Here is a 288,358-nt window from a genome sequence, read left to right as displayed (position 1 = left end):
TCAGCAGTCAGAAATCAGAACATCCAACAAAACAAAGGAGCCGCAAATGCTAATTCCCTGTTCTCTCGACTCGGAGAGTACAGACAGACATGAAGTGCATTCTGAAAAGATCACGTATATGAACGTCTGAGAGTTAACAATAGTCCACAAGTACTCGACTGAATACTTACATCTTTCTCAAAACTATTGTTTTCAAAAGCTGACTCTCTGTGTTAGCTATAAACTTGATATTTATATTTTAGAAACACTTTTCTCTCTCTTCTTGGATTGGGAAACTAGAGTAGGGTGGAGTGTAATTGGAAAGCTGAACTTTGGGCCACAATTAATGTGATGAGTGTTTCGTTGTGCTGAATGTTAAGGATTGCTGCAGGCTAGAAAGTTTGCCAGAACGGAGAGTACTGATTTTACTGCTTAGCTGAATGGACATCACGCTTGCCTCCTAATTAAAACCTCGTGGTCTGTTTTGTCAAGAAAATATCAAAGTATCAAAAAACCTTCAGGACTGGATCTGTCATAATGTTTCTGACACATTTTTCATTTTAACAGAAATATTGTTTTGTAATGAAGGTAACTTTCAAAAGAGCTTTTGTATTAACCAACGCAAACATTCTATTAGGGACTGCTGTGCATTTGTTAGGATACAGTTTTAGAGAGAGTGGGGAGAATTGATAATCCATATAAAGACAACAACTGCAGTAATTCTGTTCTGATAACTTAGTTGCAAACTACATTCATTAGTGCTGTGGGCTAATACGAATATTAAATAATTTTGATTTCAGCTAGTGCAGCTAGAAGTACAGGTATGTCAGTAGGTCCAGTAAGAAAACACAGTAATATGTTCTTTTCAGCCTATCTCTTTCTTCTTCTTTTTCTCTTCACCGTTAAGATTGCTTCTTGAATCATCCCTGTCTCTACTTTCTCCTGTTATAACTTTTAAGAATATGTTATCGTCACATCTTTCCTGTCCTCCCTCTTTTTGGTTTGTTAAACAAGAATCAACGTTCAATTATAGAGCTGGATGAATTGCCAACATAACCATTCATCCAAATTTGATTGTCTTCCGGTCTGGAGGGGGAGAAGATTTACTTCTGTTAATTTTCCTTAGATTATCCCAAATCCCTGTTCCATAGGTCTGACTTTTTCTCAACAGGATTATCACCTGAATAAGTCCATGGTGTGATTAGCCGTACTATGGCGGCCCTATCACGAGAGTTCATTTGGGCTTGGAAGAAGTGGGTCTTACCCGTGAAAGCTCATTACCTAATACATTTGTTAGTCTTTAAGGTGCTACTGGACTGCTTGTTGTTTGTGTTTCTCCAGCAGTGAGCCTCTTGATTAAATAGGTGCTGCCTGTGTCCTGTGACAACAGATAGGGTTATCCAATATTTTTCTCTATCTAGTTTTTTCAGGATGGGGTCTTCTGGTTTAGACTTGAGTAAGCTTTGGCTGTGCTGCACCACAGTGGGGACTTCAGCAGCCACAGAACCATTATGCCCAAGTACACTATGAGCCGCAACTGGGAGTTGGTGGCATGTTGATTGGACTACTTTAAACCCTATCACTGGTGACAAAGGTTGATATGATCTTCACTGTGGCCAGCGCAAGACCAACCAAATGATTTGGTTTCTCTGCTCTGTGAAGGGGAGAATGTTTCCTCTTATGTGTTTTGTTGTATCTCTTTTGGTCTGCACCAGATACCAGCATGCCCTTTTTTTACACCTAGCCAGGACCTTTCAGTTCAGCAATGTCCACCATTCCTCACTGCCCCATCAACACTTTCTCCACTTTAGAACCTTCTGAGATCTACTGTGCATTTTCTGTGCTGGGCTTCTCCTTTAGCAAGCCATTTTCTCCCTCTTTCTAGTCCTCCTCAACACCACCTCAGCATCTGCAGTTTAGGCACTCACATCTGTTTTTCCTGGTATACGATTCTTTCTGCTGCTTCCCATACCTCTCCAGCGAGTGGCAAGCAGCACCTCAGGAGAAGAAGCTGAACAGGAATGGAGCCTCAGGGTGGATCAAGGGCACCATCTTGGAGTGGAGCAGTGGGCAGGGCCTCAGGAGAAGATGATGCTCTGGGGTGTGTCCTTGGGGTGAAGCACAGGCAGATCAAGGGGTAGGACCAAAGTCCAGGTACCAGGTCTCAGAAAAGATTAAACTGGTCCAGCAGCTACTGACAACCCCTTGTTTTAATTCTCTTTTTTGTGGATGCTTAAGAACTGGCACCAATGAAGCTTGGAGATTTAACTGCAGTGGTTCACTAATGAGAGAAGCTGTAACATACCCATCATGACTTTACGGCTGGGTTTTGAATGGACCCAACCAGTTTACTTGTCCAAGAAAGCTAGTAGATAAACACTAGTTATGAGATGAGAACAGCTTTCCACAGGGCAAAAATGGAGCTTCACTATGTATTTTGCCTGGTGTCAAAGGAGCAATTTCAGGAAAAGTCTTGCTCAGGCTTTGTGACCCTGGGCTGGAACTTGCTCAGCCTCTCTGAGAGGATGGTGCACATTCTGTTGGGCATGCACGAGGTGGAAGGGATTTAACCTTCTCTGTCCAGAGGGAATGTTTAGGGAATTTAGCTGCCACATTCTTCCAAGTCTCCAGTTGTGTGAACTAACATATTTCAGAGCCTATCACTTGTTTGAATTTGAGCCAATTTTTACAGAACAGCAAATTATCCCTTATTCCAGGTCAGTGCCCTGGCCAAACTTTTAGCCCTTGCTCTATAGCTTAGAGGCGCTAGCGCATTTCAGGCTATGTCTATACTACAGCAGAAGATCAACCCACTCAGTGTCGATCTTCCAGGGTTTTGTTTTGTTCATGTGCAAAGTTGACCCTAGAACTCTTCACAAGCAGTGAGGGCTAAGGAAGATTGACAGGAGAAAAGCTTCCGTCTACTTTCTTCTATATAGGCAGACATTGAATTCGACCGCTGATAAGTTGATTTGCGTTATACAATTGGGGTAGCTAAAATTACTTATTGGCAGTTGACTTCTGTGTCTGGTATGGACAAAGCCTCAGTTGTCCAAATTCTTATAGTTTGTTTCAAAATACCCCCATTCCCTGTCTACACAGCCCCTATTCCAAATAGCTACTTCAGAATAGGTGCTATTCCACATAGAATGAAATTTACAGAATTCGAAATAAGCTGTCCACTATTTCAAAATTATTACGAAATAGCGGTTTTGCTGTGTAAACACTCACAAAGGTATTTCAGAATAGCGGCTGTTTTTCTGAAATAACTTTGCTATGTAGACACACCCATAGGCTGTGGCCACACTTGGCCAAAATTTCAAAAGGGGCATGCTAATAGCCAATTCAGCGCCTCATTAGCACGCTGCCAGCTTGGAGCATGTTGAAAATGCCATGTTTTGATCACCCACGGCTTGTCTACATGGGACCCTTCTTGAAAGGACCCCTCAGACTTTAAAATCCCCTTATTCCATCAGGTATGATCTGAAGAAGTGGGCCTATCCCATGAAAGCTCACTACCTAATAAAGTATTTTGTTAGTCTTTAAAGTGCTACTGGACTGCATTTTTGTTTTGATAGTATATAGACTAACACGGCTATCTCACTGTTCCTATCAGATGAATATTCATTTCAGCACCTCATTAGTATTTTCCGAATTGGCCATTAGTATGGCCCTTTTGAAAGTTTGGTCAAGTGTGGCCACAGCGATAGAGACATGAAGAGAAAAATAAATCATCCTGATTGTTTAAAGCTTTGCAAAGTTGTAAACATTTGAAAATAGGGCCTTAGAATGGAAAATATTGGGCAACCTTATTGCTACCTCCACTGCCTATATCTCTTTAAACTGTTTATGCAGTAGGCACTTGTGAGGCCAGAATCTCCCTCCCATAGGACTACTTGCATACTAAAATACTAACTGATGTGAGCAAAAGGAATAGCATCTGACCCACTGTAAGCAGCACTTTTGTCTGACTGTCTGGAATTTGAACAAAATCTAATTTTGCTGGAGCCACACTGATGTGGTTCTTTCAAATATTTACTTTTAGGGGCAAATACATATTTAGCAAGTGGTATTCTGGGCATGTTTAGTCCTCTTGAAAAATATTCTTTCATGCCAACCTTGACAGGAAATAGGCCAGTGGGAAAATTAATAAGTTACACTTCTAAAAAATGCAGTAAGAGAGGCAGACATGGGACAACAAATGTACCAGTTATACAGAAGATCATCGTGCATATTTAAAAACAGAAAAGATTTCTATTTAGTGTTTTGTTTTAAATAAAATAAGCTTCCCAGTCATTTGTGATCTTTATTCAGATCACTACATGGCAAGTCCTGTTTCATGTAACTTGGAATATTCTAAGGGTGCGTCTACACTTACTTTCCTCTTTCAAAAGAGGTATGCAAATGGGGGGAACTGAAAATGTAAATGAGGTGTATATTTGCAGATCTGGTACCTCATTTGCATATTATTTAGAAAGAGCTTTATTTGATGGGAAGAAGGATTCTCTCGAAGATGGGGTTTACTTTTGAAACAGCAGCATCTACGCTGGTTTTCTTCTTTCAAAAGAAGTGCTTTCAAAATAACATGCAAATGAAGTGCCAAATATGCAAATAAATATACACATTATTTGCATTTTTGATCTCCCTCATTTGCATATCTCTTTCAAAGGAGGGATGCAAGTGTAGATGCACCCTAAGAGGAAAATGTACTGTGGCTAAAAAAGCCAAACCTCAAAAAGGTTTGTGTGCTAAATGCAGCTTGAATCAGAGATTGTGCAGCATGCTCTTTTTTTTATCAGATCATGCCAAAGGAGAGAGCTTGCTCCAGTGTTTGTCAATGGAACCTTTTAAATGAGGATTAATGTAGCCTTGTTCAGAGACTGAGTGCTGGGTACCATTCAGAAAATCAAAATCTGCAGCTTATGATAATATGGCATTTGTAAAAGTCATCACCTTGGTTTCAAAATTAGAAGCCCACTAAATCCTTAAAACTTCAATCATTAAAAAGTCAGGCTCACAAACTGGTAACTCTTGCTCTCTGTCTCTGTTTTTCTAAATAAGAAACCAAGGTCTCTGGGAGCTGCAATTCCAGCAGCAATTTAACAATTTTTTTTTAAAAAAGGCTCTGAGTATGAAGAGCTGAAACATTAGCAAATTTTGGCTTCCTCAGGGAAAAAAAAAAGGTAATTGGAATTTGAGCTACGCTAAGGGTGCATCTACACTAGGAACTAACTTCCAAGTTAACTTCCAAGCTAGGCGCTACTTCAAAGTAGCCAGCAGAAATTCTACACACATTTCCTTTACTTCGAAGTAGGGAGCCCAACTCTGAAGTCCTTACGCCATTCCCGGAAATGAAGTAGTGCCCTGCTTTGAAGTAGGGTATGTTTAGTTGCTCAACTTCAAAGTTGCACTTCGAAGTAAGCAACTTCAAAGTTATTTCTGTAGTGTAGACACAGCCTAAATGTTCCAACATCAAGTGTCTGTGAATAAGCAAAGAAAAACAGTTTAAGCTAAATATATGGGTAACTGTGAGGGTGACATACTTTCAAAAATTGTTTTTACACATCTGGTCTTAGTCATAAAGACTCTGAGCTGACAACTTTCAAACTAGATAAAAATGATGCTCTTGGCTCCTACCTATTTAAGAAATTCTACTCCTACATCCCAGTGTCACATTCATGCTCCATCGTGCTTGCCAGATATTTACCCCATTTTCCAAATATCTTGAAGATTTTCATATTTGTCTAAATTAGTCATCCGTGATGCCTGGGTATTTGGGTCATAGAATGGGCAAATTCATTGAAGGTTCATATCTATTTACAGGTGTATTAAGGGAGAACACTTTAAGAAAATAGTGCATTTGTAGTCAAGAAAATTACTGAGTTAAAATGTGCCCTCTTAATGTGCCTTCAGATCTGCTTCCTGCATGCATTCAGCCTCATCTGCTTTCAGTACTGACAAATATACTTACAGGGCCTTTTTCCAGAAAGCTCTTATGCCTGTGTTTAAAAGCTACTGGTGCCAATGGGACTTATGTTTAAAGTTACACTTATACTTGTGTGTCTCTGAAGCTGTCCTTTTTTGCCAATTGCTAATGTTAGTTCTGTAGCACCCAGGGCTCTTTTTCTGGCGGAACGGCATTCTTCCACCTTTTATCCCCAGTGCTGCCATTTTGAAAGCTGTCTGGCCAGGGTGGCAACAAGCTGCAAGTGGCTGCTCATTAATGAGCCATTTGTGACTCCCACTCTGCCTGCTGGCTAAAGGATTAGCATTCAAATGTATTGGTTTAATAGCCAGCAGAAGGCAGTGCCGGGCCTAGGAGTTGTTGAGGTGGGAAGTTCCACTGGCGGCCCCAGCCCTGGCCGGTGGAACCCCTTCAGAGCCAGCTAGGGTGTACCAGCAGCGCCAGGGCCAGGAACCATGGAGGGGGTGTTAAGCCTTGGGGGAGAGTTGGGGTCGCTGTGTGGGGAGCGGGGAGTTAAGCCTGAAGATGGGGAGGAGAGTTCAGATACTTTTTTTTTTTTTTATTGGGGAAAAAAGCACTGGCAGGACTAGTGCAGGTAGCAAGGGATATAGGGCCATGACAGACTTTTCAGGCCTCTGGGCAGTGTGGAACAGGCTTGGAAAGGGCAAACCTCTGGCAAGAGAGGCGGAGCTGGGAGCTCACCTCCCACCAGCTAGCCCTCACGTTGCTCAGACTGTGTGGGGTTCCACTAACAATTTAAATACCCCAGAGCTCCAGCTGCTGCTGTTGCTATGGTAGTGACCTGGGGCTACTGGTCACTGGGCAACTTCCCCCTTTCTCCTTCCCCTTCTACCTCTGCCATCAGCAGCCCTGGCTGGCTACTATTCTGGGTCCTTGTACCAGCAACATAATTGTTATCACAGTATTTGTCTGCACAAAGCAGCAATACACAAAAGCAGTGTTTTAGAAATCACTCCCTGTGATGTATTTCACATGAATTGCTCTTTGTAGACCCTGCCAGTGTGCACTGCAAATTCCCTAGTGCAAAATTAAAGTGTATTAGCGAAATTTTAATGCACACCAGTGGAGTCCATATAGACCGATAGTAATGTGCAACATTTGAATTGGCTTAAAAATCATCCCACCATAGTGCTCATTGCTGCTCCTTGTAGATAAGCCCTAAGTGTCTGTCCCGAAAGGTTCCCAAGTGGTGGTGATGTGGCAGCCAGTGCAAAAAAAAAAAAAAAAAACAAAAAAAAAAAAAAACCTGCTACTCAACTTTTGATCCCAGGATGAGTTTCTTTCTGTTTGAGAATTGGGCAAAGAAGGTCAGGAATCAGAGGCAAAGAGGAAAGCCCATACTGGTACACTGAAGTCCCTTTGCACAATATAATCACACTTTTAAACTTTGAGGTATCTTGTCTGCGTCGTTCTGTTTCATCCTCTTTCCCAGCTGTCCTCCAGGAAGTTTCCCCCATCAACTCTTTGGATAAACGTCTACATTCATGCTGTTGGACAGTGAAGTGATTAAATTCTGCCCACTCTTCATGATCAGTCTATAACAGTTTGTTTGAACTTTGATTGTAACATCCTACAAGTGGGAGAAAATCTGGGGATGTTTCAAAGGTGACGGTGACTGTCTAGGACACAGAGAAAAAAATTGCCTTCCTGGAGAATGTGAGTTGCAGACTTCCTGGTTTCTTTGCCAGAATGACAACACCTCAAGGATCTTGGCTTGCTAACTATAACAGAAAGCTGTGAAATGAAATGTCTCAATCACCTGACAGGTGCCACAGTTACAAAGATTAGTCGTCCTGTCACATGACGTGGGTTAATATCTTTTGTAACTCTGACTCACATCATGTAGTAGAGGCCAAGAACTAAAGTTCAAGTTGTTTTCAGCACTACTGAGTTCAGTACCTTTAGTTTTTTGCGAGGTGGGGGAAATCTCACAACTGTAAGCTCCCAAATCCTTTCCATATAAGTCCTGTGTTACCAGACACACTTTTTCCTTCTTTCTCACCACTGTTAAGGGAAAAAACCCACATTTTTGTTAATTACTCTGTAGGTTTTATTAGGGGCGGTATTAAATTTGTGGCTTATTAGTTTTTCACATAACTTTGATCTTGCTTTAAAAACTTTAAGATGTGCAAGCAGATGTCCTTTTTATATATTCTGGCCTAAATTCAAAAGAATAGGTATTGTGTACCATATACAACTGTTTATGTTTGTGTCCAATGCAAATTCCTATACATTTAAAGTTCTTAATTGTGGAAAATACTAGATCTGTTTTTGTTTGATTTAAAGGTGAATTCCAAAGCAAAAAAAAAAAAAATTTGGGAGAGAACTCTGCCTAGGTGTTGGGCTACTCACCCCACCCTCCAGGGGTTTTGAGAACACCTCAGCACTATAGCTAGTAGCTAGATAGATGTCTCTGCCTTATAGCATTACCATGATGGGAGAAGGAGCTCCCATAATCAAAGTTAGCAAACATCATCCATTGTCTGGAACAATTTGGCAGCTGGACACCTGTTAATGTTAGGTTAGAGTTGCATATTACAACTAGTACGCATGACAGTAATGGCTTTACTATCTCTTATGGTTCACATTATTTTTGACTCCTCTCATAAAAAAGCAATAGAAGGGGGAAAACTCACTGAAAATCATATTAACATCAGTGGTAATTATGAATTTTACAATCTAAGACTTAACAAAAGCCAAATACATAAGTGTAATGGAGTTACCGATGGGGTCTCCTAGAACCATGCTACAATAGGAATTGTATGGTGTTTTTTCTTTTCAGTACACAGACAGGAATAAAATGTGCTTTCAGTTTAAAAGCCTCCTACTGGGGTGCTGCTTTGAAATTTGAATTTTGTGGGCAGCATTATACTTCTCCAGTCAGCATGTGACAGAAGTTTATGCACATACTTCCAACAATGCTTTCAAAATCACGCTTGTGGTGTAAGGCCATTAGCCTGTGCTCAGTCCATGCAGTGAAAGGTCACTGTTGTACAAAATGGCCTTTTTGCAAAAGATTAACTTAAAATAGTGCAAGTGGTCTTAATGACATGCAATGGAGTGGAGCCTTGGTCCTGCAAATGGCAGAGCATGGGCAGTCATAATGAAGTCAGTGGGGCTCTGTCTAGATGCAGCTGTGTGCTGGCATGTTATCAAGTGTATATTTACCCCATATTGTAAATCCTTGTTAAGTATTTTTAAATACAACTTGGTTGGGTCCCCCATTGCAATAAATTGGTATTGCTGCCTCGACTTTGGTGGAGCTATGCCAGTTGACTTCAGCATCTGGCCTATTCTATTTGTTCTTTTCGGTCAGCAATAGCAAAAGACAGCGCAGATCACTTTTCCCACTGTGACACCTGACTGGGTTCATGTCAAGAGACTCTTAATTTTATCCTTGACATGAGTATCCATGTGTATAAATGCTCTGTGGCTTATAGTAAATTTCCTTTTTGTCATGGATCTTCATTTGCCTCGGTTAAGTAGCAACAGTTCAGAGTAGCTCAGTCTGATCTCTTCAGAAAATGAGCAGGTGCTTGCAGCGGACAACTGCTGTAATAATTTTCTCTCTACTTTAATTTTTTAAATTATGTGTTAAATAACCTTGTCTGTCCTCAGCAGAATCCATATATCAAAGCCAAAGTTCAGGATAATAAGAAATCTAAATGCAAATAAAATTTAGGAAAAAATTGTGCTTTCTTGCCACTTGATATTTTGCTTAATTTATTTCAAACTATGGCATTTTATTCTGTTTAATCTGTATAATGCTGTCAACTGGGTCAGAAAATAGTTTTGTGCCATGAAGGGATGATCAGACAAAATAGTTAACAAAGGGTTAGTTTATTTCAAATTGTTAAATTCATAGTGCCCTTATTACTGGTTAGGTAGGCATAACTGTAGTCAGAGAGATGACTCTGTAAAGGCATGGTAAGGAATCAGATGTCTAGGATCAGTCCATAAGAGTTTCATCAGAATTTATGTTTTGAGTAGAATCTTAGCTTATTCCAAATTTCAAATCCAAACAAATAAACAAAACGGAAATTCTTACAAAAGTTTGATTTATAAGGAACCGTAAGGAAGGTAGAGAAGGTATTAAATGTTCTTATTTCACTGAGTGATTTGTTTCATTGCCAAAACACAAAAATACTAAGTGGCCTAAACCAGTTTCTCTTGCCCCCTAAATCAATTCAGTAAGTAGGGCAGAAAAACAATCTGAATGTCAATGTCTGTAGAATAGCTAGTACTGTAGATTTATTTTTTCATTGAAAATGATAAAATGTTTAATATGTACTGGGAAACTTAATTTGAAATATGTGGGTGCCATCTAGATTCTGAACAGTCTCATTCACAAGAGCAAATTAAAAGCCATTGGAACCTAATTGTATATAAGAGTCTCTGGATCTTTTCTAAGGATATGTTCCTAATCTTATTCCTGCTTTTGTCTTCTGTCCCTTCATATTAAATTCTTGTCAAGGACCCAATGTAATGCTGGCTCTTTATGCTGTAAAACTTGCCCTGCAATAGGATATAGCCATGTGTGTGACTAGACACACCAACCGTGCACTGGCAAAGCAGGGGTTAAGGAAGAGGTCTTGTCCAAGAGGCCACACGCTCCCACCCTGGCTGGGCATGCTTCCAACAGAGGGAGCATTCAGCTCAATTCAGCCTGGGATGATGGAGGAGAAGTTGTGTGTGCAACAGCCTCTTTTTGGGAAGCTGCCTAGCCTGCAAACTGCTGGGGCTGGATCTTCTAGCTGCACCACAAGAAACCAGCCGGCGGTGGGAGCTATTTGCTAATAGAGGAGCAGCAAGAGACAAAGAAGAAAGGACACGAGACACCCCACACCCAGACTTTGAGAGGATGCCAGAGTGAAGGGACAAGGGTAGGCAGTGACCCAGGGAATGTACCTGGGGGTACTGGGCCACGACCTTTCTGTCAGGCTCAAAGGGCTCGAGGTCAGAATCTGGTGATGTAGGGTAGGTCCAGATTCCCCTGATCTCCAGGTTCTTCGTACTAGTTGTCTTTACTTCTGACAGTACTGTTAGGAAGTGCAACCCCTTTGAACTCTCACCAGCACACATGACTCGCCAGCGTATTGCCATGAGGCTATACTGCTGGCCCCAGATGCTCAGACAATCCCAGACACCACCATACCATTGATGATCATGTTCCCAGTAATGTATGGTGACTCAGTACCTCATCACAAGAAGCAGTCTGCCATCTGTTTTTTCTTCATGAGTTGGCATTAATCTAAAATAACACTTGGACGCTATTATTTTTGCATTTTGAAATTTTTAAAAATCTCATCTGAATAACCATTTTGGGAAACAAATACCCAGCAACAATTTATTTGACCTTTCTTTCTCTCTGGTTCACATAGCTGGCTGCAGCACTGTTCTGTGGTCTCTTTAACATTACACCCTGGGCATTTCATTGGACCAAAGCCAGCTATTTACAGCAGAGCCCAGTGTTTGAGACATGAAAGAAAGAAAAGTTTATGCTGTATTCCCCTCTTAACCTGATTATTGAGGAATTCAAAACACCCTTGAGAAGTTACTGGAATTTGATACTTCACTGTTTTGGCAGATCATTTATCAAACTGCTAATAAATATTTGTGGATTTTTAAAAATGTACCTTAAAAAAGAAACTAACTAAACTGTTTTTAGCGCTGTTTACTGGTAGAAAGGGTGCGTCTGATTTTCCAATGTAGTTTTGAAAATCCTTGTAGACACTTTTTATTTTAGCACAGATGACCTTGGTGTTTCCTGTATAATTCTCAGCCTGGGTTCCAAATTTATTTTTTCTGGAATTCAGTGACTGGCTATTTATTTTAAAGGGAAAATAGAAAAAAGAAAAGGTGACTGAGGTAATCTTTTACTGGAGATTCTTCTTGAAGAAGAGCTCTGTGTAAGCTTGAAAGCTTCTCTCTCTCTCTCTCTCTCTCTCTCTCTCTCTCTCTCTCACCAGCTGAAGCTGGTTCAATAAAATATATTATTTTGTCCGCCTTGTTTCTCTAATATCTTTCGACCAACATGGCTACAACACTGCTAACATTAAAGGGCAGGTAGTTTTCAGTTAGGTACTGGTCATGAGGGGATTATTGAGCATGAGGGAATTATTGGATTGAAATACCATTTCAGGGACATTGTTTTCTAAGAAAGGCTTTGGCAAATCACTAGAATGTTAGAATATCCATGGGCTCTATTTTTCAATGCTGGCACCGTCTTCAGCCAATGGAATGACCCAGGGGCTTTATCCTCTCTCTCTTGGTTTTGGGTGATGGTGGAAGGCTATGGATTCGTCAGGTCCACTTTGCCACCCGCCCCACTTTCACATTCATTCTCAACCAATCTTACCACGTTAGTGAGTGGCTTGGATGCCAAAGTCTAGTGAGTGCTCCATTAGAATATGTACTAGACTATCCATACATTGTGACTAGAAGAGACTGTGTGAAATTTTCAAAGGCAGTTTGACTTCAGAATCTCGATTTCCGCCTTTCTGCCATCTTTAGCCTCTTCTGATAGGCTGAACCATGTCTTTCTATTGTCCGACCTCCAGTCATTTGTTCTAGCTGTCAGCTGTACTGTTTAATTTTTTTTGTTCAGTGCCCAAATCACTGGATGGGCCCTTTGTGAACATAACAATGAGTCTTGGCAGATTTTAATTCCAGTATTGCAGTGTGACACGCTATGTTAGAGCACAGGATTTTCCTTTTCACTAACTTAATAACATTATTTGGCTTAAGATTAGGTTTGCTGTTTGTGGTTCGTGTTTTGCATTGAGAAAGTCCAGTCCTCTGCCTTTTTATGGATTATGAAATGCCTCTTTGAGCAGTTATTTTAAATGAGATACATTGCAGTTAGAAAGATTGTGTCATCAACCCATTCGGTGACTTGAGACCTAGATGAAAATACACATCTTATAGAACTGGAAGAGACCTTGGGAGGTCATTGAGTCCAGGACCAAGCACCATCCCTTTTTTTTTTTTTCAGTCTTTTTGCCCCAGATCTCTAAATGGCCCCCTGAAGGATTGAATTCACATCCCTGGGTTTAGCAGGCCAATGCTGAAACCACTGTGGTTTTGCTTTAAAAAAAAGTTACAGCCTCTGAGGATTACTCTTTAACAGCAATTTCTGTGAGTCACTTTGGAGAAGAGAACTACTTATCTGTAATGGATTTTTTCAGATTTCATAAATGTGATTGATTCAAAAGTACATGCTCACTTTCTCTGAAGAATCAAAGATATATGTAACTGTCTCTGACAAACCTTAGGGGCTGTTACACTCTTTCAGCAGGATCAGGGTGTACTTCTTTCAGGCATGAGAGGAAAGAGAGGTCATGAATTCAAATTATAAAACTACTAGAGTTTTGGTCAGTCATTTGCTGGAAGCAGAGGCCCAAGGATGTGGCTCTGTGTCAGCTATAGGCCTGATCCAAAGCCTGTAGAAATCAATGGAAAAAATCCACTGGCCTCAGTGTGATTTGGATCAGGTACTAAAACTTTCTTGGACAATTAAAGGTAACCCTTTATCATGCTCAGCCGGCAGTGTTTACACATACCCAGGCATTTGGGTTTTTTTAAGCATCTTCACCATACAAAGCTTTCTTTTTGTCAACTCTCAAAGCATCATCATCTAAAGACAACTATTACTGAGGACTCCATGTTATTTAAAACAAAAACCAAAAAATCTTCAGTGATCAGAATGGGAATAGGCCCAGGGTGTGAGAGCTGATGCTCAGTAATGGAGTATTTTAAGTTTAATCGGTTTGTTTGCCTTTACATTTTTGTAAGGCTGTCTCTTCATTTTTAAAAGTGGAAAATCTGTAGGTGGTTCTTTCCTTTTCTGCCCTTTTCCAATTCCTGGATTTAGTTAAATCCACAAATATGCAAGGAGAAATTGCTTAATACCACTAAACACTGTCTTATTCACCGAACCATAGCTAGATATAAATATTCTCTGACTTTGGGAAACTGCATTGTGAAATATTCATTAGCTCTAAAATACACCTACTTTATCATATAATCAGAGTTCTTGTTAAGACCTGGGGGGAAATCAGCGTACTTGTTAAGACCTTGGGCACAGCAAGTTTCTTGCATTGTTCAGGCTGAGACAATTCAGTCAGCTATACATGAGCTATCACAGTCTGTGCCATACTATGCTGTACATCCCACTCACGTCCTGCTTTGAAGCTTGAGTGGGAGCTAAATTCTCAATTCAAACAGTCCTTTTGCAATGTACGTAAAATATGCCCCTGTGCAGTGAGCCAGCACGATGTCATTTTATATCTCCAATGCTCACATTTTACTTTGTTCTTGAATTCATTAGCCCCATTTTCAGTCTGTCAAAGTGCCTGCAATGCATTTTGCAATATTTCCTAGCTTGTTGTAATAGTTACTTCCCTAATTTTGTACTGTTTCTCTCCAGTCTTGCATGGTGTGAAGGGCAAATTGCTCAAAAGAGTCTAAAAACAAAGGCTCACTCGAAACAGCATCCTAGGTTCTTAGACAAGCTAAGCAGTTGTTCCTTTACTTGTATATTAGGATAATTGTTTTACATCTAGCTTATGAAAACAGCTCTGAGAAGATGTAACGAGAATCCTAAATGTAATACTTTGGAAACTACAGAAAACCCTCGATTTAATGGACTAATGAGGGGAAGGGGTGTCTGCTAATGCCAAAAGTCTGTTATATCCAAATGGTTATACGGTATGATGATGCACTGACCTTCCCAGCCCATCACTCGCTCATGTCCTCTGCCCCTTCTTCCCTTCCCCCATCCTGCCCCATTCTTCCCTTCAGACCTCCATTTCCCTCTCCCAATTACCAGGAGAGGAGCTGAATGTTGGCCTGGCTCCTTTCGCCTCCTGAAGCTGTCAGCGCTGCGGCTCTTCCAGTCCCCAGCTCCGAGTCACCCGTGGGAAGGTAGAATGTGGTTGCCTCCAGCCTGAGTCTATGGCTGCCGCTCAGCACCAAAGTAGGCAGTGGTGGCCAGGCTCCAACGTGCTCCACACGCACGGGGCTGGGGGAAGAATGCTCCTGAGCTCTGCAACAGCCCCTCCCTCAGCCTCTCTGGCCCCAGTGGCCCCTGGCAGCCCCAGCCATTCCGGAAGCTCTGGTGGCAGCTCTGGTGAGTCTCTGGCATTCATTTAGCGGGGTTGGGGGCTGGCAGACAGTGTCCACTATTTCCAAAGTCCATTACATTGGGGTCTGTTAATCAAGGGTTTACCATACTACTTTTAAGATGCAGTAATTTGGTGATGTGTCTTCAATTTAAGATATAATGAGTATAATGATCATTAAACCATACTTAATGTGTAAATGTACTATGAGCAAATGCTCATCTAATTTAGCCAAAGAACTATTCAATGCTCTTTTTTACACTCATTCAAGTGAGCTTTTCATACCATTCAGATATTAGCAACAGTTCTATTCTTTTTCATTTCATCTTCTAATTCCTTCATCGCTTTCTCCAGTGTGATTCAAGACAAATTAATTGAAATTTTGTAAAGACTTAATTGTGTCAATTGGTCCACTGGAAAGCTATAATATCCTAAACTTGCTTGAAGTAAACTTCATTCTAGAATTATTCTCTCACTTTAGGGCTACGTCTACACGTGCCCCAAACTTCGAAATGGCCATGCAAATGGCCATTTCGAAGTTTACTAATGAAGCGCTGACATGCATATTCAGCGCTTCATTAGCATGCGGGCGGCAGCGGCGCTTCGAAATTGACGAGCCTTGCAGCCGCGCGGCGCATCCAGACGGGGCTCCTTTTCGAAAGCACGCCACCTACTTCGAAGTCCCCTTATTCCCGTGAGCTCATGGGAATAAGGGGACTTCGAAGAAGGTGGCGTCCTTTCGAAAAGGAGCCCCGTCTGGCCGCGCCGCGCAGCGGCAAGGCTCGTCAATTTCAAAGCGCCGCTGCCGCCCGCATGCTAATGAAGCGCTGAATATGCATTTCAGCGCTTCATTAGTAAACTTCGAAATGGCCATTTGCATGGCCATTTCGAAGTTTGGGGCACGTGTAGACACAGCCTAGGTTGAACAAAACAAATGTTAAAATTCTTAATTCACTACATGAGGCGATGGTTTTTTATCCTTGGCCTGTGAAAATTATATCTTGCCACAATCTTTTCAGTCATCTTGTCCATGAAGAGCAACTCTGACACAGGATAACACTGGGACAGTCAGATTGTTAACACCAAGATTCTTGGTGTCTTGAGCAAAGACTGTAAGACAAGTCTTGAAGAGAATCTTGCGCCTGCCCCCTGTCAAGGATGCAGCCTCAGTCTCCATTAGCATTCCACCCAATGCTTCCCTATTGGCCTTCACCAACCAAGAAGACAAGAGTTCAATGCGCAGGTTCTGAATTGAAGTTCTTACAACTTCACAGAGGAGCGTGAGTGGCTGAAATTCAAGGAGAAATGATGTAGCAGTGGTCTCCTTAGTACAGCAAACTGTTTCCACAGAAACAGACAGTTCAATCTGGAATCTGAGTGATTCTCTCTAAAAAAATAGCCATCAATTTTCCTAAAAACAAGGTGCCGAAAGCAGCCACTAAAGTGAACAGTGCATGACTTCTCCACAATTCTGACAAAACTGGGGATTGAGTTTTCATGGATGCTGTGGTTCAGAAAATCTTCTTTGTCTCTTCATTTATCACAGATCACTTGTAAACCAAAGTAACTTGTATGACAACAGTGAGGGAAAGGGGCACTTATGGGCCACATCACCTAAGGCGGGGCTGGGCAACATATGGCCCATGGGCTGCATTTGGTCTGCCAAGCCACTGGATCCAGCCTGTGGGCACAGGCCTGCCTTGCCCTCACACGCCACTGAGAAAAGCCAGCTGTGGGGCTCTGTCTGTGAACTGCTGCAAGGCCAGGAGGGAGATTCCGCATATTGACCCCTCCCCTAGCACAATCTTGCAGCTCCCGTTGGTCAGTTTTGTGCTACTCAGAGCTGCCCAAGAGCAGGCAGTGTGTGAAGTACCCTTTCCCCTCCTTCCCTCAGGCTTGCAGCTGTTCAGACATACATGGTCCTCCAGCAGCTGCTCTGAGTAGAGGGACCAACCGTCAGATATTAGGCAGCACAGTCCTGTATTTGGGACACCAAAAAAGCATCCTGCTTATTTTTTAAAAGGGATAAGTTGTCGAATATTTAGACCCTCGAGTGCTGGGGGTGGGGCCAGGAGCGCCCGCGGCTGCTGCTTTCCCAGGGCTCCAGGCCGGGAGCTTCCATGGCTTCTGCTTCCCTGGGGCTCTGGGCAGGGAGCTCCCACAGCTGCCGCTTCCCCGGGGCTGGTGTGGGTGGGTAGCACCAGCTCCCCAGGGTTTGGTGCAGCGAGGAGGAGCTGCCCCTCCCGCCATAGCTTCCTTTCCCATATTTGGAACAGGCAGATATGGTCACCCCATCTCTGAGCAGCCTGCCAGGGCTTAGAAGGCTGGGAGCCTTCCTAAGAAACCTGCTGGGCAGGAGTCGCCCAGGTAAATGTCTCCTGACTAGAGCCTGTTGTGTTGTTTTTACCTTATCGATAACCAGCCTCACATTTATAAGCAAGAAACTAAGGCTAGTGTGTTTCTCAACAGACATCCAAACATTTCAAGGAAAATAAGCAGCTGAAACCAAAGGATTCATAATTCCCCAGTGCAGCACAAAATAGTGTATATTAAGGCTTTATATGCACATAGCCTAATGCTAAGAAGTGAAACAACAGTACCAAGTCCTTTGGCACACATGCTAACATACAACACTATTAAATTAGTTAAGTAGATAAACTTATAAATTGGCCATGTGTTCTCAGTTGATTTAAATGCCATACAACTGAACCTATGAAGGTAAAAATCTAATTTTTCTGATGTGATTGGTTGACATAAAACAGGGTTATATTCAAGGCCACGTTCGTGCTAATAAAGCACTCGAATAGGTTCTGAGGCTTTGCTCAGAAAAGGGTATTTAAGCAGGAAAAAAAAAGTTAGCTTGTTTGAAAACAAAAGCCAAAAATCCTCAAATATTAGTTTTGCAGAATGGATACAAAATTTCAGTTGGCCTGCTGTGATCTTGGTCTGTTATGTTCAATACTGTATTTGGTGGAGGGTAGGAGGAATAGTTTGACAATCTTCTCTTTTACGGTAATGAAATAAATCTTAGGCTTTCTAGAGCATAGTCAAAGCAAGCGTAACCGATAAGAAAGGCTCTGTTCTGCATTCAGTCCAAAAGAATATGTATACAAGGTATTACATTTACAATATAAGATTGTTTTGGTCTCATTGCATGAGTTTAATTTCTCATATCAGTTCTATACCTTTTTCATAGACTGTATGTACAAAATGGGTAAACCTTTCAGTAGTAAAACTTGGGCTCTCCTTTTCCCTCTGTTTTTCATATGCAAATGCTTAGCTGATCTAAAGACTCTTGGAAGCTTGTCCAATGAGGTCTTGTGTTTTGCACAAAGAAATGCCCTGTTCAAAAAGACTGAAAGCAAGAATTCTTGTCTTCAAAATAATAAAGCTAGTGTCAAGGTATGCAATAGAAATTTGTCTCTCTCAGCTCTGATGCATAGTCTGAATGTGCATGTGTAGACTTTCTCTGTCAAAACTGATCTTTTGGTTTGTGGCAGGCATCAGGAGGTGGCTATTAGTTCTGAACTGGGAATTTCAAAGGTGAGAGAGTCTTCTAGACACAACTGTACAAAGGAGAGTGTTTTCTTGTGGGTTTATGAAAAGGAAATCTTGCAATTATTGACTCTCACCAATAGGGTAAAAGATTCTAGTTAACAGAGTGCGCCATGGAATCTTACTTTTCCTGACAAACTGCAAAAGGGTGGAACCTGGAATGAGTCTTGTGTTCTTTTCCAGAATTATTTCATAGTGAGGCTGTAAAGATGTCCCTTTCAGAAAAGAGCCCCCGTATTGCCTTAAAGCAGGGACTGTAATTTCTTTGTCTAGTGCCTCATTCAAGAATAAGGCCATTGATCCAAGATGCCATTTCAGTCCACACACCCTTTATGTGGTTGCTCGGCGAATCCATCCCTCCATAGGCAAGATATAGAGAGTAATAAAAGATTTAAGAGGTGATAATTCTTGAATGGAATCTCTCTGACAGCAGAGATTCTATTCAAATAACGTGGTTATTTTAAGCCACTTCAAGAGGCTTTTCCTCTCCTTCAACAGACACTGAGGTGCAACGGTGATGATCGTGGTATATATAGCCTAGCTATAGAGCTTTATACCCAGTGTGCTAATTGTACCAAGAAGTAGTGGCACATTTTTACTGTTTCCGTTTGCAGTTTTTACTGTCAGGCCACAGTGCTTTGGAAATATGAGAACCCCTGTCAGTAAATGGGACCTAAGCCCCTAGATCCTGTTAATTGAGCTCCTAACTGTCCTTTGATGTTGCACTGTTCCAATACTTACCATTATTCATCCGTACACTGACAGTGTGTTCCAGGCTTTCCTGAGAGTTCCTGAGAATCTTATTACCTAACTAGACAATAGAATACAAATATTTTTCGTATCTTTCGGGTTGTGGGGGCAGGCGTGGGCTGCATTACCTTAGCGCAGTTATGTCAGTAGCACTAAAAACCACCATAGCTCAGCACTTTAACAGCTTACATGTCCAAATCTAGGCATCTGTGACCAACACCAGTGTTCCCCGTGCGCTGAGCTCTTGGGGAGCTGCCCAGGATTGATTCAGGTGCTGTCTGGCTGATTAGTAGGGTGCTCACAGCCACCACAGCAGGCAGCGTGTGCATGACTTCTTCCTCGGGGCTGTCTTCTATGATACTTACTGAGATGCAGAGGAGCCGGTATTTAAAAGGCCCCCAGATTCCACCTATTAACTCACCCGCTTTACTGGCAAGGAGTGGTAACCAGTGGCCCCGACCCAAAAAAAGGTTTCTGTTCCCTGGTCTTTGTCTACACCTTCCCTGAGAAGAGGCATCATGGACAAACTCCAGAGCCTCCGGGAAGGGTTCTCAGGGGCTAGCCAGACCTTTATTTGAGATTTTTGTCTTTTTCACCTGAAAAAGAACCTGATCTGGGGCCCTAAGTAAAGAGGCCCTGTGGTCTTGTGTTTGTTTTATTAGTGGCCAAGTCAATAGTGCATTTCAGGAAAGGTGGACACTTTACCGTCAACCAGACCCCAGAGTCTTATGGCAGGGAAAGCTGGACATTACACTCTCCCTCCCAATTAAACACAGGTTTATTACAAGATAGAGAAGGGGTGAGGAAGCAGCAGTCACCCCTCTGTTTGTACTAGTGTGTTATGTAACTCTAGCAGGCTGTGACTTGGACTGTGTAGACAAGGCCTTCTGACTGTGCACCCAATTCTAGCCAGCACACTCAGTACCTCACTTAGACTCAACAGATATTCTGTTTCGAAATGAACGTAGATTAAGCAGGCTCAGTAACACTAGCTCATACTGTCCCATGGAGACCTAATACATATCAAGTGCGTCTGAAATTGCTGTAACAATAAATAGGGAATGGCTTGGTGCCATTCTTTCTACCCCCATCCTTTTAAACTCATCAATAGGCACAGTCATACATTTCCTGCTCAGAGGCCAAATTCATGTCTGTTGAGACATCTAGGTATGCACATTTTTATTATTATTATTATTTTCTTTCTCGAGTGAATTCTGTTTTCAGATATTTTTCCTACAGGAATTTAAATGCATTGAGAAAGTTCCTCTGATGTAGACCTACCCAATGTATTGATTTATGCAAATGGCAGGTGACTTAGATTCAGTCCGATGCCACCCACAGTAAATAACCAATAACTTCTAATATTTAAAATGTCGCTTTTAAAACCAACTTTAAGATGTGGGCCCAGGAGATAGATCTTATACTACACACTAAAAACAATGAAGAGAAGAAAAGACAAGTTTTATCTCTGGGCACTAGCATTCTTCCAGATGGCCGGGTGCACGTGCCAGGGCTTTGTCTTTGGAGTAATCTGAGGTCACAAGTACAGTGTATCAGTCAGTGAGTTTTACCTCTGCAGCTCCAAGCTTTTTTTGATTCAGAGGCATGAAAAGAAAAAAGTTGTCTATAGGTCGAATTTTCTGCAGTTGTTAATGATTGATGGAGTTTTGACCCTTCACACCAGCAGAGAATCGGCCCCTGTAGGTAGCACTGGTACAGGCATTAAAAAGACAGAAAAGTTAGTTAAGTCCCTTTTAGCCACAGAGCTAGCTCAGCTTGGACATCCTCCCAGCCAGCTTCTCCTTACTACCCAGGCAATGTAGTGGAGTCAGCTCATTAACAGGGCAGGGAGTACCAGGAGTGACAATGTCTTAGTGCGACAGCTAAAGGCAAGGGGCACATAGCTCATCACCCCACAGCTATCCTTCCCCTCTCCCTGGTTTAACTTGTGCTTGAGCAGGTAAGCTCCATATTTTGGAAGGGATATTTCAAGAAGTGAGAGGCATAGGTGGTGGGTGAAGGTCCAAGTGAAGAAGGCAGGTACCTGTCCCACCCCTTCTGCAAACCCCTCCCATGGTATCAGGTTACTGCCCCTGGCTCCTGACCATCCCCAGACCACTTAGTACCCCATTACAGGACGTGGTGTGGACCCACCCTTCCTACTGGCCAGAGTGCCTGGGGGCTGGAGGGCCAGGCAGCCGTGGCCCCAGCCTAGTTCTGCCCAGTCGCTGAACAGGTGCACCATTGGCCCTGGCTGGCCTGGGGCATCCAGAGAGCCATTGTCTCAGCCCCAGTTCTCCTGGGGCAGCTGGGCAGTTCCAGCTCCAGCCATCCCGTGCAGTCAGGCAGCTACACTACCAGCCCTGCCTTACCCAAAGTGGGCGGGCAGCTGTGCCATGGCCCCAGCTCTCCCAGCGATGGGAGAACATAAGCTTTTTTGGGAAGACAATGCCTTCCCTTGCCTAGCTTACATGTCACCCATAGTGAGAGGATAGCAGCCTCCTTGACCATTTATACATTGGTCATTTACACTCAATTCTGCCAACAAAGTTGTCAGTTTTGGTTACTTTTTAAAATATTATATACTTGAGGTGTCCATACTCGGCCCATGTAAAATATACTTATGACCTCTGTCAGATTCAGATTTAGCAGACTGCAAGCTTTGAAAGAAAAAGAATTTTTCAGTCACTTTACCTCTCTGGTCACAAAAATATCTTTCTCAAAGTGAACTGATAGAGTATCCAGAGGAGCTGCACTATTTAACTCAATTTAAAGTTAACGCCAAATCCTAATGACTGCAGAAAAAGACCAGATTTTCAAGTAATTTAGAGACTCAATGTGAGACAAACTTTTCATACAGATATATCACAACTATGTATGAAAATCAAAGACCTGCACTTGCAAATAGCCTAAGAAAATAAGAACTGAAATAACACTAGTTGTAAAATTGCCCTGAGTCGTCTTTTCACAACTGAGAGATGCTGACAGTAACTGAAACTTTAATAATGAAAAAATATTACTTAAACCCAATTTGCTATACTCATCCAATCTTCCTTTGGCATGAAAGGCTGTCTGCCTTTAACTACTAGCACCCAAAGGAATGACCTTAAACTGGGATGAGAAATTAACATTCATAAAGAATATCAGAGATTTAAATGATTTGTTTGTTTAAAAAATATATGCTCTAGGCAGCCATAAAGAGAACCAAATGAAACCAGATACACTTTGAAGGAAAATAGTTATTTATTGCTATTTTTACCTTTTTGCTGGCCTTGGATTTTAAATTTGTCACATAATCAACAAAACGATTTTCTCACAGCTGTAATGGAAACACTTGCAGCTAGTCAACAAGGATTTGTTAATCAGGATGAGAAAGATTACATTCATTCAAGCCCTGCTTGGTTTCTGTAGTCATTGTTAGAAGTTGATGCTTTTTAATTTATGAACATCTATAGCTCAGTAAAGATTATTTTCAAACTAGCAGTCTTTCCATGAATTGGAATGGGCAGAAAAAGGGGCAGATAGTGACTAAAGGAGCTGTTGATACATATTTATATGTGAAATCATTACCCAGGCTAAAAATGACAAGAAACGAAACGCATATTGGCTACGTCTACACTTGCCCTCTTCTTCAAAGTGGGTGTAGTAATCAGGCTGCTGGGAGATTACTAATGAAGTGCTGTGATGCATATGCAGCACTTCATTAGGCCAGTTGTCACCCACGGCAACTTCAAAGTGTCAAACTTGAAAGTGCCGGCCTGCCATGTAGCCATGGGCACTTGAGTAAAGGCACTTCAAATAGAGTGGGCACTTCAAAGTGCCCATGGCTGCACAGCATGCTCGCACTTTGAAGTTTGACACTTTGAAGTTGCTGTGAGGGAGAATTTGCCTAATGAAGTGCTACATATGCATCACAGCACTTCATTAGTAATCTCCCCGCAGCCTGATTACCATGCCCTCTTTGAAGGAAGAGGCAAGTTTAGACATAGGCATTATTTGGCAAATACAAAGCTATGGTACGAGCAGGCCTGCACCACTCTGACTGAATTTCTGTTGAGCTGATTTAGAGGAACATAAAAGATCCGGTATCACCCCTAGGACATCTGCAAATGCAGCCCATTCTTTAGTCTAGAAATATAGGGCTGGAAGAGAAGTCTAGTGCCCCATGGTGAGGAAGCACCAGGTAAGCCTATCCCATCTCTGCCGAGTGTTCGTGTAATCCATTTTTAAAAGTCTCCAATGATAGGGATTCCACAACCCTGCGTGGAAGCCAATTCCAGAGTTTAAGTACCCTTATTGTCAGACAAATTTTCCTAATATCTAACCTCAGTCTCAATGCCACATATTAAACCCATTGCTTTTGGTCCTACCTCCAATGGACACACAAGACAAATTGGTTACCATCCTCTTTGTAACAGCCCTTGACATATTTGAAAGCAGTTATCAGGTCTCCCCATAGCCTTATTTTCTCAGGACAGGCCCAGTTTTTTTGACTCTTCCCCACTGGTCAGGTTTTTAAAAACCTTTGTTTTGGTTGCTCTGCTCTGGATTGTCCAGTTTGTTCAAATCTTTCCTGAAGCATGGCACCCAGAATTAAACATAATGCTTCACTTAGGCCTTTCCAGTGTCAAATAGAGTAGGACAGTTAAGTCCCATGTTTCACCTACAATACGCCTATTAGTTTTGTTGACAAAACTCACAAAGTATCCAGATTTCCAAAATACAGCACTTTGTTCGACAGCTGTACCCCACTCCCCACAAGGAAGACTACCTCCGTCAACAGCAATCTGTCAACAAAAAGTCAGTCTGGACATTCAGGGTGGGGGGCCTTCTGTTGACAGATCGGGCTTCCAGGACACCAGGCAACCCTGTCTACTATGCATCCAGTTGACCATTTTGCCAATAGAGAGGCCAGGCAGTCTGGCTGCTCTCTGTCGACAGAGCAGATTTCTCTTTCCATCCACCTTGCTGTCCGGACACGATCTGCCAACAGTTTGTCTCAAAATATCTTCCAACAAAAACATCTGACAACAAATCACTCTAATCTAGACGTAGCCTAAAAGTAATATATTACCTTTATTATCTTACCTTTACCTGAATTTCGTCTTGTTGATTTCAAACCACCTTTCCTATTTATCATCTTTGAATTCTAACACTGCCTTCAAAATACTTGCAAGCCCTCCCAACTTGGTGTCCTTTGCAAGTTTTATAAGCATACTGGCCACTCCGTGATCCAAGTCATTAATGAAAATATTAAATAGTAGTGGACCCAGGATGACTGACCCTTGAGAAACCCCAGTAAATATACCCTTTCATTGAAAGAGAACCATTAATAATTACTTTTCGAATATGATTTGTCAACCTACCCGCCGCATAAGAATGGCATGGGGAAGTCTATCAGAAGTCTTTCTAAAATTCAATACAGTGGGATCTCAACATGCGCGAGGGTTCCATGTTGAGAACCCTTGCGAATGTTGAATTTTGGGAATACTGCATGGCAGCCACCCCCGCCTGAAGCCTGGCTGCTGGCGCTCCCTGCCTGGGGCCCAGGGAAAAGTGGCGGCTGCCGGCGCTGCTGCCCCAGAGCCCTGGGAAGCAGCAGCCACCGACAATCTGCACCCCAGAGCACTGGGAAGCAGCTGCTGGCAGCACTTGCAAATAATTGAATTCACAAACCTGATGTTCACGAATGTTGAAAGCCTACTGTATTTACTGTGATGACCAGATAATCAACACTGTTAATACCACATTCCTTACATCTTGTTACCGTTAACTGTGTTGAGTACCATTAACCTTTCTTGTGAAGACCTGAAGCAAAACGCTTCAAATACCTCTGCCTAGTGCCTTCGTGATGCCATCCATTATCAGCTCTCCAAGGAATGGACCCACACTTACTTTCTTTTTTCTCTTGCTCTTAATGTATTTAAACCACTTCTTTCTACCACTTCGTATGTCCTTTGCTAGGTGTGACTCATCTTGTGTCGTAGTCTTCCTGATTTTGTTTTCTACTAGTTTGTGTTATGCAAATAGTCAACGCTGCTGGAATGAATATTGCAGACATCACTGGGATAAACACTGCCTAGCCTTCAGAAAAACCATGAAATGACAGAAGTTTAATATCCATTAGCTAACAGGGGTCAGTGTTCACACTCTCCCATCTGGCAGTTACAGGGAGAAGCAAGTTTCAAAGTTAAAATCTCTTCCTGGAGAATTGTTTGCTGCCAGCCCCCTACTCTCTATAAACAATGACTGTTAACTTGGCGCCACAGAATGTCTCTGATGCAGAGGCATTACGCAGGCTGAGCTGGTCTCTCAGACAGCTGGGCTCCAAACCCTTTTCCATTTTTCTGTTACAGTATTGAGCATTTAATATGTGAAGATCTTAATTACACTTAACTCGGGTCCGTTCACATTCACTCGTGTTAAGCATTTATTCTGAGATTTGTCCCACTGGCATGAGTAAGGCTGAGAAAAGCTGGTAGAATCCGACCCTAAAGAAAATGTCCATTGTTTTACACACAGTCTTGATTTTCAGATATAAATTTTGGGAGTGTGGCAAAAAAAGAATAATTAGAAAGGCAATTGCTATCTTGGTACTTGGCAAAGTGAAACAGTTCCATTGCAATACACTGCAAAGCAGAAGCATATCAAAGTTATAAACTTCTCTGGTTTTTAAAAAAATGAAGTTTTGGGGCTGGTGGTGTTCAACATCTTTGATAAAGACCTGGATGAGGGACTGAATTGTACCCACAGCAAGTTTGCAGATGGATCCCAAGCTGGGGGGGAGGTAGCTACATTGGAGGGTAGAGAGAGGATCCAGAGTAACCTGGATAAATTGGAGGATTGGGTCAAAAGAAATCTGATGTGGTTCAACGAGGAGAAGTGTGGAGTCCTGCACCTGGGATGGAAGAATCCAAGCATTGTTGTAGGCTGGGGACCAACTGGCTCAACAGCAGTACAGCAGAAAGGGACCTACGGACTATAGTGGATGAAAGGCTGGATATGAGTAAACAGTGTGCCCTTGTAGCCAAGAATGCTAATGGCATATTAGGGTGCATTAGGACGAGCATTTCCAGAAGATCTAGCGAGGTGGTTGTTCTCCTCTATTCAGCACTAGTGAGACCACATTGTGTCCAGTTTTAGGCCCCCTAGTATGGAAAGGATGTGGATGTGCTGCAGCAGGTTCAGCGGAGGGCAACAAAAGTGATTTTAAGAGGCTGGTGCACTTGACCTATGAGGAGAGGCTTAGGGATTTGGGCTTATTTAGTTTGCAGAAGAGAAGACTGAGGGGTGATTTAATAGCAGTCCTCAACTTCCTGAAGGGGAGCTCTAAAAGGGATGAATAGAAACTGTTCACAGTGGTGACAGACAGCAGAAAAAGGGGTAATGGTCTGAAGTTACAGAAGGAGAGGAGTAGGTTAGATATTAGGAAAAACTACTTCACCAGGAGGGTGGTCAAGCACTGGAATGCGTTGCCTAGAGAGGCTGTGGAATTTCCATCCCAAGAGATTTTTAAGTCCAGGCTTGACATAGTCATGGTTAGGATGACTTAGTTGGGGGTGATCCTGATCTTAGTTGGGGCAGGGGTCTGGACTCGATGACCTCCTGAGGTCCCTTCCAGCTCTGTGATTCTATGATCTCATGCTTTTCATGTATTCCAAGGGATCTGAAATCACTTCCCAGCCCAGGCCTAATTTGAAAGAGCTCTTATTCTGCCACTCTTTCTCATATTGCCAGCAGTCTCATTCACTGACATCAGTTCATCTCTGAATGAGGTAACTGACTTCATCTGCTTAAAGTTAGGGATTGTGTATTCTTACCGGAGTTGATACTCTGGAGGTCGATCTTCTGGCATTCATTTTAGTGGGCCTAGTAGGCACATGCTAAATTGAATGCTGAGGGTGCTAACATTGACCCCGGTACTCTTCACAACCTCTCGCTGAGGGGATGGTGCAGAAAATCAAGATAAAGTATGTCAACTTCAGCTTCATAATGCATGTAGCTGAAGTTGAGTATCTTACATTGATTTTCACTCCCTAGTGTAGACCTGACCTTAATCATGCACTTAAGCACAGTGCTGAAATGTGGCTTGTGTCTTTCTTTTCAGTAATCATACAGGACCACCTATTGGGAAGCATCAGTAAAATACTAGCTCTTGATGGAACAGTAGTACACTCAATGCTATGCAGATACTGAAAGTGACAGGTATGTCTAAATAAGACTTTGAAAATTCATTTTTATCATAGCATGCACCTAGAAATTCCTTGTTGGATCTTCTGGGCAGAAACAGTATGAAATAATAATTATTAGTTTTCGATGTAAAGAAAAGTATTTTTTTCTTTCTGTTTTCCTTTAAATGCAAATTAATGACAGTTAAGAGTTTGTGCCTCAAGTGCTGAAATGAATAATAGATTTTATGAGTGGCTGAGGGGAATGTTGTGATGTGAAAAACATAGCATGGCTATCTATTTATTTGCATCAGATCTGGTTTGTAATTGAGACTAATGCAGACTCCTGAGCTCTGCCAATCACCAGCTTCCTGAGAACTGTCTGCTTTTGCCAGCTCCATAAACCTTGAGTTGTCTCAAATGAGGCATTCCTCTGCTCTGATACTGCTTTAACTTGTTCATTAACCCCATCGTGACTGGCAGATAAAATACAGCTTTTGGGGAGTGGTCTTTGACTGTAAATATGTCCGTTCTTGCCTATCTTTCAGAAGGGGACTAATGGTGTACAGTAACATTGCTAAAAGTAGTTAATTATGGAGCTATGGGAAGAGAGAATTCACAATGGGCAGATGTCTCTGCATGCAGACTCAGAACTTTACTGTAGGTGCCATGGTGTGTAGAGCAATTAATAGGTCACATCATGTGTGACAAGCACTTATCTCCTGCTCATGAGCATTAAGTAGAAGATGGTCAAACTCCTAATACTCCACTCCAGTCTAGAAAAGTTCAGAACTCGCCTAACTTTGCAGCCATTGGCTTAACAGTAATAGCGAGCCCTTTTGAAAAATCCTACCTCAAACTACTGCATGCCTCAATTTTTCCATCTGGAAAATGGGAACAATATTCCTTTCTTCTATCCTTTAATGGCGGTAAGAGGTGTGGGACAGATACTGTCTTTTACTATGTCCACATACAGTGACCAACTCAGTGAAGCCCTGATTTTTAGGTAGGGCCACTAGAAAATAATAATAAAATGACCCCAGTTGGTATTACAGTTGTTCTGTACCTTTCAGGATCAGAACCTCTGTGGTCCCTTATAAAGTCTGCTGTCAATTTCAGCAAAGTTTAATTAAGTGAATGAAGTTATGTATGCTTGAAGGGGCTCAAGTGTCTCTTTGTAGTTTAGAATTAGAAGAACAAATAGAGTTGTTCTGAAGATGCATAAACACAGCCTTGTCAACTGCTGAACTCTAGGTCAGGGTTTCACTTCTGTCGAGGGACCACCTTACGTAAATCAGGGAGAATGTTTGTCAATTTCAGAAACAAGTGTGAAATAGGCATATACAAAATCAATGATATTGCACATCTATAGGCCCACTTACAGGTTTATTTAGTTTGCATATGCAATCATTTTTTTTGTACTGAGGTTTAAAAAAAAATCCATTGCTAATTAACTGCAGACTGTTAAGATATCCCTTAGTAATTAAGATGGAAAACTCAGTCTTGATTTTCCAGCAGTTAAATTCTGTAGTTTTCTTCCAAATGGAGCATGGCAATCTTTGTCATCAGTTGCTAAACTGCCCTTCTGTATTTTTGGTACATTATTGATCCCATTGGATGGATATCAGCATCAGATTACCCTTTGGCATATTTTAAAGGTTAAAGAAAAGGACTAGCAGGTCCATAATAATTTGAACTAAATTGAATGATATTATATGTATGTTGAGCTACCAAGCTATCAATGTAAAATTGATCTAATGCCTTGTAAAATTAATGTTGCTGATACCAGATTGGTTAGGAATAATTAATAATACTTATGCTGATTACAGAAACAGCCTTTATATATATATATATATATATATATATATATATATATATATATATATATATATATATATATATATATCTCCTTTCAAACAACTAGAAATGGCAGTACTCAAACATGCTACCAGGGAAATCTTCTGACTTCTGCAGAAATAATTTTTCATCACATATGGCTCTTCATTAATTGCGGACTGCATAATTAGGTGTGAAAACATAGTCTTCTTTGAAGAGAGCAATCATGTGAAATGCCTGAATCACCCCACACCATGTAATCACAGGCAACTCATTCTTGTTGGAGTCAATGACTTAGTCAGTTGAACTTGTATTTTTGTAGTGCAGTTAGGTTAAATCTTGAAGTATAAAACAAAACTTTCTGCCTCATTCATGTTTCCTTTCATTTTTATGGGCCACGTTCTGCCAGCTATGGAGGCAGCTAACAAAGAATCCGCAAGTGCAGGTCTTCCCTTGCCATAGCCCACTAAGGCTATGTTTACATGACAGCCTAACCTTAAAATAAGCTGACCAAATTGCATAGCTTGTTTCAAGACAATTTCAATACAGGCTATTTTGAGGCATCCCAGTACTCCTCCTGCGATGAGCTGTATAGGGATGCTGGAATAGAGTGCCCATTATCTCAAAACCTGTTTCAAGACAATGGGTGCCCTTCTTAGATGCAAGCAGCTATTTTGAGATACCTCTGTAACCCGAGATAGCACCTGCTGTGTAGACATAGCCCAAGAGGCCTCTCACAGGCCCTTTATGATGGGATCCAAGGGTCCAATCTACAGGATCAGGAAGCATTTCATGTACGTTTTCTTGTGTTCTTTTGACTTTTCTATTTTTCTCTTTCCTAAATTTACCTGCCTGGCAAGCAAGTTAATGGTCCTAAAACTTAGCATACAAAAAGTTGCTGTTTCTTACATACCTTTTACTTCACTTTAAAATACTTTCAGTAGTGACTCCCAAGTACATTCTCAGTTCAAGCTAATTTCTATTCAGTATTAACCAGAGGTGACTTGTGCAGGTGTGCAAGGGGTCACGTACACCTCCAGTATCACCCCTCTGCACTCTCACCAGAAGTGGCTGCTTTGGGACCTTACCACTCCAAGGAAGAGGACTGCCCCCGCGCTCCCCAGAAGTTATGTGATGCTTCTGTGGGAAGAAGGAGGTAGGGTGGATCAGGGATGGGGCAGAGAAGGTATGGGGAGGGGCATTGGCAGAGCAGAAGCACAGGTAGGGAAGGGGCAAGGAGGGAATATGAGCCCAGATATCTCACTGCTAAGCCCTGTGTACTGATTACTGCAGACCCAAACATTAGTAATCTGCATGCTGGTGTAGGCCCAGGTACCACTGCAATCTGAAAAAGGTGCAGCCGCGCGCGTGCGCGCACACGTGCACACACGCGCGCACACACGCACACACGCGCGCACGTACCTCACTATAGGTTGAACCTCTCTAGTCTGGCAACAGCTGTAACGTGGCATGATTTTAGTTAACCAGACGACCACTTATCACAGGTGTGGCCAAGTTTCCAGTGGTCCCATGAAGTTTGTTTCCAGCCCCCAGCCCTGGCTCTCAGTATTCTGTGCTGCTACTTAGCTGGAATTTAGCCCTAGACGTCTTCTAAGAGCCCAGTAAGCAGTGCAAATGTTGGTGATGTGCTAGACAATATTGACATCTTGTCCTTTGCAAATTCTCTCGTTCAGCACCATCAGGTCCTGAGAATCCTGGACGAGAGAGGTTCAACCTGTAGTTGCTTCTGATATTCACTGAAGCTTCCTAGAATACTATCATCCACGTGGCTTCCATTAGCTCGTCTGCTGCTGTGATCATTATTGCAAAGTATAAAGAGTTATAAATGCTATGCTGAATAGTCTTCTTGGATCTGAATGTGGAGATGCAATGAAAATACCCAATCCTGTCTTAAGTCTGTGGCCAAGTCATACGAGGCTTCAGCTGTGACTATTGTTCAAAGCTGGATCACTCGAAGCCCATTTTTGCCACCTTTATTCAAGCTGAGTGCTCTCTTAGGCTGCAGTTAGTACTAGAGATGTCAGTGGGACTCCTCACTCAATAAACGAGTGTACAGACCTTTGGCAAATACTTTCAAGGAAAAGTTTGAAATGGTGTGTGCTAAAGAGGCAACTTGTTCTTCACCCTCACATTGTTTGTTTGTTTTGAGAAATGTCTTGACCTAGAACAATGCAGATGATCAAATCTTGGGTATAGCCCAAGCTGGTGCTGTGCATTAGAACATAGTCTGGACATCCCTGGTCCAGCTCTTGGGGGACCCAAGCAATCCTGAACCAGGGAGTTTTCCAAACCAGGAGAGGTCAATGTTCCCCTTCTGGCCACCAGTTGCTGTTCCCAGGCTCGCCTCTGGGCTGTTAGCCCCCTTCCGGTCACCAGGCCCAGCTGCAATGTACAGGCGTCAGCTCCAGCTTCCCTGACCTGGCCAGGGCTCCCCAGCCACTGCTGGTCCCCCTGCCCAGATAGGGGTTCTCCAGCCACCACAAGCTTCCCTGACACAAACCAATATTTCAGCTCTAAGGTCACCACCAGCTTCCTGGCCGCCACAGACTTCCCTGGTGCTGGCCTGGCCCCAGCTGTGGCTCCCCAGCCTCCTCCAGCTTCCCAGCCCCCAGCTGGCCCTCCTGCCACCGGCCAGGCTGTGACTACTCAGTCCCAGCAAGGGTTTCTTCCATGGGGCCCCCGTATGGCCCCCACTCCCAGCTTCTTGGGGCACTCTGGTTAAGAGATATCCATGGTCCTGCTAGGTCACGGATGTTGCCAGAGCAGAGAATCCCAGATTTCAGAAGTGCAAATTGTACTGGAAAACCTGGACCTTATACATGGAAGTATGAGATGGAAATCCACAAACAGAGTATAGATGCACATTAGTGCTGCACTTTGTACTTCATGAGTGTCTATTTGATGGTGGTTACTCATTAAGATGCCATATGCCTGCAAGTTTGGGGAAAACTGTAAATAGCAAAAACAGATAAAACCTATACATTTGTTTAGCACAAGCTTGTTGAATGATGCACATGGGATGAAAGGCTTATAGATCCTTTGCTCATTTTTGACATGAGGTGAATTATCTCCATTTTCATTACATAGTATTACCTTCAAAAGTTAAGGAAAGTATTCTTGTTGCGACAGAAATATCCAGCTTTCATAAGTCCCTGTGTTATTTATTGCTCTATAACTTTCTTTATATACCCACGTTGGTTCTAAAACTATGCCAGTTGTATCCACTTTTATCCTCTAATGAATTTGTTGCCATTAAATAGTCCCATGATATGGAAAATAATAACTTTTTCTTTAACAACATAAATAAAATTGAAGTATGAAACTTGTTCAAAGTCTGCAGCTCATAAATTAATCCAAACTAGTGTTGCTGATAATCTAGTATTGACTGCTGATCTTATAAAAATGTTATCCCAATAAAATAAAAAAGTAAAACCCAGCTACAGTAATTCCTTAAGCTCTTTTCAGTCAGAAACCCCAAAAAGACAACGCTACATGGAAATTTTGTCCCTTATTCATTTCAAATGTAGTTTATTCAATTATGTGATTTATAATTTTGCTAACTTGCACAAATTGAAGCAATATAAATGCTTTATTACTTCCCTTCATGCTGTGGCACTCATACACACAAGCCTATCTTATCCTAGCAAAATACACAAAGCAATTTAGTCTTGTGTGTAGTGGATTTCACTGATGTATTTTCCAAAACCCCAACAAATCTTTCAAACTTTTTCTGCTTTATACAAAATCGTCTGCTTCCTTTTTCTAATATTAATTTGTGAGCCTTTTAATTTCAGGAATGCTTTTTTAAAATTAAACAATAAAAACTAAAACTTTAAAGCTGCATTTATCAACCAAGAGGCAGGCAAGAAATTGCATAAGGAAGGCTTTCTGTACAAAAATATCTTCAGTTATACATATTTTATTTCTCATTTGAGTCTGTTCTGTTTAAAAATAACAGGAACAATCCCTAGTCATATAAATGCAGAGGCTAACTCTATTGCTACTTTTCAAAAACTGTCATGTAGTCCTTGATTAAGCAAAGCACTTTGATGCTTACGTACTGCCTTCAGAATCTGATTAAAATTAAGCATCTGCTTAAGCGTTTGCCTGAATCAATAGCACAGTATACAGCTTGGTACAATGTTCCTGTTTTTGAAATTTGTGATGGTGATGTAGAATAAATATTTTTGTAAAAAAGATCATGAAGTTATGACTCAATTTCAATCTATTTTATTCTGCTTAGTTTGAGCCTATGATGCTATTAAGCAGTGGACATAAGTCACTGTTTAATCAGCCACTAGCTTTTCAATATCTATGCTATTTTTTCTTTATTCAGTCAAAGGGCGTGTGTCCCTTTATCAAGCAGATCCATTCCTGAACACATTTCAGTTTGATGACATGATTCTGACCACAGTACAACAGTCAATGTGGAGCAGAGCAAATCTTGCCCAACATTATGGCAACTAGTTGTGATTAAGTTGGCCATGCAGAGGTCAATCCATTTTGGCTGATAGGATGCTAAGCACAAATTGCCCAGGGATAGTCTGACCACTAAGACACAGTCAGCATACTGTCACTGAATTTGATTGTTCAGTCATGCTGAAATACAATTCTGTGGCATGGATAAGTCCTTAGACAACGCTTTGTGTACCTATAACATACTCATAACAATGGCAATCGTGTTGCTGAGTATGATCATCTTCTATGAAAGCTTTGGATCATCAGGTGGCTGATAAAGCCTATCCTTGAACCACAAGTTCTATTACAGTGAGGACAGATGTTTTCAGCTATGGCAGGAGGCTGTTGAACATGATTGAAAGCCCATCTCTCCTTCCTCCTTTGCCTCTTGTTCTCCTTAGTTTGTCAGCAGGCACGTTTAAAATGGAGGGGATCAACTTCCTAGTGTCCATGTCAGAATTGCTCTCCTTTAAGTTCTCCTTCAGCTGTCCTTATAATGCTCATGTTTTTCCCCTTATGTACCTTTTCTTTCAGCTGAGAGAACAGGATCTGTTTTGGGACATGATGGTCTGGCATCCAGATGTAACCAGTCCAGCAAAGTTGCTGGACTGGTCATTGCCTCAATACTGGTGGTCTTTGCCTCTTCCAGAACACTAATATTGGTCCATCTGTCTCCCCATTTGATCTCCAAGATCTTGCAGAGGCATCGTAGGTGATGCCTCTCAAGGATTTTCAAGTGAAGCCTATAAGCTGTCCAGGTTTTGAACTCATACAACAATGTTGGGACCATAATGGCTTGATAAACAAGAAGCTTGGTGTCTGAATGTCTTGATCTTCAAAAACCCTGTTCCATAAACAAGCAGAGGCTGCACCGATACAGCTCAGATGGTGTTGGATTTCTGCATCAATATCTGCCTTGGATGAGGGATGACTACCTAGGTAATGAAAATGATAAACATTCTCCAGTACTTCTCCATTTATTTCAATAGAGAATGTGGTACCTCATTTGGCAAGGACTGATGGAGCACTTTGGTCTTCTTGCTGTTGAGTGTGAGGCCAAAATGTGTAACCATTGGCAAACACGTTCAGAATAGTTTGAAGATCTTTCTCAAAGTGGGCAAAATATGTGTTGTCATCAGCATATTGATGTTCCACAATACATGTGATGGAAGCCTTTCCCTTCAATTTCAGCCTGACAGCTCTGAACAGCTTTCCATCCACTCTACAAATGACTTCAGGGCCAGCTGGGAACTTCTCAGCAATTTGTTAAAAAAGGATGGCAACAAAAAAACACAAACATGGTTGGGGTGATGATGCAGCCCTGTTTGACACTTGTTTGTACTTTGAAAGATTCATTCTTTGAACCAGTAGTTGTTTTCATGTTGCCATAAAGCAACTTTAGAACATTAATCAGGACATCCAATCTTTGAAAGTACAATCCGGAAGGCACGGCAATTCACTGAAACAAAGGCTTTAGTTAGATCAGTGAAAGCCGTATATAGTGGTTGGTTTGGCTCCCAACACTTTTCTTGCAGCTGCTGTGCTGTGAAGATCATACCCACAGTTCTGCGACACAGTCTGAAACCACTCTATGACTCTGGGAAAATTTCTTCTGAGAAGGGAAGAACGTGAGTTGTGAGGATCTGTGTCACAGCTTTGCTTGTAGTGGCAAAGAGAGAGATACCACAATAGCTTCCACAGTCATTTTATCTCCTTTCTTGAAGGGGATGACAATCAGGGCACCCCTCATTTCAGTGGGTATCTGCTTCTTTATCTAGATTTTAAGGATGAGCAGCTGAAGCTACTGAATTAGCTCTGGTCCTCTCCATGGACCCCACATTGTAGTGGTGGAGATGCTTGTGTGTTTCAATGACACTGAGAACAATGCTGCTTGGAGTCATGTACTTCCACAGGGTCACCCATGGCAGAATGGTCAAGGGTGAGGTTCCAGGCAAAGTGTGATCCAGGAAGTCCTCAATGGCAAAAGAGATAGAAGATAGTTGCACAATGAAGGTGAAACTGTTGTGTAATGTTCTAATGGTCATGAAGGTGGGTAAAGGCTGCCACTGATAGAGGATTTCCAATTGTCATGGCATCCATGCCATTGGTTTCAAGCCCTCTATCGGTCAAGGGCAATGTGGTGACTGTTATGCGTCAGTCTCTCCAGTCTAAAAGAAGCCCTTCACAGGCATCTTCTAGGTTCGGGAAAACAACACTTGCACAAGTCAAAAGTCTGGTATCCATCAGCAAGTGGCAATGAGAACAGGACAGTGAGATCCAAAAGTTCCTACTCACAGATCAGCACACAGGCTGTGGGTGTGTGGTGCAGTCATCTTACAGATGCATAAATACAATAAGAGACAGGTCTCTCATCTCTCTATTATGTGATCATTCCATAATCCCCAGCTGGCAAAGACCTCGCATATCTATGAAGCACCCTGCCATCCTTAAGAGCATAAGAACAGCCACACTGGCTCTGACCAATGGTCCATCTAGCCCAGTATCCTGTCTTCCAACCTGGGCTAATGCATGTGCTTCAGAGGGAATGAACAGAACAGGTAAACATCAAAGCTACATCTACACTGGTATGCTACATCGAAAGCTATTTCGATGAATAGCATCTACACATCCTCCAGGGCTGGTGCCGTTGATATTCAACGTCGACGTTGGACAGCACTACATTGAAGTAGGCGCTGCAGGGGAGCGTCTACACACCAAAGCGGCCCAAATCGAAATAAGGGTGCCAGGAACAGCTGCAGACAGGGTCACAGGGCGGACTAGCACTTCCGGGGCAACAGCAAGCCGCTCCCTTAAAGGGCCCCTCCGAGACACATTCAGCCTGCACAGCACGCAGTCTGCAGAGCCACAGGCACGCACACCCCATGGAAGCAGCATGGACCCCCAGCAGCAGCAGCAGCCAGAGGCCCACACACCCGCCTCTGGAGGAGCAGTGGTTGCCCTGCTCAGTGCCATGCAGGAGGCAGCTGACCATCTTTTATTTCAGGAAGATGAGCTGTCCTTGGGGGATGAGGAAGCAGCCCCAGACCTTGCTGCCCTCCCAGCCCCCTGCCCCCCTCCCCCCGCCGCACACGCCGCCGGCTGTGGAGATACCCCACAAGCACGGACTGGTGGGAGTGGCTGGTGCTCAGTGAGTGGGACAATGACCTCTGGCTCCGGAACTTCAGAATGAGCCAGCAGACATTCCTGGAGCTCTGCCAGCAGCTCACCCCTGCCTTACAGCACCTGGACACCCCCATGCGACATGCCCTCACCGTAGAGAAACGGGTCGGCATCGCTGTCTGGAAGCTGGCCACTCCAGACAGCTACTGATCCGTTGGGCAGCAGTTCGGCATGGGCAAGGCCACCGTCGGGGCTGTCCTCATGGAGGTAAGAGGACCCAGAGGGACAGGGGAGAGCCCGGGGGGGAGCCCAGGGGGTGGAGGGAGCCCTGGAGGGGAGGGCAGCCCGGGGGGTGGAGGGAGCCCTGTGTGGGGGGGCCAGACACACCCTGCACACCTCTCACCAGTGCTCTCTCATGTCCTTCACCTGCAGGTCGTCCGCGCAATCAATGCCCTGCTCCTCCACAGGCTCGTGCGGCTTGGGGACCTGGATGCTGCCATCATGGTGTTTGCCAGCCTGTGCTTCCCAAATTGCTTTGCGGCTCTGGATGGGACCCATATCCCCATCCGTGCCCCGGAGCACAGTGGAGGACGCTTCCTCAATAGGAAGGGATACCATTCTGTGGTCCTCCAGGCCTTGGTGGACAGCTGGGGCTGCCTCTTGGACATTTATGTTGGCTGGCCTGGCAGCACCCACGATGCCCGGGTGTTCAGAAATTCGGGCCTGTGCCGCCGGCTGGAGGTGGGGACCTACATCCCCCAGCGGGAGATCCCTGTGGGGGACACCACCATGCCTCTCTGCATTGTCACAGACGCGGCGTATCCCCTTCGGCCCTGGCTCATGCACCCTTACACGGGCCATGTCACTGCCAGCCAGGAGTGGTTCAACACGTGCTTGAACCATGCGCACCAGGTGGTCGAGCGGACTTTCAGCCTCCTCAAAGGGCTCTGGAGGTATCTCCTCACCTGCCTGGATGCAGGCCTCACCAACATCCCCCAGGTTGTGGGCGCATGCAGCACACTCCACAACTTGGTGGAGAGCAAGGGAGAGGCCTTCTTCCAGGGCTGGGCTGTGGCCGATGTCCAGCCACCCGCTGCCCCTAGTCGCCAGGTCAACCCTGGGGGATTCGGGTCCGGGAGGCCCTGCGGGCCCATTTTGACCAGGCTGTGGGGTGAACGCTGGCAGGGCCAGCTGTGGGTGAGCCACCCACTACACCCCCCCCATCCTACACAACACTCCCTGCCCCCACGCCCATACCACAGAGAACCCGAGAGCACACCCTCCCCACACACTTCTGTGCAACAAAAACATGGAATTTTTTTAAACCAAACCCCGCAACCCTTTGTATTATTAATAATATGGAAACAGAAGAATAAGGGGGGAACTATGTACATGGGGGGGGGCAGTTACAAAACAGGGGTAGAACAAAAACTATTTACACCAACGTGGGGGGAATGAGTCCAAAGGAGAGGGCCTTGGCGGGGGCAATGTCCTCGGCTATGCACCCCTATTGTCCTGCTCCTGGTGTTGGGGGGCGCAACCCACGTCTTGGCCGGAGGCCTGGTCAAGGCTGCGTGGGGGCCGGGAGAACCGGCAGATATGGCTGGGCGGTGTCTGGAGGCCCGTCGTCCCCCAGGACGGCCGATGGTGGAGGGACGGCAGGCGGAGTGGCGGGTGGAGCGGTGGGCGGAGTGGGGGGAGCCAAGTGCCGCTCGATGGCATCAAATGCGCGCATGAAGGCCCCCCAAGCCTCCTGGCACCAGGCCAGCGCTCGCTTCTGGAGGTGGAGCCGCTGCTCCTCCACCTGCAGGCACCACTCGGACACCTCCAGCTGCCGCCAGAGGGTGGCGAGCAGCTGGGGGTCCGTGGACGCCCGCAGATGGCCCCGCTGCTGTCGGGCTCGTCCTGGGGCTGGTCTTTGCTCCACCGAGAGGCTGGCCTGGTGGGATGGCCTCGGTGGGCTCTCTGGGACGACATGAACTTATCTAATTATTTTTAATCCGATTATGGTTTTGACCATCACAACAGAGTTCCATAGGTTGATTGCATGTAGGAAAGAAGTACCTCTTTTAGTTTTTTAAAATCTACTGACTGTTAATTTTATTGGTTCACTCCTGGTGTCTGTGAAGAGACAAACAACACTTCCTTATTCAGTTTCTCCACAACAGTTGTGAGTTCATAGACCTCTGCCATCTTGACCTTTTTTGTGATATCTTTTCCAAGCTGAATAGTTCCAGTCTCTTTTAGCTTTTCCTTACATGTAAGCTGTTCTAAGCCCTTAATCATTTTTGTTGCCGTTCTCTGTATTTTTCCATTTCTAGTATATCTTTTTGAGATGGGGTGATCAGAACTACATACAATATTCAAGGTGTGGGAATATAATCAATTTATATGATGACATAATATTTACTCTCTCATCCCTTTTCTAAAGATTTCTAACATCAGCTTTTTTGACTGCCACTGCACATTGAGGTTACAGTTACACTAGGGCTGTGTCTACACGGGCACAAATCTTCGAAATAGCCGTATTTCAAAGATTACTAATGAGGCGCTGAATTGAATATTCAGCACCTCATTAACATTAGGACACTTCCAGCCACGGTGCTTCGAAAGCCCTGCTTTCGAAAGCGTGCGGCTCGGCGCGACTACACAGGGGTCCTTTTCGAAAGGACCCTCCCCTTTTGAAATCGCCTCATTCCAATCAGTGAGTGGGATAAGGGGATTTCAAGAGGTGCTGGGTCCTTTCAAAAAGGACCCCCGTGTAGTTGTGCCGAGCGGCGCGCTTTCGAAAGCAGGGCGTTCGAAGTGCCGCAACTGGAAGTGTCCTAATGCTAATGAGGTGCTGAATATTCAATTGAGAGCCTCATGAGTAATCTTCGAAATGGCCATTAGCATGGCTATTTTGAAGATTTGTGCCCGTGTAGACACACCCTAGGGGAAACTGGGGTTTTGTAGACAAAACTGATGGAGCATCTACACATAAAATGCATTTTATCAACAGAAAATGCTGATTAAAAAAAAAAAGCTATGTAGGTGCTCCGGGGGGATTTTTTGTTAAGAGAGTGGATCAAAAGATCGATCCACTTTTACGTGTAGATGCAATCTGTCAACAGAAGTTTTGTCAGAACATCTCTTCCTCTAGTAACTTCTGCAGACAGATCACTGTAGTGAAACTGTAGCTTTGTGAATGTTTTTAGGGAACTATCCACCATAACTCTAATATCTCTTTATTGAATGGAAACCCCGAACCTCCATCATTTTGTTTGTATAGTTGGAGCTGTGTTTTCAAATATGCATTGCTTTGCATTCATCAATATTTTTTGTGTCTCAGTGTAAAGGCTATACTCAGGCAGGAGAGGATAAAGTTACATCACACTATGTTCCAATGATACTGAGTTTGTATTATGTTCCTTGGAGGTCAGTGTAGCCTAGCACAACCCAGAACAGCCACAAGGCTGAACCCAGCATAATGAAGAGCAGTTCAGAGACTGGTTTGACCTTCGGCCACTCTGGAGATCAGAGAAATTTGAAGTTGGTATAAAGCCACCTTTGCTTCCTCGTCCTTTTCAACCTTGAACCTTATATGAAGTGCAGCTCAGCCAGACCCAAAGGCTGGAGCTTTTATTAATCATTTTATTAGTAAGAAGTCAGCCAACTAAAGATGGTTTGTGTGGAATAGTAGATCTTATTTATTTAGTAAATACCAATGACTTGGGGCAGCCATTTGTGCACTGGTTATCCATAGAACTAAGTGATATTATTTTCTTTGCCCTGGTCCATCCCCTCACCTTCACTTCTGTCATCACATGAGCTTACTGGTTCTTGTTTCAGATTGGACTTCAAACTGTTTCAGGACAGGTCCTGTGAATTTGGACAGTGCCTAATACAATGGCATTGTGATTCTGATGGGGTCTTTTAATGCTTGTTTGTGTGACTTAAACACTTGTACTCCAAGTGTAGCATAGGTCATCTATGATTCTCTTCCACTTCACTCTGTCTCAGCAGAAAACTTCTAGCTGACTCCAGGAGTACCCTAGTTGTTGTCCTTCAGTCTCAGTAGATCTTCTCCATGATGTCAGAGGTCTTCTTCTTTTGTATTTTCCTTCCGGGTTCCATGTGAGAGCTTGGTGGACTGAGATGGATGATGGTTTTCTGAGTGTGTGGCCTAGCCATCCCCACTTTCTTCTCTTGACTTCCATGCCAGTTGCTTCTTGTGCTGCTTTGTTCCAAAGCTCCTCATTTGTGGCAAAGTCTTGCCATTTGATGTCAGGATGTACCTCAGGCATCTGTTTATGAATGGCTGTGGCTTGTGATTTGAAGACTTTTTAGTACGCCAGGTCTCACAAGAGCACACTCTTCACATTTGTGTTGAAGATCCGCAGTTTCATCTTTGCAGCTATTATTGGTGAAGCAACACCTGCTTTCAAGACTCTTTGTCCTGTATGATGTCCTTTTAGTGCTACTGCAATACAAATAATAATACAACAGTACAGTGCTTTCCCACTGGCAAAGTAAGTGGCTTTAACTCATCTTACTCTTCTATGTATTCGGGTTTAACTTGTGCAGTTCTTTGGATAAATAATTTCCAGAAAATGTTATCTATGCAAAAAAGTACTTGCTCAAGGAGCTAACATGTCAGCAGGGTATGTTGCTTCCACCTACTCTGTGCAGAACAAACCTGTCAATCAGCCTGTGATAGCTCCTCATCTCATGACTATTGCAAAGGTACTGTATTTTGTGTTCTGTGCGTGGAGGGCAGTGCAGGGAGGGTTTTGCAGGTGGTGATAAGGGCCGAGTTCTGGGCGTACCAAGATGGGCAGAATAAGCTGAGTGGTAAGGACAGTGAGCTGGTTTTGTTGAGCTCAGAATATTCCGTAGTTAACAGTAGAGGGAAGAAGGAATTGGGACCTCTAGGTTCTCCTGCTGGAGTAAAAAGTACTGCAGAGGAGGTCAGGATGGATAAAAGCAGCTGGAGTAAATATCAATGAAAAGATTAGGGGTCTTCTTCCAGCTTCCATTTTTATCTACTGTTCATATCTTTTGCATTCTAAAGGGTGGCATGGTTTTTATATTCCGACATATGGTATTTGCTGTGGGTTACAGAATAAATACTTATTTTTCTGTGCAGTGAGGCTTTTTCATACACCTCCTGCTCAGTGCTCACTTCTGCCTAGATTGTAGCTTTATCTGGACCGCTGAGGAAGGGGCAACATGTAACTTCTCCTCTCCAGAAAGAGTCACATTTCACTCCCCAGTTCTCCCTTGCTCCTGTCTTGTTTCTGTACAACAGAAATCTGATTTTGATACTAATCTTATGCGTACATTCATCCGATTCCCTTTCTTTCCATACTGGCTTAGATGTAGTGGCTGCTGCTAAGGTTCTGTCTGTTCCCTGACCTTACCTCTTACTCCTGACCCACACATCTCAACCTGCTTTTCTTTTCTTTTATGCACAGGCTGTTGTCACTGGAAGGCTGTTCAGGGTAGGGCAGAATCTTGCCAGTCTTCATTATTTCCAGTGCAACGCCATTCTAAAAATACAGCTTTACTTTCCATTCCTTGGAAAGTACCCGAGGCTGTGACCAAATATCACGTAGCAGCCACATACTTTCTTTCTAATCTTCCTCCTCCTCTCTTTAGAGTTACTGTTAACAGGTTCTTGCGTGCATATCCTTTTCTGGTTTTGTTCTGACCTTTTTTCATTTTTTGTTCTGTTTTCCTTGTCCCACCTCTCTGCCCACTATGCTGTTTCATTCATTCACAAGGCTGAAAAATGAGAAAGCCCCATGGTCGGGCAGGTCACCATCAAGTGCCCCTAAATCATAGTTGCTATGATGGTGTTGACAGTAGCTAACAATGACAAGATTTTTACATTAATGATAAGGGTGTCTCAAACACTGAAAGAGAAACTTTACGGCAAGAATATATTTAACATTTTTAAAAAGGCTTTTTTAAACAGCAACATCAAAGAATGCCATTAGAGAGGGAACTTCAAAGTTTTGCAGAACAGTCCGGTTTCTGGTAAATGGATTTTGATGTCTGCATTTACAGTTTCTAATAAAAGCAGAGCATTCAGGAATAAAAGTCCATGTTAAGTAACTAAAAGTGGGATAAAGAATTTTCCTAGATGCTAAAATCCTTACCAAACATTAAGGCTGAAAGGAGAATCAAAGGCAGGGGTGGGGGCTAAGATTTCTAACAGTCTGGGAAGTTTAGATACCCAGCCTCTTCAACTAATTCCTGACCTCAACGGGGATGAGAGAGGAAGTCAAGTGGTGTTGTGAAAGCTCACTGCCGGGTTTCTGACAGTACTTGCCTTAATTACACGCATATTTAGATTACTAGGAGCTCAGTAATGAAAGTATCCTATAGCACTATTGTGAATTGTACTCCAGTGCTATAGAAAGGCTACTGAGAGAAACCCCTGTCCCATAAAATGACATATTCTAGGTAGAGACAACCACAGCAAAGACATCCTTTGTGACTCTCCCATTTCAGATTTGTTTGAACTACTTTCTAAAGTCTCTGCTGACTGACTGCGGAACAAGGCCCCAGTTGATTAAGGAACCAGACGAACTCGGCAATATAATGGAGAGCTTCAGTTTAAATTCAAGCTAGCCTCCATTTTCTCAGTCCTTTCCATGTTTTTCTGCAAAATCCATAATGGCTTTAACCCATTGCGGTGCTTCTCCAAGTGAGTGGGAAGAGTTGGGTTGCTGTTCATGACTGCAGCTTCATCTACACTTGAATTCCTCTTCTGAAAGAGGAATGCAAATGAGGGAAATCAAAAATGCAAACGAGGCATTGATTTACATATATAATAATTCATTTGCATAATCTCTTCAGAAGAGCTTCTTCTGAAAGAAAAAAAGCAGTGTAGGCAGGGCTCTTTCGAAAATAAACCCCAGGGCTATTTTGTTTCAGAAAGAAGAGTTCTGTCAAAGATGGGGTTTGTTTTCAAAAAAGCCCCATCTACACTGCTTTTTGTCTTTCAAAAGAACCTCTTCCGAGAAGAGATTATGCAAATGAAGCATGAGATATGTAAATCAGTGCCTCGTTTGCATTTTCAATTTCCCTCATTGCATTACTCTTTTGAAAGAGGAATGCAAGTGTAGATAGATGTGGCCTGTGTGTTTTACTTATTAGAAACTTCTCATTTGTGCACAACTGCTATCAGACTCATAGAATGCAATCAAAACAAAAAGAAGTCCAGTAGCACTTTAAAGACAAACAAAATAGTTTATTGGGTGATGAGCTTTCGTCGGACAGACCCACTTCTTCAGATCATGGTAGAATGCAAGCATCTGGCAAAGCGGGTCTTTGCCCACAAAAGCTTATGCTCCAATAAATCTGTTAGTCTATGACAGGGTTTACCAACCTATGGGTCATGACCCAAACACGGGTCATGATTACATTTGAAAAGGGATGCTGGCTGGGCTGGGCAGCTCCACAGGAGGCTCTTAAGAAGCCATTCACGCTGAAGTGGTACTCAACTTCTTAATAGGATTAACAGCCGTCAGGCAGTTAAACCAATCAATTAACTGCATACCTGCATAGGAAAAAGGCAGGAAGCTACAACCTCAAAGGAGCAGCGCCCAGCTCAGATGAAGTGGGGGCCTGTGTTGGTGGTGGGGAGGGAGGGCAGAGACCTGATCACATCCCTGCCCCAGACAGTTTCCAGCCGCAGGGGTTGGGTGCCCCTGCCACCCCAACTGGGGCTCCTGAGGCTGGCGCTGTTGGACGGGGCTCTGCCCCAGCTGGTTTCCAGCCAAAGGGGAGGTCAGGTTCTCCCCAATACCCAGCCAGAGTTCCTGCAGCTGGCACGGCCAGCCACTGGCTTCCAGCCGCAGGGGTCGGGGGTCCTTCCCTGCCCCTGCTGGGGGTCCTATGGCTGGCGCTGACAGCCCAGGGCTCCATACCCAAGCCAGGTTGCAGCTGTGGGTGTCGGAGTTCCCCCCTCACCTGGGTGGCTGGCGCTGCTGGCCAGAGCTCCACGCCTCAGACACCTTCTAGCCACGGGTGTCCCTGTGCCTCCCCATGGCTTGTCTAGCCCCTAAATGTGACTCCCTTAGCCCCCTCCAGCCCGATTGACTCCTAGCCCCTGAGTGAGACACCCTGAGCCCCTGTGTGACTCCTAGTCCCTGAGCGTGGTTCCCCTAGCCCCCTCCAGACCTTGAGTGAATGCTAGCTCCTGAATGAGACTCCTCAGTCCTCTCCAGACCCTGTGACTCTCCTAACCCGAGTGTGACACCCCTAGCCCTCTCCAGACCCTGAGTGAATCCTAGCTCCTGAAAGTGACTCCCTTAGCCCCCTGCAGCCCCTGGCTATGTCTACACTAGCCAAAAACTTCAAAATGGCCATGCAAATGGCCATTTTGAAGTTTACTAATGAAGCGCTGAAATACATATTCAGCGCCTCATTAGCATGCGGGCGGCCGCGGCACTTTGAAATCGACGCGGCTCGCCACCACGCAGCTCGCCCAGACGGGGGTTCTTTTGAAAAGAACCCCGCCTACTTCGAAGTCCCCTTATTCCTAAGAGCAGATGGGAATAAGGGGACTTTGAAGTAGGCGGGGTCCTTTCGAAAAGGAGCCCTGTCTGGACGAGCCGCGAGGCGGCGAGCCGCATCAATTTCGAAGTGCTGCGGCCGCCCACATGCTAATGAAGCGCTGAATATGTATTTCAGCGCTTCATTAGTAAACTTCGAAATGGCCATTTGCATGGCCATTTCAAAGTTTTTGGCTAATGTAGACACGGCCCCTGAGGGTGACTCCCCTCGCCCCTGATTGTGGGATTTGAGCCGGGGGAGCAGTTTGAAAATGGGTGTGTTTCTACCATCACAACTCTGATTAACCATAGTAAATGTAGTGTTGTTATTTTATTAATATATTTCCCCTTTTCTATTAAATAACTACTACGAATATATAAACATGAGGGGGCACAATTTTATGTTCTTGCTTCAGGCACAAAATTAGCTAGTTACGGTTCTACTCTCACCCCTTCTCCCCCCATTTTTGAATTGCCTTGGGTCACCACATCTTCCTGAATTGTCAAAATGAACACTGCTCAAGTGAAAGCCTAAGTAATGCGTGGACTGAATAAGAGTGACTGACAATTTCTGCAAGTGTAATTAAAGAGACATGAGTGACCGCTAACACCCTTTCCCCCTGTTCTCACTTGGGCAATAGTCCTGTTGGCAAAAAATGTTCATGTTTCAAACCTCGTCCGATCAGATCTTTTGGCAGACTTCAGCAGTTATCACCATGCTGAGCCTAGTAGGCTGGATCAGCGGGAATTTTTCCCATAGTAGATGTCAAGAGGCTGCTGGCTTTCTTAACACTGCAGGCTGAGCTGTACTGTGGAGAAGGGAGAGGCACACCACTGGATGCATTTGCTCCTTAGGAAGCATATTTCTTCATTGAGCGAGAGGCAGCCAAGGGAGCGGCGTCCCTTGCTAGGCCTGTTCAACAACAACAGCTGTACTACGAGCTCCCTCAGCACAGGCATTCTGACATAAAAAGGGGAGCCAGGGTGATATCATGATCTCTAGAGCTCAAGTCAGCCAGCGCTTGTGCCCTGGATGGGCTGTTATTGAAGAGACACAAGGGAGTTAGGCGAGAAGTAACTGAGCCACATGGACAGAGCAGTGCATGGGTAGAGCTGTTAACTTTCTAACTACACAAATACAAGCACCTTTGCCTGCTTCTTCGCCGAGGCCCGGCCCTGTCACTATTCACTCCAGTCCCCTGCCTCCCCCCCGGGGACCAGACATCACTGGTCTGGGGAAAGGGGTTGGACTGTGGGAGGAGGTGAGGACTCCAGCTGGAGTTCCAGCTCTGTGGTGGGGTAAGAAATGAGGTAACTGGAAGCAGAAAGGAGCTCAGAGCTGCATCAGAGAGTTGGGGTGGAGAAGTGGATGAGGGCTCCAGACTGGGGCCGAGAGCTTTGTGGTGCAGGAAGGGGTATGGACTCTGGGAGGGCACTAGGGTGTGGAAGGGGTTTCCAACCTCAGAAAGGGAGTTGAGGTTCAGGCTCTGGCCAGGCAGCACTTACCTCAGGCAGTATCAGGTCACTGGCATAGCAGGCCTAAGAGAAACTCCCTACCTACCGTGGCTCTGTGCTGGCCTTCAGAAGCAGCCAGCATTTCTGGCCCCTGGGAGGCATAGCTAGGCAGCTCTTTGCAGCTCACAAGGCCCATGCCCTCAGGTGCAACCTGCAGATTCCCTGCAATTTCAGGCCAATGGCAGTTGCAGAGGTGGCATCCAGGGAGGGGTAGCACACAGAGCTTCTGTGGCCACCCTTGCACCTAGGGACCACAGGGAGTTGGGACATGCCAGCTGCTTCCTGAGCCGCATGGAATCAGGGCAGGTAGCGAGTTTGTCTTAGCCCCACTGTGCCACTGACTGGACTTCTAATGGTCTGGTCAGTGGTTCTGACCAGTGCCATCAAAAACCAGACAGCTGGCAACCTGAAGCAGAGGAGTTCATACATCTGCACTTGTTCAACTTAACCTGCGTTCACCTTCGCTCTTTGTGAATGTAACATGGTGGCAGCGTCTCTTCTGCGAGCCCTCGGCAGTGCAGGAGCTGGCAGTGTGAGCCATGGAACTGAGTATGATGGCCTTCAGAGCTTTGGATTTTGCAAACACAAACTTATCCCAGCAATGGACCTGGCGGAAGAAGGTGTTAAAGCTGTACACAGACCTGGCTATTCAGGAAGATTACAACAGCAACAAAAATAAAACTCTGACTTTACCTGAGAGAGAAACAAGATCTGCGCCACACTGATGCCTCAGTCCTAGGAGGTCTGGAGACCTACAACTCCCCAAAGTTGAAACTGTGGAGCAACCCTCATTTTTCTCTGTAGACCAGTTCAAAGTGGGGCTAGACCTCAAAGTTACTTCCTGCTACCTGCAATTCTGGGAACTTAACAGACACCCTGATTCAGGGAAGGATGGTCTGTAGCACCTGGGATCACCACCTGCAGGATTAGATGTTCTGGGAAGGCAAGCTCACATGGGAGAAGACAGATCGAAATGGAGCGTGCATCCTGAGGAAAGGATGAAAGCCCTAGGTTTTGAACAATCTCCAAAATACACTCAGCGAGGCAAAGAAGAGCATGTAGCCAGAATTCTACATCTCTAGGGAGCTGCATTTACTGTTGGAGATGATGTGAGTGGGTAAAGGAGGTGTCCCCGCCCTCAGACAGCATTGAGAGGAAAGTGGCAAGTTGAACCATTTTAGCCACATGTGCAAGAGAAGAAGAAGGGTGAGTTAGCTGCAGCCACACTTTTTCAACAGGGGATGGCACATCGGAGAGCACTGATGACATCAGGACTTTCTCCTTGAGCCTCACAACATGCCTGGTTCAAAGCTGTCAAGACAGAGAAGCCTGAACAAGGGACAATACCAACCTCCAGGTACACAACAAGGTTAATAAGGAAATGTCTGTGAAATTGCAGTTGAATAGCAGGGCCTCCTCCACTTTGATTTCTGGGGATGAACTGGATTCAAATACAACCATTACAAGGAACAACGTAATAACTGTAAAAGCATAATGAGACATAGGATAGTAACAGAGAGGGAGCCATGCTAGTCTATATACTATCAAAACAAAAAGCAGTCAAGTTGCACTTTAAAGACTAGCAAAATAATTTATTAGGTGAGCTTTCGTGGGACAGACTCACTTCAGACCATATCCAGACCAGAACAGACTCAATATTTAAGGCACAGAGAACCAAAAACAGTAATCAAGGAGGACAAATCAGAAAAAAAAGATCAAAGTGAGCAAAATCAGAGAGTGGAGGGGTGGGGGGGAAGGTCAAGAATTAGATTAAGCCAAGTATGCAGACGAGCCCCTATAGTGACTCAGAAACTTCCCATCCCGGTTCAAACCACGTGTTAATGTGCCGAATTTGAATATAAAAGACAGCTTGGCTGTTTCCCTTTGAATAGCAGTGCAAATTTTTTTTTCAGTAACACGCATACTCTTAAGTCATTAACAGAATGGCCCATTCCATTAAAATGTGACTTACAGGTTTGTGGATCTGGAGTGTTTTGATGTCTGTTTTGTGCCCATTGACCCTTTGCCTAAGGGAGGTAGAAGTCTGTCCAATATACAAAGCATCTGGGCATTGTTGGCACATGATGGCATATATGATGTTCGTAGAGGAGCATGGGAAAGTGCCCGTGATTCTGTGAGTAACCTGGTTAGGTCCAGTGATGGTATTTCCAGAGAAGATATGTGGACAAAGCTGGCAGCGGGCTTTGTTGCAAGGAAACATGTTCAAATTTTATATTCAAATTTGGCACATTAACACGTGGTTTGAACCTGGATGGGAATTTTCTGAGTCACTATAGGGGCTCGTCTGCACACATGGCTTAATCTAATTCTTGACCTTCCCCCCGCCAACCCCTCCACTCTCTGATTTGCTCACCTTGATCATTTTTTTCTGATTTGTCCTCCTTGATTACTGTTTTCGGTTCTCTGTGCCTTAAATATTAAGTCTGTTCTGGTCTGGCTATGGTCTGAAGAAGTGGGTCTGTCCCACAAAAGCTCACCTAATAAATTATTTTGCTAGTCTTTAAAGTGCTACTTGATTGCTTTTTGTTTTGAGCCATAGGATAGTATGACCTCATAGTACTACCAGGCATGGCAAGTTTGTGGAAATTTTGATGGTGCCCTGAATGCTCAGAGCCCAAGTCCTTCCCCATCCAACCTGCATAAGGCTTAGGGAGGGAGTTGGTTTAGCAGTCTTCTTGCTTCTGAGGTACAGCCAAACAAAAAATGTTGCTGTTACCGTTGTATAAAGCCTCCACTCGATCCAGTACAATGCAGATGTAAGTCCTGTAACTTTCAGTCATCGCTTATGTGACTTGGGTAGTGCTGGGGAGGAGCCGGTGGTCGTGGTGCATGTAGGTACCAGTGACATGGGGACAGGTAGGAGAGATGTCCTGGAGGCCAGATTTAATGGGCTACTGGGGAAGTGGGGGTGTCTGTTAAACCCAGATGTGAGTTAAATCAGAGGGTTCACTGTGACCCATCCCCGCCAGGCTCCCCCAGCCCCCCAGCAAAAAATATCCACTACTCACCACCACAGGAGGAGCTGCCAGAGCCTGTGGCTACTGCTGGGGGCCCTGCCGTGGTGGGGACTCCACCTCTGTTGGAGGTCCTGCTACAGCAGCAAGGGTCCTGCTATGCGCAGCAGCAAAAGCCCAGCTGTGACTGGAGGCCTGGCTATGCCCAGGAGCAAGAGCTGCTGCCCCATCACCACCTGGAAGAGCCGCAGCTGAAGCCACTACGTGCTCTGCCCACCAGGGGAGGGGCGCACACACGAGTGTTGTCTGCCCACGTATGCACCCCACCCCTGGTGAGAGGAGAATGTGGCAGCTCTGAGGGAAAAGGCGGTGGCTTTTTCAGGCCTTGGCAGCTCTGCAGCACTAAGTCCATTGGGGAGCAGGTATTTAGGATTTTAGGAGCCCGACTAAGTGGACTTTGGGAACAATGGGGTCCTTTGTTCTCAAAATCTGCTAAATCGGGGTGTGTAAAATTGAGGGTTTACCGTACTAGAAAGAGACCGAAATCCAGATCCTGTTCAGTGGCATTCTCAGAAATGCTTCTAGTTCCATGCACCAGGCCAGCTAGGCAGGCAGAAATTCAAAATCTCAGTGCATGGCTGAGAAGAAGGTGTAAGTAGGAGGGGGTTAGATCTATTAGGAAATGGGGAAACTTTTGGGATGGGAGAGGCTGTAGAGGAAGGATGGACTCAGCTTAAACCAAAGAGGAGCCAGACTGCTGGCACTTACCATTAAATAGATCATAGAGCAGTTTTTAAACTAAGAGATGTGAGAAAGCTGACTGGTGCAGAGGAGTACATGGATCAGACAGAGAATTTTCTTAGAGGATAGTCTATTGATAGATATTTTTTAGGTTTTAGTTAGGAGGAGAAGGTAGAAGGGGATAAAGTATGGGCCAGATCAGAAAAGAAACAATCACGTGAAAAAGAATCTAATGCATCAGGAAAGGGCAGATGAATAAATAGTGACAAGTTTTTAAAGTGCTTATACACAAATGCTAGAAGTCTAAATAATAAGATGGGTGATCTAGATTGCCTTGTATTAGAGAAGGATATTGATATAATAGGCATCACAGAAACCTGGTGGAATGAAGACAATCAGTGGGACACAATCATACTAGGGTACAAGTATATAAAGAAGAACAAAGCAGGTCGTGCTGATGGAGGAGTTGCACCATACGTGAAAGAAAATGTGGAATCAAATGAAATAAAAATCTTAAATGAATCGAAAGGTTCCATAGAATCTCTATGAATAGAAATTTCATGCTCAAAAAAGAATATAGCAGTAGGGGTATCTCATCAACCACCTGACTAGGACAGTGATAGTGACGATAAGGGAGATTAAAGAGGCAATCAGAATAAACAGTAACTAATAAACTCAATAATAGTAGGGGATTTCAGTTGTCCCGATATGGAGCGGGTACATGTTACTTCAGGACAAGAGACAAAGATAAATGACTGCTTCTTGGAGCAGCTGGTGTCGGAACCCATAAGGGAAGGAGCAAATGAACTGCAACTTTGCAGTTTCTCTTTGGAGTCTGTTTTTGAAGTTTTTTTTTTGTGTGTGGCAGGATGGCTACTTTTAAATCTCCTACTGCATGTCCAGGGAGATCGAAGTGTTCTCCTACAGGTTTTTGTGTGTTACCATTCCTGATATCTGATTTGTTTCTATTTATTCTTTTATGTACAGATTGTCCAATATGGCCAATGTATATTGCAGAGGGGCATTGCTGGCACGGGATGTCACGTATTATATTAGTAGATGTGAATGTGAATGAGCCCCTGATGGTGTGGTTGATGTGGTTAGGTCCTGTGATGGTGTTGCTGGTGTAAATATGCGAGCAGAGTTGGCAGCGGGGTTTGTTGCAGGGATTGGTTCCAGGTTTACAGTTCCTGTGTTGTGGTCTATAGTTGCTGGTGAAACTCCAAAGAGAAACTGCAGAGCTGCAATTCATTTGTAAATTTGACACCATCAACCAAGAATTGAATAGAGATTGGGAGTGGTTGGCTTATTACAAAAGCAGTTTCTCCACTCTTGATGTTCACACCTCCACATTACCTGTTGATAATTGGTCACATCCTCCCTGATTGAATTGACCTAGTCAACTCTGGCCCTCCTCTTGGCTGGGACTCCCTCCTTTTCATAAGCCTACATAATTAGACCTTCCTCTAGAACCCCCACTCATGCATCTGATGAAGCAGGTGTTTGCCCACGAAAGCTTATGCTCCAAGATATCTTGCATGTTGAGTAGTAACAGAGAGGCGGCTGTGCTAGTCTATATTCTAAGTGTTACATTTCTGCTGGCTTTTTTGTCCAAAATATCTGTCAGTCTATAAGGTGCCACAGGACTTCGTGTTGTTTTTGAAGATATCAACTTAATTCAGCTACCCCTCTGATACTTGTCACCAAGCAAGCCTCTGATACAGGTTTCTGTGATGCCCCTCAAATTCTGCCTTGAAACTCCATGGCAAAACTCCCCTATTAGTCCATCTTTTGTTTCTTATCTTTTGACTGGAGTACTTGACAATGCTTTTGGGATAATCTAATGGTCCTTAGTTCACTTTAATGACCAGCCTTCAGTTAAGTTAATCATCCTGCCTCTGTATATACACAAACTCCCTACCTCAAAGGTTGTGCTGCTCACAGAGTCACAGTCAGTCAGGTTGTGCTGCAGTTAACATGGCTGGCACTGGGCTCCTGGACTTGAGTATTCATGGTGCCTGAGCACCTCCAGTCCATACAACTGGTTGCCTGTGAGTGCTATCCCTCCCACTTCTCCCCCCCCCAAAAAAGACCCAGTATAGTACCAGCTGCATTTGTGGTGGTGTCTGGTAAGCACTTCAGACTTTCCTCTGGACTATCACCATACAAGCCTTGGATCTGATTAGGATGCACAGTCAGAAGAGGGACTAGTGATCTAAAGGAACAGGAGGCACTTACAAGCCAGCAGGCAGCCTCCAGAGAAATAAAATTGATCTATGTATAAATTTAATTTACTATTAAACTGGTACAGAAATAAGTGGAAGACGTGCATCGTCAAACTGTTCCAACATATGGACAAAATCATTCCGTAAGAGTGTTCCTCTTTTAGATAACACCGTTGGAATTGTAGAAGTTACAGTGTAAAATGTGTAGTGGCCCCAAGAAAAGGAATCTAAAAAGGCTTTCTTTAGAATTTAAAAAAAAAAAAATTAGATACTCGGAGTACCTGAGCTTTGACACTTCAAAGGATGTTGATCTGCATATTTGAGAGTGAGACAGTGAGCTAACTATTAAATGAATACAGTCGTCTGTCATAATTCCTAATTGTAAGGAGACATGAAAGCAGAATCCCCTGAGTACACTGACATTAGAGATAATAATTATTTCAAGCAAGTAAGTGCAAGTGGGAAGTGCGACTTCAGTAGTATCTAGAGATAAGAGAACATTCAGACTTTCAAGTTGTAGTGTCTGAGTCACCCATGATTGTACCTGGTTTTGCCAGCCGTTAATAAATCCTACTCTTAGGGGAGGGCTATGCTATGGGGACATGTGGAGCTAGATTACTAACATAACTCAAATTATATAGCTTAACTCAAATGGATGTAGCTTAGGTCTACTTACTGTGGTATCCACACCATGCTGGGTTGGGAGAAAAAATCTCTTCCTCTTTCACAATTTTTTCTCCCAGGCTACAGAATGATGTCATCATGCAAATGCATCTGCCTGCTGCCCCCGAAGGCTTGGGGAAGTTGCTGTGAGTGGCTCCATTGGGAAGGTAAGGTAGATGGGGTGGCACTAAAGAGTTTGGAGAAAGGGAGAGTTTCTCATTCTGGTGGAATACTGGAGTCAATGGGATAGTGATCAGTAGCTGATTTTTGCATCTATACTAGACATGATAAATCTACCCCTGTTGTATCGATCACTGCCCCATTAAGATGGACATAAGGTAGTGAAGAGTCAATGCTGTGTATCAAAAGAAATGACACAGATCATATACTTGCATGTTATTATAGTCATGGATTTTCTTAAACAACAAGAAGTCCTGTGGCACCTTTTAGACTAACAGATGTTTTGGAGCATAAGCTTTCGTGGGCAAAGACCTGCTTAGTCAGATGCATGGATTTTCTTGCTCATTGCCAGAGGGATGGGGTCAGATGGAAAAATCCACTGTTATAATAATATTAAATATAATACCGTTCTACACGTAAGCAGGCATTAGCAACATTGCAAGACTAAATGGAAAAAGAAATAAAAATTGGAAAGATAGCAAACAAAACAAAACAGAACACAAACAAAACAGAAAGCTGCAAACTGAGAAGTCTCTTGATCACCTGGAGGAGATAAACAAAAGTCTTTATCTGGACTTCAGGCAAAGCAAAGCAAAAAGGGGATTAGTATTTTCATTTATCTACTGATAAGTTTGGAGTGCTAGAACTTCTGGTCCATATTCAGCTGCTACTTCAGTGGAATTCCATCAGAGAATAATTTGGCCCACTGCATTTGCAGTTTAGGGTTCTGAAGAAGAGAAACCTTCAAATATCTTAAATTAAACTTTCTATTCAACTGTGTTGCCTCAGGTTGAGAAAATGAAAACAAAACTACACTACAATGTTGAAAGCTTAGACAGCACAGTCTGTAATACTGCTTTTGTGATATTTGTGGGGGAGCTAACAAACAAGTACATGATGCTAGGTTCAGGAGAATAATAGAGATGTTGGGAAAGAAAGTTGAAATTAAACAGAAATTAAATCTTAGTCACAAAGACCTAGCTCCCAGATTTGTGAGAGGGAGATTTGATGCTAGATTATAATGATGTGGCAGCCATGACTGACTGAAAAATAAGGCAAACTGGCAGAGGTTTTAAAGAATGGAAAATATTGAGGAAAATCTGTCTGGAATCTCTTGGTTTCCACTGCGTTACTGAAATAACTGTGAAGCTGGGAGAACTGGTCTTCCTGTTGCCAGTGCAAAGAAAAGGCATAAAATACCAAGAGCTAAATCACCCAAGTTTCATTTCTTAAATACTTACGAGAGGGCTGCACCCGCCTGCCTGCTACAATCACCAACCCCCTTCTCTTTCTGGGAGGTCAGGGAGCCATGCAGGCAGCCCTGGCAATTTTTCCTCCTAGGCTATGTTAACACAAGTCTTTTCCGAGCAAAAGTGGGCTTTTGTTGGGAAAAACCGCAGAGCATCTACATGCAAAATTTCCTTTGTTGACAAAACCCAACACGTCCGACAGCAGCATTATACCCCTTCCCATTCAGGTATAATGCCTCTTTTGACAGTTTTCTGTCAACAAAATAGTTGTGTAGACGCTCTGGGGCCATTTTGTCGACAAACAGGGCTTCCAGTTCACCGGGCGGCCCTGTTTGCAGAGCTTCCAGTCAGCCATTCTGTCAAGAGAGGGCTGGGCAGTCTGGCTGCTCTCTGTCAACAGAGCAGCTTGCTGTGTCAATCTGCTTTTGTGTGTAGATGCTCTCTCTCGACAGAAGTTTTGCTGGGAAATCCCTTCTGTCAATGAAGGCTTCTACTGTAGAGATTGCCCTAGACTACAGAATGACATAATCACGCAAATGCGTCTGTCTGCCACCCAGCAAGGCTTGAGGGAGGTTGCTCTGGCAGGCTCCGGTAAGGCAGAACTGGGCCAAGTCCAGCCATGGGTGAGGGGAGGAGCTGGGAGCAGTTGCCACTCTCAGGCCCCGGCACGGAGGGAAGGTGTTGCTCAGGACTGAGCTCTGGCTGACTCTACTGACTCACTCAGCCTTCCCTGCCCCCGGGTAAGGCAGCAGAAAGCAGCCCCTTGTCAGTAGCAGCAGCCGGAGCTTGGCTCTGAGTGGTGCCTTGCCTCCTCAGCAGAAGAGGTGGGATGACCTGCTCACATCCAAGCTCTGGCTGCCACTGTTGACAAGAGCTGCATCCTACTGCCCGGCTCAGGGTTGAGGGGCATCAGTAGCAGCAGCCAGAGCTCAGCTCTCAGAGGCACCTTCCCTTGCTGCCAAGAGCTGACCACCCAGCCATCCCTAGCCTTCCCAGAGGGGTGAGAAACCATGCAGCCATCCCATGGCAGGGAGAGAAGGTGTCTCTTGGAGCCGAGCTCTGGCTGCCGCTACTGACTCCTCCCCATCCCTGGACTCACGTCAGTAGCAGCAGCTGGAGCTTGGCTCTAAGCAGGCCCTCCCATCTCCTTTGCTGAGATGGGAAGGTGCCACTCAGAGCCAAGGTCTGGCTGCCACTACTGATGGGGCCATTTCTGCTGCCCAACCTAGGGGTGGCAGGGGTCAGTAGAAGCCGTTGGAGCTTGGCTCTGAGTAGCACCTACCTTCCCTACCATGGCCTAGTGTCAGCAGCTGCTCCCAGGTCTGCCCCACTTCCCTTACTGCCCCACTGGAGCCATCCACAGCAACTCTCCCAAGCAACAGACAGACGCATTTGCGTGATGCTGTCATTCTGTCACCTGGGAGAAAAAAAGTTATATACAGAGAGAGAAAAATTGGGAAAAAATGGTGGCTTCTGCATGTGCCACAGGAAGAGTTGCTTCAAAATGGGACACTTATATATGCATCAAAGGTACCAATAGATATCCAGCAAATGGGGCGTTCTCAAGTAGCTAAAGTATTTGGCCTCTTTACGACACTATCTGAGCAGCTCACAATCTTTAATGTATTTCTCCTTACAGTGCCTGAGGTAGGGGAATACTGGTTTTCTCATTTGATAGATGGGACACTAAAGGGTAAAAATCATCCAATTTTGCCCAAAAATCAGAATGGAAATGAACCTGCGTCTCTGAATCCTAGACTAGCGCTTCAGCTGTTCTTGTATATTACGAAGGCAACGCTGGCAATTTTAGTGGTCTGCAAAATTAGTTTACTTGCTCTTATAGCATCTTGAAGGGTTTTAATGACTATCTGTGGGGCAATTTGTCCAAATTAGTTATTTCTTTAATCAAAACCAAACTGTGCTTCAGTTCCTGATCATCTATTTTCATGTTGGACTCCCTCCATTCCTCCCTTGTCTGCAGTGTTTCTAAAAGGTAAGCCTCCAGGGCAGGGATTCTCTCTTACTTTGTTTATACAACATTTAGCATAGTGAAGCCCTCTCTGTTTGGCCAAGTGTGATAGTATCAGTAATAAGGATTGTCACTGATGCATCTATGGAAATACAGCTGAGTGCTAGGTATTTGTGACTGTTTTCTGAGGACCTCAGCTGAGTGCTCTACAAAGAACAGAGAGGTGACTGATAGCACTCTGGATATACCAAGGGAAAGACTAAATGCCAAAGCCCCGAAAGGAGTTGCAAGTAAAGCAGTTGCCTTGTATCTGCATTAGGAGCAAGTGTGATCAGAGATGTTGTTCTCATGGTGTATCTCACCGATGCCGGACTTGCCAATATCAGAACACATGCTTAATGGCTTTCAATTAGGCACTGCATATCCTGTTGTGTTGCACGTCTTGCATGCCCAGGTGTGGATGGGACATCTGTTTGCAGAAAGAGAATAGTTTAAATGGAGGCAAGATGAAAAATGTGAAATATCAAAATACTGAAGTTTCAGAAGGTCACTAGCAGGAGTTGGTGTGAAGAAGTAGCAAGGGAAAAATGGCACCCTACTGTTTGCAACTGCACAGGTGTAATCTTGTGCTATCTAGCACCAGTGATCATTCCACCAATAGATTGTCGCCCCAGCATGTACAAGGTATGGAGCACTGTGAGTCATTGCTCTCTAGGACAAGCCTGTCTCTCTTCTTCTCAACTAAACAGAGGAAATAGTAACAGTGAACTGGGGAGCGTTGGGCATCACGCTGCAGCTAACTCTACGTGCGGTGAGCAAGAACTGAAAGCAGAGTATCTCCCCATTTGCTCTCCCGACTTCAACACCTCAGCCTTCAAATAGCAACTAGGACTAACTAGTCTTTCAAAAGAATAAGCTACCAATGCCAAAAAGCTGAGAAGAGACATTGGACTTACACTTGCAAAGGGAGTTGTGCAAAGGAACTTACAAAATACCAGACACTAGCCAGATGTGAATTACCAACTTTATATCCAATGTGGGAGCAAGCACCCAAAAGAACCTCTATTGCTTCATGTGTTTCTAAATGAGACTAGACACAAGGTTCTGATTTATATTAAATAGATTCTTGGTTCTGCTGGATTGTTTTCATGGTTTTGAAAATTGCTTACTGAAATTAGGAACCAGATTTTGATAGCCATTTGCATGGGCTTTGTAGCTAATAATTTTAGTTATAGTGTCCATTTACGGTGTGTTGTTATAGTTAGTTAATGTATTATACTCACTATATGTTGTTCAAAATTAATCCATAGACTTACAAAAGTATAGGATTGAACAAAGTATAAGTGAGCAACATTTACAGGAAATAGGTGATATGGTAGACAAGATGAAACGTCAAGAAACTGTAGGATAAAGCCTGCAAGATCTTGTTTAGCTATTTTAGGCCTTGCATACAAGAAACAGATGACCTAAAAAAGGCTTAGTGCCCTAAAGTTCTATGAAAAGTATTTGGTAATATTGTGGAAGCAGAGTCAAGAAAGTTAAATTTAATTTTCAAAGTGCTACAATAACAAAATTGTTTTTGTAACACGTGCCTTAGTCACAAGATGAGGGTGGTACAACAACCTATACAGCCTTTAGAATTTGAGGTTCCTTGTGTCTCCAGGGGCATAGATCAATATGAAAAAGAGATAATGACAGCATGTACATGCACAGAATGTAAGTATAGACAGATTTGCTGCATTAACAAGAAGTACGTACAACAGGCAAATGAAGCTTTCCATGGGAAAAGCAATCGATCCATGTGATTGCCTGTGGACTGTTATCACCGGGGAGGATGTGGGTAGGTCTATAGTTAAAATCAGTGCATGGTACATATCTTTTATGGACTTATATCTATTCTTCTACTTTTATGATTGTATTGGCAACTTTCATGAAACTACCAACAAATAAAAACAAGGAGGAGACCTGTAGCACCTTAAAAACTAACAGATGTTTTTAGGGCATAAGCTTTTGAGGGTAAAAGACATGGGTTACGCATGAAAGCTTATGCCTGAGTAAATCCATTTAGTCCTGTTTAGTCTGTAAGCTGTTGCTGGGGTCTTTGTTTTTACAGATACAGACTAACATGGCTACCCCCTATACTAAAAGATAGATGCTTTTGTAATTGTATGTATTATTTGCCTACAATTCCTTGCATTTCTCTGGGCTGTCGATCTAGAACCAGCTGACACATCTCTGTTGAACTTGAGACTGTAGCCACCAGAGCAGAGCAAATGGTTAACTATCAATAGATTAAAAAACTACCACTCCTAATTTGTGTGTGCAGATTGGGAATTTGTGTACAGCCAGCAGATAGTTTTAAGCCTTGATGACCATATGCATTGTACATATGCTAATTTGTCAACACAGTTATTGTATCTGTGCAAACAGATTTAGCACCCACAACTGGGAGATCATACATGATCAGTCACCTTTGAAAATCTGCAAAAATATAACACATTGCTGGAGGTGTCACTGTCCTTGGATTTGGAATGCTTATTCCAGTTACTGGTAGCTTTTCAGAATAACTGTCATGGTGAGTTGGAAAGATAAGTACGATTATGAAATAGCCTCATCATGACTTGTCATGCACATCATGGTGAATGGACACCCCAGATCTCATTCTTAACTTTCTGGCCCTTAGCTATATAAAATGGGTATAAAAATACCAAATCAGAATTGAAGGATAGCGTTGTCATTTACATTAAGACAATCAGATCCATGTTGTTTACACCCACTTGACAAAAATACAAATGACACCAGTTACAAAATAATGGAGAATCAGAGCTCCGGTATGCAAATGAAGTCAATGGGGCAGGTTTCGGGACTAAGGCTGGCATTTTGTTTCTGACTTCTCAATATATTTTGTGAAAAGAAGTAGTTTATAGTATACATAGTTCTTATTCTTTGTGTGAATTTAATACAGTAAAAAATGTATTAACATTGCGTAATATTAGTCTTCATCTTCCATGAGAAAGCATGGAAAATTGGGTATCTGGAGATACACATCTCACAGAGCTGGAAGGGACCTCAGGAGGTCATCAGATCCAGTCCCCCACCCTTTTGGCAGGAGCAAGCACAATCCCTGACAGTTTGTTTTTTATATATAAAATGTTTGCCCCAGATCCCTGGGTTACCACCTCAAGGATTGAGCTCACATCTGTGGGTTTAGCAGGCCAGTATGCAGATGATTGAGGTATCCCTTTCCTACAGCTATTTGCCCCAGCCCCCTAAATGGCCCTCTCAAGAGCTGAACTTGCAACACTGGGTTTACAAGGTCACTACTGTAACCACTGAGCTATCCCTCCCTGCTTGTAGTGTGACGATGATCTGTAAAGAGCTGTCAGAGAACACTGTATTTTATCACAGATAGCCAGCCTCAAACAAGCATAGCACAGAGAACTACTGTGCTGAGGAATGTGCTTATGCTAAACAATCTGTTCCACCTTGCAAGTAGATAGTGACCAAGATAGCCGTGTTAGTCTGTATTCCATCAAAACAAAAAAGCAGTCAAGTAGCATTTTAAAGACTAACAAAATAATTTGTGATGAGCTTTCTTGGGACAAACCCACGAGCTGAAGAAGTGGGTCCATCCCACAAAAGCTCATCACCTAATAAATTATTTTGTTAGTCTTTAAAGTGCTGCGTGACTGCTTTTTTGTCTTACAAGTAGATGTGACACTTTGAGTGCCTTTCCCAGATCTGAAGAACCTGTGTAGCTAAAAACTTGTTCCTCTCTCACACAGATGTTAGTCCAATGAAAGATATGACCTCACCTGCCTTGTCTCTCTGACCAGAAAAGACTTTGAGAAATGGATTCCATAAAAGTAAGGTAAGGGAAGTTTAAAATGTTCCAAGTGAGCTGATGCATGCTGTTAACTGGACGCTCGTAAATGATGTCTATTAGAGCCCATTTACCAGCTTTACTTCTGTGAGCCTTTTGGAACAATACTGTAACTGATAAATATGCATACTCAACAGCCAGAGAGAATTCTTTTTAAACAAATGGTAATTATTTACTGTAGACACGCAGATATCGAGCAATACTGTTACTTTTCTTTTGATTTTGGCTCAGACTACAAGTTCATACAAAGAGCAGAAAGGCTGCATTGCGCAGCTCTGACTACTGTTTGGGATACATTTCTGGGCCTGCTCAGTAACTGGTAGGTTGCCAAAAACACCATCTTCATGATGCTCCAGAAGTAATGTAATAATTATTGTAATATCTACATGTGCTGCTTCACATATATCCTGCAGCTCACAATCAGCGATGCATAATTAGAACAGTTCTCAGTGCAGAAACTCAGTTGCAGTCATTTGTAGCTGGTCAGGTGTTTTAAACATTCCTTAGAAGTTTCTGACCTGCACAGCACACAGAATGAATTCCACCTCTCTGACTCAAGATGTCATGACTAGATGGAACTTGCCTTGTCTATACTATCACAGCCCATCAGTCTAAGTTACACAGCTTCAGCTTCAGCTGCGACGCCACTCTTTAAATACCCTTCTGAAACCACCCCAACACTCATGCATCTGATGAAGCGGGTCTTTGCCCACAAAAACTTATGCTCCAAAATATCTGTTAGTCTATAAGGTACCACAAGACTTCTTGTTGTTCTCAAAGCTACGGACTAACATGGCTACCTCTCTCATAGCTTCAGCTATGTTATTCATGTAGCTGTAGTTGACCTACTTAGGTCTGCTTATTGTGGTTTCTTCAGAACAGTAAGTCAACAGCAGATGCTCCCCCATCAGTTTTGCTTACTCTTCTCATTTTGGTAGAGTACTGGAGTCGATGGGAGGGAACTCAGCTGTCAACTTATTGCATCTAGACACAATAAATCAATCCTAGCTGGATTGATAAATGCCAGTTGATCTAGTCCTTAGTGATGTCCAGATGACCACATGCATGTATGTCACGAATGAATGCCTGGAAGGGGTTAAACCCAGAGACAGTAGGTTCTGTGTTGGCAAGCATTGGTGAGCCAATGGGAAGAGAGAGGGGCATTTTTGAATTGAAGCAGTTACTACTGTGAGGTACCCATTAAAATGACTTGGCCTCAAATAAATATGGGGGACAACTAAAAAGAAAAACAGGGACGGGAGTGAAGGTCAAAGGTTTAAAATGAGGTAGACTGAGGGGGACACCGAGCAGAGAACCCCGGACAGCGCCCACTGCTCCTTGAAGGCATAAAGGGAGCCAGTGGATGCCACCCAGAGGACCTCTGCCTGGCTTTGTGAGTGCAGGGCGGAGCAGAGGTAGGCCTCACAGCTGCAGGCCTCCCGCCTGCCAGCCTCCCCTCCCTGGTGTTATAAATGGCCACTTTGGCCATAGCCAGGAGGAGGCTGATGAGGAGGTCCCGCGTCTTAGTGGGGCCATGGATGGGGTGTGCCAGGATCAAAAGGTGTGGGGAAAAGTGCAGCCAGAACCTCAAAAGGAGGTTCTGGAGGAGCCAGAAGAGGGGCTGCCACCTGGTGCACACAACATAGATGTGCGCCAAGGTCTCCCTCGTGCCACAAAAGTAACAGGTGTACAGGAAGGGGGTGAACCGTGCCAGGTGCACGCCCATGCTCACTGCCCAATGGAGGGTTCGCCAACCGATGTCCCCGGTGGGCTGCGGGACCAAGGCGGAATAAAGGTTGGCCCTCTTACTGGGAGGTAAGAGAGAGACAGAAATGAATTAAGTCTGAACCAGGCTTGGACTTTTCAATAATATCCAATCTTTGAGAGCAATCTTGGAATAACCGATCTGGAAGTAGAAAGGAAATGTTTAGTCCGACATGGTCATGTTATTTTTTTTAATTTTATTTTGGGTTTGGTATGGGGCTTTCCAGGCTGGCTGATGTACCTTCCTGTCTGTATACTGCACCTTTTAAACTGAATCCTAGGGAAGTACTTCTATGTGTTTTAATTTACCTTTTTATTTAGTTGCTCTGTAGTACCTAGCAACCGCATATGCTTTATCAAGCACATCATTTTGTTTTGTTAATAAATCACCTTTTTTAAGGCAACGATTTGATTCCTGTGTCCTAGGGAAGGTTCTGTGTGTTTGGGTGCCTAAGACTGAAAATCCAGCCATCAGAGATTGCAGTTTATTTTTTTCCTCTTGGTTTTCAAGCTGTCTCCTACGGGAGGGTTGAGAGGTTGGTGTTGCCCCCACAGTGAGACATCAAAAGTGTGTCTCCCTGGGTTCTACAGAAAGGTTTTTCTCACTTGGGTGGTGGCAGCTACCTCCCAAGGTCAGGGAATCTGTGACCTTAGGAAGCTTTTAAGCAGAAGCCCATAGAGGCCAGGTATTTTAAGGTCTCTTCCCATCCCCACCTTCTGCACTCTGAGTCCATTGCTACGCTGGCACAAAGCTTCGAAATGGCCATGCAAATGGCCAAATAGAAGATTATTGAGACACTGTAATGCATATTTAGTGCCTCATTAGCATGCCGCCAGCCACGGCTCTTTGAAATTGAGGGGTCCTCCAGCGAGTTACTTGAACTGAACAAATTGAGGGGTCCTACGGCGAGTTACTTGAACTGAACAACTCTAGAGAGGTCCATCCCCTGGAAAGGTTTGAATGGAGTGTTTCTAACTGGGTTTTTGAGCAACTCAAAGAAAGGCTGAGTCTAAGTTAACACAGGGCCTTCTTTTGATTCAGCAAACAGAGAGGGGGACCCTTAAGGAAGGGTTGGAAAGACTTTGGATTATTCCTCTGGGATTAATGTGTGACCTCTGATAAAGTCTGGTTGGTAACTATTACACATAAGATAAAGCCCTGAAAATTGGGTCTGTCCTATAAAATCAAGACATCTGATCACTCTGGCTACGTCTACACGTGCACCCAACTTCGAAATAGCTTATTTCGATGTTGCGACATCGAAATAGTCTATTTCGATGAATAACGTCTACACGTCCTCCAGGGCTGGCAACGTCGATGTTCAACTTCGACGTTGCTCAGCCCAACATCGAAATAGGCACAGCGAGGGAACGTCTACACGCCAAAGTAGCACACATCGAAATAAGGGAGCCAGGCACAGCTGCAGACAGGGTCACGGGGCGGACTCAACAGCAAGTCGCTCCCTTAAAGGGCCCCTCCCAGACACACTTTCATTAAACAGTGCAAGATACACAGAGCCAACAACTAGTTGCAGACCCTGTATATGCAGCACGGACCCCCAGCTGCAGCAGCAGCAGCCAGAAGCCCTGGGCTAAGGGCTGCTGCCCACGGTGACCACAGAGCCCCGCAAGGGCTGGAGAGAGAGTATCTCTCAACCCCCCAGCTGATGGCCGCCATGGAGGACCCCGCTATTTCGATGTTGCGGGACGCGGATCGTCTACACGTCCCTACTTCGATGTTGAACGTCGAAGTAGGGCGCTATTCCCATCCCCTCATGGGGTTAGCGACTTCGACGTCTCGCCACCTAACGTCGATTTCAACTTCGAAATAGCGCCCAACACGTGTAGACGTGACGGGCGCTATTTCGAAGTTACTGCCGCTACTTCGAAGTAGCGTGCACGTGTAGACGCAGCTCCTCTGTCTATGATGATGTATGGCAGCTCCTAAATCTAAAAGAAGTGGAATTGTCCCCCGTTTAGCTGTTACCATAGACTTCACATCAGTCTTTACAAGTTAAGATGCTGTTATAGCTCAGAAAATAAGGGCAATAAGCCACAGTTTAGCTTGACATTATTAAATAACTTCAAGAGTGGGATTCAGACCATAAACTATTTAGTCCATTATTCTCTTAATTCAGTGGATTCAAAAGTAGTCCAGGTTCCAGACATGATTAAAAAGAACAAAACAAAACCCCTTATTTGGTCTTTTATGCTGAAAGCAATACACCTAATTACTTGCTTAACCCTTGAAGGCAGAACACTAAGAACCATATTATCCACATCATTTTAGCTGTTGCAGCCCAAAGTAGTGCAAAGAGATGTCAAGATGAACTAGAGGCAAGAGAGATCAAACTAAAACCTTTTACCAAACACAAGAAATGCACATCCCCCCCACTTAAAAGAACATGAGTAACAGAATGCAGGAGAAAATGGAAATCTACAGTAGTATTATTGCTTCATAAAGCACTCACATCATGTGGATGGGGTAGAAGAAGAGATATATTAGTGCAATAGAAAAAAACACATATTCCTAAGCTCTAGACAGGTCACATACAACATGACTGAAGAGGTGGATGCAGTCTCACAATAGAAGTATTTTTGAGTGAAGATTCCTGTAGAGCAGCAAAGAAAGAAAACAACTTGTATAAAGCACCTATCTGTGTGCTCTAGCAATTATGGAGGACTGAATAATAAAAAAAAAATCTTAAAATACAGAAAGGAAAATAAAATGCCATTGACAGAAAATATAATATAAAAGGCTTTTGAAGAAACATCAAACAATAAAGACGGGAGATGGAATAATAGGAATTTTGAGGAAAGAACTAAAGTTAGCTAATGAGTTGGCAGAGGAGGACTAAAAAGCATGTGATATGCTAGTATTATCTGTGTCCATGTGGGGCAGCAGGGGCAGGCTGGAGCCTCAGCTGCAGGTTGTTTGTGTCTGTGTGGCAAAGTAACAAACCAAATGGATTTATAACCGAGAGATGGAGCACCAAGAGGAACAGACAGTGGGCAATCCCAGAATCACAGCACACTAGAACTGGAAGGGACCTTGAGAGATCATTGAGTCCAGTTCCCTGTCCTCTCAGCAGGACCAAGTACCATCTAGATGACCCCCAATAGGTGTCTGTCTAACCTGCTCTTAAAAATCTCCAGCGATGGAGATTCCACAACCTCCCTAGGTAATTTATTCCAGTGTTTTAAACACCCTGACAGTTAGGAAGTTTTTCCTAATGTCTAATCTAAAGCTCCCTTCCTGTAGATTAAGCCCATTGCTCCTTGTCCTATCCTCAGAGGCCAAGGAGAACAATTTTTCTCCCTCCTCCTTGTAACCCTCTTTGAGGTATTTGAAAACCACAATCATGTGCCCTCTAAGTCTTCTCTTTTCTAAACTAAACAAGCCCAGTTCTTTCAGTCTTTCCTCATAGCTCATATTCTCTAGGCCTTTAATCATGGCAGTCTAGTATTGAGTGAACTGACCTATTAAATGTTTACGCAGGAAAAGTGGCCAAGGCTAGGTCAGCTAAACTATGTAGGGGTAATATCTTCTGGAGTAAAGCTGAAATAATCAGCTTCAGTGCCAGCCCTCTACTGGCACAATGCGAATTGTGTATGTATGAGTGGGGGGGAGGGCAGGGTTAGGCAGCCTGGGGGTATGTAAGGGCAGGAGGGGGCATAATGGAGAAAAGTTTCTTTAACCTGATCCCCCACTGGTGTAGCACCAGTAGCGGGAGTTAGAGCACCATGGGCTTAGGGGACAGCAGCTGGTTTCCTGGAGCCATCACTGTCTTCTACATCAGCAGCTGTTGGACACTAGTGGTGGGAGTCAAGACCATCACATTTATCAAGATACTGGTATGAGTAACTTTGTACTTTGAGCATATTTGATCCTGGCTGACTAGCTTGTGCTACTTGGAGAGATATTAATAGCCTATCTGACCCAAAGAGGAAACTGTTTTAGTAATGTAAATAGTGCAACCTCAGGAACACCCAAATTTGGTTCACTCTGCATGCCTGTGAAAGGGCACGTTTATTTTAATGGATTGAATTTTCTTGGACTGAATATTATTGTGTCTTTAGATCTGATCCTTATGGGGTACAGAATTCTTGAGAGCGCCAAAAGTCACTCACACACAAATAGAACATTTTTCATAACATAAATCTGTAATGGGAGAGCGGACCAGATGTCTGAGAAGAATATTAACTTTTGACATTTTTGCAGAAAACTTTTCAAACTGCCTCACCTCTGCAACTTCCTAACATTCATCATGAGAAAGGCATATGCCAGGCTTTTTAATCGTTGTGAAACAACAGAGGTAGCTGGCTCACCGACACTTTATAAAAGATGGGAGATGTGCTAAGCAAGCATTGAACTGATTGCCTGAAGGAGAAAAAGAAAGTGAGAAAGCCAGGGAAGAACAGAAAAAGACAATAACAAAGGATATTGAATGTACTGGCGTTACCTGGGAGCAACAAGAAGTCTTGTGGCACTTCTTAAAACACTTCTTCTGATAAAGCGGGTCTTTGCCCATGGAAGCTTATGCTCCAAAATATCTGATAGTCTATAAGATGCCACAAGACTTCTTGTTCTTGAAGCTACAGACTAACACGGCTACCTCTCTGATACTTATTACGTGGGAAGTGCTCCAATTAGCGTGTGAGCGTACTCAATGAACAAATGAGACTGCCTAATGGCACACGTGGAGCAAAGGCCCAAGGTAGGATAAACAAGAGATAATCTAAATATATCAGAACCATTAGAGAGAGGAGTACAAAATATAGCAAATGCTGAGCATCCTATGTTCAGATGCCATTATGTAAAGGTAATTCTGATGGTAAGCCAACTACCATGTGAAAAGACAATGGGGTACACGTTAAATGTTCATCATATGTGAACATACAGGTGTCCTGCTTTTTTCCCTTTTTCCTTTTGTCTCTATGTATAAAAATAGAAAACAAATTAAAAAAAGCAGTCCTGTAGCACTTTAAAGACTAATGATATAATTTATTAGGTGATGAGCTTACATGGGACAGACTCACTTCTCCAGATCCAGAAAATCCTGATGAACAGACTAATAGGGCTACCTCTCTGAGACAGCAGAACAGACAGCAGAGCAGACAGAACAAACACTCAAGCCTGAATTTCTCAAAGGATGTGCTGAATGTTTTTTCTCTTAATCAGTAGCAAAAAAGAGTTTGAATGTTTTATAATAACTCCTCTTGAATAAACTAGTTTATTCTAGAGGCCCCGTTACGGCTCTGCTTGCAAGCAGAAGTTGGGCTGGAAGAAAGTTTGAGACAAACTTGTAATATACACCCAAAGGGGAGGGGCTGGGGCTGGCATGATGTGGCTGGGCTGGGCCCCGTGCTGACCCAGGGAGGGCCTGAGCCTGGCACGGTGCATGGTGGGGGGAGCATGGTAGGCCCTTGCCCAGGCAGACAGACAGATGGACACAGCAAAAATAATATCTATGTTGTTGTGCACTTTCCTCTTTGAGGACCTAATCAAAATTCCTTTAAAAGAATTATCTTGACTTCCGTGGGACCAGGTCTCAAACCATTCACTGGCATTTTATTTTGCTATGCTATCTGGTCCAAATCCAGAGTCCATGCTCCCTGTTTTACTCATTCCTTACTCAGACAAATATCCCATTGAATTCAAAAGTGTTTCTTTTTTTCCCCATGGTGTTTCATTTTTTGTATGTTAGAACACTGTAACATTCAGGAATATGATTCTCCCAAACAGTGCTGTTCTCATTTGTGTGGCTCAGATTTAATATTCAGTAACATTTTTCCTTTATTGCAGACATCTTGTAAGTCTTTAGGGCAGTGAGTCATTTTAGTAATGGCACAGACCTAGATTATTTATTTTACATAAGAAAAAAAAAACCTTGTTCAATTGTGAAAAATATAACTGAAAAGAATTAAAGCACAATTGGTTTCAACTGGATGTCTGCCATAACTTAAATCACACGTGAAAAAACTTTGCTCAACAGTTTTGTTCAACATCTCTTCATCAGCTACTTACTTTTACTTTCTTTTGGGTCTTTTCTTTTATTTGCTCCTTTTCTGTTTCAGCTTTGGACAGAAAGATGGGATTGTGGTTTAGATGCTACTCTCAGAAGATCTGGAGTCTGTCTCCAGCTCTGTTACAGAGTTCCTGTGTGACTTCAATATTTACGTATATTTTAATAGAAACTTTGCATTACCATGTGTCTTTGTATCACCCTGTATCTTTTTAATAGGCCACAGACTTTTGTATTACTCTTTAGATTTGTTATTTTATACTACTTTGTACCTTTGTATTATCCTTTATATTTGTTATTTTATATTCACATTCATGTTCACTCTGTACCAAACTTCATATTGTACCTAAGACTCCATTTTGAGGGATATGCTCTTCTGTATTAGCCTGTAAACCTTGCACTGTCTCTGCATGAGGATGGGTGTGTGTGAGGCGCGTCTGGAAGTGTGAATGTGGGCACTTCCTGAGTTACGCTCTGGAGCCTGCCTGTCTGGTCAACAAAGACTTGGTGGCTGAAGAACAATGAGAACTGAACTCTTACAGCAGTGACCCACCCAGAGAGAAAGATTAAGTGCCATCTGTAGGTGTTGAGTCACACAGAAACCTGGGGCAGTGGGAAAGGATCGAACCCATCTGCTATTGAATGGTGACTCATAGTGCCTGGAGCAGTGGGACAAAACCAAAACTATGGACTAAACACTATGAAAGATGTGTGCACCACAACAGGATTGGGTTTTTCTTGTCTTGTCAGCATTGGAGCATTGATCCAGATCAACAGAACTTGGATCCATACTCATGGCTAATCCATCTGGCCAGTAGATTAGACTGAGCAACTTTGGGTAACTATAAGCAACTGCAAGACTCTGTGTGTGTGTGTGTGTGTGTGTGTGTGTGTGTGTGTGTGTGTGTGTGTGTGTGTGTGTGAACTAAGTATATTATATGCATATAATATGATGCTGTATTCTCAATAAATTCAGTGTTCTTGCCTTATCCCTCTGAAAAGATCCCATGTGCTTCTTATAACACCACTCCCATTGGCCAGTTTCACATGTTGCTCCCTCCCTCAGACAAATCTCGCCATTCCCATTGGCCAATTCATGGCCAATAGGAAATGAGAGATTTTGCTGGGAGAGGGGCAGCACAGGAAGCCTTCCCCTGTTCCCATCAGTGAGGAGAGCTACACAGAATAACCAGCAACCTGCGGCTGCTGGCCGACAGAGAAGCCTGCCTGAGAGTGCTGCCTTACAGGAGCTGCTTAGGTAAGTGTCTCCTGGTGAGACCCTGCTTCTGGCACCACACCCTAACTCACTCTGAGACCCTGCACCTCTCCTACCGCCCTGCCCCAAGCCAACATCCTGTCCTGCACCCATACCCCTCCTAGACCCTGCATCCTAATCCCCATCCCTAGGTCCCAACCACCTCCTGCACCCAAACTCCCTCTCAGACTCCCACTCACCTCTCTTCTGTGGCCCAGTCCCTTCCCAAATTCCCTTCAGCACCAACCTTCATCCCAGACTTCCCCTCCCCTCCACTCAGTGACGGCACTCAGGGGAAGACAGCCAGCTCTGTTCCCTTTGGACAGGGGAATCTCCTCCACCCTCACCTGTGTGGTGGCAGCTGCCTGTGGCTGGAGTTTCTGGGGTCCCCCTACAAACCTGCTAATGTGAGAGACACACATGTCGAATACATGTATCTTAAGGGTTTACGGTAATTGATGTATGTAAAGCATTGCTTTCACAATTTTTCTCTCTAACCCTGTTCTTTCTTTTTTATTAATAAACCTTGAGATTTAGATCTGAAGGTTTGGCAAATGTGTTGTTTTGGGTAAGGTCCAAGTATATATTGCCCAGGAACTCGGGCTGGACCCTTTGGGGCCTGGAAAAATCTGCATGGAGTTGGTGAAACAGGTTTAATAACCTCTCACCTGGATTTGGGGGTTGTTGGTCTGGGCTGGTATAGCAGCTGGTAAGTCTGGGGTTTGCTTGGGTGGCTTCTGGGGCTGGCAGAGGTACTTTTGTGGCCGATTGGATTTGCCTTAGTGAGAAGGAAATTCCAGCCTGGGGCTATATAGCCCAGATTTTAAGCAAAGATACCCTGGACTGATTTCTCTAGCTGTGCCCAGAAACCCTGTCATATTACGCTAGTTTGAGCTCACTTTGAGCCTTTGACTTTCTAGTCTTGCCTCTTCTTATGTTTGCTTATGTTCATCCTTTGTAATTTGTCCTAGTTTCCATTTTTATATGACTCCTTTTTGTTTCGGAGATCATGAAAGATCTCCTGGTTAAGCCAAGGTGATCTTTTGCCATACTTTCTATCTTTCCTACACAGTGGAATAGCTGGGTGAAAGTCTTAAATTAAGGAGACTACCTGAGTCCAGACTGAAAGCACTCCCAAAACAGGGAGACCTCTTCCCTCCTAGGGCCCTGGAAATGAGGTATTGAAAGACCAAGTGATAAAAACATTGATGTTGCATTGCACCAGAGTTTGGAATCAAACTGGGTCTGAGAATGCTCTAGGTCAGCAAAGGATGGGGTCAAGACATTGCCTGTCACACACAAGTGTGCAACAATCAAAAGGTCAGACTCAGGAGTGAAATACCTTTACTCATCTGACCTCATTCTATGTGATCCTCTGTGAGTATGACCCTTTGTAGTTGTTTTCAAGACTAGGCACACAGCTTTTCTGTTGGGATCAATACATCTCAGCTTAACTTGGTTTCTCTTTCTATGCCTACCTTTCTCCTAACTGAAACTCAGTGTCAGACTGTGATAGGCTCAGCAGCTCACATAGAAATAATAGGGCATGTCCTTGCATCATCTGCTTCTGCTTTTTTCTGTAAATAAACTAAAATCTAAAGTGAAAACAAGATGTCTTGTGGCACCTTATAGACTAACAGATATTTTGAAGCGGGTCTTTGCCCATGAAAGCTTATGCTCCAAAATATCTGTTGGTCTATAAAGTGCCACAAGACGACTTCTTGTTCTCAAAGCTACAGACTAACATGGCTATCTCTCTGATACAATCTACAGTGAATTTCCAGGCAGCTGGATGATATGCACATCAGTGGAGTTCAGTGTATACGCTGTCCATAGCATTGGTGTAGGAAGGGAGTGTAATTTGGGCAAAAAATAGCGGAAATGAGATTATGCAGAGCTATGTGCGATTTGAAACAAGATGAACTGGTAGTCATGTAGCACTTTAAAGTCCAACAAAATAATTTATTAGGTGATGAGCTTTCATGGGACAGATCCACTTCTTCAGATCTGAGAAACAGGTCTGTCCCATGAAAGCTCATCACCTAATAAATTATTTTGTTAGTCCTTCAAGTGCTACATGACTACTGGTTTGTTTTGTTAGAATACAGACTAACAAAGCTACCTCTCTGTTACCAGTGAAACAAGATGGTTAGCCAATGTGCTGGATTCTAAGAAACTATGTTCTCAAATAGGGTATTGACAAAAAACAGCTTGTCTTATTCCCATCTTCGAATTTCAGAGGGATTCCTGTCTGTAGAAGTGGTGATTTATTCACATCATCTTCCTCTGTCAGACTCAGCCTTTGGGACAAGTCACTTTCTTGGCTAGTGGCTTTGTTGTAGCTCACAAAAGCGATGGCCAGTCTTAGGACTGTCATTTGTTTTATTTGTGCATCAGTTTAGCTCCATTCACAATCTTCCACAGAGGGCAGCTAGTACGTCGTTTTTCCCTAGTGCCAAGTCTTCTCGGCTGCCTCCTCCTAGCCTTGGAGTTGACTTCCTTATCTTCTTTTTTTTGCAGCAATCCAAAGGAGTCATTGGCAACACTTGTTACGTAGATTCCAATGTGCTAGGTGCAAACACAGCAGTCCCTGCCTGGGTATACTTTCAAGTATAAATATAATCCTTAAATCTAATCTAAAATAGGTTCCTTTGTCCCATGACAGAAATGTGACCCACCATCAAGTCACAGGAAGTGATTGTTAGTTAATAACAAAAGAATTACTTCCACCACTCACATCTTCAGTCCCAACTGGAAAACAAGATCCAAATAAAAGTCCTTCTAAGCTACACAAATGTCATGTTACCCAGGAAGCCAGAATCACCTTTCAGTGGTCTCCAATGGACGTAGACGTCACCCAAAATGGTATGTTTGACCCCATTCTGACTCCAGAAAGAAATCCAGCTCAGCCACAGATTCTGAGGTACAATCAGGCAACCCATTCTAATTCCATGCTGGGACTGTCACACAAGACAGACTATTACCAGTTCTAGATATGAAACAGCAGCTCTATTTGAGCCATAAAAATCCTTTGAAAAGAGATTAAGATTCTTTTACATGTACCCTCATCACAGTTACTCTCTCTCTCTCACTCTGCTAACTACCATTTATGAATTTCAACCTATTTCAGGAAACCACTGTTTAGTAATGGACCTCCTGTTGTGTTATGATCCCTGGCTATGCCAAACACAGATGAGCCAATTAGCCTTTAAAAGCCTATGGGATATCATTCACTCCACCTTTGTACTGAGTATGAATCCTAAAAAAGCAAAGATTCTTATTTCTGTTCAGATCATTCTTACTGCTATGTTTAGAAGTCCCACACTGGTGTTTTCATTTACAGGCCTGATATAAACCACGTCACTAACACTCTTTAGTGAGATTGCTTCAGGTAAATACATCAAAGGCCAATGAATAAATAAGAACTTAACTGATCAATAATAGCTGGTTCCTGTCAATGAGTAAAAACACATCTGCTAACAATCCAGTGTGTTTTCAGATTAAGGGACTGAGTGGGAAACTTTTTAAATCTGATCCTCTTCCAGAACTCAGCCAAATGATTCGGGATCAAATGTTGGTCTCATGTACACCACAATAAATCACAGAAACTCCATTGAAGTTATGGAATAGGACTCTGGTTCTATCTTGCTGTTTTTGGAATTGGGGCCATGATTGAAGCTGTTGTATCCCATGAGTGACTGATCTGGTCTCAGACCAGATTACTACTTGTGGGGTTTTATTTATTTAGTAAATAGTTGCTGTGTGTGTATATATATACATATTTTGTCGGTACTGTAGAGAATCTTATTTTTCAATCAGTGGTTCATGTGGCCAGGAGTGTCACATTGGCAATTAAGGGGTTGTGGGGCACTGAAAATTTAATTGCAGTCTAAACTGAAGAAAATCCCACTTCTTCACTTCCTGGACACACATCACCAGCGTCAGGTATTAGCTGTCAGTGTATCAAAACACATACATGATATAGGCTTCTCATTGTACTCACTGATACATTTTTAGTCTAAATTTTTAGTGAAAGTAAGGGGGTTTAAAGATTTTTGACTTGGAATAAAGAATTGCCAACTAAAAATGTTCAGCACCACTGACCTAAACCTTTTACCTTCAACAGCTGGCAGCATGCACCGGTACCCAAAAGTGGTTATTCTCCCAGATTATATGCTGGGTAGACACTGTCTGTCCAAAATATACTCTATCAGTTTTAAACTTACTCGTGATTCAATCAATTTTCCCATAGTAATTTGATTATTTTGCCTTTTAAATTTGATATGTCAAAAATTTCCATCATACTAAGTGATATTTCGTTATAAGTGAAGCAGAAGTTGCTGACATTTTCAGTATCGTTACTAGTGACTATATGTGACTGTGACACTGTGCCTCCATGGTTTTTATGGAAATGTGTTTTGAATATGAACATGCATAAGTTGAATATGCTGTATGCAAAATGGGGCAAGTACCTACCCTTCAAAAGCTTGTAATCCTATGAAGTGTATATTCTGTTTGTGTGAATGTATCTTTCTTGTATGTGAAGCTGGAAACAGAAAGTATAAACCTGGTTATTAGCATGGGTCTTCCAGTGAAAGCCATTAGTGATACTTAAGGAACTTAATGGCTTGATACTCAAGGCAAGCATCTGTGAGTCATGATGTAAATCCAGTCTGTGTTTGGTCCTACAAATATATGTGACCTGGTGTTGGGATCCATCTTAAATTTGGTATTTTTCCATGGAGGTGAGGGGCAATGGGATAAAGACTTCCCACCCTGAGGAAATGCTGTTTAAGGAATGGGAGGCAAAGGATGGCTGTCTTCACACGGCTTCACAGATTGCTCCCCACCTCAAGAGGACAGATGAAAGGACCAAGAAAGAAAGAACTTTAAGGAAGGGAAAAGCAGTTAGACCTTTGTCAGGCTGCGTCTGCACTATGAGATAAATGCAAATTTAAGGCAGTTAGCTTGACATTATCATGTGACCGTCTTCACTGTAAATACCATTGGTTCTATTTAGGGAGCACTAATATTGAGATTACAATATCATCATTATCTGACGGGTAGAGCGTCAAGCTTGAATTCAAAAGTTCGATTAAAAACCAGTGTGGAAGCATCATGTCTTAAAATCAAATTTATTAGCCTCCGGAGGTGTCCCTTTTTACCCCACAATGCCCCTCAGTGCTCAGCTATGGCTGCTGCTCTCCAGGTACACTGGAATTAGTTAACAGGAAGACCATGAATAACAACAGACAGACCCATGAACTCTGTGGTGGAGTTATTGAAATGGGTAGATGCACGAATAGAAAAGAGAGAGAGACATTTCACAGGCTCTCATACAAACATGATCTCACAGCCTCAGGCTTCCTAGTCACAATTTAAAATTCATGGTCTTCCTGTTATCTAATGCCGGTGCACCTGGAGTAGTACTTCAATTACGTCAACCGTTCAACCCACTCTGCAGCTGCAGACCACAGCACTCTGCCCCTCCCCGCCAAAAATGTTTTCAGGGGCATGCTGTCCAGTGCAGACACCTGCTCGTTCGATATTTCTGTTATAAAATCTTTTTCCCAACATTTTCTATCTGTCTTCATGCTTTGACCCACACAAAAGCACGGAGGGAAGTGCAAACCGAGTCCTGTTTCCGTTATAAGTTCTGTGAATGATATTTCACTGCTATCACGCATGTTGGCAACACATGTTGTGTAGTGAAGAAGGAAGATAAAATTTGTTTTCCCTAGACTTTTCTATTCTCTTTCTTCTAACTTTGAGAATACAGTCGGGGCCTGTGTAATTTTCAGGGATCCAGTGCAATCGCAGAAGGGGTTGAGAACACAGCCTTTGCACAGAAACTTTACAGTGCACCACAAAGCTAAAGATCCTTCTTTCAGCAACTCTCTTCTCTTGCTTCAAGCTTTTCAGGGTCCCTGTAATTTTTTCAGGAATCGGATGTAATCACGGTAAGGGAGACACTCTGTGGATGACCAGTTGAGAATTCAGTTACAAAACAAAGAGATTTCTGTAAAGTTTTTTGCCATCTCTGTGGATGTCCTACTTTTCCTTCCTTCCAATGGGAACAATGGACACTTGCTTACCACAGGAGGAGAATGAGGAAAAAGGACACTTGAGACATTTATTTATTAACAATTGTTATTATACCAGTAGTTTGTGTATTACAATCTAACTTTAATTGTGATTTTCCACTGCGAGCAAAACTCTTCATTTTAGGAATGCTTTTCTGTGTGTCAGATCAGACGGGGGATGTGACTTGTTTTTTCCTCTTTTGATAAGTACTGTTGATACTGGGCCTTTTCCACCTTGCTGAATAGACCTTGTCAGCTCTGGCCCTCCCTCTTACTGGGACCCCACTCTTTAAATACCCCTCTGAAACCACCCCCTCACTCATGCATGTGATGAAGCGGGTCTTTGCCCACGAAAGCTTATGCTGCAAAATATCTGTTAGTCTATAAGGTGCCACAAAACTTCTTGTTGTTGATTAAAATGTTGCTAAAAATACATTCCTAATACCAGTTTTTCCATGTTTTCATAGGGCACGCTGCCACAGAGGTTCTGAGATGTTCCAGGTTGTGCAACAGTCCAGAAGCAGCTCTGAGGAAGCTGCCACAAATTAAAGCATCCACCTGGCTGTTCTAGTTTATGTTGGATTGTATATTGGCTCCCCAAGCAATACAGAAACCCAAGTGCCTAAAGGTGGTTTAAATAATCTTTAGCTCTCTTTTGCTGGGTTGCATTTCCCTTGCTGTGCCTGAAAAATGTGTAACTTTCAAACAACCCTAATATGTAATCATGACTGCTATGTTCTTCCAGTCTCATAAGATGGCTATTTGTTTAGCTTGCCAAAGACCCAAGTCCCCAAGGCTATTAGCCAATATTTAGATTAATGTATATATCCAAGTATAATACTTCTTCCTTGTTATAGATGGCATCACACTGCAAGGGAAAGGCCCAAATTCCCTCTAACCAGGAAAACAGCAGTAGTAGGCTCTGTGACAGAAAATGCTTGAGATTGAACACATATATCCAGGGTGAGTGTCTTAGCCTGACAAAGTATATGTGTGAGACTAGGTGGGTGAGGTAATATTTTTATTGGACTAACTTCATTTGGTAAGAGACACAAGCTTTGGAGCTTACACAAAGCTCTTCTTCATGTCCATTTTCAAAGTGTATAAACTCCAAAGCTTTTCTCACTCACCAACTGAAGTTGATCTGGTAAAATACATCTCACCCACCTTGTCTTGCTAATAACCTGGGACTGACATGACTACAGCAACACTGAAAGCATATCGAAAACATATGTGTGTGTGCTTTATTAATATAGTCTCTGCTGGACTAAAGGATGTATAATCTATTTTGGAAAATTTGGGACCCTGAAGAACTCCCACAAGACTGGAAACAGGGTTACCTTATCCAGTTTCCAAAGGTAGGCAGATGAGCTCAGGGAAGAACAGGTGAGTATCCGAAGCGACAAATCCTGTACTGACCAAATAGCAGCTCTCACAGTGATCATAGAACAGTTGCTCAGGTGGAACTCACCTCTGTACATAACCTTCATAGACTTTTAAAAAGCCATTGGCAGTGTTGTGAGACACTTTGGGGAAACTGCTGCAACACCACAGCATCCCATCCAAAATTATTAACTTGTTTCATTCAGCATATGAACCCTCAACATGCCAAGTTATTCACAGTGTCTTGACAGAGTCCTTCAGCATACTATAGGGAGTGTGACAAGGATGCCTATTGTCACCTTTCCTGTTCTTGATCACAGTGTACTGCATTATAACAGGACAACAGATGGCCATCAATGAGGCATTCAGTGGACACATTTCAAACAGCTAGAGGACATTGATTTTGCTTATGATGTCACCCTCCTTTCACACCCGCATGCAAGCATGAAAGAAAAGGTCACAACACTAGACAAAACTGCCTCAGTGACTGGACTGAGCATTAACAAGAGAAAGACCAAGACAATGAGGATCAACCAGTCAATTAACACCACCATCACACTGGGAGGGGATGACCTGGAAGACATGGAGCAATTCACCTACTTGGGGAGTATTATAAAGCGTAGATGAACATATAAGGATATCAAGGCCAGGACAGGGAAAGCAACAGCTGCATTGAAGACTCTCCATCCCATATGGAGTTCACAAATAATATCTGCAAACACAAAACTCTGGATCTTCAACACAAATGTGAAGAGTGTGCTCTTGTATGGATGCGAGACCTGATGTACTAAAAAGTCTTCAAATCACAAGCTACAGACATTCATAAACAGATGCCTGAGGTACAACCTTCACATCAAATGGCAACACGTCATCACAAATGAGGAGCTTTGAAACAGAGCAGGACAAGCACCAATTGACATTGAAATCAAGAAAAGAAAGTGGGATGGTTAGGCCACACTCTCAGAAAACCATCATCCAGCACAGTCCATCAAGCTCTCACATGCAACCCGCAAGGCAACCGCAAAAAAGGAAGACCTCAGACAATATGGAGATGGCCTACTGAGACTGAAGAACAGCAACTGGGGTACTCCTGGAGCCAGCTAGAAGTTTTGTTCCAAGACAGAGTGAAGTGGAGAAGACTTGTAGATGACCTATGCTCCATGTGGAGTATAAGGGGTGCCTGCCTACTAAAGGATGTGAGAGGGGAAATGATAATCTCACCTGTAAATAAAGTAAGGGAATTAGTAAGGCATGCGAGGAGTAGTTGAGAACAAGCCAAGAGCAAGGAAGGATTCTCTGAGGCTGGAGAGGGGAAGTTTCAGACAGGAGTCATGTGATTGCACTCACAGGCATGAGGGAAAGGAGTCTGTGGGAAGGGTTTCTCTCCCAGGCAAAAGTGAGGAGTGTTTTGGACTGAGGGTTCTCCAGGTGGGTGGACTTGAGTCTGAGATAGAGAGAGGCAACCTTTCACATGGGCAAGAAGGTGAAGAATGTGGGGCAGGGAATGGGGAGGAGTCTGGAAAAGGTGGGTGAGTGCTTTCCCTATATGACAAGCCATGTTGTGGGTGGACCCCACTGCCTTGTGGGTTATCCTGGGAAGGAGAAAGGCTAAGGGAGTAAACCCTGACAGAAAATCTGGAGTGGAGTCCGAAGGCGGTTCGGTGTCAACTTCTGGCACTGTCCCAGCAACTCCTGCAGCTGAGCTGGTACCAGACGTGGAGGTTATCCTCTCCTTTGGACTATATCAGTAAAGCCGAGAGGGGGACACTGGTGTCTGGGCAGCCCAGAGTCTCCATAATAAGTGCCCAGGCTCGTGCCCAGAGAGGTACTCCAGCATCGCTGAACAGCGTTGCGTCAACAGGGGAGGCAACAGATACCAGTTATAAGCTCTTGCTTGATTGGCGTAGAGAACGAGCGCCAGGGGTTGCCTTCGACGGTGGGAGAGATCGTTGCATCTCACTGGACAGTCACCGCCCGCCTCAAGCTGAGCAGCCCCTAGCCGATAGGGTACTGTCCCCCACATTTCACCTGCCTCGCTGGGTGCGTAAGGCTTAAGGTTCCTGAACCTGACAATTGACTGAAATTTGGGCACCAGGCAAACCAATAAGAAAATCAACAAGAAATGAGAAACATCAACAATTTAAGCTTGCTTGCTGGAATGTGCGGACCATGCTGACTGGCTTGACTGAAGATCTTCAGGCCATCAGTGACACCCGAAAGACTGCTATCATCAACAAGGAACTGAAGAGGCTCCGAGTTGATATCGCTGCACTGCAAGAGACGCAGCTCGCAGACTCAGGATCTCTAAAGGAAAAGGACTACACCTTTTTCTGGCAGGGTAAAGCCCAAGAAGAACCCAGAGAACATGGTGTTGGCTTTGCTGTCAGAAACACCCTTCTACAAATAGTGAAATTAGTCGTGGGTGGATCAGAAAGACTTCTTCGGATCACGCTTCAAACTTGCGCTGGTCCCGTCCAGCTGATCAGCGCTTCTGCTCCAACCCTGTATGCCACACCAGAAGTAAAAGACAAGTTCTATGATGTGCTTAGTGCTGCTGTAGCACAAATACCTGCTCGTGAACAACTGTACATCTTGGGTGACTTCAATGCAAGAGTTGGAGCTGATTGGGCCTCATGGCCTTCCTGCTTAGGACACTTCGGTGTGGGAAAAATGAATGACAATGGACAGCGTCTCCTTGAACTGTGCACGTACCACAATCTGTGCATCACAAACACATTCTTCCAAACGAAGCCACAGCGCACAGTGTCGTGGAGACATCCACGCTCGAAGCACTGGCATCAACTAGACGTGGTCATCACTAGGCGTAATAACCTCAAAAATGTCCTTCTGACACGCAGCTATCATAGTGCTGACTGTGATACAGATCACTCACTAGTTTCCTCCAAACTCAAGCTGAGACCCAAGAAGCTGTACTGCTCTAAAGCTGCTGGAAGGCCCCGCATTGACGCCAGAAAGACGGCAAACTCGGAGAAAGCTGAAAAGTTCAGAGACACCCTCCAGGAAAATCTGCGCAGCAGCCCTGGAGGTGCCGATGTGACATCCGAATGGCAACATCTGAGGGATACAGTTTACAACACGGCCTTGTCGGTGTTTGGAAGAAGAGCTAGAAACACGAACGACTGGTTTGAAGCTAACTCCGATGAGATGATTCCAGTCATTGAAAAGAAGCGCGCTGCACTCCTGGAGTACAAACGCTCACCGAGCCAGAGTACCCAGCAAGCACTTAGAGCAGCCAGAAGAACAGTATAGCAGACAGCCAGGCGCTGTGCCAACAACCACTGGCTCCAGCTATGCAGCAGCATCCAGACCTGTGCTGACTTTGGTAATCTCAGAGGAATGTACGAGGGTATGAAGAAGGCATTAGGACCCACCCAGAACAAGATGGCACCTCTGAAATCCAAATCTGGTGAAGTCATCGCTGACAAAGCCAAACAGATGGAGCGCTGGGTTGAGCACTACTCCAAGCTGTACTCATGCGAGAACGTTGTGGTTGACGCATCCCTCGATGCCGTCGAGCTCCTACCAGTAATGGACGAACTGGATCAAGAACCGACTGTGGATGAACTGAAGAGAGCCATCGACAGCATTGCAGCAGGAAAGGCCCCTGGTCAGGATGGTATACCACCAGAGGTAATCAAGTGTGCTGCGGACACACTCCTGGAACCCCTACATGAGCTACTGTGCCTGTGCTGGAAAGAGGGTGAGGTTCCACAGGATATGCACGATGCTAACATTGTAACGTTGTATAAGAACAAAGGAGACAGAAGCGACTGCAACAACTACCGTGGAATCTCCCTCCTAAGCGTCACTGGTAAATTGTTCACTGGTGTCATCCTTGACAGACTCCAGAAGATTGCTGAGAGGGTGTACCCCGAATTGCAGTGCGGATTCTGCGCAGAGAGGTCTACCGTTGACATGGTCTTCTCTCTAAGGCAGCTGCAGAAGTGCAGGGAGCAGAGGAAGCCACTCTACATAGCCTTCATCGATTTGACCAAGGCCTTTGACTTGGTCAGCAGGGATGGTCTGTTCAAACTGCTCCACAAGATAGGCTGTCCTCCACGGTTACTCAAGATGATCCAGTTGTTCCACAAAGACATGAGAGGAACCATCCAACATGACGGCGCATTATCGGATGCTTTCAGAATCAGGAGCAGCATCAAACAAGGATGCGTGCTTGCTCCGACATTGTTCGGGATCTTCTTCGCACTCCTCCTGAAGCATGCCTTTGGATCTTCAACAGAGGGCATCTTGCTGCACACAAGATCTGATGGGAAACTCTTTAATCTTGCAAGGCTGAAAGCTAAGTCTAAGGTGCGGGAAGTCCTCATCAGAGACATGCTGTTCGCAGACGATGCTGCTGTAGTGTCTCACACAGAAGACCAGCTTCAAAAACTGCTGGATCAGTTCTCCAAAGCGTGCAAGGACTTTGGGCTTACCATCAGCCTAAAGAAGACAAACGTACTCGGTCAGGACCTTGCTGAATCCCCATCAATCAGCATTGACAACTATACATTACAGGTTGTCCACGAGTTCGTGTACCTCGGGTCCACCATCACTGACACCCTGTCGTTGGACACTCAGCTAAATAGGAGGATCAGAAAAGTGGCCACAACTCTGTCCAGACTCGGCAAGAGAGTGTGGAATAACAACAAACTGTACACTCACACCAAAATGCAAGTCTACAGAGCCTGCATCCTCAGCACCCTCCTTTATGGCAGCGAGACTTGGACCCTGTATGCCCGCCAGGAAAAGAGGCTGAACGTCTTCCACTTGCACTGCTTCAGGCGCATCCTTGGAATATCAGGGAAGGAGAGAGTGACCAACACCGCCGTCCTTGAGCAAGCTGGAATCCCAACCGTACACACCCTCCTCAGGCAGCATCGGCTCCGCTGGCTTGGCCATGTCCACAGGATGAATGGTGGAAGGATTCCAAAAGACATCCTGTATGGTGAGCTAGCCTCTGGCAAAAGACCTCCTGGATGCCCCCAGTTGCGCTACAAAGGTGTCTGCAAGAGAGACCTCAGAGAGGTAGACATCGAGCTGGACAACGGGGAAGAACTAGCAGACGACCGCAGCAGATGGAGGCAGGGGTTACACAAGGGCCTTCAGAAGGGCGAGATGAGGATCAGACAGCTAGCAGAGGAGAAGCGAGCGCACAGAAAGCACACTAAGGACTTGCCAGACACCCACCACATCTGCAAGAGATGCAGCAAGGACTGTCACTCTCGTGTGGGTCTTCATAGTCACAGTAGACGCTGTAAATGAAGTCCTCAACTGAAACTATAGTCTATGCAGACTGAAGGATGCCTATAACACAAAAAGTTGTGGGTGGGAAAAAAGAGCAGAGTGGGGGCACTAAAGAAAGTTTTACAAGGGAGGTATTAGTCTATTTTTAAGTTTTTCCTAGTAACTGTAAGGGATTTTTGAGGTTTATATTACCTGCTGCTGTACTTAACCTCTCTGCTCTATCTCAGCATACTCTTAAAATTGCGCAGGAGAGGAGCTAGAGTTTGCAAAAGGGTGGGTAAGGACATAGGGTTTTATTTTCTCAGAACTCTGATGTGGAAAGGGGGTTGCTCCTAACTCCCCATCATGTTTGTGTTTGGGTGATATGAGCTGGGACCTGCACGTAGGGATTCTGGATACCCAGTCCTTCCTCCAGGACAGACTGCACAAGAGGAACAGTCATAAGAAGGGTGAGGGCCTAGCCTCCTCCATCCAGCACTGGTGGCCCCTCCTGCAGCCACCTCAAACAGGTCACAGATGATGGGGGTACATGGTAAAGGGGGGTAGGCACATGGTGGATTACTTTAATATGGTACTGCAGGGGAGAGTTGGAGGCAAGCTTCAATGTGGCAGGCTGTTTGGGGGTGATAAGGGGGGGGGGACTGAGGGATATTTTTTAAAAGGGCTGGGGAGGCTTGGGAGGAAAACAGGGATGGGCATCCGTCTTAGAAAGGAGGAACCTTACTAGGAGGGTGAGAATAATGTGGGGTGTCACATGCGGGTCTGTGGAGCCTGGGGGCGGGGCTTCCCTCAGAGGGGGCGGGGTTGGTAGAGACGGCGCCGGGCCAAGAGAAGGGCGTGGTTTAGGATAGGGGCGGGGCCTCTCCGAGAGGGCGGGGAGGGTGGGGCTTCGCTCGCACCACCCGCTCACCGCCGGGCGGGGATAAATCCCGAGCGCGGCAGACGCGGCGCTTAGTTGCTGAGGGGATTTAAAGGGCCCGGAGGCGCCGCGCGGAGCTTGAGCTCTACTGGGAGCTTGCAGCCGGGAGAGCAGGTGAGCGCCCCGCGGGGGAGGGACCGGGCTCAGGGGCAGGCGGCGGGGAGGGCCCGGGCCCGGGCCCGGGCCCTGTGTGAGGGCGGCGGCCCCGGCCGGCTCCCGCTGCTACCCGGGCGCGGTCCTGCCCGGAGAGGCGGCTGCCTGGGTGTCCTGGGGCCACTCCCAGCCTGCTGCGCGGGTTGGGGCCGTTACCCAAGTCCAGGCAGGGCCCCCCCTGCCAACCCCGTTCCCGGGGTCCTGAGTCCCCCGTCGCGGTGCGCGGGCTCGCGCTGCCCCGTGGCCCGGGATTCGGAGTCGGGTCCCCGGCTGCCCATCGCCCGGCCGCCGCTAGAGGGCGCCTGGGTCCTGCCTCAACCCGGCCCTCGCCTCTTCCCGGCCGCAGCGCTGCGGGAGGTTCCACACTCACTGCCCGGCCGAGGCCCGGCCAGTCGCGCGGAGGGGAGCCCTAGTGTAGACCGGGCACTGCGGCTGCCTGAGCTTTTTGTCACCTCCGTGGCCTCACGCGGGGGCGCTGAGAGCCATTGAACCGAACTAAACCCAGCGAATGAGAGGCGCCACCCCAGCCCGGAAGCCTCTCCGGGACAAAGGGGTGAAAGCACCAGCAGCTGCAGGGCGCGTAGTTTACAATACTCCCCCTGTGGCTGCAGTGTGCAAACAGTGGGATGTGGCTCCTCAAGAGCCTCGAGTGGAGGCACCAAGTGGGTTGCTGCTAATATCCCAATACGGGCAATACAGAGGCCCATAAAGACTATGAGCTTAATTCGTTTCTCACTGACTCCCAGTGTAACCCCCCCAAAGCCAAGGTGGCTATACTGATCTTAACCAGATGTAAAGGGGAAGCTAATAGGACTCTTTTAGGAGAGGGCAAAAGAGGGAGCTATTGGATAAGCACTTGATAGAAATCTTAAAATGCAGCTTTGTATTGTAGCCTGTACTGTGTCTTCAGAACATTGTCATTGACGCTAAAGAAGGATTGCAAGCTAAAATAGAACAATGAGAGCAGAGGGAACCCTGGGGTACAAGCAAGAGAGAAACACATTTTTTTCTGATTTGTATTTAGAAGTAGATGAGACTCTGAGCTGGAGATATATGGGAAACTGTTCTAGTCTAGCAGGGTAACACTGCGTAATAAAATACGGCAGCAGTTGACCTATGGGAATACTACTGTATATGCCAAATGATAGTTTGGATAAAAACTGAATGTTCCCAAATATGTGAGTATTCTTGGTGCACTTCTAAAATCTTTTTACCCATCTCTATTTTTTCTAAATATTTCTAATTTTTTTATCTCTGTGTTAAAAACAATAAAAAAAGCTTTTTGTCTTCTGAAAAGAATTTGCAGATTGAATGCATACGGTTGAAATGCTGGGCAGCCACCTCTGGTGGAGGGCAGTAACCAATTGATGCACATGGGAAATCTTGGGCCAATGATACAAGGACAAATTCTTAATCTTAGGAAAAATGCCATATGATCTTTATCCATTAAACAGACAGGGCCTCCGTTGTGTGTCTTTGTTTTTCAAGATTTATGACCACTTGGCTTGAATGGAACTGTCTCAATTCCTCAGAGAAATTTTGTTTAGTGAATGTTTTGGAAGATAGGTGGAAAATCTTCTACATAGAATATTTTTGGCAAATATAAATAAATTTTATAGAGCTCACTCTTACCTAGGCCAGCTAACTGATTATGGAATGTTATGGTTTTTTAACAAAAGATTGAAGTTTGACCTACGCTTTGAAAATGTAAATCATTATGTAGTTCTGCTGAATAGATCATCCTGATCTCTAAAGTATTTTCCAGTGTTTTTAATGCCACCTGCCTTCACAAACTGTTAAACAAACAACAGTGACAAAAGGAAACTGTAGCATGAATGGGTACCTCTGAATAATTTATTTTTTTAAATACACTGGGTCAGCTTAATTTTTTAATCAAACTTCCGAGAATGAAAAATACCTTTAAATTAAATCACAAGGTTTAAAATGCTATACTTGTACGCAGGTTCAGTGCCAGATCTCATTCCTTGAACCAGAAGAAGCTACTGGTCCAACCCAGTGGTATATGGGTTGGTCTGACTTGTTGACTGGCAAATTCTTCAGCCAATTAATAGTGTCTTCTAGCAGTGAAGGAAGTCCCTTTTAGATCTAAGGCAATTGCGTAACTAGAATCGATGTGTCTGCAGTTGACTGCAGATACATACATCTGCCCTCACTGAGGGAGGTAGGCGGGAATGTTCCTCCCGTTGACCTCCCTTACTCCTTGCAAGAGTACAGAGGGTTGACTGCGGACCCCAGAGAGATTGATTTTTGCATGTCTTCACCAGATGTGTGAAATTGAACTCTGGAAGGTCAACCCTGAAAGTGTCAGTCTCCGGTTAAGTGTAGACATACCCTAAGATTTAGTCATCATCTCAAGATGTGGGGTGGGATGTTTAGTGTTTGTGGTGTTTGTTTCCCTAATGAATGTTTTGTCAGATATTGTTTATTTAGTTTTAATGTCATAACAAGTCTTCAGTTACTGCCTGCCTGCCTTCTACTAGTTTGATGGTAAGCCATATAAGTTATTCTTCTTGAGTAAGATTTCTTTCTCAAAAGTGAAAATAAATTTATGTGAAAAGTTAACTTGCTAGTTAACTAACTGGTGAAGGAGAAATAGAGGGAGGGAGAAAACAAGATTTATCTTGGCCGGAGTTGGGTAAATTATACCTTTTTTTTTTTAAATGACATGCAAAAGAAAGACCCTGAGTGTGTATCAAAATAGCAAATTGTCTTTAACTAGTACCTACGTTTTGCATCTAATCTTTAGTCTTGCAGCCCTGCTTTATATCTGTGGATGATGTTTGTGGGATTGGATGCAGAAACTAATTTTGTATCTGACAAATATAGACAAGGCTCTATTTGTCTGTATAGATATGGATTATCCTCAGCATTTTAATTTTGGTGAGAGTTGTGAATGCTTAATATGTTTTGGGATCAGGCCCTTCAGCTCTAGGTCATAGCAGCCAGTAATGTTTTTAGTCAGTGGGCAAATGAAATAGAAGTGTTTTCTGCAGAATTTAGTAAGTTAGTGAAGTTAATGGCATTTCTGAATGCATGGTTTTGGAAACAATTTGAGATGATTCTCTTAACTTGTTAAAGTGTGCCACTTTCAATTTTGAGGCCCCAAATTATAATTTCCCCTTAAGCACATTTACTGTAATACTGTTGCGTTACCTCTTAAACAAGACTTTGTATTCCTAGGCTGCTCTTCAAATACAAATCCAAGAAATTAATTCTCCTTGTAATCTTAGACAAAGTTAGTTGACAAAAAAGAAAAAATAATGTTTTTGACTATTCCTCTGACCTGTCCAAAAAACAGGTTTCCTGTGAATTTCAGAATTTGCTCATAAGCAGTGAGCAGATGTATGTAGCAAAGCTGGCTGTGTTTGGGGAAGGGGAGATTCTGTTGCATATACTGCTGATCAAAATACAACTGCATACTTGTGGAACTTCCAAATGTACTTTGAAGATATAGAAAATGTGGAACAGTCCAAATCAGAGTGTGAAAGGATTAAAGTCCCGTGTGTATAAAATTTGCAAGTTCCATGACTTGGCATTTCTGGTGGTAAGATAGTGATGAGAGATGGGGAAAGCATGTGTTTGGTGCATGAATATATGTGGGTGTAAAATGAGCATCTCTTCATAGTAAGAATAGTTAAGATTGGGGCATGAGACAGGTCACGACTGGCTATTTTAAAATGTTACAAAATCTGTCCCCACAAAAATCTATTTTTTTTTTCCTGTTGTATCTGTTACTAAGGTATTCATGTTCTATAAAATATGACTTTTCTCACTCATGCTGGTGGAAATTATAGCATTTGCTACAGCTGGTTGCTTACATGTAATACATACTTCAGCTAGATGATGAGGTAAACTAATGTCAGTAGAACAAAAGAGAATTATATAAAGCTTTAAAAAAAAAAGTCCATCTCACATAAGGGTATATGCACAAATATTACTGTTACTACTGGTTGTCCATACCATTGGTAAACTAAGTAATGCCAGACTGAGCTGCAAAGATTTTAGCATCCAGTACATCTAAAAGCCTGATGTTCATGGTAAGCAGTTCAACAACTGTTATAGAACAAGTATATTATGCCTTGCTTCTGGGATGTGTGCTTGTGGAGAAGGGGAGCAGTGTAGAACATGGAGTCAAGCATAACGCAGACACCAAGTAGAATGCTGGAAAGTAATTTATTCAATAAATTTACTTAATCCTTTCACCAGTATAAAGTGAACCAGATTCTTTTTTTTTTTTTTTGTGGGGGGGAGGCAGAGGGGGTTAACTTGCATAAGTTGCCTAGTAAAGGACAAGGTTCATTACGTAAAAACTTTTATTGGAGCAACTTCTGAACAATCCAGTGAAGGTATCACTTCACCCACCTTGTGTACCTGCTATCTGGGGAGCAACATAGCTACAACAACATGTAAATTTATTTAGATGGCTGTGGATGGGAGCTAGCCTCTGTTAGATTTAAGTTGTTGAATTAGAACCATTAATGAGAATCCTCTATGAGCCATCCGGTCTCTGTCAAAGTGATGAAATAATATAGCGCAATTGGATAAAAAGAGTCCCAGTGGAGGCTTTCCTCTTGTTGGGCATCTTGTTTACGTTTAGCTAGACAGTTTTGTTTGCTTAGTCACAAACAGGCATAACGTAGGTCCTTTTATTAAAACAAAAAAGCAGTCATGTAGCACTTTAAAGACTAATAAAATCATTTATCAGGTGATGAACTTTTGTGGGACAGACCTGAAGAAGTGGGTCTGTCCCACGAAAGCTCATCACCTGATAAATTATTTGTTTACTCTTTAAAGTGCTACATTACTGCATTTTCGTTTTGATAGAATACAGACTAACATAGCTATCTCTCTGTCACGATATGTCCTTATAGTGTTCATTGGGGGAAAACCAAAGGCAACCATCAAAGAATTTTCTCTTAACTTGGTGTGCTCAATTGAGTCAGAAGTAGTAGAATTCAATATCAAAGGTCATATATCCTGGGAAAGAGGATAATAATACAGATCCTGTGTAAGAAGTCGATAAAGGGTTGCTGGGTTTTTTTGAATTGCATTAGATGCTCCTTACAGTCATAAAACTTTGATCTGAAATAACTTCCCAATAGACAATGCCAGGTCTAGAATGACACACAAATAGCCTATGTTGACTGCAAACAAGTTCTGAATTAATAAGTTAAAATATTTGTTGACTGGAATGTAGACTACACTTTTTGAGATGCAATGAAGCATGGAAGAATCAAGCCTTTTTAGGCATCTATTGAAAGTTCTAACATTACAAGCTGGAGAGGAGGCAGGGAATAGCTCCAAGGTTAGCGCATTGGTTTTGTAAACCCAGATTTGTGAATTCAGTCCTTTTAGGTGGATTTTCAAGGGTCTGGGGCAGGTTGGATTTAAGAAGGAAAAAAAAAACTTGTCAGGAATGAAGTGTCGGAGGGGTAGCTGTGTTAGTCTGGATCTGTAACAGCAACGAAGGGTCCTGTGGCACCTTATAGATTAACAGAAAAGTTTTGAGCATGAGCTTTCGTGAGTACAGACTCACTTCATCATCCAGCATCTGATGAAGTGAGTCTGTGCTCACGAAAGCTCATGCTCAAAACTTTTCTGTTAGTCTATAAGATGCCACAGGACCCTTCGTTGCTTGTCAGAAAAGTTGCTTGTTCCTGCTGTGAGGGCAGGGGACTAGACTCAGTGACCTCTCCAGGTCCCTTCTAGTTCTGTGATATGGTAGAAGAGAATCATGTTACAGAAATAACTTTTTTGATATTTCCATGAGATAAGTCTGAGTGTTTGTAACGTGTGAAATGTAGCTGGCTATATTCAAATTTCCTTGAATGTTCAAGCACGCCCTCTACTGGTTGAAACTCTTACAAAAATGTGTCTACTGCTAGTTAGTTGATTGCACACTGGTATCTGTTGACAAGCTAACAGAATTGTGGCTTTTGGGGATGGAGTGGCTGATGATGGGAAAGCTGAAAATCACCTGGTTCTTGAGCACAATCTGTGTAGATTTACACACTAAAATTATTGCCAAGCTTTGTGTTTTGAGGCTCTCACTTGAAAACTCACATGTGAGGAGTCTGTTGCATTCAATAAATTAAGATACATGTTTTCACTATTGGGAATTTTAACTGCATCCACATGTAATTCAATGTAAAAATATTAATCTCTTGCGTATGTATGTGGTGGCATAGATACAGGCAGATTTTCACAACTTCAAGCTAAGTATGTTGTGTAAGAAAAGAATGGATTACTGTTCCAAATAGTAATCATCAATATTAAAATTCTGCATAAGTAATAAATATGTAAACTCAGTACTTATTTAGATACACTGAAAATATATATTACAATGTCACATTTTAGGATATAAAGTATATCTTCATATACAATGGAAATAGCTTGCTGGACAAATGGGAAATTGTTTAATCTTAGTTTATGTATATTCTGATTGATTTCTTCAGTTTTTCATTTTTATTCCAATTATATAAAATCATGTTTATCCCACTCGTTGCACATTCCACACAAAAGATACATCACCAGAACACCATTTCAAAACTAAGGACTTAAATATGAGGCAATACCAAAAGTTAGACTGCCCATTCGTATTCTTACACATTCATGTGCATTATGACACAATCTTTAACTACCAAATCACGTTTTTCTACAGGGGAAGCAGGGAGGTGGTAGAATCTCCATCACTGGAGATATGTAAGAAGAAGTTAGATAGATGGCTTTCAGGGATGGTCTAGAAAGTGCTTGGTCCTGCCGTGGGGGTAGGGGGCTGGACTCGATGGCCTCTCGAGGTCCCTTCCAGTCCTACTATTCTATGATTCTATGAACTTGCATTTTTTGGTCTTGCAGGGGTGGGGTAAGGAAGGAGAGAGAACCTGTGCTATATAAAGCCAGAGCATTTTAAAGGAATGGTCTCAATTTTTTTGAGGAACATGGAGAAAATGATACATTTTTCATAGTCTCATTCTCATTCTCTGAAGTGGCCAAAATAATAGTAGTAGTAATTTAATTAATAATAATTGCCTCAGGCAGACTTTGGTATGGAAAACTTCAGCTTCAGCTATTAAAGTTTGATGTTTATCAGCAACTGAAAACAGGCAAAAAAGTGGGAAATATTGGTCAACCTTAACCGTTCTTCAAAGAATTAATATATTACATGTGTTACATTGTGATATAAAAACTGTGCTTTTCACTGTGAATGAAATTAGTAGCCTTGTAACAAAGAAGTAATGTCATAATATAGACATGTCTGTCCTATTCCATTCTTCAGTTATCAGTATTTCACATGACCTTTTCACATAATAGCAAAGCAGGTTTTTACTGATGAATAAACTACTTCTGAAATCTTAGTGTACATAGAAAATCTTCCTAAATAAAAATCTTGTTCTTTGTTATACTTGTAAGTACAGTAAACCCTCAATATAACGGGCTTATAGGGGGAGGGGTTTTGTCATTGATAAAGTCTGTTATATGCGTCTGTTTACGCTATTTGCCCTAGTGTCCCCCCAGCCAGGCTATCTCAGATTCCCCACCCCCATCGCCAAATGGCAACTTGCTGGAGCCACTGGAGCTGCCGCTACTGGGGGAGCCGTGGCTGCAGGAGGAGCCATGGCTGCAGGAGCAGCCTGCCATGGCCGTTGCTGCAGTTGCCCTTGTGCCACACAGCTGGAGCTTTCAGAGCCCATGGCATGGCTACTGGAGCTGCCATACACTCCTCCCACCAGGGATGGGGGCATACCAGCGCTGTCTGCCCAAGTACGCACCCCATCCCTGGTGGGAGGAGTGTGTGGCAGCTCCAGCAGTGGTGACTGTTAAGGCACTGGTGGTTCTGGCGGATGGGGTAAGTTCGTTCTTTTTTTTCCAGGGAGGGTAGGATGTAGGATTTTATGGGCCCTCGTTAAGTGGGCTTTAGAAAAAATGGGGGTCTGGTGGATGTCTGTTGTTCCCAATGTCCGTTAAATCTGGGTCTGTAAAATTGAGGGTTTACTGTACCTCCAGCACAAGGTATAGGGCATGGTGGTTTGCAACCAGTGTGCTGTGAGAACTGTCCAAGTACGCTGTGAAATTTCATCACTTTCCCCTCAGAGGATCTTTTATTCTCTGGAGAGGCCTCTGCTCACTCCCCTCCTCATGCAAATTTTCAGGAATTACTCAATGACTCAAAATTCCTCGTGTGGCACATGTTCACTTTCCTGCCTGTTTTTTCTGACCTGTTGGAAAATGGTGTTTTCTGTGGTAGATTTGAAGCATTAAAGCATTTGATTCTTATTTAGCTTGATGTATGCACTACTGTGTTGCAAACCTCTCTAACAAGACTGTAACTATAGTAAATGTAAGCAAATGTGACATTTATGAGCAGTCAATTCACCTGAAAAAAGTGGGTGTGCCATGGAATTGTTTCCCATTGAATGTTGGGAACAACTTGCTTAGGACATGGCACTGATGCATCTGATATGGATTAAGAACTTTCTTATGGGTATGGACATGACAAACTTTCATGCTTCTGCTTTGTGACCTTTCAGAAGCCTTTGAAACAGTTGGCCAAAAGGTGCTGCTGATGGCATGCATGACAGTTTGATTATTTCTTATAAATAGTTTACAAAGTTGTGTCAATTGTCTAAGGAAGTGAGTCTTGCACACTTGGAGCTATTTCATTTTTTACTCTCCGAGGTGCCTCAGGACTCTTTGTAAGTTGTTATAAGTAGTTCCTTGCCCAAAGTCTTGAGGTCTCACAAGACTTGTACCCATCTCCTGCCCTCATTAATTTTGACTGCTTAGAGCAGTTGAAACATTAGGTATTCCAGTACCACTAAATAAACTGGAGGAGCCTAGCTTTTATTTTTGTTTTACTGAGTATTTGCCCAGTTCTTGGCACAACTGGGTAGACAGTAGGTTGGTCCTTTATACAATTTTTGAATCTAATACACAATACAAATAGTTTACCTTTTCATTTCAGTAGCCACAGTCAGGCCTGTGGCCCTGCTGTCTAGCAGGGGGAACACCCGGGATGAAAACTTTTAGCCCTTCTGTAGCCAATCCAGTTCATATGTCTCAAAGATTTTAGAACCAGAGCAACATAGGTGCCTGGAACTTGAACTCCTTCTTAGAGGAACTAGAGGGAACATCAGCCTTGTCCCCTCAGGGAAGTATACTGATTAGGAATCTCTTCTGTGTATGCACAATGGAGCAATTAGAGATTTAACTATGAGATTGTTCTCATTCCTGACAGAGGAGGCCCTCGCCAGTGGCCACTAGGGTCATGCTTTTGACTATCACCAGGTTAGATCACTGAATTTTAATCTATCTGGATGTGAAGATAGATATGTGGAAACTTCAATTTGAATAATGTTAAACACTTTCTGAGCAAAAAATAATTTTTTCCACATGAATTCTGTGCCCATTCTAAGGGTTCTCTGTTTTACTGTGGCTCCCTTTCTTTAAATACGACACCTGTTTGGAAAGAGGGCAAAGCATTCTTAGCTGAAGGTATTTTCCTAAAGAATTCCATTGTAATAGTTACAAGCCTGACTGGGAGCATGGTGCAAGGCCCATGTGTTTGCAAAACATTTAACACCCATGCAATGAAAAAATGGCTCTGTGTAATCCCTCAGGGATAATGGAGGAGGAATCTCCTGTAGTACCTGAATTCAGGAATGAAGTAGCGAAATTATCCTAAGGAAAAATGCACTCTTAATGTTGTGTCTTATACCTAGAGTAATGTTTTCTTCTCTTTCTGGTATATTTAATATTTCTTCTACTCACAATAATAGGATGTGAGTTTTGCCCACAAAAGCTCATGACCTAACAAAATTATTGGTCTCTAAGGTGCCACGGGAGTGCTTGTTGTTTATCACCAAAACCAAGTTATAGAGGGCTGAAGACTGGCAGTTCCTAAACATGGTACGCAGGATTGTAAAGTCAGGAGTCAATTTAAGGCTGCTGCTACACTACCATGATCCCATTGGAGGGGGCCATGGTAATGAGGCAATTTGAAGCAAGCTGATGAGGTACTGATATGCATATGCAGCGTCTCATTAGCATAATGGGAGCCACGTGAAAAAACTTCGATTTTTTTTCAGATTGATAGTGAAGATTGGGGGCAGCTTCGAAATAAGTGCCACACTTCAATGTTCCATTAGTCCCGCAGAACTAGAATGGAGTAAGGGAATGTCGAAGCAGGGTGCTTATTTTGAAGCTGCCTCCATCTTCACTCTCAATCTGAAAAGTTGTTTGTTTGTGAGGCTGCCATTATGCTAATGAGGCACTCAATATGCATATCAGCACCTCATTAGCTTGCTTCAAATTGCCTCATTACTATGGCCTCTCTGACAGGAGCATGATAGTGCAACAGCCTTAATGGCAAATGACTGAGTTTTGAATTCTAAGAGTACCATAAAATTAGTTAGTGGAGTTGCCTTAACTAAATCAAGTGAAAATTGAGTTTATATTTCAAGAAGGCGCCAACAGTTCTTTATCTGAAGGAAGGGGAATGTGTTCCTTGAACTCTTTATTGAGGTTGAGTTTTTTTTTTAAAATGCACATTGTAAACTACAGTTGCAAGTCAATAAACTTAATGTTGCAAAGTCTGCTTGCTTGTGCCAAGTTATTTTTCTCTATATTAATAAGCAAGTAAGATACCATTCAGGTTTTATTACTGCAAATATGGGTGAGTGTAATTGTACCTGGATGAATAGATTTCTGTGCTGATTTTATAAAACTCAGTAGAATTTCATTAACAGGGTTGTCTGAGACCGTCTCATTTTTGGATATCTTTTTATCACTTAATAGCAAATTAGACTGAACATTGTGGTACAGTGGAGTGAAAATAGACTTTCCAAAAGGAGAGACGTGTGGTAAAGATAATCTAAGCAGACTCCAAAGTTAGCCTTGTATGACCACGTTCATTTATAAATTTGATTATTTTATTCTGTGGGTTTCTTTTTTTAAATCTCCCCAGATCCTCATTTTAGTATGAAGAGTGCTGTATGTACTCTGTCCAAAGGAACCTTTATTAAGGAAGGCTTACAGATAACCAGAAAAGGTAGTTTCCAAAATTTGTTCCACTTTTAAATGTACTTTTTTGTTATAAATACTCATAATTCAGGTTAGAAGTAGCTTGTTTCTCCAAGACATACAGTAGGTGAGGTAATATATTTCATTGGACTAGCTTCTATATGAGAGGGTCTAATAAAAAAAATTATATGATCAATTTTATTGCTCTAGTATCCCAGGACCACATGGCTACTTTCTGAATGCACATTCTCTAAAAACTAGTCACAGGATGATTTAGCATGTTGGCATGCATCACTGTTTTGTCACTAGAAACTATTTATGTTTGCATTGCTATTTATGCTTACATTGCTATTTGTGGTCTAAACGTTACAGGCTAGAGTTAGATTTAAAAAAAATACCTGTTTGACTGCAAGGGTCTTCAAAATATTGTGAAGTCAAACAGTTTTAGGAAGGAAAGATACCAGCACTACTTAATTCTTACATCTGGCAACCAGCATTTTCACCCTATTGATTCAGCTATTGGATGCACACATGGTAACTGGAATCCTCGCTCCTTCTCCGTTTGTCTTTTTCTGGTTTGATTTTGTTTTAAAGTAGTGTAAGAGCATATCTATGCAGCAGTCTTAAATCAAGCTATGTTAGGTTAACTTACAGTCACCACAATAATTAAAATGGTGTCTGATGTCCATGCTACCCTCTGTCTGCGGTGCACATTCTCATCAGGAGTGCTTCCACTGTCAGGTGGCAGGATGGAGGGCTTATAGCCAGGGCTTGCAGCTCCCTGTTGGAAGCCCAGCTGCTGCCTGATGATTTTCACCTCTGGTAGGAAGATCCATTCTTGGAGTCCAGTTGGCAGCTGCACTCCTGTTGGGGAGCAGTGTCCCTCTAACCTTTTCCATCCATGTGCTGAAGAAAACAAACGACTTAGATGTGGATGTAGCTGCCCTCAGGCAGGCTCAAACCTGGGGCCTCTGGAGCTTTCGCATGCACCTCTATAGCTTGAGCTAAAGACCAGCTGGCTTTCAAGTAAGGCTGTAGAGGACACTTAATCTTTTTCTGAAATGTGGTCTAGGTACCACTACATGGGGCAGTTAACTATACACGTGTGTGGGTTATTTGGGCACTAATTTTCTGGGTAGCATTTGAATCTCTTCTGAGTGGCCACACAAGTGCACAGCTTACACGGAACAGTGGTGAGGAGCCAGGAGCCTGTTGAATGTGGGAATCCAACTGGGAGCATAGGTGGCAGCCCCGCTTGGAGAAGAGACCCAGTTGCAGTTCACTTGTGGAGACAGGAACCTGCTTTCTTGTCAGTTTCATAGCCCCACAGCTGAAATAAGGAATTCAGTGTCTTCCTAACTACACATATGTTAATAAGCCCTGTGCCTCTTGTGGAGGTGGAGTTACTATGCTGATGCTGTAAGAGGGTTGTATTGGCAGAAGCAAGGGTGTAGTTTAGATAGTGATATAATTGGGTTTACATAAACTGCCTGAGGTTGTCCTAACTCTAGTATAGATCAAGCCTCATATATGAAGACTGAAACCTCATCTGGGTCCCACTTGCTCTTAGCATCATCTTGGAATTCCATGAGAGGCAACAGACTGGATAGTTGTGAATTTCTACTTTACTAACAGAATTCATCCTCCTCCTCCTCCCCCCACCCCCGGCTAACTTCTGCACCTCAGTGTAGATGTGGAGTCTGGTAAAGGAGACTTTTGCCATAATCTCATGTAACCTCTCATCGCTGGCTGTGACACAGGAACTCTGAGATCCCCCAGAAATGTCCTCAAGATAAAGAGGAAAAGATCAAAAATAACACTATTTATTATTTCATGATCACTGTGCTGAACTTCTTACCTGATGAGGTTTAGGTATTTAAGGAGCTTGTTTGATCATGTATGTAGTTGGTCTCTGTTCACTTTCAAGAGAATGGTGTTGTAGTTGCCAGTTTTTTATCCTTGGCCTGTGCCTGGTCATCACCATGAATATAATCTATTAAATATAAAAATAATTGTAGGAGGAGATATCAAATGAATTTTTTAAAATTTACAAGCATTTCTTGATGAGCATTCATGGAGTTGCTTGTGGCACAAGTTAGCCAGACATACTTTGAATCTTTATTATATGGTGCAAAGGGTTGAGATGGGGGTCTTCAGTTCTGCCTGGGTTTTAAATCAAGTAGTACCTTTTTAGAGCCTAATTAAAGGGGATCTGCACAGCAGTGAAGGAGGCATGGAGAGATGCCTGCCTCTGATTTATTATGACACATGAAGTCTTGCAAGATGTGAGGCTTTTGTTTGTGCTGAAATTCAGGTCTTGCCTTTCCCAGAGGCTATGGAAAATGGGTAGAATTAAGTCATCAGTGATAAAATGAAAGATAGCCAGATTAATTAAATAGATGCTGTTTACAAGTGCTTTGTGTGATGCTTTTTTTGAAAAAGGAACACAAATATCTTGGACATATTTATAAATAAGAGGTTTCTTAACATCCCCACTTGCTAGAGACTGAACACTAGATGTCAAGGGCTCTGCGTTACTACAGAGAATTCTTTTCCAGTTATGCGCCTGGTGGGTCTTGCCCACATGCTCTAGGTCTAAATGATTACCGTTTATGGGGCCAGAATGCATTTTTCCTGAGGGACAGATTAGCTGAGATCCTTGGAGTTTCATCCTCCCCTAGCATGGGGCATGGGTAACTTGCACATTTAAACATAAGCAACATTGCACATCAGTAATTTCACCAAAACCAGCAAGGACTAGATTTGACTTCCTGGACCTTCATATGTTTTAAGGAAGGGTTAAAGGAATATTTCAGGCTGTTTTTGTAAATAATAAACAAAAGAGCACAAGCACTTTGTTGTCTTCATTGATCTGTCATCGTAAAACAAGGAGTTCTCTAGAAATTAGTTTATCCCTGTGCACACCATGCCAGCTGTTTGTGACAGTTTTAAGTCCTATACAGTTGTGCTGGAGGAGTTGATAATGTGAGTGAAATGACCGTATAGTTCAGTAGCTGCCATCATCCCACTAGAGCCCAATGTTTGAAGCTTTTCTGAGTATAAATATCCTGCTACCAATGAAGTTAATCTGCATGTACTCTGTTAGAGTGCAGAATTTGACACTTAAATTGCCAATTCATTATTGTAGAAAGTTTCACAGAAAACTAGTCTCCTAGCCTTTGAACTCTGGAATTAAATACTTGAATCCTGGTTTGCACATCCCAAACAAATATGAATTAAGCTTTCTAAACACTCAGGTTAAATACTCTCTAAAAATCCACCACTGAGAGTTTGCGTATTGAGTGGTATGATCATATAATTGTATAGACACAAGCAATCTTTCACTTTGGCATATCTGTTACAGGTTGAGCCTCTCTAATCGGGCATGCTTTAATCCAGTACGATCAGTAATCTGGCATGATTTTAGTTAGCCGGATGACAAATTGTCACAAGTGTGGCCAAGTTTCCCGTGATCCCATGAAGCTTATTTACAGCCGCTCGTCTAGGCTTTGTGTTCTGTGCTGTTATTTAGCTGTAATTTACCCGTAAAGATCTTTTCAGAGCACAGTAAGCAGTGGGAAGTATTGCTAATGCTGCTAGACAATGTTTGCTGTGGTTGGGCACCAGTCAGATCTAGAGGGTGCTGGACTAGAGAGGTTCAGCCTGTATAACAAGTGAAACTGGAAGACAATGTTTATAGCACCTGTCTTGGCATACCTGTTTTTACAGCAGTTTCTCTTGATCAAGACTTGATAGGGCATGTCATACTATAAATTCAAATTAGTTGTCCTGCTTATCATAAGTCTCAGAAACAAATGAGTTTGTACCCAGCTCTTGTCAAATCTGCTTCTGCGCTAAGTCCTGACTAGCTAACGTTCTTTGCTTATTGTGGACCCAATATGCAAGAGTTGTAAACCCACTGTTTGTGTTTGAAGTTATTTAGTGATGGAATGTGACTTCCAAGGTCACTCTAAAATAAGCAACAACACAAGTAATAGCTTTTACACAATTATGCAAAGATAACACTGTTGCAGATAATTTTAAACATTTTCAAAGAACTAGAAATCAAATCAGCAGATCATACTAAATGTGTAACTTGCATGACCTTCTGCCAGAAAAATTAGGGCTAATGCGTGTGAAATCCTCCTTTTTATTTGTTGTATCCTTGACTGCTTCTGAGTTTGGGCTTCTTTCACTGCAATAGTATTTTTCACCTACAGCATCTTCCAGGTGATGATCTCATCCCATTGTACACTTAATTTAGCTTTATAGCTTCTGGGGATAGAGGGGTATAGGAAAGCTTTTCTGTTTTGTAAATTAGAAAATTGGTATAGAGCTTAAGTGACTTCATAGTGGCAAGCGAGTGAGAGATGAGACTAGAATTCAGGTTTCTGTAACAACAAGAACAGAAGGGATCTCTGAACCCTAAGGTGTAGATTCCTGGAAATAAATATCTAATACAGGGGTGTGCAAAGTCCTGCTGTGCCCTTCTGGCAGCTTTCACTGCCTCCCCTGCTGTCATTCTGCTCAGGTTTTGCTGACCTTTGCAGAGAGCTGTCTTTTTGATTTGCCTGAGGCAGCCCCACTGGTGCTGGGTGTCTTTCCTGGGAGGAGAGTATGGCTTTGCCACAGGACAGAAGCTTGATTTATGACCCTTCCATGGGGAAGTGAGTGGTGGCCAAGTGTTCAGGTGAACTCAGGCTGAGCTTCTCACTGCACACACCATACTCTGTGCCTTATAAAAGGCTCTGCTTGCAGCTGCCAGCAGGAGAGTCTGGGGGACAGTGTGCTTAGAGAAGCAGAAATACTTCACACTGTGAAGACTACACAGTTTTTGCTCCCAGGTCAGACTGGATCAGTACCTGCCAGCTGCTCATTCCCTGCTCCCACCAGGCAGTGCCAGCAAAAAAAGTAAGTCCTCCTTCAGCAGCATGCTGGGTTCTCCCAAGCACTGGTTGTGGGCTTTCCTTTACAAATGCTAACTCTGTTTTATAAGTTGTGTTCAGACTTAATTCCTGAAGACACCTTGGGCTGGGCATGCTTTGACGCTTCTGAGAGTCTGGTATAAAGAGAGAGGAACACATTTTCTTTGCTGCTGAGAATCCTGTACAGTAAGAAGCAGTGTAAATTACAAAACTAGCACAATTGATATCAACCTCTTACTGTTTAGGGCCAGGGTCAGAGAAATTATCCCCTGGGTCCAGTTGATTAAAAAAGGAAATTCATAAATTTGTTTTGCTGGTCTCACTTCTTTGAATGAACTAAAAATAAAAGCCAAGCTTTTGAAAAGAGAAAGTGGCATTCAGAAAGCTGATTTATTTGCTGCTTCTCTGCCTCCTGTTGCTGAGGGAGCATGTCGTGTCCTTTCCAGGAAACCTCTGATCACTTACAAGCCCATCCAGGGGGGGCCCTGCTAATTGTAGGGTTGAAAAGTGGGGCCCTATGTAAAAAGTTTGCTCACCCCTGATCTAATATATTTGATACTCTGTGGTTCATTAGGAAATATGTAATTTAATTTCTCTGTACATTTAAATAAACTTAAATTTCCAACTTTGTTGGATCAAAAATTGGACAGTTACGTTTCCCAGTATATAAAGAGCTGATCCTCAAGTGGTGTAAACTTTCATAGCTCCATTTAAATTAATTAAGCTATGACAATTTATGCCAACTGCAGATTTACCACAAATTTTCTTAATGTCTGGCATAGTTGATGTTCAGTGAAATAATGCTTTCTCCTGTTGACCTAGTTTTCCAGCTCACACCCTGTGTATTAAATAGTCTCTTGCTTTGGCAATTGTGGGGGATGGGGAAGAAAAGAGGAATGTGATGACTAAATGCCCTAAATCCTATTGAGTATTGAAACTGTATCCTGTTTTTTTCCCACGTGTAGCTGAATTTTCTGGCTCAGGACTGGCCAAAAAAATCTTCTCAATATTTGTTCCACTTCTATTTTTTTTTAATAAACATACCATTTTATCCCTCCTGGATGCTTTTATGGCTGTATTAGAGTAGCCTCACAATCTCTTAATGAATTTATTCTTATACCTCTCCCCATGTGGTAGGTAAATGTTCTTATCCTCATAAATTGTACAATACCAAGTACTGTCAAATCTTGTTCCGTGACTGTGGTGCCTAGCATACAGTAATACAATATTGCATAGAACTGCGAAAGGGCTGCCCAGGACATGGGGTGTTGGTGAATGGCCATCAATGGTCTATGCTCCAACATGTAGGAGTGGAAGAGGCTTACTACTACTACTGCAGCAAGACAAATTGACTGCACCTGACTTCATTTTTTTTTTTAAATGTCACAAACCCAAAAAGATACCAACTGTCATTTGTTAAACAGTGATTGGTTAGGCAGTGATGTCCTTCATTGGTGTATGAAACCCTGCATTGTCATTCCTTGTCCTAGAGCACTAAATATGTGGTGTTTTTAAAAAAAAAAAAAAAAAAAAAAAAAAAAAATGGAACTCGTGCTGATGGAACACTGGGAAGTTCCAAAGAAGGACAAATATTGTCTTTTATCTCTGAGGGCTTGGTGATCATTGTGCAAGGAATGAATTTGGAATGCCTAGAGCGGATGAACTGTGGTGGTAAATAGCCCTGTAGCACTTTAAAGACTACTTTTTTGTTTGGTAAAGATACAGACTAACGTGGCTACCGTTCTGAGACTAACAGTATGTTAGATGATGATCTTTTGTGGGACAGACTCACTTTTTCAGATCTGGAAAATCCTGATGAATGGTAAATGCCTAGAGGGAAAGGGCACAGAAATAGAGAGGACCCATGGAAGGAGACTGATAGTGCTTGAGGCTGATAACTTTAGCTGGGCAAGAAGATAAGATCCTGAGAATTTTAGGCAAGTGAAGACCTGTGGACTACCTTAAACTAGTGTGAAGAAGAGCTTGCTAACTGGATATAATCACTACTAGCAATCTTGGCAAGGTATTTTTGACTGACTAATCCTGCATTGCCTTGCTCTGCCATACAACTAGATTCTGATTTTGCTGCTTTGAAGGAACAGTTGTTCTGTGAAGTACAGCCAAACCCTCAGCCAATATTTACAAATTTTGTTGAGCATTTTTACGACTGGACTGGATAGAGGTTTAGCAGCAAAAATAACACTTCCCTCATTAGTTCAAGGCATTTGTGCTTTGTAAAAATATTGACTTGAAATAAAACAGCGTGGATTGATGGATTTTTAAATCACAATTTAAATCACCAAAAATTGATTTATCAAATCACCAAAAGAGCTAAGGCTGACTGTACTTAGTGTGCACTTAATTATGAAGTAAGTTGCACTGAACTCACTTTTTTTTTTTTTTTGAGAAATTTAGTAGAATGTGGTTCCCTTGAAAAAGCTGAGTCATGCTGAAATAAAATAGGGAGTAAAAAAGTATGGCATCACCATTATGGTCTGTGGCCATGATGTTCCAAAATAAGGGTCATGTGTTATCTAATATAAAATAGGGGAAAATGACAGTGGCAACTCTAGATTTCTCTTACTGCCATTGTCTATGTTGTATACATGAGGGATAGGTTCTAAACCTAATTAAACCGCAGGGACTAGGTAAAAGAAACTATTTTTTCTTCTTCAAGTGGTCCCTGTGGGTGCTCCACATCAGGTGCTGGGCTCATCCCATGCCCCAGAATGGAGAACTTTCTAGAGCTGTAGTCATCCAGCCCACACATGTGCGGCTGCTGCCCCTCACTGTTTGTGCCCTTTTGGTCACACACGCAGTCCAGCTCCCTCCAGTTTCTCTTCAACTGCCCCAGGCTGCAGATGGAACGTTCTCCTCTCATCATGGGGATCGTTTAGAGTGAGACTATCACGAGAATCTTTGCATATAATTATTTACTTTAATTATTCCCATTTTTCTTCTTAATTTAAAGAAAGAAAAAAAAAGAAAAGAAGAAAATTCAAGTTACCGGTTAAAGCTGGAAATCAAAGTAGCAATTTAGCTGAAGTTTCTTATATACCAGTAAGTTTTTGTTTGTTTATTCTCCCCAAAAAAATTAACAAAGATATATGTTAGTTCTTTGTTGTTTTTTCCTGCTGTGAAGCACCAATGTGCCCGGCTCTCCTGGGTTTAAGAAATGTGACCCTTGCCATGAGGCGATGCCACCACCAGATGGGCATGCCTCTTGTATCAAAAGTCTTGGTGAAGCCCATGTGCCCCAAATATGTGTGAACTGCTCTAACTTTCAGCAAGAGCCTGCTGTGACTGAGATGTGGTGCCGAATGCTGCTATTTGATAAAGCCTTCCAGCCTTCATCATCAGAGGCTGTGGCTTCTTCTGAGGCTCATTCACACAAAAGATGAGTGTCATCAACCTTAGAGACCTTGCCCAAGAAAGTCCAGGTGTCACTGACAAGATCCCTGCCTGCAGTCATGCAGAGCAGATGCAAAAGCTCAGATAAGCTGCACAAGAAGGGCTCTGAGTCGGCCGCACCAAAATCAACCTTAATCGTGAGACTAGTGAAGAAACCTGCTGCAGCATGATCCCCAGAGATATTGGCACCTAGATTAATGTTGGTGCTGGTGGCCTCAAAACACAAAGTACCAGTAGAGTCGTTTGCACTGTGAGATTTGCTGACACTACAGTCCATGACACCAGCACCTAGGGATCATGTGCCAAGGGACAGACTGCCAAAAGATGCAGTACCGAAAGACCCAGCACTGAGCAGCCTGACAACAAAAGACCCAGTGCTGAGGACGGCACCGAGGGAACCGACGCAGAGGATGGCACCAGGGGAGTCAGCGCCAAGACAGTCTACATCAGAGGAACCAGCGCTGAGAGCTGCTGATCTCCTCACAGGGAGCCACAGAAGGCTTCTGCAAAAACTAAGCACTGTAGCCCTTCCCGCCCATTCACCATGCTTAGCCTTCTTTCTGGCACCCTCTTTATCTCCACAAAGGCAGTCGTTCACGCCACCTCAGGACACGCCACGTTGTTCTCCATTACCCACATCCCTTCTCGGCATCTCCTTCACCTAGACCTCTCCCTATGGGCATTTGGCGTCTCCTCACTCACCATATTTGTCTTTGAGGGATCGCTACGGAACATCACGATACAGAGCATACCCTTCCCCTCCCAGAATATTATTGGCACCCTCATCGATCCTGCTCACTGTATTATTCATCTTATTGACACAGGTCACCTTCTAGAGGAGGCACCCGCTATGCTTCTGTTTCTTCCCAGTATTCGCCTGTTCCTCCGCCACCATTTTCTATTCACTTTTATACCCTCCCTCCTCCCCCAGCAGCACTCTGAGCCAGAGGAGAAACAGGTATCGGACAACGACGACCACCAGGCAGCTGTTTCCCCCAACCAATCAATTGTTGTCCTCACTGGAAGAGGCTGTCGTACCAGATGATAGGTCCCCTCCCAATGACACTAAACAGTTTAATGCGTTATTCAAACATGTCGCCCTCAGTCAAGAGGTTAAAATAGCTGATGTGGAGCAAAAGAGGCATCTCCTCAAAACTCTGTGACCAATCCAAAGCTCCAAAATTGCTATCCATCTAGATGAGGCTATATTGGAAGCTGCCACAGACATTTGGCAAATACCAGCTTCTGAGCCACCTTCCAACAAAATGCATGGATAAGAGCTCTTTTGCTCCTCCTAGAGGGATGGAGTTTTTATTCACTTATTGCCCACCTAACTCACTTGTGGTTGATGCAGGTCACCACAGATCAAAAGTACCACACTTTTTAAGACACCTTTACTGGATAAGGACACAAAGAGGCTGGACCTTTTTGGCAGGAAAGTTTGCTCTTCCACCACACTTTTACTCCATATAGCAAATTATTCCACTCATTTATCTAATTACAACTTTGATAATTATTTCAAATAGGCACACTTACTGAATTATTTGCCAGAATCGAAAAGACCTATTTTCAAGTCCGTTGTACAGGAAGGATATGCATCCACTAGAGTGGCCATTCAGATTGCACTGTATGTAGCTGATACAGGTGCACATGCTACCGGTATGGCTGTAGTTATGAGACTCACCTTCTATTTACAGTCTTCAGGGGTGCCAAAGGAACTCTAGACTAAAGTCGAGGATCTTCACTTTGATAGGTCCAAACTGTTTGCTGAAAGGACCAAATCAGTTCTACATTCAAGCAAATACTCGTACATAACACTCCGCACTTTAAGAATGTATACACCTCCCTACCAATGGCATTGATTCACTCCATAGCACAGGAGTTTTGATTACTCATACCACACGTATTCCTTCCAACACTTGCAACGTATGTTTGACCAACCTTGCTCAGAATAACATCCACCCATGTGCTGAAACAATACCAATCAGATGCAAACTTACAAGTCTGCCAGGTGGCAGGTTTGATGATTTTGTTGAGGACACCAAACCAGCCTGTGTCACCCCCTTGGACTCTCCTACTTCCCACAAGTTTCACCATGATCTGAGGCCCTTTTTTCACCAATGGACCTCCATCATCACCAACAAGTGGGTTCTAGAAATCATTCAGTCAAGCTACCCTATTCCCTTCCTCTCCATTCCACCTACCACCTCATGTACCCTGTCCTTTACAGACCCCTCTCACGAGTTGCTGCTCCATGCAAAAGTCAGCCACCTCTTTCTCATCAGAGCTGTGGAGGGGGTACCAGAAGAATTCAGGGGAAAGGGTTTTTACTCCCACTACTTTCTCACGCACAAGAGAAGAAGAGAATGGGTAGATGGAGACAGATACAAGACCTTTGGGGGCCTGAATTGATACCTACAAAAGCAACGATTCAAGATGGTGATGCTCACTTCCCTAATACTAGCACTGGAACACAACGACTGGTTCTCTGCCCTTGACCTTCAGGATGCATGTGTCCATGTAACAATCCACCCAGCACACAGATGGTTTCTCTGCTTCACTGTGGGCATGGAACATTTTCATTACTGGGTGTTATCCTTTGTCCTGTCCACCACACGCAGGGTATTTTCCAAAACCCTAGTGATAGTCCTGGCCCATTTACACTGAGAGAGAGTCATTATAGTCCCTTACCTCACTGACAACCTTATCAAGGGCAGATCATTGGCAGAGACTTCCAACATGGTTGCTATCACAAGGCAGATGTTCAGTCATCTCAGACTTGTAATCAATCATCAAAAATCTATGTTCAACCCTACGCAGGACCTGGAATTCATAGGGGCTAGACATGATGCTACTTCCACCAGAGTCTATGCGCCTCTGCAAAGGTTTCTGGCAATTCAAGACTTAATATAAGCCATTAGCACCAGCCCTATGGTTTGGATAGCCATGTACTTAAAGTTGATGGGACACATGGTGGCTGCTATGTACATAGTCCAATATGCCAGGCTTCACTTTCACCCTTTACAGTACTGGATAAGCTCTATCTATGACTACACAAGGGGCAGTTCGCACAAGTCTGTTCCCCTCCCTCTAAAAGTCCATGAGTCCCTCACATGGTGGACAAAGTGGCACAACCTGCTGGCAGGGGTACCTTTTCAACATCAACAGACTATAGTGCATATAACTATGGACACTTCCCTTCTGAGCTGGGGTGCTCAGATAGGTATCAGGTTGGTTCAAGGTCACTGGTCCCCAACCAAGGTTCTTTTGTACATCAACCTACTAGAGCTCAGAGCAGTCCTCAATGCATGTTGTCATTTCTGCGAGCATATTTCCAACACCACAGACAAAATATTTACTGACAGCATCGCGACAATGTATTATATCAATTGTCAGGGTGGAGCACACTCGCAGTCCCTATGTGCGGAAGCCATCTGACTGTGGAACTGGTGCATTCAGAACAACACCATACTTGTGGCATCTTACTTAACCTGGCATGGACAACACCACAGCAGATCCCCTCAGCTGGCACCACAAGTGGGAGCTTCACAATGGGGTTCTTAGTCTCCTCTTTCACTGATGGGGCACTTTCCCTGGTAGACTTTTTTGCCACCTACCACAACAAGAAGTGCCATTATTATTGCTTGAGGGGTGGTCTAGACACAAAATCGCTGGGTGATGCTTTCCTCATCAAATGGAAGGGAGCCCTTTTCTGTGCCTTTTTTCCCACGCAGCTCATCCCTCCCCAAGGTTTTGCACAAGTTTCGGGCAGACTGGGCCACAGTCATATTAGTAGCATCTGCATGGGCTCACCAGCACTGGTTTCCCTTGCTACAGTGCATGTCGCCATACCCTCGCTACCCTCTCCCAGCACTTCCCAAATGCCTATCTCAGAACCAAGGATCTCTGTTACATTCTGTGATACAGACCCTTAACCTTGCGGCGTGGCTTCTAGTTGGCTCAATGCGTCTGAATGCTTACGTTCCACACAAGCTAAAGGTTCTGATACAGAGTCATTGGCAAACTACCCGAGTCACTTACCTTTCCAAAGGGCACAGGTTTGCTTCATGGTGCCCTGCTTCTGGCCTAGGCTATCCAACTCCTATGTTGTGCTTGGTCAAGGGCCACCAACATATAAACGCAGAACAAAAATGATCCCATCCAGCTTGTGACTGTCTTTGCATATGTTACTTTTTAGTCTGCTGAGAAACAGAAGTTGAAAGCCTAGAGCTTTCCAAGAAGTAGTACTTAAGTGGACAGACTACAGGCAATAATTCATTTTAATGAAACTCTGAGTATGTGTAGCATAGCTGTGATGAGATTTAATTGTAACATCTTTTTAAATGAGAAAATTTAGTATTCACAAATCCCAATTTTTTAGAAAAAAGGAATGTTTTAATTAAAAAATCGATTTTATCCACTCTGGAATAAAATATCTGGTTGGCTAGCAGCAGGTTGTAGTACAACTGACAATAGAATATAAATGGTAAGGTAGCAGAATGGTTAGCACTCTAGTTTTTAAAAAAAATATTGTGCTTCAGTTCCTTAAAAAGTTCCTTTTGGGCTTGATTGCATAATTCTTATTCAAGCAAAAAGCACATGCACTTTAACTCTAGTTCTTCATGGAAGGGACCAAACCTCCTGTCAGTAGTTCGTGTGAATTTAAACAAAGAGTTGGGATTTTTTTCTCTTGTGAAATATATTACTACATCAAGTATACAGTAGAATGGAAAATGACATTTCTAATTATGATCCCTTTAATAGTTGCATTTTATGGTTCTTCTGGAAGGATGTATTTAGCTCAAGATAGAAGATTTTAACAGTGGATTTATTTCATCTTAATACAACTGATTTACCTGTAACAGAGAGGTAGCGGGGATAGTCTGTATTTTAACAAAACAAACCAGCCTTCATGTAGCACTTTAACAACTAACAAAATAATTTATTAGGTGATGAGCTTTCGTGGGACAGACCCGTTTCTTCAGATCTGGATAGATAGATATGAAGAAGTGGGTATGTCCCATGAAAGCTCATCACCTAATAAATTATTTTGTTAGTCTTTGAAATACTATATGACTGCTGCTTTCTTTTGATTTACCTATATTATGATTGTCATCACTGTTTACGTATATCCACATAAGTCATTGACTAATAAAAAAGAAGAAATAGAGGAAATTCAGTATCAGAAGGGTAGTCATGTTAGTCTGTATCTGCAAAAACGAGAAATCCTGTGGCACCATACAGACTAACATTTTTTTGGAGCATAAGCTTTTGTGGGTAGATACCCACTTTGTCAGATACATGTGGTGGAGATTCTAGAAGCAGGTCTAAATATACAGTCTCATGAAAAGAAGGGAGTACCAAGCAAGAGGAAGGCCAGAAGCACCCCTGCTGCGCCAGGATGCCTATATTTGGTGTAGGGAAATCTGGTCACCCTAACTGTAATATATAAACCGAGTTTGAATTGACTATTTATCCAGACTTATTAGATAATGATTTTTTGTAACTTGCTGTCAGTAAACTAGGTAGCTTTTGTGTGTTCCCAGGCCACTGTTTTGGAACTTCAGTTTCTGGAATATACACTAGTTAGTATTAGTGCAAATAATGAAAATGTATTTTATTGTAAGAGGTGAGGATAAAGATTTTACAGCTGGAACAGCTGTGACCTCAAGGGACAGTAAGGGCGTTATACGAGATCTGCGGTGTCCAATACGCTCCCCATTAGCTGCATGTGGTGAACGGGGAAGTGTATTGTGGTGAATGCGGCTTGGGGCAGCTCAGGCATGTGTAGCAGCTCCTCGGGTACCTCATAGCGGCGGCAGCTCGGGAGCTCAGATGCTGCATGGTGGTGCGGCAGCTACTTGGGTGCCATGCAGCTGGCTCGGGTGTACACCATGTGGCTCTTGGGGCTGCGTAGCTTGGGGCTGGGCAGCACGAGCAGCACGGCTCTTACACCTGCTGGGCTTGGGGCTGGGCGGTTCTGGTGGCACAGCTCTCAGGCCAGTGAGGCTTGGGCCTGGGCATCTGCTCTGATGAATCACCAGGAGCCAGCAGGGGTAGGGTGCCTGGCTGTGTGTTTGTGTGTGTGGGGCGGGGGGGAGGGTGGCATGTGGTAGAGCGTTAATAACATCTGAAAAATTGGAGTCCTTAAAATATTAAAATAGCATGACGTATCTCAAATATGTGAGAGGAGAAAAAGATGATGAGTTACTCCATTAATCAGGAGCCAGCAATCCTTGTCGTCACACATGCCAAGGATGGCACGAGATGCAGTTTTCATCAGCATGTAAGACAAGAGTTCAGACCCACCTCTTCTCCGCTGTGCAGCTGGGAGCTTGCTCAGTCATGCTGCCTGTGGATTAACAAAAGACTAGCTAATGCTGCCAACCTCCACCTAAATGGTAAAAGCTCTGCATCTTTATTTATTAATGAAGCTGCTGTAAGTAGAAATGTTAGTGACTTTAAAAAGTATCACTAGCACTTGGACCATGCACAGAAGTCAAAAGGTCAAATTTTGGCACTTTGCCTCAGAAAGGTTGCTGACCCCTGCCATATTCTGCATCAACTTATCATCAATCTGTATTCAGCAGCACAAGCTCTTTGCTTTCCTGTGGAGGTTTATTTGTAGAAGTAATGTCTCCTGGATAAAGCTCTGGACTGGAACTCAGACCTCCTTTTTATTCCCAGTTTGCCATTGGCCTCCTTGATGATCTTGGAGCATTTATCCTCTTTGTGTCTCCATTCCACCATCTGTAAAATAAGGTTAATCATACTGATATTCTTTGAAAACACTTCAAGATCTGTACATGAAAACTGGTATATATAAAAGCTACGTTGTAGCTAAAATACAGAACGACTCAAATGCAGCTGTACGTCGGTGTAAGTTGTAACAGGCTGCCTCTTGGTAGCAACTCATATCTGGAAAAAACAAAACCCACTTCCAGCTTTGAGAAGCTGACCTTCTCAAATATTACTAATTTATCTTCTCTGTGGAAAAAATGTCAATATGCCAGTAGTAAGTCAGCAAACATCTGAAGTAACTTGGAATACTGTATTTCAGAGAGAGTTGCAAGTTTTCGGATCACTTGATCTCCTCGTGTGCATACATTCATCTCTCGTTTTGATGGACAGTTGGAAACTGTGTACAGTTGTATCAGCTATTCTTATAAAGGTGTTATGGTGTGCTTGCCTCAGTCAGTACTGCACTCTAAATCCAATTGTATGGGTGCTGTGATAGTTTAGTGTCTTAAAATCGGGATGGAAATCAGTTGAGACAGTGGCGATGAGCTGAATTTGCATTTTCTCTGTCTTTTATTGGAGTTCTGCCTACATCAAAAAATAACCAAGAGACTAAGCACAGTTGTCATTCTCTCTGCTTTTAAACAGCTCTTGACTTGGAGTAATAGTGTTTTGAGATGAGCTTGAAGTTTGAGGTTTAATGGCAGAGTTATGTCAATTTTTCACAGAACATGCAGTATATATATAATACGCATGCCTGACATTAGGTAGTGCAGTAGTCTCAACAAGTACACTGCATTCAGCTTATTTTGACATGTAACACTAACATTTATTTTTTGTCTCCTTTAGGTTATCTCTGTTTAGAAATCATGAACTGGCACTTCTCTCTCCTTTTCACTGCTGTGACTTTAACATCTGTCTCATCCCAGTTCAATCCTTTATCTCTTGAGGAACTTGGCTCAGACATTGGAATCCAAGTTTTCAATCAGATAGTCAAAACTAGACCTCAGGAAAATATTGTGATTTCTCCACATGGGATTGCATCTGTACTGGGAATACTTCAGCTGGGTGCTGATGGCAAGACAAAGAAGCAGTTGACAACTGTGATGAGATACAGCGTAAATGGTCAGTTATTATCTTTTATTATGCAGGGTTTTATAAAGAAATTCTGAAACTTTTAAGGTTGGATGGACAATATATTTTAATGGATGGTTCTTCAAATTGTGCTACACATAGTTTACTGAAACTGGCTTGTGAGCCAAAGAAGGGTCAGCTCTAAGAGAAGGTCATGTATTATAATGTGGCCTCTACAATTTAGGCTACCAGCAGTGTTCCCTCTAATCTTTTCCATCCATGTGCAGATTTTTTTTCCATCTGTGCAAAGAATAAATATTTATGTGCACCAAAGTATATCCAAATGTGCACCACCAATAGAAAAACAAAACCTAGCTGTGGGCACTGTGCTAATCTGCTGGGTGGCATTTGAATCTCTCATGAGCCGGTGCACAAGTGCACACCTTACAGTGAACACTGGCTACCAGATAAACGTGGGTCAGTTTATAGAAAATTCAAATTCCATCCCTTCTCACACATTAGTGCCATGCTTTGGGGTGACCTGTAAATGATTAATGTGGAGAGAGTGGATGGATATGGGGATAACAGGGGACTCAGTTGATCTCAGAGAATGTTTCAGACATTCCAAGCATTCCAGCAATAGTATGACCTATTTGGTCCAGCTGCATTACATCAACTTCAGCATAAGCATGTATTGAAGGACACATTTATTCCTGATGTGTTTGGAATCACCAGAGACTCCTGAACTGGTGCTGTGTGGAGAACACTGTAGGTTCAGCTGACCATCTGTAGCCTCTTATGACTTCCTGACCCCAAAGATCCTTCCTAATTTAGATTGCCTGTACCATGACTGGAATGAAGATTGATGTGTATTATTGAGCCCCAAACAATGGGGAAGTGTCTTGTAAATCATTTTCAAACTTTACTATTGATCTACTAGTAGAGGTGATCCAGCAGAAAAAATACTTTTTGTCCAGATGGATCTCTGTGTAGGTTATAGGCGTGCCAGTTTTGTCAGAGGGGCCAAGAAACAAATAAGACAAACTATTCTGTAAAGATAAGGTTAGTCTCTGCAATATAGAATTGAGGTATAGCGTCAGAATAGTGTGGATGGATTGCAGTTCCTCTATCCATGCTGTATTAAAACAACCTCTAATTCAAGTTTTCAACAGTTGGGCAGTAAAATGTTTTTATCCTGTGTTGCATAAAAACAACTGCATTTATTTAGATAGAGGTCTTTCTCTTGGCTCTCTTGATGTTCTGTTGGCTTTGTTTCTGTTTTCTTCTGTCAAGATCTCAGCATCTCTAGCCTCTGTGGAGCCTTCTTTCTATTCAGACACCCCTTTCTTTCAGTCTGTTCCTGACATTGGCTTGAATCCCCACTATTCCTCACCATTGCCCCTGGAGAGTAAGGTGAGGGCACTTAGTATGCCACTGGGGCTTAGTATGCCAGTGAGGCTTAACAACAATTTACAGTACTGGCACTTACAGAACCTTAAAGAAGCTGTGTTTACTAAATGTAAAACCTTCCAAAAGGCGAGTATATTTTCATACCTATAAAGAATAAGAAGTGCGGATGTTTTTTGTAACACTGTCTCCTCCTTACTTTGCTGTGCAGTTTTCTGTTTCGAGTACAGCTGAATGATTTATTGTTGCTTAGTAAATATCCAGATGTTGAAGATTCAAGCCCTTTTATAAAGTAACCTTACATTTAAAAGCATTTGAGTTTTCTAAACATAGCTATCTGCTAGGATTTTTAAACATTGAATCTGACCAAATTTATTTGGTTTGATTTGTCTAACAATCTTAGACACGTGGGGCAGGTTCACAAACTTTTCTGTAATGGGATCCATAAATATAAAGTGTCTCATGAACCACCACCATTTTTGTTTGCATGAGCCACCTTCTCTTGTTCATAATTGCCTTACAACCCTGTGACAGCTACAAGGCTTGCCTACTTGGAAAGATAACTATAGGAAAGCATTTAAAGTATTTTTAGCTATCTTTTTTAATGTAGTCTAATAGTTTGAAGCAAAGACGAAAGCCAGTACCATTTGAGCAGCCAGCTTTCCCTAGACCACAAGCAAAATCTCAGTGGAGGCCAGTAGTCCACAGATTATAATTTGAGACCTGCTGTTATGGTATGCTCACCAAAAGACTATGGCCATGATGTTGAAGACAGTGAACACATATGGATATCATGTGCTTTATCCTACCGAAAAAGTTAACGGTACAGTAAATCCCCAAAATACGCAGCTTCAGGTTGTACAAAACTCATTTTAGCATGAGTTAAGCAAAACGTGAAGCTACTTTGTGGCTATCGGCCTGTCTAGCTGCCCACAACTGCAGGTAGCTAGGCAGGCCAAGAGCCCCTTCTCCCTGCCTTCCCCTGGTGGTGGCACTGTCCAGCTGAAAGCCATGCCATGGGGGGAAGGCAGGGAGAAGGCTTTTATTCTTTTATCCTTTTTATGCCCTGCTTGCAGGCTTAGAGCCCCTTCTCCCTGCCTTCCCCCAACTGGAAGAAGGCAGGGAGAAGCAGCCAGGAAACTGACCAGCCCTGGTAGGTTGGTCAGTTTCCAAGGTCCCACAAGCTCCAGGGAGCTGGGAACCAAGTGGCAGCCTGGTTCCTTGCTCCCCACCCTGACTTGTGTGAAAATTTGAGTTACACAGAGGTTGCAGGAATGCAACCCATATATAACTCAGGGTTTTACTGTAATATAACCAGCAAGGTCAACTATTCTGGAGCTCAAATAGTTGGTTTGGGATTTTTTTTTTCTTTCTCTCACTCACTCACACAGTGTCTTGTTTACAACCATTAATTACTGGGAGAATAGAGCTGTGCTGCTGTAAGGATGGTACTTTGCATTCTGGGATAATGACATCAAACACCCATAAGCAATTAGGGCTCAGGCACTGTGGGATGGGTACCCACAATGCACTGCCCACACAGTCAAACTTGGATAAGGCAATGGGGATGTGGAAACTCAACACAGAAGAAGGGATGGTCACATTTCCAGAAGCTTTGTTGACATTTTTAATTTGAATTCATAATTTCAAGGTTAAGAAATCAAGTTTATTAAAAGTTGAATTTGTCTCACAGTGTAGACATAGCCTTAGTCCTTCGTTTCCCCCAGGACTTCTGCATTTTGGGAACTTCCTTTTATTACGGTACATATGACCCTTCTGCTCTGAGTTGCCAGAATGTAGCTTACTGGGAAAATGGGAGCACTCAGATCCACAAAATAATTGTGGTACAATATTGTATTATTGTGTTAAGCTGCAGTGCTGTAAATATGTCCACACAGGCTCAGGATGTTGCACCTAATTTATGTTGTGGTCCATGATGTAACTGATGACAATTTATATAGCTTGTTTGTCCCTACTCTGGCATAAATATTTAACTGTGTTTCATGCCAGAAAGCTATATGTTAATAAACCATGCCATGATTCAGATATACAGTACAAGGATTAAACGAAGAGTCACATTTTTCAGTGTGTCGTGTCCTTCAGATGAGTCAGAGATCTTGTTGCCCAGATGGATGTTCAAGATGTTATTGGCCTTCTTCCTCTGCCCTGTCTTGGTTATGTGTATTTATTTGGATGTCTGAAATTACTGATAAAAGTTAACTCCATTTAAAACTTATTTTTGATTTTTTTCCCACACGTGCTGTTATTTCTGACCTAGGAGTTGGCAAAGTATTAAAGAAGATAAACAAGGCCATAGTGTCAAAGAAGAATAAAGACATTGTGACAATTGCTAATGCAGTGTTTGCAAAGAGTGGCTTTAAAATGGAAGTGCCTTTTGTTACCAGAAACAAAGAGGTGTTTCAGTGCAGTGTCAAGACTGTGGACTTTGAGGACCAAAATGCAGCATGCAATGCCATTAACCAGTGGGTGAAAAATGAAACAAGTGGTAGGTATTGTTGAATTTTTTGTGCTCCTATGCTAAACATTTATTTTAGAGACACGCTAAAGTTGAAGAAGTAAAAAGCTTTTTATTAAAAAGTTGTCGGAAGGGACTGCATCTCATCTTAAAAAAAATTATAAGGGATAAATTAACTTGGGTGCACTTGTCTAAGTGCTTGGAGATGTAAGCTATCTATTGTGCTTAAAGAGTCATTGTCATAAAGGTAATTCCCCCTCACCCCTTTCCTTTTGATTTTATTTTCAGGTATGATTGATAATCTCTTATCTCCAGACATTATTGATCGTTCTTTAACCAGACTGGTCCTTGTAAATGCTGTATATTTCAAGGGTTTATGGAAATCACGTTTTCAACCAGAAAATACAAAGAAACGCACATTTAATGGAGCTGATGGGAAGACTTACCAAGTACCAATGCTGGCCCAGTTGTCTCTGTTCCGCTGTGGTAAGTTCAGAAGCTAGTTTCTTGTACATGAAACACAACTTTTTGCAATACACTCCTTTCAAAACATTAGGAAAGAAGGTTATATGTGTTGCGGGGAAGGAATATATCACATTCCTGCTTGAGTAAATATTTGTGTTGAAAGCTACTGGTGCTTAAATGTGAAAACATTTTAAACTCAGGTATTTAATACAGATGAAACAGTAAGAACTGTGAATGGTCAGCATTTTTGGAAATCTGTTGATTTTTATGTAGGTGCATCATTTTCAATGTTCTTTTTTTTTAAAAAAAAAAAAAAAAAAAAAAAAAAAAGGCTGAATAGTTAAGAAATAGAATGTGGCCTGTCCTTAATCAAAAAGCAATTTGAAGTAGAAAAACTTAGAATTGCTTTGTTTTTATATTGTGGTAAGAAGTATGCTTTAAAAATAATCAAATAAAAATTTAAACTTTTTTTTAAATGACAGGCCATAATAATTCTACACAAAGCATGCCTATATTCACTGTAGATTCTGAAGTAGTAACAGCTGGAAACAGTTTTTCAGATGATAACCATTGCACAAAGAGGCTAAATAGCACAGGGTTACTTTACTAGTTTACCTCAGGAAGTCTGCATTTAAATTCTGAACTGGCTTGCAAGTGAAAAAGAGTTCAGTGGGTTTAGCAACATATCTATTTGTTCTGTTTGCTGCATGCCACTAAATGGCTTCCTCAAGGATTGAGCTCACAACTGTGGGTTTAGTTGGCCAATGCTCAAACCACTGTGCTATCCCTTCCCTTGAAGTATACGTCTCCTACGACTGGAAGGGACATAGGGAGGTCACCTAGTACAGTCCCGTGCCCTTTTGGGAGGGCCAAGCACCATCCCTGACATCTGTTTGCCCCAATACCTAAATGGCCGCCTGAAGGATTGAACTCACAGCCCTTGGTTTAGCAGGCCAATGCACAAGCCACTGAGCTATCCCTCCTCCTGAAAATCAGCGCAGAATCCCACATGATTGGCAGCTTCTACTCAAGTTCCAGTATTGAAACAGTGGTTTTGCTGGTCAGGCTCACGGTGCATTGGCAGTATTTTTTAAGAGAGATTGCATGTTTTCTTTCCATGTTCTAAGATTAACAAGTACTATTTGTAACTTGCATTCATATGCACTAAACACCTTTAAAAAGATTAAATTTAGAAATGCATCTGAAAAAAATAACATTGCTAGTAAAGGAATGTACCACCAACTAGCCAAGAGAGCAAACATAAATTTATTACCTCAATTTTTTTTTATAAGTGATCAGGGTTAAAAATGTGCTAGTTTGGCCAGCACAGGTACTTAGAAGTAACTCACTCTCTAGTTTAAAAAGGATGGAACTATTTTGTACCTGGGCTGTTGATTCAGGATCAAGGCTGTTATTTTCAAGGCCTTTAGATGGCAAGTATTTTAAGATTCTGGCTGCAGAATTGAAAGTCTTATTTCAGGCAGGGTATCTTGATGTAGTTGAATATAGAGATTCTCAGACTTCTTAGTATTGTAAGAAGCATTTTAGAATAAAAAACCATCTTGTAGACTCCTCCACTCCCACTTGCCCCTCTGAAGATCACAGCTTCCTATGGCAATTCCTTTGCATGGAAACGTAATATTGGGAAAGTAGTATGTGTTACTGTTCTTTGTGCAGATCTCTTAACTCTTGAATAAATTTCAGGATGGCTTTTTATTGTTTCTTTTCGTGAGAAGAAGCTTAATGTGAAACAAGCTTATTATTAACTTAATTTAACTTTGTCTGTTACCAATAAAATAAGGAGTACTTTAGTCCATTTGCTGGAGAAGTCCTGGAACTTATAAAAAGGCTTTCAGCTCCCTTAGTCTTTTTGATAATTAATTTTCTTTTAATTCTGTCTCCTTATAGCATCTTTGCTAATCAAGATCCATTGAAATATCTAGATTTGCTTACCAGTTGGAAAAGAGAGAAGAAAACTGTCTATTGTGCTTTTCATTAGCCCTGTTAGTCTTTTTGCACAGTGCTTTCAGTTTCATGTCCTCATATCCTATAATAGAACAAGCAAGAAGATACGGTGGTTTTGTTTTGGTTCTAAGTGGAATGGAAACCTCTCCCAACAGTATCCTATTGATGTAATTATGGTCTTTAATTTCTATAGTTATGGTCTCTGGTTGATAACCAGCTGCAGTTGGAATATTAGCATAACTTATGATGGAAAGTTTTATTCAAAATGTAGACTATATTCTATTTTACAGAGTGCACCCTGATCACTTTCAGCAGAAGTTTGTACCATTGGATTATTACATAGCCAAAATAAACTCTGCTAAAGATCATCATGGGATACAAAAATACAGTAATCCTTTAGAACATTCCCACACTGAAAACTGTCATTTAAAACACTAATAGGATTTTGCATCTTTTAAAAATAATGGAAAAACTTCCTATTGACTTTAGTGGCGTTTGGATAAGACACTGTGTGTCTTTACCCGCTCAGTATGTTCCCTTCACGTAACAGATCTCCAACAGCATGCTACAATCTGGCGTGCAACATGTGTTTACAAACTTCTGGCAGTCCTTTCTAGGGCAAGATATGTGCTCCCAAGCTCTTCTGCTGCTGCCCTCTGTTACTCTAGTTGCCTGTCTCCTTTACTTTCTTACCTTACTGTTGCCAGTGGATTCTCTTGGTGAACTGTAGCAGTAGGCTCTTTTACTCACCGTTTAGAAGCAGCACAAGATTCAATGGGATTTAAGAGCAGATGATGTGGCAGTTGGCAGTGTCTGATAAATACCATTTCTCAGCCCTTGTGTACTGTGGAGCTGAGAGGAAAAGAGAACCTGTTTTACAAAAAGTCTCTTGCTCCCTTTCAGAAGGTTGTGGCGATTGTCTTGTCTGCAACCACTTTCGGTTTCAGTAGACACTGATGAAACTCTGAAGCAGCATGGCTATTTATATTTTTAAAGCTACTCCAACAACCCACAAAGTAATATTCATCTAACTTTCAGAAACAAAGCTGAGAAACTACAGAGTAGATTTTTTGCTCTTTTGCATTGTTTTGACAGAATGTAACATCTATACACTCCCCATGCTTGTCACATCAGTGAACTGTACTGGAAGGTGGTAACCCAGCACTGGTATTGAGACTTTAATTATAGTAGTGTTACAACTTTGCCAACAGGTTGAAAATGTTTACCCACTGTCCCTGAGTATCTAATAGAGGTTGATGGCTCTGTTCAAGAATTCTGTCTCTTGTTCTTCATCCTTAGGCACAACAAGTACCCCAAATGACTTGTGGTATAACATAATTGAGCTTCCTTACCACGGAGAAAGTATCAGTATGTTGATTGCTCTGCCGACAGAAAGCACTACCCCTCTCTCTGCCATTATTCCTCACATCAGCACAAAAACAATACAGAGCTGGATGACAACCATGATACAAAAGAGAGTGCAAGTTATTTTACCCAAGTGAGTACTAATATATCTTCATATTTTTAATAGTCCTTGGCACTAAAATCAACTTAGTCATAACTGCGAAGTCTTTTCTTTTTTGTATGTTTCAATCAGGTTCACAGCAGTAGCAGAAACTGATTTAAAGGAGCCTCTGAAAGTGCTTGGCATTACAGATATGTTTGATCAGTCAAAGGCAAACTTTGCAAAAATAACAAGTAGGTTATCTTGTTTAAATCTTATTTTGGCTTTTATTCATGTTTTCTGAAAATATTGTTTTCTTATTGCACTTTTAAAAAACAAAATGTAGCTTTGAGCTATTCTATTAAGCGTTTCCACTAAAAGGCAAACTTCTAAATGAACTATGAAAAGCTAATCATGTGATGTAACTCATTAAGGCCAGTGTCATTAGGCATTTTCACAGTCATACATTCAATACTTTCTCCTTTCGGCTACCAAAATTTATTTCTTGCTGGATAAAATCATAATGGAAGATGTAACTGAGATGCTTTTTCTTTCAAAATGTATATGTTTTAGAAGCTTTTCATAAATTGATTTGAGAGACAGGAAGGGTATTCGCCAAAGGGGCAGTAATGTTTAGTAAAAATTGAAGTCATTGTACTGCATAGCTGATCCATAAACATTTTCCTTTGTCTAACAATAGAGCACTGACATCTAAAAGAAAATTGGTGTGAAGCTAGATGCTTCATGTCTGATTTCTGATGATGTACTCAAAAAAAACTGATAGGGGCCAGCTTCCTGACTGTGGCCAGCTGCCACGGGGTTCCCCACCTGCCACCTCCAGCAGGGCCTGTACTGCCAGCTTCAACGGTGCCATTCAAATGTGTGTTCCTACTTTCAGGGTGACATAAATAAGTGGCAGAGGGGTAGCCGTGTTAGTCTGGATCTGTCACAGCAATGAAGGGTCCTGTGGCACCTTATAGACTAACAGAAAAGTTTTGAGCATGAGCTTTCGTGAGCACAGACTCACTTCATCAGATGCTGGTCTTGGAAATCTGCGGGGCCAGGTATAAATAAGCCAGAGCAAGGGTGGGGATAACAAGGTTAGCTCAGTCAGCAAGGGTGAGGCTTACTACTAGCAGTTGAGCTGGAGGTGTGAACACCAAGGGAGGGGAAGCTGCTTTTGTATTTAGCCAGCCATTCACTGTCTTTGTTTAAGCCTAAGCTGAGGGCATCGAATTTGCAGATGAATTGTAGCTCAGAAATTTCTCTTTGGAGTCTGGTCCTGAAATTTTTTTGCTGTAGGATGGCTACTTTTAAGTCTGCTACTGTGTGGCCTGGGAGATTGAAGTGCTCTCTTACGGGTTTTTGTATATTGCCATTTCTGATATCTCATTTGTGTGTGTTTGTTCTTTTTCGTAGAGACTGTCCAGTTTGTCCGATGTGTATAGCAGAGGGGCATTGCTGGCATAAATTATATTGGTAGATGTGCAGCTGAATGAACCCACGATGGTGTGGCTGATCTGGTTAGGTCCTGTAATGGTGTTGCTGGTGTAGATATGTGGGCAGAGCTGGCAATGAGGTTTGTTGCATGGATGGGTCCCTGAGTTAGAGTGACTGTGGTGCGGTGTACAGTTGCTGGTTAGGATTTGCTTCAGGCTGTCAGGTTGTCTGTGGGCAACGACTGGTCTGCCTCCCAAGGCCTGTGAAAGTGGGGGATCATTGTCCAGGATGGGTTGTAGATCCCTGATGATGCACTGTAGAGGTTTTAGCTGAGGACTGTAGGTGATGGCTATTGGTGTTCTGTTGGTTTCTCTCTTGGGCTTGTCCTGTAGTAAGAGGCTTCATGGCACACGTCTGGCTCTGTTGATCTGTTTTTTCACTTCCTCAGGTGGGTATTGCAGTTTCAAGAATGCTTGGTAGAGATCCTGTAGGTGTTTGTCTCTCTCGGAGGGGTTGGACCCATCCATGCAACAAACCTCGTTGCCAGCAATGCCTCTCTGCTATATACATCTGACAAACTGGACAGTCTCTACGTAAAAGAATAAACGCACGCAAATCAGATATCAGAAATGGCAATATACAAAAACCCGTAAGAGAGCACTTCAATCTCCCAGGCCACACAGTAGCAGACTTAAAAGTAGCCATCCTACAGCAAAAAAATTTCAGGACCAGACTCCAAAGAGAAATTTCTGAGCTACAATTCATCTGCAAATTCGATGCCCTCAGCTCAGGCTTAAACAAAGACTGTGAATGGCTGGCTAAATACAAAAGCAGCTTCCCCTCCCTTGGTGTTCACACCTCCAGCTCAACTGCTGGTAGTAAGCCTCACCCTTGCTGACTGAGCTAACCTTGTTATCCCCACCCTTGCTCTGGCTTATTTATACCTGGCCCTGCAGATTTCCAAGACCAGCATCTGATGAAGTGAGTCTGTGCTCACGAAAGCTCATGCTCAAAACTTTTCTGTTAGTCTATAAGGTGCCACAGGACCCTTCATTGCTGTTATAAATAAGTAGAGGGCAGAATTAGCTCCCGCAAAATAAACAGACTTGTTTGTCTTTGTGATTGGCTGAACAAGAGAGAGGACTGAATGGACCTGTGGACACTAAAGTTTTATATTGTTTTTGAGTGAAGTTATATTAAAAAAAAGTCTGTATTTGTAAATTTAAATTTACAGGATATTGTTTGCTTTCTCTGCTTGGTGTCATCCAGTGTGCCAGAGTTGCCACTTCACTAGTGGTCAGATCCAGCAGTTGCATCTTAAGAACAATAGAAGAAAGTCCTCTTTCCTGTGCCATAGGGTGACTGCATGTCCCGTTTTTAAGAGAAAGTCCTGTATTCAGGGCTTTTGGGGGGGGCGGTGTGTGTGTGTGTGTGTGTGTGTGTGTGTGTCTTCCTCCACATAACCCTACATGTGTTTTTAAAAAAAAAAAAAGGGGGGGGGGGGAGGGGGGCGGGGCAGGGATGGCAAATTGGCTTGTATTTTCTGTTTCTTCCCTTCCATCTGTACTGGAGGGAGTCCTGCTTTTGGCTGGAGCTTTGCTTGCCAGTGCCAACACACTAGCAGTGGATGGGGTGGTCCAGTGGTTGATGAAAGGGGTGAGTTTGCAAGGCTGGTGGTTAGGCAAAGCAACAGCATGCAGGACTGGTAATTCCCTTTGCTGGTCCATCAGTGCAGAACCTGCTGCATGCCAACTCCTGGCCAGCAGGCTCCCCGGCCCTGCCCCGTTTTCAGTCAGTGTCTGATTACATGTAATCTCTGCTGCTCACACATCAGCCCTTTACATGCTTCCCTTGCCACTGTCCTCTTGCTGCTGTGCCTGTTCACTCCCCCCCCAGCCCCTCTGCTCCTCTGTAGTCTCCCTGGCAGCATATGTCCTGCTCTCAGTGCTGTGCTGAGAACCAGCCCCTGGTTAGATCATTCAGTTCACCAGTAGGATGGCTGGCAGGTACCTTTCTTTCCTCACTGCTTCTGGGTGGCCTGGCACTTAGAAAAAGCTCCTGGGGTGCTGGTCAGGAGAAGACAAGCCCTACACAGTGTTACTTGCCTTTTTACACTGTTTGGGCAGGAAAGGACAGGTTGCTTCTAGCCAGGAGAGCAATGACAGGAGAAAGATGGAAGAGATGACACCTGAAAAAACATGGGCCAGATCTTGGTCCCTTCCCCCTCCCCGATCTGGAAGCAGCTCCCATTCCTTCCCTCCCACGCAGTGCTGAAAGGCTGCTGCTTGTCATGTTCTGGTTTGGACCCTGAAAGAAATCTGGGGCAGAGAGCCTGTGACCCTGCATGGCCCTCCACATGTTGCCTTGAGACGCATAGTGCCACATATCAGGAGAGGTGGGTCCAGCCCAACATGAAGGGCAGAGAGCACTGGGCAGGCAGAGCTGGGTCAGGGTGGTCGGCCATGCCCATCCTTGTATGAGGCACGTCTACATTACCTGGAAGATTGACCCACTCAGGGTCTGTCTTCCAGGGTCTGATTTCATGCGCCTGGTAAGGAAACTCTCCCATCAACCTTCCTCACTGAGGAGGGCCAGGTACTTTAATTTCAGGTAAGTTGATTCTAGCCATGCAATTGTCATAGCTAGAATTCCGTATCTGCAATCAACTTACTTCCCTAGTGTAGATCAAGCCTCAGAGAGGTATACAGGAGTGTGTGCATGTCACCTCTGCTTGTGCAAATCAAAGATAAAAAGATAAATAAAATGATTCCACCTCCTCACTGTTTCTTTTTAACAGGGGGTTCAGTCATTGAATTCGCATGTACGAGTAATTTTACCAGGTGTCCCGTATTCAGCATAGGGAAACATGGTCACCAAACTCCAGTGCCATTTCAGTTTTGTAAGAATTGCAGCAGCCTTCTTTTGCTCTGCTGTACAGTTGGTCTGCCAGCTACAAGAAACGTACTCCTTTGGAGAGCTTTATGTACAGCATAGCAGGTGTGTCATTGCAAGTTAACACAAGTGCTATTTTGTTTTGGTCCCACAGGAACAGAAAGCCTTCATGTATCTCATATTTTGCAAAAAGCAAAAATTGAAGTTAGTGAAGATGGAACCAAAGCTTCTGCAGCAACAAGTAAGCAGCTCTTTCTGTGTTCTAATTTAATATGTAAGTAAGAATAATTACACTAAAATAAGTTTTATAATTTATTGGAAATATGAAACCTTTTGAGAAAAAGTACTTACTCAGAAAGGACAATACAAGATCCGGTGAATTTTACCATTGGTTTTCTAGCACTTAAAGCTTTTCTAAAAATATATATCTTTAATTTCAGGCCAATACAAATGTAGTAAAACATCATTCCTCAAATTGTAAACATGTCTCTTTCCTCCAGTAGCTGCCTGTAATAGAACAGCATCAAGAGTAAAATCTAGTGGCCAGATCTTGGCTTCTAGCATGCTTGTTTGCTGTTCCACAGGCACAGGTTTATGCAACATTGCTGTAAGAGGGCAGCTGGGTTTTTCTGTAAGGGAACTGTCTTTTATTTTGATGTTAGTTATTTATTCTTCCAACATTTTAATGGAATGTGTGATTCTAGTGAGCAATATAATAAGCCTTATTTGTAATACGTAGCTTTGGATACAGTGGTTACATATGGCTGAACCACGTGGTCTCTAATAAGATAGAACAGTTGAAATGCTGATGCATGGTAGTAAAAGCCTAAAGGTACAAGCAGATATTTAATATAAATAATAAACCTGTTTTGTTTAATTTTTGCACACGTGATAGTACTTAACTTAATTTTCTGTTCTCGCTTCTCTTCATTTCTCATCTTTCTTTTTCGTTGGAAGCTGCAATTTTAATAGCCAGGTCATCCCCTCCATGGTTTATAGTAGACAGACCATTTGTGTTTTTCATCCGGCACAATCCTACAGGTAAGCAGTGTTGTAACACTCTGCACACAAGTTGAGTGCACACAGTATAATGGTTAGATGCAAACTGTAATTTCTAGGTGGCAGAGTTGGAAGCTATACAGTAGGGTGGCTGAAACAAATGCAAAATTTGCTTCTCCATTATGTTCTGAACTGTGCTGAAAATAAACCAGAAGAATGGAAAAGCCTACTGCGCAGGAGGTCAGACTAGAATCAGATGATCGTAGTGGTCCTTTCTGGATTTGAAGTCTACGAGCAAGTACCTGGGACAATATGTAACTCCAAACTCACTTAGAAACAAAGAGGTCATTAATCCAGAGTTCCCCTAGCCAAAACAAAGCGTGCTCATGGAGCATCTTCTGGTCGTCTTATCTAGATTTTATTTGGTCACATTCTGTAAATCTTGTGGGTTTTTTCAGTGAATGCTCTAATATACTTACAAAATGGATATACGTAGTAATATTGGTCTTCATTTTATCCCTCAGGTGCAGTCTTGTTTATGGGACAAATAAACAAGCCTTGAGTATGGAAGAGGTTTTCCTTGTGAAGCAAAGTAGAGACTCGTTTGATACAGCCTTGCTAGTTCTGTTAAATATTTTTGTACACTACTCTTTGACTTCACTCAAGAACTAGTTTTTTGCCAGTTGTGACTAGATTTTGAAAAGGGAGTCAATGTAGTTCTGGTTCTGTGTGGAAAATACAAACTGAAAACTAAGAGACCTTTTCAAAATGTCTAAAAGATTCTTTGAACTACTGAATGGTTGCCTATACTAACAAACTTACTGAGCTTTTTCTGTCTGAGAATTTTATGAATAGCTTTTGTGGGAGGTTTTTAACAAGAGCATGACTTAAAAAAAAACATTTCTGTTGGCATTGTTTTTCTGTGGAAAATTGTCTTTGGGTTTGTAGATATCCCTTCAGTACTACTTTTGCCCTTGAATGGCTTGATTGGGATCATTTGTAGAAATAGATGAAAAGCGCTAGCTGTTTATTTTATATAATGCATGTACCACTGAGCTAAAGTTTCAAAAAACTAATGTCTTGATAACATTTGCATTGTCCTATTTTACTGTAATGTAAACTTGTTACTACTAGTATACACTTTGTATTGGATTTAAATTTTATATTTGTTTTTGTACAAAGGAAAAATAAAATGCATTATGAACAGTCAGAGATGTCAAGTTCTCACAGCAGTGTGCTTGAATATTTGTGAGCAGAATACACATGAGCCATGTGTTTAAAACTCTGCCACCAACTGAAAGGAAGGTTTTCTTGATTTTTCTTTTTTTTTTTTTCCCCCCTGACCTGATGGAGCTAAGCCTCTGCAGTCTGCTAAATCAGTCGTGCCAGGGATGACTTCTCCCTAAAATTTCAAAAACATGTTTGAAGAGCAAATATTTAGTGTTTGCCCTTCCCCAAGTTGCATCTACTGGCAGGTGGTTTCAAAAAGGTACCTGAGGATGACATCTCAGCTGCTGTCTACTAGGTCCTTTATCACACATCAAGGGATGCAAATTAAACAGTATTATCAACCCCCTAAGGATATAGTTTAAGAACAGAATGGACCAACAAGCAATCCTGTGGTACCTTATAGACTAACAGATATTTTGGAGCATAACATTTCATGGGCGAAGACCCACTTCGTCAGATCTGTTAGTCTATAAGGTGCCACAGGACTTCTTGTTTTTGCAGATACAGACTAACGTGGCTCTGATACGTGACGGAATGGACCAACGGACTTTTCTAAGGAAAAGCCCTTGATGGGTTTGCTTATCAGCGAGTGTTGCCTCCCTACTTGTTTGCGAACATTTTTGTGTAAGTAGTTGAGGGTGGAGCCTGAGTTCTGGAAAGAGCAGATTCCTGAGTGCATCACCTCACTTTGTGTGAGCACATGTATACCTGTATCTTGGGGTCTTCTCTGGAGCAAGACAGCAGAGACTTAACATGTGGATAAAATGTACCCTTTCTATTTTAGTAGAGTACTGCAGGTTGTACTTACCTGGTCTGGCACAACTTGGGACCTCAGTGGTCCCAAATGAGGGATTTTGCCAGACCAAGGGAGATTAATGTCTCTCTCCCTGGCCACCACACACTGGCCCTCTGGCTGCAGCTCCCAAGCTCACTGTCTGTGGCTTGCCATAGCACCTGCCCCTTGTCCCAGCACTCCAGCCCTGGTGCCCATTTGCGGGGGGGGCTGTCATCTGGTTGCCCTCCTGCCCTGGCCGTCTAGTCCAAGAACATACCTTGTCTAGCAGTCTACAGAAATAGACACATCTAGGGAGGGTCTGGAGGCACAGACAGGTAAACTCACTGTCACACAACAAATAAGTAATACAACTGATAATGGAATTCTGCCCCTAGTCTCAAAGCAGCATGCTATCTACTGATGATATTGAAGATGATCAGGCCAGACCACATGCACAGGACACTACCACTTCTGGACCACCACTCTGAATTTGGTATTGTTTGCTGATTCTGCTTTTCTGTGCACTGACTTGATGAGGGTTTATTAAATTAAGTGAGTGGTTTTAAGCTTCTAGAGTAATGTAAATACCTCAACATTGTGCTCCTCCCACACCAATGTGCCCTTGCTGTATTCAGATCCCTCTAGAAATCTAGCTGGTGCCATTTTAGCTCCTTGGTGAGAGTGGCTGGAAGTCTTCCTCCACATACATTTTCCACCTGCCAGGAATTCAGGCCTTCCAGAACTTCCATTTCCAGTCCACCACCAGAGGAGTTTTCATGGAACAGGAAGTGGCCAACACATCTTCTGAAGCATTCAGGACATTTTGGGGCACATCAAAAGCAAATAAGAATGAATTATTTCCTGTGCCATGATCCACTTGGTTCTAGAGAGAGGAGGTGCCCACTAAGAGTCTTTCACAAGCCATATTTGTTTTAAGCCCTGGTATAACTTGCACCAGCTGGCTATGGACCCTAATGTACCAAGTGGCAGATGAAGGTTGCTTAATTACAGTTCTACACTGTGCCTGGTATGCCCCGAGTGCAGTTGCCATAGGAGCTAACTTCACTGGCATTATGCCTGCCAAACTCCCTTTGTTCCAGGAGACTTCTGAGTTTGTGGCATCTAAGCAGCACAAGCTCACCAGGCAGGGAAAGAGCCTGGACCCAGCAAATACTAATGTATGAGAGCAATGTGGCCAAGCTGTTGACAATGCATTCCAGATGCACGTTGGCATTCCCTCCTAGACCTCTTTCCACTTGACCCTGGACCTCATCACCGAGGTATCTTTATTTGGCCTACGGGAATGCTATGCTGGGTAGATCAGACTCAAATTCTGTGCCTGACATGCCCCTTAAACAAGGATGCTCCAATTCCAAAATTACTCAGAATTCTTCTCCCTGTATATACATTACAAATCATATTGCATTTACTACCCTGCATCATGAATTTTTGGGTAGGATTGGTTACTTTGCAGGAACGAATCTTTGTGCAGCACCCATTGTCCAGGCTGTGATCATGGGTTCATCTTGCTCTTTACCTCATCTCTGCATTCCTCTGCAATCATGTTATCTAGTTAATTGTAAATAGTTCCCTGCACATTCTCCGTCTTATCTTAGTTGTCTCAGACATTCTGTCGTCTTAGCCTGTTGACTTATTTGCCTATCTTATTTAATATAAACATTCTATTTTTGACCTAATAATTTGTGTCCTCCTCTAATCCTTATTTTTTTTTTTTTAAAAAGGCCTTCTTCCAGGTGTTAATTACTCATGTCAGGCCAGCCCTCAGCAACATTATCCCTGTTCTAACCCTACCTTACTGTAACATCACCCACTTGCTGAGGATGTTTCAATAGCAGAACTGCTTCCAGCCTCAAATTTCCACTCTGTCCATGTATCTGAGGTGCTACTGTTCTTTTTACTTGTCTGATGGTGGCCTTTTCATTTCAGTTTTTGACAATTAGTAGCCTCCACATTTTGGTCCCCATCGACATAGGATGTGATCATCCTCCTAGGGACTGACTGAGCTCTCTTAAAACTAAGAACTTAGTTAGGAACTTACCTTCAAGCACGTGCTTTAGGAATCTTCCGGATTGGGTTCCAAGTGCTTAGTTCCTTATAGGATTAATCCCTATGTGAGCAGCATTTTTCATAGCAAAGGGTCTCCTGATGCTTCAGATACATAAGAAGTTAGGGAAGAATTTGCTCTGTAGCATCAGTGGTTTCATTTTTTTTTCTTTTTTTAAAAAAAAGGCTTATTTTTAAATTGTCCTGCAAGAGCTGTGTTCAATGAGCGAATGATACCGGTGAATTTCCTGGCTTTTGATTGCTTTGTCCCATGACATGATGGTAAAAGAACAGTATGTTAAATATAGAAGTGGATGTTTAAATACTAAGACCTGTTCAAGGAAATAATACAATTTGCCATCTCTAACTGTATTGAGAACGTTTCTAAAGATTTGGTACTTACAATGAGCAAGCCATGATTGTATCACCCTCTTGTGGCCAAAGTATGAACTTGCCATTGTATTTACTGCAAGGAAAGCTTTTACTTACAATAAAATGGTTGCAATCTGTGAAGCTTCTAACCATATATTAAAGCTTCTCTGTACTTGAAACTGAAGCCTGCTCCTGCAACCCTCAGCCCCCAGACTACAACCCTCTCCTGCACACTGAACCTATCATTTCCAACTCCACCCAAAGCCTGCACACCCTCTCGCACCACCCTACTGACCCAGCACTATGAAAGTGTGTGAGGGTGGAAGGGCGATGTAGTGAAGAGTGGGTGGGGCTGCAGGGAACTGGGGGACTTCAAGGAGGGGACAGGGCATAGGACTGACAAGGTTGTTTGGTTTTGTGCTATTGGAAAATTTGGCAACCCTATAAGATTTTTCAGCAGCCAACTCTTACCTCCCAACCCAATCTTGCACCTCTCAAGCTAGGGAATATCGCTGATCTTCCTTTGAGAGGTGGGGAAATCCGTCACCCCACGGGGCATTGGTTGCTAGGTATTGAGGGGCTGCAGGTTGGGTTCTTCTCTCACTCTCCGTTGATATGGAGTTGCATTGACTGGCCCTTTTTTAATGAGGCATTCAAGCTTGGAGAATGAGGTGACTATTATGCCTGTGTCTCTTAGCCTGCTTTGAGAGCAAACAGTCCCTCCCTCCTTTCTTGTGAAATAGGGAAACTGAGGCTCACACAGACAGCATTACAGATTCCAGGAAGTTCCACCTTTGTCACAACAGCACCTCTGTTACTCTCTTCCCTTTCCCCTACCCCCCAAAATGGCCAGGCTTTTTATGCGCCATAGATGATCAGAATTAGCAGAGGAGGCACCAAAATTGTCTTTGTTTTTCATCTACATTTTATTGTCACTGAATTTTTCTGACTAGTGCTAATCACCAGGCTGTTCTAACTCAATGGGGAAGTTGCTGAGCAGTAAAAAGTCTGATGGGTATTTAGTTGTTATAGAACTTCTCTTCACTTAACTTGTCTTCTCTGCAACATAATGAAGACACAACCTATGCCATGGAGAGATTTTTCTCCCTGGCTGCTGATGTAGGAAATCCATATCCTTGAGAACTAATAGATCAACAGGAAAATTCTAAATAGGGAAGCAACAGACTGAAGTCTATGACACAGAATAGGATCAAGAGAGATTAAGGGGCAGCAGAGCAGAGTCAGCTCAGTGGTGAATTGTTCAGGCAGGGGAAAGAGATCAGTGGTACAAAGAAAGCTGTGGGCCGGTTTAAGTTAATAGGCTGGGGAGGTGGACGAAATCTCGGACCCTGGCAGAAATGCTGAGGGAAAGCAACAGAGAGAAAGCCATGCTAGTCTATATGCTATCAAAACAAAAAAGCAGTCAAGTAGCACTTTAAAGACAAACAAAATAGTTTATTCGGTGAGCTTTCGTGGGACAGATCCACTGGTCTGTCCCACGAAAGTTCACCCAATAAATTATTTTGTTCGTCTTTAAAGTGCTACTTGACTGCTTTTTTCTTTTGAGGGAAAGCAGTAGGTGTGGGATGTAGCCTAGGACATGATCGCAGAGGGCTTCATCTACACTGTGCCCCCAACTCGAAATAGATTTGCATAGCACAAATAGCGTATTTTGAGTTAATTTTGAAATACGGCGCTATTTCAAGCCATCCCTTTGCCCTCTTGCAGCTAGGGGCAGAGAGATGCTGAAATAGCACACTGGGTATTTTGAAAACTCTTTCAAAATACCAGGTGTCTTTCCGAGACATGGAGTTACTATTTCAGGATCCCTGATATCCCAAAATACCACTGCAGTCTAGATGCAGCCCTAGGCTGCCAAACAGAAGGCTAAATTGATACTACCCTGTGCCAGACTGCTTGAATCCACCCCTCTGGAGATTGTGCAACTGCCACCTCAAAATAATCCAGATGTGTCATGGTTTTAGTGAAATACCTACAGGGGAGGGAAAAAAAATAAGTGCTGTCTGTCCTTTGGTATTAAATACACAATGGCTGGAAATCTGCATGTTCAAGTTCAAGATTTCCAAAAGAGGGACACAGACAGAGTTGGGGGAGAATCGTATTCGCGTAGAAGGAAAAAGAAATTGTCTGTCTCCAGGCAAGAGGAGAGAGGCATTTCACTGAGCAAAGGGAGGTAACAGATAAAAGATTCAATTATTGCCATAAAGCACAGATGATCGCAATGCAATTGCCATTCTCCTAAAATGCCCTGCAAGCCAGACTGCCTAAAATGCAGAAGACTGTTCAGTCTATAGCTGGATTCAGTCCAGGCTCCACTGGGATTAAAGACCAACATTTTGCCCAAAAACTGTTGGACTTTCAAGAAGCTCTTGAGAAAGTTTAGAACCATATCAGAAGTAGGCTATAGCTGTTCTTTTACAAATGAACTTACATGCAGGCATCACTCCTGTAGTACACTAGGCTAAGCTATTATTGCTGGTATTAGGTTAATGGATCAACTTCCAAAACAGACAGTTGCTTAAATATTGAAAATAGTTTCCTGTAAAGTGCAGCAAGGAAAAGGCTCTGCATGCTTCAGCTATATACAGGGCTCTTATATCTGTAAATTAAGATCCTAGCTCGCTTCACCTTGCTGGATATAGTTTCATCAATGTTTGTAAAGCACTGGAGTAATATGATGACAGCATCTTAGAAAATCCCTGGGGGAATGAATAATTCCTTATTCAGTGCAGAATTTGGATGGCACGTATTACATAATGCATATGGCTGCACCTTGACTCTTAATCCTTCCTGTTTTTTTAACAACAACAGGTGGTTGGCTTATCTTTCAACCCCATGGAGAGATCTCAATAGACTGCCTTTCATCCAGACTTTGTCCTTTGTTTGGCCTGGGTGGTCCTATTAGGCGTTTGGGCTCCCACCGGCACAGCGCTGAGGACCAATGGACTACATTAGTCTTTCTACCACATCAAGGTCAAGCCCCAGGAAAGGGACACAGTGGATGAGAAGTACAAAAGAAATGTTGACTGAGCTGCTCGTTCAGAGATCCATCCTGTGGTCTGATTGAGGCAGGGGTCCTGGTGAGAAAAATAGTTAAAATAATTAAAGACAGTATCGTACTGCACATGCTCCTTAGGGCAGAATTAAAGTTCTGGCATTGATTCTGGCATTTGATAAATTTTCAGCCTTAACTTTCTTCTAATGTAGAACTTCAAAATTAATATTTAATTGTTAATTAGACTGAATTGGCTTCAAAGCATGTAGTGTAGCTACGTAGCTGTGTTGCCTGGAAATAATCTCTGGTGAATGACAATTTGGCAGCTGTGAAGCAGACCAAAAAGTGTTTCCAGATTTAGGTTTTATAATCTAACAGAAGTTCAGAGATTTCTTTGTGCTTACTCTCTGTTCCTGCTGGAAATGGCCAGCATTAGGCCTCCAATCTCCTGCAAGGGTTTTTTTGTTTTGTTTTGTTTTTTAAATGAACTGTTGCCATATTAAATAGTCTCAAAAGGCTAGCTGTGTTAGTCCAGAGTTTCACCAAACAAAGCAAGCAGGCATGTAGCACTTTAAAGACTAACAATTTTATTATTAGGTAATGAGCTTTTGTGGGTAAGACCCATGAATCTGAAGAAAAAAAATCACTTTGTTTTCTGTTTCCATGCTAATCTGTGATCCTGAGCAGACACAATGGGTGGGATATCTTTTATTGAACATCAGAACAAAAGAACGGACATACTAAATCAGACAAAATAGCCTGTCTTGTCCAATGTCAGGTGTTTCAGAGGAAATGAACGGAGCAGAGGTGGAAAAAGTACCCCAAAAGTTACTTGAGTAAAAGTGCAGATGCTTTCACTTCTCAGTAGTTGAGTACAATAACAATAGGATGTGTGTGTGCGCACTTTCTTTCCAGAGGGATACTGGTGATTTGTACTTAAGTGCATCCCACTGCCCCAAGCAGCCATGCTTTTCCTTCAGTAACATTTCAGGTACTTTTTCCATCTCTGGAACAGAGCAGTAACCACTGTGTGTTCCATCCCCTGCTGTCATCTAGCAATTAGAGGCTAGTCACCAACCCTCCATGAACTAATGTAAGCCTTTTTTTTTTGAATCCCATGAACAGTGGGAGCTGCTGAGGGCTTAAGTGCTGGAAACTACTTGAAAATCTGGCCCCAAGGCTCTGTGCCTCATTTTCCTCACTGATAACTGAGGGAATCAACAATGCTTAAACTTCTTTGTAAAATGCTGTAGGTTTTATGGAAGAAGAGACATATAAATACCTCCTAAAAATGTTTTACATTACTTTTGGAGATCTATGAGATACAGCCTCTTACTTCAGTGGACTGCCTATTACACTCAGCCCCCAGGGAAGACAGGTTGTGTTTTGATCAAATGGAACCTGTTTTTAAAGTAAATCTCGGCTGATAAAGTTCTCAAAACCATACTCAGTGTTGGCGGTTACTGACCATTCTGATGTTGGCAATCTGAAGCAAATTAGTATATGCAAATTAAGACGTGCTAATTTAAATGATTCAGAAGACTAAACCTGAACCAAAGTTCTAAATCCAAACAGTGCTGAAATTTGCTGAATTTTGGGAAAATCTGTAATTCAAACCTGGAGTTAGATCCAAATTTTATCACTGACCCCTTCATCTGTAATTTACCAAACCAAATCTGGTCACCCCTGAAGTTTGGTGACTGATGCCAAAGCTTGATCAGAGTTTTGCAATTCAGGCTCCTCTTAATGATGGGCTGATCCAAGACCATAGGTGTTATGGAAAGATTTCCATTGACTCTAATGGGCTTTAGAATAGGTCTTCAGGGCTAGGAAAGTATTTAGGGGCCTAAAGTTACAGATAGAAGCATAGTGGAGTTTTCAAAATCACTTATCTGCCTTTTTTTAACTTTAAAAATCGGGTCCTATGTAACTCCTGTTCATGTTAATGAGGCAAGCTAAGGTACAACGCAGCCTTATGTTTAGAGATAATTTTCACTCTCTAGACTCTAATCAATTATTATGTACAATTTAGAACAGAGTACATATTTTCATGAGTTTTAGCAATGTTACAAGCACGTCAGGACAGAATGAAGAATTACTTAAACTGAAAGTACAAATAACATTCCAGGACACGAGACAAGGCAAGACAAGGGGAGTAACATCCAACTTCTTACAAAAATGTGTCATGGACTCTGTTAATGACAAAAGAGAGTGGAGAACCTCAATTTTACCCCTTTAGCACAACCTCTCTGACAGGCTAGGGGCTCATCTCACCAGTCAAGGACACTGCCTCAGAAATGACTCAGATGAAAAAGTATTACCTGTTGAATCACTGACAACAACCACCAAATATTGTATTGAAAGGAATAAGGACAGGTTTTCAAGTTGTTTTCCAGAAACAAAGTTTTTTCTACCCGTGGTGAAAGACTGAACAGCTTTTCTGCCCTGTAGTTTCTGGAAGCTATATGCAGAAATTGACTTCAAACACTATTTTTATTCGTTTAAAATCAGGAAATTGGGATCTGATATCATTAATGGATTCTGGGGGGGCGGGGTGCATCCACGCTGCTGTGCTCTCCTGAATGAAACAAAAAGTGGTCAGCTGCGACTCTGGTTATACTGTCCTGCCAACAAAAATTATGATTTTCCTTCAGAAATCTTTTCTTTGTTACACAAAGGTTATGTCTACATTTGCCCCCAACTTCGAAGGGGGCGTGGTAATCAGGGTGACGAGAGATTACTCATGAAGTGCTGCAGCAACTTTGAAATTTTTGGGGAGTAAAGGCTCTTCAAAGTAGCATGGGCACTTCAAAGTGCCCGTGGCTGCACGCATACCAGCACTTCAAATTCTGACACTTCAACATTGCCATGGGAATAATTAGCCTAATGAAGTGCTGCATATTCATCATAGCACTTCATTAGTAATCTCCCAGCAGCCTGATTATCATGCCCTCTTCAAAGTTCGGGACAAGTGTAGACGTAGCCAAAGATTCTATTTCCAGTGCTACTGTGATGTTTCAAATTATCACGACTCATTGCATGGTAGCACCCGTGAATTATGAGAGAACATGGAATTGGTATAATACAGTGGTGTCCGAAGGAAATTTAATGATTGCCACATTCCCCACAACCCAGGTGCTGCCCCCGCTCCCTGAGCCAGGCGATGTCCCCCAGGCACCATCCCCTCCCCACCAGACAGGCACATGCACACACACCCTTGCAAACTGCCGGCAACTCACCAGAGCCACCACTGCAAAGCGGCTGCCAGGGCCGCAGGAGGAACCACCTCCACTGCTGTTGCCATATGTTTGTCCCACCAAGTGCTGGGGCATGTGTGTGGAGCAGGTGGACGGTGTTTCGTGGGTGCAGCTCCTGGGAGCTGGACTTTGCCACACCCTGATGTCCAGTTCACGGCATGTGGCAAATGGAAAGCGTGTTGGACACTGCGGGTATAATAGATCTACTTTAATTGCATATGGTGAGATGAGCCTAGCTAGTCCAAAGACTGTCTTTCATGGAATTCCTGCAACTTGAGTAAAGTGGACCCACCTCCCAGTTCCTTCTCTACTTGGTTCAAAGTTACTTTTCAGATTTTGGCAGCTAAGTCTTTGGTGTCATGGGAAGTCTTGACGTTATGCAGGACCTGTGAAATCCACCGAAAGTCTGAGGTCAGGCCGGCCTCTTTGGATACATCTACACTTGCCTGACCTGATCGATTAACTCTGGATTGCAGGGCTCAGGCCCTGGGGATGAAAAGTCACTCCCTAGATGTTTGGGCTAGAACATGAGATCTGGGATCAGACAAGGGTGAGCTTTTTGATCCATTGCCTGAGAAGTTAATAATCAGGCCCTATACCCCAAACTCTTTGAGCCTGAATCAGCTGACCCCTGGCCAGCTGCAGCTGTTCTTCTGCACATCTTTTATCCCTGTAAAGACCCGTGCCCTCTCTCCAATTTAATAGACTGAAGAGGGACAATCATTGACTGTTTCTTCCCGTCCTCTTACAGAACTGGGAAGTTGGGCTGGGTTCAAAACTTTGTTGGTTTACAGAGGAAGACAATGAAGAACACACCGATCTTCACAGTTCCAAAGAGTGGATGAAGCTAGCATTTAGGTGATCAATACAGTTAGGCCAGTTTTGGACCAATTTTTTTTTTTTCTGGTGCAGCAATTCTCTTTAGCTGTGTGATTTCAAAAAAAAAAAAAAAAAAAAAAATCTCCAGCTGCAAAAGCCCCAGTATAGATGCAGTTATACTAAGAGGAAAGTCCACTGGCTGATATTGCTTATTTCACTCACTGACCAAGCATAACCTTGAGCTTAAAAAGCCCGATCTTATTTGCTGATATAGGCTGTCTCTCAACTCTAAACATTGTATAGCTATGCAATGGTAGTCCATGTTCATGTGGAATATTAGTGTACAGAGACTCTACATCCATAGTCTACGTAGACTGAAGGATGCCTACTACTACTACTGCTACATCATCCATGGTGGCAAGGACGGTGTTGTCAGGAAGTTTTCCAGTGTTTTGTAATTTCCTCAGGAAGTCAGTGGTATCTTGGAGATAGCTGGGAGTGTTGGTGGCATAGGGTTTGAGGAGGGAGTCTTCATAACTGGATAGTCCAGTAGTAAGGGTGCCAATACCCAAAATGATAGTGTGTCCAAGGTTTCCAGGTTTGTGGATTTTGGGAAGTAAATAGAATAATCCAGGTCAGGGCTCAGATGGTGTGTCTGAGTGAATAAGGTCCCAAATAGAAGTAGGTAGTTCCTTAAGTAGTTGGTGTAATTTCTTTAGGAAATCTAAAGTAGGATCAGAGGAGAGAGGTCTGTAAAATATGGTGTTGGAGAGTTGCATGGCTGCCTCCTGTTCATAGTCTGACTTAGTCATGATGACAATAGCACCCTCTTTGTCAGCTGGTTTGATTATAGTGTCTGGATTATTTTTGAGACTCTGGACAGCATAGTGTTCAGCATAGTTGAGCTTGTGTCTCATTTGGTGTTGTTTGTGTGTAATGTTAATCTGTGCACAGTTGCAGAAGCATTGAATGTAGACATCCAGACTTGCACTATGGCCATCAGAGGGAGTACACACAGAGTTCTCCTTTTGGTGTTGGTAGGGGGGGACCGAACGAATCAGACTGATGTTCAGAGGTGTGTTGGAAGAATTTCTTCAGACAGAGATGGTGAAAGAAGGCTTCTAGGTCACCACAGAATGTATTAAGTTTGTGGAGGAAAGGAGGCAGAAAGAAAGACCCTGGGGTAAGGGAGACACTTCTGTTGGGCTAAGTTTGTAGCTGGAAAGATTAACAATATTGTTCATTGAGCTGTGGTTGTTGTAGTTGTAGTATCCTGAGGTATGAAGTAATTTAGATAGTTTATTGTCCTTCCTTTTTTGTAGGGAGTGGAAGTGCGTTTTGTAGATTTCTTGTCTAGTATAGGTAAAGTCTGGTTCTGTGAGATCTTGCGCGGCTGCCTGATTATTGATGAGAGTTTCAAGTTCAGAGAGTTCGTGCTTAATCTTCTTTTGTTTATTGTAAAGAATTTTGATCAAATGGTTCCTCAGTTTCTTAGACAGCGTGTGGCATAGATTCTCACTACAGTCAGTGTAGTACATTGATTGTAATGGGTTTTTCACTGTCGTTCCTTGGGTACGATGTCTGGATGATGTCTGTCTGGATCTGGGCTAATGTTTCATGTTTATGAGTCTTTTCTGATAAAGCTATGATCTGAAGAAATGCGTCTGTCCCGCCAAAGCTCATCACCTAATAAATTATTTTGTTAGTCTTTAAAGTGCAACATGACTTCTTTTTTGCTTTTGATAGTATAAAGACTAACACAGCTATCACTCTGTCATTATGTGAACAAATGAATAGCACAGGAAGCTTTTAAATAATACAGGACAAATTACTATAAATAAACACTGGTGTTTCTAATAGCTTACTGAGCAGGCACGGCTGACAAATTACCTACACTACCACTGAGAAAAACAAAACAGCAGTCATGTAGCACTTTAAAGACTAACAAAATGATTTATTAGGTGATGAGCTTTCATGGGACAGACCCACTTCTTCAGAGGTATAGAATTTCCAGTCCAGACTCAGTTACATACCACTGAGGTCACAAAAAAAAAAGGGGGGTGGCAATAAAAACTGACAAATCAAATATACAGAACTGAAGGAGAGGGGGTGAGGTATGGAAGGTGTTGTGGCTACCTCTCTGTTACAACAATACCACTGCAAGACTTCCAAATGTGGGTGTTGGATAAGATATAGCACAACCGACAAGTGGCAGGATTTATTTGGGAAACTCCTAAGGAGGCCTAGGGCACAGGGTGGAGAGAACGTCTGGAAAGACCTCACAAATGCAGAAAAAATCTGTATGATGGTGAAGCACTGATAATGAAAAACACAAACGTCTAAGGAAGGTGAAATGGCTGACATACTATTGAATATTTGCAGACAGCATGGAATGGGTATGCTGAGGAGATTGGCTTTGTACCTATGTCACATCATATGTGTGTGTAAGTGATGTCAAGCTCTCACTGGAAGATAAAGATCTGCTACTAATGCCAGTAAAGGGCGCTCTCGTTTATCTTAGGAGATAGAGAACTGGGTGTTAAGCTAAAGGACCAAGGTCTAGTTCTCAGCGTATGCATGAGCTGTGCCACTCTTGCTCCCATTCTGTCAGTGGATGAGGGGGCGGCTCTCCTTTGGACAGAGAGATACTTCCCAGCACAAAACAAACCCTACTGACAACGTTCCTTCTAATTTTTTTCCTATGCATGCAAGGAATTTGTTAATGTGCACCACCAGTTGACAGGAATAAAAAAGCCCACTAGCTTTTGGCACTATGCTAATCGGTCGGGCAGTATTTAAATCTCTCCTGAGTGGCCACACGAGCGCACTGTTGACAGCAGTGTTTCCCAAATGGTGTTCCACAGAACCCTGGGAGTTCCTCAAAGTGAAAATAAGGGTTCCATGAGAAAATGATCAGGGGTCTGCAACCTGGGGCTCCAGAGCTGTGGCTCTTTAAGGAGTCATTTGCGGCCGGATGCTGCCACTGCTGACTCCTCTGCAGCTCCCTGCCCTGCTGCCGTTGAAACAGTAGAACTAAATGTAATTGATTTAACAGCCAGCAGGGCGGCAGGAGGGATCTGGCCATTAAACCAAATGAATATAGGTCTACTATTTCAGTGATGGCAGGGCAGGAAGACACAGAGAGTCCCTCACTAGCAAAGTAGCTGATGGACGTGCAATGGGGGCGGGGTAAGAGGAGCCAGACAGGGCCTGCAGTTCCTGCCTTATCCTCACCCTTCATTGGCTGCAACTGGCCTCTCGCATTGCCATAGGGTGGCCAGTGAAATCGGGCCCTCGGGACTAGAGTCGGAGGAGCAGTGGTGGCTAAGGTCGGTTTGTCTGCCATGTTGGGGGAGGTAACAGGAGGAGCTAATGTGTGCAGAGTTTGTTCAGGTGGGTTTAGGCTGGGGGCCTCTTTGGGTGGATGGGTTAATCCTGGGGGCCGGTTTGGCGCTGAGGCAGGTTAATCTGGGGGATGGGAGTGCAGGTTTGGGGTAAAGGGGCTTCCATGGCCTAATAAAATTAGGAAACACTGGTTTACAGGGAACATTGTCCATTGGGAGACCCTGCCTGGAGACCTCCCAGTTCCAGACCCATGTGGAAAGCACAAGGTCGGGCTGGCTAATCACAGTCCTTCCCTGCTGCTGCCATTGGAGGAGTGTGGCAGGTTGGTGCTCAGGGTTCAGTGCAGTGCCAGCACCACTGGCATCTTAGTGTTCCCTGGATCACCCAGGAGGTGACTTCACCCGTACACACACATCCTGCAAAAGTAAATTCCGCGCTTTTCTCTGCCATACGACCCCTAATCTGCCCGGCAAAAGTGAAGAGCTGGTTGTAGGAAAAACTCCACCGCACTGCGTGCTGCCCGGGGACTTGTCGAGGCTCTACTTCTCAAGAGAATACGTAGCCCGGAGTCAGGACCTTTCAGAGGCTCCTCTACTTCAGAGTATACGGGAGCCTCTGCCGGGCGCTGGAGCCTTCCGGTCCGCGCCGCTCATCTGATGCTGAACGCGCTCCACGCCTTCCTCAGACGTCACTACTCGTGCTATTACGGGATCCGGCGGGCGCCGCTACACTTGAAATTACGGGCGCCCTGAGCGCTCTTACCCCCTCCCGGCCGAGGGAGCCCTCACCTCTGGCCGTCACTCAGCGCACGGGCCGCCCCCCGGTGGAGGCTCCGCACCGACATGGCGGCTGAGATTCACGCCAGGCCGCAGAGCAGCCGGCCCGTGCTGCTCAGCAAGGTCGAGGGGCACCAGGACGCGGTGAGCGCCGCCCTCATCATCCCCAAGGAGGACGGGCTCATCACGGCCAGCGAGGACAGGTGGGCGCCGGGCGGGTCCCTGGGCGGAAACCCCCCGCCCTCACGGAGCCCCCCGGAGCAGCGGCGGGGCGGGTCTGTCAGTCAATCAGCGCGCCGGGCACAGCCGGGGGGTGGGGGAGACTCTGTAGCCGGAAGCGGCTCTTAGGTCCCGGGGGGGGGGTGAAATGCCGGGGGGAGGGGCGGGGCCGGCGCCCCTGGGGACCCCTTGACCCCGCCCGCCCGCGCTCCGACCGGCCGCGGGGGGGGGAGGGGTGCAGCCTCGCGGCAGCCCCCACGGTGCGACGCCCAGCACGGAGAGTGGCCCCCGCCCCCGCGGGAGGGGAGCTGCGGGCGGCGGTACGCGCCGGGAGGCGAACGCCGGAGTTGTGCCTGCAGGCACCGGAGAGCGGCTGGGGCCGGGGGCCGTGAGGAGGCCGTGGGTTGCAACGCTGGCTGGGGAGAATGAGCCACGGGCTCCGCTGGGAGTGGCGGCTCGTGAAACGGAGCGAGCGTGGGGCCGGCCAGCATGAGCAGCGCTTGGAAATGCTGGTACTGACAAATCTGACTCCCAGGGCCGGAAGGGACCTCAGGAGGTTATAGAGTCCGGCCCCCTGCCTAAAGGCAGGATCGACCCCACCCACTAAGTCATCCCAGCCAGGACTTTGCCAAACCGGCCCTTTAAAATCTCAAGGGATGGAGATTCCACCACCTCTCTGGGCAACGCATTCCAGTGCTTCACCACCCTTCTGGTTATTTAGTTTTTCCTAATATTTAACCTACACCTCTTCCTCTGTAACTTCAGACCATTGCTCCTTGTTCTGCCATCTGACACCACTGAGAACAGTTTCTCTTCAGAGTCGCCCAGCCCCTTCAGGAAGTTGAAGGCTGCTATTAAATCACCCCTCAGTCTTCTTGTCTGTAAACTAAATAGCCCCAAATCCCTCAGCCTCTCCTCGTAGGTCATGTGCTCCAGCCCCTTAATTATTTCATTGCCATCTGCTGAACCTGCTCCAGCATATCCACATCCTTTCTATACTGGGGGGCCCAAACTGGACAAAATATTCCAGATGTGGCCTCACCAGTGCCAAATAGAGGGGAGCAACAATGTCTCTAGATCTGCTTGAAATGCTCCTCCTAATCTTTTTTCCAAATCCTTCATACCACCTGTTTGGAGGACTTTTGATGTGCTTTAGGAATGTATATTACATTTGCTTGCCCCTTACCTCAGAAGATACTTGCAGATTGGTAAATAGAAATGTGGTAAGGCTAGGCGGCTTCCTTGAGTGAATACACAATGTGTGTCAGAGCTAGGTGCTTACGTTGGGAGGTCTTTAATCTTAGCTTACACTGCTCCTATGATTATTGGGTAGGAAAGCAGCAAAGATCTGAAATCAATATTCTGTGTTATGGGAATGGAAGAAAAGAATAGAGCTATTGAGGCTCATTGGGCAGGATGGGGCAGAGACCAAGAAATAAGCTCAAATGAGGTATATTGTAATGTCCTGAATACATTTATAAAAATTTCTTAGACTTGCTATAAGCTTAGATTCTTAGCAGGCTTTGGAAGTACTGCATCCCTGATATGCCACTATAGGAGGAGTTGGCTTTTTCTTGGTCTCAAGGAAATCAATAGTGTAAACATAAAACCAGTACACTTCATAACCCGAAGCGGAGAATTCAAATTCCGTAACCAAATGGTGAGGCATCTGGAAGCCTGATCTTCTATTGTATGAAGATACAACTAATTAAGTGCAGAGCATCCCCCCCTAAAACTTCAATGCATAAGAAAATCTTAAATAAAAGTGAAACCCTGGAAAAAGAGTGCCAAATTTGTGGCTGCTGATGCAATGTTAATTCTGCTCCTTTATGCACCTGTCCTATGCCCTGAGTGAGGTAGGATTCCATGGGAAGAAGAGCATGTGATCATGTAACTTAAGACTATATCATAGTACTTATGCAGAGGTGGCCAAATAGTGTTGCATGGGCTATAATAAAACTTGTATTTTCAAACTTCAGTGCTGAACAATGTACTTAATTTTGTATGTGATTTCCCACCTTTGTAAAAGGTCAAACTCCAGTGTGTTTTTAATATGCAACTATTACGTTCTCCCCACATGCTCATCCATCTATTCAGCTTCCTAGATTGACATGACAGCAAGAAATCACTTTTTGCTGGGAGATGGGCAATGGCACTATATGCTGGGTCTAGCAAGTGATCAGAGCAAGCCTGGGGCTGATTACTTGTCCCTGCCCAATGGAGCTGAAGAAATTGTCCCTTGTGATGCCCATGGCAGTGGAGGGGCGGGGGGGACTTAGTTGTTGGAGCCATATACTAGATCTGTAGCTGAACCTGACCAGCTCAGCTTCCACTTTCCCCTGCTACGATTGCTCTAGTACTACAGTCTCTTCTGCTGCTGTTTTGGTAGTGATGTGGAGCCAGCTGGTGTTTCTTTATTTTTGTGTATTTCCATACAAAAGGCAGGTGTGGGCAAGATGTGGCGCTCCGTGAACTCCAGGCTGCTAACATTCCACAACCCAATGGGGTGCTCAGGCAGGCTGCCTGCCTCCCACAGTTCCACATGCTGCCCAAAGCAACCAGTTGCTGGGGGTGGGGGAGAGAGAAGATGAGCAGCTCCATTCACAACATCTACCCCAGCACCATCCTCACAGCTCGCCTTGTCCAGAAGCCAGACAATGGGAGCTACAGGGATGGTGCTTGCAAGCATGGCAGTGCACAGAAACCCACTCCCCCCCCACCTCCCTCACCCCCCCCCCCCCCACCAAGGGGGTATGCAGAAAAGGCAGCTGCCTGTTTTGAACAGCATGTGGAGCAGCCTGCATGCCCCATTGGTGTGCTAATTGGGAGCTGCCTACAGTAAGTACCTCCTGGCCAGAATCTGCACCTCACACCTTCTCCTACACCCCAACCCTCTGCCACAGATCACAACCCCCTCCCAGACCCTGCACGTCGTCCTGCATGCTTGTAACCTGCCTGGAGTTCAGGTGCAGGAGGGAGCTCTGTCCAGGACCCCACACCCTTTCCATTTATATAGTGGAAAAGTGCTCCCAGACACCACTTTTACAAAGATCTTGGAGTGTGCCCACTCCTGACATAAGAGGAACAGAGTTGTTCTTCTCCCTCACACTCCCCACACAAACCTGAGCAGCATTTTATGACACGCTCAGTTTCTAGCCCCAGAGTGGTCAAAGGCCTGTTGCAAACAATGGCTGTGATGGATGTTCACAGAAGGGTTACAACTACTTTTTGTAATTGTTTGGATCTTTACAGGGGTTGTGCTACTAGCTCTCCCTGTAAAAATGTGCTGTTTGTACATCTCTTTACTGAAGCCATACTATATTTGGTACTATATTGCCATGTCATATCAAAACTTTTCAAAGTCCAAAATGTTTTTTTAAACATGACGTATCAAAGGCAATAAGGAACGGTGGCTCAAGACAGCGTCTCTAAACAATCCTGTAATCTTTCATTCGTCCAGGAAGTTTATGGTGGTCTTGATTCACAAAGTCTCAGATTTCAGCGTCTGTTAAACCTGTAAGAGTATTTTCTGAGAGTTGGGGGAGTATAGAAGTGCCAAGCATCATTGAGCCACAGCTTAATATGGTATTGAACTGCATATTTTGATCTGTAACTCTTGTTCTTCTGCTTTTATATCAGAATAATGCTTGAACTGTGGCCTTGGAAGTTGTACCATTCCATACACTAACTTCTCAGGTCTGCTGTCAGCAAAGAGCAGGACTAATAATTGAGAGGGACAGGATGCTCTATTTCAAGCAGCATGCCTCTCGAATTAGCTTGTGGTTAAGGGCATAGTAAAACTTGGTACGGGTAACATGGACATCAAGTTAGCTATGAGCAGTAGCTCTTCTCAGCTGGGCTAACCATGTTTAAGTATCGTTATACTCAGCAGGGCTATGTTAGTATTTAGTCTTTGCTCCAGGAATGTTTAGATTATTTTAAAAGGCATTGCAGTGCTTTCAGTCCAATTTGAAGTTTGTTGAGCTAATGTGTCTGTTTTGTTTTGTTTTTTTTATTTTCCTATCTTAACTGATGCAAAATATGCAACAACAGACTGCGGGCGGGGGGTGGGTACTGTCTTGCTCTTGAAAATGCTCTGCTGGGAAGGATGGAGGGATCCTAGAAGAATGAGCATTTGATCATTGCTCCTGTCTTTGTTGCTTGGAGTTTTTGTCTCCCCTTGAAATGAAACTCCCAAATGAGATTACTGGCACTTTTCATGTAGTCCTATTAACAGGCAACACCTCTTTTCCCCCAAACCAAAAATACTACTGTTCTGGAACTTGCTCAATGTCCAAGTCGGAACTGGGTTCTGTCACTATTTTCCATGCACTGGATGCTCATGCTGACTCTCTCTAACCTTCCACAATGCAGCAAAAAGGCCTAATTTATTAATTCTAGAGTAGCGGAAATATATAAATCCTGGAGGTTTTTAAAGAGCAGATAATATAGCTTAGATATATTCATAAACATGTAATGTCTCTCAATTTTCTCTTGTTGCAGTGTTACAGATTTTCCTCCTGTTATGGTTAGTGTTCACAGACAACCATGGCCTTGACAGAACTAGCTCTTCAGATAATGCTCTAAATCAGTCTTCACCAACCAATTGACTGGTTATCACACTTAAAGTGTTGCTTCATCTTGGGGGTATCTCCCAGCCAATCACATTTGGCAGGCTCCCTGCGTGTTCTGATCCCATGCCCCTGGCTGGTTCCCAGGAGCAGCCATCGGGGCCCCATGTGTTAGGCGGGAGGGAGAGCTGCTCCTGTTTGCAAGCACTGTCCCCCATCAGCTCCTGTTGGCTGGGAACAGGAAACTGGCCAATGGGAGCTGACAGGGAGGGCATGGGTGCAGTGCCAACAGACAGCACATGGAGCCATGTGCCCCCTGTCACAGGGACTTGTTGGTCCTTTCCCTACAGGCCTCACCACTCCTGGATAGACATAGGTATCTGGTGCTCCATGTGGCTCTGCTCCATGGAGCCACTGTAGCCAAAGGAAAAGAGTTGTGTCCATAGCTCCCAGGATACCAGCATCCTACACCTGCAGCTTTTCTTAGTTGTGAGGCTGCACTGTCCCCCAGCCCTGTCACCTGCAGGAATATATGACCCCAGACACCAGGAGACCTCTGTGAGTGGTGCAGCTGCATGGCTGGGAGGAGCAGCCATTTCTTTTGGCCACAGGGGCTCCTGTAGCAGAGCCCTGCAGAGCAGTGGATGCCAGTGTTGATCCGTAAGTGGACATTTGCATCAAAGGGCTCTAATGTGGTCCTGAGGCAGGCTCCCTGCCTGCCCCAACCATGCTGCACTGTCATCCTAGAGTCACCTGCACTGAGTACTGTGCTGAAACCCTCAGCATCTGATACCCCCTCCTGCATCCCTGTCTTGCTCCTAGAATCCGCATCCCTACTGCACCACAGCCTTGGCATTTCCTCCTAGTGCCTGTCTTACCCTTCTCCTAGAAGCATCACCCCAAAAACCCACCCTGACCTTTCCTAGAGCCAGCTCATGTACTTCTTCCTGCTCCAGCTCGGTCAAATTGAGTGAGGGTAGGGGAAGGGTGAATAGTAGGGTAGGTGAGGAGTGGTGATTCAGGAAAGGGACAGGGTAGAGATTTGGGTTGCTCTTTAATTTCAAAGTGATGTTGGGCATGAAAAGGACTGGGACCACTGCTTTAAACACAGCTTGAAGAAAGATTCTTGGGATAAAACTTTGGCTTTGTTCATCTCATGGATGAAATTATTAAATGTCTTTTTTGACTTCTGTGAGTTTTAGTTTCAGGAGAGTCATGGGCTCTTGAACGTATTGTATTTTCAATGCTAGACTTCTGTTTCAGCTACAGGCTATGTCTACACCAGGGAACTAAGTTGATTTCAGATATGCAATTCTAGTTATGGTAATTGTCACTAGAAATGACATATCACAAATTGACTTACCGGACTGCCATCACTAAGGGAGGTTGATGGGAGCAGTAGCGAGGAGTATGGGGTCAGCTGCTGACCCCAGACAGATCGATTTAATGTGCCTTCACTAGACAGGTGAAATTGAACTCCATATCCAGTCGATCGTCTATGTGGTATAGACAAGACCACAGTATTTATTTGGTAATTCTTTTCAGAAGCAGCTGTGAGTGAGTCAAACACATCAGGATATTGACTCACTATCTTTTTTTTTTTTTTTTAAGGCCACCCGCCACATCCTATCATTTGAGGTTTCCTTGTGTTTCCAAAGTAAGGAATAAAATGCAAATTTTTGATATAGGGGTGTGGTTTTTTTGGTCCTGTTTGGGAAATTTACAGGACACTATTTCTTAGGATTGTAAACTATTGTGAGAGTAGTCAGAAGACCCTCAACGCAGATTTCGCTAATGTGGGTTGATCACAGCCTTATGCACTATGGTACAATCTTTGAATTACATCTATACTGGGGCAGGTGGAGGGTTGGGGAAGGAAAAGGAAGGATGAGTTAGGTGCCGGAAGAGAGCTGTTCTCTGTTGCTGCAAGCACAAGGGCATATTCATTAAGATTTTTCAAATCCACTTTTCAACAAATACAGCAGCCGGGGTGGATTGACTTAAATCAAAGTGATTGAATCATCAAAAGTCCCTACTTTATTACCCTCAGCCTTAGCTTTATTGGTATGTCTACACCACAAAATTAGGTCGACTTTGGTTTTTGTAGCTCCCAATTTTACAAAGTAGAGGGTGCATGTCCACATTGGCACATAAAGGTGACAGTGTGTCCCCATTAGTGTTGCCAGCTTTGACTTTGTCAGCAATGCACTGTAGAGTAGGTACCCACAGTTCCTGTTGCTTTGTGGGCTTCTGTCCCAGTGTCTCACGGGACAAATATGTGCCATGGGTAGTTATGGGTGTGGTGTTAGAATCCCATGGTTCACTTCTCTCCTCCCCTTCCCTTTGGAAAGCAATGGCAAAAAGTGTTGGTTGGCTTGTGTTTTTTTTTGTTTTTTTTTTGCTGCACCCTTTTTCATATCTGTGTAGAGGCCATTGCAAGGCTAATGTAGAACCCGTACAGTTTTAAAAGGTTGTAGCAAACATTATAAACGCCTCACACATTGTGCTGTGGTATGTGCAGAGCCTAAGCAGCTGTGTGAGAGTGATGAAGACTCTGAGGAGGACACAAACAGATGAATGTGATACCCTGGAGAGGAGGAACAGGGAGATTCCCAAACACGGGCACAAGGCCGGTCATCATGCTACTTTCTGTGTTTTGTGTATTTTGAGTGATAGATTCTAAACCTAACTAATTAAGCCATGAGGACAAGCTAAGCTAAACTTATTTTTCTAGCAACATTCAATACAGCAAACAGCTTGGGAAATTTACTTGTCAAATCCCACTTTCTCTGGAAGGCATAGAGAGTCTTGAAGAAGAATGATGCATTGCAAAGAGAATTATTTAACTTACCAGTCATTTCATTCTTAAAGTAGTTTCTTATTCTTTTAGTTTGTATGTAAAAACAAATGGCCAAATCTGGGACCATTAGCAGTCGTTGGAGCACTTCTCAGTGGTTTGTTTGTGATCAGGATGTGGCCCTGAGACAATTGTTTAAGCACTGGAAGAAGCCTATTTATATACAACTCTAAATTAAGGTTGCATATATGATGATATATCCATAATTTATGAAACTAGTGCATCGTGGCCAACTTCTGTCTTCCAGAACTAACTGTGAAAGAAGCAATAAATATTGATCGAAAGATTTAGAAATAAGGATGGCATCTAAATCGAGAAGGAAGAGAGGTTTGGCCCACTTGTTGAATGCTAGTCTGCAACTTGAGAGACCTCAGGCTAGCTTTGTGAGCTTGGGGAAGTCGCTTCATCTCTCCGTTCCCCATCTGTAAAATGAGGATAATAGATTTCTATCTTATCAAGTGTTGGGGCTAAGTACATTAAATGATGTACTCTGATACCATAGCACTGAACACCATGTGAGTATCATCAATTGATGTTTACAAGCACCTAGCATGGTTTGGCTCTATTTATTAATCTTCTGAGGATGACTTCTAACTCAAATATGAAAATCACATTTTAATATCTAATGAAAACTTTATAAGTGCTAATACCCACCAGTAATTTAACATTTCCTGACAAAAGTTATTAACCTGTTTCATTTCAAGTTTATGCTTCAAGCCCTGCTACGCAAGATCAGGGATTGAATTAGATGTTTTTAATAGTCTGCATTGGAAACATGTTAGTGTTCCATTCAGTCTGCCAGAAAACTGTGCCTGTCTTAATCTGTTAGTCTGTCAAAATTATTTTGTATTTGAAGCAAAAGTCATTGTGTCAATTTTAAATCAGAGGGTGCTGTTGGCACACTTAGAATGGCTAATGGCATAAATGTAGACTTACGTTCACTTTGCCTCGCCTTGCATTCTCTCTTCCGTGTCCCCCCCCCCCAATTCTCCCATGATAGGCCTAATTCAGAAAGGAGTCGAGAGAGAACACATTTGTTCCCGTGAAATGCATGAGTTCATGAAGTTTTCCAAACTTAACCTTCTGAGGACATTTAGACAAAGGTAATCTGAAGTAACAATATATTCACTGAGTGAAGTGAGACATTCCCATTGAGCAAATCTTCAGGATACTATATAAATATAGTTAGTGACAGCTTCTGAAAGATACTTTAACCCTTTCATGGGTGCCATAGTAAAAACTGCTAATCACATTTGGATGTAGCTATGATTTATAGTATCAGTTTTTTAGCCTGGAGGGACTACTACTTTAGCTTAACCATTTTGCACTTAAAGAATACTCCTTCTAGAATGTAATATTTGTTTGAAATACACAATGTAACTGAATATTTTACATACACACACACACACACAGAGTCACATTAATGGACCTTCTGAGGTTAGTGTTAATATCCATCTAAAATTGGTCAGTATCTGTGTTCCTTGTAAGCTAAGCACTAGGGCAGCCACTTAGGATTGATTCAGATGCTAGTCGGGTGACTAGAGCATGCACAGCTGGCAGCATGTGTTTCTACTGATGATGCACATCTTGACCGTGCCTTGGTGCACATAACAAAACTTATTCTGCAAATGGACGGTAAAAATTAGTAGGAACATTACCCGTGGTGTGTTTTGTTTTTTTTTTTTAATAAGGAGATTTGAGGCACAGAGAAGTTGGGTGGTGCTATCTGTAGTCACAGAAGCCTATGGAAGGGTAAATAGCCAAATTCTGTTTGGGTCCAATCCTGTGTATTAAGCATTGGAGCATTTGTTAAATAAAATGGGATTAAAATCGGTTCAAGAACAAAAGAGTCTGGGACATGTGACTTTAGGATTTTGGCTCTAATGTAGAATTGATTAAATGAATAGTGTACATAGCAGTGGGGTAGTGTGTAAAGATCATTACTTGTTATGTGCGTGCTTCTTCATTCTAATCCAGGGGTTGGTGATCAAAATAGCAACAGCCATTTTTCAATTCTTTAAAAAAACTCAGTTAAAGAGCCACAATGCATGTGAATACAAGACGGTCCTTAATAACATTAAACCATACCTTTTGCAACCCCTATTGTAAGAACTGCACAGACACAATTTGTAGTGCAATACCTGTTTACTGAAAGACTTTTTACATATTCTGTTTCCTCACGCTTTGTATGTTTGTACTGCTGTCTTCCTGACTTCCACTCCCAAACCTGTTTTAATTATGCCAATTTTACTTCACATTGTTTGTTTTGATCATGTTGCTAATAAAAAGTTGATTTTGAAAAGGAAGCTTTCAGCATTCCTGCTGTGAAGGACAACACACATTTTAAGAAAGAAAACAGATACAGGTGTGTGTGTGTGGTGTAATTCTCTTTTATTCATATATAAAAAAATTGAAGGGGAAATTATCCAAAGTTTTGAGATGTTCATTGTTGAGCTTTTAGATGTTCATAATTAATAACAGTCAGGAGGGGTTTTTATATTTTGCCTAATAGCATTGGGATTCACAAAGAAGTCCTTTAAGAGCCACAGGTTGCAGACCCCTTTTCTAGTCTCTTGTGGGAGAATTGGCTTCACCAACCCAAAATGCACTCTCCTGTCAAGGAAGGGGAAGAGAACTGCAGCTGCAGCTAAGATGCAGAGAAAAGAGAAGTGAGAAATCAGTGTTGGTTGCATAATTAGTCACTGATGAAAAGGGACTCCTCTTAATTTTTCTGTTGTGCTTCGTAACTGGGTACATTTTATGGCACTAAACAGGGACTGGAGCAATAATAGTCTCATCAGTCTTGAATGATTGTAAAATGCAGATCTGGCACTGGCTTATTTCTTACCTGGATTTTTTGTGAATCAAAATGAAAAACTTTCCAAGGGATTTGTTTGTCTGACCTATGATCTTCAATGAACTATATCTATGCAAAATGCTTTCAAGAAACTGACTAGCAGCAAGCTGCCAGTGTTGTGCCTTCCTGGTACCATTTTCAGGATCAGTGAAAGATGCAAAGACCCAGGAGAAAACACAGGTGATGAATTTTCTCAGTTGCTATGGTTACAGCATTTCACTCCTGTGTCGGTAGAGAACAAAAATAATTGAAGGACTTTGGTCAAAAGTGAAAGAAGCTTAAATTGGTGCATCTGAAAGCTGCACTTGCAGATTTTGTTTTTTTGGGTGAGAGGTGAAATTTAATGGTGACAAATAGTAAATTGACTGATCAGGGATCAGCAACCTGTGGCTCGGGAGCTGCATACAACTCTTTAAGGAGTTGTTTCCCACTCCACATGCTGCTATGGCTGACTCCTCTGCTCCATGCTCTGCCGCCACTGAAACAGTAGGACTAAATTTTAATTGGTTAAAGGGCTGGCAGGGCAGTGGGAGAGATCGGGCCATTAAACCAACTGAATTTAGTTCCACTCTTTCAGCAGTGGCAGGGCGGGGAGCTGCAGAGGTCCTCACTCGCAAAGTAGCCAGCATGCATGCAATGGGGGCGGGGCAAGGGGAGCCGGTGCACATTTGGAAAGGGAGCCAGATGGATCCTGCATTATCCTCACCTTTCTTTGGCTGTGACTGGCCTCTCACGTTGCCATAGGGTAGCCAATGAAATTGGGTCCTCAGGACTAGAGTTGAAGGGGCAGCGGTGACTAAGGTACATTTGTCTGCCATGTTGGGGGAGGTAATGGGAGTGGCTAACTTGAGCTGAATTTGTTCAGGTGGGGTTAGGTTGGGGGTCTCTTCGGGTGGGTGGGTTAGTCCTGGGGGCCAGTTCAGGGCTGAGGCAGGTGGGTTAATCCTGGGAATGCTGGGCGGGCTTGGGTCCTTTGCATTTGTTTTGTTATCCTTATTTGTGGACTACCTTTTTCATATATGACTGTTAGGGGTTCCCCAAAACTCTTTAGAGTTTAAAAGGGTTCTGTGCCCAAATAAAATTGGGGAAACGCTGCTGTAAGAAATTTAACTTCGGACCCCGGGGAGGGAATAGTCACCTTTTAATAGCGGCACCTGGATGGAAGGACTGTAGGGACTTCTTAAGGCCAGTGGTGTTCCCCACCCCTGATTTACCTTTTTTGGGTTGCGGTTACTGACACACAGGAAATATCTGTGGGGGCAGTGGCGCAGACGTGAGCAGAGGAAAGAAACCCACAACCCTCACTGACTTGGCCCACATGAGAAGGGTGGGGGAGACACTCCCCACAAGCTCCAGTACCATGGTGGGGAGGTGCCAAGGTTTAGGGCTTGTCCCCCAGGGCTGGATTAACTCTTCTGGGGGGCCTGGGAGTGGTTGATGTGGGGAGGGGGCAAGCTCTGGAGGGGGTCAAAAGGGAGGGGTTCAGAGCAGCGGAGGGGGCTGCCAAGAAGCAGCCTGAGGGTAAGGGTGCAGTGTCTGGGCTGGAGGGCATGTGCAGGAGCTGCTGGATGTGGGGGTGCAGGAGCAGGGTGAGAGGGGACAGAGGATTGGGGCATCTTCCTGGCACTGCTCTTGAGAGGCAGTTGTCTCGTGGTTTTGGGCAGTACAGGGAAGCAATTCCTGCAGGTACTGCCCCCCTTGGCAATGATTCCCAGCCACTGGCAGTGATGGGGGAGCTGGCTGGGGTGTTGCCTCAGCTGAACGCTTCCCTGCATTGTGTAGGAGTTGCTTCCTTCCCCCTGCTAGGCAGAGCCCACAGTCCAAATCCAGCCAGCCCCAGCTTGCCTAGATTGAGTCTATGGGGCATAGGGGAGAGGAGAGGAGCTTCTTTATTCTTCCTGCTGCCCCCCACCCTTCCTGGGGGGCCAGTACTGGTGCTTTTAGCCATGGGGACCTCCATGTGGGTGGTGTGGTAGTACTGACTTGTGCTGCTGGGTTGCAGAGGGGTTGGAAAACCTTGAGCCTTGCAGGATGGGTCAAAGCAAGCTGTGTGCCAGCTCTGGGCCTTGGGTTGCCTACCCATATTTTCGTATTGCAGATACGAACCACTTATACAAGAGGGAAAACAGCTCTTGCTTCTGTGAAGCAAAGTTTCTGGATCTTGCCGCATGCTATGGATGGTGGTAAGGGAACCATATCACTCTCCAAATGTGACTACTAACATATATCTGATGGCTCAGAATGAAGTGCAGTGTGTGGGGCATGGGATGATGTGTTTGAATAAAAGTAAAAATTGAACAGCAGCTCAATGTCCTGCCTTCCTAGTACTTGAAACAGTGGCATTCCTGAAGAAAATCTCTTAGGTGGTCACATGTAGTGTAACTTTAATAGGGGATGTGTTAATGCTAACTTTGCCATGTCAGAACTTTGACATTCATACCAATATGAACAGCAAACTGACCTGCCTTTTATGTAGAATTTTTGGTTGGCGTTCTGTAGTCCAACATTAAAAATATCCCTATCAAAATGCTGTTTCTATTTGCTCTCTTTTATTCTTTTGGATAAAATTAGTAGTCAGTCTTGTGTGGATGAGTAGCAGTTGTAAGGTTGCTGTAACTTGTGATGGATGCCTCTGAAAAGAGAATTCTTCTAGGAAGAACTAGAATTACTAATCCCTCAACAACCCAAAGCTATCAATCCATCCCGTGTTTGAAAATAGTGCCTCTCTCTTGTAAATGTGATATTGCGTTTCAGAGGTGGTCTCTTGTACCCATCTTCCTTCAGGGGCTAATTTGTAGCTACTTTCTTAATGTAAGATTAGCGTGAAGAGAAGCCCAAATTATCTTTCAGTGTAAAACGGGGCATCTAGCTAGCAAAGCATTGGAAAAGCAGAAGTTAAAACTAAGTGGGGTTGGGGGGGGGGGAGGAATTTTTAGTGACGCCGTTTACTTGAATCTTAACTTTATTTTTAATCTTCTGATGAAGCCTCTCTTAAAGGTCACGTGTCCCAAACTTTAAAATTCCTGTACTATATATCCTATAAAATAGTTTTTATTCCTCTATTTTTTTCCTCTTCTTCCAACACACCCACAAAAGGTCATCAGGGCAGGCACAGGTGCAACAGTACTACATTTTCTGAAGATCGGTTACCCAGCCCTTTCCCATCTTCTTAGGATCCAATCCTGCACCATTGGATTCAATGGAAGCAAGCCTTGTGTGTGCTAACTTGCATGTTGTCTCCATTTCTGTTCTGGTTTCGTTGCTAATTTTAAACCGATAATGAAAACAAAGTATTAATGTGCTGTGCTCCCCCTGAGCAGTGAGTGATCTGATGTTAGTGGCATTTTGTTTGTTTCTGTACTAGCAACAAAACAGAGAAATTGGTCATGCACAAAGTAATCTGATTTTACATATGGAGGAGAAGGAGATTACAAAGATATTTCCCCAGTCTTTGCCATTTCCTAGATCTCTTGTAAATTGCACGTGTTGTCAGTGGAATGGACTACAAGAGGAAGGGTTGAACCATCATCACTGCTACTGTTCAATAATAGGGTAGCTTAAAATGGGAGTATCTCTGAAAAGTGCATAGAATGATTGATTGATTTTGGTTTTTGTGACCTGTCATCTGTCCGAATACAATTTATGTAGTATAAGCATGAGGTTTATATAAAATGTGGTCTAGTTTAGCATCAGAAAGACCTTGGACCATGCTTAAATCTTCTCAATTCTGACAATATATAATAGATGCGGTGATGAACTATTTTCTGACGGAAGGGTTGAAATTTTCTTCCCCAAAGCTTCCCATGCCTACTTGGATAACATTAGAACTGTCTGGGGTGGGATGGGGGAACTGTTCAGAGGCCTCTCTGAAGACTTTATTGTGTACCATGTTAAACTGGAGTAGCAGAGGGGTTACTTGAGTCTTTAAAAAACACACTGATATTGATGATCTATGTGGTTCACATGCTTACGTATTCTTTTTTCCATCCATTCCCTTATGCCCTGCAGAACGATTAGAGTATGGCTGAAGAGGGACAGTGGCCAGTACTGGCCCAGCATTTACCACACAATGTCATGTAAGTAGTATTGTATATAAATGTTAATATTTTGGTGTTGATTTACTCAGTTCAGCCAACATAAAATCCATTCTGTGGATCTCTTGAAACTGATAGTATTCAATGTAATAGTAATTTGTTCAAGCTATTTGTGAAATCCCTGTTGCAGTGGAGTACAATTAACGTTAAACTAGGTTAGCTCAAACAAATATTTGCTGCCTTTTTAACTTTTTAGCATGTGTAGTAATTTACATCAAAATAGTTCTGAGAAATGAGCGGCATACCACACAGTAACATTGCCCCAGCTCTCATAATGGAGAGCATCTTTAGTGATGTCTCAACGATATCAAATACCTCAGATGTCAATTTGATCGCCAGTTCTGTGTGTGTTCAGAATTGAAATGCCTAATGAAAAATTACATAAAGATGCTCTTTGTGTTAAGATTGGAATCAGAAGCTGCTATTGTATATGATCGTGCTAGTTTATGTAAATATTTTAGGAGTTGATCAATGGGAGATATTTACTGTAAGCTGGGGTGCACCACTGCTGAACAGCTGAACATTATTGCCCATAAAAATCTCTTCAGTATTTCTGCCTCCAGGATTATTGTTAGTTTAAATCTAGATTTCTTGTCTAATACTGTACTTAAGTGCTGTTGATCTATGATGGTGTAAGATATACATAGACTTCTGCAGTACAGCTGCATACCAGCTAACCACCTTTTATAGGCTAAGCCGAACTAACTGCTGAAAATGGTGTGAATGCACAAATTTTCTGAACCATTAAATTTTTAAACAAATTTTGGGGAGGTCTCTTAAAATTAAAAGAACTTGCAAAGCCTAATGTTCAACAAAAATTTGTTTGTATACTGGGATCCAGAAAATTATAGGCTAGTTAGTCTAACAGGAATGCCAAATTTGGAAAGGCTGATATGGAATTCAGTTAAAGAATTACAGGACTGTAGCATGGGTAAGCCAACCACTATGATTTTGTGGAAAATAGGTCTCCTCAAACTTACTATTTTTTGAGGTCCTAAGTTTGGTTGTTTAAAAGTAGTAATCTGTAAGGCATTTAATGTATTCCTGTTTAATATTCTGAGAGTGGTAGGAACGCCTGAAGAGCAATGTAGCCTGAATTAAATGGATCATTCACAGAATAACTATAAACAGGGAATACTGGTTCAGTGGAGGCGCTTCCCGCAGCTGTCTGGGATGTGATCTTGGTCTAACATTATTCAATTTCAATATCTATGGCAATTTGGAAGAGAAAAATATGAAATTGTTGATGAAATTTGCAGGTGACCTATTGATGGAATGGTAAAAAGGAGGAACAGGTTATATTTGCTTACTCATTTGAGTACGTGTTTTTAATTTTGACAAATGCCATATATCTAGGAGCCAAGAAGGTAGGGTGTATTTGTAAACCAGTAACTCTGTATTAAAAGATTTAGGGGGTCATGGTGCGCAACTAATTGGACATGAACTCCCAATTCATGGTGTAGCTAAGAGAATAAAGGTAATTCTCAGACATGAAAGAGGAATAATAAATCAGGTAGATACAGGGAGGAACATTAACTCTGCATGTGGCACTAGTGAGACTGTTCCCGGAATACCTAGTCCAGTTCTTGTATCAATTTTAAAAAAAAAAGTATAGTCAGCACAATTTAGAGTGATGTAGTCGCAGTTTACAGATCCTTACGTGGGAAAGAAGATTCTGATCGCTCTTTAATCGATCCAAAAAAAAAAGGCATTTCGCTTCAGCTTTGTACCCCACTGTAGTTCAACAAATTCAGACTTGAAAGAGGTCCTCATTTCGCACTGATGTCACTAGTCTTTGGAACAACTTGCCTACCAGTGATGTGGTTTCCCATTTCTTGGAATCAAGACTGGATCGCCTAAAAGATTTACTATGGGTCAAATGGAATTGCCAGGCTTGATACAGAGAGTGCTGAATGGGCTTTTGTTCTGTGTTATGCAGGAGATGAGACTAGTTTATTGAAATAGTTTAGTCTAGCATTAACAGAAGGAACCATGTCAACTAAGACGTGCAAAGATATTGGAGGAAAAAATATTAAATCTGAGTCTCTCCCATGTGAAAAATGTAACCAGTGTTCCAAATAACTTTGATACAGAAATTGTGATGAAATAGATGTTACCCTCTTTTAATTCCTCTTTCATGGTCTTGTAGCTCAGTGAGAATGTGGTAAACAAAGTGTATCTAAAGATATTCTTCTCTTTGAGGCTTTTTTTCTGGTTTTGTAATGAGCTATCAGAATGGCCTGCGTATAATCGGAGGAGACGGAATCGTTTTTTTATGGCCACCAACAGGGTTGCAAAACTTGTTTACCACAGTAGATGTGCAAGGCTTGAAATGCATGATGAGACAGGAGGTTAACATGATCAGATTTTACTTCTGCCTTGAAATCTGACTACTTCAGTGGTGCCTCTCTTTCCCCCCCACCTCCAAACTTGAAGGTATAAGTTGTCCTGCACAGTTGCTCTGTCATGCAGGGGTAACAGAACAAGCCTTGCTTTGAGATAGGAGTTTCTCTATGTGAACTCTTCAAGACAGATTTTCAGCCTTGGTCAAAATCCCTTCGTTTATTCCAGTTTGTAGCTGGGATTATGGGGCATTTATCTTTTACAGCACTACTATACCTTGCTGTAACCTAGCAACTGGGAATCGAATCCTTCAAACTAAGCAAAGACGCACAAACTTTTAAGACAATCTTTCAAACTGGAACCAGCCTGTCAAACTGCTTATCAAAACCACATGTCTGTCTTCCTTTTATGCATTTTAATATTGCCAATTGCAAGGTCCTATATCTAGGATAAAAGAAAGTTGGTTGTATTCTAAAAATAGGGGCCTGTATCCTAGAAAGCAGTGTCTTTTTGTTTTAAGAGTTAGGGGTCATGGTAAACAACTAATTTTAATACTTGTGGCTAAAGAAATACAGTATTGATTGTGATATGTGCTCAAACAAATCTGATTTGTCTTCCTGGCAGCTCCTTGTTCAGCTATGGCCTATCACCATGACAGCAGAAGAATATTTGTAGGCCAGGATAATGGTGCCATTATGGTAAGTTGCTGCTGCACTTTAAGAACACTGGTTAATTGTGATGCTCCTTTGGTAGTGGCTGGATAATTGCAGATTTGACTGAATTGTTCACGAACAGTACACAGAGCCTGTCCTTTATGGTTAGATTCAAGTATCATATCAAATAACTGAAAAGTTTACATGTTTCAGGGGAAGAAACCTGTTTCCTTGCTATGGAGCTTCCTGTCCTTAGTTCTTGCACACCTAGCTTTTTGGAATCAATGTAAAGCCCTTTCTCTGTCCTTACGTAGGATCACCCAACCATGCATCCCTCACCTCATTCCTTGGTGCAGAGGCTACATCCTTCCTGCTTTGTTCCTGTCTCTCCTGTCATGTTTTTATTCTCTTGTATCCCCCCACCACCCTGCCCCCTCTGTTGCTGCATGTACTTTCTTCAACAAAAAATCTTGCAAAGAACACTCCTTTGTTGCAGAGAAGGGGGTGGAGGGAACATACAACTAACATTGCAAAAGGGATGAAAAACTTTGGCAGTCAGAAGTTAACTTGCATAAAACCCTCTTAAAAGTAAAAGAAGATGGTAAATGCAGGGAAGGGTAAAAGTTTAATATATTGGAAGAGGGCAAACTTCATTGTCTTTGGTAGGCTTGATTCTGAATGCAAATCCTCTGCTAAAAAGATGAGTGATCCCTCTCCATGCAGCTGATAGTAATCTTGCACTTAATCCATGATCGTCATGGTATTGAAAGTAGTATTTGACAGTCTATGACTTCTGAGGGCTGGTCTCCACTAGAACATTACGTTGAGCCAGCCTATGTTCATGGGTGTGAAAAATCCACACCAGTGACGTTGTTTAGCCAGTCTAAATTCCTGTGCATGAAATGTTTGGCCGGTGGAAAAAAATTCCCCAGCATGAATTTTCAGTGATGGTTCCCATCCTTTCTTTGCTCTAATGTCTACGGTCTGTTGCTGTGTTCTTGGTGCCAAAGGTTTTCATCCCTTAGTCTAATTCCCATGTCAGCCTGACGGGGGTCTGTCTCTTTACTACTTGTAACTGTGTGTTTTCTTGGTATCAGGAATTCCATATCTCTGAAGACTTTAATAAGATGAACTTTGTCAAGACATACCCAGGTAATACAGCATGGAGTCTTTGCAAATATGTTTGTCATAGATCAGATTTTTAAAATATTCAATATATCGGGAGGCACCTTCATAACTGAGCCTAGGCCAACCAGACATCAGCTCTAACTTTGATAGTATGAAAGAGATTAGTAAATTACTGGAAACTTTTTATCAAAATACCAATTTTGGTAGCTGACATACAGGATTTTGGGAAGGGGAGAGGGAGAATCTAAAATTGTTGTCTGGAGTCTGCTGCAAAGCTCCTGGCTTCAGTGTGATGTAGGCATGATGGAGAACATTGCTTCTGAAAAACTTTAAGAGCTCAAGAAAACAAAACCCTCCAACACTCAATTTAATGTGAATCTTCTACAAGTTTCCAGATGGGGGAGAGCTTCTACAGTACTTGTTGCGTGAATGTTGTCATAGTTGGGAACTAGCGATCCCCAAAGCGTTTGAGAGTAGGAGCAGTATTAACCTCAAAGAAGAGTTCAGCACATGGGCATACAGTTATAACTCTGGTTATTGTTCGGCACTAAACACTGCTAATATGTTTGTGGGCTCTTTAATCTGAGAAGCATTCTCACAAACAGATCTCTATCATTGGAGATTAGGAAAAGAGTGCTGCGATGTTATGTAGAACCAGTCCTTATCCATGGATGCGAATCATGGACTATCAGTAAAGAAGTTGAAGTATGTCAAAGCCACAGAAATGTGGTTTTTAGGAAGGATGTTGTACATCTCATGGACGACCGAAAGGATGACGGAATCTGTCTTAAATGAAACTAACAGCAAAAGAACACTGTTAAACAGGATAAGAACAAGGCAGGCAAAATTTATAGGCTACATAATTTAGAAAGTCTGCACTTGATAATTTAGCGACAATAGGAAAGTATAATGGAAAGTGAGGATGAGGTAGACAACGTGAGGAAATATTGGATAGTATCGCTTCATGGCTGCATTGCCACAGTACTGTGGCGATGCTCCAGAATACTTGTAATAGACAGGAGCGGAGGGCCATGATTGCCTACACTAGTCAGCATGGCACGAATGAATGAGAGAACCTTGGTTTCTAAAACAGCAACAAAGGGTCCTGTGGCACCTTATAGACTAACAGAAAAGTTTTGAGCATGAGCTTTCGTGAGCACAGACTCACTTCATCAGATGCATCTGATCAGCATCTGATGAAGTGAGTCTGTGCTCACGAAAGCTCATGCTCAAAACTTTTCTATTAGTCTATAAGGTGCCACAGGACCCTTCGTTGCTGTTACAGATCCAGACTAACATGGCTACCCCTCTGATACTTGGCCTCTAAAGAGGAGCAAACTGAGGTACTGGTATCTAACATAAGGGGGAGGGGATTTTATTCTTTAAATGCAATTTTAGTAATACTGTAGGGAGCAATAATTAGGCCAAATGCCTGTTACTAAACATGAGTCTTAAAGTAATGAAGTCTTAAAGTGCCGTAAGAATTAGATCATAAAGATCCCCATTCATCAAGTATTTGTGGCTTAGGGTACTACTCCGTTAAAACCAGTGTTGGTGAAAGATACCAGTTCTTCACAAGCATTCTTTAGTATTCCTTCTAAAGAAAGAACAGCCAAATTCATTCACTGCCATTCCACAATTATTAATTAATATCTTGATGTACAGAAGGCTAAAAATATAGGAAAATACAGCATCCTCTTGTGACTTCCTGTCGTACTCTAATGGAAGTGGGTGTTTGCAAAAGAGAGACCATATTTTAAAAGCTACAATAGACCCTTTATCCTAAAAGCAGATGACTTTTACATTTTGTTCCAGAAGAAGTATCTAGTATATCTCCGCCTACAGTCTCCATTTTTTTTCATGTAACTTTTCTTACTTAATTAAATGATCGCAGCACTGTATAGAGGTTTCTCACTGAAGTTCAGATGCTAGCCTGCCCTTAAATGAGGGGCACTTAAATTTATGTGGGGGGAAAATTACTAAATGAAAGGAAGATTCAAATGAGCTGACTACTTTTTCCTGACATGCCTGATTCATTAAAGACCAATCACTGTGATGACAAATGCAAAATAAATCAAGAACTCAGCTGACCTTATCTAACTTTGGGGCTGTACCAAGTGGTGAGAGAATTTTTTTTTTTTCCTGGTAAAACTTAAATTGTATAACTGAGGATTTGATTAAAGTATTTCTAGCTGAAGTGCTCTCACATCCTTTGCTTTATTTCCACAGCTCATCAGAATCGGGTGTCAGCTGTCCTCTTCTGTCTGGGAGCAGAGTGGGTTATCAGTACTGGCCATGACAAGTGTGTCAGCTGGATGTGCACCAGGAGTGGGAATATGCTGGGAAGACACTACTTTACTTCTTGGGCTTCCTGTTTGCAGTATCCATCAATAAATGACCACGTTACTAACAAAACAACTTTGGTTACAAAATCTACTGTAGTGTATTTAGCCTAGAAAATATAAAGTAGCTAATGTGAAACTACAGTTGGCAAAATCCAGTTTCATCTTGGATTATCTTTAAAGGCATTGAATTCTTAGTCACAACCTACAATGGCTGCCCCAGTAATAGTAAGAATTAGTGGGGTTCAGATCTTTAAAATGTATAGCTGCTAGCTTACAAAATAACAAAAATACATGTTAGATACTGCAGCCTGTGTTCTGCTTCTCGCCACAGAAAGTACTAACTTCCTGTGCTGTTTATCTTGGTCTCTTTCTTCAGACTTTCTTAATTAAAAAAAACCCCAAAAACTACAAATACTCATGTAAAATGGGGAGTAGACTGTTCAATTACTAAAATTCAAACAGGTAGCACTAATGGCATGCAGATTAGGTGGAAATAGAGCTTCTTATGTGCTTTCAGTGTGTGACTTTAATATCTTATTCAGAAATAGTAGTGTTTGAGCACTGTTGTTGTTGTTAATATTCATCCATCTGCATCTAAGCCTCTGTGTGTAGTAGTTATCCATCTGCTATGTCTGAACTGAGGCACAGGGGTATAACTAGACCTGAAGTGTCAGTTGATCCATATTAGGTTCTTGCAGCTAGCATAATTACTGCAGTGGTGCACATCTGCACTACCCTCCTTGTGTTTGTGGTGCGTCCTCACCAGGAGTGCTTCCAACCTAAGAACAGCTGGGTGGAGAGCTAAGAGACTGGGTGCTCAGCTCCCTGCCAAGAGCAGGGGAAGGTCTCAGCTGTAAAATTAACAAGGATGCTGGCCCCCAGTGGGGGGCTGATAGGGATTTCTCATGCGAGCTGAGAGTGGGGATGAGGGGTCACTAGACAGCCAACGGAGATAAGGGATGCAAGCACTGGGCCCTGATGATGATGATGATATAAACCTTGCACCTCTTGTGGAGGTGTGGTTATGTTGCTTCAGTAATGCACTTACACCAGTGGGAGGAGTGCTGTCTGTAGGTGCTAAATAATTAGGTTGACAAAAGCTGTTTTATGTGGACTTAACTAGTTTAAACTGGTCCTCAATCTATACCCTAAAATAAATCTCAGAAAATGCATATTACTGGTTCTTTACCCATCACCTCTACTATGCTTCTTTACTTAGGGCTTTTTGATGTCATGTTAGCATGTGCCATGTTACCTGCAATTAGTTCAAATTTAGGGAGTCAGAACATAGAGAGTCTTTTCTAAGGACTGTAAGGACAGCTTTCCAACAGCAAGACCCACAAAGAGAGAGAAAAGGCTTCCAAGGGAAGCTGGGAGCTTCTCTAATATGCTGTGATGGCAAACATTTAGTTACAATATGTAAGATGTTTGTTTTTTTTTTTTTTTCTTTGGTGTCTTTCATCCTGATGGGTTCCAGAATGCTTTCAAACTTGTGTAATGTACAGTGTAGTAATTTACTGCAGTCACTTCCCATCATGAATGTGGCAACCTTAACTTAGGCTGTGAATGGTAGTTAAATATCCAGTTAATCTCCAAGGGAATTCAGGTATATGCCACGTAATAGCACAGAGGGAATCATGTCCAGGACTCTGGAGCTTGCAATACTGAGATTACAGTGGGCATGGGGGTTTCTTGTGTGAATAGTAAAACTTACGGGCCACTAGTATATTCTGTGGCAAACATGTCACTAGGAAAGTGTGTGTTTATATATCTTATGTTACAAAACAGAGGGGGAGAGTGGATATATCCACTTGTTAAGATCTCTTGGGCAGGGATGGCCTCTTATTTTTGGATAGTGCCATAGGCCTTGAATTCTTGTTAGGGTGATACAAAGTATTACTGGAATATAAATACTGCAAATAGGAGGTCAGTAGATGCCTGCAAAGGAAGTTGGGCTAATCAGATTGTCTGGGTACTCCTGAGACACAAGTCTGGTTTCCCTCAGACTCTTCTGTATCAGCAAGACCTATTTTTTGACCCTTCTGTTGCCTGAGGTAAACAAGGGTGGCTTCTGATTGCAAATTTGATGACAAATGCATACAAGGTACCTATTTCATGAGTGTTCATGCACTTTCGGGTCAATGAAAATTGGTTTATTGATATGTATAGAAACAAGTCTCCAGTCTAGTTCATATAATATTTTGGCTTCTCTTGAATTTCAGGGGTGTGTGTGTGTGTGGTGGTTGACCCTTGAAAGTTAAAGGTGAATGGTTTGTTTTGTTTTTTTTAAGATATCCTTTGTTTGTTTTTTTCTTGCCTACAGGTTTATAATATGAGAGGCCCATAAACATAAAATACTTGAATGTTAAAGATCTTTCCAGCCTGAGTCCCTTTCTACCCTTCCCCTGCTGCTCCCTGGTTTCTGTTGGTTGCCTTATTTTAAATATAATAATAAAGGAACTTAAAGTCATGCTGGTAGAGTATTCTTGCTGTAAAGGTGATGCTGAGAACAGTGAGTGGTGTTCCTTGACTTGTGCTCAGATATGATTTTGAAACCCAGCATGCCTTCGTTGGAGACTACTCTGGACAGATCACACTGCTGAAGCTTGAACAGAATACATACACGGTTATCACAACACTCAAAGGTCATGAAGGTAAACTTCGCCCTTCACTTTACTGCCTAATTCAGTCTCTGATAATGAGTGACTTTTAGCAGAAGATGGGAAATTGTAATCAACAGCAGCTTCTGACCTAAACTTTAGAGAGTGTCTACTCGCTGAATGAAGCTGTTCCTCAGAGAGTGGTTAGTAACAAAAATTCATACTACTTAATTTGGATGGATATTTCGCCAAGAACTCTACTTCTTTCATAGAGAACTCCAGCATACGGCCTGCTGTGGATGCTGTTGTCATCCTCAGCGCCAGTTGTGGAGCTTGAGCTTCAAAGTAACAGTCTTAAATGTTGCATATGTATACACTTAGCCACTAGATCATGTCAGCCTGCATGCACTGACACGTCAAGCAGTTGTCACCAACCTGTTAATTGCAACCAACTGGTAAACCCTGGAGCCTGGGTCCATTTGCAGTCCTGAGCTCATGCGGCTCCTGGAAGCAGCGGGCTGGATGACTGCGGGAACATTTCTGCAGCCCTGGGGAGGGAGACTTGAAGCAGATCTGTTACCCTTGCCCCAGCACTGTCCAGGAAGCTCCCATTTGCTTGTTGGGGTGTCTGTTGAGAACATGGGCAGGAGTGCAGCAAATGGAGACCACCTTACCCCAGAAGCTGTACACAGGCATGCCTACATTCAGCCAGCATTTTCAGGAGCCGCATGGGGCTGGGTAGCAGAGGCAGCTTGAGTTCTACTGTGCTGTTGACTGAGAACCACCTTTTGGTAAGTGCCTCCCAGCCGCAGCCTGCATCCTTACCCCTTGTGCCAGCCCTGAACCTGCACCCGGACTCCTCTCAGAGCCCATGCTCCTCTACATCTCCTGCATCCCAACCCCTTAACCCAGCCAGATGAAAGTGAGGGTGGGTAAGAATGAACAAGGAGTGCTGGGGGTGGGGTAGAACCCAGGGTTACCCTCAAACTGAAAAAGTTGGCCTTAGGGTGTAGGAAGGTTGGAGACTGCTGATATAAAGGAATAGCTCAATCTTAGTGTCTAGAGAAGTGGTGGGCAAAAGGCAGCCCTGCCAGATCTCATCAGCTCAGAATGTCTATTCCTTCTACTATGCTGATTAGCAGAGCACGTTGGCAGCATGTGTTGAGCTGTCCTTCCCACTACCTTGCTCTGTCGTGCAGCCAAGCTGCTCCCAAGACCCTGCTAATAGCTGTGAGGAGGAAAAGGAAAGGGCTGAAGTCAGGGTGTCCCCACAGCTGAGCAGGGGTCAGGGAGAAGGACATAGACAATAGAGCTACTGCAGTCTGAAAGTATGTTGAGTGAGATGAGCACCTGTGTTATGCGGTGCACTGTTACGAAGGTTTCTCCAGCAGCCCACATGCTTCTACCTTGCCCTCCCACATCCATGAACACTCCCTGTCCCCATATGCCCCATTTCCACAGAGTGGGGGAGAGGGCTGACTGAGTAGGACAGCTTGCCGTGTCTTAACAGAACTGCATGGCATCTCTCAAATCTCTCAGCAGCAGCCATCATATAAACCTACTCACGCGCTGACTGTCTGGCTATGTCTGTGCTAGCCCGGAAGAGTGACCTGCTTAGGGTCGATCTTCTGGAGTTCAAGTTCACGCATCTGGTAGGATGTGCAAAATCGACCTCTCGGGTTGCAGTTGACCCATGTACTCCTCGTGAGACTCTCCTGTCAACCTTCTTCAGCATGGACAGCCAGATAAGTTGATTGCAAATATGTTAACTCTAGCTATGCAGTTGCCATAGCTAGAATTGCATATCTTCAGTGTCTTTCCCTAGTGTAAACGTAGCTTTCCTTCCCCTGCACCCCCTTCATCCCTGGCTTCGACCCTTCTAGGGGCCCAGAGCTGGCTCCTGATGACTTACCAAGATTAGTGGAGTGGCCCCCTGCTGTAAAAATTGTTGCCCATCCCAGTCCAGAATATTATCACTTTAGACATTGTCTCACATTTGTATGTACAGTGTTCAACATTGCTATCATGTAACTTTTAATCAAATGTAAGAAAATTTGCAAAACTCTCTAGAGGAGATTATTGTGAAATTCTCCAATTCATGCATTAGTATTAGCTTAATATTTTAAGGTTTTGGTTGCATTGCTTAAGCCCTGTGTATTGAGTTAAAACTAATTCTTGTGACCAAATATGGCACAGCTTTGCCTGACTTGGTTCTGTTTTAAGCTGCATAGGTATAATGGTAGTGGGTGACTTAGGTTCTATGTATTTTATTTAATACAGTGTTTCGTGGTGAGGTTATGGTGCAGGGGGAATTGGAGAGAAATAACGAAACTGACTTTTTGCTTTTTAATGACCTCACATGACTTAAAATCCGGAATAGCCATTTACTGGTCTGCTATATTAACGCTGCTGATGTGTTTGGGCCACGAGGCTGTGGTCCTATGGAAAATATCAGTTTCTACATAGCTTGTTGCTCTCTGTAAGGATCAGTCAGCAAAGGTTAGGTTGGTTGTTCTAATACTGAATGGACTTCAGCCATGGCCAGGTCAATGAAGTGAAGCATTATAAAGATGTCTTTTGAAAAGCGGGGCTGGGAGGGAATCAAAACAGAAACCAGCAGGGAAGGGTTTTTTTCTCTCCCCATTTAGAACAGACTAGCAGTTGGTCTGTGCTTGCTACAATAGTGTGAAAATAAGATCATTTCAGAAAATTCCTTGCATATATTGGCTCTCCTTAGCTAGAAATAATTGAAGTCATTGAAATTTTCACTGCTACTCAATGGATTTGTCTACACTAGCTCCCTACTTTGAAGGGAGTATGGCAAGTAGGGTGTTGGGAGTTTATTAATGAAGTGCTGTGCTGCATATGCAGCACTTCATTACACTAATTTTCCCCCACAGCAACTTTTGAAGTGTTAAACTTCAAAGGGCTGGCTCGTGTGTAGCTGCAGCTCACCTGCTGGTACTTCAAAGTTGACCAGGCACTTCAAAGTCCCTTTACTCCTCAAATGATCTTATTTTCACACTATTGTAGCAAGCACAAACCAACTGCCAATCTGCTCTAGATGAGGAGAATTAAAAAAAAACAAAAAAAAAAACCTTCCCTGCTGGTTTCTGTTTTGATTCCCTCAAAGGAGTAGAGGGACTTCGAAGTTGCCCAGGCACTTTGAAGTACTGGTGGGTTAGCCACGGCTACACAGGAGCTGGCACTTCAAAGTTCCCACGAGAGAGAATTAGCTTAATGAAGCGCTGCATATGCGGTGCAGCACTTCATTAATAATCTCCCAATACCTTACTTACCATGCTCCCTTCGAAGTAGGGAGCTAGTGTAGTCTGAAATAGTCTATTCTGTGGCTCTAATACTAAATTCAGTGAGCTATAGGAAGAGCAGATTTTCAAGCACCTCTTTAGTAGTTTGCGTGTTACATATACAGTGGGAGGACTAGTGCAGTACCATGCATTTTGTGCTCAGTAGTTATAAAGCCACTGTGTTACACAGAAGAGCTTTTTTTTAAATGAGTATGAAACAAGTACAAGAATATCTTTGTAAAAAATCTACATGTTGCCCACAGTGTGTCTTGTGACAAGTTTCTCACTACCATTAAAGTATTTGGGAAACTGAACTGTATTCAAAGATAATTACATAAGAGGTCTGTATATATACTGACAATAACACTTGTATTCCTTGCAAATGCTAGTTCTATGCATAAATGTTTTGATATTGTGAACAAATTGCTGGCCAATGTATTCAGTTGAAAAATGTCTGTTTCCATCTGACAGAGACTAGGAAGGAATAGTATTAAATACAATCGTCAGACTGCTGATTACAGCTTCCCTGAGTATATGTATAACTAATTCATAACTCATCTGGCATCATTTAGAAAACCAAAGCCACTGCTTAGTTGCTTCTGTTTGTTAAATGCTGTTGTGCACATTTGTCTTTCAAACAAAACTGGCTTTAGTATTTGAAAACCCTAGACTTTCATGTGACTGTTAAAGGAGGGAATTTTAGAAATGTGCATTAGTCCTGCCAAACCAGATTATTCCATTGTTCACTATTGTTTTGTCAAACTTACAGTTCAGTGACAGTAAACTGTTACTTTGTACATCCTCTTCTGAGTCACATTGGGGACGATCACCTTTGAACTTACAGAAGCATGAATAAGAGCTGCAGTTTCTCTTCTAGTCCATTAAAAAGCATTACTTCACCTGCTCTTTTCTTTTTTTTTTTTTTTTTTTTTTTTTTTCCTTTTTAAGGAAGTATTGCTTCCCTCTGGTGGGACCCTGTGCAACGACTACTTTTCTCGGGAGCATCTGATCACAGCATTATTATGTGGGATATTGGTGGTAGAAAAGGACGAACGCTGCTGCTTCAGGGCCATCAGTATGTAGCAATGACTAACAGTTAATTTTTTTCCCCAAATACTTACTTTTATATTCAGGCAGACTAAATGTAATAAACTCCTGAGTACTGTGAATAATACTTAGACAATATAGCATATGTCAGAGTAACAGTAACACATGGGGCCTGGGAGAACAAATCTGAGCACCATTACTGTTGTAAGAGGCATTTTTGTTCTTTTGGCTATGAATTAAATGTGGGTGTTAATGAGATCAAAAAACAAAAATTCACAGACTAAGGAGGTGGTTGAAAATATAGTGTATTAGTCTTGTTAGCAGTGGTGTTGCTGTGGTCCATGAGGAACATTATGCGTGGAGGGCAGCTCCTATTGCTGTAGTATTTATGTTGAGGAAGTTGTGCAGGAAGGGGGTGGAAATATACAATGTCATCTGCATGGTAGCATGACTATGTAGAATCCTTCATTCTAAAGCTGCTGCATCTTATCCTAGTCAGGAAATCACTATTTATTTTGAAGTATCAATGCTGCCTTCTCCCAACTGAACCTGAATTCCCGCTTTTGTGTGCATTGACTTGCAACTGTTAGTTTTTACATATTGGCTGTGTTATTGTAACTTGACGATTATGTGCCCAGAGGACCTTCCACTGCTGCTTTCAGCGTCTATCTGTTCTGTTGAGAAGATGTAAGTCAGCTATGAGTGGGTTTTTCACTTTCCAACATTTTCAGAAACCATGTTTTTCTTTCTGAAGTGAGCTTAGTTTTCACTGTTTGGTTTTTTTTTTGCATGTGACTAAAAGTAGGTAGATCCCTACTAGAGTTTTTCCTTTTGTACAGTTTTATCAAAAAAGACACTGTTTTTCCACCCCCTGAAGGCAACTTTCCTTCTTGCGGGGAAGAGGTTTATTCACTGTGCAAATAAGTACCATGCTTGAGGGGAAACTTGTGTGTGGGGAAGAGTAGGAAACTGAATCACAATAAGTGGGCTTGGAAGGATTAGATTTTTATTTCCACTACATATACACAAACAAATGAGAGAATACTTCAGTGATCAGGATTTATAGGGAAGCATGTTATGTACTTTGCCTGAAAACTTAGTTTGACTTAAAAGCATTGTCATTACATGTAAAGTATCTTTTAACAGAGAGGCAATTTTGCACCAATGCCTACTGTTAAATAACTGTTCTGACCATTCTGTGCTCTTAGTCCTCCATGATTTTGTGTAACTGACACTCTCAAATCAATGAAAACAAATTTTTTTAATTGAATTATGCCAACTCTAACAACTTGTACGTCAGCAGAACAGTTGCCAGTTGGATATTTAAGGATATACTTTTTTGGCTGTTTTCTCCATTGTGTCCTAAACTTTTGGTATTCTGCTGACTTCTGAGTGTGGATGAAGCAAGGCATACCTGCAGTTCTGCTCAGCTCAGATACATCTCAGCTGATAAGTGTTTTATTGGTTACTAGCTTTCACTAGCTACTTGGTACCCTCATTGCTAAGGATTATTTCAACACTGAAGTAGTGCAGTAGAATGTTAACCTAAAAAGCAGCAGGTTTTTCAGCTTACATGTCAAACCTGTTGTTTTTTTGGCTAACATTCTCCCACAGCCTTCAGTATTGAAATAATCCTTAGCAATGAGGGTACAAAGTCCACCTCTTAAAATGTTGTTGTTGTTCAACATTTCAGATATTTGTGGTCTTACTTTAAAACGGTTCTAGAACTGACATTACCTGGCTACTGATGCTGTTTTCACCTTTCCCGGTGGCTCTTACAAGTTCAAACCCAGGCTTGTTAGGGATGTTGCATTTGCTTAAATGTTTGTTTGGTGTCCATTTGACTTACAGTGATAAGGTGCAGGCCCTTTGTTACATTCAGCTCACGCGGCAACTGGTCTCATGCTCAGCTGATGGAGGCATTGCTGTTTGGAATATGGATATCAGCAGAGAAGAGGTAAATACATGTGCTAGGTTGGGGTGAGCAAACTATTTGTCAGGTCCCCCCCTTTGTCTCCACAATTAGCAGGGCCACCCTGTCTAATAGAATCCAAACTAACAGATACTTTAATAAAGTTTTCACATTCACATACATTTTCTGGCATGTGCTGAAAGGATTCTCTTCTTCATTTGAATAAAATTAATCAGTATATAAATGTGAATACACCTATGCAGAAACAAAAGTATTTCAACAATTTTAATGAGATTGATAAGCCTGACACCCAGCAGTTGATCATGCTATGCCCACCAATGAAATTTTGTGGGGGGAGGGGAGCCCTTTGCACACCCCTATGCTAGATCAAAAGATCTGTGGTACCACAACACTTTGTGTTTCAGTGGCTATGTTTTCTAGCTTGTTCTGTTATCCTCGATCAGGGCACCCCAGATGGACCATGCATGGGTAACTGGCCAGGCATCAGAGTTCAGTGACTCTGCTTCTAATAAAATAAAGTTTAAAAAAAAAAAAAAAAATCAGATGAGGCAGTGGCAAAGTCCAGAAAGACCTGAGGGCTTCATTCAGTGCATGCCTGGCCTTGGGAACAAAGATAAGCTTTGCATGTTGAAACCTGAAATCTCCACAGACTTTACTTCCATAGTAAAGACAAGGATGAACTTCCATGCTTGACTTAGATACACCTGTTCCACCTCTGTTCTTGTTAATCTAGTTGCAGACTGGTGAATTCCCTCTAAGGGTATGCAGACTTCACATAAATATTTGTACTTAATTGTCTCAGTAAAATGGTATTGTAATTTAGCCCTTCCCCTCTCTTTCTGCTCACAAAGAAAATTAAGAATACAGAAGTAATTCACTGAGTAGTAATCAGACTCCTTAAAATCGAGCTAAATATTAGTGATAGAGTTGCTTATATGCAGGGCTTGAGATCCTTCAATTAAGTGTTCCTTAGCACCTCATCTTACAACACACTATAGGAAAAACCTGTGTGGCCTGAGAAGCTGTAGTTTCTTGCCATCAGTAAATTAATGCTGTGAAGTCAACCAAAAATGACAGCTCGTACTGCTTTTTCTACATTCTGTCTCTGAACACCATTTTCTTTCTAAGGGATCTGCAAAGCTCCAGATACTGTTGTCTTCATTATACATGTTGCGGTAGCACTTTGGATCTGGACCCATGGTGCTAGGTATAATAGAATGAGAACAAATAAGTGATTGTGGTGAATGCAGAGCTAAGGGTTTGCCTACATTGTTCTGTCTACTTAGCAAGCATGAGAGAGCTTCTAGGTCCCATGTGGGCCACTTAATGCATGGCATGCTGGTGCCCATTAGAATCTGTCCTTTCAACTGGTGTCCAGTGACTTTAACAGCATAGACAAGCCTCTGGATTGCTTTTCCTCTTCCACCTCCAGTTGATTGGTTCAGGATCACTGTTAAGCCATGTCTGCACTCCCACTTCTGTTGGCATAACAAACCCCAAATGATACAAGTTACACTGACAGAAGTGCCGGTGTGGACAGTGGTACATTGAAGAACAGAACTGCTTCCAGCGACTCAAATGCTTCCGTACGTGGTAGCAGTTCATTATGCCAATGGGAGAGCTCTCTTGTCAACGTACAGCAGTTATGTGAGCAGTCCTCAAATGGTGCGACTACATTGGTACAGCTGTGCCACTGTAAGGTCACTAGTATAGACACAGCCTTAGCCACTTCAGGGTTGGATACAACTGCCTCTGAAGACTCGTCTGGACCAGTGACAATGACTTTATGAAATATGTTCTTTAACTTGCTAAACAAAATAAGTACAGCCTGAGCAGTCTTTGTCCCCTAAAGCAGCAGTGCCCAAAAGGGGTGTAAGGGATCACTGCCTCCCCATCCCCGTCACTCAAGGAAGCTGCTCCGGAACATGCCTGGAGGCTGCCGGGGCCGGAGGAGCTCCCTCCTCTGATGCTGCCGCATGCTTGTCCCACCGTGCGGTGGTGGGTGTGTGCAGAGTGGCCGGAGCTGTGCCCCATGTGTGCAGTTCTCCTGAACCTCACTTTGCCACATTGCACTGGGGTGAATGGGGAGCATACTGGACACTGCTGCCCTAAAGACACTCGTCCACAGCATGAGTTCCCCCAACCACTGTCATAGTTGGTGTTTTTTTGTTTAAGTGTAAGTTTGGATTAAACTTTGATAGTTATTAATGATCGTCCATTGATTTGTACTATAGTAATGCCTTCTCTATTTTCTGCCATTAAATGGAGGTTAAGAAAAGAGAAACACGAGCAGCTGAACCTGTAGTGGGAACCCAAATGAGTGGGAGGTAAAAACAATGGCCCCTGAAGCTGACATCACATCACTAAAATGGAGGCAGCCTTTCTTTTTTGACTGGATCAATACGCATTGAATCTTGTTTTGTTGAGGCATCCATTGTCAGACGGTCCGCCAATGTAATGGAAAAAGGAATGTTAATGGGTGTGTCACTGTTTAGTTTATTTTGAAGATGGAACACTATAGAGTCTGTGCAAAGATTGATACATCAGTGAGGTGATCATGGTTATTCTTTAATTTGTGATGTGAAGTGACTCAACAGTAACATGTCCAAGAGAATAGTGAGAGACAGAAGTGCAAGACTGCAGTGGTGTGAAATTAAGGGAGGTGAACTAACCTTGAACTAGCTTCCAGAGTACACCATCCTAATCAGATGCATGTGAATATTTTCTCAACGTACATAACAAGATGCCTTAGAACTCTATCCATCCTGCAAATTAACTTTGTAGTAAGATACAAGTTTTAACTTCAGAGTTACGCTTTGAATACGCTGCAAAAGCACATTAATATCTGAATGTTGGTGCTACTTGGCATACATCCAGAGAGCTCCAGTATAATCAAGCATCATTTCTAGGTAGTATGTGCCTCTGCTTCCCTACTTTAAGTGAGGGTAAAATGTATACAGCTGATAAAAGTTCTCATAATACCTTTCAAATGCTGCAGCCCCAAGAAAAGGACAGAACTTCTGAGGGTGTAATTGAGTCACTGTAGAGACTTCCTGGATCTCATATTACTTTGAAATCTTTCTAAATCATCCTGGTAGCAAGATCCAGGGGTTTACAACTCCCTGTGGTAATCTAGTAATTGAGATCCGTCTTGCTGTCGTTTCTCATTAGGGTAGGGAAAAAATGCTCTGGGGGTAAAAACTGTGTGAGGGAGGCCCACGAACATCTTGGTAACAGAACTATAATTGTGACTTCTCTTCTGTATGTAGCTCAGCACTGAATTCTCAAATTGCTTTTTGAGTGGGGCCAACTTCTAGCACTGAATGCAAAGCAGTTCAGGTTTTTCTTGTGTGCTGTTTCCATAGCTGACACAGGTAGCTGTCCTTGAACTTAATTAAATGTACACAGTGTATCTTCAGCACTGTTTTTTCTAATTTTTTTGTGTTCATAACTTTGATTTGAATATATGCTAAGGCTATTTTTGTTCCCTCACCAACTAGGCTCCTCAGTGGTTAGAAAGTGATTCTTGTCAGAAATGTGAACAGCCTTTCTTCTGGAACATAAGGCAGATGTGGGACACGAAGACATTAGGGCTGAGACAGGTGAGGCTATGGCTCTGAATCCCCTATGGCGCTATTTGTTGTGTTTGAGAATTTGGTGTCAGTGTGAGGGGTTTTTTATAATTTAAAAAAAAAAAAAAAAAAGAGAGAAGCTCTTTACCTAACCGCTCCTTCAGTTATGCTGGAGTGTGAATCTTGGAAGTGTGGAAAGGAACTTTCACTTAAATATTGGCAAAATGGCTTTACCCCTTTACATGCATCTTTCCCAGGTGATAGTGAAGGCATGCATTTAAAGAACATCCTCTTTCATTTAATGTAAGGCACTTGCCCTCCCTATTTGGGATAAAACGGATATAAAATACACAGAGAGCGTCCTGGCATCATTGGCAGTCAGCAACAAGATTCCCTGGGGCTGGCATCTTGCCTATGGATTCTTGGTCCTTGGTTACCACCAGTGCAGGAAGATAACTATCAAAGGAAGTTGCATAAGTGGGTGTGGGAGTTCACATAACATTTGGTGTCCTGAAATGTCTGTCATCTACAGCATCACTGCAGGAAATGTGGTCAAGCGGTGTGTGGCAAGTGCAGCACTAAGCGGTCCAGCTACCCAATCATGGGCTTTGAGTTCCAGGTCCGTGTCTGTGACTCTTGCTTTGAGTCAATCAAAGATGAAGAGTGAGTATGTTTAAAGGCCTGATGCCATTCCTTTACTGACTCAATATACTAAAGACGAAAACTTCTGAAGGAACTGAACTGATAGCTTTCAGTTCTCTGTGTGTTTGGTTACAACTCTGGTAGCTAGGGTTCATCCATTTGTAATCAGCCTTTTATTAAATACCATGCTCATAATTAACACGAGAGATTTGCTTATTTATGGCAGATACCTTCAAGTTCTAATGAGCAGCCTTTTCACAGGAAAGCACATATTTTACTGGCATGGAAAAAATTGTTAACCTCCTGTTTTTTCATAAGGCGAATAAGAACGTTTGATGTCTCACAATCAGGTTAATTTGTCTCCATCACATTTGGTTCCTTGGAGGCTGCTTTGCATACAGTCTGAAGCAGGTTAGTAGAGGGCAGCAGGTACTGTCTTAGTCTAATAGCCAGTACAGCTTTGTGGAAGGCTAAACGTGTTGGAAAGTAAAGACTTGTATTCCCCTCTACTATATTCCTCTTTACCTTTGTGTCTTTTGTTGAGGAACTTCCCCAAATCAAGTGGGAGCAAGGTAAGTACGTGTCACTTGAATAAATTTTGCTCTGAGGACACTAATTATAGATTTCATTGTTTAGCTAGGCAACGTGGTCAGGTCTAACTTGCTAGTTTCTCAGAAATGTCCCTGTAAATGCTGTGTTGCTGCAATGATTTCAGTCTGGCTTTAATGTCTAATAAGTTTTTATTTTAACTGTTTGTTTCCCTTCGCTAGTCGTACTTCCCTCGCAACCTTTCATGAAGGAAAACACAACATTGCCCACATGTCTATGGACATTTCTAGGGGTCTAATGGTAACCTGTGGGAGTGATCGGATTGTGAAGGTAGGGTGACTCTTCTGTACTGGTTACATAACACACTCTTTTAACTTTAGGTTTGCGATATTAGTGTGTGCAATCGGTTAGGGGAACATCTCCTTTACCCTCTTCTAGCGGGATCCAACACTTGAAATCAAGCGGCAACTTTGTTTTGTAGACTGCAAGCATTAACCCTGAGTCAAAAACTTTCATCTGACAAAGTGGGTCTTTGCCCCCGAAAGCTTATGCTCCAATAACATTCGTCTTTAAGGTGCCACAGGACTACTTGTTTCCAGATAGAGATTAACACAGCTATGTCTGATATTAATTGTCGTAGTGAAGGTCAAAAACTTTCTAATAAGCATTCCCATGACTATTGTCAGTCCACCTATATGGTGAATGTACAGGAAATCCCCATGAATTAAAAGGACTGCCTGTATAGTTTGACTGGCACTCTTTATAAAGCACCATACAGTAAAGAGAGATGGTCTTTTGACTTGCCGGACAGTCCTAATGTGAGTAATCTCATTGAGGCCCAATGGGGAATTATTTGTGTCACTGAGGTTTGAAGGCCTTTCCTGAAGCTCTGATAGTTCACTGTTTTGCATGTGGTCAAACTAGTACAATGAAGTTTAATGAATGCTGCCGGTTCTGGGCTCTTCGTAGACCTCAAGGGATGGATGTACTTTATTCAGAGTTCTCCATAATCAGTGATTTTTCTTTTTTACTAGAGAGCGTCCAGTCTCTAGTGAAACTGTTCAGTCTCATGCACACTAGTCTGATTTGAACAAGAAATCTGCCATTTAGCTAGGGTTCCAAATGAGGGACTTAAACTCAGTTATAAGTGTACTGTTAACCCATATTTAGCGAAGGGGATTTGTTAGCACGTGCCCATGGATTTGAATTTTAAAATGCTTTGCCTTAATATACCCCTTGTTACTCTATTGAAATGACTGCAATGGACATGAAATGTCTGGATGCTGTTTTTAATTGCAAAACAGTGACTATTTCAGGCTCAAGTATCGGAGACCATCTAGTTCTCAAGTAGTGTTTCAGATGAGTCTGCACTGCATCTCAAGGAATTCGTTTGTTTGTGTACGGTTGCCATGATGCAAACATTAGATTAGGGTTGCCAGCACAGTATTCCATCTGCCACTGCCCAGTCTGATACTTGTCTTCATTTCCTCCTCCTTCCCATGTCTCACTGTGCTTTTGCTTCATCTCTACTTTGGCTGCTGGGCAGATGAGGAAGGCTCTTGGCAGTACTATTTATGTTTGCCTGGTACTTGCAGGTTTATCTTGATGTGCCAAAGCATGGAACAGTCCTGTAATATGCCTTAGGTGAAGCAAGTGAAGTGTCACAAGCAGTTGTTGGGAGCACTACTCATCTAACTCTTGGGCATCATATCCCATCTCTGGCTGTACTGCAGTGAGACTCAATTTAGTTAAATCTTAGTATCTTTTGATAACCTGTTGTACTGTTCTTATACTTCTGGCAGATACTAGTAATGGAAATGGCCCAGTACCTAATATCATAATTTAAAAAAATGCAGAGCTGCTGGGTTTCCAAAGCCAAAACTGTTTTTCCACAGACAGGTTTATGGAACAAGGTGCCATGCAACCAAGAGCATTTTCGTCAAATGTAGTTTGGCTATGTTGGTTCACAAGGCTAATACAATTATTAGAAGGTGACCATGCTGAAAATAAATGCCATTTCAGTATGCTGTTGAATATATTCTTTTGATGCATGGTTAGGTCTCATGCTCTTTGATTTGAATCCTATATGATGATCTGAATACTTCCCCACATCTTGTTTTTCTTACAGATATGGGACATGACACCAGTAGTTGGTTGCAGCCTTGCAACTGGATTCTCGCGCTGACCTAGGACCTGGCAGGTTCATGCACCTTATATACCGTGACACTCATCAAATGACTGAAAACTCTACGAGAACTCTTGTCACAAAAGCACTGGTTCCTGGATTCTTTTTCTCCTCTTCTTGCAGGATGGATAGTCAGTTTGTAGAGTAAAGCTCTTGTTTGGGGTTCAAAGGGAATCACCTTGATGCAGAAATGCAATTTCCCAGCCCATTGATATAAAGTAAAATGGCTTACCTGCAACATGACACTGCGATAAAAGGATCTGTCATAACTTGGTTTATATGTAGTGCTAACAATGTGCTTTCTCTGCTGAAGTATCTTGGATTATCAGAGTAAAAAAAATGTGAGGTTTTGTTTTTTTTCCACATTTGTGCAAATAGTAAATAACTTACTGTCCCTTCCAGTAAAGTATCCCTCACTCCCATGGAACTCCTGTCTGGTGTGCAGTTGTTTAGGCTGCCACCAAATGGAGTATTGGTTATTACTTTGAAAGAGAAGACTTATTTTTTTAAGCAGTGTTTTGAATAAAGTTATTCCCTCTGGAATGGCAGTAAGAATAGATGCTTGGCATGAGAGATCCCTATCTATGGGCTTTTTTTGCAGTGCTGTCTGCAAGTTCAGTTTTTGGTAAAAACTTCTTTGGGGAGGTGGGGTGGAAAAAGAGAAACTCTATTCTATTGGTGTATCTTACAAATGTCTGTAAATAATCCCAGGTGGTTATATGTGCTGAAGCTATATTTATTCCCTCTTCTTGGCAAACTACTAGTAAATTTTGTAGCTCTTATTTAGTACATAAACTGCACATTTTCAATAGTAAAGGCAGCCCACAACATGTCGCAGATAACACATGTTCATACAGTAATGTTTACAGTGTTAAAATGGGGAGATGCAAACCTGTTTGCTAAAATAAAAAGCCCTCTTACATAGATTTAATGACCTAAATTTTTATGTGGAAAAGCTTAGTTCCCTATTTACCATGAAGAAACTATATATATTAATAGCATTATTTTTTTTCCAAAATAAAAACAAAGGTGGTAATGTTAAACATCTATGTTCTGAAGCAATAACTACAATGGTGGCGTGTCTCTTGGGCGGGGGGCGCAGGTTGGCATGAGTGCAGATGAAGACTGTTTAATCTTAGTATGTGCAGGGGTGGTCCTTTTTTAATAAACTGAGCGAGGTGTCATAACAATGTGAATGGTTGGATTCCAGCTGGGGACATTTGCCATGTACATTGGTCTGTCAAGGGCATGAATCTCTACATCCCATTAAATATTTGGATATGTGTAATACAATAAGGCTGTCTTACAAGAGCATATTAAACAATTTTGAAAATGAAATTCACTCAACTTTAACCTCATGTACTGTGGAGTTGCAAAGGAGATGAGAATTCATTGTATTTTCATAAATGGTGTTATGATGGAAGAAGTACGTGCAGGACACCTGGGGGCGTGACCTGATTTTTCTTGCAGAAATAGAAAAGGTGCTAGAAAGAACTGTACCTTTAGCCTTGCAGCAACAGCCAAGTGGTGCTGTTGTCACTGCAAAATGAAAACCTGTTATTTTGATACTAAAACCGTATAGCCTGCTATGGCTAGTGTATGCTAATGGCATGGGATAGTAAGGAGTCACAATTTTCTTTGTATATCAAAAACAATAAGATGGTAGATGCTATGCCATCTCTGGTATATTCTTGAGTCACATTGTGGAACTGGCTCTGACTAACCACTTCATGGGCCCTCTCTAGAAATATTTTACTAAAGGATATTTTTAAAGTTCATATGCCCTAATGCTTCCCACATACTGCCATCAGGCTATGTATTATCCTCTCACATTTAATATCTGAATGAGTAAATGCTAATTCAGAACTTTTTGGCAAGTATGGAAAAAGAAATACATGTGAGGCCTGATTCGAATTATCTGAAACTATATTAGAAAGAGTATGTCCATGTTGAAGAGTTACATTGATTAGTTTTTGGGAATACTTTGGTATTCACACTAACAAGTGAAGTATCATCTGCCAGGAAGCTGTCATGAGCTGATGATATAAATCTGCAAGGAAATTGACATTTAGGAGACTGGTAATGATAATGCTGGAAAATAATTTTTTTGTCCCCCATTGGATCCAACTTTTGTTTCAACACCTGTTTTAATAGTAAAAATAAACAAGAAACTTGAACATTCTTCTCCATGGTGTTCTCTATCCCCAAGGAACCCAAAGATTAGCTTTGTATTTACAATCCTTTTAATCAATACCTTACAAAGATTATATTGCAGCAGAAGCAAATCTTGAAGTTTTGAGGTACATAACTTACAATGTGTCTGCAAGCATTTTTGAGCAGCGGAGGTAGGCACACCTCTCCTTAACATGGGCTGTGCACCTGCCTTGGGAGATTAAAACTATGTAGGTTTGATGAATTTTACAATTAAATGCTAGTTGAGGTTGCTCTCATTAGGTGTGTTGGGGAATAATAGTTGGTTTGCTTCTGCCCCCTATGTCAGTCAATATTAGTGGGATAATCTCTTTCCATCATAGAGTGCTTGCACTCACTGTTGTCACCTTATTTGGATGTTCTTTTTGCAAAACAAATTGCCTGTTTTTTACATCTAGCACCTCTGTTTGCCATTTAACTTTCCTTTCCTGTGAATAATTCCCTCATTTTTGGCAAACACCAACTTTTACCACAGACAATCTGCTACATAGCTTTTAAAGTTAACAAATATATTTCTCTAATTACGTATTAACATTTGTAGTATTATCTAGCTATAACAGGATGATGGCTAGCAAAACACCTTTTGGTCACAAATTAAGCCTTAAGGCTTACCAAATCAGTAATATACTGAAGGTTAGAAGGACACACTTGCTTAAACATATTTTGAAGAAACATGCTATTGTGTGCAATTTAAAATACAATCACTAACCCAGTGAGTTTGAAAATCTTTAGGACACAAGTATTAACAATTTCTTTTGTATGGCCTTCTTTCATTGTGGAGGAGCAAAGGGTACCTTTTAATGTATTTAGTCTACTAGCTGTTTCTGCAAAATAATGTACCTCATAGTCTAGAGATTCTAGAAAAATCTTGTTCCCTCTTCTGAGACTGTTTGAATAGATGTACAATAAAACTTATTGATTAATCACCCTAGTTTATTCTGATGACCCATCTTCAATTGGTCTTTGTAGGAAATAATTGATAAACTACACACCATGTTTATGAACAGGGTTGGATAAAAGCAGGATTCAGGCTTCTGGCTGGACAATGTTCCATATTCCCACAATTAGAGTTGGACAATTTGCAAGGGAGCCTCAGAACCAGAGACTAGTGCACTTATAGCAGGCTAGAGCCTCCAGCACCATTTGAGTGGCTGCTGAATAGCTTTACTCTTGCTGGGCAGCAGTGGAGTGTTTTGAGGAGAATGCAGACTTCTGCCTCCACAGCTGCTCATGTCTGTTGTCCGGTTCCGCTTGAAGAAAGTACCTTTTTGCCCCATCTTGTCATGTCAGGTGACCTTGCCTATCGATAAGCTGCTTTGGGGGAGGGGGGGAAGGGGGAGAGCCTTTCCAAAGTAAATGGATAGGTTATGGGGAGGGTTCAAAGGATGTACTGGATTTCTGTTTATCCTGTCAAATAATTGGAAATCTATTTGTAAATGGTGTCAGAACTTTAAATTCGCTTGATTTGAAATGCATAGAACAGAATCTTCCACAACAAGATTCCCTTCCTTTTAGAGGATTGTGAGCCATAATCCTGACACTCCTTCATGACTCCCAGGTTGAGAATTCTCTCCTAACAGTTTTGTGTAGTGAATCTATGGGTAGTGTTAACATCTGGAGGGCTTTCCTATGTGAAGTACAACTGAGTTCTGTACTCCATTGGTATTCAGTTCATTAGCTGCACTCAGCCTGAGGCCTCTACATTTATTTTATACTGTATGGCTCTTTCTTGTGGCTCTGAAGTCCTGTTAACCATGCAATATAGTACAGTACTTCTAATGTCTTGTTAACTAGACTATTAAATGATAGCTTAGTTTGTGACTTCTACTACGGTCCCTTCCTCACCTCGGAGAACAATATTGATAGCTACTGCAACAGTTGTGAGCTGTAGGCAAAAATGTCATTGCTCTTTTTCAGTTCAGTGGGGGAAGACAGCCTGATCAGTCAGCTCTCACTTCAGCTTTCATGTAAATTAGGCTTAAGCTAATATGATCTTTATATAACGAGATCTGCATGTCATAAAGTAAGTTTGTGACTTTGTTATAGTGCCTTGATCTTGCATTTCAGTGTGAGGATTTCAGGTCCCTCCCCCACCCCTCACTGTATATTGCTGCAGAACGTGTCTAGTGCTTCGGTGTGTGAAGTAGCCCGACAGGCCTAGCTTTTAGAATAAATCTACATACTTAAAATACCAAAGCTCACCTCAGACAGGATTCTAAATTACAATTTTCCCCTTGTGTGCTAAATGGGTTATGGTCTGTCATAGCCACTGCCAACCAGCCTAAGGAAAGTTTGGTGTGTTTTTTTTTTTTTTTCAAATTTTATTTTTAAACCCAAGTCTAAAAATATGTTAGATTTGGACTGGCTTAATTATTCATGACAGGCAATTTTCATGTATCTGAACTCTCCAGAAAAGAGGAAATCCTTGCCAACTTACTCTAATGACTATAGTAGTGCTGCTATGAAAACCGTGATGAAATAATGCCTTTTTTCATGGTTTGTCCTGTGAGGCTTTCTCCTGTGTGTTGGGGGAATATCAGTTGTAACAATAAATCAGTGAGTCTTTCCTAGGACCTGTACCAAAGGTAGCTTTATAACTGCACGTATACTAGGAATTCAGTTGATTGGCAGGGGGGAAGCCCACACTACCAGGACCTGTATGCACTTTCCTGTCTTCATTAAAGTTAATCTGTAAATATGTTCTTAACCTATGTGCACACATTATCTGCACAAATCCCAGAGAAAGAAGTGGAGTTGAATCCCTCTGACAAACTGTTCTTAAATCTTTTTGTGTTTATTTACGGAGATCATAGAACAATAAGGTGACACTCGAAGGAAGCACCCTATAGTATCCTCAGTGTTCTTGTTTTGAGTATTTTCCATTTGTTCTGTGCTTCTAGTGCACAACTAGATCAGGATCCTAGTTTGTAGCAGCTGAGAGACCAGACAAGCCCCTCCACTTTGGGGGAAAGGGGTTCTAGACCGTTTAAAAAAAAATTCTTAACCCTTTTGCCCTTTCTGTGATGCTGTGTGTGGAACCTTTATGTTTAAGGACAAATCCCAGAAATGGAATCTAGATCTCTTAAATCCCTGGCCCTATTCTCTGCATCACAGCTGCTTAGATTAGGTCCTTTAGGATATGTTTCTGTATCTATAGAACGCCTAAGGCTTGCAGGGCTAGAAGTCCCAAGTCTCAGAGCTCGGTCTCCTACCCAAGCTCCAACATATACAATGCCGTTTTTAGCCCTGCAGCCCAAATCCCAGTTAGTTTTATGGCAAATGTTTTATTACAGGGCATACATGCCCTGAGTGCCTCTCACAAACTGCCTTCTCTCTCTAAAAGGCACAATACGAAGAGGAGGTGCACTTGCCATCTGAAATCCCTTAAATCTGTCATATATGTCAGCGTGAACTTTCTATTTCTTCACCCTGCAATTTTTTGAAAACTGTCTTTATCACATCTGAATTCACACAGAAGCAAAGTTAGACTGTATGATTTTACTGATTGTGTTGATTTTTCCATGGGATTGTTTCATTTGTAAATGTAGTTTAATCCATTAAACAAATCACTGAACTGATAGCATATTCACAGTAACTAGCTGTTAACAGTTTCTTACATTGTCGATTTTTTGTTTCTAATCAGCCAGTACTCAAGGATTGTCAAACATGCTTTCTTGGAAAGAGCAGTTCCACTGCATCTTATGTATCCCATGCAAAAAATAAAAATCAGATTGATTGCAAAATGTCCTTAGTCTCTTACATACATTACATTCATCCTCTGAAATGCCTTATAATAAGCTCTTGAATAAATTTTTCTAGCCTTAGACGCTTTGAAGACAGTTTAAGCTGGGGGTGTCTGCTCTCAAAATCAGGGAAAGGACATGGAAATTGATAAAATGCATTTTCCCCCGCCCCCCCCGCCAGCATTACTACTCTACGGCAGCATGCATTTTCACTGACATGCAGAAGCTCCCATGGCACCTACCTTAATAAGAATACATAGCACTAACAGCAGCATGGCCCTTGCTGTAGAAGAGGACTGTAATGTAACTTCATAAATTCTAGGAAAATCAGGCTTTAAGATTAAAATGTGCTATTGCCAGTACCAGCTGTGTGCCGTATTAAAGAACACTTGCTGGGAGTGGGGTGTAAAACAAGGGTGCCCTACCTCTTTCTGGGCTAGCTTTTAGTGCCTGTGATGCCATAGTTTTGTGGGGTATCTGCTGTGACTCTGAGCACAAGCTCCTGCAGTTTAAGCTGCTGTCCCAGGACATAAGAATGTCCATACTGGGTCAGACCAAAAGTCCATCCAGCCCAGTATTCTGTCTGCTAACTGGACAATACCAGGTGCCCTAGAGGGAGTGGACTGAACAGGTATAGATCAAGCAATCTTTCCTGCCATTCACCTCCAGCTTCTGATAGAGGCTAGGGGCACCATTCCTTACCCATCCTGGCTAACAACCATGAATTTATCTAACTTTCTTAAACCCTGTTACAGGGCAGCAAAGCTCTTGGAGCTCTTTTTATGGCTGGCTGGACCAACAGTGGTTGGAGATGGAAGGTATTTGCCTTTCAAGAAGTCCTTATTCTGTCAGCAAGAGCAGGTGCAGCTTCCTTCTGTGATGGAAAACAATACAGTGAAAGTATTGTCCATAACTTCACTGACCTTACACCTTTACTCAGTTGGGCTTTGCCCTCCAGTTTTTGCAGTCTCACTGCCTGGTATTTGCATGGAAGATCAGTGGCCGCTGTATTGCCAACCCAACTGGGAAGGAAGCCTCAGCCCTCTCACCACTGAAATGACTCTTCTGTGAAGGTGCATGTGTCTCTCTTTATGTGTGGCATTTAAGGCAGAGACTGGGTAATCACCATTACTGGTCTTAAACTGCCCCCTGCCCATGTATTAATGGTTTTGAAAACTTAGCTGTTTAATTTCCCTGCTGGTGCTCTTAAGGGTCAATTTGTTTAGGGAAAACTAAATACAGTTAAAATGTGGTGTTCCAGACCTGATCTACTAAAGTGAGACAAGGTGGTGCTAGCACATTCACTCCAAATATATGCTGTGAAGGGGACTGGAGGGTAAAGATGTCTGTGTGCTTACATCTGAGAGTGCAGTTTAAGGGCAGCTTGGGACAGACGCACCCATGTTAGCTACAATCTAGCTGCAAAATTGACCATGAAAAGGTGGCGGCATAACCTGTACAAGTTTTCCTGTGTCCTTTGTGTAATAGTCATGTTACACACCTAGGCCATTTACACAGAGGCTGTGGCCACACTTGGCCAAAACTTTGAAATGGCCATGGTAATGGCCAATTCAAAGGACACTAATCAGGCACTGAAATTAATATTCAGTGCTTTATTAGCATGCTGCTGGATGTGGCACTTCAAAAGTGCCACTTTTGAGTGTGCGCAGCTCAGCTAGGCAGGGGTGCTGTTTGAAAGGACCCTGCATGTTTTGAAATCCCCTTATTCCTGTCAGCTGACCCATGTACCTCAGCTACGCATAATGGAAAGCAGCACTTCTGAAGTGCCCTGACTAGCAGCATGCTTATGAGGTGCTGAATATTCATTTCAGTGCCTCATTAGTATCCTCCAATTCAGCCATTAGCATAGCCATTTCAAAGTTTTGGCCAAGTGTGGCTGCAGCCAGAGAGTCTGCTCTATATCCTTCGCTGAGCACCAGCTAGCTTTTAGTGCAAACTTTTGTGGCTCCTGCACTAAGCTCCAGAGGTCCCAGGTCTGAGCCTGCCTCTTGGTTACACTAGCCTACGCTGACCTCCACACCATTTTAGTTGCCATGTTAGATAGGCTAAAGCTAGTGAGGATATGTCTACTCAGACTGCAAATTAGTGTAAGCAAAGTCTTATCTGTAATCTCCATAAACAACCACAACTGGTTCTACTTATGTGTGCAGAATCCTTTATGGATTGCAAAGAATGTAATTAATGGCAGTGAACAGGAGCACAGCAAAGGAGTGAAGGGGATCAGTGAGGAGAAGTGTATGAAGGGGAGGTAGAGACTACAGCAAGGGAAAAGAACTGCAGAGCAGAGAGCAAGTGCTCACCCTAAGCAAACAAAAAGCATGCCCAACTGGGGCTAAGATTGCTCTAGCTTTTGAAGGGGGAAGGCAATGGTGTTCTAATTTGTCAAAGTGAACACAAGGGGGCTCCAATAACACAGTTTGACTGAGGAAAACTGGCCTCAGTCTGAAACTTTTTTCTGGCTATCCTGTCAGCCGTCTCTTCTGCTCTTTGCCTTTTATTCCAGTCTCTAGCTGTAGAGAGCTGTTGGACCAAAATGATGAGCAGTATAATTACTGCAAATCCGATGACATTTTCTCTGATGTTAAGATACTTTATGAGCATCACATTGGTGCCAGTACTAGTACCAAAACTTACATCATACACTGACCATAGTGATGTATGTGATTTATAGATACACAAAATATGGTCTAGCTCTGACCTGTGATGAAATGAAATTTTGCCTGCAAATGATGTGAAAGGGAGAAAGCAAAACAAAAGGAGAAATTGGTCTGCAGAAATAGATACCTGCCTTTTAAACAGGTGACCTAATAGCAAACATGAAAAAAACAGGACAGAGGATGGGGGAGCAAATAGGTGCCTACAAAAGACAAAAGTCCAAATATTGTGACTGTCATAAAAATTTGGACATCTCATTACCCTTGTAACCAAGGCTATGTCTACACCTGAGAGTTTTGTTGACAAAACCTACAGAGTATCCAGAGTCCCAAGGTGTTCTGTTGACATCAAACCAACAGAACACAGCAGTTTTGTCAACACTGTTCTGCTGTTCCTCCATGAGGCAGAACGCCTCTGACAGACTGCTGACTGAAAGCCAGTCTGGATGTTCTGGGGGGCCCTCTGTCACCAGATGGGGCTTCCGGGACACCGAGCAGCCCTGTCTGCTGGCTACCAGTTGGATGTTCTGGCAAGAGATCGGCTGGGCAGTCCAGCCACGCACTGTTGACAAAGCAGATTGCTCTTGCAGTCCTCTTAGCAATTTGGCCACAATCTGTTGACGGAAGTTTTGTTAGAAGATAACTTCCAACAGTAACTTTTGTTGACAGGTCGCTCTAGTGTAGATGTAGCCCAAGAGGAAAAGTGATCAATATAGGAGCAAAATAGAGTTGGTGAGACGTTTTCTGTTTAATTTAGATTTTTTTTAAATGGGGTTTAGTATAACATACCCCTCTGCCCACAATAAAAAAAAAAACAGTACAGGCCTTCAAAAGCATGTGAGGTGTGATTCATCTGCCTGAAGTCTTTGGTATGAGCTATTTATCAGTACACACTTGAGAGAATCTTGACATAGAAGTCACCCTATTACTAACATTGGCTAGACTTAATGAACAGTTGAATGTTCTGCTGCATTTGTTGCGGTAGAAGTAGATTTACCCAGGGTCTTTGCTCAACAGGGATTGTTGCTTCTGAAAAGAAAATAATGTAACATTTTGTTTGCTTGTTTCCTGCTATCTTTACATATAACAGCTGCTCTTCATTTCCCTTCAGCTGTGACCTGGCTTGGATTCATCCATTTTGTTAAAACATACAAGAATATTGTTTCCCAGCTAACTATCAAATATGTACATCTTTGCTTACAATGGCCCTCATTATGTCATGAGCTCAACTGGAACTCTGAATCCATGTGAAACCCACTGAAGTGAACAGGTTCCTGTATGAAGCTTGTTTTAAGGAATAGGGCACCATGTGTCCAGGACTTCTGAACCTCCACCGTGACTAAATCAGTGCCTTATGACTGCACATAGGTGGTTAGTAATAATGCTGCCAAGACTGTATGGTTTATCAAACTCATTAAAGTCCCAGCCCTGGACACCAGAGGCCCTTTTATACCACTTGTTGTGCATGCACAAGTCCAACTGAAATTGTTACAGCACCAAGCAAGACCATGTCTGCCATTGTGAATGCAAATGTGAACGTGTGAGGGCAGGGGATTTTCTGTAATGCTGATAACCATCAGTATTTTGTGTAGGAAGTCTGTTGATGACACTCAGCTAAATGATGATTTATTGCAAGATTATATATACCCTCAAATAAACCTCTACTTCTATCCAGTCTCCAGTTAGAGGTTAACTTATTTGATTGACTTAAGTAGATACACATTTGTCATGGTTACTGTATCTCCAACTACCTCTAAACTTCTATTGCCAAATTAGCAGCTCCATAAATGTGCTAGGTTAGCTCAAGTATAAATAATTAGTAAAGCTGGTACCAGGCACTGCACATGTGATAAGTACCTGTTATGTTTGCTTTTCTCTCTGTTCTTTCTTACACATAAATTGAATTGCATAAATTGAATTGCTGCACCTGAGCTCCTATGCCTAAGCTAATGTAGATCTTTGTTTTTGAAAATAAAATTATTGATACATGTCACACAAGAATAGATATATTGCTTCCGTCACCGTAAGAAAATCTTAAGGTAAATTGGGTGTGAATGCATAAAAGTCTTTTTGACTACAACTTAGAATGTTCAATGTTTAATATCTAATCCTTTAAAGAAACCAGTACAGTAAACTTTCATATCGGGCAGCCCTGGGACCAGGAGGTTGCCAAATAGTCAAATATTCTGGATAATAGAGAGGTATACCTAGCAATGCATAACACTAAAGAAAAACAAGATTAGATATTAAGAAACAAATATATGCAAAGTAACTTATTTGTGAACAGTAGTATTATATACTGCAAACTTATACTGTATTTACTCTATTTCTTTGAATTTACCTTTGCTATACTGCACGTGTGGAAAATGTAACTAAAATTAACTTATGGTTAAAATGCTGGTTATTTGAGAGTTTTGGAGGATAGAATGCTGGATATGAAAGAGTTTACTGCACTTAGATTTGCCTTTGTTAGAGAGCTTAAGTGTTCTTTATCTGTAGTTTCCTTTGATTCAAACCTATATTACAATAAACAAGTGCGGGCATGATCATTTCTGAATTTTTAATGTCAAAATTTTCAAAGTCTTCTCTTACAGGTGAGAGGAATTTTCCTGTTTGACCAATGGCATAGCTAGTTATTCCCTGCAAGCAAATTTAATTATTGTAATTTTCAAAAAGGAGATTTTTCAAACAGTTTTTAACAATTTTAAGTGGATGGAAAACATCAAATTAAGAAGTGGGAGAAAAAATTCCTAAAACATTTTGTAAGTTTTTTTTTTTGATCAGCTCTTTGTAAAGATGGACTTTAGCTACAACTGGATATCAAAGGAAGACTCCACCTACCCTGGGACAAACAGTCTCCTCAGCTATATCTGTGCAACTGCCCACTGGGTAGCGTGGGAGTTCCATGCTTTCATTGGAGAGAACTTGCCCATTGCTAAGCATAATTAAATGTCTTTGTCTTTTCAAAGACTGAAGAAGGGAATTTATTAAGTGTGGAGTGTGACTGATATAACATCAGTAGGTCACTTTCTACACTGCTCTATATTAATCTATTATTCTCAATTATAACTTACATGCAATTAGAAGGCTGGAGTCTGAACAAGACAGGGGATTTGGACACTCTGGCCTTTAAACCTCTCTGCATAATGAGCCTAAGCCAGCCACTGAATATGGGAGTGCTGTAGTGTGTGGGAGGAGGCTGGGGCCCTTTTCTAGGGGCCCTGGGGCGGGGCCCTTCCCCAAGCTATGTGAATCAGTGGGTCAGTGGGGGTAGGGTGACCATATATTTCCCAATGCTGAATACAGGACCCCTGGTAAAAGAAAATTATCTGATTGCCATTGAACTCTACCAGAACTATGTAGTACAAACATTCCAACTACTGTCAAGTTGACTGAACCTCTGTTAAAAAGAATTACCACATAGCTGGAGCCTTTATTTACCTTCTTATCTTTCAGGTTTGCACGAGGACAGGTGGTGTACCCATGCACTCCCATACATCTCTCAGCTAGGGATGGGACTGAATGACTTCACTGACGCAACCCTCTGTCGTGTGCTCTCCATTCTCCATGCCACACTGGGCCCCAAGGATGGACCCACCTCTTTTGGTACCTGAAACCGCATCTGGAGGCAAGGTGGGAGGCAGGTAGGGTCACAGGTCTCTCTCTCTCCCCAGGTTTTCTATCAGGGTTCACACCACAGCAGGGCTTTTTCTGGTGGGGGTGGTGAGGCTAGGTGCAGCCTGCCCCCCAAGGGCAATGGGCAACCCTCTCCTGTGGCAGCACCCCACTGCACCTGTGCCCTTGCTCTGCCTCTTTGCTCAAAGCCCCCTCCCCTGAGTGATGCATGCTGAAGGATTGCCATAGTTACCCCCCACCCTCCGACACACATCAACGCTCACTATAGCAACGGGAGCTTGCTTTGCTCTGCCCTACCACTCTCTCCCGGCCTGCTGCACTCTGCTTCACCACTGGCAGTAGCTTCCTCCTGCCATGGCAGAGCATAGCTCAAGGGCAGGGAAGCTTTTCTAGGCCAGCGCTGTATGGGGGTTAGGCACCAGTGTTCCCTGTAAGCTGAGCCATTGGGCAGCCACCCAGGAGAGACTCAAGTGCTGCCCAGCTGATTAGCAGAGCAGCTACAGCCACCCATAGTGGGTAGTGTGTATTTCTATTGATGATGCCCATCTGGACATCCTTTGGTACAAATGACAGTCTTTTCCACCCATGGATGGAAATGCTTATAGGGAACAGTTTGGCACATGCAGGGCTTGGCTTCTCCCGGCCAGTGCCTTGGGCCATAGGGCTTTGGGTGCCAGCTCTGCCAGTGGCAGGGGGCAGGATCCTACCAGCCAGATTGTTGGTGAGCTGAATGATCCAATCAGGGCTGGTTCTCCACAGAGCACTAGAAACAGGATGCAGCCCACCAGGGGAAATATGGAGGAGGACTGGGAGTAGGGATGAACAGGCACAGCAGGCATAGGACAGTGTGACAGAAGCATGTAAAGGGCTAATGAGTGAGCAACAAAAGTGATATGTAGTTGGTGAAGCAGCAGTGGACTGGGTGATTGGTGGGGGGGGGGCAGAGCAAGCTGCTGCACCCTCCCTTTTGCTGCAGTAAGTGAAGAGGGGCCCCACCCTACTGATGTCCTCAATCAATGCCCTCCAGATAATCTCTTAGGCTGCTTGGGTCCCCCAGCTCCATCTTTCAAAACAAAAAAGCAGTCATGTTGCACTTTAAAGACTAACAAAATAATTTATTAGGTGATGAGCTTTCATGGGACAGACCCACTTCTTCAGACCACAGCCATACCAGAACAGGCTCAATATTGAAGGCACAGAGAACCAGAAATAGTAATCAACATTGACAAATCAGAAAAATATTATCAAGGTGAGCAAATCAGAGAGTAGAGGGGCAGAAGGGGGTGGGGGATCAAGAATTAGATAAAGCCAAGTATGCAAAAGAGCCCCTATAATGAGCTAGAAAACTCCCATCCCAGTTCAAACCATGTGTTAATGTGTCGAATTTGAATATAAAAGGGAGTTCAGCAGCCTCTCTTTCCAAACTGTTGTGAAAATGCCTCTTCAGTAAAATGCAGACTTTCAGGTCAGTAACAGACTGGCCCACTCTATTAAAGTGCTGGTTGACAGGCCCCATCTATAGGACTGTTGAAGCATCTGCTGGAGAGTGCCCCCCCCCAAAGTCCTATGGATGGGGCCCATGTCTGTGATGACACATCGAAAAATGACAGACGTTTTGGAGCTACCCTAAATCTCCTCCAAAATCCTGAGATTTGGTATTTCAGCATAAGATCTCTCATGGCAATTTAGTCAGAAGCCTTAAGCCTACATTTTGGGGGCTTGATTAAACCATTATTAATTTTAAAGAGCCAGTGTGCAGGCCTCAGATTTAAGTTGCTTGTGTATTGAAAGAGCATGAAGACTTACTGAAAAAGGTTTGACAGTATTTGTATATCTCTGTAGAAAAAAAAATCCACATCTGGAATTTTGTTTGGATTTATATATTTCCCAAACATTACACTTTTTGTGCAAATGCCTGAGAACCAGGAACGAAAAGTAGCTACTACAGAGTTCCAAGAGCAAGCAAGCAAAAGGTAAATTGGATTTGAAAATTGTCTAATGATTAACCTGCTCTGAGTGGATATATAAAGAACCTTTTGTTCGTATTTTTAACTTGGAGTTACCACTTTAAGGCCAATTTTTCTTTTAAAAATTTCTTTCTCAGACAATGCAAGATGTGTTGTCTCTGCATTTTAATCAAGTCTTTTGAACTTGGTATAATTTCAGTTGGGCACTATGAGCTTCACTGTCTCAGTGGAAAGGCTCCATTTGAGTGGTTATTTCTTAGTGGAACGATAGGAGATACTGCCTGAGGTTACCCAATATACTGGAAATTCACTAAGCCTTACCTATGCTACGTTAGGGCCAAAGTTAGATCAAATTTATGACAAGTTCACCTCACCAAGCCTCTTCTATTGACATTAAGGGCTTTTAAAGTTGCTTTCTGTACTGCTTGAGAAGTAGCACTAAATTGGACCTTATATAGTCAGTTTTAAAACAATGCAGATGCAGTTCTGTTAAGGTCATTGTCCTTGAACTCCAGGAGGACACCCACAGTGCCCTGATGTGACCACTTTGGTTAGCACTTTCAACTTTGCTACTTTTCCAGATACGCAGGAAACGCCCCAGGGAAGTTTAAATTTTACTTCCTGTTTGGACAGTGTGGTAAGCTGAGCAGGTAGCACATCTGAGCAGCTCACGGGCCCGTAGATGTCCAGGGTCACAAATGAGCTCCAGCATGGAGTATCCATGAGATATCCTGGATCTGATCCCAGGATGGGGAGAGGAATCAGTTCAGGCAGAACTCAGAAACAGCTGCAAAAATGCTGATATGTATGCCAAAATCCCACAGGGCATGGGGAAAAGGTTACAGCAGGGAGACCCAGCACTGCTGCATGAAAATACATGAACTGAGGTAAGCCTACCAGAAGACAAAGGAAGCAACTGGCCACTCTGGGTCACAGCCTCAAATGTGCTGCTTCTGTGAGTTGCTGCATGGGATCATAGCTCACACTGTGAACTTCTTTCCTTTGTTACCTCAATTTCCTAAATAAAATGCATGATATTAGAACAAAGGGATAGTTATTATTTGTGCAGGAGTGGGACAAAATACAGGCCAGTACACGTACTGCGGGGGGGGGGGGGGGGATTGTGTTAAAAGCATCATACCTGTCATTTTTGTTTGTTCATGAAACTGGTTTGCAAAGCCTCTTTGATTCCTAGTGCCCCTCAATACATTCTCCTGACTGCATGGTTGTCTATCTGCTCATAATTAGCAGGTAGGTAATCTGCCTCAACTCTCCCACCCTGTGGAAACCTTTCTCCCTTACTTTTACAAATATTATAGTGAACACAGCAAGCAGCTACCTCACTGGGAATATTGTTTTTGCTGAGGTTTAACTTAGTCAACAGCCTCCAGAAGCATTCATTCTACCACCATTCTGCACTTGCTCAGCCTGTAGTTGAACTGTTCCTTACTTCTGTCCAGGGCTGCCTATGTATGGCTTCATGAGCCACAGAATCAAAAGATAAGCAGGGTTTCCAAGGATAACTATTAGCATTTCACTGTCACCAGGGTGATTTTATGGTCTCGTAAGAGGGTTCCATCTTGCAGCTTTCTGATGAGACCAGAGTTCCTAAAGAGGCATCCACCTTTTCCAACCATTCCACATTGATGTTGGTGAAAGGGCCCTTGTGATCCAGCGGTGCCTGTAGCAACATGGAGAAGCAACCTTTGTGATGTATGTACTCTTTGGTAAGGTGGTCTGGTACCAAGACAGGGATAAGCATTCCAGCTATTGCCTTGCCACCATTAGTGGATGGCTTTGCTGTGATGAGGTTCCCTATCTCCTTAAAGTTTTTCCAGAGTCACTGTTCTTCCTAGCAGAAGGATGCTCAGTACAGTGTGGGCCATTGTGATTCAAGTAACCAGGGCAGACTTACCCACTCCAATCTGACCCCTGATTGAACAGTTGCAGTCTGGGGTTACAAGTTTCGACAGAGCTAGGGCCACTTGCTACTCAACTGTCAGAGTGGGTCTCGTTCTATTGTTGCTGCATGGCAGAGTGGCAGGGTGAAGTAATTCAAAAGGTTCTATGAAAGTGTTGCATGCCAAAGTTTTGTACTCACTTGTCATCGTCCCAGACCCCCAGAACTATGTGGTCCCACCACTCTGTGCTTGGCGCAAGGGAACAGAATTGGCATTCCACTACATGCACAGGAGCCACGACTGCCATATACCAACTGCCCCACTCCTTGAGCTCCTGCATGACTGTGCTCATGACCTCCTCCCGCTCTTCCTCAGTCTGGTGGCTCTGGGCTATGTTTTTTAGACACCACAGCATAACGTGTCAGCTATTCACAGTGCGTGCCATAGCAATTTGCAGCTGAGCAAGGTCGATGCTTACCACGTTCTGGTGTCTGCTTGGCTAAGCAGGGGAAAAAGGGCACCAAAAATGTTTTGTTTTGTTTTGTTTTTCCAGGTAGGTGAGGAATGTAATGAATGCATGATGGGAGGCTAAGGCCATATACCCAGAACAACTCCTTCTAATGTTGTAGTCCTATGAGGCACTGAGTGCATAATGCTCTGGGGGTTGCTCTCTTTGACCTCATGTCTGTCTCCGCTAAGGACACACATATTTGCTATTGTAATTTTGGGCACTAGATGATCAAATTTAATCTGTTCTTCTAGTGCAGACATGCAGTAAATTAGGACCGTGTCTATGTCTGACAACTACTGAACGAGAAATGAAAGATCCAAACCAAAATGAGGACGGGTGTGAATAGTAGTAGCTTTTCCCACCTTCACTCTGCCAGGTTCTAGGACCAGCTTCAGGCATGTCTTGGACCACGGACTTAAGTTTTAAGAATGAATAGTCCGACTGCAAACCCACCGCTGCTCCTGCGGCTTTGCCCTGGGTGACTTAGCGATGGGACTGGGAGAATGGACTCTTGCCTCCCCGGCCCTTGCTCCAATAACCTTCCTTGGGGCCCTGTCCTCATTGATCTGTCTTGTTGAGTAGCCATGGCTGGGAGCCGAGCCGAGCCGAGCCGAGCCGCGGGAAACCCAGGCGTGTTAGATCTGCTGGTAGGTTGAACCAGCACAGTCTGGGGCTCGGGTTCGCCGTGACATCGCCCGAGGCTGCAGGCGGCGGTCCCCCGGGCCAGCCGCAAAGGGCCCCGGCAGGAGTCCCCCCCGGCCCCAGCCCTGGCCCGGCAGCGCCCAGCCACAGGGAGGCGGCCGGGGGGTGGGCCCGGAGCCAGGTGCCGGCCCCGCCCCACCTTCACCTGCGCCGGGCGGGGCCGAGTCAGCCTCTCCCGGGCATTGTGGGAAGGCGGGATGGGCGGCAGGCCGCGCACCTGGCACTGAGGGGAGCCGCCAGCAGCAGCGACCATGGTGAGTCGGGGGCGGGCGCCTCCTGGCTGGGACCCCGGTCCGACCCCGCAGCGAGCCCGACCGCGGCAGGAAGTGGCGGCGGACTGCGGCTGCCACGGCGCCTTCCGGCCGCAGCCGGGGCCGCTAGGGGGCGCTACAGCCGCCGGCCTGGCTCGCCGGGCGCCGCTGGGCAGAGCCGGCAGAGACGCGGGGCCGCGATCCTGCCTCTCCCCCGGCCCGGGCGCCTCCTGTCGCTGGTGCGGCCGGGGCTGGCGGCACAGCCTGCAACAGGGGTGACCCCCGCGGAGGCCGGTGGGGCGCGCGCTGCTCGGATGTGGCCCCCGGTCCCAGCCACGTTCCCCGAGCGCCCGGCCGCACCCCCGCGGCGCCCCCGGAAACGACGCCCGTGGGTCGGAGACACACCAGCTTCCCGCCTCGTCTTCGGCCTCAGCCCCTTCCTCCGCCCGCCCAGGCCGACTTCTACCGCGGCGCAAAACGCCGTCTGTGGGGGGGCTACTTCCCTCTCGCCCCCGGCGGAGCATGTGCTTCCCGGCCTGGGAGCGGCTGCCTTTGGCGTTGGCTGTGCCTGGGGCCGCATGGGCGTTTGCGGGTTCTAGGCTTGCAGCAGATGCCGCTTTCCTCCTGGGGGCGGCTGTGTGGACCTGCCGACGTCGGGTTCAGTGAGGCCTGTTATAAGGTGTCTGTAGGTGACTAGGGATCAGTTTAAGCTAAATTAAAACGAGTGTGTCCGCAGGGATTTAAACCGGTTTAACTAAACTGGAGCAGGTTTGTGTCCAGTAACCCCTGGATTTAAAACGGGGGTTGCGTTCTGGGCAACCTCCACATAAGTCAGATTTTGTGTAAATTGCAGAGGGGGAGTTGAGAAGATGCATGGAATTCCAGCCGCCCACTTCCCCTGGCTCTAGCTGCTGGCTTCCCCCGAGTGGGAGGAGGGACAGCCACGTGGCCCCGGGCTTCTCCCAGCTGGGAAGCACATAACTGCTTGCAGCATGGTTTCTCCCAGTGGGGTAAGCCAGGAGCTGGGGGCAGTTTCGATTTGCACTTAACTCGAGTTAATGTGAGTTGAGCACAGATTGAAATGGTGCTGCTTGAGGATTTACTGTGTAGGCCAAGCCCTAAGGTTCATGCTGTTCTCTGCCCATGAAATAAAGGAAGCAAAATGTTGTGTAGTCAGTACAGATTGTTTCCACTGGAATTTTTTTTAGTTCAAACACCATGCAGGCATTTCTGTGTGTCTTCCATTTTCTCAATATTTACCTCTGCAAACAGTGTTTGTTTTCTTAAAAAAACAATCATTCACAAACTGCCTCTGCAGTGCAGGCATCTGGCATAGGTACTAACTAGGGTATAATGCCCTGAAAGTGAACCAGCTACCCAACAAAAGTGAAATTGACTAAGATGGCTTTGATCCAAGGGTCAGGTATGAAAATCCATAGTGCTAAGCATATACTTAAGCTAATCAAATGCCCAAAGTAGAAAGTTCTCGATCAATAGGAGAATTTTTCGTTGGCCAACCTACTGCCTCGTGCGGTGGGGGATGGTGCACCAACAAAAGAACCCCTCCTATTGCAGTGTAGACATTAGCTACACTGGTGTTGCAGTGCAACTCTGCTGCTGTATTTAAATGTGGCCGTACCCTACACTAGGGGTGTCCAATAGGAATTCAGAGATCGCTATGCTTGTGGTTGTTGACTCTGAATACATGTCAAGTCCCCCCCAACCCCCCGCTCTAAGTAAATCCCCTCCCCCAGAGCTAGGCACATCCAGCCTCCCTCCCATTCTAACTCAATGCTGGCGACTCACCAGAGCTGCTGGGGCCACCAGTGCTGCTGCCATGCTCTTCTCCCACCAAGCGGTGGAACGCGTGTGCACAGTGGGCGGACAGTACTGCCTGCCTGCAGCTCCCAGGGGAGCCTCATTTAAGGGCTCCAAAAGCCGCATGCGGCTCAAGAGCCATATTCGCCACACCGTGGTATCCTGTTGGCCACATGTGGTGAACATCTTGGGCATCCCTGCTCTACTCACTGAGAGAAGCGGGGAAAAAATTGGTTCAGATTTTCAGAATTCTGGTGTTCATAATCTGATCTGTTTTTAGACACAGGTAAAAAAAATTTTCACCTAAAGATATCTAATTTTTACATGAACAGCATTCGGTATTGCTATATCCAAAACAGTGCTCTAAAAGAGTGAATCAATCCACCAAAATCACAAATGTTACTTGAAAATCACGAGATTTTAAAAAAGATAATAAATTGTAAGGGGGGCGGCATTTGCTGTTGGCTTTTGAGACTTTAGATTGTATGGCAAAGCTCAGAATTTTGTGCAACTGGGAGGGTAGACCTTCAGATTTTCATATAACTTGTAGCTGGGTCTGTAAGAAGAACATCAAGTCTGAGGCTCACAAGATTACAAGAAATGGAAACTCTAAAGCCAGGTCTACACTAGACCTTAAAGTTAATTGTAGATACTTAATTCCAGTTATGGCAGTTGTGTAGCTGGAATCGACTTATCTACAGTCAGTTTACCTGGCCAGCCTCACTGACGAGGTCAACCGGAGATTCCCTTATTCCTTACGAGATTGAGGAGCACAGAGGTTGTCTGCTGACCCCTGCTAGTTTGATTTCACACAACCCCACTAGGCGTGTGAAATCGAAGCCCAGAAGATTGAGCCTGAGCAAGTAGATTGTTTGGATAGTGAAGACACACCCTCAGTGGCCCCTTAAAGTACAAGTGTCACTAGAGCAGAATAAGCCACCCAGGTTCTGGCTCTGGGTCATGTGTGTTATGGGAGACATTCACTTGATCAGTCTGCAACATGTGCCTTTTTCCTCTAAAACATGAGCTAGATTTCACAATGCTCCCTTCTAAAAATCTTCAGGTCAAGTTTTGTGGCTGCTAGTGTTGCCTGCAAGCTGAACATTTGGACAGCTGCCGAGAAGAGATTCAGGTGTCACCCAGCTGTGTTTCTACTGCTGGCACACATCTGCACATACTTGGTGCACATTGCCTCTTGGGAATAAGACAGCATCTTTTAGTTAACTGACATACAGTGTTTAGGCTTCTGTGGTTACAATGAAAAAGTAAAGTTTACATGCTGGCAAAGTAATCTGCTTCTCTTGCTCCATAATTCACATTTCTCACTGCACTGGCCCAGTAGCATACTTATTCTCAGTGCCTTGTTTCAAACTGCAGTGCAGTCATGCTGAATTCATGTGGAGTGCTCACTCTCTAGAGGCTTAGGCTGGGAGGGGATTGTGGAAATTCCAGTTGGCCCAGCAGTCTTTACAAATGAATGGTCTAGTCCCTGTGTCCCATTGTATCTCTATCTGTATGTCACATTCTGACACCTACTAGCCCAGCCATGCCTGCATGGCTAGCACCCTTTTTGTGATTCCCCTATCATTTTAGTTGGTAACAATACATATACATGTGAGTGGGGAAGACTGAGCCATGCATATTTCCATAAAAACAATACAGAAGTTTTCCCACATTCTGCACAACAAACATTAAAAGGAAAATGTCTTAAGCACTTAGGGAGTGTTCAGTTATCCATTCTCAGCCCTAGAAAAGCACTTTTGTTTTGTAGTATATGTTTCAGCCATTGTCAACTCTCAGAACTGCTGATTAGAGCTGTTGTAAACACAACTCTAGCTTATAATAAAAGTGCATCTATAATAGGTGCAGGTCTTTGCCCCCGAAAGCTTATGCTCCAAAATAACTGTTAGTCTGTAAGGTGCCACGAGACTTCTTGTTGTTTTTGAAGATACAGACTAACTCGGCTACCCCTCTGATACCTATAATAAGCATGACATCCCTATTCTTCTCAACCCAGCCATTCCCCACTAGCCCAGCCCAAGAGATAAGCTTGTGGTTTGCCTAATCTTAACTATTCGAGTTCCTGGCAGATCCAGAAGGTGTGTGTGTCATAAGGAGCCAAACTCCAGAGATGAGGAGGATAGTCTAACGTTTTTAATGCTAGTCTAGAGAACCAAGTTTGATTTCTTTGTCACACTTCTACTGTCAATTAGTCTGTGCCTCAGTTTCCCATCTAAAATTCAGCTAGGCAATGAAGCAGGAATGGGATTAGAATGTGTTGCAGCTGGAAGGTGAGTTAGGCTGTTCATTTGATTTTGTTCAATCTGAATCTGTACCTCTGTCTTTTAATACTGTCCCTGTAAGGTATACGTTGGAAAGATCTCCTGTAATATGAGGAACTGAAACTTGTGGCAGGACAGAGGGTGAGCTGCAGAAGGGAACAAAGGCACACCTGCCCTGTCAGTCCCATGTCATGACTCATGCTGCTGGATGGTTCAGAACATTCTTGTTCCACCAGACACTGATTTCCTCAGGCTGAAACATTATGGTATCAGCTGGGTGAGAAGTTACTGAAACTTGATTGCTTTTAAGTGTCCCACACCCCATAATCAGTCAATCAGAGAAGGGTGCTGGGATAAAATTCCCAGAGCACAGGCCTTTGTGGTGGTTCAGATGGAGATAACTTTTAGCATACCCAAAGTTATGGGGACCTTTGAATGGGCTGTACAGAGAAAAATAACTATCTGCCACTGTGAATATGAGCTTAATTTCAGATCAGTTTCTCCCATTGCACAGGTGTTTAGAGAAACAGTTAAGAATGGGAAGCCTTGGAATTTGATTCTGCACTGGAGGTTGAAGGAGCAGATTGAACTGTGAGATATGGATATTTTCTGCTCCACTTAAAGTTCTTGGTATAAACCTCATTACTTAAGGAAAAAGTCTGTCTGACCAAGGGCGGTGGGTATGGGTTTTTTTTTTTTCCATGCTGAGTCATTTCTTTATCTGTTGCCCTTTCAGATTGTTGTTCCATCACTTACTCCCTTTGTACTTACGGTAACAGAACAGTGACTTTTCAGAAGTGTACACATAGTTACAAAAGCAGCTCTGGGCAGAGAGAGGTGCTGTTTTGTGGTGACAGTGAGCTTGGCCATGAAAGACTGCAGTTTGGGATTAGACTGCCATGAAAACCATGGGTGGGAGATGGCATGATCCTGTATAATTGCTCTGAATGTATTAAATGCTATTGCTTTATATAACCTAAGAGAATCAGTAGGACCACCAGACCCATTCAGACTCTCAAGAGCTGAGGTTAAAACTTAAGGGTGTCATTTTCTGAAATGTACAATGAGTCTCTCTTGTTTTTAGCTAGTTTGAATCCTTGTAGTGCAATCACAATACATTCCACAATTGCTTAGTCCAAGCCAGTTTTTAGGGAGACTTAAGGCCTGATTCTTCTCTCACCTACACAGGTGTGACTTGGTTGGGAGTAACTTCTTTGTAGTCAGTGGAATTATCCAGAGGTAAGTGAGAGGAGACAAACAAGATAATATTCTAGTGAAACCTAGCAGTTCAGGCTTGGTATAATCAGTCTTCTAGGTTGAGATAACTTTCAGGGACTGTCTTTGCTCATCTGTTTGAAAATAAAATCCCTTTATATCTGATACACCAAATCCTGTCTCTTCTCTGTTGAAATGCTATGAACCTGACCTCCTCTGGATGGATGAGGCTAGTCTTGCTGCTTGCCTGAGCATTACGAACCTGCCCATATAACTGATGAGCTCTGAGATCAGGTCAAGAGGACCTGGGCTTGTCGAAGGCCAGGTCTACACTAGCAAAATACGGAAATTTCAGGTATGCAATTCTAGCTATGACAACTGCACAGATAATCGACTTACCTGAAAACAACTTACCTGGCCATCGTCACCGAGGAAGGTCAACGGGAGAGTTTCTCTCATCTATTTCAAGGAGTACAGTGTTTGACTGCTGACCCTGATGGGTCAATTTTGTGTGTCCCTACCAGGATGGAAACTGGAGAAGGGGAGTCTGGAGCCAGTACTCAGCTTGGGGATAGTGCATGACTTGTCTCTTTGAAATGTAAGGTTTTCATCCTGCTTAGCCAACTATGGATTATCTATTGCTACATGTTATAAAACTGATCTTATTTGACTGACAGATGTCACGGCCAGTAATTTATTAATAAAAGGGATAAATCAAATATGTTTTGACCCTCAAAGAACACTGCATAAATAGGACATTAGTGTTTTGCTTGTACACTGCAGTACTTTCACATTCATCACTATAGCAAATTTTTTTTCACGGTATGACTTCATGAGCACATCTGTGAGAGTGAGGCACATGCTGTATTGTGTCCTTGTTTTTGAAAAGAACAAAAGCTGCAGTGAAGGAAGCGGTGTCTGTAACTATAATGTATGCCAGCTGTGGTTTGTGGTCTTAGGTTCCGTAAAGTAGGAGGGAGCTCTTGTGGATGTATTGTGACTGTTTGCTTAGAGCAAATATTGGAAACTAGGAAAAGGGAAGAGACAGAATAGAAAGAAAAGCCAATGGTTTCTCCTTTTCTAATTGTCTGCTGTTTCTCAGATATGTTTCTGTTGCAGGAGTAATAGTCTAACCCAGGGTTTCCCAAACTTTATATAGTTGGGACCAGGTTTTTTTCAGTACTACTTTTGGCCACCCAAAAATCTAAACATATATTAAAAAATGAATGAAAAATGAATAAAATTTTACTGTTTATTATTTATTCACAATAATAGTACATAAAAATACAAATCCTGATGTAAAATACTTAAGTGCCTAACTTATTACCTTAATTACAATTCAACCAGTGGAAGGTCGGGCCCAGCAGGTAGTGGTCAACGGCTTGATGTCGGGAAGGCTGTCGGTTTCTAGTGGACTGCGCCAAGGTTCAGTTCTGGGTCCTGTTCTGTTCAACATATTTATCAATGACCTGGATGAGGGGTTGCATTGCACCCTCAGCAAGTCTGCGGATGACACTAAGCTAGGGGGAGAGGTAGATACGCTGGAGGGTAGGGACAGGGTCCAGACTGACTTAGACAAATTGGAAGACTGGGCTTCAAGAAATCTGATGAGGATCAGTAAGGATAAGTGCAGAGTCCTGCACTTGGGCCGGAAGAATCCCAAGCATTGTTATGGGCTGGGGTCCGACTGACTCGGTAGTAGTTTTGCAGAAAAGGACCTGGGAGTTGTAGTGGATGAGAAGCTGGGTGAGTCAACAGTGTGCCATTGTAGCCAAGAAAGCTAATGGCATATTAGGTTGCAGCAAGAGGAGCATTGCCAGCAGATCCAGAGAAGTGATTATTCCTCTTTTTTTGGCTTTGGTAAGGCCGCATCTGGAGTACTGTGGCCAGTTCTGGGCCCTCAATTATAGGAAGGATGTGGATACACTGGAGAGGGTCCAGCGGAGGGCGACCAAAATAACTAGGGGGCTGGAGCATATGACTTACGAAGGAAGGTTGAGGGAATTTGGACTGTTTAGTCTGCAGAAGAGAAGACTGAGGGGGGACTTGATAACAGCCTTCAACTTACTGAAGGGAGGCTGCAAAGAGGCAGGAGAGAGGCTGTTCACAGTGGTCACGGATGGCAGAACACAGAACAATGGTCTCAAGATGCAGTTGGAAAGGTCCAGGTTGAACATTAGGAAAAACTTTTTCACTCGGAGGGTGGTGAAGCATTGGAATGTTCTACCCAGGGAAGTAGTGGAGTCTCCATCCCTGGAGGTGTTTAAGTCTCGCCTCGACAAAGCCCTGGCGGGGCTGATCTGTTGGGTTTGGTCCTGCTTAGAGCAGGGGGCTGGACTCGATGGCTTTTTTAGGTCTCTTCCAGCTCTGTTGTTCTATGATTCTATGAACAGTTGTAAAGTTTATTTATAGCTTAATGAGATGAATACAAGTCATTTATTATGTGTGCACTTTTTAGCTTTTAAATAACTAAAAAGACAACTAATGGGAAAGATGATGATGTTTTGCATCACACAGCACCTTTATGTCAGCAGCAAAAGAAAGTTTTATACTCAAATCTGGTTCAACATTCAATCTATTTCTCTCTTTATTTTTGAAGAAAACCAAAGATGAGAAACTAGTTTCACACTTATGTCGTAACTAAAGGCATTAAGAATTTGACTGCTTTCTCAGATAAATGTGAATATTCTTTTCTACAACTCAACCAAAATTCAGTCAAGGAGAGTTTATCAAAGTTCTCTTTTAAGGCAGAGTCACAAGAAAGTCCAATTAATGAATCCATTTCTGATGCATTCAATTGCAATATTTCTTCATTTTCAGTGTCAACAATAAACGGGTTCTTAATCCACATTTTACTGGCGTCAGTTGGAGGAAAATATTCATTAAAGCTTGATGTTAGCCCCAAGAGATGTTCTTTGGTTGCTGCAGAAGTCACATCTGAGATATTAGTTTCAGCACATTTTTCTTGTAATTCAGTCAAAATACAAAAAAGATTTAAAGTTTCCCTTGCTAAATCCTTGCGCCCATAAACAAAGTTTTTTTAATTGTAGTTTCAACTTTTCCGTGAACTTTGAAAATATTAATTTTAGTGCCTTGTAAATAAGAACATAAGAACAGCCGTGCTGGGTCAGACTGTAGGTCCATCAAGCCCAGTATCGTGTCTTCAGACAGTGGCCAATGCCAGGTACTCCAGAGGGAGTGAACAGAACAGGTAATCGTCAAGTGATCAATTCCTTGTCACCCGTTTCCAGCCTCTTGCAAACAGAGGATAGGGACACCATGTGTGCCCATCCTGGCTCATAGCCATTGATGGACTTATCCCCATTAATTTACCTAGTTCTTTTTTAAACTCTGCTGTAGTCTTGGTCTTCACAACATTCTCCAGCAAGGAGTTCCACAGGTTAACTGTGTGTTGTTTGAAAAAGTATTTCCTATTGTTTGTTTTAAACCTGCTGCCTAGTAATTTCATCTGGTGACCCCTAGTTCTTGTGTTGTGAGGAGGAGTAAATAACAATTCCTTATTTTTTTTTCTCCACACCAATCATGATTTTATGTACCTCTATCATAGCCCCCCTTGATCGTCTGTTTTCCATGCTAAAAAGTCCCAGTCTTATTAACCTCTCATAGTATGACATACATTCCATATCCTTAATCATTTTTGTTGCCCTTTTTAGAAGCTTTTCCAATTCCAATATATTTTTTCTGAGATGGGGCAACCAAATCTGTACACAGCATTCCATATGTGGATGTACCGTGGATTTATATAAAGGTAATATGACATTTTCTATCTTATTATCCATTCCTTTCTTAATGAGTCCCAACATTTTGTTAGACTTAACTCATTTAAAGGACAAGATGTCGCACAAGTAAGCCATCATTGTTAACCAGTCAAATTCATGAAACCTGTCTTTAAATTTAAATATAACATATTTTGCCGATGGAGAGTGTCGCTCTAAGAGCAATAAAACTTCATCCTTCATTTCAAAGAGTTGTTTCAAAATGTTTTCTTTTGATAGCCATCGAATCTCATAGTATAACAACAGATGCTCATTTTCACTTCCTAATTCTTTGCACAAAGCAGTAAAAATTCTGGAACTCAACGGGCAAGATTTTATATAATTTATAAACTTCCCACATCTTTGAAGAGTAGAACTCAAAAGTGGTGGTGTAGTTTTCACAGCTAGTGTCTCTCTGTGAATATCGCAATGCAGCAATGCACAGTCTGGTGCGACAGCTCGAATCTGGGGGACAAGCCCAGTGCGAGACCCTACCATTTCTTGAGCCCCATAACTGCTCAGTCCAACACATTTTTTCCAGCCAATATTGCTTTGAATAATAAAATCATCGATTAGTTTAAAAAATTTGTCAGCCATTGTTCTTGTTGGAAGTGGTTTAGAAAATAAGTGATCTTCTTGAATGGAGCTTTCATAATCATACCTAACAAAACACATCAAATTGGCAGCGTCTGCTATATCAGTGCTTTCCTCCACTTGCAATGCAAAAAACTGACTATTCTGTATTTGACGTATGAGAGTTTCCTCAATATTTTTCACCCTATCTTCAATTCTTTCACTGTATCATTAGATACAGACAGCGAACCCACCTGATTTTTTTTTCCATCCATAAATACAGGATGTAATAATACGCAATGCAGGAAGTATCAACTTTTCGCCAACAGTATATGGATAATCTGTCTCGGCTATTTCTGTTAGCTTCCTATGAAGTTTCAAAACTAAGTTTTTATTTGAAGAGCATATAGAAAGTGCACTTTCATGCTTATTTTAGTAGAAGATAATTCATTTTTCTTATTTATGAAAAAATCTGTGGGCTTACTTGCATATTCTGGATGTTTGCATTCCAAATGGCATTTCAGTTTGGATGGTTTCATGCATTCATTGGATAGTTCTGCGTGACAGATTATACATAATGGCAAGTGCTGATCACTACTAACACTTCTATAAAACCAAATTTCAAATACTTATCAGAATACTTGTGGGTCCAAGAAGCTTTTATCTTCTTATTCTCGCTTGTATTAGGCTGTACATCATTCGAACGTTTGATAGTTTTATTTCCAGTCATGTTCTTCAGCCATTTATCCACATTGAAGACAAAAACGAAAGGGTATTTAATTGAAAATAAATGAAGAAAACTCAAGCAGTTAACCTAAAAAGACATGTTGTAGCACCGCACAGAAACAAACCTGGACTGCCGTGACATGTGAGACAAAAACTAATGACAGGCTCGGCTGCATGAAAGCGCACGCGCAGCAGGCGGAAAAATAGGAAATGTACCAAATAAACAGGATGGCATGATAATTTGAATACTCGCCAGCAGCCGCCGCTTCCCCAGGGCTCCAGGCGGGGCGTGCCAATGGCTGCCCCTTCCCAGGGACTTCCAGGGAGGAGCGCAGGCAGCTGATGCTTTCCTGGGGCTCCAGGTGGGGGAGGGCCAGCGACTGCCACTTCATGAGGCTCTGGAGCAGGGACCGTTATTTTTTTTTCCGTGGACTGGTCCCGATCCACGGACCACGCTTTGGGAAACGCTGATCTAGCCAGTGCTTTGCAGTAAGATTGAGCTCAGTGTGTGCTACTTTACGGCAAACTGGAATGGAGGAGGGGGACAGATGCAGAGGCTCTCCCCTAGTCTCCTTTAAAAGTAATTATAAATGTAGTGTTTACAATTGCATGTTGCATGGACACAATAATAAATATGTAAGACTGGAAGGGACCTCCACAGGTCATCTAATCCCTTCCCCTGCACTGAACAAACACCCCGACTGGTGTTTGTTTAACCTTCTCTTAAAATTTCTAGTGATGGAGATTCCACAGCTTGCCTAGATAACTCATTCCAGTGCTTAATTGCACTTATAGTCAGAAAGCTTTTCTTAGGCTTTGGCCTACAGTAGGGAGGTAAATTGATTGTAGATACACAGCTTTAGCTATGGCAGTTGTATAGCTAGAACCAATTTGTCTGTGATTAACTTACCTAGCCATATGCACAGAGTGAGGTTGATGGGAGGAACTCTTCTGTCGATCTCTCTTGCTCCTTGCAACATCAAGGCATACAGGTACCAGCTGCTAACCCCAGATAGTCTGATTTTGCACATCTGTACACGGTGCATGAAGCTGAACTCCAGAAGATCGACCCTGACTGGGTCAATCTTCTGGGCAGCGTAGACATACCTGAATGTGTAACTTAAAGCTCCCTTGCTGCAATTTCAACAGATGACCTTTATAAAAATCCTGTCAGAACTTGCACGTTATTGTCATCTCCTCCCTCAGCCTTCTCGATTGCAGACTTAACAAACCATTTTTTTCCAATCTTTTCTCATAGGTCGTGTTGTTTTAGATCTTTAATCACTTTTGTTGCTCTCTCCTGGACTTCAGTTGTTCACATCTCTCCTGAAGAAGGGAGCTTGAAATGGACACAGTATTCCACTTGAGGCCTTTTCACGCCAGGTGTGTGTCTAGAATGGAAAGCCCAGCTATACCCCTAGAATGAATCAAGTGTCCATTACTCGTACGTTTAAGTGAATATATAGACCAGGGGTCTGCAACCGGTGACTTCAGAGCTGCGTGCATCTCTTTAAGGACTTCTTTGTGGCTCCTGACACTATAATTTCAAAGTTTTAAAAACAAAAAACTGCCTAATAATTTTCAGTAAACGGTGAACCTGTAAAAGTCTGGCAATGAACTCATCTCTAAATAGCAAACGATATGTGATGTCAAAATGTGGATAACTCCCCCTTTAACACGGGCAGTGCATTGTGGGATATGATATTTTATCTGTGTTTTAATCGTGTTGCTAATAAAGTCTTGATTTTGAAAAGGCAAAGGCATTCCTTCTGTGAAGGGCAACATGCATTTTAAGAAAGACAACTGAAATTAAACGTGATGTACAATTGGCATGATTAAAGTGGGTTTGGGAGTGAAAGTTGGGAATTCAGTGGTACAATCACATGTAAAGTGTGAGGAAATAGAATATGTAAAAAGTTTAATGTCCTGCAGTAAACATGTATCACATTACAAATCAATGTGTGTGCACTGTTCTTAAAATAGGGGTTACAGAAAGTATGTTTGACGTTATTTATTAAGGGCCATGTTGTATTCACATGCATTGTGGTCCTTGAATTGAGTTTTTACCAAGTTTGGGAAAAGAGAGGAAAAAAAAAAGCTCTTTGTGCCGTTTTGGTTGCTGACCCCTGGTATAGATTGTAACTGGTTGGGAATTTTTGACAAAACTGTTTCAAAAACACTGATTCGATTAAACCAAATCTTCAGTCTTGGAAGGTTTCTCAAGTCCAGGATGGAATTTCTGGGAGAGAGGGAGGGAGTTACCCCAGAGTAGGCAATAGCCTGCTGGTAGGGCCCCACTATGCATGTTTAGAGATCTATGTTTAAAATCCCTGTTACAGGGACATGGCCTTAGGAGTATCAAATCCCAGGTGAGTGCCCACACCACAGTGTTATAAAGTCAGTCTCTGTCAATGAATGTTTATAAAAAGTGGAATATCTTCAACAGGAGAGACTGCCTCTGATCTGGTGGTTGGAGCACACACCTGGTGTGCAAGAGACCCAGGTTCAAAATTTCTGTTTCCATCCAGCTCAGCAGGATTTGTAATCTGCCCCTTCCCCCTCTGTGCCTCCCACCGGCCCCAGGAGAACAGTTTTCTGCTCAACTCTAATTAGACGTATTTGTTTGCTACAGAAGGATATACAATGTACACCTCCACATGTTGGACAAAATCCAATAGCATGTGCTTAAAAATACAGCTTACAAACGCAAAATTGTGGCTACATTTTTTTCAATGCTTTTTTTGATAATAAGATACTGAAAGTAGCTGCTTGAGTGAAAAGGTTTAACATTGAAAGCAGTTGGGTAATGGTTACATTTGCTCCCGGTGTGTGTGTGTTCACTTAAAAAAAAAAAAGTGAATATTTTAACCTTTTAGACGTTTTGAGTCATTCATTTCTAAAATGTAGTGTGTTGTTTAGAGTCACTTGATATTTTCAGACCCGAAGGACGGTAATTATGTAACCAACTAGAGCTAAAACAGAACCTCCTTTCACTATTTGCCACACTAAATTGCTCTTTCAGGGAACCAAGTTACTGTTCTCTAGATATAAGAAACATCTCACTGGAGGTTAGTCTGTCCTGAACATCAAATGGTATTAATTATGCTACGGCAAACTAACAACAGTAAATCTCATTTGTCTTAAGGAAAGCCCTTGTTTGATTTTGTTTGTGTTTCTTTACAAGGAGCGGAGGGGATAATAAGGGGTAAGGGACAGTTGATAACCATGGAATCATAGAATTCTAGGGCTGGAAGGGACCTCAGGAGGTCATCTAGTCCAGCCCCCTGCCTAAAGCAGGATCAGCCCCAACTAAATCATCCCAGCCACAACTATATTGAGCTGGGACTTAAAAACCTTTAGGAATGGAGATTCCACCACCTCTTAGTAACGCATTCCAGTGCTTCACCAGCATCCTGGTGAAATAATTTTTCCTAATATCTAACCTACCCCCCACCCTGATAACTTCAGACCATGGCTCCTTGTTCTGCCATCTGTCACCACTGTGCAGTCTCTCTCCATCCTCTTTGGAGCCTCCTTTCAGGAAGTTGAAGGCTGCTACCCTCAGTCTTCTCTTCTGTAAACTGAATAAGCCCAGATCTCTCAGTCTTTCCTCATAGGTCATGTGCTTTAGCCCCTTAATCGTTTTCATTGCTGAACCCTCTCCATTGCGTCTACATCCTTTCTATACTGGGGGGCCCAGAACTGGACACAATACTCCAGATGTGGCTTCACCAGTGCTGAATAGAGGGAAATAATAACTTCTCTAGATCTGCCAGAAATGCTTCTCCACATGCACCCCAATATGCCATTAGCTTTCTTGGCTGCAAGGGCACACTGTTGACTCATATCCAGCCTCTCACCCACTGTAATCCCCCAGTCTTTTTCTTTTGCACTGCTATTTAGCCAGTCGGTCCCCAGCCTGTAGCAGTGCTTGGGATTTTTCCCAAGTGCAGGACTCTGCATTTCTCCTTATTGAACCTCATCCCATTTCTTTTGGCCTAATCCTCCAATTTGTCTCGGTCACTCTGGACCCAACACCTACCTTCAGTGCATCCACCTGAACATCTACCATCTAACCCTTTTGTCTCATGAAAAACTTAAATAATTTGTCCCCAAATTAGGCCTGTGCTAGTGTAGTATGTTGGGGGCTGACCAAGATTCTCATGTAAACTGTTACTTTTTGAAAGATCACAACAATAAAATATGAGTTCAAGTGGCTGGCTTTGCAGCTGGAAAGTTCATTTCAGAGCTGTGGTAACATCAGTGGGCAAGAGCATCCCACCAGAGAGAGGTTCATTTCTGTTTCTAGCAAACATTTTTTGCAGGCGGGTGTTTGTGTGCACGCTTGCAAGACAGAACATGTGAGTGAACTGTCTTGTGGATCTGCTGTTCTACTGGGATTTAGCAAGCAGTTCAGGCATAGCGGGTGAACAAAGGGTTGTTTGATATTTCATGTCTGACGTGCATGAGTGCTCACTGAGCAATGGGTGCTCCACGCTGTTGAGGGAAAATGGCATTCCGATATGTGAGAGACTAGCTCATTCTGTAGCAAGCATTTTCCATGTTATGTTGGTTTTGGTGGCTCAGCAATGTAGTGCGCAAGGCCACTTCTGTCTGGTAAGTTTTCCCAGAAACTGCCTATTTCATTAGGGTCCCCCTCAGACTCAAGCCGATGGTTGCTGATTCTCCCCACTTTATAACTTTCGGCCCAGTGGTTAAAGCACTCAGCTGGGATCAGGGTGCAGATTCCCTGGAAGCAGGGGTGGAGATGGGGAAGAGGAGCGAATTTAAACAGCGGTATCCCACCCTTGGGCTTTATCCCCTGAACTATGGAATTCTTTTGTTGTGGGGCTTCTATTGGAGCTCCTCATTTGTGTGTAAATGCATTTAATAGTCGCTGATGCTTGGAGGGGTATAGAATTGCCATTACCTGCTCCTGTCTGTGTCTAGGCTGCTTTGAAATGCTGATGACCCGGTGTACCAACCAGTTGCATTCATCCCCTGGAGGTTAATGCTGTGCTTTTGAAAACACAGTATCTTAACATAGGCCGTGAATGTAACTTGCTGTGCAGATAGCAAAATTATACTTACCCCCACCTAACCCCTGAGCCAGCAGGGAACTCTATGTATAGCATGTGCTGAATTTGTTTGGTGGTTACCTTTACAACTTTTATAACCTCATGTCAAAACAATTTAGTAGCACAAATGGAGCTATGCTGGTGCATAGTCCTTTGATCTAACTCAGTCCATTCCTTTTTTATTTAGGTAACTCACGGGGACACCATTAAAATTACTAGAATTTCAGTAGCTACAAAATCTCATTCATTTTATCAAGTGAAATAGCAATGACCATTTCCTGGAGTTTTACTAATTCTTCCACAGGGAGGTTAGAATAAAACCTTCCATCTTTTCCAAAATGATCAAGTTTTTAAAACCTTCCTGATTAACTCACAATTCTTAGTTTCCAGATAACTTTTTATTTCCCTACCACCATGACAGACACATTGTCAAGGACAGAGCATGTATACACAGGCCTTTGTGTGAATTCAGGACAGTACTTTCAGATGTTCATATGTTAGACCTCTCAGAAGCAGGAGGGGCCTAGAATTCATCATACAGAACAACACAAAGACATGGAAGATTTGGGGCCATCAGTTTCTCATACAAAACAACTAAGAAACAAACTTGTAACCAGATCCAGTATGAAATAGGGATGCTGTGAATAAGATGCTGAATTTTCTTCTGTTGCCAACACAATTGTCTGTAAATGCTCTTCGGAAAAAAAAAAGTGTTGTCCAGTCCATATGTAGAGACATGCAATGTGTGAGAGAGATGCCATGTGTGAGGGCTGTGCCCAGTAAGCCAATTTTATCATTATTCTCGAAAGAATGACAGCTAGAAAAAGCAATGTTGTTATATCCTGAATATGCTTAAACAATTATTTTCTCTGCTGGTGCTTATTAATTTAAATATTTAAACAAATCATTCTAAAATGAAGAAAACATGATAAAAGTTGGTTTTCCTTCCCCCTGAGCATTTTTCAGCCTAGAATATTTAAATGAGCATTTTTATTAGCCACAGAGGAGTCCTGGATTATGAATAAATATTTTGTGTAAAAATCCAATTGCAGCAAGATTGGAAGCAGGATATTTTTAAGATACTTCATTGGTGTATTTTTAAGACACTTCATTCTGTTTACTGGATGTATTTGTAATTTACCCAAGTGCAAGACTTTCTTTACAGAATGCTTAATTGTAAACCCACATCTTAACTGTAACCTGAAATTTTAATCCTTTAATGTTTTAAATTGTCCATAGATAAGACCAAGGCACATCCTGGTAGATCTTCAACTGACGTAAGTCAGAGTAGCTTTATTGATGTCCATGGAGCTCCATGGATTTATACCACTAGAGGGTATGGGCCAGCGTTTAGATACGGAATTTGAGCATTTCATACCCTGTCTAGAGCTGAAAAAGCAGGTCTTTGCCTACAAAGCTTATGCTACAAAATATCTGTTAGTTTATAAGGTGCACCAGGACTGCTTGTTTTTGTCTAGAGCTCGACTCTTGCACTCGCTCCTGCAGTATAAAAGAGTCAGAAACAACATTCCCTCCCATGTTTTCCATCCATGTACAGAATAAATTCTGTTCTGTGCAGCAAGACATGAGGACCACCGGTTGAAACAACTGCTGTCAGCTTGGCATTCTGCCAATCAGCTGGGCAGGGTTTGACTCCCTCCTGATTGGCCACTCCAGCACACCGTTTGCAGGGAACACTGATCAAAAACCCAGCAAATTCACCCTTCTCACAATTCTCTGTGTAAGGAAGGACTTCCTCACCCCACAGGCTGTAAAGTCACCATAGCACATGTCCCCACCCAACTCTGCTGTTGGGAGATTTTTGTGAGGGAAAAGCAAGTCACTGCTCTGCTCTGCTCTGCCTCATCAGTCCTCAGCTGATAGAATAGCTCCTTTGGGCTGTGGGCAGCTGGCAGAGGCAACACATGGTGGTGCACAGAGGGCCACATGCACCCCAGCGTCAGCCCCCCTCCAATTGACTGTCAGCACCATGCCGCTTCAGGTTAGTGTGGGGCAGGCCCCACTGCAATCCCTTGGAGCAGCACGGACCAAGAGGGGGCACTACCCTGCACTCACCGAAAGCGGCCCAGGACTTCTGCAGGAATAGGCAGGTGGGGGTGGAGCAGGGACAGGAGGGAGAGGGGAATGAGTGTGAAAGGGGTGGGGCGGGTATGGGCAGGGCAGAGGCGCATAGCCAGTGCCTCCTCTGGAATCCCACACCAGTCACCACTGGCAGCTGCGCCACAAGTGCTCTTCATGTGTGTTAGAACCAGGTTGATTTCTTGGCTTGGCCCATTGTCGGGGGCGGCGGGGGGTGGGGAGGTGAGACATAGAGGTAGTGCAGAGCTACTTTCTCCCTCCAGCTAACAAGTCCTGCCCCGGAGAATCTGTCCCAGTGAATCTGGGCCCATTTGTCTCACAGAAAAGTGGGACAATTTTGAAATGTGGGCATGGGGTAGGATTTTGAACAGCCTAAGAGTCTGGTGGCATTTGTATCCAGGAATTTGGTTCTGTCCCATTTTTCCCTTCACTCCCCCAGGCTAGAAATGAATGTTTATCAAGGGGAGCATATAATAGTTTTTAATTTGAAACCAGCAGTTTGAACCAAAGTGCTGTAGTCCAGTTTTTGCTGTGCTTGGTGATCTTATTTTTTTAAATAGTTTAGATTGGACTTGGTTTCCTCCCTTTTAATGAGTAGAACTCATGAGTAATCTCATTACAATCAATGGGGCTATTTACCCAGTGGATGCTAACGTGAGTAAGGATGCAGAATTGTATGTGTACTTTGGGCTGAGCTGACAGTGCCACCTATTGGTAAGGGTGCCTAAAACTTCCCATTATGAGTCCCTATCTTCAGTTGTCTATAACTTTGTCCAGCTTTAACCATCTGGGCTGAAATTTTCTATGCAGGGTGCCTGCCTGAAGCTCTGCGTTTTTTGAACGTTTCCAGCCCAAACCAATTCAGCTGTTTCTGAGAATATGGGTTGAGGGAAATAAATTGTTTTGCCCAGGTTAAAATTAAAATCAAAGAGAACGTTGTCATTTTTTTTAACAGCATGGCCATCCCCATGTGTTTGGAGAATGGATGTGAAATTCCGCCAGGGGTGACCTTAGATTGAGGGCTGTGTCTTGGATGACAAGAAGAGGATAGCACAGCCCCTCATTATTTTGTCTACCAATTATGCTTAATATTTGACACCTCAGTTTTGGCTTAATAATTTCTGGATCCTCTTTTTTTCTTTTTGACCAAGCATGATTTTAACTCGGTCCTTAAGTTGTATCAATGGGCCTTTTTGTTCAGATTAATTTTAGTCTGTTTCATATTTTTTCGCATCAGTGTATGTTGTTATAGGTTATTGTCACATATTATGAATGTTTACATACTTGTTACAGTAGAGCTCCCAGGCCCAATGAGCAGAACGGTCCTTCCTGCTAATGAAGAGGTCATAGGACTGTACTAGGACCTGGGCACATCTGAGATATTTTAGTATATGTTCAGGTGTCTTTCATTAGAGTTATGTAATTCATAAAACTCAATGATATTTAGATTAGCCCTGAATCTCTGGACAAAAAATAAAAATCATGCATCTAATTGCACCTTCATTTCTTTTATATGCTTAAGAGAGGAATGCGTTTTACTAGGCAGACTTTGGAGACGTATGGTAATGGTGAAATTCATGAGAGCTTTAGGTGCTTAAGCACAATATGAGCCGTCTACACAGGGGCGAATTGTTTTTTGTCAGCTGGTGTCTTTTCTTTGTAATGAAGAAAAGAATGGCAGTTGAATTGTCATTTCCTGGAAAAGTAATTGCACGTGACCTGGTATTATCATGTTGCTTTGTTTACTCTAGATACGATTTCTACTGCTGTTCAGCCGACAAGGGAAATTAAGACTTCAGAAGTGGTACATAACATTACCTGATAAAGAAAGGAAAAAGATCACGCGTGAAATTGTTCAGATTATTTTGGCTCGCAATCAAAAGATGAGCAGTGTTGTCGACTGGAAAGACACAAAGCTTGTTTATAAAAGGTGTGAGTAGTTTTATACAATGCTAATAAATTTGTGTATGTGTATATACATAGAGAGAGAGACAGACACACACACCACTTATCTGTATTTCTACAAAAAAGCACATGAGGAGCAGGGAATGCTGTGAGGATTTGAAAATGCTGTATACAAGAGCCTGGAACTAACAGTAAGTAAGATTGACTGTAAACAAAATCAGCTTGCCTTTCCTCATTCCATAACTTGACATGGAGAATTGCCATTTGAGAAATACCAGTATTGCTTACCACTGAAGGAAAAAAGGAAGTAAAAATTGATTAACAGTTCAAATTATACAAAATGCCGTGTCAAGTTAATCTTGCTAATTCAAAAATATAATGCTGAAAAGCATGTCATGCTTTGTAAGTGTGCTGTAAAGTTACACAGTATATTGAGGAAGCTTCTGTCGAATTGCATCTTTGATGTATTTACAATTCTGGAACTTGTGCTTTCTCCAGGTATATGAGCTTTTGCGATATCTTTCCCTTTACAGTTACAGGAGAAAAATGAGGGCCCTAGGACGGTGGTCCACTCCTATTCAGCAAAGCATGAAAATTTCAGCATGTTCTGAAGTGGTTTGCTGAAAGGAGTGCAGTTGGTACAGGTTTAGATGCATTGCTGAAATGGGGCTCGAGCCATTACCCTGAGAAGTATGCTCAAGCGGATCTTTCTCCTCCCACCTTCTAAAACCTGATTAAACATAACTGTTACAAATCAGCAGACAGAACTGATCAGCACAAATAGTTACGCATCATCTGTTTCTTGAAGAGCGCATAAACTAACCATTTGGTTTCCTGAATAGTGGCCCAATTCTATGTTCTTTCTATGCTGCTTCTTTTAAAACACAAAATTGTTTTACGTCCCAATATAACACATCTACAGTTGGGGCATTTGGGAAGATTTTTGTCATATGCCAGTTGGTATTTTTAAAAGTAGTTCTGAAACATAACAAATCTGCACAGCTTTTTTACATAAACATAACAGTAAATAACTGATCTAATATGTTTAAAATAAAGGTGATGAGAGAGGAAAATCAACTCAGCTGTTAAGCTACAGCTATTTTAGACGGTTTACAGCACTGGCGCTTCAGTGATTTCATTACACCACTATATGCTCTATAATATAATGCTTCTAAGTCAGTGGGATAGAGTTCTTGGCTTTACTTAGGAGGTTGAACAAATGGTGGGAGAAGTTGGCTTCACTCCTTCAACCTCATAAGTAGTGGGAGAAGTTCTCAGGCTGACATAGCTGGCGCTCAAGTCAGTGTAATGTATGTTGCTAAGGCTGGTGGCTTTTTCACGTACTTGAAAAACAAATTGGTGTAGACATAGCCTTACTGTAGAGAACAGATTTGTACAGGTGGAGAAATGAACCAAATAATCTGCGTGGTTGAGTTGTTACTTCAGGTTTTACCAACCAGTCACCTGTTTTTCATTTTTATTTTTGTAGGTATGCTAGTTTATATTTTTGCTGTGCAATAGAAGACCAAGATAATGAGCTCCTGACACTAGAAGTTGTTCATCGATATGTAGAACTGCTGGATAGATATTTTGGAAATGTAAGTTTTGTTTTTTTCTTTAAGATAGTTGTGCTCCTTTTTGCCCTTTAGTTATTTGTCACAAAGCCAGGCGTGAAATTCTATGTAAATGTTTTTAGTCAGCCTTTCCTTCTCTCTTGCTTGCACTACACCCACACATCCAGCATGAGGTATATGAGCAGGATATGACAGTAAAATAGTGCCTAGGCTATTCTAGGGAGTTTACGTCCAAATCATAGGCAGCACATGGGCGGGATACCTGAGGTGGGCCACATGCACCTCAGGTTGTTCCCTTCGTACTCATGGTGAGTGCCACGCTGCTTCCAGTGAGTACAGGGGAAGTCCTGGCCCTCCCCTGCAGTGGTGCACACTGACCATGCTACTCCTAGGCCGCACTGCTGCAGATAGAAGGGTGGGAAGAGATGAGCAGGGGAAGGACAAGGGTGGAGCAGGGGCATTTTGCTGATGCAACCCCTACAGTCCCAGCATGGGTCACCTCTAGGCCAGACATTTCACATGCCAGGAAAGAATTTGAATATTGTGTAGGGGCAGGACAGGGGTGTGTTTAAATTTTCAGACCTGACTTTTTTTTTTTTTCCGAAGTTTGTATCAAACAGGAAACATCACCTGAGGGAACGAGATCAGCAAAGGGTGGGGGAATAATGAGGTGATACAGGCCGGGTTAGAGATGGGCCATTGGTAGTGTTGGATGCTACAGGACATCTAGTTTTATTAATACTTTTCTACCACATTCTCTTGAGTAGTTCGTTTATCTGACTTCCCATTGACATAAATCATTGTGCTGTCTTCCATTGTCTTTGGTCTGTCAGAAACTGTTAAAATGTTTGTGACAGGGAATATGCCTTATTCTGTGCAATGACTGTTAATAAGTATTCCGTAACAAAGTGTTTAAACAAATGTGTTTGTACTTGGTCTTTCATAAAGAGAACAACATGATTTCACTAGTGCTGAATCTGGGATATCACCTAATATTTAATGTTTCTATTTCTCACTTTCCTGTCTGCCACCAGAGTGCATCCGTTGAATAGCTTTGGCAATCTGTCGCCTCTAGGAACACAAAAATACATATAATGCTATAATACTATGCCTAAATGTGTGCTTTGCTTCATCAGGTATGTGAACTGGATATTATCTTTAATTTCGAAAAGGCTTACTTTATTCTTGATGAGTTTATAATCGGTGGAGAAATACAAGAAACATCAAAGAAATCAGCAGTGAAAGCCATAGAAGACTCTGATATGTTACAAGAGGTAAGGCAGAAGCACACACCTCCCTACAATTTTCTTGTCTGACAGGAGTAGTGTTTGATATCTCAACGGGTCCGAAGTTTAGCACGACAAGATATTTACAAACAATGGCAACGTCATACACTTAGCTCAATCCTGTGGTGCTGTATTATAGTATGAAGACACTTATATGCTGTTGGTGGCTACTCTGAAAGTAGAATGGTTGTGATCAGTACTGACATGTCAGTTGCTAGATTTTAGACACCATGTTAAGAATTTGTTTACGACAATTCTTAAATGTTTGATACTTTAACATAGCTGGCCTGGATGTTCAGGGGTGGGTTTGTTTTTGTTTTTCTTTTATCGTTTCACTAATAAATTGGCAGATGTTCTACTTTGTAATACTGTATCAAAATCAGCACAAGTACGTGCTGGTTACCTCCAGTTTTTCCATAACTAGACCGTGTAATGGTTCCTCTGAGGAATAGTTATAGGACTTGTATTCAAAGACCTACAGGAATGAGCTTCATTTTCTTACATTGTAATTCCCTGAGTGAACCAAGAATGGGAAGATCTGTGAAATGCAATGGAGGATTCCACTTTTATCAGTGTGGAAGAAAATAAGTGGCTGCTGGAACTTGTTAGGGAAAATTACACAAATAGGCCTTTTGCCATCTTTTTCCCCACCAGCTTTTTCAGTACAGGCTGGAATTTGCAAATGCTGAGAGGGTAATAACAGCCAGGAAAGGCTTAAGAGTGGCATGCCTATTGCATGCCTCTCTTGCCACCCATTCTATGCTGAGTTAAGTGGAAAGGCCTCTGGTGTCTGCTTGATCAAAGAGAGAGCTCTGTTTTGTGTTTGACTAATACTCTCCATCCCGGAGCAGGGGCCTGGGGGAAGCATAGGCAAGGTACTGGTTTGCTTCTGAATCGTTGAGGGAGCCCATCAGCTTGCAGTAATGACACGTACAGAAGACCAGCTGCACACTAGGGATGTAACTGGTTAAACACTAAGTTTAACCAGTTAACCAATTAAATTGAGTGGGGAGGCATGGCTGGTGGGAGCACTGCCTCAACCTAGCTGGGCTGCCGCAGACAGGAGCTACTCTGGCCAGGCTGGAGTGCCCCAGTCTGTGGTGCGCACAGAGCTGCTGCCTCCCTGGCTGTGGCTGGCCAGATAGGGCTGGAAGAACTCTCTATCCATGACGGGCGGGATGGGGAGGTTGCTCCAGCCCCCACTGGTTAACTGTAACTGGTAAACGTCATCTGTTTAGAGTGAAGCTTACCAGTGACCCGGTTAACTATTAACATCCCTACTAGATACAGCAACCACATATGCAAATTTAGATGCTCAGTCTTAATGGGGATTTAAAGTATTATTTCTGTAGCCGTTTAATTGATGAGTGTTCATAGGGCTTGGATTTGATGGAGATTTTTCCAAAACCTCCAACCCTGTTCAGAACAGGGCCAGATCCCTACTGCATTTCCTGGTACTTTACAAGCAGTAACACCTCACTTGCTATTTTTCTTTTCAGACAATGGAGGAATATATGAGCAAGCCTGCCTTTTAACTTTAAAACCTCCTGGAGGAACAGAGATGCTGCTTACTACCTGTAAAATTCACTTGTTGAAATTGCTTTTCTATGTGCCAGACCCTCTGAGAAATACCAAAAACCAATAACTAAAGGGATTTGCGTAGCAGTCAAAATGAAGGTCAGCTCCAGCAGTGTATATTGTTCTATATAGGAGTTTCTTACAACTGTTGTTATACTTGATCTAGCCACTATCCTCCTCCTTGACTAAATGAGTTTTATACAATGGCTTTTAACTGTGAACTTCTTCAGTCTAAGAAAATATTTGCAAAAGATATTTATACTGGTTTTGTTCCATCACTGATTGCATTGGTATACTTTTGTAACAGTATATTTTTGAATGTAATGATTATTCTGATCTTCTAATATTTTTTCTTAAACACTGAGATTTTTTTTTGAGAATCTGCTTTGAAGACATGTTACTACTTAGAGCACGCAGGATTCAAATGTAGCTCTTGAACTCATCCTCTTCTGCTGCTTCCTAGTACTGTCTTCATTCTATCACCTGCTCTTGCACCCAATAAAAGGAGAGCTCTGCTGTCCAGTAAGCATACTGCCTTCAATTAATTCCTGAAGGCCACATTTCAGGTCTAAGCAGAATCCTGTGATCTGCTGTGTCCCTCATGTTTCTACATGGCTGTTAGAGTCCTCTCTCCTGTTATGTTCTGATGGCTTAATTTCGTGTTTTTCCTCACCCTGCCTCACCATCTGATAAAATCTTCCTCTTTGCTAAATCATAGGACCAAAGAAGAAGCTAGCTGATAGAACCCACTGGGAGGGAAGGTCTGAAGAGGATGAGAGTATTCCCAGCAAAGAGAGTCAGAGTCCTGTAGAATTTACTTGTCCCTCAACTCCTAATTTAGTTACTTTTCGTGACTGGAGATGGCTACTCTTCTCCTGCACGGTCCCCTGAAAACTAGGCATTGTAAAGTTTGCATAAACATAGAAATAGCCTTTTTCTTAAAAGTTGCAAGTGGCCTGATTAGGTTTAGAATGGACACTATAAAAAAACCTGAGTGTAATTTTGTAGACAATGCAAAGAGGGAAGAAACCAAGAATAACAAGACGAGATGAGAAGAGTCAAATATTTCTTTATGATAATATTTTGATAAGGCATTTCAGAAGAGGAAAAATAGCATGTTACCGTGGCTAGTTTCCATCCAATGATGTATTTTTTTCCTGTTGTATTGATCTTGAGTGCTTTGACCTGTCTACTTTGACTGAACTCGCTTCACTTCAGTAATTATTCTACTCTAATAGGTTTCAAAGTTTAAAAATTCCTTTTCCTGCTAAGTTTTCTTTTCTGTATTTCATCACATGGTTCCTCTCTGGACCCTTTCCAAATCATGAAATTGTCTTCTGTATAATTTAGGAAATTCTTTATTCTCCCTCTTTTATCATCCACAAGTACAGGTTTGATCTCTCTAATATGTTTGTTTTTCTTCTTCACTTCCTGTCATCTTGGGGTTATGGTAGAAGCCATATTTCGGTTTCTTTTTCATCGTTAATTTCTTGAATTGTTGTTCTAAATATTTCCCAGCTACCTCCTTCACAATCTGTGTCTGTTTTACTGATTTCTAAATACTTTGACATACAGCACCGACTTCAGTTACCAACCCCCTTCTTTTCTGTCTGTGTTCTCTGTTAGTCAGACTTGTGAGGAGTCAGTTGGTAATATTGTACTGCTCACTTGTTCACTTCTCTAGCCATCTGTTTTCTCTGTATTGATGTCAAAGTGATACTTCCAATACCATGGAAAAACTGAAAACACTGGAGGCTTTAAATAGCTCTGAAACATTGGTTTAAGCTTTCAATTACGTGAAACTGGGTGTCTGCATATTATATCATTGTGGTTTGAAATGCAATAATTTAATAATAAAGTCAGTATTTTTAAATCAGTTCATTCCATATATAGACTTTCACTTTTAAATCATACAATTGTCTAGCTTATTTTATGCCAATATGCAATACTAATAGATTGATGATTACCTTATTCCTCATGTAGCCTCAGTGAGCTCAAACGGAGCTGCTACAGGGCTAAGATATTTCTTAGTGCAGGTAGGAGTATCAAAATAATGGGCCTTTGTGGCGGCTCTAACAAGGAACATAAAGTTTCACCTACTGCTTTACTTTATCTCAAGTGGAAATAATACATAAGAAACCTGGAGGGATGCTTTATGAAGAAGCACTAAACGAGAGGTAGGTGCTTGTGTAGCCCACATCATATCTCAGTTAAATAGGGTGGCCCAAATTCTCTGCTATGCCCAGTGTGGGGGACTGCAAGGGAGCTGCTTGTGGCTTCCTTATTGTTGGTTTAGATCAACCCTAGACATGCCATAGACACTGCATAGATTAACACTTTACAAGGTCGTGTGGTTCATGCTAGCTGGCTACAGCTCTCCAGGGGCTGGCTAAGGGATGTTGAAATACAGTGAGCACTAGCTTTGGTGCCTTCCCACCAATAATGCTCTGTATTCAAGGGCTACAGAGTGGAAATGATAGAAGCTGTTGAGGACAGCTCTCTGGTCTGCTGTGAACTCATCAGGAGATGGAAACCAGCTACCTTTCATTCCTGTTGTGCTAGGAGCTTAGCTCTGGCAACATGGTGTGGCTAAGTCACGGTTAATGGGAAGGCACAATCCTACAACTGTCGGCCCATGAAGGTTTTAAAGAGTGAAGAAGATGACTCTCTATTTAGAATGGTTCAGGAGGATTACACCTGGATGGTATGGGAACAATTAGGGTTCAGGAGTATGGAACCTTGGATTTATTCACTTTCTGCCCAGTGTCAATAACTCAGGTAACTTAATTTGTATTGTTGTATAATAGCAAAATACCCTATGTGCACTGTAGAATTATTTTTAGACCAAATCCTGCAATGCTTTTGTGGGTAGGTGTGCCCTTCTGTCTACACAGAGTGTCTCTTCAAAATGATTGTGTACAGGTGCAAAGATGAGGCTGCATTCAGTGCATTTCAGGAATGGGGGCCATAACCTCCTATTACCTTTCATCTTTGTTATTCTTAAAATGGTTTTAATTTTGTACCTTGGATTTCTGATTGTTACCCAATTTGACAGTATTGGTCTTTACCCTGCTGAATTTCAAACTCTTGGTACTTTCCATCCAGTGGAAAAAATAAAACGTTATTGGGCCTTTAAGAAAAATAGTTTGCTGTCACTACTGGCTGATTATCAAACAATTATCAATAAATTGATCAATAATACCAAATATCTAAATTCTCCTTGCTTTCGAGCTTAGAGTACGTTCAGCATCATTTTCTCAAAATAACCATTTTACGTAAGCATGTTTTGGCCTAGATTTCTTTCTCTGCTCTTGCCAGCAGTGTTGACTATAAGATTTTCCATTTTCTTATTAGCATTCTCTGGTTGTGGGATTCTTCCTGCAATCTTGTCATCTACCCTTAGTGGCGGCTGGTTTTCTGCAATGCAGCTAATTGTGACGAGTGGGTTGTGTCATCAATGAATGAATAAGGGCAATTAGTTAGATATCCATAATGGATACGTGTCCATATTAAAACTAGTGACAGCTAAGTGAGATTTTAGGGGGGATGGAGGAAGTGCCCAAATACTGGAAGACCAAGCAATGCCTCACAGATTTTTACTGTATTTGTGGTTGGTATTTTGTTCTCAGTTTCTAGCTCACTGAAGCATATTGGCTGTTTATAACTACTTTTGTATGGTTGTTTTCCATTGTACTCCCGTGGAGCATAGGTCATCTACAAGTCTCCAATTACTATTTAGGTGGGACTCAAATTGGTGTGTAACTTCCCAGTATGTTTAACAAAGGCCCTTTCCAATGGAGCTGTGTAAAAGAGATGCAGGGGAGGCCTGTGAAACAAAGCTGGTGAAATCTGTACAAAAGTAAACTAGAAGGAAAAATATCTAATTGGATTCAGTGTTGGCTTTTGAAAATAATCTTGGACAGATTAACATGAATAATATTTTGCAGTAAAAGAAGTTAGTTACATGGCTATTTATTTTATGGCCGTTCTGACCGGAAATGTAAGTCTGAGCACAATCCTGCAGAGAAGTAACAGTACACAATAAGGAGAACAGGGGGTGGGTAGAAGTGCTTTGTGAAGAAAGAGTAAAAGGGCTAAACAGTATAGTGAAGATCTTCAGAGCTGCTGTAAGGGACTTTAGATGCAGGATTCTCACTGAAAATTAGAAGACTGGACACTTCTTAAGGAGAAAAATTCCTTGCTTATGCTGGTCAATAAAACTGCTGCTCTACAAGAAATATGGTTTGAATGTTTTAAAAAAAACACAGCATCAGTTGCTAGGGAGATTTGGAAGCTCTGCTTGAGCACAGGGATCAACCCACTAGCAATTCTTTGCAGACTGAAGGCCTGACACAGGTTTGGGAGGTTTGGTGTGTGTGTGTTTTTTTAATTGCTGCCAAAAATATACGTGAGGTAGAATTAGGTAAGAAAGTATCTTGGTGGGGTGGGGCAGAGGGGGGTGGAACTGGCACCCTTTGGTGAATTCAATAGCATGTGTAGTCTCTGGCAAGATCGTGGTATAAATAAAATCTAGTTATTGTGCTAAATGACTATTGATAAAGGAAATTTTTGTAAGGTCGAGGTTGAAATATATCAGTGGAAGTTTAGAGCAGAAATAAGGAATGACATTCTGCATGGCACAGAAACTTGCTGTCATGGAAACCTACTGACTCAGGCTATGATTAATGGAATCCAGGCTAAAAGAAATTATGTAGCTGCAATTCAGTAACCCCTAGAGAAGATCAATGCATATGATAAAGCAATGAAGTTACATTTATTCTAAATTCTACCAGCTCACTTTTTTAAAACAAGGATGAAAGACCTCATAACTGGATGTTTTAATATACAAAAATTTTCAGAAAAAGATAGAAAACAATAATTTCTTCTGAAATTGTTTGTCCAATCTGTTCATAAAATACACATGTTCAGATACGTAGGACAGACGTTCACCTGGCATAATTTGTTCCATTCCAATTAACAGAGCTTTGACAATTTACACCGGCTGGAGTTCTGCCCTTTATAGTACTACCAGCCTACGTGGCCACTTTAAATACAGCTGGTGTCTTTCCGGTAACAAACTCCATCTCTGCTACTTGACCCTGAACATTTCAACATCCATAAGCTCAGACTGAGTATTTAGTTACACCCAGATCAATCTACCAAGAGCTGCTTTCCTCTGGTGCTGGATAAATGAGTTACTGAGAAGTTAAAACAGGTGATATATACTAATTGGTGAATCACAATTTGGAATTCCAAACAGTGGTAGTGTTGTAATGAACAGTTTCCCTAAAGTCTTTTCAGGATTCCCAAATTTTCTTTGGGGATCTCCACTTTTTAGCTGGTGCACTTCCCTGTAAGAAGCTAAATGGTCCAGAGAGAAATGCTCTTGTACTTCACTCTTGCAGCTTCTTCTCACCAAAACAAGCTGATGGTGTCACTACCCCAGTATGGGCTTTTCCTTTGATGGAGCTGAGGAATGCATTTTGAGTCTTTGACCTCTGGTCATCACACACAGTGACCGCTTGCTTGGAAGTTAACGCTTTCCTGTTAAAGATCTTCATTTGCATTCCGTGAGGCTTCTTTCTCCTCTCTCCTTTGATGGGTTATTTAATGACCCAAATATACACAGTGTAAATGTTGCAAAAGTAGTTACAGGGGACAATGGTGACATTTCAGAATTACAGACTTCTTCAACACACAAGTCATGCTCATATATCAATGTCAACATGTTACATGGTTCTTTCAAAATATTCAGTACGTGGTACAATTCTGCAATTGCATACCAAAGAGCAATGTAAATGTACAATTGCAAGGAGTTTGTTCTTGTTACTCATGATAACCACTGTAATCAATGGGTGCTGCTTACCAAAAGCTGTAGAATTGTACCACGTACTGAATGTTTTGAAAGAACCATGTAACGTGTTGACATTGATGTATAAGCATGAATTGTATGTTGAAGGAGTCTGTAACACTGATCAGAATAAGGGGATTTCAAAAGGTGCGGGGTCCTTTTGAAAAGGACCCTTGTGTAGCCGCACCGAACCGTGCGCTTTCGAAGCACTGCGTCCGGAAGTGTCCTAATGCTAATGAGACGCTGAATATTCAATTAGTAATCTTCAAAAGGGCCATTAGCATGGCTATTTTGAAGATTTGTGCCCGTGTAGACACACCCTCGGTGTAAATGTTGGCGATTGTACTAGGTTATAACAGGGTACAGGTGAGTACAATGAAAATCATGTCCCACTAGTCTGACGTCAAGTACACCCTTAAGCATGTAAGATCACTTTGCTCTATAGTAATACGCAAGTGAATTGGTCTCTGGCTTCAGCATGAACTAACATCTGCTCTGCTACCATTTCACTACTGTAGGGACAGTGGAAAAGGGTCCTATGTGAGTAGTGTGCTGGGGTGCAGCACTGAAGGAGCTAAACCACAGAAGGTATCAGATAAGTAACTTTCCATGAGAAGACCTAACCAAGAGTGAAAGGGGAGGCTGTAAAATGATTGCTGATTACAGAATCAAGAAGGAATATTTTCAGGAAATATTGTCAGTGACTAAGGGATAACAGGGATTCTGTTCTCTGCGGCAGGTTCCTCACAATCCATTTTCTGCTGGCTTTAGTGGATGCCATTACCTTCCATCATGTCTCTTACAATTGATGGGAAGAACCTTAAAACTAGTAGAACTGGTATTTAAGCTTTATCCAACAATACTAAGTAACGAATGGCTTGTATATCTACTGTGGTCAGAAAAGTACACATGCAGAGGACTGAAGGAATATCAGAAAGCAGTTTGAAAGATAACAAACAAAAGAGCAATTCACTTTAATGTAATTACAATGGCGAAGTTATGACCATTTAAGGTAATGGTATAGTCCCATGATAATGAAAAAATAATTAGTAAGTCAAATCAAACTTAATATGGTTGTACTGTGAAGCAGCACTCTAAAGATAAAATGGTGGGATTGCGTGCTTCATATCTAATTTCCAGGTGATATGTGCAGTTTTGAAGTATAAAGAGATTTCCCTGCTCCCTGCCCCAAAAATCCCCAAGCCTGCGAGCTTACACTGGGAGGTGACATTCAAGACATGTTCACTCTTGGGTAACTAGTAGTGCTGGTTACTAAAGTGGAGAGGAAGAATAAATTATTGGAACAACAGAAATCCAGTATTCTCACTGCCTTCCACCATGTTCCAGCTATATCTAATAGGCTGGTAGTAAGGCCCTGATTCAGCCAAGCTCTTCAGTATAGAAACATGTGAATAGCCCAGCTGATTTTGATGGGGCTTAATGCATTCTTGATGTTAAATGTCACTATGTGCTTTGTTGAATTGGGCCTTGGCATTTAGTTCCATTATTTGATGTGTGAGGCAGTAGAATTCAGTTCACTTTCACGTAAATGTTGGTTCCACGGTGACTACAGGGCATGGATTTGTTCAGATAGTTCTACAGCCATTTGTTCCCTGAACATAAGGCAGGAGAACTATTTTCAGCAGCAAGAGAGCGGGGAATTGATTGTGGGAATGGGAAGAAAGCTTAAGCTGTAAAAGTGGCTGTATTTTTTTAGTGATAGTCTATGTGAAGTGAGACATGGCCAAGACAAAACTAAGCAACCCAGAGTTGATCAGATAAATAAAGGCAGAGGCATCCTAAAATTTGGACACAGTGTGTTAATGCTGAAACTCTTTTCATAGCCAGATGTTTTCAGTGAAATCAAGGCTCTGTGCAGCCAAAGGGACATTTTCTGCTGAAGTTTCTTCTTCTACACAGGGATGGGCTGGCTCTTGTGACAGGAGAGACTAAATTGAAAGATTCTCTAGAGAGCACAGTCCTGGGGATTCAGTAATGCACTCTAGCTTAGCTCAGTCATGGTTTTCTTTGCAGTGAGAGACCCTGGCTATCCCTGCAGAAAGACAGGCAGCTGTGGCAATTTCCGTGCCTCAAGGTCAGGGAAAGACTTAACTCCCTTCTTGCGCCCTGCTCCTTGCAGAATGTGATTGCTCCCTTCTGCTGCGGGGATGGGGGCATAAAGATTGCATGTTGAACTCAAAGCAGGAGCAACGTTGTCGCTGGACCACAGTTCTGAAGGAGATGTGGGATTCAGCACCAGGACAGCTCCCTATGAGTGAGAGAGTCTTCATTTTACCATGCTAGTTATCTCCATTCAAGGAAGAAGACACCTTTGCCCTGAAAGCTTGACAACTTCAGCCATTCTCCTAACAAAGCATGTGTGAATAGCAACAAGACCGCTGTGATGCATAAAGGGAGGCGAGATAGTGCCCAGATTCAGTGAGGCCAAGTCTTGATTTAAGGTTATTCTTGATTTAAGGTTGTGTTGGTACTACGAAAGTAGATTCATTAGAAGGAGGTATTTGAGTGAGGAGAGGCCCTAGTCTTGTTTGTTTAGTGCAGCTCAGGGAGGAATATTCATGAATAGAAATTTAACTTTTGCTGCCTTTGCCTTGCAAAGAGGTGTCAATTCAGCCATGTGGGGAGCAAAGCTGGGAACAAGAAAACATTGGAGCTAATTCTCTGGTACACCAGCACTCCCCTCTTCTCTGGTCACATGACTCTGAGAAAGCAAAGCCTGCTGTCCTTGAGTTGGTGCTGATCCTGAAAAGCAGTAAATTCCACCCTAGCAACAGCCCTCTGGAGGTATCCACTCCCAGGGTCCAACAAGCTTCCCCACCAGCTGGGATGGGGGAAGCAGGAACAACGATGGTGGGGACAATGGGAGAGGTCCCATGCAGGGACACCAACTTCACACCTCTTGGGTATGAGTGAGCTCAGTAGGTTTAGTCATACTGTGAACTAGAGGGGACTTTTATTTGTTAGGAGATTGTTCCCCCCAACCGTCTGCTCCCACTTCCCAAATCTTTCCTTGTCATGCCTCCCCGTCTGCCCTCTGTGGTCCTTTCTACCCTGCCCTTCCCTCTCTCTGACCTCTTCAGTCATATCGTCCCTCCTCAGTCTGTCTTCCTCCCTCTGTTACTTTCTCCTCCACCTGCTCTCCCACCAGCAAAAAGCTAGAGAGCTGGAACCAACCCTCTGCTCTCTGATTGCTCTGTTTGCATACTTACACTTTGCTTTGCCATCCTAAAGATTAACATTTTGTCTCTTTAGCCTGTAAGTTCTTCCAGGAAGGGACTTGCTCTTCTGAGTTTTGCACACTTCCTACTCTAGTTCCCCATCTCTGATGTATTATGAGTAATCGTGGAATCCAGTCAACTCCACGGGCATATTATAAGCTGATTAATGTTTCATGCAAAGCATCAGCATCTGATGAGCTGGCCAGTGATTTCATTATTTTCTCTATCACATGTTTTCAATGCCAAGTATGTGGTTCAAATTATGCACATGCTGATGTGGGACTTAGTGAGTGACCTGTCTGGCTTTAATTTTCCTTCAGGCGCTGCCAAAGCCCTCTTAGAGATTTTAGTGTCCATGGTTATGACTGTAACCTTTGGGGAAAAAGAGAAAAGGTGATGCTTCCTTTTATAAGCTTCATATCCTTTTAGACTGAGAAAACAGCACATCTACCTCTAGGGATTCAAATGTTCCAAATTTTGCTAGGAAAATGACATTGCCGAAAATCTGTGTGAGGATGGCTCCAAGACTGAAGTAATGCTTAAAAGGTCAGATTGTAAAAGTATTTCTGCTAAGTGACAAAAAGATTGGGGGAAGGGTATGTCGATATTTGTAAGCAGCAGCTGTGTTCTGATGCCATGTTTTCTACACTGAGTATTAAACTCATCCTGATACTGCTATGTGGTTGGTCAATTAGCCTTGGGTTTTATTTTTCCAATTTAAATACTAATGCAATTCACCTGAGAAAGGAATGTTGGAAATGGCCTAACACAGGAGGAGGGAAGTGTTTGCAAAGCTGCACTTCTGGGTTCTTTTCCCAGCTCTGCTACAGATGGTGACCTTTGGTGTATCACTTATGTCTCAGTGCCACGCTGCCTTTTCAGATCTTCTCTAACTTTGCAAAACCTATTGGACTTCTCTCTGAAGAGACAAGCCAGTGATTCTAGTTTGCCTGTTTCTAGCATAACTGTTTTAGGGATCCTGTGAATTTCTGTTTCGAAGCAAAACTACCTTTAAGGCACCTTGGAATACAGGTATGTTAATTTTTCAAAGGGAAATTCTCTCTTCACTTCTACTTCCTTCATCCTTCCATCTCTAAAGAAAAGGAGAAAGCTTTCCAGTTGTGAAATACTGTCTCTTAAGTCAGGCAGGTCCCCTCTCTCTTTTCAGGTCAACCACTGAAGTGGGTAAAATAATCACTGATTTCAGACGACCCAGACTCTCAATTTACTGCCTTTCTCTCTTTCCACTGCTTTATCTTTGTATGTAAAACATCACCACTCTTATTTAGAAAAGCAAGTCTTTCTGGCATAAGACTGCATTTTACATATGCTGGTTCTTTGAGTCCAGCCAGTTTTGGCACTGATGGAAGCCGGCTCAAACCTAATGCTTTTCACAAGGTGCTGAAGGAAAGGCTGCGCATTCAACTGTAACTCACATTTTTCTGAGTTAAGATTACGTTAGTTCAGAGTGGGTGCTTTGCATTTATTGTGAAGCATTTGTTGATTATCCTTAATATTCTTGTAAGGACTGCCTCACCTATGTATGTTTTGATTGTGTAAAATGCTACTTTGGCAGCTTCCAGAACTACCTGAAGACTGTGATACCTGCTGTCAGGCAAACATGAAAATTATCCACTAAGTTGCTATGTGTTGCCTTCAGTCTTCCTCATACAGGTTAAACCTCCCCAAACTGGAATTCTCTCGTCCAGCAACAAGATCCGGCAGGACCACAGATTTAATGGACTGGAGACCCCAGAGGTTAGTAAGGAGAGCCCAGTTGCCTCGGGCAGGGGAGCCCAGCAGGGCTTGCATCCTTGGCCAGAGGTGACAACTGGCAGAAGCTGGCCTCCACATGGTCAGGACCATGCAGGCAGCCTGGCTGGGGCTGCATAGGCACCCACAGTGCCAGAACTGCACTGGCAGCCCTTCTGGGACCACACCAAGCACCTGTAAGGCGGGGACCTTGCTGGTCCAGAGCTGGCCACTGGGCTAGGGCTGGGGCAGTGTCTGGCACACCCCAGCCAGGGCTGGAGCTGGCTGCTGCAGGGTCCAGGCCATGCCTGCAGCTCTGGGGCCATGCCAGCAGCCCAGCTGGGGCAGAGCTAGTGCCCATGTGGCCAAGGCTGGGGTTGGGATCCAGGCCATGTCCAGCGTGGGCTGGAGCCAGCCTTCGAAGGTTGCAGCCGGTGGTGGCTGGGCCGGTGTCAGCCCAGCAGGAGCCAGGGTCTGGCAGGAAGTAAGGGAGTTTCAGGGCTGGAGGTGGGGGTTGGGGCAGGGGGGAGAGGTGTGTGCAGCAGGCTGGGTGGTTGGAGCAAGGGACCTCCCTTCATCTGGCAAATTTCCTCATCCGGGACCAGTCAGGTCCGGACGGTGCCGAACGAAGGAGGTGCAACCTGTATTGGTTTCTTGCGTTTGAGTTATTCTCCCTTGGAAGTCGCTGAGATGAAGCCTATGCATACAAAATACGTACATGGGTTTTACCAAGTGGAATGCTGTTTGGTAACAGCCGCTATGCAGTCACACAAACTGGGCCCCATCTCGCCTCCTCGGATACATCACGGTGCTCTTGTTGCTATTCGTACATGCTTTGTTGGTGTGTCAGCCAGTATTTGTGAGGAAAGATGTTTTATTAACCGACGCTTTAATAGAAAAGCAAAGTCACCCACCCAAAAGACCAAACTACATGTATGTAATTTAACTGTTCATGTGTTGCCGGTTTTTTTTCATGGCAACTGGGATGCTACATTTCCAAAGCAGTGATTGTTTAGGAGGAAATTCAGGCTGTTTTGTTCAGGTGCCCTTCCCTCCCCCACTTTCTTAATTAAACTTTTTTCCCTGTTTCAGACGAGTGGAGAGTTTGACGTCATGTGTTGATGAGTCACTGCTTTTAACAGGGCAGCCAACAGAGATGGTGTACTCTGTCTGCACCAGCTGCTCTTAGTCATTCACCAAAAGATCAGAGAGGGCTCCAGGGAAATGCCTGTGAATAATTAAAGTTCTATTTTCATTATGAGGCTGTGGTTGACTTATGGGAAGGATCTGTGTGAAGCTGGGTGTTGACAGAGAGAATCTTCAGATAGCTGTCTGTTGATGCTTTTATAAATAGCTTTTGGGTTGTCACAATGTCATCTGTCCCAATCAAGTGTTCACGTAAGTTACCAGATTCATACAAAACAGGTTATGTAACTTGGCTTCTATCAGCACAGTTGTCTCACTTGTAGTGAGCTCTTCAGCCATATGTATCTTTGCTAAGAGGGAATCACTGCATCAAGCTGTTGGGGGAAGCAGGTAATTGTTCTGTGTAGAGAAATCTTTCATTCTGTCAAGAGAGTGAAGCTGACAAATTGGGATGGCCTACGCTAGAAAGTTAGATCGACCTAGCTCTGTGGCCTGGGGATATGGACAAACACACGCACAGGAGAAATGTTGGGAAGGTGATTTAAGTTTCAGAATAGGCTGGGCTACATCAATGGGATAATTTTTCTGTCAACCTAGCTACTGCCTCTTGGGATGGCAGAGGTACTACAGCAACAGAAGAGCCCAATCCTTCACTGTAGAAAATGTCTACACTGCAGTGACACAGCTTCAGTGCGGCCTCTGTAATGCGTTGAATGCAGATTGATATAGCTGTAGCAATACGACCTTGAACTCTCAGGCTATGCAAGGTTGGACAGGTCGGTTTGTTGGATGGTGCCAATCTGAAAACACGGGTCTCCAGGAAAGGTGTTGCTCTCTGAGTTAATTCTGAACCAACCCCCACAGCATGATCTTAGGTGGGGCTGTGCTGCTTTCTGCAGGATGAAAAGAGGTGGTGTTGGCCACTTGAGATCATTGGCGCTCATCATATGGGGCTTTTTGGAAGAGTGGATAGGAATTGTCCCATCCTGGTAAGAACATCTTGTATATCTAAATTCCAGTGATGGTTCAACTATATGTAGCATTATCCATTTCTTTCTGTCTTGTCTGTGGGCATTCAACAAGAGCCAGTGCATTTCAATGGTAAGTAAAGTGATTCCTATCTACAGATCTTATGGACTTCTTCGGGATGATGAGTGTTCTTCTGAGACTGATCAAAACTTACCTTATACTGAAAAGAGAGCAAATGCCACTGAAGCTGGGAAACAGGTTGGATTAATTAAATAAAAACACTTAAAATAACTTCTTTTAAATCCGAAAATCTTGATTCAAATATTTGGGTTTAATCTTTTACTGTTTTGGTGTTTATTAAACAGAAGTTGACTCTCATTAGTTAACTATTACAACATGTTTCACTGCAATTAAACATAGCTTTTACACTACTTTGTACTCTTTTACTGACTGTGCGTGTGTACATATGTATTCAAGCAATTAGAGATCCTAAATACTTGTTCACATTTTTATTTTCACATTTTACGTTAAAATCATAAATGATGCATTTCTTACTAAATTAGCATTTTACTTAGATTTGGGACAAGTTTTATTTGCACTAAAATTGGAATGTATTAAAATGCGCACTTTAAAATTAAAGTTACCTTTAAATGTGCTCCATAAACTTTTATGACAACATATTTAGCACTAAACTAATTTTATTAAAGGAGACAGTATCGGTATTTATTGAACTTTTTTTATTCCGCATATCTTTTCAGAATTTCGAATTAGTAACTCTCTTTCTCTTATACTTCATTTTTATTCACAGGTTGGAAGAGGGATAACAAGCTTTCCTGCCTCTGCAACTCCTAAGCAATGTACAGAATTCGAATGCATTAGACATAAAAGTGAATAAGTATGTTTTCTTCATTTTAGTTTATTCTCTCTGCATTTGCAGAAGAAGCTATTGCTGTCAAAAGCTGGTTCAAGGTGGTTAGCCAGCAACTTCCACCAATTTAGTAGTTTAACTTTTTAAAAAACTTTGGCAGCATGTGTGTCCTGAGCGATTCAAATGACTTTAAGAGTTTTGTTTAAAATTTAGTTTAAGGTCTAAGCTATTAAGTTGCGTACATTACAGAAAATATTACAACAGCAGTTATCTCCTAGACAGAGTCAAAGGATATTGCTTTCCTTCTGTAGTTCAGTATTGCTGCTAAAGTATATTTTCCAACTCTAGAAGAGGCAACTGTCAGACTCCTAGGCCACAGCCGTAGAAAGAGTAAATTCATGAGGCTTTGTGAAAGAAAGAAAGAGAGAGAATTTCCTTCCTTCAGCATGATGGGCCAATTACTGTGGCTTTACCACTTCTAATTGCCAGTTCAATTAACCATGTAATCTTAAGAGTATAAAATTATTCAGCCCTGACTCCTAAATGCTTTTCAGCATGTTAAAATGTATTCTGTTTGTGCCTAGCCTTTTACATGATAGAACCAAAGTGTGTGGAGTTCTATGAAACTGAAATGGCGCAAAAAGACCTACTCCTGCACCCACCCTCTTCTGAAAAATGTCATTCTATCTGAAAAACTTGTTAGCATTGCCTAGCATTATTTTATAGTTACAATTTGCTGATTTCCATGGCAAACTTCCCTTAATTTGCAAGTATGCAGATACTTACTGTTTTCTAACTGCCAGGTCTGCAAGTTCATCCTGTATCCTGATAGCTTTAAACAGTTTTTCCCACTGCATCCCCTGCCAACCACTCCTATCCTAACCCCAAGGAGTCTGAAGACTCAGCGTAACCCTTCAGTGTAACCCTACAGGGTGTGGCAAGGCTGGCCAGGCTCCTGGGCTCCAGGCCTCTATTCAGTCCACTGTCCCCTGGCCCAGACACCACTGCCCTTCATGAGGAGGGGGGAGGGGGAAGGGGGAAGATGGTGGTCTGGGGGGAACCTGGGCCCCACCCACTTGTTCTGGGTTCCAGCCCAGGGACCCTGTGTGGCTGCTGGTGGTGGGGGAGGTCTCCCCTTGTTATGAGCACCACAGCTCTTCCCTGGGCCACTTCCCCAGACAATTCCTCCCCCCACTGTACCTTCTCCAGGTAGTGGTAGTAGCAGCAGCCACAGCCTGTTCCCCCTCCTAGTTTGGCTCCTCCTCTGGATTCAGCCTGCTTGGCCTTACTCCAAATCCCAGGCCTCCTGGGCAGGGGCTTTAGCCCCTTGTGGCTGAGCACTCCTCTCCTTCTTTTGGTCCCTCTGGAAAACTTGTTTTCCTGCCCTGCTTTTCCCTCTAGTTCTTACCCCCTCCCAGTCTTACCTTGTCACAAGGGTTACAGTGCAAAAAGACCACCAGCAGAGTCTCAGATCCCAATCAATGGACTGTTTTAGCCCCTTCATGCTGACTTTGCATGTTTGTCAGTTGAGTTGAGCTGAGATGCTCTGCCAAGGCTCTTGTTTTGTAGTTGTAGACGCACTCCAAGATTCCATTTTACTCCATTGTCTCCCTTCATATTGTGCCTTTAGTGATATCTGCAAACCTATTTGGGGAATAATCTGGAAACAGTGGAATTTCACAGGTATTGTGTCACCAAAAAGCAAATGAATACATAACTGAACCTTTACCATTAATGACCCCTCCACGTTGCCAAGCCAAGCGTTCAAAAACCATAAGCAGGTCCCATCACCAACCCAAGATATGTTAAAAAATAAAGACAGCTGGATGAAATAATTGAAATCAAATTTTGCTCTTGGAGCTTTTCTGGTTTCTGGGTGTTCTTTTTCCAGGTTGTTGTTTTTCTTAATTTCTCCAGTCATGGAAGCTGGAAAAAAATTATAATTAAAGTTGAGATTTTCATGTAATTTTGTGATGCCAAACTTTAAGAAAAGCCACAAGTATTGTGAAGCTTGTTCTAAAACCACAAGGAAGAGGTCAATGTGACCGTCAGAGCCCAGGCCGAGCTGGTTGGATTAGCAGGGGATTGTAAAGAAACTAACTTTTTCACTTGCAAATGGGGCAAATTTTATATCAAATCCAATAACATAATTTTACACAGTTGCTTTTCAGGGCAAATTGAAGTTAAAACATTAAAGAAAATGGAAGCGAGGTGGGGATTAAAGACTAAGAAACATAAAAATGAACAGCATCAATAATGGAAAATTGTCTTAAAATTTAAAAGCACAATCCCACCCCGAGTAACCAGGTAGGGGAGGCCTGTTAGGAGAGTGAGCTGTGGCTACATAAAGCCATCAACAAAAGATCTTCTATGGCAACAAAAGCTAGGAGGGCTGCCCAGTCATACTGTTACACAAGTCAGGAGCATGAAAGAGCTTCAGGAAAGGATATAAGGTGAAGAACAGTGTGGGGGATTACAAGAGCTGTGAAAAATATAATTTCCCCCTGTCATATTTGCATGGACTTGCACTTTCTCCGGCTAATTAGGAAAAAAAAAAAGCAAATGGAAGCTTTCCCTAATCACCTCTCCTCCCAACCTCGCCCCTCCCCCCCGCTTTTATTTTTCTCAAAATGAGATGTAGCCATAACTTAGTTTTACATTTTCTGCTGTTCCAGCAATTCTCCAGATTATTTACTGGGCAAAAAAATTCTAAAAATTAAAAACAGCCTTTCAAAGGCAGAAACATTATTGTGAGGGACTAGACCTACCTGGGCATTAGGAAAGAGAGAGAGAAATATCTGTCTCTTTGTTAATAGCTCTAGCCTGGGTCAGTAGTAGCCAAAAGTTGTTAACCCTCTGATGGCTATTTAACAGTTTGCATATAAAAAGGGAGTACATCTCTATCTAGGTCCCAAAGAAAATGTAAGAATTACTGCTTAACTTTAGTATTAGTCAGCTGATGAAGCAAAGGTTAAGTGGACATGGAAAATCAGCTAAAGGTCTGATGGTCTATAGAAAATGTCCTTGATTCTTCATTCTGAGCTGTGTTTGCTTGAAGAGGACACAGAAGTGACATGATGTCTGTAGCCCTGTTCTGAAGTCATGGAAGGACATATATATATGTATGTATGTATGTATGTAAGAATGAAACTTGTGAACACAGACAGGTCTGCTTTTCTGTCTGATCCATATCGCACCATAGCTGTGAATTTTGTCAACCTTTAGGGATACTCAAAGTGCCTTTTATTCAAACATTCATTTGTTCACCTTCCGTCCTTCATTTTAAATCTGGTCCTGCTAAGATAGGAGAAGTTGCCTGGATTTATTGCCTGTATTGACTCTTTATATAGCAATTGATATTTTACCCACACAGCAAGACGCTGGGGATTTTTTCTAATGCCACAGATGTTAGGTTTAATATGTCATTATTAATTATTTACAGGCTACTTAAGGGCTAGATCCTGAATGTTTTATTGCTTGTATCTTTTTATGTGACTAAGAATAGGACCTACAGTTATTTTAGCTACGTTTTAGTCACAAATGACACTTACTCTCATGCTTCTGGGACAATGTGTTTCTCCTTACAGGGTCAGTAAAGAATTTCCCTCCTTTTCCTCCACACACGGTGTAACATTCCCAGAGTGATCTTTCACAACAATAATTAATTCGGAATTTAAAACTGAATAGGATACCTCTCTTCTTACCACCACTAAGTCTCTGGCTTCAAGGTGCAAGTCAGTGGGAAAAGTCTCAGCTTGATTCCTTTTGCAGGGATGGCTTAATCCTAGGTAGTAATCTCTGGTCATGTAGCATGGTGATATTGGTAAATGCAACCCTAGTCTTGCCCACACTTACACTGACGAGGTGTCCTAATACTTGGGAATTTGTCTTATATAGGCACCTATTACTTCCCTCTCCATGTCCTGATTTTTCACACTTGCTATCTGGTCACTCTAGCTGCACTTGAAAAATGTGCTGGGGTATGCAGGCTTCAGCATGTTCAGAATATACAGCTGTGCAAAACCGGTATAAAACACATCTGAAATGTTTTGGTTTTTAGGTTTTGAATCGGGGTTAAAGACACTTAAATTTCTCGCAGGTTCTGTTATATTGCAAGCCACCCTGCGGTGAGGCCTCCTCATACAGTGAGCTCCCTGCTGGCCCTTTTCATGTGCCTGCTGCTTAGTGTGGTGGGACCAGCCTTTGGATAGCCCCAGGAACCCAGCTGGGAGCGCACACTGTGCCTGCAATTGGAGTGGTCTGCCTCCTTCTGTGCCGTTCCCTTTCTTACCAGAGCCCACTGCCTTACTTTCACCTCTGTTTTGCATATTAGTGTTTCCCTTTACTATGAGGAGAGGAAGGAGGTTCTGCTCCACCCTGGTGCCTGCTGGGACAGGTGTACAGGAGGACAGCAGAAGATAAGAAGGCCATCGTCTGAGCGGAGTTGGGAATGGAATGAGCTGAACCATCGTTATTGATGCTGTTGGGATTCCAGGCATAGTTATGCAGGGGCCTGTTGCAACACTCCAGGTTTGCACCCAGCTTCCCAGGGGCCAGCCTCATGTCCTGCTGGCCCCACCACACCCCAGGGGCCTACTCCTTGCTGTCCCTGGGAAGGATGTCGTTTAAAGGGGATGGGGGAAGGCTGCAGCAACAGTGCATACCAGGGTGCTCTTTTCTCCTCTTTCCCTTCCCTTGACTATCAGGCAGGGAGGGAAAAATACACAGCTCACTCCTGGCTGGTGAGGGGAGGAGGCAGAAGAGTAATTCACACAAGGTGGGTGCTGTCCCCTTGCTTCCTGATAGGGGAACAGGAAGATGAGCACACAGCATCCCATTGCGCCTGGCTGCAGCCTTCTGCCCTCCTGAAATGGTGCCCCACAGAGTCTGCAGCTTGTCGGCCACCAGCCCTGGAGGCCGCAGTGCTGCTTGGGGCCCTGTCGCCAGTCTAGGACTCTGCAGCTACCTCCACTTACGGCTAGGGTTGCCAAGTCCCCTGGACCAGCTGCCATTTGCAGCAATGCTGTCCGGTCCAGGAGAGCGGGCAACCCTACCAGTGACTCCAGCCTGGGGCAGTGAGGCAGATAGAGATAAAAGTGAGGTGGTGGTGGTGTGGGGGGGGCATGCAGCTCAGCACTCTGCTTAAAAATAGTTCCAGAACTACTGCTTTCCATTTCCTGTATCAATATATGATTAACTTAATAGATTGAAATACACTATGATTAGGTACCTGTTTCTGATCTCCCCTTGCTGGAATTTTGAATATTTATGGTCTTCAAGACAAAAACCTGTGCCTTATGCAGTCCTCTGTATTTCCAGCATGCCTCTGTATGCTGCGTGATCTGAAAGAAATCAAGTCATGCAGCTATTGGAAATGCCACAGACAAAAATAGAAGACTATTTCCCCTCTGGAATAAAAGAAAAGTTGGAGAGCCATGGCTCTGTGTAATGAAACATGGCTTTTTAAGAATGGAAATTATAGTGATCAGATTCCACGCTTACTTCATTACCTCTCTTCAGAAAATACAATATAAAAATGCAATCCCATCTCTTTCATACAAACTGTCTGAAAGAGTCGGACACAGGTTTTTTTTTTACTGAGCACACTTTTTTCATGACTCATTTCCTTTAGTTAGTCACTGAGTCAGAGCTCCTGTTTATGCTTAAAAACTGCCTGAAAATCTCTCAGAATGAACTCCTGGGTACTTCATGTTCTTTTTCTTTAGACACAGGAGTAGACATTTTACATATGCTTTTCTTCTCTCAGCTGCATTGAGAGAGATCAATGAGTTGCTATATTTGGTTGTTCCTTTGAAGGGATTACACAGTTGCCTTTTACCAGGGACTTACGGTTAGTGAAGAGTCTGAACTATCATCCTGCATCCCACCATCCTGTCAACTTTTAGCTAGATCTCAATCTACGTATCTCAGGATGGGCCTTTATCTGTAGCAGACCTAAAATCGTGAATGCCAGCACCAGCAGCCTGTAAGGAAAGAGAGGCTTTGGAGCCAGAACCAAATTCCAAGACTGAGGCCTATCTTGTATCTTAATTCTCAGTAAAATGTGTTCAAACTACATGAGCCAATCAGTGATGGAGCGTGCCAGCCCTGCTCATTTCTGACATTCGTTGTTCGCTGCCTCAGCCCTCTCTTCTTCTGCCCTACTAGCACATCATTAGTCTTTTCTGAGCATGTCAGACAGTTTGCTTTTGCTGTGTTATGGTGCATGAGCTACACAGCTTCAACTGAAAGCAGCTCTGGGCCTGGTTTTGGAGGGCACATGTGAGTCTGAGGTGGCTGTGTAAGCCATGCTTGTGAAGACCTTACATTTGGCTAAAGATGGTTGTCTCTCTAATCCATGAAATGTGAACATTGAAGTTGGTTTCAGGTAATGTTATAGGTGTAATGATCTAGCCCCCCATGAACCTTGGCACAAGGCATGGGGGCCTGTATGAATCCTCACTGGCTTGTTAGTGGCATTCAAATGCCCCCATGAATGCCATCCACCATAAGACACCAGTCTCCTGCATGGCTAGAATCCCAACAAAACTGAAAGTGCTAACTCCTTGAATGACACTTCTCCACAACAGAAAGAAGAAGAAATGGGGGAAGGGGAAGGCACAAAGCTCCTGGCATGGAGGGGGAGGTAAATGGGGGATCCTGGTATGCAGGAGGGAAGATGAGGGGCAGACAGGAACTGCAGTATGGAGGGAAGTGAATAATTACATTCATAGAGCATCTTCCATCTTGATAGAGAACGCAGGACCCCCTGGAATGGGTGGAGGGAAGGATGGGGGGGCACACAAAACCCTTGGTTAGCTAAGGCATATGGCTGTCTTTCAGGCTGGTGATGCTTATCCTGCTGCACTGCTCTTTGCTAGCTGGACTTCCAATGAGACAAATTAGTGAGCCATTTTGGTAACAGTAGTAGGATTTACAGTGCTTGCAGATCAGTTGCTCTGGCGGGCAATCTTCTGGTGTTTGATTTAGCAGGTCTAGTAGTGATGCACTAAATCTGATATTGAGGGCATTCCTGTCAACTGTGGTACTGTTAGCAGTCGTGAGGAGTAAGGAAAGTCGGTCAGGAGAGTTTATCTCATTGACTACCATCTGCGGGGACAGCGCCAAAGTTTGAAGCAAGGTATGTTGATGCCAGCTATGCAATTAACGTAGCTAGCACTGTGAATCATAATTCGATCTTATCCCCTAGTGTAGACATAGCTTTGGTCAAGGGTATTATCAGGGCCCAACATCTTTCTGGATCTGGCTAGCATTTGCAAGAATAGTTATCATGGAACTCTTCAGCTGTCTTTTGAGGACACACATTCAGGGTGCTGGAACAATTTATAGCGTAGAGGTACTGAGAGCCATGGAACTGCCCTGTAAACCCTGGATATGATGGAAACTACTTTAAGCCCAGGGGTGCACCAAGGCCTCTAGTGCCAATCATCACATATAGCAAAGAATACACCCCAAATGAATATGAATAATTGCTGAATAAGATGAGGAAATAAGGCTGTTGCAAGACATGCTGGGTATCTATGGATCAAAAGGCAGCCATTGGTTCCTGAGTGAATAAACAAGACATAGTAAGATTGAGAGTGTCTCAGAGCTGGGAGAAGCCTGGGCACTTTGTTCTCTTTTGTAGTGGTGTGCAGCCTCCCAGGAAGGGGAAGGCTAGCTATTGAATCTGAAGCCAGAACCTTTCTAAGGTTCCGATTCTGAGGCTTTGCTTTGGTCCATCTCTATTATTATTATTTGGAGAATCATAATTTGAGGTGCATTGTAATAACAATGCTAAACTTCACTGAAATCCTTCATTGAAAAAAAGCCAGGTATTGGTGCATGCTTTCTGGTATTTATTTAAACAACAACATGATAAATAGATTTTGGTCATTTAGAAGAAGAATGTTCAACAGTCCATAAGGAATTATAAATATGGACTTTTAGTAGCTGAACTTAACTACATGAGTAAGCTGTAAATCTAATTCCATTGCAGTTTTTTTTTCCCCACAAAACTCCCGCAGTCAGCTATAGGAACATTACATCATCTCAACAGTGTCTCATTGGCAGAACATACCACCTGAGCAGGCCGCTATGCCTAGCAACCATCAAATGCTGATTAACCCTTTTCCAGCTTTCCCACAGCACTTGTACAGAAACATTTTTGTACATACAATTAACTAAAAAATAAAGGAGCTACTATTAGTGTACAAAAGGTGGTAACCAGGTTCGATGTTTAGGCATGCTCAGCTGTAGAAGTAGTAGGGTGATATTTTAAGTAATTAAAATACAGTGTGGATTGAGGACTTATTTTTCATTATTTTAGCTTTTTTTTATCCTGCATAGATTACTTTGTATGACTTCAAGTTTTGAGAAATAAACCAGTTCATAGTAACTCTGACAGATTTATTTAGAGATTTAAGCAAGGAATTATGTAAAAAGGGTTAAATAAATCATGACTGGGTAAGTTAAAGTGGAATTTTCCTAACTTAAATTACATAGGTACAAAACTATAGCTAAATTGAGGTTACATTGAGACAGAAGATTCAATGAATCAATTTAGTGGATTCACCAATTACTCTGCTGAATAACTAAATCAAACAACAAATAAATTAAATAGAATTATTTTAACTACTTACAATATGGGGAAGGAGCAAATCTTTCTTTTTCCCCTAAGTTGTTTAGCCCAGTGTTTGTGAACAGAAGACACTGTTGCTTACCTTAGTTTCAAGGAAATATCTCTCAAAATAATTTTTTGGTAGCACCTTCTTTGCCTGTGTTTCCTGTTATGTTTTCCTGTTCACAAAGATTACATTAAGCTTGATTTGTTTAATGTAGTTTCTTTCCCCACTTTAACGCAATCCCTGTATCTTGTCAACAGATTGGCACAGACACAAAGTGATTTCTGAAACCCCAGACTTAGAGCAACCCTGGTCCAGGGAGTGTTTATTGTTTTAACAACAGACTTAGGAGTTAGTGTTACAGATAGACACGTGGGCATTGGTGTGATTCAAATATTCTCCAACTGTCCCCCTGGAGGAGTTTTGCACCATCAAAAATCCTTATGCTCCCATGATTGGTCTGAGCTCTTAGAACTAGCAAATATTCACCAGTATGGTTCAGCATCAATAACAAGATGTAACTTGTGCTTTTGCACGTAGTGGGCTTGATCTATCCTTGCTCTTAGTTGCATTTCAGGCTCATCTCAGCTGATGGTCAGAGTTTTCCCATGCTTTTCCTGTGGGTGGCTGTCTAAGGAAGAGGAGAGCATGGCAAAACTTCAAGTGTTTGTGAGAGCAGGACCCCCTCCCCCTCACCTCACCCCACCCCACATATTGTAGGAATTGGGGATTCCTCTATTGAGCTGAAGGTGCACTCTTAACAAGTTAGGAGTTCCAGAATGTTGACTACAGCTGTTTGGGGACCAATGACCTCCCATATTAGTCAGACTGAAGATTCCAGTGTGCTAGGAATGTGTCAAACGGATTCCTTGCTACTTAAAACAGATGCATCTCAAAAACCAGATGCCAAAAGGTGACATAAAGGGTCTAGTAAGCAAACAGCCAGAGTGCAGACATGAAAATCTTGATTGTTTATATATAATTGCCCAAGAAGCAGCACACACACATTAATTTTCACACAGTCTCATAGCAGTGAATTAATGATGTCAGTGGGAAAGTTGTCAAAGAAGTTGGGGGCAAAGTCCAGGGAAAGTGAGTGGATTCTAATCAGCTGTGGACTACACACCACAAAGCTGTTTCAAACCTCTCCTAGCAACGCTAGCATTCATTAAATGTGGTCAACTAAAATCTCTGAGGGCCAAATCCAAATACGGTTTGTTCTTGATATAGTAGCTGACTCTCTTAGCCTGTTGCCTAGGTGGAGGGAAACACCACTTTTCTTTCACAACACCTAAGTCCAACATTCTCACAGCTGGCCTATGGACATTCCAGAGACTGTTCCACGGGTTAAAAAAAAAAAAAGAAAGAAATGATTCTCTTCAATTTAGGACTAATCCTGAGAGATGCTGAGCTAGAGAACAGAACTGATTTTATTTCAAGTGGCCAGATGCATTGGGACTTTTAAGGAGCAGAAAAAAGGGATTTTGTATGTGCGTTTTAAAAATTAATGGTACATACTATTGTTCTAATTTAAAGCTTTTGGAGGAAAACAGTTTTTTTCATCTTTCAATCTGATTACTCTATGAATTCATCAACATGTAAAATTCATTTAATTCTTGTCAATTTCCTTTTATGTGATGGTTGCCCAGTAAAGGTGGGGAAAAAATATTCTGAGAGTGGTGTGATAAAACCACAAAAACAAGTAGGGGAACTCGAGGGCAGATACGACACTGGATACTGGAGTTAGCTCACTTTTGGAAATTGGCAAGATTTTCATGTTACTTTAAGGTGCCAGGGAGCTTCTGCATGCTGCAGCTCTCCTCCTAGGCATCTTGACAGCAATTAATTCCTCCAATTATCTCTCTCGGTGCTGTAACTCACTGCACAAGCACAGCGGCGTGACCACATAGAAATACACTGACATTCCACGTCAGTACAGCAAACTGCAAGAAGAAGAATGAAATATGCAAATGCCTTTCCACCTCAGTATCCTGGGGGTGTTGACTTGCTCACAAGCAGGGGAGCAGTGCTGTGTGTGCATGAATGTGAACAGCTCCTCTGTTTGCATGTTTGCTTGTCAAAGGCATCAGAAAATGGACAATAGCTTCTTGCATGCACTAGTCTCGTCTGGTGGCATTATTTAAGAAACCGTAATAAACTGTCTTGCTAGGCTTTAAAGTGCTACTTGACTGCTTTTCGTTTTACTTGTATGTGTTGTCCTCAAGACTTTAATAATTAAACACCTGTGGCTCTTTAGAATCAATCTAGTATAAAATTGCTGAGGGCACAATCTTTTTAAAATTTGTCCTTCAACATTTTTAATAGCAATGTAGATGTTCCCTGCAGACACATGTAGAATAGAAGCATCTAGTTTCACACGTCATCTTGTATGTGATGAATAGCAGCAGCATTCAAGGTCTCCTATTCCAGGAGAAGTGGAGAGCAGCTAATATGGTAAACAAGTGGACTGCTAGCTGCTTCATGTTCTGCGCGATTGCTTTCCTGATAAATCTCCGCTCCACTGGCAGATCTCAAGAGAGGCCTCCAACTGCAACACCCTCACAAACTAATCAACGCCACTAAAATGCAAGGCATAGTATTCACTTCTATTCTATACACACTTCGGTGAAAGGGAACTAAAGGTGAGGGAAGTAAAACTGCCATCCATTGCTGTTTCTTCCTGCTGGATCTACTGTTAATATAATTTTGCAAAAAGAAATGATTTGGTATTTAGCTAAAGTGGAAAGACAGGTTTCAGATGATTCCAATAAAAGCACGTTATGAAAAATGCACATCTACCAAGCTGAAAGTTTATACACTCTGGCCATGTCTACACTACAGCAATCTGTTGACAGAAGTTACTCTTGGAAGATATGTTCCGACAAACCTTCTGGCAGCAGATTGTGGCCGCACACAAAAGCAGATTGCTCTGTTGATGGAGGGCAGCAGACTGCCTGGTTGCTTCCACAACAGAGCAGACCCAGGCTGCAGGAGCAGCAATCCCTACAGGGACCCCTGGCCCAGGCTCTTAAACCTCCCCGCCATTCCCTGGCCATGCTGAGGCTTGTCTACCTCCATGAGGGACAGCAGCTGCTGCCACAGGGCTCACACATTTGCTGAGAGAGACACTAACACCGTTTGGTAAGCCATGGTGCCAGCGCAGCCCCCAGACTTTCCCTGCACTCAGTCAGCTTCTGGCCATCCTCCACCGCCTCTGGCAGGATGTGTCCCACACCACCATTGAGGAGCACGCTCCAGGGCTCCACCCATGCTCATCCCCCCCAGGTGATTGGGGGTGGTCTGGAATCACACCACCAGGGCTGACTGGTGGGACCCCCTCATCATGGGGCAGTTGGATGAGCAGCAGTGGCCCCAGAATTTTGGAACAAGAAAGAACACCTTCCTGGAGCTCTGTGCTGGGCTCACTCCGCCACCTGCCCAGGCCCAAGAGAGAGGACACCCAGACGTAACCTGCCAGCCCCCTGCAGAAGCAGGTCACTATTGCCCTCTGGAAGTTCTACACCCCCCAACAGATGCCTTTCTGTCAGGAACCAGTTTGCTATGGTCAAGTCCACCATGGGGGGTGGGGGGCACTGTCCTCATGCAGGTCAGGCATGCTTGGGCTGCAGCCCCTGCAGCGGAAAGGGGAGGTCCCGCCCAAGGGGGCTCCTGGGGAGTGGGGTTGGGTGCAAGTGGTAGGGACTGTGCCATCCCACCCTCACACAGACTTGCTGCTGGGAGTTAAGCCCATGGGTGGCAGACCTGGACAGCTTTGGGAAGCAGGTCAGGAGGGGACCAGGGAAAAGCCTGTGGCCCAGGGCCTACCTTTCTCAGTTCCATACGTGTGTGTTTGCCTCTTGCAGGTTATAGTATCCATCAATATCATCCTGTTGTGGAGGATCATCTACTTCCCAGATCTAGACACAGTGATTGCTGGCTCCACAGTTCTGAAGTTCCCCAACTGCTTTAGGGCCATCGAGGAGACCCTGATCTTCATCTGTGCCCTGGACCAGTATGGCCTGGTTCAGCAATTGAAAGGGGCACTACGCCAGTGTGATGTGGGCCCTGGTTAACCACCAGGGACCGTTGATTGATGCACATCTTGGGGTTGGGCTGGGCACACCCTGCATGTGTGTTTGGCAATTCTGGGCTTTGCTGGAGAATGGCGGTTGGCACCTATGTCCCCCACCAGGAGCAAGCAGTAGGGGATGTGCAGATGCCACTCTGCATCATGGAGGATGCCACTTAACCCCCACCATGACCTGGCTTATGAGCCTATACACCAGCCAGCTGTCTCCCACCCAGGGCCTGTTCAACACCTGCCTCAAGTGGGCATGGAGCCAGGGTGAGTATGCCTGTGGCCATCTGAAGGCATGGTTCAGGTGCCTCCTGACCTGTCTGGATGTGGAAGGAGCACAATGTTCCCCACTTTATGGCTGCCTGTTGTGCCCTCCACACTATTGTGGAGGGAAAGGCCTTCCTCCCAGGGCAGTGGGGTGGATACTGGCATTGTTTACAAACAGCTGTGCACAGCTCCCATCCCCCAAGCCCACAGGGTTGGGGTGGGGGTGTATCTGGGAAGCCCTAAGGGACAGCTTTCTCTCATGACCCACAATGACCTCCAGTGGGGGCTTTGTCCCACAGCCCTATCCCTTCCCCAGCACCATCCCTCCCAGATGGCTCCCCAATAACAAGGGATGCAGGGCTTGTGCACAAATAAACTCGCTACTGTACAACATAAACACTTTTTCAAAATAATCTGTGCAAATGACTATGTACATGGTGCTCTACTACACAACTATATACATTGGGGGGCGGGGGTTAAGGACAAGGGGCATCACTCTCAGGCTGTCAGCCACAGGATCCCTACCTGAAGTGGGTTTGCCACCCCCCACCCAGCCCCGGAGTGGGGACGGAATGGGCCCAGGACCATCGGGAAGTATGAGTGGGCCATTTGGTGATATCAGGCTTGGCAGGGGAAGCAGATGAGTTTGGAGGGCGGGGTGTCCATGGCCATCAGCTGCCACCACACCAGGCCCGAGGCAGCCTGCGGGATGTCCAGTGACGGAAGGGCAGAGGGGCGGCGGGGATGATGGGGTGGGAGCGGTGGTGGCAGCCATGGGTGGCTGGGCCAACAAGTCCTGCCAGGTGCAGGAATGGCATGCAGGTGGCACATGAGGTGGCCCCAGGCCCATGTCTGCCACTCCTGTAGCCCTCATCCCTGGTCCTCCTGCAGCTGTAGGCATTCTGGCTGCATCCTGAAGGCAGCTGTGTAGTGCCACAGGGCATCCTACTTGGGCTGCTGAAGGCCCCTCTGTCCATAGGCCTGCCCCCATGGTGGTAGGCTGCTGGCCCTCTCAGGCATGAACCTTGGGCTGGCTGGCTCTGGACTCAGGATGGGGATGGCTGGCCTGGCCCTTGGATGGTGCAAGATATAAGGAAGAGACAGAGGACAGATGGGGTCTTTGGTGGCCTCGGGCATCCTTTCGGGGTCCCTGAACTTGAGGTGTGTAGCTAGCAGTGTGTAGCTCTGCTGCCTGCACATGCTCAGCTTCCTGTCACAGACTTCAGGGGCTCCCTGCAGCTTAAAGGGCAGATGGAGATAGAGAGCATACAGATTGGCTTGTGGTGGACAGGTCATCCCCCACCCCCCTGCAAAACCCCAACCCACTGGCTGGTGCCATAGAGGGCACCATAGCGGACTTATCGCTTGACAAAAGGTTCCACCTGCCTCTGCCCTGGCATGTCCACAAGGCTTTTTTGTCTGCAGATTCTGTCAAGAAAGGCATTCTGCCTCATGGGGGAGAAGCAGAAGGCTGTCAACAAACGGGCTGAGTTCTGTCAACAGAATGCATTTTTAATGTGGCCACACCATGAGTTTTGTAGACAGACACTCTCTAGTGCAGACGTTGCATATGTGTTGAACAGCACATATATTAAGGGGCAATGGCACGACTCACTTTCCAGTGGTTTTTATGTGACTGTGATGCCACAAGTAAAATGACTACAGGGTTGTGGGTATTTATTTTGACAAATGTGTCCTCATTTGTGCATGCAGATTGGGCATGGAATGTACCAGTTCATGGGCGAAGGTGTACCAAAAAGCATGGATGTGGCCCTTATGATGAAATTGGAGGGAGGAGAAGTCTGGAAATAATATGCAAAAATCTCAGCTAAACGTACAACTCCAATGAAAAAGAAAAATAGCCTTCCTCTTAAACCTCATTTTTTATCTAGCTCAGCCCACATCCAGCTGCTTGTATAAGACAGCTTACCAGATGGTTTCAATATTTAGATGCACCACAAAGGAAGCAGTAACATTTAGCTTCTAATTACCTCACATTAATGAGCTGACATCTCAATGGCTAGCTTGATTAATGTCAATTTTTAGGGTGGGATTTTTAAGGGCATGCCAGGTAGTGTAACTCTGCTCCTGTTGAAATTATTGCTCAAGCCTTTATTTAAAAGGAGAGAAGTTAGGTCACAGCTAAAGGATTTTGAAATCCCCCCACTTTTAAATTGGTCCCTGTTAGCATTTTGTGGGGGGCCCAGAAGAGAAGAAGGCTGGAATGACTCTGGAAACCGCTGGAGAATGGACAGATGCCTTTTTATTGCCTTTCTTCCCTTAGGTGGAGGTAAGTAGTGCAGGGCCCCCAGATTTGAGGGAGTACCTCTCTGGGTCTGGGTGGTAAAGTCTAAAACCTGTAAGCTGAAGACAAAGTTTTACACAGTTGAGCACCCTACTTTCTGCATGTTCACACTGTGTGAAGAATCGAGCTTGCTACAGCAGCGAGGCAGTACATCTAGCTGACACATACGGCCCACCATTCCAACATGAAATTTCTCTTGAACGGTCGCTGTTAGCTTTGGTACGAGCTTTTGCCCCCGCCCCCAGCTGTGTTCCTGCCAAGTGTGTGCACAGGGGGTGGGCTTTGTGTGTGTGTGTGTGTGTGTGTGTGTGTGTGTGTGTGTGTGTACACACATATGTGTGAGGGATTTTTTTTTTATGAAGATGTGTGATGTTGCAGACAGCCGAAAGTGAGGTGCTTGCATGGAGCTCAGTCTTTTGAGGTCTAAGCACCTCACAGTCTGTCATGTAGCTATCTTCACACCATCCATATGTTAAGAAATTGATTATTTGTCATGAAAAAAGCGATTGTTACCCACTTTTGACACGACATATTTTGGCATGAAATTGGAGAGAAACCCCCCCCCCATTTTTTGGTCTGTGTCTCTTTTCACAGTAAATAAGATCTGGTGACTCACCTCCACTTGGTGCCCAAGCAGCTGTCAAGTCTCCGTTGCTCATACAAGATTTGAGCTTGCCAGGTGAACCACCATGATGGTCTGACGCCACTTCTCCTCCGTGCAGCGTAATGGTGACAAGAAGAATGACCCAAAAAATCACCTTTCAGAAATGGTAACCGTGTTTGGCGAGCCTCACTGTTTGTGTATTTCAAATGGCTTGAGTGAATTTATGGCTTAGTAGGCTATTAGAACAGAGACCCCGCTGTGTCTTGCTACTGTGTGAGCTGCCAAGATGAAGCAAAGCAGATGGTACCGTTTCTGGGAAAATTTGTTTGCACTGAGGTGTGGAAAGTTGCTGAAGAATGTTGTAATATGTACATGCCATCATCTGCTTCGTCACTGACTGCCAAGCACTATGCAAAGGCTTGAAAATGGAAAGTTGCTGCTCAGTTTTTTGAAAGAAATATCACCCACCCATGTGTTGTCTCAGTAAAGGTGACACAGACATGGCCAAAGGGATGGGAGGGAGGAGATGATGAAGTTTGTGGTCAATGTGTTTTGTCTCAAACTTTTAAGTAACTATTTCATTCGTCTAAAAAACACTTCAGCAAGTCATTTTCTTTCAAAGTGGTGTACTAGTCAACACATAAAGGTCAATAGTAGACAGGTTTCCAATAGAATTGCTCAAGTCCAAATTCTGAAGTCTTTATTCAGACTATGCAGTAATTAGTCGTGTGAATAGTCCTATTTGAAGTCAAATCAACTTAGGCAAGAGCTACCAAATCTGGCACCAAGAAGTTAATGAGCAAAGGGTAGAAATGATAGTTGGATGACTTGATGCTAAACTGAAAAACTAAGTTCAGTAGTTTAAAAATATTTTAAAGAAATAGTGCCCTGATTCTGCTAACTAACAAATCAATTTTATACTTAAATAGGAGGCTAAACATCTGATAAAGAATAGGACAAATCTTTGTATAAGGAGAAGACACAGCAATAAATCACAGAAGTACATGCCTGAAAAGTCATATGGCGTTGGACATTTAAGGAATAAAAATAAGTAGCTGTGTCATAGAAAACCTAAGGTATGCACCGCAACTGGGTTTCCACTTGCTAACATGAAGAGCTCCTCTCATACATTTAATGTTGGACTTATAGGTTGCTTATGGATCCATTTTTCCTGCAGGAATCCACTTACTATGCCCTTCCATCTCATTGTGAACCCTTGAGAACTACTCTCTGCTGGTGGTTTTTCCAGGCAGTTTTGCACCTATCTTACTGTACACTCATCTAGGTTGTACTTTTCTAGTTTGTTTGAGAAGGTTGTGTGAGACAGTATTAAAAGCCTTACTAAAGTTGAGAGCTATTGCATCTACTGCTTTCCAAGAAATGTATTAGGTTGTTTTTGTTGTGATTTGTTCTTGATAAATATATGTTGATTGTTGCTTATTATCTTATCTTCTAACTGCTTGCAAATTATTTGTTCCATTTTCTTTCTGAATATCAAAGTTAATCTTACTGATTTGTAATTCACTGAGTTGTCCTTTATTCTTCCTTTTTTAGATAGGTATCACATTTTACCCTTTCCAGTCCTGTTTTATCCCTCCACAAGTTCTCAGAGATAATAGCTAAAGGCTCAGCTCTCTTCAGCCAGTTTCTTATTTGACTTCAAGTATATTTCCTTATGCCAGGCCAAGTCAAAGACATTTAACTTATCGAATAACAAGCAGTCCTGTAGCAGCTTTGACACGAACAAATTCATTAGGTCATGAGCATTCATGGGTAAGACCCACTTCCTCAGATGATTGACTAATTTGGTTACCTCTCTTAGACTATTAACTTACCTAAGCAATTCTTAATGTGTTTTCCTATATCAGCCTCAGATCCTCCCTCATTTACATTGATGTTCACTATGTTATCTATGTAATAATTGCTAAGCTTTTCTCGTCAAAACTGAAACAGACAAACAAAAAAATGGCATTTCTCTCTTTGCCCATAGGTGTTTTTCTTGTTGTTGTTCCCTCCTTATTGAGTAATGGGTCTAGCCTGTCAATGGGTCTTCTTGTTTCTTATGCATTTGTAAAATGCTTTCATTTAACCCTTTCCTTCCCTTACTAATTTAATTTCAGGTTGTTCATTGGCCTTTCTAATATTCATGATTTGTTATTTGACCTAGTTGCTACTCTTCTGAGTTTCACTAGAGGTCTCTTTTAAATGTCCAGCTGTCCTTAACTCTCAGACTTGCTTCCTATGGAATCTTACCAACCCATTCTCTGAATTTGTGAAAGGTCTTGATGTTCATTGTCTTTATTCTGCTGTTTTTTTTAACTCCGATCATCTCATGATCACATTCACCTATGCTACCTTCCATCTTCAGATTTGCAGCTAGTTCCATATGATTCGTCAATCAAACCCAGAATACTCTCCCCACAAGACATTTTCTCCACTTTCTGTTGTAAAAGGTTGTCACCAGTACATTCCAAGAACATGTTGTATAATTTGTTCTCAGGTGGATTATTTTCTCCATAGCTGTCTGGTTAATTAGTATCTCCTATCATTACCTACTCTGATGGTAGCGGTGGTGAAGGTGTAGGGCTGATCTTGTTGTTTTAAAACACAATCCTCCACTTCCTCTTTCTGGTTACATGCTCCACAGATGTCACGTGCCGTGTCTCCACCTTTTTTAAAAGTCCTTTTACCTTTGCCCAGGGACTTTCAACAGTTCTGATTTCCACTTCTATATCAATCTCAGTGCACTTGTAAACATATTTGGTGTACAACGCAAAACCTTCTCCATTTTTTCCACATGGGCATACATTATATAATCTGAGCTCTGCTCTCAAGTCTCCAGAATTGGAAGTGAGGGGTTAGTGTTTAAAAATCTCTTTGGCAGTGGTTACTACAGGTCACGAATGCAAACATGTTAAATAAAGTCAGCCAGCACTGACTGGAGCACATACATTGTACGGAGTTCATGCATTTGCTTATAAAGGGAAACCAAGGGGTTGCCAATCTTAAAAATAGTGTTACACAGACAAGGGAAAGGAAATGATTCCTTGGTCTTTTTTAGCAATGAGGATCATCTTTACTCAGCATTCAGCTAATATTGTGCCAGCTGATGAGTTATGCCAGCAGAACAGGGGCTGAGTGAGCAGAAAAGGACATCTTGTCTGCTCCTGAGCAAATCAGCAAATTGAGTCTTTCCACACCAAGGATGAGTGCAAGAAGTGGTTGTAGCCCTTTATTTAAAATAAAAAGGCTGGCTAATTATAATGCAACACAGAGATTTGTTTGCAGCACAACATAAAGTCTCCTGCAACATTTATGGTTGCAATTATTCTAATTAAAAATAAGCAATTTCCACATTGTTGATGGGGGGGGGGGGAGGGTTATAAAATTATATACTGAAGCGATAAGCAATAAGATTAAGCAACGCATCAATATTACATTACTGTGTTGTTATTATGATTTAAAATATTTTTACCTCACCTCTCTATTTCAAATACTTGAGGTGGCTTACAAATTTTTTTAAAAACATATATATATATATATCAAAAATTTAAAAATATAAAACTCCAAAAGGACATAAAACCCACTAAAACATCTCAAAAGAAGGAGCACATATACAAACTCAAACACCAATAAAAGCCCTAGTAAAAAGAGTGGCTTTAACCTGATGCAGAAACAATGTTAATGCTGGAGCCAGGCAAATATCCCAGGGAAGAGAATTCCACAGCCTGGGAGCAAAGACTGAAAAGGCCCTGTTCTGTGTTGATGTTAATTTTATCTCCCCAAGTGGGGGAACAGTGAGTAGAACCTCCCCATCTGATTTCAATCCCTTGGCAGGTTCATATGGGAAAAGACGGGCCTTTAAGTACTGTGGACCCAACCCATTTACGGCTTTATAAGTCATGACCAATACCTTAAACTGTGCCCAGAAACATACTGGAAGCTAGTGCAGCTGCCGGAGCACCGCCATAACTTGCTTTGCATCATGAGTATTAGTTAAAACTTTGGCAGCCGCATTCTGGACCAGCTGTAGTCTCCAAAGACTCTTTAAAGGCAGTTCAATATTGAGTGAATTAGAGTAATCCAGTCAAGATGTGACAAAAGCATGGATCACTGTGACCAAGTCATGTTTGATCAGGAAGGGTTGCAGGTGGCAGATGAGATGAAGCTGCTGAAAAGCACCCCTAGCTGGTGAAGAAATTTGATTTTTCAATGTTAGAAAATGGTCTAGGAGGACTCCCAAGCTGTGTACCTGTTCTTTCATGGGAAGAATAACCCCGTCTAAAACAGGTTCCATGACACAGTCCTGAATGCATGGTCTCCTGATCCACATGACCTCAGTTTTATCTCAATTCAACTTCAGCTTATCAGACTTCATCCAGTCCATCACTGCTTCCAGACACAGGTTTAGATCAGTTACCACCTTACCCTGGTTCTGGTGTCACAGGGAAATAAATTTGGGTATCAGCTGCATATTGGTGGCACTGTCTGCCAAAACTCCTTATGACTTCTCCCAGATGCATCATGTACATGTTAAAGAGCATAGGGGATAATATGGAGTAAATGGCGAGAACATTCGCAACAGATGAAGAAAACTTCCATTCATGGATGCCTTATCCCTTTAGTTCTTCAGACAAGATCTCGCAGTGCCAGATTTAGTAGTTGGCTCTCTGATTTAGCTGTAAGGTGGAGCAATAGAAAATCACAGAGAAATCTCCATTGCCTACACAGCTGTGTGGGCACAGACGAAAAGCTTATTCCAGGTAAGGCTGGCAGTCACTTCTATAGTTTTAGACAGTCATTAATAACTGAATCATTTCACCTTGAGTTAAACACACATTTTTGGATGAACTATGGTCTTTCCAAGGGATTGCTCATTGCACAAGTGCAGGAAATAAAAGTGCAGAGCATGCCCAATTTGGAGGCTGGCAGACAAACATTTGGGGTGTGTCTATACTGGGAAGTAACTTTGAAGTTAACTATGAAGTTAGGCACTACTTTGTAGGAGCGAGCAGCGAGTCCACACACATTTCCTCTTACTTAAAAGTTAACTTCCAAGTAAGATGTGTGTAGATGCTCAACTTCAAAGTTGCTTACTTCCAAGTTATACTTGGAAGTAAGCAAATTCAAAGCTATTTTTGGAGTGTAGACTCAGCCTTGGTGGTGCAGACTCACAAACACAAGCATAGGTATGCTTTTCAGAGGTTCATGCTTGGAACTCTGTTTGCAGCCATAACTAATATAAATTAATGGCACAGGTACGAGTGATTGCATTGTATGTTCAAGCATAGCCACTAATGTTTAAGGCTGAAGCCAAGAGAAGATGGTCTGGCACTGTATCCTCTTTGATCCGACTCTGATACTCTTAATCCAGATATTACTTAACCCCGGAAGGGTTGAGGGGGAGAGGAAAACCAATGAAATCCATGGAAACCTTTGTGGATTAAGGTACTACTCAATATGAGTAAAGGCCCTTTGAGTTAGTCTAGTTAAATTAAATAAAGAATTTAGCTGGCTCCTCTTGCAAGCTTGTTTACTTCCACCCAAATCCATTGGTGGCTTCTGACTCCTAGAATGTAGACACCTATTGCCTTTAAAGTTTTAGGCTTGATGAATCTCATCTCATCTGATGCTCATTTCTGGATGTGTCATGGGGGAAATCACAGAAGTAGGAACACTGCAGCTTTGGCGAATGAGATTCAGCTATGTGTGTGCTTGCTTTAAGAAGTCATACCCTCTTGAAAAATGAGTCATCAGCCTAACACTCTGGCTGCTAGTTTCATGACAAACCTTCTGTTGTCACAACTCATTTGTTGGACTACATTTCATTAGACTGGAAAACTAGCATACATCTAACATTTTCCTGTATCATGTATATTTCTTCTGTTTTATGGCAGAAATTACAATCTTTCTTTGTGAAATCTTTCCAAGGTTCATAAAATTGTTTTGTTTGGGAGCAAACCCATGTGTTATTCCCCTCTTTCCTTGCCTCTGGCTGTATCCATAGCTGAGAGAGGCCAACATGCTTGCTTACTGCTGCTGCTCTGACAAACAACCAGTCAAGAACCCATCTGCTATAATCTCTGATATCCAACTATCTAGCGTTCTGATCCTTTCCAAATTTTAAAGAAGATTGAACCCTCTTTCCCCTTCATCCCCATGTACGGAGAAGCATTTTGTTTCAGGGGACTGCTTTTGCCACCTCCTCTAATGGTCAGTGTGCCGACAGAAGGCCTAGCAATGATCACACCAGAGCTGTGCATCCTGTCTGCACATCTGTGTGTCTAAAGTCAAAGAGAAAAGTCCTGACTGCCTCAGAAAGGGAAGGCCGGGAAGAGCTCAGCAATGCCTGTGAAAGAACACAACCACTCTGTCCTCCCATTGGCTGCTGTGGTTGTGGGTCACCAGTGTTGTTAAAGTGTCTGGTTGCACGTATGTGTTTCCACTTTGTGCAGTCTCAGCCCCATGCAAACATTGGGCATGGAATGGCAGACCTCAAGTGATGTGCCTAATGCCCATGAGAGCCATTAAGGCATGAAGGCACCCAGCCATGTTAATTGTTAATGATAGCTGGTACAAGTATCCTGCAGACTTTACTGACCCACAGGTATATGGATGCCCCCCCAACAATGGGCCAGCTCACAGAAGGGTGGGACTGTTTGTTCCTACCTCGGCTAGATAAAGATAATTCCCCTGAGATACATTTTATATCCTGATACAAACAGGTTAGTACTGCCCCTTTGACACAGTTAGTGCTCTCTGATGTTGCTTGTTATTACCTGTTATCTTGTACATGTTGGTTCAGTTAAATATTTTGATTGAATACTGTCACCCTGACCATTTTTTAGGGGTTAATGTGTTCCTTTTATCCGCGGGGAATGTTTGTATTGAATCCTTAATATTGGGATGGCTTTGCATATTTACTTTGTAACTAGCACTTTTAAACATGTCATGTTTTGCAATATTAGCTCTGGTTTCGGCAAGTATTGTGAGAAGCTTCTGCCCCATACCAGGGCTCTAATATAAAGACTCATGCCTCAGGCTCCTTTCCTACTACATTTGCATTTCCATATGGCAACATTTCCCAAACTAATTTAGTCACAGAACACTTTCGGGCTTGGAATATTGATGGAACATGTACAGGTGAATCAAGGTGGGGTGGTGGGTTTTAGACTGAAAAATTGCCACACAACTCAAAAGTTGATTTAAAGAGTTGGGGTTTGTTTAGCTATCTTTTATTTTACAAAGACCAAAAAGACTATGAGAAAATCATTGGACTGAACAACTAATGTCCTTCTGATAGAAGGGTGATTAGAAACCATATAAAATTAAGTATAAAAATAAAAAGTAAGTACAAATCCAACACAAAACAGCAATATAACAGCCAAAAGAAGTATGGTTAGTGTTGGGGTTTTTTTTGTACAAAAATAGAAAAGACAATATTGTACAAAAAAAGGAGTGTCTTTAAAACTGAAAAAATACTTTTCTGACAAAGAAATGCAAAATAAATTGGATATGGAAAATATTTTTAATTGCATTTTTATAAGTTTGTTATTTTTACAGAAAACTACTGGCAAATAATAATAATAAAAAAAAACCTAACAGTCGACAGTTTTTTTTTTAAACTGAGAAGAGTGTTTTTGCATTTTTCAATCATAAATCTGCTTAATATTAGGAAAGATGCTCGTATCAGGTGCAGCGTCACGTGATTTCTCTGAACACAACTCATGCCAAAACAATCTGAACCAACTGATTGTTATGGCATGAGTTGAATAATTTGTCTAATATTATGAATGCATTATAAAATATTAATATGCCTACACTCTAAATACTAGTCAAATACCTTAGCATTTTTGATACACACATAATTTCATATTTAATATTTGAGAGGGAAAGAAAAATATTTTCACAGAGCACCAATTCACTTTGCGCAGAACACAGTTTAGGAACTGCTGCCTTACGGAAAGGTGTTCAGTTCAGTAAATACAGCCTTGTAGTATTCAATTTCCTCAGCCATTAGCTCAATTGCTAGCCCATGCCCATAGAGAATACATAGCAGTCTCAGGGGTGACAGCGCGTCAATCCTGCTGGAGCAGGCTGAAGCAGAACCCTTTGAGAGGCACACTAGGTTGAGCACCAGCACAGTTGGATACAGTGTGTGTTCTACATGGGGAGAAAAAAAAAAACCCACAGCACAGCGGTGGGCAACCTGTGGCCAATTGCAGCTGTATGTGTGGCTTGAGAGAGATTTTGTTTACCATTGCCCATGTGGGAGGTTGCCAAATTCTGCTGGTTTCCAGCTCTTTGAACTGCCATGGCAACGCTGCTGTATGTGACTGTGAGGGAGGGGATGCTAAGAGCTGACTGTTCTTGGTACCTTCCCTTCCACCTGTCAGTCCCACTGAGGGCATGTGGAATGATGTGCAGGCTCATTGCACACAACATTGATAGTAAGACTCCATCTGCAGCGAATTAAAACCATTGCTGCTTTCAGGCAGCACACACCGCAAAGTCTATTATGAAAGCACAGTCAGCAAACCAACCCTTACGACAGTCTTGCAGCCCACTGAGATGAAAGAGGGCCACACGTGTGGCCCACGTAATAGCCGAGCTCATGTGTCGCTGCTATGGAGCAACATCTTTACTATAATGTAATGAACTATCACAGTACTGTCCCTTAGTTATATGGCCTATACATTCCAATCAAGCTCTTTCCACAAGCGAGAGATGCAAAGTAGGGAAGAGGAGGACTATTATTTAGAAAATGATTAGCTAAAGCAGAGGAGAATACCAGTAATGCTCTACTTCGTGTGCCTTATGGAATATCTGGAGTATAGTTTGGAGGTCGAAAACAATTGCTCTCTTCAGCCTGCAGCTACATTATTAGTTTTCTGCTATCTTGAAGGCAGTGTGGGGGGACTAATATTGATTGATTGCATTTTGACTTTTCGTGGCTAATGTGTAGAGAAACCTGTCAAACGAACTTTTCTAGCTGGAGTAATAGGAAACACCCAAGTCTGATCATTAACTGAGTTTTCAAAACAATAAAATACCAGAGAAATAATTTCTGGGTGTTTGCAGCCTCAGAGAACTGTCGCACTTTTGTATTTCCCTGATTCTGAAATGAATTTTTTAAAGGAGCACGTCAATCATTTTCAAAGGCAGCCAAAAAACAGTATGGAGAAATGTCAATTTTAAGTGGCAGAGACATGTAGGATTTGTCAGCTTCAGTGTGATCTGAAATAATTCTCCTATTCCCAGGTCTGTGTTAGGTTTAGGAATTTTATATTTCTGCCAGAAATGTTAAAAGCACAGAAAATGCTCACATAGTGTCTATGAACTTCGCTGCAGAACACCTTGCATTATAGGTTAAAAAGTATTTTGAATACCAGCAGGTGCCTGCTAGACTGGAGGTAGTCTATTAACCTAGATGTCATCTGTTCTCTTTGCGTAGTTGATTGAGAGTTGTGACTGCAGTTATCCTGCTTTTTCCTTTATTACTCAGGCAAAAATATGCAACTGAAGTCCAATGACCTTGATAACTGATATGCATTGAATACTATTTTAATGGATTTTTGGTGGCCATATTTACTAAGTTAACCAGATCCACAGGAACTTTGATGCATATTGCACTAATGAAAACTAAAGCTCCCACAGACACAGGACTGGTGCTACTAGAGGAACAGAAGGAAGGCAAAGGAGACATTTACCCCCCAAAATGATCTTCAAGGGGCACAAAATTATTCTCTGAAATGCAATGTACAAAGTTATTCAGTGTTAATCAGGGGAACAGCAGCAGGTTGACGAGGCTTCATCCTTTATATAAATTATAAATCACAGTAAAGGTTTTAAACTTTTAGACGCTGTAGAAAATCTTGAATTTTAACTAGTCCCTGGAGTCCCAGAAAATTGTTTGCCTTTTTTAAATAGTGACATCCAAGGGCCCCAAAATACTCATGCCTCTAATAATGGGATCCTAGAATTGGTCCTGCATAGAAAACAGGGGTCTCATTTTCAGATGTAGTTTTCTACATCCAAGATGGTCGGCATGAACTTCGGATTTGTGTGCACATTTGGGATATGAGCTAACTAACTCCATAGGTCTTCATTAGAGCTAGTTGAAAAAAACAGATTTTCTGTTTCATGGTAAAGTTTGACATAAAAACTTATCTTCCTTCTGCTTCATAATGAAAACATATGTCTGAAACTTTCCATAAAACAACAAAATTTTTTTTTCCATTTGCATTTGTTTTGGAAATTCATTTAAAAATGAAACAGTTTTTGAAACTACTTTTTAGTTTTATATTATTTCATAATAGTAGTTCATAATGACATATGTTATGACATGGCATGGCATATTATATGCTATTAATTATGTTATAATATGACATAATGGTAACCATATTCTATTTTATTTTTAAAATCATTAAGCTCAGCCGCGATTTAGTGAAGCTTGAAACTTTTTCTTATCTCTTCTTGTTCAAAGTGTGGCTTGTTTTTTGTTGCAATGAAATAATTTGACACTCTCACTTCACAAACAAGAAAAGAAGAATTAACATGCAGCATACTGATTAGAGGTGTAGCTTTTTTCAGGATTCGGATAGTATGATTCTAGGCTGCCACAAGGATAGTGATAATAAAAAGTGAACTATAAAAAGAAATTTCATTGTCAAGCGAAATTTAAATTTTCCAAAATGAAAACTCTGGAAATACAAAAAAAAAAAAAAGTCAGTAGATATTTGATGACATCAGCATGATTTTTCCATAATGAGGGGAAAAGAAAACAGCTTTAACAAAAGAGCATCATCCAGTATAAAACTTTCACCAAACATGTTCTGGCCAGTTCTAAATCTGATCTGGCACCCCAGCAGAGCAGCTGTCAGAGTACAGGAATATAGGTTCTGGCTGTAGAGACCAAATATTGCTCTTCATTTTGGCAGGGTGGGGCTCACCTCTCTAGAGATCAGTGTCACATGAGGGGATAATGATAAAAGCACAAACTCTGCCTTGTCATATAGCACTAGATTTGATCCAAAATTACTTTCAGGGGAACACTTTCCCAGGGAGAGATACTGGATTATCTAAACATTTTGCTGAACTGCATCAATTTTAATGAAATTTTCAACAGGGAAAAAGTCTGGCTTTTTCCAGCTTTGCATTTTGCCAGTTTTGATTTTTTTATCGTAAAAGTATGCTAAAATATTTATTAAAATATATTACCTATGACATTAAATACAAACATCTAAATTAAATGAACTGATATTACCCCAATGAAATGTTTTGATCATTCCAATTTTTGGGGGGGGGTGATGGGAGGAAAATTTCTGTTCTTCACACAGCTTTGAAATGTTGTTTTTTTTGTTTTAACTTACCATGATTTTTTAAGTTAATTTTTGGTAATTCCTGCGGAATAGACATTCTGATTTCCAATGATGTCTAATGGGATTTGAACCCATATGAATGTGCTTGCAACCCATGCAATCAATCCCAACACCATGGGCAGGTATGATGCCTTCTAGGGACCCCCCAGGGATGTCAGGCACCTCACTTCCATTAGTGCTTAGCATGATTTTTCACCCACCCCCATCCTGAGAGATGTAATTGTATGGTCCTAACCTCCACTATAAATGCCACTGCAGCCCTGTATATATATATATATATATATATATATATATATATATATATACACACACACACACACACACACACACACACAGTGAGAGCAAGAGAGAGAACCCCAGGGAGATAAGTATCTTATGCCTCAAAGGAAAGTGTCTGAGATATGTCACCTCTGGCTGACCTGGCTTAATTCCAGAGTAGAGCCATGACTTCTTAAATGTTATCCATCTGTACATCTCACAGTTATTATGGCAACCAGTGAGCTACCAGCTTTTTGGTAGAGACCTTCTCTGTCAAGCTTCAAGGAACAATAATGCCCATATTAGACTTACAGGATCCCTATGAACCTGAGGCTCCTCTTGTGCCCTAGACAATTACCATCAAGGTGACTAGTGACAAGTAACCATGAGCATGGACTAGGGTTGACAGGTGGACAGTTTCTGACCAGAATACCTTAGCAGCTCCAGTCACTACCACAGACCATGGTCAATGGGATCTGCGAGGGGCAGCAGACAGAGCCTGCTGGACATGTCTCCACACTGATGCTGGTGAGACATGCTAGTTACTTCCCAGGAGCTGTCTGAGGCTCCGTCTACACTATAAGATAAATTAGAATTTATTTTTATCCATTTTCTAATTCTGGAATTTACAAGTTCAATTTTGACCATCCTCACTTCCACCACGCTTCCCACAAAGTGGAGTCAGTCCTGCCACACACACACACACACACACACATTGGCTAAGAGCAACTGTTGCAGTAGTGAATTGTGGGACGCTACCCCACCATTCCCTCATCCCTGTAGCATTCTAGGTATGCTTGTTGTTCTTGACGTCATCTTCTCCCATTGCAATTTCATCATTCCCCTTCCGATCCCTGAAAATACGGTGAGCCCTGGAGATAATGCAGAGACACACAAAATTAGATGAAAGACTTTTTGGTTTCCCCACACATTACATTGCCAACATGGGTGCAATGACTGTATTCCCAACTGGACATTCACAGATGATTGCATGCATGTGATCCCTAAAAATAATGCGGGGGCCTAAAATGTTTTTTAATTTGAGATGAGTGTAGGCTAGAAAGATAGAATTTTTAGTTTCCCCATACATTATATCACCAACATGGGTACAGTGACTGTATTCTCCAATGGCCACCCACTGAGTATCCCATCTCCCATCATGCAGAAATGTGATTCCTAAAAATAATGCAAACACCTGGAATGTTTCTTATGTTGAGCAGAATGTAGGAAGAAAGAAATTTTTTGTTTCCCCATACACTATATTGGTGTTGGGGAGAATCTTAATGCGGGGTTCTGCATGGTTTTTTAAAGTTACAAGAAAGTGGCTAGAAAAATGCAGGAAAGAAAGAACTTTCGGATTCTCGCACCCTTCCTTCCCGGCATCAGTAAAGCCCCCACTATCTTAACTGCTGGGGGAAATTTCTGCAGGGCAGCAGCAAAGCCCAGCCTGTTGTTTGCGCCCTTGCCGCCCTAAACCCACAACAGGCAGCACTGAACAGCAGAGGCATCCTTTTATTGGCTTGGGTTGGGTTGGGGGTTAACCCACATGATGTGGCTGAGTGTGGGAAAGACCCAGACTGTGTGGTGCCTGTGGGGGAGAGAAGGAGGTTTGCACACAAATGTAAACCACTGAGAAGTTTCTCAGTGCATTATGCCAGCAGGACCCCCAGAACAGCCTTGTTGACACATGATATGGCGTGTCAGGGGCTGGTGCCAGGCAAATGTAGCACATGTACAGAGAGAGAGAGAGAGACAGAGCCATGAACATCTTGCAGGGGCTATATGAATGGATGGAAACACACACACCACTCACAGCATAGAAAGAAAGAAGCCATTTCTCAGGCTGTCATAAACTAACATGAGCCCCCAGCTAAAGTCTTGCTGCTCCACTTGGAAATTCAGGCTCTTCCTGTTACTGGAGAGCAGCAGCTAGAGCAGAGCACTGAAAGGAGCATTACGGGTTACATACATAGATTAGCCTCCAGAGGTTAATAAATTCGCTTTTAGGACATGGTGCTTCCACACTTGCATTTAATCAAACTTCTGAATGCAACCTTGATGCTGAACCCATCAGGTAACTGCAATTTTGTAATCTTGAGATTACTGCACCCAAAATCGAGCCAAATGGCTAGACAGTCACGTGGTAAAATCAAGCTAACTGAATTAATTTCGATTTTATCTTGTAAGGTAGACGCAACCTTTGGTCAGCATTGCCCACAGCCTGCATCCCTCACTGCCTCCTGCTGCCCAACCCCTGACCCACACTCCAAACACCTTGGTCCCAGCCTGGAACTCCCCCATCCTTCAGCCCAACTGCCCTCATCCCTGGCTCCACCCACAGAGAGCGAGTGAGAGAGGGTGAAGTGGGCAGGTGGTGGGGGCCTCAGAAAAGAAGTAAGCAGGGGTGGGGCGAAGCTGCTGACTGTCAGCAGCCACAGCAATGGATGCAAGATCAGTCTCAAAAACTTTGCCATGTACAATCGCTTAGAAGCTGACATCCAGCTAACTGTGTTGCCAAAGCACCGTTTTAACATCATGGGGCTGTTTTGAAAATTTGGCCACGTACTTTGCTCTGCTCACTGGCCTGTCCTTCATAACTCATTTAATGGCACAAACAAATAAATGGCACCTGTTCTACTATAAATTGCTCCCCCATAGCCCCAGACAGCCATTCTGATAAAAATATGAGGCGTATGTCAGCAACAGATGCGAATATCGCTTGAGCATTTTCAAGTTTGCAAATGACGAACATGCATCCTAATGAGGTTATGAGACTAATTAAGGGATAAAAAAATGGCTTAGCCCCAAAAGCTCTCGTGGCGCAGAGTAGCTGAAAATCCTTTATCTGGACGAGAATTAATTTGTAAATAATCCTTGCTCAGAAGCATTCCAACAGTTCTACCCACTTGTTTAAACTGTAGCATGCTCAAACCAGTGATTACAGGGAAACAGTCTAATGTACACACCCTTGCTGAGCTAATTTGATTTCACACTCCCACACTGTGCATGTTGTCATCCATGAAACCCTCATTCAAGGTAAGCAGCTGATGGTATACGCTGTGAAAATGTGTGTTTTACCTCCTAAAAGCACAATGGCATTTAAAAGAAGCTCTTTAACTCCTCTTGAGCTTGTCAGTGCTGCTTGAACACCGGTGTGAATGCTGTAGCCTGTTTGTGAATCACTGGTGCTGGCCATAGCGTACTTTTGCCAAGACTGTGACCCATTGTGCCACTTGTTCCCCCCCGCCACCAAAAATCACCATCTGCCTCAATGTTATGAAGACCTGAGCCACTTCTTTCCCCACTCCCCCCACCCTGCCCCAGGCCAGAATGTCTGACTGAATGACTGCTGCAATTGCCATGGGTACAAAGAAACAGGCTGAGCAGAGGGCACTAGAACCCAAGTAACACCCGATACTTTTTGAGCAAATGGAGCTTCTGGTTGCTGCTAACTCCTCTCATAGGCACTGCCCCATACAGCAGTCATCAGAGGTGGTAAAAATGGCTGGAGGAGGGTGGGGCATTGCGGGGGGGGGGCACTTCATGGGCCACCTCCCCCAGGTCTGTCTCTCAATAGTGCTGGTTTCTTATTCTCCATAAAGCTCCCCGACCCCAGCCCTTTTAAGCCAGCCTTCCCTCACATAGTGCCTGATCCATGTTGTGACAGCTGTTGGTGGAGACGCAGAAAGCAGCCCAGCTTTCTCTACATTGATGTACAGGTGGCTATACACTGAGACTGGGGCCAGCCCCCACAACCCCCACCAGGGTCCTGCGCACCACTCCCTCCTCACATACATGTGCGGTCAGTTGTGAGAGGAAACCTAATGGCCTGTGACCCAGAATGACTAAGCAAAGCAGAGAAAGAGCCCCAAAGACAACCCACCTAAAGTGAGGAGGCATGAGAGGTGCGAACGAGAGGAGTACAGTGAATAGGAGAGAATGAAGAACAAATGAACTATGTGGGGGTAGGGAAAAACGAACATGTATTTTTCTGCCCCCAGTGTTGGCAAACCTTTCCCATGGACCCAGCGTTGAGCATCTCCCCCATGTTGTGTTTTTGTGCCTCAAAAATCTTAGTGCCTTGTAAGCAAATTTTGTTTGCAAATATTTTTAGCTCAAATGCTAGCAGCTTATGGGTGCCAAGTGCCCTTCCTGACCTGTTTTTTAAAACATACAAATGCTTCTATTACATTGTCTTACCTGAGGGTTTTGTTTTTTTTTAATATGACCCAGTGCATTGATCACAAAGCTTGACATCATTGCCTGGCCTCTGAAAAACATCACAGCATATTGATCAGGTTGGTTATTTTTAAAGCTATGGACTCCTGACATTCTAGAAAGGTAAACAGAAAATGGGCAATATAAACTCAGTGGCTGTGTCTGTACGTACATTCCTCTTTTGAAAGAGGCATGCAAATGAAGGAAATTGAAAATGTAAATGAGGTGCAGATTTATATATCTGGCACCTCATTTGCATACTCTTCTTTTGAAAGGTGAAAAGCAGTGTAGACGCCTCTCTTTCTAAAGGGAACCCCATCTTCAAAAGAACTCTTCTTCCCATAAAAAAGGGAAGAAGGGCTCTTTCGAAGATGGGGTTTACTTTAGAAAGAGCCATGTCTACACTGCTTTTCTTCTTTTGAAAGAAGCTCTTTCAAAAGACGAATCTGCAAATGAGGTGCCAGAGATGTAAATCTGCACCTCATTTGCATTTTCAATTCCCCTCACTTGCATACCTCTTTTGAAAGAGAAATGCAAGTGTAGATGCCGCCCAGGGTCTTAGTAACACAACCTTTTCTTTAAATTGAAATAAAGATTTCCTAGTGCTTTGGGGGGTAAAAGGGCAGAGCCATAAAGCAAGTCCATTGCCTTTAACGGTACTGCACTGATTTTACACCAAGTGAGACTCTAGACCATGGGTGTCCAACCTTTTGGCTTGCCTGGGCCGACGTGAGTGAAGATAGTCTTGGGCCGCATACAAAATATATAATATAGTTAATGTATATAAATCACATAATAATGTTAAAAGTTTACGATCTTGTGGGGCCGCATTACTAGCTGTCCAGGGCCGCATGTGGCCCGCGGGCCGCAGGTTGGACACGCCTGCTCTAGGCCATAATATGTATCATTTCTGCAAGAGTTTGGTGCAGTTGTTGGAATTCATCAAAAGCAGAATGGTTATAATAGTATATGGAGATATACCTACCTCGTAGTGCTGGAAGAGCCCTTGAAGGTCATTGAGTCCAGCCCCCTCCACTCACAGCAGGACCTATCACCAGCCATGACCATGACGGATTTTTTTTTTTTTAAATCTAGCTTCCTCAGACCCCTAAATTGTCCTCTCGAGGACTGAGCTCGCAAGCCTGGGTTTACCAGGACCAAGCTCTAAGCATTGAGCTCCCCCTCACCTCTTGGTTTTTCTCATTCACCCATCTGTGTTGCTCAGCACAGGAGACAGGTTTAGCTTCTTGGGGAAAACGAGGGGCTTGCAAATCAGTTTTTCAAAATTTCCTCCACCATTAAGGTTCTAAATACAAGATCACTTAAGAATTAGGGGGGTAGATCAGTGAATTAATTCTTTAGAATATTCCCCAAATTAATGCATTTTATCTAAAGCCCGGGGAGGTTCTGTTGCTCACAGCCCCAGCTTCCTGAGAGGGGAAGAATGGCATTCAGTGCCTTGTGCTGGAAGTTCTGCTTATCTGATAACTTTTAGGAAAGTTTTGTGACAGGCTAACTAAGGTGAAGCCTGAAGCCACTTGATGGGGTGCAATGCACTAAGGTGAATTCAAGCTCTGACACACACTTCATTTCAGTGTCCTTGGTCTAAAGTTACAAATGACAAGTCAAATTGTTCTTCCTGATCGTAAGCAACCACACTGAGAGGAAATGCCAAATAAGAATAATATTAGATGCTGGTAGAATTACCCCAATGTGAAAGAACAAGAGAGCAGAATCAGGCCACCCCCATCTGTTAGCTTTATTCTGAAAAACAGAAATAATTGGCCATCAGTATCTGACATTGCCCCTTGAGCCCACCCTTGGAGTGAAGAAGGCAGAAGCTTGGTTCATGTCAACGCTTGCCTTTGGTGGGTTCCCCTGTGACCCAGTGTGTCTTTTTCCATTCTGGTTGAAGTCATGGCTATACCACACAGCACCTTAACACCACTAAAAGCTCCCATAGGAGCAATCTGTGCTAAAGGTGATGGCTGAAGAAATATCAGGCTAGAATTAATAGTGAACAGCAGAGTTTTTCCAAATATGTAGTGCCATGTGCTGAGCGGAGTAAATGAAATCAGAGTCTGGCCCACAACAGTGAAAAATCTTTTCTAAACTCTCTTTGGCAAAGTTCAATGAAATTCTCTTCATTCCGGATGACTAAAAATAAAGCTTATATTGAGTTTAAGAAGTGGCTGCATGACTGAAATGAGACATTCACTTTCATTCATGTTTGCTGTCTATTAATCTGTTCTCTCCACCCTCAGTAGAGTATGACTCAGACTTTCTCATTGTCTTATTCCCTGAAACTGTGTGTTTTGACTTTAAATTCAGCTGTCTGACGCAAAGCAGTGCTGAAATCATGACAGTTTGATCCAGCAAGCTCCCAGAAGACTCTCGATCTTTGCCAGCTGGTAAATGTAACTTGCTCATTGCAGTTACGCAAAGCAGGTATTGATATTTTTACATGGAATGTCGGGAGGCCAATGTCATATGCCTGCAAAACTATTTAAACTACTGCGGGAAGGCAGGATGGAGGAGACAGGAAGGGGATAAAAATACTTTGCTAAGTATAAAAAAAAAAGGAAATTTTAATCCTTTAGTGTGAGAGTATTTTGCTGCCTTAGTGAATATTTCCCACTTCAGGGGCTGAACTGGCAAAGAGTGGTGGAACTTTCTCAATGCTGGTTTTGCTCTCTCCTTTACATTCTCCTTCCTGTGAGGGCTCTGTCCCTTTGTCCTGTCTCTGGTGGCTGCCAACCTTGTTTTGGTTTCTCTGTTCAAGACCAGGGGCAGTGGTCCCTGGAAGCGGTGTTCTTGTGCAGCTGCTCACGAGAGAGTCAAATGCTGCCCAGCAGACTGTCCACAGCTAGGTTTTTGCTTCTATTGGTGGTGCACACTCACACACACCTGGGTGCACAGAGAAAAATTCATTCCGCATATGGATGGAACACAACCCATGGAAAAAATTAGGGGGAACAGACTGGGGGTATACCTCAGAGGCAAGGCATGAGATCATAAACTGCTTCCAGGCTCCTTCCACTGTGGGCGGGGGGGAAGGTTTTATAAAATTGGACAGTGCATAAATGAAACAAATGAAACACTGGACGGACTAAAGACCAAGTCAGAGCTGCCCTGGACATTAAGGAGCTAATTTTGCACTACTGAGGTAAAAAAATAGCTTTGTCCCTGACGTAACTGGACACAGACTCAAGATATCAATGACCAAATAGCTCTGACCCACCTTTAAAGTCTGTGATGTTTATCCACACTGACAGATAATGAAGTAAGTAACAATAAGGATGATGGGGTTAGTTCCCATCTCTCTGAGAAAGACTGGGTCAGACCCAGACTACATTTGTTCATTGTTGGGAGCAAAGGACTATTACCAGCTGGTGAAAAATCAGTTCCAACTTATGCTGATGACTGTGGCTTCTCAGATGGCTCCAAGGAATGGGCTCATTGATTTTGGGTCTCTGCAGACTCAGGAAGACATTCAGAAGCTGAACTTTGCCTCTGTAAGAAAACCAGGATATTTTAAAAGGTCCTGCAAGAACTGCTAGAGGAGGACTGGAATAGTTCCCAGCACATTTTGCCTCCTTGTTAGGCCTGATCTGAGTTGCATATAGTGTTGTAAACATATGGTCTGAGTCTTGGGAAGATGCGCTGTCTATTTAATTTTTGGACCACACAAAGTTCCCGTTTTGGGCAGACAGCAGTTGTGAGCTCAACAGGCCGGCTTGCGCTGAACCTTGGTGTCTGATTAGAATCGATTCCTGAGGCAACCCAGCTCCCTGGGCACCAAAAAAAGGGATTGCCGTGCATGCTGTTTGACTACATAATTTGAAGGAATGGTGTATAAGTGCAAAGGAAGGAATAAAGGAAGACAACTTGCAAAGCTTCAGATATTGGCTACCACTTGCCACTGATGTCAAAGAAAGGAGCAACAGTAAAATCATGAAAGAAGAGGACCTCCAAATGGTTCCTTTTTTAAATACATTTGAATCTGATGGGGCTTTGGCATGATTGTCTAGATTAATTCCTCATGTAACTATTAATTGTCTTTCCTTCAAAGGAGGCACGGCAGCCTGAACTTTACGAATTCAATGGCATGGGGGCAGATTTACACCAGCTGAGAATCTCACCTATTGGCTTTAACGTTTGTTCCTCACCTGTCTTGTGAAGCTGGACAAAATGAGGATCTCAGGCACCAGTTGGATGATGACAAGTGAAGCAAGAGATTCCTGAAGGGGCCCGGTAGAGAGAAAGCTGAGGCAAGGGGCTTCAGCTTCTATCAGCTGTGGAAATGAAACAACTATCACATTCAGTGGGCTTACCTGAGATAAGCACAGCAGTAGCTCAGAACAGTATCTTGTCAGAGGCTTTTGAAAACACATGTCCTTGCAAACACATTGGGTCTGAACACACCTTTTCTGGAGTTCCGTGGCTTTTGCACTTTGGTAAAAACATTCAAACTGATGCAAAGGCACCATAAGGCAATAACTAATTGGGCCCCAAGGGGCAGCATTGTCCCTAGATTGAAATTCAGGAGAATGGGGGCCCATTGCTACTGGCTTTGGGCAGGTTATTGCGCCTGGCACGATGGAGCCCTGATCTTGATTCGTGTGCTAGTATAATAGTACTTGAACTACATAATAGCCTTATCCCAGTTGTCATCTGTCCTGAAGTGGGAAGGTGCTGAAATGTTATTGGGACAGTCTCCTGCCTGTGAAACACACTTCCTGAGAACTCTCCCTTGTCTGAACCCTCCTGAGGGCTTAAAAGCAAAATAATCGCAATCACTCATTGGTTATGATGTTGGATCTCTTTTTGCCAATACGTTATTTAATCTTTATGTAGGTTTAAATACATTATTCTCTTGTATATTCCTGCTCAGTTCTCCTGACATGTTGGCGCCACAGGACAAGGTGCGGGAGTGGGACCAGGTGCTATGAAATCTTTGCAATATGTGAATGCGCCACCTTGGCTAGTTCATTATGGCTTAGTTGATTCCTGTTTTGGGAGTGATCTTAGGTGTGTTGGTTCCTAAGCAACATCGGGAAGCAAGCATTGAAGAAATCAAGCTCTTTGAGCAATACTCTGAACTAAACCATTGTGGAGAATGAGCGAGACAGCATGCATGTTCCCTGCCTGATACTATTCTGCGTGACTACAGAATTAATTTAAAGGATGCTAAGAAATGAGCAGGAAATTGACAGTGATAGAGATAAGATATTGCCATGGAAAATACCAAAGGGCCTTAAGAGAATAAGAGTCCTAAGAATTCAGGAATGCCCAGCAGCATGAACATAAGATTGAAAGAAAAACAAAACAGCACTAAAAGAAATGGTTAGATTCTTGCCCAGAAAGGAAGGTGGGGAGGTGCATGGACAGTAATTGCTCAGGACAGAGACAGAGAGATGCAGCATATTCTGTAGTGGCTGCCAATATGTCCCCATCTATGATGGGGGTGTGTACTAAGTGGAAAGGATAATGCTGAGGTAGACACAGGTGTGGTGGCCTTCTGTGGTTCCAACTCACTTGTCTCAAGGTACATACCTTTGGGTGAATCAATAATGCTGTGTTTTGAAGAATCTGTTTTGAGTCCCTTTAATCAGCTACTGATGCTAGAATCCCAGAGGGGAAGGTCTTGCAGATGCCAAACTTAGCTGACCTTACTGTTTTCTTCCTAGGTGGCAAAATGTAGGGTTGGATCCTAAGGTCTAAAGCTACAACTAGATTACTGCAGTAAGTCGACCAAAAGTACACAACTCCAGCTACCTGAATAACATACCTTAGGTTGACTAGCTGTGGTGTTGATGGGAGACACTCGCCCATTGCCTTATGTTATTCTTCGTGTCCAGGGTAGAGTACTGGAGGTGACTGGTGGGCAAGCTGCATTTGATCTGGTTGTTCTTCAGCAGACCTACTAAATCAATGACCAGTACATCAATCTCTGCTCTAGCAATCCTGGCTGCAGTGCAGATGTTATCCCAAAGTGGGCTTCCACTCACAGAGGGGTGAAGCTAGCAAAAGCTGTCACCAAAAGGATGTACATGAGAGGGACTAAACTGGGTTGAAAGCACAACTTGCCTTGAAATAGACACCCAGTTATTCTGAACTAGGTTTATTTAGCTCAGAGAGATTTGCATACAGATACAGCTGATCTTTTGAGCACCAACCCTATGCAGGAAATAAGCGGTCCAACATACAACTAAAGTTTGAGGTCAGATGTTATGTACTAAGTAAAATAGCAATAGCTGCAGGCCCTGGAGCAAGGTTGGAAGAGGGCCTAGCTCTACGCCCCAAATAGGGCAGGTCCAAAGGTTGAAGGGGCAGGGCTTAGGGCAGTTAGCCCTCCCCCCATTCCCTCAGAGCTGTGCATGGAGTGGCAACACAGTGCTCTGAAGTGTTTCAAAGGAGCCTGGAGCTACAGCTGCTTCTGTGGTAGCTGGAGTGTGAGGCCCCTTTGAAACACCAGGTACTACTGCTCCCTTTGCCCACCCAGTCAGTGGGCCTGGTGCAATTAAACAGTCTAGTGGGGGTGGGAGGAAGGTAATCTCTTTCATTGGGCCAACGTCTCTCTACAATGACAGTTATTTTTTAAGCTAAAGCAAAGCTTCCCCACCCCAGAAGAAAAGATGTTGCACATATTGATATCGAATAAGAAAGTAATTTTAAAATATTGTGACTGCATTTAAACTGTGCATTTACAGTACATATTTTTAGTTGACAATGAGAGAGAGTGACAAAAATCCAATTTACTTCAGTATTGGCACAATCCCATTTTACTTTTAAGCAGCGGTGACCTTTGATGACACCAATTATATGGTCTAGGTAATAGCCTGTTTAACTCTTCACAAACTGCAGATCACTTTTTTGTGTTGGCAAGCATAGTTACTAGCTAGGCATGCTGGCAATGTTGTTTGTTACTTACACCACCCATGATTAGGGCCCCATCATGGTACAGGTTGTGTAGATACATTGTGAGAGACAGATCCTGCCACTTAGTCTGAATAAACAAAATTGAAAAGGTTATATGAACACAGAGAGGGGAAGGGCCTTGGCCCAGGTCAACTGGCAGATCGGGAGCTGAGATGGTACTAGAACCCAGATGTTCTGGCTCCCAAAGTCCAAGCCCTGCTGTCTCTCACTTGTTTTCCAGCAGCAGTTCTTTCATATTGTTCTGATTTCCCCTCCCCAATATTGTTATCTTGATCATGCTATACCCGACGTGCAATTGGCTGTCATTTTAGTTTCGCTCAAAAAAAACAAAACCAAACCGTGGGGCTTTTTTCAACACATGACCTAAAAATCTCTTTTCAATGTTTGCTCTGAAACTCCTACACACAAGGTTCTGAGTCTCTTAATTCATGCAACAGCAGGTGGGGGTAGGGGAGAGGAGACTTTATTTACTATATTAATGAGTGTACATTTGAGGTTTTTCACTTAATCCCTATCTGAACTACAAAACATCCCCTACAGACACAGCATTTTTAAAACATGGGCATTGGCTTGCCTCTCATGATCTGGCCCCAAGTGAAGCAAAGAGTGTAATATGGCTAAAATACGTTGTAAAACCACTGTCAAGCCAAGATTATTTAGTAAGGGACTTCAGGCTGGTACACTGTCCAACAGACTAGAACCACATTCCAGGACCCCTTGCTCATGCATTTAGTGCCAACGATTTCAATAGGAGTGGAAACCACAATAGCTCTTTAGCGACAGAGAGCCTCTCACAACACGAGGGTATAAGGCCCAGATTCACAAAGATATTAAGTGCCAAACAGCCACTGATTTCAACTGAGACCGCATCTACACTACGAGATAAATTCAATTTTTAATCAATTCATATTTTTAACCTCATTCTTATGAATTCGAATTTAAGCATCCGCAAACATTCTTGAAATTCGACCCATCATTTTTCCATGTCGAGTTTCCGTATCCCAATTGCCCTATGCAAGTTCGACAGCATGAGCAGTGCATTGTGGGTACCTAGCCCACAGCGCCTTAGCCCCGGTTGCTTGTGGGTGTTCCATGTTAAAATCCTAGAATGCAAAGCACTGTCCCAGAATTCAGAGCATCCAGTAACATTCAGTCCTCCCCGAAACCCACCTGGGTTCACTATGCCATAGATCTTCTGTGGACATTGGCATAGTGGTGGGCAGCTGTACTATCAGCCCCATCCACTCTCCATCTGGTTCTGTCAGCCATGCGTCTGCTGTGGATGTTGGCATAGTGGCGGGCAGCTGTGCCTTCAGCCGTCCCGCAAACCTGCCCAGGTTCCCTGTGCCGCGCATCCTCTGCAGACGTTGGCATAGCCGGGGGCAGCTGTGCTATCCGTCCTGTCCACTCCCACCCAGTCCCTTTAGCCATGCATCTGGACCTTTCTATTTGCAGGCCTGGGCACTGCAGAGTTGAAATTCTAATTCTAGTTTGATCAGAAATTCGTGGGCTTCCTGTGACCTTCTTGCACACCTGGATGGAGAGCAGGGGAGAAAGAAGCAGCCATACATGGATGGTCACTGGGTAGCTTTGTGGGATACATACAGGACACTTCTGGAGGCTAATAAATTCTAATTAAAGACACGGCACTTCCACACTAGCCTTTATTTGAAATTTTAAATTAGACATTGACGTTATACCCCTCCGGTAATATCAACATTTTGTTATTGGTATTGGGGCTCACTCAGTCGAGCTAATGGTAATTACAGTGAAGACAGTGATGTTTTAATGTCGAGCTAACTCCTTTAAATTCAATTTTCTCTCATAGTGTAGACACAGCCAGAGAGTAAATGGTATAAGGAGAGACATGATTTAGAGGCCCTGACTGATGACTGAAGGAAGAAAAAAGCTTGGGTGACAGCTACAGTAGCTGATATATTTCCGAAACTCATGAATGATGCTGACACTATTGTTAGAAGCTCAGGAGAGCGAGTTAAGCTTATCCATGGTATTGATAGCAGGGAGGAGGGCAATAACGCATCAGTGAAAAGAACAACGATTAGACATGTCTCACAAGGCTTCAGTGCCACTATAGAATTGTTGCAGTACACAATAGCTTTGCTGCAGAGGGAATAAGTCCCTGGGAAGGCCAGTGCCTCAGAGTGTTCTTCAGTAGGTTAGGGGAGCACACCTATGCTGAGTGAGCAATAGTACATTGTATTTGACAAACCATTTCACCATTCTTTAATCCTGGCCATGATTTAGCTGGATTGTGTGGGGAAATAGGTCTGACAACATTTCACAGTCTGTAAACCAGTCAAGAAGCCACACAGCATATGTCAGATTAGGAAAGACCACTTTTGCATGTATTGCAACTGAATCATTGTTACACTCCTATCTCTAGGGAAGCTGAAAAGGGCCACAGTTCTCCTTGGCTCTTTCTCCCCCTGTGGGTTGGGGTCCTACCAGAAAGGCTACATCTACACTAGAAGGTTTTGCCAACAAAACTGGCATTTTGTCAACAACAGTCATGGAGAGACCACATTACAAATGTGTTCTATCAACAGTAAATCAACAGAACACAGCACTTCTGTTGACAATGTTCTGCCATTCCCTCATGAGGCAGAACACCTGTATCAACAGAAACAGTCAACAGAAAGGAAATGTGGATACTTCAGAGTGCCTTCTGTTGACAGAAAGGGCTTCTGGGACACTGGGCAGCCCTATTTTCTGACCTTCTGGTAGGCCATTTTGCCGAGAGAGTGGCCAGGCAGTCTGGCTGCTATGTGCCAACAGAGATGATCACTTTTTGGATCTGCTTTGCAGTCTCATCACGATATGTCAACAGAAATTTTGTCGGAAGATATCTTTTGACAGTAACTTCTGTTGACAGCTTGCTTTAGTGTAGACATAGCCCAAGTGCTGTATTTTAACCAACTCCTGAACAGGGAATTAAATGGAAAACGAGGCTCACCCTTGCGTAGCCATAAAAAGGCCAGAAACATTATGTATTTATTTGACCACGTCATCATATTAGGTGACAGGGAGGAGAGGACAGGTACAGTGTTTAGTGGCCAAAGGGCCAAAATGCAATGAGTGTAGCTGGTGGATGGGCAGTTTCAGGATAGAGTTTCTCTCCTTCTTTACAACAATTTAACTGGGTAATATTTATATTTATTGAAAGAGGCATTCAGCCTAATTTTTGTATTTTGTGCTTCAAAAGGTCAGAATTGTCAAGAGAGATTTATTTAGGGGAAAGGGAGCTCTTGTTTTAGTAGCTGAAGTAAAATAACCATTATGGAACAGAAAAGAAGTTGAAGGCATTTACTGACATATAGAACTGCAATTCAAGGAATGGCATTTTCCAGTGTATTATATCTTCTGCCTTTTGATTTACAGCCAAGCAAAACTTCTGTCAGAACTGCCTATGTGTACAAGTTCTGGCAGTCTGATCACTGACTTACTGAAATGACACATCATGTTTACATGTGAATAAATGAATACCGAGGCAGGAGAGCCTTTCCTACCCACTTCTTCATCAAGAAGGTAAGATGTGTGGGAGAGCTAGCCCCTGGACCTTTGTTCCATACCAAAGCCAAGAGCCATTCTGCTGTCATGATGGGATGCAGTAGAGCTGCATGGTACTCTGCCCTCCTAAGCCAAGGTTTCAGCCAGTGAATTAGTGTAGTGGAATCGCTCCCACAACATGCAACCAACATGAAAGCAGTCTTTCTTGCCCATTTTTGTTTCTCTCACCACTTTTTTGAGGGGTGCAGGAGAGGGCTTCCATGCAAGTTCAGGGGAGAGGGGAATGGCAGGACTGACCTACTTAAAGAGTGGTGAACTGGCTCCTCTGAGGCACAGCATGCCCAGGAAAGACACTTGCCAACTGTGCACCAGACCTTACTGTGAACCTGACCTTACTAAGCCCTTACATACCATGTCCTAATGCATGGCCAAGCACTCCACATGCTTTATAAAAGGCATGCATTGCTACTTTTCTATCCAGTCTTCGCAGCTATAATCTTATCACCTTTGTGGGTCTGTTGCAATCAAACTGGAAACAGTAAGGTGGGCTCTTTCCAACGTGTTCATAACAGGGGCTGGCTACAGTTTGAAAGTTGAGGTAGATATACGTTGACTTTATAAACTTAAGTATTTAATACTGTATTAGATTAGAAAAATCATCTGCTAGCTACACTGGCTGGTATTCTCAGAAAAAGTGCTGAGAGTTGAAAGCTACAATGTCAGCTATGAACCCTATGCAGATCACAGATGGTTTATCATGTTTTTTATTGCTTTTGTTGTGCTTCCCTCAGGGATTTATGGCTGTGTTATTCAAAAGGGTCTCTTTGGCTTTGAAGCTTTTGGATGCTATAAAGCCTGTAGTGTTTTCAAGAGGCAGATAGGGGGCATAATTGTACAGAAAAATTAACTCAAAAATAGCCCAAACTATTATTTTTCTCCAGCATTTTCTCAACAGCTCCTCTGTGCTTGTAGTTTGTGACTGAGAGAGGTGACGTCAATGTGGCAGTGCAGAGTCAGGTGATGTACAGTATAAGCAGAGGGAGCTGTCCTAGTGCTGAAAACAGTCCACAAACTCGCCGCAAAAAGACAAGGAAGACTATGCTTTGAGTTCACTCTGCTCTCTAAGCTACACAGGTAAGGGAGCTTTTTCCTTTGTACTTTCAAAGACTGACTGTAATATTCTTTGTTCTGGGCTTTTCCCATTCCATGCTACATTAGAAAACCAGCAGAATTAGGGACCACCATGACAACCTGATGCACTCCAATTAGCATAGAAATAGTGATTTCCAGGTAGCTGAATCTTTCTCTTTTTTTTAATCTCTTACCTATGCTTTTCAGATGGAATTAAAAAGAACTAAAGGGGCATAATGAAAATATTGACTACATGGGGAAAGTTAATTGTCCTACAGCTAGTGATTCCAATTTGACATCAGCTTTGTTTGTGTCCTGAAGGGAAAACAACAGTATTTGATGTTTCTGTTTGTGATTTCATTCACGTTCTGTGCTTCAGTGAGACATTTAAAATAACTGTGTAAATAAGAGCTTGCCTTGGATACATATTCATTTCAATTAGTCTTTCATCCATCCAAACAATCAGTATGCCAATTCAGAAAGCACTTGATTTGCAAAATACTAAAATATGAACCATAATTTGTACATTAGCAAAAAGACAAACTTTTAAGAAAGCTAATTGTCTGCAAACAAAGCTAATTGTTCATCATTCATGTACTTTTTGAAGAGGATATGTTGCATTTTCATATTTTCCTTATGGAAAACTCCCATAGGAATTTCTGCTGTAGTTCACAGAGCATTATGAATTCTATGTGAGTTACATCAAAAAGCTTATGAGTTTTCATGCACAATTTTAATTTGATCTATTATATTCCCATCAAAGCACCATGGGAATCTACAGGAAGGGGCTTAATGAGAAATATTAGTGCTGCCATGGAAACACCCCAGAAAGGGAATTTTTGTTTTTGGTTGTCTCTTCTCAGAAGACCCCCCTGTCACTCTGTGTTTCCTTTGACAGTACTCACTACACTGAAAACTAATCCCCTTCATTTACAAATGGTGACTATTTAAATTGATGGAAAAGAGTCTAGATAAGAGGTTACTTCTTCTTTGTTAGATGATAATTGGACAGATTGCACAGTACAGATAAATATGTTAATCCATCCAGACTGGCCCCACTGTTCTAGTCATTGGGAAAACAGCTGTTTTATTGTAATGTGCTTTAGAACGAAAAATAATAAAGAATTATTTTTCTGGAGCTGAAGTCATGAAAATGTACTCTATTTTTCTCATATATATGAATTAAAAGTCCTAAAAGATTGGGGAGAAGACCCTTTCCCCTAAATAAGGTAATCTAGTTTCAGAGGTTTTAAAACAAATTTATATCCAACTATTATTTTAAAATATTTCAGATATAATCTCCCAATAGCTTGGAAGTGAAACTGATCCAGACCAAAGAGCATCTGAAATCTTCAGAAAGGAAATGATATCCTTTCTCAAAATGAAATTTTTTAAATAAAATTATAGGAGATAGCCTGTCTAAACTTCAACTGTGTATATCTCTTTCATGATTTTACTTAAATTTCCCTGAGTATGATGGAGGATATAATACTACATAAATTGCATGAATTGTAAGAGATTGAAGCGATCATCTTCATTAGAGGAAGGTTTTTAGCAGACTTATTACCTGAAAGAGCTAAATCTAACATTATGAAATAATTTTCAGCAATTGAAAATGCACAGCATTCTGTTTATTAATAAACTAATGGTTAATCAATATACAACTTCTCCATTGAGAAATATTAATTTAATTATATTGCAACTATAGATATTAATCAATAAAAATTGTTACTGTGCAGGTTTTTTTTTGAGTGATTGTATCCTTTTCAAAGCTAATGCCTCTTCCATAACAGAAGATTCAGAGTTCTCTTGGTTTTGTTTAAAGACAACCAGAGATGATATTATTGACCTCTCTGAAATAATCCATTCTGGAGTATTAATACTTGTCTGGGATAAGTATTTCATATTCAAAATGATTTTACTGAAAACTTAGAGGGGTAACTGAGGCTACTTTATTTTGTCAATATATTTCATGTTAAACTACAATAAAGAATCATCTGAATGGACACCCTGTGTATGAGTTGAAAGGAACATACTTATTGTATTTGCTTTTTCTTTTTTATATATGTGTGTGTGTGTACACACACACACACACACACACGCACACACAGAGCCATGCATAAATTCTAGGCTGTGCGTGTTGTCTATTAGCATGAATCAGTAACACCTCAACAGAATGTTTTCCATAGGCTCATGGGAAAAGTTAATGAAACCAAATAAGTCAATTAAGCTAAGTGGTTTTTATCCTTACCATTTTTCTCATTTACTATATTTATTCATGACTGCTAGAATAATATAACTAACCTGGGTAAAATGAGAGGCTAGTATTTGTTACAGCCCAGTCCTGTGGGGTGCCAAGCATTTCCTGGCAAAGGAGTCTTTAACATCAATAGGTGATGAGGCTGCCCAGCACCTTGTAGGATTATCCCTTTTATGGAAATATTTTCATATGTTGCAGTGATATGACTGTGATACTGACATATAATGGTTATAATATTTTCATTTATTTTACTTCTGTTTTAGAGAGACCAAAATTATCTGGTGCCATGCATCTCTGCTACCTCACAAGGCTTTCACCCCTCAGAGAATTTGGCCCAAAATGTCAAGATTCCACATAAGCAGCCATCCTACTCCCTTGAAGTGAATGACAAAACACACATTTTAATTTCAAAGCAAAAGTGAAATGCTGGTTCACCACCACAGAAGAAACTGCCCCTTAATCTGAGCAAATCCATTTAATTACAGTGATTTAGGAAGATATCAATATGATACCCTTAAAGGACAAAATAGATTAACCAGAACAAAGGGTTTTAGTTTTCCTCACTGCCTGTGGAAAAAATTAACAAATTGGGCATTAACCATATTTTTGAAAATCAGCGTAGAAGAATATTTGAATAGGTTTACAATACTGATACACGTAAACCTGTGTATTACCGCATGATTTTCTTGGCCACACTCTCATTGGGGTTAGCCTGGAATAAAATCATTCAGTGGAGTTAGGGTGGTAGACTGGACAATTGGGCACCAGGATTCTTTGTACAGTTTATCTTTAAGCCTGTATTAATACTTTAAGCCAACTTTTCAAATATTGATGCTCAAATCTGTATCTAGATGCACAGATGGGTATTTAATAAACTATGTAGCACCTAGATTTTTTGTTTTAGCACCTATATTGATTTTTTCCCCCAATCTCCTTTATTTATAAAATCACTTTATCAGGCACTTTTTACTTGCCAAAGCATAGAGAGGCAATGGATTTATGATTGATAACCAGTAGGTCCCAATGACCTTATCAAAGGAATGACCTAGAAGACTGCAAGATAAGCTCTCAGAATAATTCTAGGAGCTCCATAAAAGGAATCATATGGGAATTCTATTGGCTTTTCATGATCAATAAAACCATAAATACCAGGAGTTCCAGTTCAAAGCAGCAATCTCAAATTTGCTTTTGCTTCACAATTTACTAATTTTATCTTTGTTAACTGTCCTTTTTCTTTATTTTAAGGAAAGATTTCAAACATGGCAGATACTAAAACCTGCTGGCTTGGAGCAGCCGCCTCTCTCACCTTTTTCTTTGTCCTATTCTGTTGTGTTGAAGCAGCTTCAATCCAACACTATCAGATGCTTCAGAAAGACCCAGACTACTTAATGAAAAATTTACAAAGGCTCCCAAGCCCAGATATGATCAAAGCATTGGAATATATAGAAAATCTTCATAAGCAAGCTAACAAGGGAGAAAATGGCCCAGATTATAATTTCTACCAAGGTGCCCCATTTCTTCTGCAGCAGAAAGAAAGCAAGGATCAGAGTCACCTATCAGATAATATAAGAGATTCTTTGACTGAAGAGGAGTCACAATGGGTAAGGTCAATGTTGGAAGCCTTGAGGCAAACAGAAAAAGAGTCAAAGGTTGGAGGAAAAGAAAATAAACCATATACTGCGAGTTCAGATAACTTTCCAGCTGGTGCAAGTGATGATTATGAGGCTTATAAGTGGCCTGAGAGAGGAAACAAGCATGTCAAAATGCCACTCATACATGATGAAGAAAGTTCAAGAGACAGTCCCTTCAAGCGGACCAATGAAATAGTAGAAGAACAATATACACCCCAAAGTCTTGCTACTTTGGAATCAGTCTTTCAGGAGCTGGGGAAGATGACTGGACCAAGTAATCACAAAAAAGAGAAGCTGGATGAGGACCAGAAATTATATACAGAAGATGAAGATGATGTCTATAAAGTGAATAATATTGCTTATGAAGATGTAGTGGGAGGAGAAGACTGGAATCCAATAGAGGAAAAAGTGGAAAGCCAAACACAAGAAGAGATAAAAGATCATAAGGAAGAAATTGATAAACACGAAGAAGAAATTGAAGATGAAATGAAGAGATCAGGGAAGCAAGGCTTCCTGGAGGATGAAATGAGGAGGGACAGTAAAGGTCAAATGTCTGATGACATTACAAAGCTAATGAATTATTATCTAAAGAGGCTGATGAGCAATAATGGAAGTGGTAGGTTGAGGACTGGCCATGAAGAAAAAAGGGCAGGTATATTTCTGGAAAAGCTTGATCCCCAGTCTATATCTCAACTAATAGAAATCTCAAGGAATTTACAAATCCCTCCAGAGGATTTATTAGACATGTTGAAAACTGGAGAAAAGCAGCAGCAGACTGAAAGAGTAGAGACAGAGCAGGAACCAGAGCTACCAGAAGACCTTGATGATGACATTCCTGAAACCAATCTAGATCACACAGATGTATTTAAAAATACAATGAGCCCTAAAAATGGTTACATGACACAGGCAATTAATGTTATGCCAGAAACATTACCTGAAGACCTTAATATTGAAGACATTGTCAATCTTTTAGGGACTGACAATTTAGCTAACCAGAAAACCTCCTCCTTTATAAATCAGCTTAATGATGAGAACAGCTTGCCAAGACTTTCCTACATCCCCAGAAGGTCTAAAGGACCTCAACTTCCTAAAGCTGTTTGGATTAACGATTTGGAAAGAAGACAAATGGAATATGAAAAACTAAATGAGAAAGATGAAGAACTAGCTGACTACTTGGCAAAGATGTTGGCAAAATACCCTGAAATTATCAATGCAAACCAGATGAAACGCATTCCAGTCCCAGTTTCCTCTGAAAATAACCTGCAGGAAGAGGACCAGCTTGAGCAAGCAATCAAAGAACATTTAAATCATCTGGGACCACAAGAATCTGAAAAATTAACATCACTCAGCAAAAGGCTGCTCATGGCCCAGGAGAATGATGACACACAAAACAGGCAGTATCTGGACGAAGATATGCTAGCAAAGGTGCTAGAGTACCTAAACCAGGAGCAATCAGACAAAGGAAGAGATCACTTTTCTAAAAGGGCAATGGAAAATATGTAATAGTTACCCCAAATATAATTTCTCTTCAATGTTTTGATTTCTATCCCCCATTCAGTTATAATTTCCCCCATCCAAAACAACTTGCTGTTAATCTTGAACAGTGCGTAACTTTCTAAGAGCTGTTATTGTTTATGGATATACATATATGTTATAAACCTTGAATCAAGTACCAATTGGTTCAATAGTTTTAAGAAGCAGGGTTATGAAGTTAAGTAAAGTTGTAATATGTAAACAAAAGACCACCGCATTGCTGATAAAACATGGTAAACAAACAGTGCTATCATATCTGAAGATTTTTAAATTAATTCAATTATTTTGTTACTGTCTGTAGTGTTTTTTGTGGAGTACTGAATAAAAATACAGCATACATATAGTTTTATTGATAAGGCTTTTTTCTATTCTGTGTTTTATTGTTGATGAATAAATATTATTTCTGGACAATAGACTGTGCTTCTTTATGACAGTTGATAGACATATTTAGAAGCAAACATCTTTTACTTTAATTTCTAAAAATTAATCAAAGCTAGGAAGGTTAGATATCAGTCAACAGAAAATATTTCTGGACTCTACAGTCATGTACTGGCCTTATTAATGAAGGTGCTGAGCAGTGGCAGGTCTCCTGATATCACTTGGAGCTGAGTCTGCCTGGAATCTCTTAAAAATCTGGCCTTATAAGATGATTGGTGATGCATCTATGGGAGGCAGATCTATTCATGAGGGTAGTGTATTTCCAGAAGTGACACCAAACAGGGTTTCTCACATATTCTTAAGCATCTGATTGCTACTTGTGGTCAGTGGGGCTACGTCCACACAGCCAAGTTATTTCAACGTAAGAGCTGTTTTTTTCAAAATAACTTTGCTGTCAAACTCAAAGTTGTGGGTGTGTTGTTTTGAAATCGGCAAACCTCATTGCAGGAGGAATAGTGCCTATTAACTATTATGAAATAGGTGCTGTTAAGATCTGGAACAGCACTTATTTTAAAATAGCTTTTTTGAAATAAGCACTGTGTTTGCTAAAATAGCTAAGTGCAATTTCAAAATACATTTTTTGTGTAGCAGCTCTATTTTGATACAGCTATTTCAGAATAGCTACCGAAGAAGCAACAACCCCTGCACCCCCGCATGAGCATCCACACCACTTTTTTGTTGACAGAATCTGTTGACAAAGGCGCTCTTCCTCATCTGGGAGTATCAGAAGGTTGTCAGCGAAAGTGATGACTTTTGTCGACACACTGTTGACAAAACACATTGTGTGTGTGAACTCTCCACCGGTTTTTGTCAACAAAACTCTCCAGTGTAGCCATAGCCTTGCTGTGGCCACACAGAGCCCCCCTGCTGTGGTGATGCTAATGGAATGCTTCCCAGAGAAGTGGGCCTTGGCGTTAGTGCCCTGTAGAGAGGGTAAGAGCAGTTCTCTGCTGACTGAGGCATTATTTCAGGCTGGCTGCAGACACAGGCAGGCATTGCCACACCAGTTAGAGTCATGTCACAGTTTCAGGCTTGTCCTCACAACTGCAATGCCTAGACTTTCTCAGATGTCATTCTAAAAAAAGCCTTGTTTTGTAAGCCCAGGTCTCCAGCAACCTACAGCATAAAGTGTTATGAAGGCAACAGCCTTTGTGGTTTTGAGACTGTCACTCTATTCAGTATCAGCTGCACTTGTCAAGCCTGGAGTACTTACTGCTCCTAACTCACTGTTGTCATAGTATGTATCTAAATGGCAGCATGTAACTGGAAACCCAAACAATTCAGTTACACATATTTTTACATGGTGCACATACTGGGTAGGTACATGGAGCTATGGATATGTGCTAGAATTATGTTCTCAATATATGTTTGGCCAGTAATAAAATAAATTAAAAATAAATTATACAGATATACCTATCTCAGAACTGGAAGGGACCTTAACAGGACATTGAAACATTGAATCCAGTCCCCTGTGCTCATAGCAGGACCAAGCACCAGCCCTGAGCGTTTTTTTTTTAAATTTATTTGCCCTGGATCCCTAGACAACCCCTGGAATGACTGAACTCTCAAACCTGGGTTTAGCAGGCCAATACGCAAACCACTGAGCTATCCCTCCCTTAATGAATGAGCCCCCTTTGCTGTAAACAAATGGAATGGATATTTGCTTGGCTGATTAGCTTGGTCATCAGGGAAAGACAATGAAAGTGCATTTATCTACAAGGCAAACAAAATCATTAAGCTAACATGGGGAGAAGGTAATGACAACCATCCCCAGCCGGGTAGGAAGTCTTCACCAAACCATATGGGGCTCTCTCTTCACTGAAGGAGATTAAGGAACTTTGCCTAAGAGTACATTTCTATGGTTTACTGGACTGCAAAGAGAAGGGACGGGCGGGGTCTGAACCTCAGATGATAAGTAATGGAATCATCAGATTGCATACAATGTTACTGTATTATAAAAGTGAACCAAATGACACACTGGTAATTAATATTGCTATAAAATGTGTGTACTAGTAGTATATGAGCCATTACAAATACTCATTGCTATTAGTCTTTAAAGTTTATGACAAACCAAAAGGGAGAAATCAGTTTCCTCCCAGACAGCAGGGAAGGCAGTTCCTGTCCCCAGTGAAACTAAACAAAGTGCAACCAAAACCATTGAAAGACTCATTGACATGCAGCTCTCCAGGGGGAAGGGAATTACACAGGAAGGAAAAACAGCATGAGGTAATCTTGAGTCTGTAACAGAACAGTGAGGTTGGGCAGATACACGGTGAGAGAAGAAGCCATCTTGGCATCCATCACAGGACAGGCCAAGGAGCTCTTGCAGGCTGAGAAAGGTGGGTCCTTCAGCCAAAGGAGTTGAAGTCCCTAGGAACTGAACATAGGTGAGACACCTGTGAAGACAGAGATCTTTCACACAGACAGCCAAGGGAACAGCACTTCGTACTTCTGTGGAAGGTCCTGACTGAAAGAATGTCAGTCACACCTGCAAAGAAGAAAACTGGTAAGAAATCTGCCTTGAACCAAGACTGGAGCTTGCTGTCTTAAACACCAGAAAATGTAGTTTACATTTATTTGCTTGTAATTACTTGGCTTTATCCTTGAATTTGTACTTATTTAAAACTATTTTACCAAGCCTGAACCTCTATTAAGTGATGTGTACTCTATTTGCTTACACCACTGCACCCTCCTGGGGTACAATTCAGACCACAGGTCATAGCCTATGCCCCAACAGTCAGCAGGCAAACCTACAGTTCCCTGAGCCTCTGTGTCCTCTACAGCCTGGTTCAGTGCTCTGACCCCAGCAGCTTATGTGCAAGGCAACAGCCTGCCCTCAGCCCCCTCTACGCTTGGTTACCACCTTGCAAAGTGACTTCAAAAACATGGCAGGTATGTATATATTATTCTCAGTAAAAACAGTAAAGATTAGCGCAGTAGCATAATGGTATTCTTTATTGCTTACAAAGCAGATGCAAACACATTGAAGACAATGGGAATCTTTCCATTGACTTCAGTGGGTTTTGGATCAGGCCCCAGAAAAAACATAGATTTCTCAATAGTAAGGGTGCACTGTGCATTGTTAGTTGCTAATAGAGAGATTTTTAGGGTCATTTTCTTCTGTAAAATTACTGTGCCTGTGGTTTTTAAAATGTCTACACACAGGCTACATCCTCGCAGGCAGCTTCTGTTGACGGAGATCACTGTCGACAGAGAAACCCTGGCAAAACCTCTGCTGATAGGTAGCATCTACACACAAAAGCAGATCGAAAGAGCAATCTGCTCTGTTGACAGAGAGCAGCCAGATTGCCCTGCCCTCTTTTGACAGAATGAGTGACTGGAAGCTCTGCAAACAGGGCTGCCCGGGGAACTGGAAGCCCTGTAGGCTGACTCTGTTGACAAAAACACTGTGGAGAGAAGCACTAAACAGTCATCCCTCGAGTTATGTGAGGGTTGCATTCCCACGCACTCTCTCATAACTCAAATTTTGTATAAGGCCAGGGGCAGCTTTTTTCCCCAGCAGAACGCATGTTCTGCTGCCAGGGAAGCAGCAGGAGCACCCGGAGCTTCTTTTGCAACGTAACTCTTGGGGTTGCGGGGGGGGGCAGTTGGGGAGGATTAAGTCTTGTGGTGGGTTGGGACCGTGGGAGGGGGGCAGGGAGGTTAAGCCTGGGGCAGGTTAGGGCTGCAGGGTGGGTGGAGATGAGCTGAGGCTGCGCAGCTCTGTAGGGGGTTGACGCAGAGCCATGCATGGGGAGTGGTGAGCCAGAACTGTGCACAGTGGGGCGGGGGGGAGCCAGGGCTGCATGTGGGGGGTGTGGGGCTGTGGAGGAGCAGGACTTTAAGTTGTGTTTAACTTGCATTAACGTGAGTTATGTGCACCTCCAAAACACGTTGTTTTAGGGATTACTGTACTTGACGGGGGAGAAGTGCAATGCTGCCGGCCGAGTTTTGTCGACAAACTGTCGACAGAGCCCTTTCACTGTGTAGATGCTTGGCCAGTTTTGTTGACAAAAGTCCAGTTTTCTCAAGAGAAGCTGCCTGTGTAGACACGACCCCAGTGGTTGTAAATCAATACTGAGGTCAAACGTCAGTGCTAAAATGTTATGCCACTTCTTGTGCCTCAAAAGGTATTGTATGAGGCTTTTCCTCCATGCCTCCAGAAGGGACTATAAAATAAGAAACAAAATCACCCTTTTTACTTGTCACTTGGAAATTAAAGACTGACTTTTACTTCGTTTTCTAACATGACAACTCAGTAGCTTACGAGAGTAACGTCTATTCTGTTTTTCCATCAACGTTTGCGGAATGGATCACATCCAAGAAGCAACCCCCCTTCCAATCAAGATCCCAGCATTCAGTCCTGATCCAACAGGTTGCTATGGCAGCAGGGACAAGATCAGCGCAGTCAGAGAGGCACATGACTTGGCCACTCTGTTAGGCAGTAATTGAATAATGCACCTGAGCACCACAGAACTTGCAGCTTAAAAAATGCTTTGAAGTTTCAACCTGGGTTTCTGCTTTGTGTAATAATTACATAGGCCTAGCCTCCCTCCCCGACCTTTGAGCCTGAACCCTGCATTTGGGTTTGTACAATGAGCTCAATGAACTATTTTTAATCTCCTTTTTCCATTGACTCAGGACGTACAAGCACTGCCTGTTCTACTAATTTCATTGAAACTGGATAGATTCTAGTGATTTCAGAAGGGAATAGAGCAGTAGTTCACAATCCACAGCCTGCTTGCAGCCAATGGGGCTAACAGCCGCCGCAGGCCCCAGGGCAAGGGGCTGGGGGGTCTGGCTCTGCGCCCAAGAAAGGGCAGGGCCAAGGGCAGAAAGGGCAAAACCTGGGGCAGTCAGCCCACAGCTCCACCCAGCCCGTGTGTTTCGGCTCCTTCCACTCCTTCGCAGCCTTGTACATCAATGGATCAGCACGACGGTGGCACTTCAAAGGGGCTGGAGCTCTTTGAAATGCTAGGCCCTGGGGCACCTGACCCTTTTGCCCTCCTCCTCCCACTTTGGTGGGCCTGCTTACAGCCCAATTAGTGTACAGCTGCTGCCCATAAAGCATCCTCAGGGCCATACATTTAGTATACATATTGTGTTGCTGCAGCCCACGTAATTCACAGAAAGTTGATTATGTGGTCTACAAAGGTAAATAGGTTCAGAACGACTGGAGAAGAGGCTATTCAGCAAGCATGAGATAAACAGTATTCAGTATCTTCCTCCGAGGCCAACTCTTCGTAATACATTTTTAACCCACCAGATTTTTAATACATGGAAACACAAAAACTACGAGAAGTCCCATGACACCTTGTAAACCTACAGATTTTTTAGAGCATAAGCTTTCGTGACATGCATTTGACACGCTGGGTCTTTGTCCACGAACACTTATGCTCCAAAACATCTATTGGTTCATAAGGTGCCACAGGACTCCTCGTTGTTTTTGCAGAAACAGACTAACACAGCTACCCCTCTGATACAGAAACACAAAAGTTATTTAAAAATAAGCAGGGTACGTAAGTCCATTTATTATGTCTTAAAGCATCACATTTCTCTTGAGAGAATGTTTTTGCCTGCAGGGAGGCAGTTCACAGACCTAAGTCATTAGTTGACTGTTTTAGCAGAAGATAATATCTTTGTTTACAAGTCAAGTGAAATGATTTGTGCAGCAGCCAAAGCAACAGGATATATACTTTTTAATTTGTTGGATTCATGTTCCCCTTATGCTCATGAAATTTTCTGTGAAAGAAAAGCTCCTGATGGCTGTTAATAGAACACAGTACCCCAAAGCACGCTATACAAGGGGCTCTAAATGAATCTCGAAAAAAAAAGATGAATCTTGAATCTAGTTGATACTGGAGAGTTTCAGTTTCTTAAACATGTACTTATGGACATATTCTTGTAGGCATGATGTCTAGAGTAGGCTCCTACTGGAGAAAACACACCCAGAAGCAGAAATAAAGGGGGGAACTACACCACTTTCTGTTCTCCATCATTTCTGAAGATGGCTCACTGGAGGTTCTTGACAAAGGAAGCCATGGAGAAATCTTCCAGGAGCAGTCATGGCCTTAAATCCTTTTCGCAGTGCCTCGCTCCATATAACTTACACACTCACACTAGCTGAGGAACAGCAGTTGGGTCTGGCTCCTGCATGGGGAACCTTGCTTGAGAAGACTTCTCCTACTTTCCCTCAACTCCTTACGAATGCAAAGAAGTCCAGTGACAATGAGACCTCAAAGTTTAGAGACTGGTACAACTCCTATTTAAGGGTTTTGCTAGAACACTGAACTCAGAAAAAGTCAGGTACATACTTTGATTGCTACTCTACAGAGACCATCTCACAATAGTTAAGGAAATCCCTTTATGACCTCTTTTCTTTTTTGTATTTTTCATCTTTGCAAATCTAAGAAATATTGAGGAGGATGACATAATAGGTCTGCGTGGTAAAACTGAGCATCGAGGTTTTACGCATATATAACACTTAAAAGCTTCATTACAGTTTTCTTAGTCTTCCATTCTCAGAAATCAAATACAGTAAATGTTTGATTTACTTGTGAAACAATGCAAATCCTTTGTTGCTAATAAACAAAATCCAGTAATAATTGCACTTTAAAAAGCCAATCAAATAGGGAAATAAATAAAATATTCTAACCCAGAAGGATATACATCATCATAAAAACAAGACTGAAAACAGAACAGTGCTTAAGAACATCTTAGGGAAGCACCTGTAATCACATGATATTTAGTATTTTGTAAAGCAGCATTTGTCTCTAATTGAGTTCACAGGCTATAGTTACCAAAATGCATAAGAAAGTGTTATGTGGTTCATTGTGGCTACGTCTACACGTGAAGCCTACATCGAAGTAGCCTATTTCGATGTGGCGACATCGAAATAGGCTATTTCGATGAATAACGTCTACACGTCCTCCAGGGCTGGCAACGTCGATGTTCAACATCGACGTTGCGCAGCACCACATCGAAATAGGCACAGCGAGGGAACGTCTACACGCCACAGTAGCACACATCGAAATAAGGGTGCCAGGCACAGCTGCAGACAGGGTCACAGGGCGGACTCAACAGCCAGCCGCTCCCTTAAAGGGCCCCTCCCAGACACACTTGCACTAAACACCACAAGATCCACAGAGCCGACAACGAGTTGCAGACCCTGTGCATGCAGCATGAATCCCCCGCTGCAGCA

The 288,358-nt window shown here is 42.8% G+C and overlaps 4 protein-coding genes and 2 long non-coding RNA genes across 7 annotated transcripts; all 6 read left to right on the top strand.

Annotated features, from left to right (window-relative positions):
- Positions 1–53,807: 53,807 nt before the first annotated feature.
- On the top strand, positions 53,808–68,894 carry LOC142018218 (uncharacterized). The gene is made up of 3 exons (XR_012646763.1): positions 53,808–53,827; positions 60,845–60,930; positions 68,785–68,894. It is a non-coding gene; the product is annotated as an uncharacterized LOC142018218 (long non-coding RNA).
- Positions 68,895–83,627: 14,733 nt separating this feature from the next.
- Positions 83,628–125,279, top strand: SERPINE2 (serpin family E member 2). 2 transcript variants are annotated; one of them, XM_075004408.1, is made up of 10 exons: positions 83,664–83,754; positions 102,730–102,818; positions 110,757–111,032; positions 114,667–114,894; positions 115,153–115,350; positions 118,594–118,792; positions 118,892–118,992; positions 123,225–123,311; positions 124,028–124,111; positions 124,594–125,279. In XM_075004408.1, the coding sequence occupies exons 3-10, from the start codon at positions 110,777–110,779 to the stop codon at positions 124,629–124,631; spliced, it is 1,191 nt and encodes a 396-aa protein (XP_074860509.1). In that variant the 5' UTR covers positions 83,664–83,754; positions 102,730–102,818; positions 110,757–110,776; the 3' UTR covers positions 124,632–125,279. The 2 variants fall into 2 exon arrangements, with proteins under 2 accessions (XP_074860510.1, XP_074860509.1); XM_075004409.1 differs by lacking the exon at positions 102,730–102,818 and having other exon boundaries at positions 83,628–83,754.
- A 14,356-nt stretch (positions 125,280–139,635) lies between these two features.
- WDFY1 (WD repeat and FYVE domain containing 1) lies at positions 139,636–182,580 on the top strand. The gene is made up of 12 exons (XM_075003907.1): positions 139,636–139,926; positions 154,236–154,303; positions 157,289–157,362; positions 158,415–158,469; positions 160,675–160,825; positions 163,332–163,444; positions 167,647–167,773; positions 169,597–169,702; positions 173,179–173,280; positions 173,783–173,913; positions 174,663–174,771; positions 176,570–182,580. The coding sequence occupies exons 1-12, from the start codon at positions 139,790–139,792 to the stop codon at positions 176,624–176,626; spliced, it is 1,230 nt and encodes a 409-aa protein (XP_074860008.1). The 5' UTR covers positions 139,636–139,789; the 3' UTR covers positions 176,627–182,580.
- Positions 182,581–188,440: 5,860 nt separating this feature from the next.
- Positions 188,441–191,852, top strand: LOC142018674 (uncharacterized). The gene is made up of 3 exons (XR_012646876.1): positions 188,441–188,899; positions 190,014–190,140; positions 191,683–191,852. It is a non-coding gene; the product is annotated as an uncharacterized LOC142018674 (long non-coding RNA).
- A 2,318-nt stretch (positions 191,853–194,170) lies between these two features.
- On the top strand, positions 194,171–221,280 carry AP1S3 (adaptor related protein complex 1 subunit sigma 3). Its single transcript, XM_075003994.1, has 5 exons — positions 194,171–194,226; positions 213,543–213,721; positions 215,186–215,294; positions 216,407–216,544; positions 218,056–221,280. Exons 1-5 carry the CDS (start codon positions 194,224–194,226, stop codon positions 218,089–218,091), a joined length of 465 nt encoding a protein of 154 aa, XP_074860095.1. The 5' UTR covers positions 194,171–194,223; the 3' UTR covers positions 218,092–221,280.
- A 57,534-nt stretch (positions 221,281–278,814) lies between these two features.
- SCG2 (secretogranin II) lies at positions 278,815–281,120 on the top strand. Its single transcript, XM_075004292.1, has one exon. The coding sequence runs from the start codon at positions 278,815–278,817 to the stop codon at positions 280,687–280,689; it is 1,875 nt and encodes a 624-aa protein (XP_074860393.1). The 3' UTR covers positions 280,690–281,120.
- Positions 281,121–288,358: the final 7,238 nt, after the last annotated feature.

Source organism: Carettochelys insculpta, chromosome 10, assembly GCF_033958435.1.
Source record: "Carettochelys insculpta isolate YL-2023 chromosome 10, ASM3395843v1, whole genome shotgun sequence".
NCBI lineage: Eukaryota > Metazoa > Chordata > Testudines > Carettochelyidae > Carettochelys > Carettochelys insculpta.
This window is presented reverse-complemented; position numbering and strand designations above follow the sequence as displayed.

Excerpts from the sequence above, each read along its gene's own strand:
- SCG2 (XM_075004292.1), top strand. The coding sequence starts at position 278,815 with ATGGCAGATACTAAAACCTGCTGGCTTGGAGCAGCCGCCTCTCTCACC.
- SERPINE2 (XM_075004409.1), top strand. The coding sequence starts at position 110,777 with ATGAACTGGCACTTCTCTCTCCTTTTCACTGCTGTGACTTTAACATCT. Across the intron at positions 114,895-115,152 it reads GGTGAAAAATGAAACAAGTG|GTATGATTGATAATCTCTTA; the intron begins GTAGGTATTGTT and ends TTTTATTTTCAG. Across the intron at positions 123,312-124,027 it reads CAAAGCTTCTGCAGCAACAA|CTGCAATTTTAATAGCCAGG; the intron begins GTAAGCAGCTCT and ends TTTCGTTGGAAG.
- AP1S3 (XM_075003994.1), top strand. Across the intron at positions 215,295-216,406 it reads TGGATAGATATTTTGGAAAT|GTATGTGAACTGGATATTAT; the intron begins GTAAGTTTTGTT and ends TTGCTTCATCAG. Across the intron at positions 216,545-218,055 it reads ACTCTGATATGTTACAAGAG|ACAATGGAGGAATATATGAG; the intron begins GTAAGGCAGAAG and ends TTTTCTTTTCAG.
- WDFY1 (XM_075003907.1), top strand. The coding sequence starts at position 139,790 with ATGGCGGCTGAGATTCACGCCAGGCCGCAGAGCAGCCGGCCCGTGCTG. Across the intron at positions 167,774-169,596 it reads CTGCTGCTTCAGGGCCATCA|TGATAAGGTGCAGGCCCTTT; the intron begins GTATGTAGCAAT and ends TTTGACTTACAG. Across the intron at positions 169,703-173,178 it reads TGGATATCAGCAGAGAAGAG|GCTCCTCAGTGGTTAGAAAG; the intron begins GTAAATACATGT and ends CTCACCAACTAG.